The 288,358-nt window shown below is 40.1% G+C and overlaps 4 protein-coding genes, 1 non-coding gene and 2 pseudogenes across 10 annotated transcripts; 4 read left to right on the top strand and 3 right to left on the bottom strand.

Annotated features, from left to right (window-relative positions):
* Positions 1-58,576: 58,576 nt before the first annotated feature.
* Positions 58,577-71,607, bottom strand: RGCC (regulator of cell cycle). Its single transcript, XM_063103146.1, has 5 exons — positions 71,388-71,607; positions 70,683-70,868; positions 62,216-62,329; positions 60,238-60,300; positions 58,577-58,969 (listed from the first exon to the last, which is right to left on the bottom strand). Exons 1-5 carry the CDS (start codon positions 71,434-71,436, stop codon positions 58,962-58,964), a joined length of 420 nt encoding a protein of 139 aa, XP_062959216.1. The 5' UTR covers positions 71,437-71,607; the 3' UTR covers positions 58,577-58,961.
* Positions 71,608-74,969: 3,362 nt separating this feature from the next.
* LOC134381640 (ferritin heavy chain-like) lies at positions 74,970-82,821 on the bottom strand (annotated as a pseudogene).
* NAA16 (N-alpha-acetyltransferase 16, NatA auxiliary subunit) lies at positions 82,676-181,481 on the bottom strand. Its single transcript, XM_063102606.1, is given in 22 exon segments — positions 82,676-82,847; positions 111,045-111,307; positions 112,014-112,111; positions 112,917-113,060; positions 113,410-113,432; positions 113,434-113,506; positions 113,935-114,043; positions 115,324-115,517; positions 116,583-116,796; positions 122,218-122,346; positions 126,355-126,507; positions 126,850-127,019; positions 129,325-129,397; positions 151,798-151,904; positions 157,023-157,118; positions 159,645-159,764; positions 163,235-163,388; positions 170,744-170,878; positions 172,915-173,075; positions 174,508-174,612; positions 176,840-176,924; positions 181,245-181,481. Coding segments are annotated over 21 exon segments (2,595 nt in total). The 5' UTR covers positions 181,299-181,481; the 3' UTR covers positions 82,676-82,847; positions 111,045-111,109.
* LOC134382911 (U6 spliceosomal RNA) lies at positions 169,450-169,556 on the top strand. Its single transcript, XR_010024154.1, has one exon. It is a non-coding gene; the product is annotated as a U6 spliceosomal RNA (small nuclear RNA).
* MTRF1 (mitochondrial translation release factor 1) lies at positions 180,976-244,316 on the top strand. Of its 6 annotated transcripts, none has more exons than XM_063102605.1 (10): positions 180,976-181,057; positions 203,656-204,081; positions 209,656-209,747; positions 211,226-211,307; positions 211,507-211,614; positions 217,624-217,778; positions 222,658-222,775; positions 231,555-231,691; positions 234,574-234,672; positions 239,827-244,316. In XM_063102605.1, exons 2-10 carry the CDS (start codon positions 203,664-203,666, stop codon positions 239,938-239,940), a joined length of 1,323 nt encoding a protein of 440 aa, XP_062958675.1. In that variant the 5' UTR covers positions 180,976-181,057; positions 203,656-203,663; the 3' UTR covers positions 239,941-244,316. The 6 variants fall into 6 exon arrangements, with proteins under 6 accessions (XP_062958675.1, XP_062958670.1, XP_062958673.1 ...); XM_063102600.1 differs by having other exon boundaries at positions 217,606-217,778; XM_063102603.1 differs by having other exon boundaries at positions 181,041-181,114; positions 217,606-217,778.
* Positions 244,317-257,022: 12,706 nt separating this feature from the next.
* On the top strand, positions 257,023-259,704 carry KBTBD7 (kelch repeat and BTB domain containing 7). Its single transcript, XM_063102870.1, has one exon. It carries the CDS (start codon positions 257,302-257,304, stop codon positions 259,342-259,344), a length of 2,043 nt encoding a protein of 680 aa, XP_062958940.1. The 5' UTR covers positions 257,023-257,301; the 3' UTR covers positions 259,345-259,704.
* Positions 259,705-286,799: 27,095 nt separating this feature from the next.
* Positions 286,800-286,976, top strand: LOC134381859 (ATP synthase subunit ATP5MJ, mitochondrial-like; annotated as a pseudogene).
* The last annotated feature ends 1,382 nt before the right edge of the window (positions 286,977-288,358 follow it).

The raw sequence follows: 288,358 nt of genomic DNA, 5'->3' as shown, positions 1-288,358 counted from the left end.
TTTTTTTTTTTTGGCGGCTGGCCAGTACAAGGATCCAAACTTGTGACGCCTCGGTGTTGTAAGGCTGCAGTCTAATCAACTGAACCAACCCACCAGCCCTTACTCTCAGTTCTATTCCGATGTCTATGTGTCTATCCTTACGCTACTACCATACAGTCCTGATGACTGTAACTTTGTAGTAAGCTTCGAAATTGGAAAATAGAAGTTCTCCAACTTTGTTCCTTTTCTGTGAAGTTATTTTGGCTGTCCTCATTGCATTTCCATACGAATTTTGTCATCTCTGCAAAAAAGTCAGTGGGATTTTGGTAGAAATTACGTTAAATCTGTAGATCACTTTGGGGAGTATTACCATCTAATAATATGATGTATTAAATCATTCACTCCATGAACACAGGATGTCTTTCCATTTATTTAGGTCTTCTTTAGTTTCTTTCACCAGTGTTTGGTAGTTTTTAGTATATAAGACTTGTGCTTTTTAAAAAATTTATTCCTAAGTATTTTATTCTTTTTGATGCTATTGTATGTGAAATTATTTTCTTAATTTAATTTTCAGATTGTTCATTGCTTTTATACAGAAATACAATTAATTTTTTTATATAGATCTTGTATCCCGTGACCTAACTACAAGGCAAAACACAAGGCAAATTAAAACACCAAAAGCTCATGGTCCATACTGAAATTCAGTCATTTTTCTTGAATAAATGCTCCCCATATTGCCGAAAGTCTGGTTAATTTCCAGAGTTTTGAGAAAGTTGAATCTGAGGATTTTTGCCAATGTTCTCATTGTTTTTATAGAGGAGAGGGTTTTTGGGAGTCCCTATTCCACCATTTTCACTGATGTCACACCCCCTTAAGAAAGTTTCCTGTGCTTTTATTTCCTCAGCTGTAAAATTTCTTATCTTTCCATAGATTTTTGGAGATGATTAATAAGATAACATGGTAAAACACCTAACACTACCTGGCACTAGTAAGTACTCAGAGAAGTTTTTATTACAGAGAAACAGGAAGGGAGGGGCAGCGGCTGTGCCGTGGCTGCCTAACCATGGTCCTGAGCCCACAGCAGCGCAGTCCTCAAAAGCTTGTACCCGAAAAGCCCCAGCCAGCCCCAGCCCGGCCAGCCTTCAACTCCTCACACACCAAACCCTCCCTTTCATTCCTGTCCCCATGTCAACACTTCCCCACAGCGTGCTCCCTTGGTGTCCACCCTCTGCCACGTGGTGACGTGTCTATCTTCAGTGTTCCTTCCCCAGGTCACTGAGGGTCCAGACGTAGTTCTGCTCAGGTTGGGGCGAGGCTGACAAAGCCTGAGGGCAGCCACCTCGGGCCACAGCCGGCCGGGGGACAGCAAAACCCCTTCCTCACCAACCACACCAGCTCCAGCCACCTTCTCCTCAGGCCACCCTGGCTCAAAGGACTTTCGTGGTTTATGAATGGTTCTAGGGAGACTAAACCCGCAGGCCACACGGACTGTGGCACCATGCAGAGAGAGCAACCGAGTAATCGCAGTCAGCCCGACCTCCTGCAGCACCTTTCCCAGGGACATCGCAGCCTCGCAGCCCCGGGGCCCTTTGTGGTGCCCTACGCGGTGCCCCACTCGTGCCCCACGCTTCACTCAGCCATAGTCTGCATCTGCTGTCCCCTTCGCTGGCAATGCCACTGGCTCCGTGCCCCATCTGCTCGCCCTCGAGGCCTCGCTCCCGAGACCTCCTGAGAGAAGATGTCCCCGTGAATCTTCTCTGCTGCTGCTTTGCCTCATGATCCACTCACCCAGTCCACAAATATTTCCTGAGCACCTGCAAGGTTTCAGGCACCATCCTGGGCACTGGAGATACAACAGTGAACTTGTGCTTACGGAACATGCATTCTAGTGGCAAGAGCCAGTAAGTAAATATATACGTAGGACATGATAATCTCTAAGAATAAAAATAGAAGCGGGCTAGGGTTGGGTCAGGGGGCACTATTTTAAGTGAGGAGCACAGGGAGGCCTCGCTGATAAGATAATAATTGAAGCCAGTTAGGAGGTCTTTGCAATAATTCAGACACAAGGAGATGGTAGCGGAGGGGATGAGCAGGGGTCAGAGTCTGGATGTATTTTGAAGGTGGGGCCGACAGGATTTGCTGTGCAATGTGAGAGAAAGGCAGGAATGGAAGACAATTGAAAGCATGAAGTTGCCATTTCCTGAGATGGGGAAGCCAAAGAGAGCAGAAGGGTGAGGCTCGGCCCCCACCTTCTGCCTCCAAGGTTGTGCTCCCCCCTCACAGCATGAAGCCCCAGCTGTGGATGACATTCCTGCAGCAGGGCTTTCCTGAGCCATCTACAGACATCTGCAGGTTTCATCCTTTGACTCTCCATGGTTGTGGACTGGAGGCACCTTGGACAGGTCCAGTTGAGATACTCTTTCCTCGGTCTGAATATACCGGGAACTAGCAGAGCTTGTCCAGGTCCTGATGATGACAAGACAACACCCTGGACACATCCATGAGCAGACCTGAGCTGAGGTTCTAGCAGGCTCAGCCAGCCGGGCTGTGGGGAGGAGGACAGGGCATTGGAGCAGGAGCCGTCCACCTTGTCTGCACACTGGAATCACATGGGGAGTTTTGTCCAGATCATGCTCCAGGCCAATGAACCAGAATGTCTCGGGGTGGGAGCCACAGGCACCTGAGGTTTTTTAAGTTTCCCAGTATTGAGCCTGGGGGGGTTACAGGGCCAAGGTTGAGAGCCACTACGTTGGATCAACAAGTATTCTTCAGAAAAAAATGAAACAAATTTTAAAAAAGGAAAAACCAAGCGTTCTTCAGTGCCTGCTGATGTTTGCTGATTCCAACTGTGCTTAGCAAGAGACTAGGCGCTGCGGAGGGACAGAAACTCCTCTGTCCTTACATACTGAGATGAACGAGATGGGCTGCAGAGCATTCTTCGCGCTCAGAACTGAAATCACATCCGACTCTCCAGGAACACACTGCGGTCCCCCGGCCTTACTTCAGGCCTCTCCACCTCCAGCCCCGCTCTGAGGGAGGACTGTATTTCCAAGATTTTTGTTAATGCCATCTCGCCAAGCTCTGCATGCGGGTGCCTCCCCGCAAGGCCCACGTGAGTGGAACGTGGCAGAGGTGAGAGAGGGGCTGGGCCCGGGGTGCTCACGCGGAGTTCTTCCCCCGGCCCTGGGCGCTGGGACAGACTGGGCTAGTGGCCAGGAACCGGAGGAGAGTGAGGAAATGGGGGCTCTCCTAAGGCGTACTGACCTAGAAGCAGGTCCTGTTCCAATTGCAGACCCAGGAGGCTGAGGCGCGGGGCCCTGCTCCCCTCCTGAACGCCACGGGCCCGCGGGTCCACGTCCGGCAGACAGACGGCCATTCATTGTCAGAAGCCCGCGCCAGGCTGCGGCGGCCGTGGCCTCTCCCTGGTCGTCCTGCTCCCCAGACACTTTCGTGGACAGAAACCAAATAACTTGATTAAGGTAAGATGAAATGAGAAACGTTTGCTCCTTGAAAGTTGCTACCATCTGTGCCGGCTAGCAGAGCAGAGCACGGGCTCTTCGTAAGGAAGGAACGGGAGCCCCGAGGAGTCCGCACGTGGGAGCGGTGGCCGCTCCTCTGCAGCCACCTCCCCGCCCGCCTGTCCACGTGCAGCTGCGGGGCTGGGACGCGGGGACTGGGAGGGCACCTCGACGGCACCCGGACCATCTGCACCCTCCAGGCGGTCGTTGCCCCTCTGAGCCTCCGTTTCCTCGCAGCTGTGTCAGGAGGACTGAGTGGAGCCCGTGAGCGCTGGCAGACGCATGCTGGGGCTCCGAGACGTGTGCCCTCCCTCTCGCCTGCCCTGGGGACCATCGTGACAGACTGGGTTAGAGCTGGGGCAGCTCTCATTCCCGCTTGCTGAAGCCCTTTCTGCAAGTCCAGAAGGAGGACTGGAGAAAGGACCTGCACATGGCTGAAGGCTGACCTCAGGGAGGAAGGCCCCGGCACGTGGGATTGAGCTGGCATCAGCACAGGGTTGGGTGAATGACCTTCAAAAGCACAGTGAGGTGGCCGGCAGGTGGACCCCGGCATGGTCCCAGAGAGATCACTGTGCTGCCACTTCATAGTCGATGATGAGGCCTCAGAGGCATCTAACAACGTTGCAGGTACCCCCTTGCCTGTCCCAGTCAGCCAGGAGGTGGGGAAGAACCTGGAGTGGCCGCTCTCGGCTCTCCAGGTCTACATGCTGCCATCATTTAATGTGACTGCAGCTCCTCCTCCTTCTGAGAAGACTCCAAATACAGTCTCTCAAGTGGGTTATAGATGGCCACAGTTCTCTGATATTCTCTCATCCAGAGGTGGAGCTGGGCCATGACTGCTAACCCAGCAGAAAGGGGAAGAGGCCGCGCTGGGCCAGCTCCCAGCTGAGTCCCTAGAAGCCTTCTGCTTTGGCGCTTTGTGGAGCCCCAAGCCTCCATGTAAAAAGCCTGGCTCCTCTGCCAGAAAGTCCATAAAAGACACCATGTGGACAGGCCCTGTGGGAAGCTGAGGTCTTGAGATGATGTGGAGAGGCCAGCTGTCCTTGGGTCCCAGAAGAGCGTTTAGGGGACTCTGAGTGAGACCAGCCAAGAACCACCCAGCCGGGCCCAGGCAGCTGCAGAGCTGGGGGAGGCAGAACAACGCTTGCTGTTTTAAGACATTATGTTTGGGGGTGGTTTGTTACACGGCGGTAGCTGAAAAAGTCCCCATTGCCGTTCTTAGGTAACTTCCTGTTGTCCCCATCTAAGAGACAGGCCCCTACAATAAAAAATGTCCCTCCTTTCTCTTCCCCCATCAGGGTCCCGTCAAGGGCCTCTCCACAGAGTTCCTGGTGGTGCACGTGTGTCTTCAGTTTACCTCAGAATTTTATGTGGCCACACAGCGTGTATGTGCAGAGGACACAGGCGGTCAGACAGACACCAGAGTATGAGACTTCAGAAGGCTGTTTCTCACTCATTGTGGACAGGACTAAAACACAAATGAGCCCGTATCCTCGTCCACCCTCCTCACCCAGCCGGTGCCACCTGATGCAGCCCCTCAGCCGCACCGTCTCTTCTTGCTGCTCACCCCCCACCCTGGGTGTGCTCCCTCGTGGCCCGGGTCCAGCTGCAGCGTCAGGGGGCAGGTCCTCGTGGTCCCCTCAGATTCCTCCCTAGCTTCTTGCTTTAGGGCTGCTCTGAGGGGTTGTCCAAGCCTCAGTCCATCCTCCGTCCTCCCACCCCACTGGCACTGGGGTTACTACCTTCCAACTCAGCCCGGTGGGAGCCCCGAGCTTCCAGACAAACAGGGAGGTACTAAAAACTCTCATTCCAAGCCCCGGCCTGCACCCACAAATGAAACCAAGTAACACTCTCCTAAGGAGAACTGGAAGGCCCCTTCGCTCAGCTTGGCTTTGACGGCCAAGCGTGGTTGCTAGATATTTTTTATGGAAAATTTCAAACACATACAAAAGCAGAGAGGTATGTAGAATATCTACCCATAGACGATCACCCAGGGTTCATGGCAAGTTTTGCTTTCTGTCACCTCACCTCTACCCTCACACCCACCCTCCAGATTATTCTGAGGCAAATCCCAGACATTGTATCATTTCATCTGTAAATATTTCAGCGGGCAGCTCCAGAAGCAAGGACTCCCCTTTTCAACCACAATACCATAGTTCGTAGATTTTGAGAAATCCGATGTGGGCTGGGCCCTGCCAGGGCGTGCCTGTCGCAGTAAGGCCCTCGTGTGGAACGCGGCAGAGATGCGAGAGCACCTGTCTGGCCCCGAGCTGTTAGTTCTCCAGTTTCGTTTTTATGTTTTTGTGGGGTTTTTTGTTTTGTTTTGTTTTGTTTTTGGCAGCTGGCTGGTACAGGGATTTGAACCCATGTCCTTGGCGTTATAAGGCTGCATTCTAACCAAGCTCCTCAGTTTTGGACGCTCCACAGAACTTGGTGGGGCCAGAAGCCAGAGGAGAGCAAGAGAATCACAAACAGACACACAGGAAGGAGGTTCCCAAAGCCGATTGGACTTGAAAGCAGCCACAGTGCCACTCTGTGCCCCGACCCCCGCTTGCCATCTTCACCCGTAAGATCCAATCTCATGACCCTGGTGGCATTGGGTGGCCTAAGAGCTGCAGACCACCTGAAGGTAAAAATGGTCTATTCATTCACCGTCACCCTGGAATTACTGCAGATTCCAGTGAACAGCCAACCCCAGCAGGGGACTCGTGCCCACGGCCTGAGCCCTGGTTCCCTGCAGTGCCTGCTCTGGCGCCACCCAGCCTGCCTCGCTCAGCAGCATGGCAGACTCCTGGCTTTTCCATAAATCTGAAACATGGGCCAGATCAGGGGAAAGACATGGGAGATTAAAGGCTATTTCCACTGTGAATCATTTTGAGAATTATTGAGTTTGCTAATTTCTGAAAAACAATAACTGTGCCTTACCTCTGTGTCCCCCATAGTTTTTATACCAGGGTTTCTCAACCTCAGCACTTATGAATTTTAAACAAGATAATTTTTTGTTGTGTGAGTTACTACAAGCCTTGTAGAATCTTTAGTTTCTATCTGCCAGATGCAAGTAGCAGCCTTTATCGCTCAAGCTGTGACAACTACAATTGCCAAATGTCCCTTGGGAGACTAACCCTTGGGTTGAGAGCTGCTGATCTATACAATAGTAAGTACTTAATTTGTTCACTTGTATCTTTATTTATTCCTCTAATTTATCTTCGATCTCTCCTGAAAAAGATGTCTACTTACTGTGCTTAATAAATTAGAAATGAGGGAGCAGTTGGAGAAGTTCTCTTTAACAGCCTCAAGTTTGTTTTAAGGATTTTATTAAACTTGCCAGCAGTTTGCAATCACAATTGTTATTAAGACTTCAAGTCCGTATAATTTTAAGCAACTCAGTAAAACAAAAACTAAGCCATCAAAGCAAATGATCTGGTAAGTTAAATGACAGGACTCAGTGTAAAATTTTTTTCAAATTTTTATTTTTATAGTCAAAAAAATGAAAGACTGTTTCTGGAGTTTGAGACAGGAATAAGTCTACATATCATGACATTTTTCACCTTGGATTCTCTGAGAACTCAGGTCTCAGTTTTACAGTCCTTGACAGGAGATTCCAATCACTTTCTTATCCCATTTTTTTCTTTTTTTGCATTCTTTAAAGAGGCAAAACACCTTTCAGGATGTCTACCTTGCAGCAAAAGCTACATTATCAGGGTGGGATGATTTACATCTGGCTGAAAATTAAGACGTTCCCAGAGCTGCAGTCTTGCGTTTCCCCATCGGCTGATGATTTCAGTCGATAGTGATTCCCTCTGCTCTACATTGGGGAAGTTAAAACGTCTTCCTGGAACCTACAGACGCTGGTGCCGGGAGAAGGTCCCCAGGTCGGTGATCAATGGGCTGAAGGCAGGCTGTCGGAGCTGCTATGGAAATGCTCTGCAGGGAGCCTCAGGGCCTGCTGAGGGTTGAGCTCCACGGATCCCCAACTGCAGCACAAGGGCTTCTTTCAAGATGAATTGTCGCTTTGGAAGACAGAGAGCAGGCCCATGAGGTAGTGAGTTGAGAACCGAGGTGCTGATGGAGAAATGGGGGCATGCTGAGTGTCTGCAGCCCCTCACGATGGGACAGGGGAGCTGAGCTGCCTCCTCAAACTGTGCCTGAGCTGGAGCCTCTCTCCAGCCCAGAAAAAGGCCAGGAGACCCCCTCAGTCCCTCGGCCAGGGCTGCCTGTCCCCACGGTAGGGTGTGGGGAGCAGGAATGACCTTCCATGGTGGCACATCCCAGCCTCTCCAGGCTGTCAGAGGCTGCAGCTCGAACCCGCCCAGGAAGGGGAAAGACTTGTCCGACAGAGTCACAGCAGGAATCTCCTTAAAGATGGAGCTGGAATTTTAACCTCCAAGACACGATGTGCCCTGGACCAGGGTGCACAGGGCCGGGTGGGAAGCACTGGCTGCCCACGGGGCTGGCGGCTCAGCACCTCGCTGGTGCCCACCCGGCCAGGAGCTGCCTCCCCCGGGGCTAAACAAGGCCGGGCCTGGGGAGGGGTGCCCAGACTGCCCAGCACACCCAGCTCCTCCCATTGCCACCTGGGGGGCCCTGGGGACTTAAACAGAAGCCGAGTCTGCTAACAGAGGGGACTTTGTGTCCTGGACTGGGCCGTTCTTTCCCTGTCCCTTCACAGAGGGACAGGGCTACGGAGGCGTGGTTATGTTACTGTTATTTCCAGCTTGGCAAAAATGCAAATGTGAGAGTTCACAGTGACGGGACATAAATGGCATTTTCTCTGCAGACTGGCTGTGGCCGTCACTCGCTGCTCAGACCCAGGAGGGCAGCTCCCCTCAGAGGGGCTGAGAGGCCGGGAAGGTGGGCGCACCAGTTCTCCAGCCTCTGGGGAGACCTGGGAGGCCCTGCGCCCTGTGGTGGCAGAAAGTGCACTCAGAAGTCAGAAGTGAGGAGGCACCAGCTCTCTTCGGGAGCACGTAGAGACCTTTGCTACAGCAGACGGGGCTGTCCCACTGTGCCCTACACTCAACCTGGGCCTCTCGCCCACCGCCAGGCCTGCCCCAGCCTGACTGCTGGCGGCCCGTCCACTTCCCTTCTGCAGACAAAGAGTCACTTTGTTCCTGGTGCTTTCACAGTATCTCATTTAGTCTTCATAACAAATCCATCCATCCACCCCTTCATCTGCCCAATTGTCCAACGATATGTATTGCTGGTCAGGCTCTAGGGTCAGAGAGGCAGACGGTCCAGATATGAAGTGAGGGGCTCCTGGGAAGACGGGAGTACACACTTGCAGGAGGGACGGATAAGCGGTGGCGACAGCATCCTAACCATCAATTTATAAAGAGCTCGTGATGTCACTTAACCCTCCCAATTCCAGTGCAAGAGGACTCATACCATCCCAGTTTCACAGAAGGGTTAAGTAGCTTGGTCAAAGTGGTAGAGCTGAGGTGGCTGCCCCAGAAATGCCCAAAGCTGTTCCCCCTGAGGCAGCTCTTGGTTTTCAGAGGCCCATGGGAACTTTGGGGTAGAAACACACTGGATGCAGAAGTCCATGGTGGAGTCCTGGAGCCCCTCTGGGGCCACAGCTGTCTGCAGAGCTGGGCCTGTCCTGCAGGGTCAAAGCTGGTCCTCCCAGGAGTTTACGCCAGGCCTTAGGGAGGCAAACACTGCTGACTGGTTTCCACCTTCTCATTGCCCAAGTCACACTGGGGTCCTCGAATGCCATTTTGCTGGGGAAAGGTCCCCAGGATCTGAGGAGTCAGTATCTGGTGGCTGGAAAGGACCAGTCTCACCTGGTGCTTAGAGAAGTGACTTGGGCAAGACTGCCAATGTGTGGACAGCCGGTGCCAGGCCTTGGCCTACAAGAAGAGGGGGAAGAGCTCGGCAGGGGGTCAAACGGCCTGACCTGGATCCTCCCACCAGCAGAAGCCGTTGAAGCCACTGCTGTCACTGACTGAATGGTGGGGGAGCCAAGGGTGACGTCCCCAAGTTTCCAGCCTGGAGTGGGGTTGCGTGAACAGGGACAGGGAACGGGGTGGGGGAGCTGCAGTCAGAGAAGGACTGGGTGGGTTCAGGGCTGCAGCTCCCCACGTGGGAGGCGTCTGCCCAGCCTGTGACGTGGGGGGTCTGGGTGTTAGGGGGGTGCAGCAAGCATTGAACAGACGTCCGGTATGATCCCAGAAAGAGGAAGACATCATTTTGGATTTGCTTGTTCCACAAGTGAGATTAGGAGAGAGTGACCCAATGTCTCAAAAAAAAAAAAAAAAAAAAATCCCGGGGCAGAACCAAAAAAAACAAAGTCTGACATATCAGTCAAGTTCAACAGCTGTAAAAAGGTGAAAGTTTGAAGGGACCAGACAGGGCGACTGCCGCAGCCACCGATCCCCAGAGCCCGGGCCCACTCACCCGGGGAGAGCAGCGGGGCGCTGCATGGACCCTCCTCAAGAAGATGAGACTCGGCAGCGGCCTTGGCCCGCTGATCTCTGGAGGCCTTGGTGAGGACTTTTCCCTGTTTTCTCCTTTACGTGACAAAACTAAACCGTAGACCATGACTTTCTCCATCATGAAGCCCCACGGAGTCATCCCCACAAACCACTCTAGAATCCAAGTGCAGGAAGGACGATCCCCTGGGCAGGAGCAATTGCTCAGTAATGAGAAAATCCAGTGGAAAAATATCCCCAGAAGCTGGGCTCGTGCTGAGCGACCAATCTGGGCAAAGTCCCATTGCCCCTCACACCTGGGACGTAAGTGTGTGTGCAGGTCACCCTACTACGTGCAGGGCCTGGGCGAGGCTGCAGACGGTGGCTTCCAGCCTTCAGCCTCTTCACTGTGCCTCCCAGGTCTGTCCTTGCACGTACCTCTCCCATCCCCCACCCCCAGCAGCTGCCCTTGGTCACCCCCCAGATCTAGGGTGCATGCACTAATGGTGAGGAGTCCCTCTCAGGAGGACTGACCCAGGAAAACCAGGACGCAGGAGAAAGGCCTCTGCAAGCTCTGGAAGCAGGCTCAGGGACCCAGTCCTTGGAATGTGGCTTGGAAGGCCAAGCGCTGTTTCCAGTAAGCACATCTCCTCGGCCCCCAGGGGACCTCATTTTGTGGGTTCAGGTGTAATTGGAGGAGGGGGAGGGACAGAGCCACTTTCTCAAAAATGTGACCCCCAAGCAAGGGTCCCAGTTGCTTGACTCTAATGGCAATGCTGTATGTATGGAGAGGATTGTGCATGCCTCTGGTGCATGTGTGTGTGTGTCTACTTTCTCTCTCTCTCTCTCTCTCTCTCTCTCTCTCTCTCACACACACACACACACACACACACACACACACACACACACACACACACACACACACACACACACACACACACACACTATCTGAAAGCCAATTAAGAGCCAAGAGACAAACAAGTCCTCATTATATAGACCTTTGCTTAGGCAAAAACTATATGATAGCAGGATGGGTTTTCTGTTCTACCCAAGTTTTGCTTCTTAAGTCTCACCTGTGGTGGGGAAGGGAACTTTATTATTACTATTATTATTATACAACGTCAAAGCTATGCCAAGAAAGATTCATGTTCATGGGAGACCTTGTTTGCCTGCTGGGTCTCCATTGTGATGACATAACCACCATCACCCTCCCAGGATGGTGTGGGAACAGGTTGTGCAGGGTAGGACATGAGTCATGAATGGGTCCCAACAACTTGGGGCTGGTGAGAGAAAGGGACATCAACTGGAACAGGCACGGGCCCAAGGCAAACAGTGTTTTTCAGCCTCCCTGCTCTGTGTTCTTTTAAGTGGTGGTCAGTCAGGTGTGGCCACAGGAGAGGCTCAGGAAAATAACGTTCATTATACTCACAGGCCCCAGGGGGGGGTGTCACCACACACCACGCAGGACCACAGGGGAAGCACCAGTGTCAGTCGGGAGACAGAAGGCAGGAGTGTGGGGAGAGCTTGGGCACTGGCCTTTACTGGGATTTCTGCAAGAAGGGCAGGGTGGGGCAGGGCAGGGTGACCAGTTTAGCCCTGGCTAGTTTGAATAATTCTGGCGGGCTCTGGATAAGGGTGGTTCCTAGTTGCCTGGCAACTGGCCCTGGGATGATTAAGGCAGAGGAATATCGCCTCCTGGGGTGCACAGGCCTGATAGAGGAGGTATGGCTCTGTTTTGAAAAGTTTGCATATCAAAGACGTGCTCCTGCCTGGGTCCTTTGTTATCTCTGAGCATTGGCTAACCCTGGGAAGGGCGTGTCTCCCTAGCCAGAAAGGATTTCTTAAGATGTAAAAACGTCATAATATACAGAAGCTTTGGCTGGGAGAATGACTTCCACCTGATCCACCTGAAATCACCTGCAGAACTCAATACCGAGCCAACACTAAAGGCATGTGACCTGATGCCCTCCTTGCCACCTGCTCTTCCAGTTCAGGTGCTTATGCTGTGTCAGCCTAACCCAATTGACTCCAGACATTGTCAAAATATCATTTCCACAGCTTTCAGGGGGCAGGAAAGGATTGTTGCTCTCTTTGCACTTGACCCTGGAGAGTCCTCAGAGAGTATAGTCAAGGGTCGCTGCATCTCACGTATCTGCAAGGTAAAGAGCAACTGGAGGAAAGCCTCTCCTAGCCTGTCCGTCCGTGGGGAGAGAGACCTCACTGATGCCTCAGCCTGCGGGCCATGGGAGGGGAGTCAGCCCCACCCAGCCCACCAGCAACAGTAAAGGAACAACTCCAGAGCTATCAGTGAAGGGCAGCTTCCAGAGCACGCTCTTGGTTATTCAATAGGTTGTCACCCAAGTCCAGATGGACACAGTCAAGACACACCTAGAGACACGGCTCAGGACGACCTCGGGCAAACTGACCTGTGTTGAATGGAAAGCTGAGCGATCAGAAACCAGCCAGTGCTGGCCCGCGCTGGGCCTCTTTACAACCACACCTGCCACCTGCCCTTCCAGCTTGAGGGCGATGAGGCCCCATGTGAAGAATGGGGAACAAACTTTCTGTGCCAAACCTATTGCACTGAACTCTGGAGAAGATCATCTTTAACACCCCATGCCACAAAATCATTTTCAGTAATAATGAAATGAAATGAATAATAATGGTGAGAAAAAAACTGGGCAGGATTGAACTTCATATAAATAATTTTGCCAGCAAAAAATTTTTTCATAAAAGTAAAGTAAATACTACAGTACAACAATGAATCAATCATTATACTAATGTATTTTTTTTATGTGGGGGCACACGGGAAGAAACTTTCCCCAAAAGAGCGAACTCCAAAAGCTACAGAGAATGGCTCGCACCCAGACAAGCAGAATTCAAGCAAATCAGGCACACTGTGCCATCCTTGTTTATTTTAACTTTCGATTTTTTTTTTTTTTTTTTTTTTTTTGCTTTTCGTGTCTTTTAAGAAGGCTTTTCCTAACCCAAAGTCAGAAGCACATTTGCCTGTGTTTCTAAATATTTTTATGGCTTTATTATGAACATTTAGGTCTTTTATAATTGGGCGGCTGGCTGGTACAGAGGTCAAACCATTTAGGTCTTTAAACGACACGGACATCAGAAACTTCTCCACTTGATTCTGGGTTTATAGTGGGGTTTTTGTCTGATTGCTATGCAGTTTTATTTTATTTGTATTTTGTTGAATTTATTACTCTTTTCTATGGCTTCTGAGTTTTGTGTAATACTTAGAAAGGACTTCCTTACTCGGTTACTACTTTTAAGTTCACTGAATTTGATGCTTTCCTAATTTCATTTTATGAGGTTAAATCTTGGATCCACCTAGAATTTGTTCATACAAGAGTGAGGTAGAGATCTGGTTTTCTTTCTGTCATAGTCAGTTCTGGCTGCTATAACGGAACACCACAGACTGGGCAGCTGAAACAACATTTATTTCTCACAGTTCTGGAGACTGAAAGCCCAAGATCAAGGTGCTAGTAGATCCCTGTGTCTGGTGAGGGTCTGATTTCTATTTTGTAGACAGTCTTCTTCTCATTGTATTCTCACATGGAGGAGTAAGCAGAGACAGAGAGGAAGCAAGCTCTCCACTGTCTCTTCTGATAAGGGCACTAATCCCATTCATGAATGCCCCATCCTCATGACCTAATCACCTCCCAAAAGCCAGCCCCCTCCAAATACTATCACATTGGGGGTTAGGATTTCCACACACGAATTTTATGGGGGACATAAACATTCAGTTTACAGCATTTCCCAGATGGCTATCCAGTGTATTAAACATTATTTTTATTTTTTTTAATTAAACATTATTTTTAATAACCCATCTTCCTTCATTAATATGCAATGCCAACTTATCACATATTTGTATAAATGTTTGTGTCTATTTCCATTAATCTGTCCATTCCTTCATGCCCCACTACAACACTGTTTCAATTACTGTGGTTTTCAGTTCCTGTAATGCTATTCCACACATCGTCACCCTGCTCCCCACCCCCACCACACTGCTCTGTCTGTTTCAGAAAAGTCCTGGATGTTCTTGCATGTCTACTTTTACACAGAATTTTAGTTCCAAAAATTTCCTATTGGTATTTTTTTTATTAGGGTTATATTAAATATATGGATTCATTATGGAAAATTGCCATCTTTATGGTATTTGTTGTCCTAGCCAGAAATAGACTATGTATTTCATCTTTTTTAAGCCTTCTTTTGTTTCTCTCAACAGCATTTTAAAGTTTTCTTCATTTAAATCTTGTGTGTTTTGTTATTTTAGGCTTGAGTATTTTGTCTTTTTGTTGCAGTTATCAGGATCTTTTCTTCCATTATAACTGGTTGTTATTTGTACATAGGAAAGCAAGTTTTATATATTGACTTTGCATTCATCAGCTTTATGGATTTCTCTTATTATTATAAATTACTTTTCTGGGGAAAACCCAAGAAAATAAGAAGATTATTATTGTATACAATAATCTAACAATAATTATAAATTTCCCTCTCCCTTTACAATTTCTTTTGCCTACATGTATCACCTCATACTTCTAGAACAATGTCAAACAACAGGAGCAATAGCAGCATCCTTGTGCCCTTGCTGACTATAATGGGAATGTTTCTCATTTTCTCCTATGGGCATAATAGCAACTTTGAAATATGTATATTTCTTTTATTTGTCATGTTTTAAATTATTTACCTATTTCTACTTTATAAAATGCTTTTGGTCAAATATGGATGTTAAATTTTACCAAATGCCTTATCAGCAACTATGAAGGCAACCATGTGACAATCTATACTAGTACTCATCATTTCCTAATACTGAAAGATCCTTCCATTGTTTGCGTGAATTCCTCCTGACCATAGTGATTTATTTTTCCAACATATCGTTGGATCCTGTTAGCTAATATTTCAATTTAAAGTTTACACCAATATTTATAAGTAAAATTGCAGTTTTACCTTTCTTTTATTATTTTTTGGGGGGGGGATATTTTAATAATATTTTGGTATCAGCGTTATACTGAATTTGATATGTTTCCTTTTTTTTCCTATGGACATTGCTTATGTGCTTTCTTTAAAAGTATTGGTAGAATTCTGCTGTGTAGCTGCCTTTGGGTGTCTTGTGGGGGTTGGGTGAGGAGGTGGGGGTGGTGGGCAGAAAGGACAGACACAAGATGTATGTGTTTCTCCCAGTCAGAAGAGGTTGGCGACTACAGGGCTTCTCATAATTCGGTTCCTCTCTTCCATCTGCCTCACTCACAGACTGCTTCCTGCAAATATGGCTTACCTGGGATTTTGTCTTTCAGCATAGTTTCTCCTAGATAAAACAGGTCTAAGGAAGCTATTGCTGTTATTCCTATACCCTGTCCTCCATGTTGGTTTTGGGCCCAGTGAACCTCTCACTTTGCACAGCACTCTCTGCTGAAATGGAGCTGATCTCTGCAGCCACAGCATGTGTAGTATCTCCAGCATCTCCACCCCACGCTGTCGGTCTTCCCTTCACTAGGCAGCTCTTTTTCAAAACTAAGATTGTGTCTCACATGTTTCCTATTTTAACCAAAGATATAGTTTACATATCTGATTTTTATTCTCTTTATTGCTTGGGGGCTGATATTGAGAAGAAAGGTGGCAGAACCTCTTCTTTTCTGCCATCTGAGAACTGGAAACTAGCTTCCCTTTGACCCTGAATATTCTTACACATTTACTTTCCCATAGGAAGTTGAGAATCTGTTTTACAAATACCATTAAAAAATTCTGTTGGCATCAGAATATATTTTGTTGAAGTTATAGATTACTTGAGTTTTCCCATCCATGACTATATTACCTACTGTTTCTTCACTTCCTCCTCTCTATTATCCCCCATTCACTCTCCTATGGATGTAGAAAGTTCTGAATCTGTCAACTATATTTGTCATATTTTATATATTTTTTTCTTTTGTATCTCCTTCTGGGAAAACTCCCTTGTTCAGACTTGTCTGCATACTGGAATCACCTGGAGAGCTTTAAAAACAGCTGATGGTTGGACCCACTTCCAGAAAGTCTGATTTAATTAGTACGGTGTGCAGCCTGGGCATGGGGAGTTTTTAAATCTCCCCAGGTGGTCCTAATAAGCAGCAAAATTTAAAAACCACTCCTCTAGTTCACTAATCCAGTCTTTAGCTCTGTCCATTCTGTTATTTAGCTCATCAATTGAGGGGTTTTTTTGTTCCCCAGCAAGATTGGATTCCAGAAAATTCTAACTTTTCTCTCTTCTATCATTCTTTTTATTTTCATGGGTGAGCTAATCTCCTGCCTCTGAGAATATTAATTATATTTAGTTCAAAGTGTTCTTCTGTTCCAGCTATTGACTGTATTTTCTTATATTCATTTCAAGGTGGTTGTTTTCCTTCTGCTTTAGATATTAACTCTGTTTCCTCAAAGCCTAGTTCTTCTAGTGGAGGAATGTAGTTCATTTTCATATGTTATTTTTCCTCAAATATTGGGTGATTCTTAGCTCTGTCTATACAGTATCTGAGGCTTTAGATTGAACAGATGTATTTCCTCAGCCCACGTGGGTGGCAAACGCAGGTTCTAGTACGACATCTTCCAGTCCCTCTGCAGTAGAAGGGTGGCCTGTGAGCCAGCTGGAGTGTTGTAGGGAAAATATAGGAAAATGGTCAGGGCCCCTTAGATGTTCAGAATCTTGCTGAGCATTTGATGTAAGTATGCACATGCACCCAGGTGTTCCTTGGTTATTGTCTAATGTAATTGTGCATGTGCACCCAGGTGTCCTGGGTTATGGACTTAGGTATAAAGGATGAGTGGCTCTGATCCACAGTGCCCCCCACCCCTGGGATGCCCCCCAGGGGTCCACGGGGAGGCCGCTACTGCTGCTGGAGGCTGTTGCTGCCAGTACCCCCGTGATTCCCTGAGAGGTCGCCACTGCTCCTGCTGCTGCTGCTGCTGAGGACTGAGCTTGTGTTGTCAAGCTGCCCACAGCGCCCAGGATCTTTCTCTATTACCTAGCGTGGACCTGCATGTGATGGGTCTGGTGACCCATTCTGTACAATGGGTTTGAAGGGTCTGAGCCCTAGACCTGGCAATACAAATGGAAACTTAGTATGACTAAACTGATGAAACATTTTGTCTTTAGTTATGAATTGCCTAGCCATACAATTGACGTAGTCACTTAGCCCTACAACTGGCTACATAGGCAGGATTCCGACAATAACCCCAACCAGACAATTAGCGTAGCTATTGCTGTGACCATACAGGTGTGCAGCCGCTTAGCTTCTGGGCATGGAGGATCTTCCTCCTCCCAGCCCCCACAACAGAGGCAGCGCTCTGCTTCTGCAGCTGCAGGAGCCAGGGCGGGAGTCCCTTCTAGCAACACCTCCACTCAGCCTCACGTGCGAATGGTTACTCCCTTGTGTTTCTCCTTGTGAAAATCTAAAGTTGTCTCAGGCGCTTCTCTACTTGTCTTTACAGCCCCAACACTGGCACTCTTCCTGAAAAGATCACAGCTATTTCTGGAACTCAGTTAGTGATGTAGGAAGCTGGTAGTCAGAGACTAAGAAGGATCCAGCATATAAAGTCAGGGGAGAGGCAGGGAGTGGATGGAAAAGAGGAAGGAAGGGTGAGAATATTTCAGAAAGCAGAAGGAGCCTGAACAAGTGCACTGAGGCTGGAACTTGGCATTTAGAGGAGTTCAGTTCTGCCAGTGTCAAGTGAGGCGGCTGGAGCAAAATGAGTTGCGGGAGAGTGGGATGCAGTTAGAGAGGCAGGTAGGGCCAGATCGTGCAGAGTCCGGGAGCCCAGGCCCAAGAGTTTGATTTATTCTATTCAGTGCAATGAGAAGCCATTGGAAAGCTTTAAGCAGGGGACAGATATGATCTCATTATGGCTTTTTTAAAAATCACACTGGCTGCTGTGTGGATAGGAACTGGAAAAGGCCAATAGAAGGAGCAGGAAAGACTAGGAAAGCTGGGGAGGGATGTAGTCGTGGTGAGAGATGACAGTGGCCAGGATGAAGACTATGGTGGTAGAAATGGAGAGAGGAGGGAGGCCTCCAGATGTGTGGTGAGGTGGACTTCACAGGGAGAATTTGCTCATGAATTAGGTGCAGGGCACGAGGGAAAGGGAGGACTTGAGGATGACATCTCGGTTTCGGGCTTGAGCGATTAGGTGTATGGTGATATTTCCTGGCATGGGAAAGACTAAGATGAGGCAAAGGATTAGTTTGGGGGGCGAATCAAGAGTTCTGTATTATTTTTTTATTTTTTGTTGTTTATTTTTCATTTATTTTTGTTTGTTGTGTACTTCTTGTTTGTTGTTTTGGTTTTTTGTCCATTTTGGACAGGTTCAAATTTCTTTTGGCAGCTGACCTGTGCAGGGATCAGAACCCATGACCTTGGGGTTATAAGGCTATGCTCTAACCACCTGAACTAAGCAGCCAGCCCTGGACAGGTTAAGTTGTAATCATCTGTGAGACAGATACGTAAAGATGACAAAAATGTAATCTGAGCACCTAAATAATTATGTACAGTAACAAATTACAAACTATTAAAAGTAGAAATTCATGGGTTCGTACCAATAATAAATAGATAAGTAAGTAAGTACACGGGTGGGGAGGAGGATCCATTTACAGCACAATGCTGGGTGATGACAGGTCACCATGGAGGGAGTGCTGGAGTCAGAAAAGCATTATTTATTTCATTTTTTTTTGTGACCGCGCTCAGCCAGTGAGTGAACCGGCCATCCCTATATAGGATCCGAACCCACAGCGGGAGCGCTGCTGCGCTCCCAGCGCCGCACTCTCCCGAGTAAGCCACGGGGTCAGCCTAGAAATGCATTATTTTCCAACCACCTTAGGACAGTTTGGATCAGGCACAAATCATCAATGGATGTTAAATTTAGGAATAAATTTTGAAGAAGAACAGGATATTTGCATGGTCTTGAAGTGTCTCCCCACACACAGGCCATGTGTGATTTACTGGGGGTTGGGGAGGGGGGAGGTAATCACACAATGGAGAAAGCAAACAGCACTTGACAAGGTGACCAAATTAGCATCACCAGTGAGGCATGGAAGAACGTTGTGCACCTCCAGATGTGACACTCTGCGAAGGACACAACCTAAACCTGGTTCGTATACCAGCAGTGTTAATAACCTTAACCTAATCATGAGCAAACACCAGACAAATCCAAAATGAGGAAGGTCCTCTTTAAAAAACTAACTAAATAAAGAAGGGCAGAATGTGTTCTTCAAAAATGTCAATGTCATAAAAGACAAAGAAAGCCTGTGGAAATGCTCTAGATTAAAGGAGGCTGAAGAGACATGGCAATTAAATGCAATATCTGACGCTAAACTAGATCCTGTACTTATGGTGAAAAAAAAAAAAGCCATAAAGGACATTTTTGGGTTAACTGAAAAGTTGAAATGTGAACAGTAGATTAGGTAAAGTATTGCATCAATGTTAAATTTACTTAGGTCGATAACTGTGCTGTGGTTATGTAAGAGAATACTGTTCACTCCTAAAAACATTGAAGTAATTAGAAATAAAGGGCCACAATGTAACCTGTCCTTAAATGGCTCAGAAAAACATATACCAGTGGGTCCTCAAAAAGTTCATGGAAAGTGCATATTATGGAAAAAATATGAATGGATTGCAAAAAAATTTTTGCACAAAAATAAACTCATAATAACCTGTTAGAACATGTCTAAACAGGATTTAGTTTGAGACATTAAAAAGACAGCAGTTTGAAAAGAGGGAGCCTGTTAACTCAGTTAGAGCATGGTGTTGATAATGTCAAGGTCCAGGGTTCGATTCCTGTACTGCCCAGCCACTGAAAAAAGAAAAGAGCCCCTATCAGAGCAGCATAAATTCTGCTAAAATTGAAGCAAGAACTACTATCAAATTTATGGTGATGCTTGGGCAGAAGAATGGTGAAATCATTAAAGCTTTACGAAAAGTTTATGGGGACAATGTCCCCAAGAAATCAACAGTTTACAAATAGATGACTTGTTTTAAGAAGGGCTGAAATGATTTTGAAGACAAAACCCACAGTGGCAGACCATCCACATCAATTTTCCAGAAAGAAATTGATCTTGTTTGTGCCCTAATTGGAGGACCAACAATTAAGAGCAGAAACAATAGCCAACACCATAGACATCTCAATTGGCTCAGCTCACCCAATGTTGACTAAAAAATTATAGTGGAGCAAACTTTCTGCTCTTTGGGTGCTGCTGTATATTGGATGCCCCTCCAGCCTCACTGATGCTCAATCCCCACTGTAACTGTTGAGGGTGGGAAATCTTATTATGGTAATTGAAAGGCAGGGCCTTGAAGAAGTGATTAGATTGTAGGACCATGACTAGTGAATGGATTAAAAATGGTGGTCATGGGCATGGTTCTGTGGGCTTTAAAAGGAGAGTGCATGAAGAGCTATCTCTCTGTGCTCCACCACTTTTGCAATGTGATACCCTGCCACCACCATTGCCACCACCAAGGCCTTCGCCAGTTGTGTTCTCTGGACTTTGGACTTCCTAGCCCCAGAAACTATAAGCAAAAAATTTTTGTTTTCTTTATAAAATACCCAGTTCCCGGTATTTTGTTATAAGCAACAGAAACAGACTAATACAGGTGCCAAACTATTGCACCCAGATCAGCAGCAGACGGGAGCAGAGCTTTCAATGTAAATTTCAAGCAAGTGCGATCAAGTTCTTGAAGCATTTCTTTGAAGAATTGTAGCAGGAGATGAAGCATGGCTTTGCCAGGACCATCCTGAAGACAAAGCACAATCAAAGCCATGGCTACTGAGAGATGGAAGTGGTCCAGTCAAAGCAAAAGCAGAGTGGTCAAGAGCAAAGGTCGTGGCAACAGTTTTTTCGCATGCTCAAGGCATTTTACTTGACTTTCTGGAGGACCAGAGAATAATAACATGTGCTTATGATGAGAGTGTTTCAAGAAAGTTAGCCAAAGAGGGTTTTAAGAAAGTTAGCCAGAGAGTTCTTCTCCACCATGACAATGCTCCTGCTCATTCCTGTCATCAAACAAGGGGAATTTTGTGAGACTTTCAATGGGCAATCATTAGGCATCCACCTTGGAGTCCTGAATTGGCTCTTTCTTACTACCTTTTGTTTCCTCCTAATCTTAAAAAAATCTTTAAAAGGCATTCATTTTTCTTCAGTTAATGTGTAAAAAAGACTGCATTGATATGGTTAAATTCCCAGGACCCTCAGTTCTTTTTTTTTTTGAGTGGCTGGCATGTATGGGAATCTGAACCCTTGATCGTGGTGTTACCAACAGTGCACTCTAATCAACTGAGCTCTAACTGGCCAGCGCAAGACCCTCAGTTCTGTAGGGATGGACTAAATGGCTGGGATCATCACTTACAAAAGTGTCTTGAACTTGATGGAGCTTATATTGAGAATAAAGTTTATATTTTTATTTTTATCTTTTAATTCCATTTTTTCACAAACTTTTTGAAGTGCCCTATATATACACACATATACTTATTATAGTCAGCTCTCTGTATTGATGAGTTCTGCATCTGCAGACTCAACCAATCGTGGATGAAAAATATTTGAAAAAAATGAATAAAAAATTACAATACAACAATAGAAAATACAAACAAAAACAATACTTATAACAATGATTTACATAACATTTACATTGTATTAGGTATTATAAGTAATATAGAGATGATTTAAAGTACATGGGAGGATGATCACTTGGTCTGAGCATGGTGTTGATAACACCAATGTCAAGGGTTCAGATCCCCTTACCAGCCAGCTGCCAAAAAAAAAGTGCGTAGGAAGATATGCATAGTTTATATGAAAATACTACACCATTTTATATAAGAAACTTGAGCATCTGCAGATTTTGATATCTGCAGGGGTCCTGGAACCAATCCCCCATGGATACTAAGGGATGACTGTCCATATTATATATGAAATATATGTATATATATACACACACTCACAGAGCTACATGGAGAGAGAAAAAATAAATCGAATGCAGTAAAACAATGTTAGGTGAATCTGAGTAAAGGGTATACAGGTGTTTTTTGTGCTTTTTTTTTTTTTTTTGCAACCTTTCTGTAAGTTTGAAATTATCTTTAAATTGAAAAAATGAAAATTAATGCAATTGAGTACACAAGTCTGGAGCTCCAAGGAGAGAACTGGACTAGAGACAGAAATGGAGGAGCCATCAGGACGAAGAGGGTGTTTAAAGCCGTGAGAATGGAAGAGCTAATCCAGGAGAATGTTGAAGATGGAGAGAAGGGGCCAGGACCCTGTCCAGGGGAACAGCGATGTTCAGAAATCAGGCAAAGAAAGAGGAGCCAGCCGGGATGACAGAGCAGGAGCCGCCAGGGAGGTGGAAGGAAAGCAGGGGGGTGAGGAGTCATGGAAACAAAGAAAAGGTAACATTTCTAGAAGAAGTGGCTAGGGCCGGCCCGTGGCTCACTCAGGAGAGTGCGGTGCTGATAACACCAAGGCCTTGGGTTCGGATCCCATATACGGATGGCCGGTTTGCTCACTGGCTGAGCGTGGTGCTGACAACACCAAGTCAAGGGTTAAGATCCCCTTACCGGTCATCTTAAAAAAAAAAAAAAAAGAAGTGGCTAACTGTGACAAATGTTGCTGACAGGTTGCCTAACATGCAGACAAAAACATAACCACTGGATTTAGCAATATGGAGGTCATGGGACTCCTTAACAAGAACACTTCCAACGGAATCATAATGAAAGAAGCCACATTGTAGTGGTTCCCAGGGCCAACACAAGGCAAAGGGGTATGAATATAAATAACTCTCAAGAAATGTGGCCATGAAAGCAAAAGAGAAACAGAGCCACTTTCTACACTCTAATACCATCTACTACTTATCTTCCTGTGACTTCCTCAGTTTTGGTCCGAGGATGGCATCCTTTCTACTAACGCAGTTATAAACTGATTATTTTAACAACTTTTCCATAATTTCTGTGGGATTCTGGGTGAAAGGAGAAGTACACACGTGTCCTCAGTTCACTGACTTGAAGCAGAAATCTACGTTAGTTTACATCCTCTGTAACTTCACCACAATCTTGGAAGAAAATGTTATCATTCCTGTCTTAAAGGTGAGAAACCTAAAGCCCAGAGGGGTGAAGTGGCCAAGGTCACATAGCTAATCAGTGACAGAGTCAGGATTCACACCCAAATTTGTTTGTTTTCAAAGCTCACACCCTTTCACCCCACCCTCCTAGACAGTGTGTGGAATGAACATGCTAAGTGGGATTGGTAAGCAACAGAAATTTAAAGTTAAAAAAACCTATGCCTCATACAGTTGACTAATTTTATCATCCTCATATCTATTTTGTCCATTTCCCTTATTTTAGAAAAGTTTCTCTTGAATATTTGAGCCTGGTTCAGCTATGCTAATAGGAAATGATAAGAAACAGGATTGTACCTTGGAAGATCATGAAGCCAAACAAACCTGGGTTCAAATCCCAGTCCTAGTCCCAGTAGGGACTTGCAAAATCTTTGATATTTCAACCTGTAAAGTGGAGTGAGAGTTATTGCAAACATTGGCACCAATATAGGGAAAGCCCTTGGTGCTCAGGAGATATTCTTCAAATAGAGACATTCCCCACAAAACATCTTCCCAGTTAACATCCCCCTTGCAGAATGCCTCTTGGATTTTAATGTCCAAATTTCAGGGAACATATCTATCTCTCCTAATAACATTTTCTGGCCATAATTTATGTACGGCAAATTTACATTTTTACCCTTGAAACACAACACGCTACATATTAAACAAAACAATGTGTCAGTAAACTCTTGAGAAACATTGCAATTATAACTAATAGAGTGTCAGAACTGTATGTAGAAGGTTTTATAAAGCATGAATTCAACAAAGGGCATGAGTGTTTCTGTGTCGCTGGTACTGCAAGGCGTCACTGTGTCACTTCATACAAAGCAACCATTACAATCATATTCATTACAGCTTATAGCTATGTTTTAAGCATTTTACATCCTAATATGATAGTTTATTACTTATATATAGGTGTTTCATCATCTCTAATTACACTGAGGAAATTGATTAGCAGGTTTGTACATTACAACTTTTCCCATTTAGAGTAAAAGGATTGTCATTTTAACAGGAATGCTATATTAACAGGAACATTAGATGCTAGTGTATAGCATGGTGATTGTAGTTTACAACACTGTATTATTTACTCGAAATTAACTAAAATAGTAGATCTTAAGTGTCTTCACTCCCCCCAACACACACACACAAATGGTAACTAAGTGAGGTGATGAACGTGTTAACTAATTTGATTATGGTAATTATTTCACAATGTACACATATATCAAATCATCATGTTGTATGCCTTGAATATATACAAGTTCTATTGTATATATTTGAAAGTATACAATTTTCCCTTAATAAAGGTAGAAAAAATAAAATAACAGGAATTATTTCCTGGTTAGCATTTTTATGCAGAACATCTGATATTCAGGAAGAGACAACTGACCATAAGGAGAAAATATCTGATAGAATCAGTATCATGTCCCCCACCCCTAAAGGAGAGAGGGCTGGCACATTAGCACCAAAAGGAGGTTGTTCCTTTTGGGGGAGCAGGGTCAGATGCCCCGTAGTCAGTTCTTATCACCTCATACCCCCCCATGTAGGAGACAATTGTCATCTGTTTGGTCACCAAGGACCTGTATCTCCATCTATTCTTGTGCCGCGTGCGCCCTCCCCCCCACCCCCCCACTACCTTGTCAGGTAGAACCCACCTCTCACTACAGAAACCAAAAGTTCCAGACACTGGCTTGTCCAGGCCCCTTGGCAGGTAGGCGAGGTACATGGCCTGGCATCTGTCCCTTACAAGAAGAAGCAGGTCTCCCTGTATGGTATGTATTCTGGCAATGGGCAATGGCAATCATGGTGACAGGACATCCAGTTTCTAGAGACAGCAGGGGCCGTTTCCAGCCAGCACTCAGCGCCCAGCATCGGGGTATCTGCAGCAGAGCCAGTGTGTCTTCACCAGATGGGTTCCATGGCAGGAGCTGGGGAGTTCTGCCTGACTGTGCAGCTTCCAAGCCGGTGCCCCAGGGCATGTGGGACACTGTGAGCTACCCAATGTCTTGATAAATTCTCTCTGCTTCATCAGCTAGGGTGAGTGGCTTCTGCTTGCAAGTATGAACCCTGACTGATAAAAGGATCTTGCATATTTCTGGCTGATGAAGGAATTCCTTTATGCCATCTTGCCTCCAAATTCTGCCTCTAGAGGGTATATCAAGTATCCAGTGGCCCTAGCCAATGGCCACTGTAGACAGAATGGGCTCCCAGTGGTCACAATCTGAGCCCTGGTATCTGATTCCTGATACCTCTGTGTCTCCTTTTCAGATCTCAGGAAACTGGCCACCTTTTTCATTTCTCATGATGGAAATGTCCCAGTGTGGATGTGTGTGACCACTCCCCGCTGGATCTTGGCTCTGTAAAAAACAGCTCTCACCACCACCACCCTTTCTCTGGGGACTTCCTGGAGCCTGCGGTTTTCTAGCTGCTTTGCTGCTGAGTGTGGGAAGGGAGATAAAGAGAAAGGAGGGGTACAGTGTTGTTTCCCGAAGCATCTAGTGGGTCTGTTGTTAAAGCCGGTTTGCTGTTCTCTGCCTGGGATCAGGTCAATCCATTGTCACCCTGGGATGACATTGGGTGAATCAGAGCCCGCAGATCTGGGGAATCCTTGAGGGTCCCACCAGCCACCCTTGGCACAGATACCCAGAGCAACTGAACAGACAAGCCCAGGACAGATTTCAAACTATGACATGGACAGATGCCCAAACTGTATGTTAGAGCCACCTCCTCAGTCCACTGGGTCTCAAACTGTGCGTCTTTTCCTCTACGTATGGCTGTGTCAGAAAAGCCTGACACCTTCCTCGAGGCTCCCACAGTAATGACGTGTGTGGTCTGAGAGACTCACACTGACGTGGAGGTCGGAGGCCGTGAGCAGAGGCAGAAAGACTCTGCCTGACCCGCTGCCAGGAGCATAGGCTCTCAGATCAACATTCTTATCCTTTCCAAGGAGCTCTGCCTGATCCTGCCCGTGTATCCCAACTTCCTCTGAAGTGGGGAAGGGTATAGATTTTGTAATCCAGCTGGGAAAGTGAGGCCTAGGAGGACAACAGGGACTTCCATCGTCACAGAGTGGCTCATGAGAAGCCAGAACGTGCCGACCCAGGGCTGCTGGAGCCAGTTCTGGTGACACGTCCACATCAGTTGTCGAGGTCATCATCTACTCTGCTCACTCGTGAGCACATAAAGGCTCCCGTTTCCTCCCTTCCATTCTTCCTCTTTCAGCCATTAAGTGAAGCATTCTTCGTAAGCGTATAGTTCTCTAGGGACTCACCGAGGGGAAGAGTGAGCAGTTATGTCACTACAATCCAGACCAACAAAGGCTGTCATAGCTTTGCTCTCTAAGAAGTGGCTTCTCCTCCACGCAAGATTTCTGCAGCTGTTCATCACCTCCTGGGTCACAAACCTGCCTCTCCTGGTGGGACTGGTCTCCTCCAAAGCTGGGACATCTTCCCACCCATGGGGCTGCTGTAAAGGAAGTGTGAGCACGGTGGAGTCGCCATGAGGCCTGGTCTTCTTATGCCTCAGGGGCCAGAACAGTACAAACCAGGCTGGGCTGTGGGAGGCGTTGCCCAGAGCCAACTTAGCCCATCCTCCCACCACGACCTTTTCTGAGATTGAGGTGACAATGAGAGTCCCTGGAATGCTCTGTGCTCATTGTTTCTGACTCCCAAAATTTCTCTTACTTTTCCCTTTTCTAACTACAAGCTGTGACATTTGAGAGTTGCAGGGCTTTAGACAAGTCCCAACCCCTCTTTTACAGTCAAGGTGACTGTGCTTCCTGCCTGATGCAACGGCAGAAGGTCAAGCAGAGATGTGTTCATTCTAAGGTGTGGTATGGAGAGTGCACTTGGGATTAATAGGTGGGGTTCTTTGGCCCAGTCTGAAGCCCAGCATGTGGCATGAAGGAGGGAAATGGCTAGAAAGCTCCCAAAAGCTGACCTTGCAATTCTGAATTCTCCCTGGCACAAACCTAGCCAAGTGTCCAGAACTGATGAGAAACAGATCCGTGGCCTGTTGGCTTTGGAGTCCTGTTCTGATGCTCATACTCCCTGAGGGTCACCCAAACACCCTGATTGACTCAGAGCTGCTGGGGCTCTGACGTCAACAAGGGTCCTCAGCAGCAGTGAGTTTCTAAGGAATATCTGAACCTCATTAAAACCATCTGGGAGACCACTGACAACATCTTTTCAGCTTCCCCACTGCAGAGAAAACACAAGGCCTTATTTCTCTCCACTTTGAAGTAGTTAAAGTTCATTCTGTATCCACAATCTCTCTCTCTCTCTCTCTCTCTCTCTCTCTCTCTCTCTGACCCCCAGACTCTCCTCTCCCCCAAGGCCCAAGCACAACCTCCATAGTTGGTCAGTGGACAATGCCAGATGGGTTGTGTCAGGCTGGAGCCCATGCAAGTTGGGCCATGGAGGGGATGCCACAGGAACCACCTGCCTCCATGGAGCCAGGAGGTGGACACACGTGTCACTTTTAGTGAGGGACGTTGTTAGGCTGAGTAATGCCCTCCCAGAGGTGTCCTCATTCTAATGTCTAGAACCTGTGAATATGTTACCTTACATGGTAAAGGGGACTTTGCAAATGGAATTAAGTTGAAGATTTGGAGATTATCCTGGATTACATGGGTGAGCTCAATACAAGCATTCTTATGAGAGGGCAAGGGAATGCAGGGGCCCTCTATAAGCTGAAAAAGGCAAGGAACTGGATTCTCCAGAAGCCTCCAGAAGGAATGCAGCTCTGCCAACACCTTGATTTTAAATTTCTGACCTCCAGAATGGTAAGAGAATAAATTTGTGTTGGTTTAAACCACTAGGTTCTTGATAAATTGTTGCAGCAACAGGAAACTAACACAGAGATCTCTGGTGAGTATTCACACAACCAGGAGGGAGAACTGGGAGTGGCCCCCCGGGGTGCAGGCCCCCAGGTCACAGATCTTCTGGCACTGGGTGATTCAGTGACCTCAAGTAACAGAAAATCCAAGTCACCTGGCCTACACACAACAGGAAATCCATTGGCAGGTGGCTCGAAGCGTGGTTGGTGGGTGACGTGGTGATGTCACCAAGGACCTCAGTTCTTCCCTGTGCAGTAACATTTATAAAGCAAATGTATTTCACAGGGCCTAGCTTCCAAGACCCTGTAATTTCAAGTATGGCCTAACTTTTTAAAATTACACATAGAAATGTTAAGCTTGCAAAAGTCAGGAAAATTTCCCCAGGCTAAAGTCTCTGTAGTAGATAAAGAATTGTAACACAGCAAAATTGCTGGCTCAAGGACAGATGTCCTTGGCTCAGGTTAACATACTGATTGATATGTTAAGAAAGTCACTTGATTGCTATGTAAATATGCTAAGGAAATTGCTGTAGGGAAAGAAAGTGTTTGCTAAGAGGAAGCTTTTGTTGGTGGACCAACTTAACTTTTTACTAATTGCATTATGGAATGTCCCTTTGTTATTTCACTGATGTTACCAGCCTCTATTATTAAACTATACTTAGCCATAACTCCACCTATGTTCCTTTTCTGTAACTTTCTTGCCTGGAGAATAAATACTGAGAAAGAATCCCAGTCTAGTGTTAATTTTCCAAGGAGGAATGCCTCTCTCTAGAGGGTTTCTGGAAATTAACCCCTTCGGGGCTTCTCACTGTTCAGAAGAAATGGGCTTTGAGTAGTTCTTTGCATCTCTGTCACCCAGGGGGAGAGAGGTGACAAAGAGAGTGTAACACTTCCCATCATCCCCTTCTGCGAGTCTCACTGCTCTCTCAGTCACAAAATGTCTGCCCAAGTTCCAGGTGTCACATCCAGGCACACCATTGCTCAGGCAAAGAAGCCATTTCACCTTTGAGTCTCTTGTTGAGAGTGAGGAAGCTTTCTCAGAAAACCCACGCCTCTTCCCCCTTCCCCTCACACATCTTCCTCACTGGTCAGAATTGTACCACACGTCTGCGCTTAAACCAGTCACTGGCCAGCAAAGTGGGAGCGCTTTGATGAGTTTAGAACAATCAGGACCTACACCCAGAAGCCAGCCTCCCTGAAGCATTTGGCTGTTGAGCAGAGGGTAGAGACTAGAACTCAACGAGGCTAGTTTAGCAAAGAAGAGGGGTAAAATCCATGTCGGGTAGGCAACCAGGAATGTCTGCTCCACTGGTGTATGGGGCGGGGTCCCCAGAGACCCAGGAGTGTCTTCCCTGGTATTCCAGACAGCTCTGGAGCTTAGGCAACCTATCCTTCATGGAAGCAGGGCTAGGATTGGTTGGCTTATTTCAGTCACCATGCAGCACACCCTCTGAGCAGCAGTCCTGCCAAGCCACCTCGGTGCCGGGGCGCTCCTTCATTTGGCCCATAACCTCAACCTCCAGTGTGGAGACTGATCGAATCATCTGGGCCTCAGGTAACGGGACTGGGTTCCACTGCTCCCCTAATCTACCCACCAGCACCTGCGGGTGAGATGGGGAGCACTCGGGGCTACTTTCCTCAGACAGCAGCAGTAGTGGGCAGGCCCTTCAAGCTTCGGGGACTTCTCCAGTGGCCCATCCCGTCACCCAGCAGATGCAGGCGGTCTGTTCTCTCAGCCCACCGACCTGCAGCCTCCTTGACCTGCTGATGGAGGGTGATGAGGTCCCATGGTCCCTCTGCATCTGGCCACACGGTGGGCTTCTCCCTGCAACCACTGCTCACCTCATGAAAGGTGCCGCGGTGTCTGTCACGTGCAGAGGACTTTTGCGCTCACCTCACTGTCCTCTCACCTTATTCCCCTGTCTATCCACGAGGTGGGGGAGCAGGGAGGTGTGCAGGGAAAAGGCCAACTGAATACACTAGGAGTGAGAGGGATAAGGAGGGAAAAAGGAAGACGAGCTAATGTAAGAGGTACCCTGGACTGGTTCCTGGAACAGAGAAAGGACAGAGTGGACAAACGGGTGCAGTCTGAATGAAGTGTGAAACCGTCACCTGGATTGCCCTGGGTTGATGTCTCAGCCTGTACAAATGCGCTCTTAACAGTAGGGAAGCTGGATGAAGAGGGTATGGGAGCTCTCTGTACTATCTTCACAACTTTCCCATAAATCTACAATTATTCCAAAATAAAGAGTTTTTTTTTTTTTTTAGATATTATTTGAATTTATTTGTAAAGTTTATAAATTCTCTTACATGATATAAAAGAACATTTATTTCATAAATAGTCTATAAATTTAATGTTAATCAATAGTCAAAACCTCCAATCACTCATACTTTACCTCAACTACTCTCAAATTTTAAAGTATGCTAATTAAAAATGTCTTCCTTTTAATATACTCTTCTCACCATTTCTTTTTTTTTTTTTTTTTTTTTTAAGTTTTATTTTGTTGATATACGTTGTGGCTGATTATTGCTCCCCATCACCAAAACCTCCCTCCCTTCTCCCTCCCCCCCCTACAAGGTCCTTTCTGTTTGCTTGTCGTATCAACTTCAAGTAGTTGTGGTTGTTATATCTTCTCCCCCCCCCCCGTTTTGTGTGTGTGTGTGTGTGTGTGTGTGTTTGTGTGAATTTATATATTAATTTTTAGCTCCCACCAATAAGTGAGAACATGTGGTATTTCTCTTTCTGTGCCTGACTTGTGTCACTTAATATAATTCTCTCAAGGTCCATCCATGTTGTTGCAAATGGCAGTATTTCATTCGTTTTTATAGCTGAGTAGTATTCCATTGTGTAGATGTACCACATTTTCCGTATAAAATAGCTTCGGCCCTGCCAGGTTCCCATTGTGCTGGCTCATTGCTCCCTGTGGCAGTGGCCACTTGAGAATCCTCTGCCCCAGCCTCCCCACCCTCAAGACCAACGCTAGCGGGAGAAAGAAGGAACTTTGGAGAGATTTAAAACCCAAAAGTTTCTGGGCCGAGCCCGTGGCGCACTCGGTAGAGTGCTGCGCTGGGAGCGCGGCAACGCTCCCGCCGCGGGTTCGGATCCTATATAAGAACGACCAGTGCACTCACTGGCTGAGTGCCGGTCACGGAAAAAAGACAAAAAATAAAAATAAAAATAAAAAAAAAAATAAAATAAAATAAAAAAAACCCAAAAGTTTCTGACATATATGGCTCCTACGGATGTTAATAAGTCCTCAGAAAAAGAGAGAAAGGCAAGCATGAGGATCAGTGGGATTAAAGAGGTTTCTTAAGGGCCGGAATTCTCAAAACCACCAGTGGGATCGATGTTTTACAACTCGCCGAGAAGGGACTATATAATGAGGCACTTCCCAAAATGTACTAACAAGGTGTCGCTCCTTAGGCACGTCACCTCGCAGAACTCGTTCCGCCCGCCCCCGTGGGCAGCCTGCTGGCTGGCCTGACTCTCGGGTCCCCTGGGTCAGCTTCTGCGGCTTTTCCAGCCCCACCCTGAGGCCCAGTTCTGACCATAGAACTATCCAGATTCAAGCCACACCCAGCTTCTCAGTGTGAGAACTGGATCTCCACCGTGCTGTATTAGCAACGTGCCTAGAACCCAACATTATTCTGATTACCCCATGTGAGAAAGGACATGGTCATGCTTCTTGACAGGTGAGGAAACTGAGGCCCAGAGAGATTACATCCTCTGCCCAAGATCACCTGGCTGTCTGCTGGCGAGGCTGTGCCTTAGCCACACCGTCCACTCTGCTTGGGTCAGCCCCTGGCCTGCCCCCTGCAGGAGTCCCATGGGCTTCTCCACTGGGCATTTGCACACATCACCTGGTCAACCATCGTCGTGCTGCCAGCACCTGCTCTGGCCACTGGCTGGGACTCGCTGTAACTTCAGGGTTTTGCTGACGACTGTCACTGCACCTGCCTTTGTCCTTCCTTTTCCCACACCTGCCTGGGTCTGTTCTACCCCAAGGGTCCTGGCCCCACCCAGCTGGAGACCCTGGCTGCAGTTAACCCGCCCTCCCTCCCTCTGATGACCAGAGATAGGACAAGAGGAAGGAGAAGCAGAGCGAGAGGGGAAGAGCAGAAAGAGAGCACCCATGACGGACCCAGGCGAGAGTGAAAGGACATGGAGGAGCCAGTGTCAGCCTGGTGTCAGGCCTCAGTGCACTGACCCCTCCGCCTAGTCACTGGGGACGGTCGCAGGCACAGAGGTGTTCACTACACCTGCCTGCCCAGCACTCCTGATCTCCTGCTGTCCTTCAAGTGACTCAGCTGTTAGCCATGAGTTGTGTCAGAACCCTGTCCTGCTCCTGGGGCTCCTGGGTGAAGCCCAGGTGCACCGAATGGGACGATCTAAGACCTTGTAACACTCCTGAAGTGTTTGTATCCTCCACGTGTTTACTCTGAAAGGGAGGCCCCATGCAAAGGCACTGACCTTTCTCTGATATTTACTTTGGGTTGCATTACAATTGTGGTATTTTCCCTTTCCGTTTGCGGTCCATCCCGGAAGGATAAACACGTCAGTAAAAATCAGTAGCTTTGGGACGATCAGCAGAGGGAATCTGGTAATTCAAACATTGAGTCTTTGTTCCTAAGGCATTTCTTTTTATGTGTAAGTTGTAACACAATTAATGTTAAAATAATTGCATAATGAATAGCCAAACTAAAAGCCTGGCATCACTGAACATATGGGAAAATGATTTTTTTAAAATACTGCTTTATTTATTAAACGTTAAACTCTAGGACTGCTGCAACTTTGGGGTGGCTGTTCAGTCTGTAAGAAATAAAACTGCATGGATGAAATTACTCCTTCAGGGGCTGACCTCCTACCTCTATTGAGACAAGGGAAGAGTCCTCAGGAGGCAAACCTTTTGAGTGGCAGGTGCTTAGGGCTTGTCTTAATTCAGGAGGTTCCTGGTGACCTCCACGCCCCTAGCTGCTCATTCATTCACTGAGCCTTTACTGAGGTCCTTTCCCTGTCATTCACTGTCACGTTCCCATTTTAATTTTTGTCATAGCACTTGTCACTCTGAAATTATTTTTAATCTATTAGTTCATTTTCTTTAGAGGACTCCCCACTAGGACATAAGCCCTATGAGAGCAAATACTTTGTTGGTCTTGTTCACTGCTCAGTGTCCAGAATCCGGAACAATGCTTGGCGTGAGTAGGAGCTGGAGCACAATGGGCATTGTACAGTCAATGCCATAATCACCTTCCATCATCACTGAGAGGCAACTCGAGTCCAAATCCTGGCTCTGCTGCTAACAAGTTGCATGTTAGATAAATTACTTAACCCTCCGTGCCTCAGTTTCCCCGTGTAATCACAGTGTAATGATGGATCCCCTTCCTCACCATCTATTCAGTTAATGTATATGTGAAGCATTTAGGATACATTCTAGCAAAAAAACAAAAAACAAAACACCACAATCCATAAGCATCAGTTATTATTATTATTTAGTCAGGGCCAGCCCATGCACCTGGAGCTTCTGGCTCCAACACCCTCTCATTGTCCCTCCACATCACAGTCTCCATCCCCTTAATCCCACTGCCTGGACACTAAAAATCCTGCCATCTCCCTTGACAAAACAGTCCCTGGGTCCTCCCAGGTTGGAACTGGAAAGAAAAGCCCAACATAAGCCTAACGGGCTGAAGGCCCAGCCCCGTGGCATTGAGACCTCCTTCCCCGGGGGGGGGGGGCCTCTGCATAACAACACATGGCCTCAAAGGAGTTGGCCCAAGTGCCAGCACAGGATTGCACCCCATCCCCCCACAAGACAGCTGAGGACAGCTTGGAGCATTTGTTGACTTTCCTAAGGCTCAGGGGTGATAAGCGTCCAGGCTGCTGGTGCCACCTTCATGCTACGTCCTCTGGAACACTCTTCCCTCTGTCCATCTCCTGGCTATGTCCACTCACCCTTCAAATCTCTGTGTAGATGCCACTTCCTCTGGGAAGCTTCTCCTGACCCCACAAGTCTGGGTAGGATTCCCTTCCTGTGCCTCCTGACAAGGCCCCTGTTCACAGGGCACCATTGCAATCACCTGATTACCTGTCTGAGTCCCTGAGAGCAGGGTCACATCGATCTTACCCAAGTCATTATCCCCAGCACCAGGCACAGGGCCTGGCACAGAGTGAGCCTTTAGTTACTTTATGGATAGGAGGTGGGGACTTTGGGAGATAATTAGGTCAGGAAGGAGGAGCCACCATGAGTGGGACTACTGGCCTTATCAAGGGGACCCCAGAGAGCTCTCTCACCCCATCACACCGTGTGAGGATGTAACGAGGAGTTGGCAGTCCGCAGCCCGGAAGGGGCCCTCACCGGAGGCCCACTGTGCTGGCACCCGGATCTCAGACTTCCAGCCTCCAGAACTGCGAGAAGTAGATTTCTGTTGCTTAAAAGCCACCCAGTCTGCACCCAGTCTACGGTCCTCAACAGACTGAGATAGTTACTGTTTATTGAACTGCTAACTTAATATTTACTTCAGTTTCAACTCTCAGATAATGTGTTTCTTTGCTTCTGGTTGGAAATGCAGCTGCTGCTTTATTGTTGGAAAATAAGTGAAGAGCTCAAGGGAAAAACAAGATTTTCCTCTCCATCAAGACACCTGAGGCTCCCAGGCCCGGCCCAGCCTCTCCGCCACCACCCATTGTTGCTGGCCTGAGAGACTCATGGGAGGTGAAAATAGTAGCAGCAGCTCGGGCTGAACTGTTCCGGCTGGAGCCGCCCCTTGAACTTGAATTTTCTGAAATACACTGAGTTGTCAGAAAATGTCTGAATTACAGGAACTCCTTCTGAATACAGAAGGAAAAAAACTTAGATATTCTGCTGGAAATCAATACATTTCATAAAACAGTGATATATGCACATTGTAAAAAAAAATTAAATTCCAAAAGGAATCTGGAGAGAATAAGTCTTTTCCCACCTGGGATCCTCTAAGACTCCGGTCACTTCCTGCTCTAGGCTCTTTCAAATATAGGATTTCACTTGATTTTTATTTTAATTTTAAATTTTTAATGGATTATTACCAATAATTAAATGTTAATTTTATTTTAATTAAATGTTAAATACATGTTAAAACAAATGTTAAATAATAAAAACATTTATTTATATTTAATATTAAAAATATTCTTGAAAAATATTAACGTGGTAAAGATTTTAAAAGTAAAACTGAAATAAAATAGAAAAGCAGCAAAATGCTAACTGTTGATGATGGGGCTATGGGTAATTTTTTTATTTCTTTATACCTTTCTATTTTTTTCTAAAATTTTTACCATAAATATGTACTATTGTTATAATATTAAAAACCACTCTTTTTATAACAGATTTATTGAGATATAATTGATATACAATAAACTGCACATATTTAGGTATAGAATTTGCTAAGTTTCAGTGTGCATACTTGTATACACCAGTGAAATGAGATAAAGAACATATCTTCTCTGCTCACACCACATACAAAAATTAACTTGAGGGGGCCGGCCCGTGGCTCACTTGGGAGAGTGTGGTGCTGATAACACCAAGGCCATGGGTTTGGATCCCTATATAGAGATGGCTGGTTGGCTCACCTGGGAGAGCATGGTGCTGACAACACCAAGTCAAGGGTTAAGATCCCCTTACTGGTCATCTTTTTAAAAAAATTAACATGAAATAGATCAAAGTTCTAAATGTAAAAGCTAAAATTTTAAAACTCTTAGAAGAAAACATAGGTGCAGGCCTTCATGACCTTGGATTAAGCAATGGTTTCTTAGGAATGACACCAAAAACACAAGAAACAAGCACATAAAAAATAAGTTGGACTTCATCAAAATTAAAAACTTTAGTGCTTCAAAGGCTACCATCAAGAAAGTAAAAAGATACCACAGAATGGGAGAAAATACTTGCAAACTATATAGTTTATAAAGAACTTGTATCCAAAATATAGGAAGAACTTTTATGTCTCAGTAATATAATGAGAGTTCAAATTTAAAACGGACAAGGGATTTGAAAAGACATTTCTCCAAAGAAGATATATAAAGGCTAATAAGCACGTGAAAATATTTTTTCACATTATTAGTGGTTAGGGAAATAAGATACCACTTTACACTTACTGGGATGGCTAAAATAAGAAAGACAGATAATAATACACGTTGGCAAGGATGTGGAGAGAAAGGATATTGGCTTGTAGCCAGTTTTTTACCATTACAAATAAAGCTGGCATGAACATTTGTATACAAATCTCTCCCAGAAGTGTCTTTCAAAGAGCAGAAGTTTTTGATTTTGATGAAGCCCAATTTATCCATTTTTTTTTTAAATTTTAAGGATCTTGCTTTCAAGGATCTTGCTTATGTAGGAAATCTTTGCCTAACCCAAGATCACAGAGATGCTGTGTTTTCTTCTAGAAGTTTTGTAGTTTTACGTTCAGATCTATTTTTGTGCACATGGATGTCCAATTATCCCAGCACTATTTGTTGGAAAGACTCTCTCTAGTCCTTTCAGGTGGTTCTTTCCCATCCTTGGCTGGTTTCCTCACTTTTATGCTTCAGTACTCAGTGATCAGTGTTCACTTTAATACTCAAGGGCCCCCTCTGCAGACCTTCACGGTTCTTTCTCTGTGCAACTTTCTCTGTTCTTGGTCTCCCCTAAGTAGCTTCAGGATAGGGGCTGGTCACCAGAAAGCCAGGATTAGAGAGTTGAGCCTTTCAGCCCCACCCCCAACCTCTGGGGAGGGGAGAGGGGCTGAAGGTTGAGTTGATCACCAATGGCCAACGATGTAATCAATCATGCCTATGTGATGGAGTCTCCGTAAAAACCCAAAAGGACAAGGGTTCAGAGGTCATTCAAACAGCTGAACCCATGGATGTTCCTGGAGGGTAACAGGCTGGGGAGAGCATGGAAGCTCTGCTCCCCTCCCCCAATACCTCACCCTGTGCTTCTTGTCCATCTGGCTGTTCATCTGTATCCTTTGTAATATCTTTTATAATAAAAGGGTAAATGTAAAGTAAAGTATTCCCCTGCATTCTGTGAGCCACTCTTGCAAATTAATTGAACCCAAAGAGGGGGTCATGGGAACCCTGCTTTATAGCTGGTTGGTCAAAAGTACAGGTCACAAGCTGGGATCTACAATTGGCATCTGAAGTGAGGGGAAGTCTTGTGGGACTGAGCCCTCAACCCATGGGACCTGACGCTATCTCCAGATAGATAGTGTCAGAATTGGATTATAGGACACCAGCTGGTGTCCACTGTAGAATGTGGTGTCAGAAGTGTTGTGCTGAGTGGTGCGTGAGAGTAAGAAAAACAGTTTGGTTTTTCTCATCCCTTGAGACAGGCCCACAGGAGGGTAATTCCTGTTCTTATTCCATCTTGGCAGGACATGAAAGTTCAAATGAGTTTTTTTAATTGACTACTGGATTTAGAGAATATATATAAGGAGATCAAATTCCTCTGGAAGCTCGATTTTCGAATTAAGTTCTAAGTCTATAAATTTGGGGGGTAGGGGGAAATAGTCACCCCAGCCACTGAAGGTCACGTCACCCCTACATTCCAGAAGCATGACGCAAGGATGGTTCATGCTGGTATACCTAATAAATGTTGTAAAATTGCCTTCTCTCTTTATCTCGTATTTTTGTTGTTGTTTTTGGCAGCTGCCCGGTAGAGAAAACAAACTTTGGACCTTGGTGTCATCAGCACAATGCTCTAACCAACTGAGCTAACCAGCCAGCCCTAAAATTGCCTTCTCTGAAGGTCCTAAAATCTTCTAATGGTTTCTATCCTTCCCTTATCAAAACCCTATTCAAATTCCCAGGGAAGGGACTTTTCCCAGAGTCGTAGCTGTTAAAAGGACTAGCCATTACCCACCCAAACCTCAGTTTAACAGCTGCTGTGTTTCCCTCAAGAATATAAATCTAAACAAAATAAACAAGTAACCAAATACAGTAATATACACACATAGAATAAATATCAATAAATTATACATTTTAAATGGTGTGCCCTGAGGCAATATTAGCGGCATTTTACAGTGTCACAGACAACTTTTGGGGCTCGGTTTCTCAGCTCTTACTCAGTTTCCTCCTTTGTCTGTCCCTTGCTTTCTCCCTGGCTCTTCCTCCTCTCCTGCCTGGTCCTCAGAGGACCCTGCATTCACTCACAGGAACTTTTTTTACCCCACCTAGGAGTTGCTGGACAGCTTTTGACTCTACCTTAGAAGCCAAAACAAAAAGCAAAGAAAAACTCACCTTTAACTAATTTGTTGATGTTTTTACTTTTAATATACTAACTAGTACATTAACTGATTATTTTGAAATAAGACAATCTGAAAAAAATCAACCCCTAACAGAGACAAGGAAGGTAAATGGCCTTTGTGGATGGAATGCCACCCGCCTGCTGCTCTCGATGTGTACACAGGAGTGGTCCTCATGCAAGAAATCATAAACCAACCTCCCTTTGTAACCATCCTGTTGGGCTAGCTCTCCTCCTGCCCCAGACGAAAATTCAAGAGGCCTCAGGAGTTTTCTGTCTGCTGCCGAGTAACATAAGATCCTCCGGTGGGAAACTGAAATGTCCAGCCCCTCGTAATCGTCAAAGAGCCCACTTCATTTAAAGTCCCCATTACTCTCCTCGCCCCTTCCCCCAGCTCAGGCTCGCTGCGGGCAGGAAGCCTGTGGTCTAGAAAGGAGATGTGATTGCTTTTCCTCTTCTCCTGTCCTTTCTCCTAATCTTACTCCTCTCACTCCTTGTTCCCCATCTCGTTCACCATCATTTCTGACCCCTTTTGGATCAGTGGGAGGGGGGAATGCAGAGGAGGGAGGAGACGGGGGGCCTTAGCCAGGTGCTGTCAGAAGCCAGCTTTGCTGTCTCTGGGACAAGAAGGCGTTGAAATCTGGGTCCTTCTCTCATGGGGCAAGTGTGGGTTCTTAGCAGATACCCCCCAATGGGGCGCTCTCTTGCAGTCCCCTTGACAAGAACATGTGCATCTACCGTGTTTATTCCTCTCTGCCACAGCCTCTCCAAGGTGGTCCTCTCTGGGACAGGACCCAAGGCGGGCCTGTACCTGAAGGAAAGGAGGCTGAAGGCAGTGCGAGCTGGGGAAGGACACCCAGCAGAGGGAACAGGGAGCACAGAGGCTGTGAAGTGAAAGCAAAGGCCATGAAGTGGGAGCACGTTGCACGTGTTGAGCAACAGCAAGGATGCCCATGTGGCTGGAGCCCAGTGAGCAAGGGGGGTCTTGGGGGGAGATGAGGTCAGAGACCAGCAGGTGCCAGAGCACATGGGGCCTCAGCTCTACTCTGTGTGGGAAGGATGGGAAGCCATGGGAGAGTTTTGATCAGCGGAGTGACATGATCTGACTTCAGCAGCTGGGTGGACAGATTTTGGGGGGAGGCAGGAGTGGGGAAGGCTGAATGTGTAGATTGGTTAGGAGGCTTTGCAATACTCCAGGTGAGAAAAGATGGTGGCCTGGACCAGAGTGGTATTGCTGGAGGTGGAAAGAGGTGGACTCGGTATGTCTTGAAGGTAGAGCCAATAGGATCCCTGACAGATTGGATCAGGAGTACAAAAGAAAGAAAGAATCAAGGCAGACTCCAGGGATTTGGGCTTTCACAAGTAGAAGGAAGGGGTTGCCTGAGGAAGACTGAATGCTTGGGATAGGGATGAAATCAGGATTTTGTTTGTACGTGTTAATTTTGAGATCCTGTGAGACAGTCAAGCAGGCAGCTGGTGCATGAGTCTGGAGTTCAGGGACAGGAGCAGGTGGAGACATAAACTTTAGAATCATCAGCGTATGAGTGTGGATGGCATTTAAAGTGCTGACACTGAGTTGATCAAAATGGGATGAGCGTAAATAGAGAGCCTCTTCTCAGGCTAAGCCTTGGGGCTTCAACCTTAAGATATGGAGATATGAGAAACAGCAGAGACTGAGAAAGAATAACCCATAAGGAGAAGGAAAACCAGCAGTGTCCCAGAAACCAGGATGAAGTAAGTATTCAGCAATGTCAAATGCTGCCAGAGGTCAACAAGATGCATTGACCATTGGCAATGTGGCGGTTACTGGTGACCTTGACAATGGCCCTTTTGGCAGTGAAGTGAAGACTGGTTCAAATGTGGTCATGAGAGAATGGGAGGAGAGGATAAAGGGACAGTGAGTGAGGCAGATCTTTTGAGGACTTTTGCTATAAAGGAGAAAACAAGCAATAGCTGGGGGAAGTCAGTGGAGGTTTTGAGTTGTTGGTTGTTTGTTTTAAAGACAGGAGGCATTAGAGCATCTTTGTATGCCAAGAGGAATGAGGCAGAGGAATGAATTGCCAGAGTGAAGTGTTTAGGTGGAGGAGAGAGAATCAGATTTAGTGGACACCAAAGGGTTGACTCAGGTCATGACCTAATCACAGGCAGGAGGGCAGAGTAAACAGGCACTAGTCCAAGCAGGACAGTGGAGGCAGTCAGTCTGTGGAAGAAGTCTTCTTGGCTGGCTGGTCGGCTCAGCTGGTTAGAGCACAGCCTTGCAACAGCAAGGTCAAGGGTCCAGATCCTCATACCAGCCAGGCACTAAAAAAAAAAAAAAAAAAAAAAAAACCTCTTCTCTATGTTATGTGAGGAGGGAGAAGGAAGTTGGAGGAAAGAGGAGAAAGTGTGAGATGGCAGTTATGGGCAGTGGGAAATGCGGTCAGATTGCCAGGGAAGACCAAGGGCCCACTCGTCGACACTAGCTGTGTGGCTGAGTGAAACTGGCCCGCCAGCCTGAGTATGTTTCTCCAGCCACTTCAGCCACCCAGAAGTAGACAGAGAGTTCAAAGCAGCACAAATTCAGATAAAACACCACTTTTTAAGAATTCACTTTAACAGCAAAGATTTTAAAAGTATCCTCAAAGGAGGAAGGAGGGAGGTTTCGGTAATGGGCCACAATAATCAACCACATTGTATATTGACAAAATTAAATTAAAATAAATAAATAAATAAAAATAAATTTTAAAAAAGTATCCTCAGAGAATACCAAGGAGAACTGAAACAGAAACTTTCACACATAGCTGGTAAGAGCATCAGTTGGTACAAATAACTTCAGAAATTATCCTTAGTCCTAAGAATGTTGATTTTGCACTTCTAGGAATCTATTCTAAGAAGATAATAAAAACCAACAAGAAAAATGGACACAAAAATATTTATTTAAGTATTATGTACACTTGTGAAAAATTGGAAATAACTAATTTTCTGGCATCAGAGGAGTGGGAACACATAGCAAAACAACCATCTATGAAATAGTAGCATTTACTGAAACTAATGTCTACAAAGAGGCTTTAACAGCATGAAAGAATGCTTAGGATATAATGTTATGCATTTAAATAAGGCAGGATAAAATGCATTTTAAAAAACGTATGGAAAATTTCAAATGCCAGTCGTAATTATCTTTGGGTAGTAGGATTATAGATGATTGTTTTTTCTTTTTTATGATTTTCTCTATTTTCCAGAATGGGCATGTATATCTGTCATAATCAGAACAAAACACTATGTATAAAAATATGGTCCTTACACCAAAGTCAAAGGTTTGGATCCCCATACCAGCAAGCCACAAAAAAAAAAAAAAAAGGCTGTTCCTGGAAGCAGGAAAATGGACTTGATAGCATTGGGATTCACACGGACCCTCCAGAGTCTCACATTTCAGATTGTGCAAATTCCAGGCATATCCAAAAATTTCCTTCCAACCAGTCTCACTTTACCTCATCAGACTTGAACACTCTAAAGCTTTCCTGGAGATAAAATGGAGTCATTCATTTTACAACAATCCATTTATTCGAGATGTAATAACAGATTCTTATTTCAGAATAATTAGGCCCTCCTAACTCTTCCTTTCTAGACTTGCCACAGCCCTCCCCAGGATTTGGAGATGGTCTTCTGGACCTAGGAGCAGCTGGACTCCAGCAGATATCCAAGATTTGGGAAATTCTTTTACTCACAAATTAAGCCAAGAGAACACTGGAGTGCATCAAAAGGAACTTTTACTAATTTATCAGTCAGTGATTGCAACATAACAAGTGACCACAAATCTCAATGGCTCACAACAATAAGCCTGCATTTCGCTCACACATTTGCGTATTGGCAGGAGGAAATCTGATGCAGGCTGAGCCTGGCTGGGCAGCTCTAAGCTTCAAATTGGGATCAGATCTACTCCATGTGTCATATCCTCCTTAGACCAGTGGGGTAGCCTGACATATTCTTCTCATCATGATGGCAATGGCATGAAAAAATGTCCCATCATGTAAACACATGTCAAGTCCTGCCTGCATGTCTGTTAACAGCCTGCTGACCAAAACAAGTCACATTGCAAGCCCAAAGTCAAGGAACAAATAAGTCAGCTCTGTCTCTGGTAGGAGGAACTGCAAAGTCATATGGAAGAAGGTGGGAACACAGGGCGGAGTGGAGAATCAGAGCTGATGAATTTATCTACCACAACCAGTAAAGAAGGAAATACAAATAAAATGCAAACATGGAAGGTGGAAATTAATTTACCAAGAGCAGATTCCTCAGCCAAAATCTAATCATGGGCAGACCCTGTTCCTAGTCACTTTCTCAACACCTCTGTTGAAACCCAACCTCCAGATACTCAGTCCTTAGGCATCTCTCCTACCCGTCTCCTCCAAGGAGAGACTGAAGCAAGAGACCCAGCTTAGCATTAACCCGGGTCAGCCGGTTAATGCACATCACCCAAGGAAGCATGGACTCCTTGGATTTTCTCTGTCCTGGGAATATCAGAGACTGAAGCCTCTCCCAGTCTTCCATGGCATCCAGAAATGGCCCCAAGGCCGGCCAGTCTTCCCTGTACCCTCAAGCCCCATTGCAGTGATGAAGAAACAGGCCCAGGGGGTCATTTCTCCAATCTTTCCTGGACGCAGAAGCCTGAGCTACATTGATATTAACAAGCCCAGAAAAACTTAAACCTGCCCCTGTAGTTCTGCTTTTTGTTTTGTGCCTGTATTGCTTTTTGTTTTGCTTTTGTAACACTGGCCATCTTTCGTATCAGCTTAGCCACCTCCAAGAAAACAAAACCTACAACCCCGGAAGAATGTAATGGATATAACTCTTTGCCAGCCTGGGGTCAGGGCTCAGACTTTGGAGTGTGAACTCCTCTGGGACTGCAGGTGTAATAAATCTTTGAGTTCTCCAATCCTCCAAGTGATGCTTTGTTTCTTGGCAGTCTGTCTGCCTCTGTTCCTGCAACAACATGATGTTAGGTTCCTTCTAAATAGGAGATTTGGGGATTCTATCATCACTGAGGGGACCACCATTCATCTGAAACATGTGGAGGATGCATAAAGCAAATGTACTTCACAGGGCCTGGTTTTCCAAAGCCTTGCAGTTTCAAATACTGACCTTGCAAGGACAGGAAATTTTCCCCAAGCTATTGAGTCTCTGTTGTAAGCTAAAGAATTGTAACACAGCAAGGTTGCTGGCTCAAAGACAGACAGGTTACCGATTGATGTGTAAAGATACTGGGAAATTGCTGTAAGAAGAGAATGTTTGCTAAAATCAAGCTTTTGTTAGTGGATTGACTTGATTGCATTATAGAATATCACCTTGCTAGTCTTACTGAATGTTACCAGCTTCTATTGTTAAACTTGTTAAACTGTACTTAGCAAAAACCCCACCTATGTTCTCTTCCTGTAACTTCCTGGTCTGGAGAATAAATGCAGGAAGAGAACCCCAATTCAGGGTTAATTTCCCAAATGGAAGGAATGCCTCTCTCTTGAGGGTTCCAGGAGATTAACCCCTTTTCATGGCATCTCAGAAGAGATGGGCTTTGAGTAATCTTTGGCAGCTCCATCACACAGGGGAAAAGGGGTGACAAATCCATGGGAGGCAAAGCAACAGAAACATACAGAAAAAGAGCATTCATTAATGGCCTTAGAATACACTAAATGCATCCTGAAAACAACTCCTCCTCCTCTCTCTTCTCTTCCTTCTCAAGCCCACCTGCAAAGCAGACCTGAACCTTCAACAAGGGCCCTGAACCAGCCTAACCACACAGCTTGGGGCCCAGAGGTGCACCAGAGTAATGATTTGCATTCTGATGTTATACTTGTTTCACTTGTAAAAGTCAGGAGTTCCACCATCTCCTGTGAAACATGGTGGTTAAGAGTGTGGGACTTTGGAGTCTGAGAGATCTGGATGGAAACCTGTCTCCACTTCTTCCTTACGTGAAACCTTAGACAAATTGCTTAACCCTCCAGGTTCCTCCTGGGTAAAATGGAGACAATAATAGCAGCTACCTCATAGGCCTATTGCACAGATATTGAGAGTCAACGTATGAAAGGGCTTAGTACAGCACCTGCCCCATAGCAGATGCTCACTCGATGGGGAACTATAGATCTCCAGCTGGAAGACATACAAGCCTTGTGAACTCTGAGGAGCAGGAACACTGCATCACGAATCTCATGTCTACAGAATTTGAAACACTTAAAAGACTGGTCCCACCTTGGGCCAGTTTGGAGTTAACCACTCCTGGGTTCTCAGACATTACAATGGGGATTTTTGTGGTCTAAGCAAGAACATGCAAAAATGCAGGTGTCTGTGGCCAGTGAACTGAAACGTGAAAAAATGATCACCTGGCAGTAAGCCAGGAACACCTGTTGGTATCTGTTAGATGCCACCACGTGGCACCAAGTAGCTGTTTCCTTTGGCATCATTGGGCGAATCCACTTAAACTCTTTCATGCAACTGGTTAAGGTACGAGTTGTCATCACAACTCTACTTTCAAAACAAATTGTGCCTCTTTGGTAAATTCAATGTGGTTTCATTATATTTTCTAGCTCCCTTGACTCAATTCTGTAAAGATGTGTGAAGTGTTTATACCATAGCAGATGTTTTGGGCATTTAAAAGGCAGAAAGCCTGGCCAATTAGCTCAGTTGGTTAGAGTGTGGTGCTGATAACACCAAGGTCTGGGGTTTGATCCCTGTGCCAGCTATCAAAAAAATAAATTAATTAATTAAAGGCAGAAAGGAAGAAAATGGGCATGTTTTGAGCTCCTGCTAGCACAAACAACCTTATGGTTATTTATAACCCTTCCATCCTACTTTGTTTAAGGAGGGTGGATCCAGAAAAGATCATTGGTGTTACTAGGATTAAAGGGATAAAATGGGAAATACTGATGCTTCACATAAGAAAAGTGAGTGAGAGACCCAGAAGAGAAGATCCCAAACTCGGGGTGAGGCTGGAGGACTTCCTGAAGAGGTGTGTGGTGGAGATGGAGCCAGGGCCAGGGAGGGGAGGGGAGCGAAGAGCCCAGGCAAGCTGCTGTAAGGAGCAGAATTTGGGCAAAGAACAGAGCCAATTAAAATGAGAGTTGGGAAGCTCTGCCCTTCGAGGTGAGATGCGATTCCATCCATGTCTCCACGCAGCACCTCCATTGCTTTTCCACGTGTGCAGTGCACAGAGACAGGTTTTGAGGGCAGAACAGGCAGCCCACAGTGGCAGGTCATGCTTTCATTTACTAGGTCTCTGCTAGACAGTGTTGGAGAGTTCATTTTCAGAACTCCAGAACAGAAAATGTGCTTCTGCCTGATAACAGTCAAGAAAATGGTATGTGTTTGGGTGGGGAGACTTGGAGGAGTGGCGGGGAGAGGATCAGTAATGTAAAAGGCAGATACCCCATTTGTCCCCCTCCCCAGCAACCCATGCTGCCTCTCAGTTGGCCAGCTCTGCTGAGCATGCTTTGGGGAACACTTTTGATGGGTGGAAAAATGTTCAGGACTTGGCTTAGAGGACCCTTACACAAAAGGCACCAAAGCAAAAAGCAAGTATCCAGGCACATCCAATTGTTTCCAGAAAATGTGAATTTATCTGACTATAGCTGATGGAAAAATCCTCTTGTTTCAACTGTGTTAGGGAAATACTAACTGCTTTAAGAAAAGAGCTCAACATCTCAATGGCCTCAGACAACAGAAGCTGTTTTCTCCCTCCCCTATACAGCCTTTGTGTGCTGTTCCCGGTGAGCGTGTGCTGTTCTTCCACATGGTGATTCAGGTACCCAGGCTCCTTCCTTCTCATGCACCTTCTGTCCCGCCTGGCCTTGCAGTCCCCTGCACCCACACTGCAGAGGGGAAGAGAGAGAGTAGAGAAAGCCACCCACTTCTTAAAGTTCTCCTCCCAGAAGTGACACACATCTCTTCTACTCACACCCCACTGACACAAATTAATCACATGGCCACATCTAGACAGAAAGAAGGCTGGAAAACATAATCCTTGTTCCTGTCGGGACAGCAACAATTCTACACTGTGGAAAGGGAAGCATCAATTTTGGTTAAATAGCTAGTTCCATATGTGTATGCCTGTTAATAGATAGTTTTATTTCTTTTTACCTATTTCCTACACTCTAACGTGAGCTCCATAAGAGAACAGGTTTTGTTTTGTTCACTGGATGTTCCCCAATCCGTGGCGATGCCTGAGGTGAACCATGAAGGAGTTACTCAGGTGCAGAGGTCAGAGGCAGGCAAGCCATGCCAGGGGGTGGATGGCATAAGAAAAGCCAGGACGTGTGAGGGTGTGGTGTGTTCTGACAGCTGCAGTTGTCTGTCCTAGCAAGAGACAGGAGCAGGGTCTGGGCCCAGGGCATGGCAGGAGCCCAGGTACAAGCCAGAACAGGCAGGGCCCTGGCCTCACAGTAGCAGTTGAAACCAATCCTCAAATACCATGTGACCCAGAAATTCCACTCTTAGGTAGTCACATAAAACAAATGAAAGCATATGTCCCCACAAAAACCTGTATACAAGTGTTCATAGCAGCACTATTCATAACGGCCAAAAAGCAGAAACAACCAAAATGTCCATCAACGGATGCATGGGTAAACAAAATGTGGCATAGCCCCAAACGAAATATTACTCAACCGTAAAAAGGAATGAAGCACTGATACATGCTACAATATGGATGAACCCTGAAAACTTTGTGCTAAGTGAAATGTTCAGAATAGGCAAACCCACAGAGGAAGAAGTAGAGTCGTGGTTGCCAGGGACTGGAGGGAAGGAGGAACAGGGAGTGAGTGCTAATAGGTACAGAGTTTCTTTGGGGGGGTCATGAGAATGACCTCAATAGAATTAGCATTAGATAGTAGGGATAGTTGCACAACTCTGTGAATAACTAAACACAACAGAACTGTACAGTTCCAAAGAGTGAACTCTGTGGTGTGTGAGTGATAACTCGATGAAGCTATCAAAGGAGCTGTTATTTAAAAATCCATCCTTAAGCCAGTGGGGAAGGGTGGAAGGGCTTTCAGCAGGAGACAGTGATGGGTCAGACATCACAGTGCGGACTGATGAGAGAGGCGAGCAGAGGGAGGCCGCTGATCCCGGCGAGACACAGCAGGGAGCTGACCGAAGGCCGTGGAGGCTGGGATGGCGAGGAGGGGTGGGCCGGAGAGAGGACAGGGGGGTAGAGGCAGGGGACATGGCAACGGATGGTGGCTCCACAGTACTGCAAATGGGGTTGAGCTGAGCTGGTGAGAGTCTGGCGGGAAGAAAAACCTCCAGGTGAGTGAACGCTGGGTCAAAGGATGGAAAAACTGGAGAAGGCGCAGAACCGGCTTCGCAGCTCTCCGTGCAAACCCACGTCTCCTGAGTTGTGCCAGCAAAACGTGCCAGTGCAGAAGAAGTGCCAGGCCTGCTTCTAATCCAGTTTGGCGCCGTTGGGGAGCTGCGAGGCCGCTCACGCTGCTGGCTCAGGGATCCGCCAACAGGGCATTGCTTGGACACCAGAACGTGGAGCGGGTTTCCAAGGCTCTTGCCCCGCCCAGCAGAGCAGTGGCGCCATCCCTGCCAATCCAAGTTGTGCAACGCTGGCTGCTGGCTTTGGGCTCCCTGACGTTCGGTTGTTTTTCTTTTAAAATATTAATAAATAAATGCACATATCAGAAAGCTACTTGCATATCCTTGGATTGCCTCCCACCAAGGCAGAGGGTGATGTTTTGCGAGATTAGTGATTCCAGCAATGAATTTAACAGTGGTCAAGTTTGATACCCTGTCCTGTACCAAACGCTACACCTCAGCTGGGTTTCACAAACACCTGCTGTGTGCCAGGGACCAAGCAATGCTGAATGGATAGGAGTGTGGTCTATGTCCTCTGGAGGCTCGCAGGCTGCTGGGGGAGAACGGCACTCAGGCAGATGATGTGAGGTCAGGGAAATGCCGCGACAGGGCAGGCAGGGTGCGTGCAGCCTGGGAGGTGGTGAGAGGCATGGAGTCGGGGCTTCTTCCACGGGCTGTGTGCCTGAGGCTGGCCTTGCAGCCCTCAGCTCATGGTGGAACTTCCCTGGGTGGGAGGACGCAGTGGACGCTGGAGAACAGGAAGATGGGGGAGGAGCTGGGACATGGGAGATGGCCTAAACAACGAGGAATTTTCAGGTAAAATCCCCAAACTAGGGACTAGCAAAGTCCATCTAGAGTTACCTTTGGGTGGCATTACTGTGAAGGGCCCCAAAAAGAGCGTCGGGGTGTGCTAATATTCTACATCTTGATTTGGGTAGTGGTTACAGAGGGGGCTGTGTGTGCCTGTCTGTTTTTAAGACTATATCAAAAAACCAAAACAGAACAAACCCTAGCCCTGCTACAATAAACAGGACTTATTCCCAATACTTTTTCAACAGAAAAAATTGTTCATCTTGTATTTCCCATTTACAAGTGTTTTCATTTGTGTGATCTCATTTATTTGTCTGAATAAGCCTTAGATTAATTAGGACACATACTGTATGCCATAAACTGAAGCTCAAGCGGATTAAATAACTTGCCCCAAATCACCCAACTAGGAAGTAGCAGAGCCAGGACTTAAATTAGTTCTCCTACCTCATAGTCCAGCTTTATCCTCATTATGCCAAGCTAGTTTAAAAATCAGGAGCTATTAATTTCATATTTTAACTGCAGGACTTGAAAATCATGGTTTGTGCCAAGAGGGTCCCAAGAAGCATCTCTTCACTGTTTCTAAGAAAAACTACTTTCAACTCAGTTCGGCCAAGCCCCATGTGCCATGTGCCCCTGGAGGGCACAGTAGGGGACACCAGCCACACCTTCAACAGCTCAAGGTCTGGTGGAGGAGTCAGGCTGTGCTAGCCCGGACCTGGCGCAGTGGAGTATGAAAGGTGCAACGCTGGAGATACAAAGGGCAAGGATCAGGCCAGTGAGGTGGCCATGGTGACAGCTAGCATTAATCTCATCCCCACTATACTTGGCTATCTTGGGACCAAGCTAGGTGGCTGCCACATTAGCTGTCCCTATGCTTCAGCTGCTGAAGAAGCTGGTGCTATGCATTACTCTGGGTAATTTTTGCTTTTCTCTTTTCCCTATATCCCCTAGGCTTAGCCTGGAAGCCGAGGGGAACCCTGGAGATTTGCTCAGCTCCTCCTCTGGAAGTCATATTGGTAACCACAGCAACACTGACACTGGTCACTTCTGACATTGTCAGGCATCAGCCATCGAGTGAGAACACTGGGTTTCACCGACAAGGGGCAGAGTCTGTCAGATTTCTGCCTGATCAAAGTCCCAAGGAGGAACCTCTGAGCCTTGAGTGGCAGAAGGTCAGCTGCCCCAGATCTTTCCTCGGGGCCAGCGGGTATAATAGAAAGTGCATGCGCTTAACCAGATGATCCCAGGTGTGGCCGGGCTGCCACTCTCCACTGCTGTGACCAAAGTCTTCTTTGTCTCCTCATCTGTAGCCTGGGCGTGACAACGCCTGCCTCGCAGGGCTGCTGAGGACTAACCCAGAGCTCCTATGCGAAACGCCTGGCACATGTTACTGATTGGTACTACCTTCCCACCCAAAGGAGGTCATTCAGAGCTTCTCTTTACAAGTCAGGAGTGGATTCCCTCAGTGTCACATCCACGTAAACATTCTTCGTTAAGCAGCCTTCTTTGAAGATGACTTCATGCTCTTTAAACGCTAGACTTGTCTATTTAAATCTCAGAACAGGGTGTCTTTGCCCTCAGAAACCCCAGAGTGATCTCTGAGGCTACTGTGCTACCCTGGAGAGGGCACATTTCACATGAGTCTCCTCATTCCACTGCAGAGATGAGGTGTAGCTGACACAGTGATGCGGGGCGGCCTGGGTCATGGTCTCATCTTTAGCCTGCCCTGCACCGTGGAAGTGGCATTTGGCTCATTAAAGTGGAACAGCTCGAGAGGCCTGCATGAGAAACGGCGACCTGCAAAGGACAGCCACGGAACAGGAAAAGCAGTACGGGGTCATGGGCCCACCCTCCACCCCCAAAAGGGTCTTCCCCACACCCTTTTGGGCAAATGATAATCCATTGTTTAAAAATGAAAATGCCACAGGAGAAAGCAAACCCCAAACCTCCTGCACACTCCCCACCAGATACGTGAGTCCAGTTTAGATGTCTCAAGCTGTCGCTTAACCAGGGCTCCTTTGCCTCATCCTTGGTGATACGGAGAGCAGGTGACATTGATTATCATTAAATTGCCATTCAGTCTTGTTCTCCAGACTATGTAACCCCAGCTCTTTGAAATAAGGGGTTTTATTTCCCACCCCCTCCATCTCCATGTTCTCCATGTCTCTCCTGAATTGTGGCAGCCAAAAAAGACTCAGAAAACAAGTGTCTAAGTGCCAAGGAAGGAAACATAGGCCAGGTGTCTATCATCTTAACAGAAATAAAGTAGTGATTGTCTAGCACGGAGTCTTAATTATCAGGAGAAAATGCTAATCTGACCTTTCAGATAATGTTAGCGTATCTGTCTCGTTTTTCTTCCCAGGGGAAAAAACAGTTTTGCCTTTAAAAACAGGACTTAATATAGCAAGAAATGAATTCTAGACCTCAGGATGAGGCGGGATTGAAAATGCAGAATTTGGCCGGCCCGTGGCTCACTCGGGAGAGGGTGGTGCTGATAACACCAAGGCCATGGGTTTGGATTCCATATAGGGATGGCCGGTTAGCTCACTTGGGAGAGCGTGGTGCTGACAACACCAAGTCAAGGGTTAAGATCCCCTTACCGGTCATCTTTAAAAAAAAAAAAAAGAAGAAAAAAAAAAAAAATGCAGAATTCACGCAAAGAAAAAAACATACTACTTTGGTATCTCACGATCACAAATTACACACAGTTGTGTGCAGTCAGGCTGGGCTTGAAAAACTCCACTTGAGCAGCCTGCCAAGCACAAGCAATCTCCTTACTTTCTCAACCAAGATTTAAAATGTTGAAAATGATCCAGATTTTGTTTTCCCAAGTGCCTCGGGACCCACAGGCGTGACCCTGACCTGTTTCGTAACCTCTCTGAGGGCCAGCTCTAATCTTAGCACAATGGGCTTCTTTGGATCAAGGTGCCCTCCCTCCCCAAATGCTTTTCTTGTCTGCTCGCTCCCTGCCTTACGCAAGTTCTTTTATCTGCACACCAGCAATGGGTAAGTGAACGTCCTCTGGACACAGCTACTCTATCAGTCCTACATCACTTGAGATCATGGTGGTTAATTACACTTTGTGTAATGTGGAGCTCATTTTCCCTGGGGCATACTTATGTCTCTGATTTCATCTTCCTGAGACTATTTTGTCCGAGAGATGCAATGTCTGGTCACTTAATCCTTTGGCCCCTGCCTCGGTTTTCTCATCTCTAAAATGAGGCAGCTTCACTTGATGAGTTTTTACTCGTATAAATCAGCCCAAAGAAAAACAGCCAGTCAGAAGCAGTGCCGAGACAGGGGATCAGACACCAGCAACTCTGTTTGGAAGATGTGCCACCGACCCACCTTCCAGAATGATCCTGACCTCCATTTTGCTTTAAGTTTGCTTTCCTTCGAGTCTGCCCACCTCCCAGAAACCTCACGGGGTAAATCATCCTGCTTCCCAGTTACCACAGAACTTGCTCTACATTCCAGCCCCTCAGTGGGGACAGCCCCTCTCTCAGAAGCCTCTCCGTAGTGGAGGTGACACCGCAGCTCCATTCCCCACCTAGGGCTCTCAGGGCCTCCTTCCTACAGCTCCAGGCCTCACCCTCAAGACACTCTTGACAAGTGAGGGGTCACATTCTGGTCCTGCCCCTCCCAGACCCGTTCTTGGCTGGGTGGGGGCTTCCTTTGGCTCAGAATCCATAGCCAAGCCCTGACTCTTCTGGCTTTGGCTCTGGGCCTAGGACAGCAGGTCACACACGTCCCCGGAGCACATGGGAATGGGACCATCCCACGTGATGTCTGAAACCCCAGTTATGAACATAATCCTGTTCTGTAGTGTTGACAAGCGAGGGCAAGCCCAAGGAGGGAGGGCAGGTCCAGCCTCTGAGGCAGACGGTGCTGTTACTAGCAGACCAGTCTGGTGAGCCACTCAAAGCCAGATCCTCTGGGGCCCTGCCTTCTCCTATAGGTCTTCTAAATCAGGGCCCGTGTCTTTGGCTCCTGTTCCTTCTCATTCAAAACACACACATAGGCACGTGCATGCACATACACATGCATGCATACATGGGCACACATGTGCACCCGCAGACAAGCATACACACAGGCACATACCCACGATGTGTTAGCACAGTGTTCTGTTCACCGTGGACTAAGAAAGTTTGCTGACTTTAGAGTCTTTCAGTTCTAGGAAAAGGTATTGGTATTGTGTTAAGATCAGGTCAGCCTCTTTGCTCTACTGCCAGTCAGTGTGCCTGAGGTTCCACCATTAGAGATTCATTCCTTTTGGCCTTATAAGTCTCTCAGTCTCCCAAAGCCCCTTCTCCTCCAGTAAATTATAAGTAGCTGGGAAAGGGACTGTTATGCCCAGCACCAACGTTGTTTGGCCCTGGATCAATTTCTCAGATGCTTTAGGAGGGCAGGAACAAGATCCTGGAGAAGGGGAAGCAAAAAAGACCTGTGTGAGTAGGGTGACCCAGCGAGGGGACAAGGCTGGCAAGCACCCTATGACACTGCATCATGCCCGGCCTGCCTGCACTGTGGGAGAGGTGAGAAGCTTCAATCATTCATTCAACGGACATGGACTGAGTGCTTACTATGTGTCAGGCACCATGCGACGTACTGGGAGAGGGTAGCAAGCCAAATCTTGTGGCAAAACTTGATGTCCCTGCCCACGTGGGGCTTATGGTCCAGTTGTAGGAGGATAGGGAGACATTAACCAAAAATCATACTACTGAACATATCATTGCAAACCAAGATGAGTGCACTTTAGGAACGTTTTATAGAACATAGCACCAATGAACCAACCTAGACTGGGGAGTCAGGAAGGCCTTCTGAAGAAGTGATGCTTCAGCTGATCCTAAAGTAGAATTAACTAGAAAAGCAGAACAGAGAGGGCATTTCAGGCAGAGAGAACTGAGTGTGCAAAGGCCCCGCAGGGGGAAGGAGCCACCTAATACAGCAATCGTGGGTAGTCATAATCCTTAACCTTCAGTAAACTTTGAACTTGGAAAAAAATGTTCTCATCTAAAAATGTGCTTCCTTTTCCCTTTCCCCTTCCATTTACCCCTGCACTTAATACCAAGCCACACGGAGAAGGTGAGCTGTGCAAGAGAAAGCCTTAAAGAAACAAAGCGTGCAGACAGCAGCTATGACAGCCATTTCCTGTTTGGTATCTCTCACCACAAACCTTCTTAGCCAAATAAATTAACGCAGGAAAACATTTTGGAGAAGGGTGTGGAAGGAGCACATACTGAAAAACCCAGAAAAATTCCATTTGCTTTTCAGGGAAGGGCTGCAAGTCTGAGGTAGGCGCCAGAACCACCAACTGTGTGGGCTGAACACACCAGAGGGCATTCAGTCCCAGTCCTGTGCTTAACCTGGAGAAATCTGAGGCCCAAAGAGGGGAAGAGATCCAGTCAACAGTGAGAGTGGGGATTGAAACCCATCTCCTGGGCCTTTTGTCCAGTGTTCTCTCTCAGTCTTGCTCCCTTTGGTCCCATCAGACCAGATCTGCCGCTTTCCTCTACCAGACAAGGAACAATGGGGTTGGAACTGCCCTCTGCAATCACAGTCACTGTAGGTGAAGCTTAATTGCCTTGGATACAGGAGCCCAATGTCCTTGAGATATGAAAAGGACGAGTGTCAGACAGTTTTCATATTCTGTATTTGATCTTTACAATGACCCTAGGGGGACAAGAACTCACACCTCCACTTTACAAATGAAGAAACAGAGCCTCTGAGAGCTTTAAGAGCTTGCCCAAGGTCACCCAGCTACTATGTGGCAGAGCTGGGATTTGAACCTGATTTAGCCTGAAAGCCCATACTTTCTCCTCCTTTCCCCATCCCATACCTAGAGGGATACTTCCTCAGAGTCCGCCATCTTGACTGATTACCAATAGGCCACCATCACCATCTACTGCCCCTCAGCGCCCACCTTCCTTCTCACACCTAAGGGCAGATGTGTTATGTAGCCCACCTCTGTCATGATCCCCCAGGGAAGAGGTATCCATGGGTGGTTCTGCGCCATGCCAGAGGCTGGTTGGTTTATGAATATTTGGCCTGGCACTAGATCCTCTTATTTGTAGGTGTGTGCAGTATTTTTTATTTTGTTTTGCTTTAGCTCTTCCTCCCAGAAGCTGGAGCAGAGAATTCCCAAACTCAAAAACATACCAGCTTTGCATGTACTATATCCTACCAGCTATGTGTGTACTATATCCAGTCTTTTCTGTTCCAGAAAAGCCCACTAGCTGACACAATCAAGCAGTTTGCAAGTGTCATCCTCTCAGCACTCAGGTTTAGGAGGAGGTGGAATGCAATAGATCCCACTGGAGTGAGGATCCTATGATGGCATTTCCCAAGGTGTGTCCCAAGGAACACTAATATGCTGTACAATACTGGTTGATTTTTCAAAAACAAAAACCAAAACGACAACAACAACAACAACCAAAAAAACCAGGTCTCTTGACTGCAGGATTTCGCAAAGCCTTTAACATGCTCTAATAGAGATGACTAATTGGCCTCTGATACCCATTCTTTCTTTAGTAATAGAACTCGCCAGTTTTAGCAGAGCACATATCTATCCAGCTAGACTTTTTCCCAGACTCCCTTGCAGCTGGAAATGACCATCTGACTAAGATCTGAACAAGATGACATGAGCAGAAGTGATGTGTCTTCTAGTTATGTCATTGGAAGAAACAACCCTGTGCTTGACTTGCCTCTTCTTCTTTCTGCTGCCTGGAATGTAAATGTGATGAGAAGAGCGGGAGCAGCCACTTTGGACCAGAGAGCCAATCCTCTCGGCCCTGTACTGCTTAGCTTATCTCTGTACTGTTAATGAGAAGAAAACATCCATCTTGTTTGAGCCACTATATTTTGGGTTGCCAACCTGGCAACTTATACTTAATCCTAAGTAATTTATACACTAATGTGCATTATAAATCTCTGAGTATGTAGCATGTAGCATTTTTCAAACATATATGATGTAAATAGCTATTTTTCAAAACAGGTTAGGACTATGCTCCTTGAAACAAATCTTGGGAAACTGAAAACACTTTTTGTTAACGTTCCCAGAACCCCAAGCTGTGACTCAATCCATAGCTCACTTGTCCCTAAATCCTTATCCAACAGAATTTTATAGAGCATAAACTACTCCCCACACACTTATATAAAAGAATGTATTTCTTTTCCCCAAATCACTGGCCTTATCCTCACAACAGGCTGCAAAGCTTTATACCCTACACTTCTAACTTTGGGAGTCCAGATTCCAGGAGCTCACAAAGAAAGAGCTGCCAAATGCAGTTAGAGCCTCAATTTTAGAAGGGGTTAGTAATAAAAGTTACAGTGAAAATGAACAGCCACTGGTGTCCTGGTGAAAAAAAGATTTATACAAAGCAGATAAAGGCTCCCAAGCATGAGCAAGAACCAGATCTAGGTAATGGAAATACCAAGTTTAGAAAACAAGTCAAGCGATTAAATAAGAAAACAAGTCATTTGATTAAAAAAGAAAATATTCCCACAACTAACATCTACTTCATGGTGAAAGACTGAAAGTTTTTCCTCTAAGATTAGGAAAAAAATGAGGATGTGCCCTCTCACCAGTTCTTTTCAACATTGAACTGGAAGTTCTAACCAGGGCAATAAGGCAAGAGAAAGAAATAAAAGACATTCAGATTTTAATGGGAGAAGTAAGACTATTTCTCTTTGCAAATAATATAATGTTTTATGAATCCACATCCCTCCCCCCCCAAAAGAAACTATTAGAACTAATAAACAAGAACAGGAAGGTTACAGGATACAAGATCAATATACAAAAATCAATAAAATTAAGAAAACAGTTCCATTTACAATAGTATCGAAAATAATAAAATACTTGGTGATAAATTTAACAAAAGGTGTCCAAGATTTACACTGTGAAAACTGCAAAACATACTTGAAAGAAATTAAAGACCAAAGTAAATTGAAAGACATTTTATATTCATAAGTTGCAAAGAAGAGAATGTTAAGATGGCAATACTCCCCAAACTGATCTATAAATTCATTGCAATCCCAACGAAAATCCCATCTGAATTTTGCAGAAATTGACAGGCTGATACTAAAATTTATATGGAAATGCAAGGGACCCAGAATAGCCAAAATAATCTTGCAAAAGGAGGATAAAGTTGAAAGACTCACACTTACCCATTTCAAACTTACTATAAAGTCACAGTAATCAGGGCTGTGTGGCATTGTAATGAAGATATATAGATCAATGGAACAGAACTGAGAATCCATAAATAAACCCATATATTTATGTCAATTGATTTTCAACGAGGTTACCAACACAATTCAATGGGGAAAAAATAGTCTTTTCCACAAATAATGCTATGACAACTGGATGTTCACATGCAAAAGTATAAAGTTGGACCCCAACTTCAGACCATATACAAAAACTAACCCAAAGTGCACCAAAGACATAAATATAAGAGCTAAAACTGTAAAACTCCTAAAAGAAAACATAGGGGTAACTCTTTGTGATCTTGGGTCAAAAAAAAGGTTTCTTAGGTGCAACACCAGAAGCACAAGCAAAAAAAGAAAAGATAAATTGAACTTCACCAAAATTTAAAACTTTTGTGCTTCAAAGGACAAAAAAGTGAAAAAACCCGCAAAATAGGAGAAAATATTTGCAAAACACTTATCTGATAAGGAACTTGTATTCAGGGCACATTGAAAACACCTACAACTCAACATTTAAAAAGACAGCCTAATTAAAAATATGGGCAAAGGATTTGAATAGACTTTTTCTAAAGGAAATATACAATGACCAATAAGCATATGAAAAGACATCACTAGTCATAAGGGGAATTCAAAACAAAACCGCAATGAGATACCACTTTATGCCCACTATGATGGATATATTCAAAAAGATAGACAAATAAAGGTTGTCAAGGATGTGGAGAAATGAAATCCTCATATTGCTGCCGGGAATGTAAAATGGTGCAGATGCTTTGGAAAACAATTGGACAAGTCCTCAAAAAGTCAAACATAGTTAACATATGACCCAGAAATTCCACTCTTAGTTATATACCCAAGAGAAATGAAAACACGTGTCTATACAAAAACTTGGACATGGAAGTTCATAACATCATTATTCACTAACCAAAAAGTGGAAACAACCTAAATGCCCCTCAAACAATGAATGGATAAACAAAATGTGGTATATCCACACCGTGTAATATTATTCAGCCATGAAAAGATATGAAGTACTGATTCATGCTACAACATGGATGAACCTTGAAAATATCATGCTAAGTGAAAGCCAGACACAAAAGACCTCATATTGTATGAATCCATTTATATGAAATGTCCAGAAAAGACAAATCCATAGAGACAGAGAATTAGATATCTGTGATGGCTGCAATATCTTTAAATATAGGAAAAAAACCCTGAATTGAATGTTATACTATGTGAATTATATCTCAATTTTAAAAAAGAAATAAAAAAATTTTGAGTCCAAACAAAACCTTTCTCAGAAGATTGGGGAAAAGAAAAAAGTTTAAATGCAATTTAGCTTCCCAATGCCCCCCAAAACAAATCTAATATAGTAGTTAGCTTCTGAAGATATAAATAAGATTTTAAGTAGTTATGTTTTACATGTATATCCATTGGGAATAGAAGGATTGGAAATTTTAAATAACTTTATTCTGATTATGAAAGTAATGCCTGGTTATTATAGAGGAGCTTTTAAAGATAGAAAAGTATAGATAAGGAAATTATGAACTTTCCTGTTTTTATGCCTTTCCCCAGCCCCTGCAAAGGCAAGTGGACAGGTGTCATTGGCTTCTACATGCAAAGCCCACCTATTTGAGGGCCTCACATCTTGACCCTCTGGCTCCATTGAAGCTGCCTGGACACTAGCATCAAGGCCAGCACCATCAAATCTTCCCTAGCACACATATCTTATAAAATACACCATCATTTTTAAGTCCTCCAGCTGCCTCAACTTTCCCTCATATTTAAGTCCTGGATTTTAAGTACAAATGGTATTTCCCTTAATTCAAAAAAAGAGTCCATGGCATCTGCAAAGGTGCCAAGATATGAGAAGGATGGCAGAGACAGAAGAGAAACCTAACTTCCATCAAAACCACAATCCTCAAATTAAAACTTCCCATTAGCCACCTGCCAGCATTTCCCTCTAGAGCACTGAACAAGCTCAAAGGAATGCTTTCTTAAGTTTACCATCTTCCTGTCTAATGCAATCAGGCAGCACCCAGGTCCTTGTTAGCAGTCCAGAGGCCTGCTACTCCCACTAGAAAACTATTTGAATGGAAATATGTTGAAAGAAATAAAGAAAAAGAAATGGAAGCTTACAAAATACAGACTCCAGTTCAATTTTTATTTGTATACAAAAATATATTATAATGGGAAAAGCATATTACTATTTCCAACTATATATAATTAATTACAAATACTTTCATAAAAGCACTTTAAATTACAGGAAAGCTGTGTTTTAAGAGAAAATACGTTAGCATGGATCATCGTTCTAATACGCTGCAAGCAGGTAAACAAAGTCAGCTTCACTGTCTAAATTGCTCAGAGATGGGCCCAACGACTGATTTTAAGGTGAGCCCAAGGATGGCCTGGTTGGAGGTGAACACTCATCTCTGTCTCCTCTGGCAGAAGATTCTAGTCGCTGATTTTACCAGGTCCTCAGAGCTTTCTGAAGCTTCTCCCTTATGTTGAAAGGACCCCTAACTCCTCCTTGCTTCACATACCTGTAAATAGGAGATAGGTAAGGTTATCCACTCACAGAAGTTTGCCATTGCTCTGCTTCATGTCATCACGCCATGTCAGACATGCATCAGAGCTCCAAACCTAAGGGCAGGCTTCCCACACAATGTGTGTCTGATTAACTGGAATGACTGGGCAGCCTGCTGCAATTTGCATGAAGTAGACAGGCTTGATACATGGGTCTAATACAAATTGTGCTGCAATTATAATAATCTCTGTCAAAACAGGCCTTGGTCTTCTGATGTAGGATGGTGCGGCATGTAAGAAAAGGGGCGATAAAATCCTCAAGTAAACAGAAATGATACAAGAACTTTCTACCTGGTATTTAGGCTTGTCTGAAAGAGTGTTAAGAACAGTGTTATTTTTAAATAACCAGCTTGAGATCTACTATTTCAGATTTTACCTGGCTATTTAGTAGAATATAGCATAAAATACTTCAAACAGAAAATAAACTCTTTCACTGAAAAATTAAGGGCCTGGCACAAAATTCTTCCAGTCCTCTCTGTGACTGAACAAGACACTCCATGAGTAGAATTATTGAAACTTCCTTCCTGGAAGCTTGAGCTAGTACTCCTGGCTCTTGCAATCCCATTTCAGTGAAATAAGAGTGTGTAGATACAGTCCTTTTCTCTAGACCTCCCTATTGCAGTTATGATCTGATGTCTTCAGTTCCCAACATTTTTGGTTCCACAAAATGGGTTACCCTTACCATAATTCCCAAATGGGAAGCCAGTACTGCATACTTAATCCAGGTCATTCAGCAATTGGCGTGGGCCTTTGGTACTAAGGTCTCCCCAAACCAATTCTCTCTGTTAGCACCTAAATCTCAGAAGTCAGACCTCACCAAGCCCCTGGACCTAACCTGGAAAAATTACCCTGGCCCATGGGATGAAACCCTCTGGCTTGTTAGAGTAAAGCTTGTGTGGTCAATTGGCTCATTTCTTCTCTGAAGAGCCTGACAGGTCAACATGATGGTAAAGCTCCAATCTTGCTCCTTCTCCATTTCTCAAACAAAATGCCCTTGTTTGCTGGTGACCTGTTCTCAGTGTTTGGAAAGGCACATGGTCTACTTTAATGCAAGCTTATCCTCAGAACTTCTTTCCAAGCCACTATGGTCCTGTTTCTAATCTAAAGAAGTCTTATGATGTAACTCTTTGTCCCCAGGCAAGCTGGTAAACATTACAGCACTTTATCAGAGGTGTCCTCTAGTTTTCTGATTAATTTTTCGTTTTAAGACCAGGCTTGTACTCACTTGCTAATGTTCTGTCAAGATCAGCAATAAAGTCTTCTAGTTCTTTTGTGTCTCCTAATTTGGCTGTAAAACAGGAGAGAGAGTTCAGTTTCCATATCAAAGATAGTTTATGATCTCATGTTGAGTTTTCCAGGATTACAGAATTTCTAGCATTATGGATTCTTTCCATTTTGTAATCTATCTCTCTATATTCAGGGACTTTATTGAACAGTGTCCTGTAACAATTCAAAGTATCTGCTCCAATGTTTAGTTACAGTGAACTGGGAAAATAATTCAGAAGACCAGCTTCAATGTTTCTTTCTGTTTTAGCTCATCACCACCCTCTCCCACCAACCCACCTTAACTCCCCCTAACCTAGAAGAAGAATCTCCCTTCACTGTCTTAAAAGTTTTGGGGGAAATGAGGGGCAGGAAGGGAAGATAAAGAGTTTTGATTTTTTGATTGTGTAGGATTCGAGTTATTAGTAAAGTCAAAAATATTTGGTAAGATAAGGAAAAAAAAAAGAAAAAAAAAATTTGGTAAGCAAAAGCACCATGCAGAATGGACACGCAGGTCTATAATTCTTCTTGCTTGTGCTATAGCTCTATAGCTTGTGCTATAACCCTGCGGCAATACTGCGGCCCTCAGAGTATGAAATGAATGAAGAGCTACTGTTCCTTCTCAAAATGGTACGGGGAGGGCGACATGAGGCTTCTGGTCCAGGTAACAGCTTTATCCCATCCAGGTGCCAGCATCAGGTAACAAGTCCTTATCCAGATATTGTTCTCTCTACAGCCTGAGCCATATACCTTTTCTGTGTATCTTACGTTTTTCTCTAGAGTTCATCATTCGTGCCTTCCCTGAAATGCATTACTGGATATTTTATTAACCCCTGCTGACTACAAATGCCTCATTGTTCTTAGCTTTTCAAGTCAATTTACCACTAGGGGCTTTTTTCCCCTATTTAATTTCTACCTCTGGAGGATCAGGGAGCAAATCTGGGCATGTTTTAAGCCACTTTCGAGACTGCTCTGTGCCTGAATTCAACAGATCCATTACAGAGTGGATTACAGGGTCGGAGCATGGTGGCCTCCCCAGTGGCTGCTAACACTGCTGTGCTGAGAAGGAAATTTAAAAATGTCTGCTTTGAAGAAGAGAGAAGTTCTGTCTTAATGCCAGAGTGAGAAAAACGATGGAATCTTCATATTTCTTAACTACGTTCCATTTTATTGCATTCTGCAACTATTTTCAGCAAGTATAGCTTTTCAGAAGGAAAAAAAACCTCCTTTTGTTTTCAAAAGGGCACTTGCCCAATATAACAGAACATTCAGCTCTCTAGCTGGAGACACTTTACCAGTTCCAAAAAATGAGAAACCACTCATGCATCTTTTAAAACTTTGTAGGTCTATTAATATCACAGTAGAGACAGGCTGAAGCTGCTATTTTGAATCATGTTAGATCATCGCTTGTCTCATCATGACGACCCCATTTAATTGCTAAGTTGGTCATCCGAAAGCATTGGTTAAATAATTAATGCAATAAAAAAGAACCCTACTTTCTGCAAAGCTAAACTGCTGAGTTTTAAGTTCTAGAACCAACCAGTCTGGGAGGAGACCCATGGGCAACACTATCATTTATTTGGCACAGTTTTGATGACACTACAAGGGTACTTCAGAAAGTTTGTGGAAAAACAGAATTAAAAGATAATATAAATCTTTCCATGTATATACATGAGAAAGAAACAGTCTAGAGTCTACACGTTGTTGTTTTTTCTCCCTGTGAATTTGGGCTTTCTGCCCCAAATGATCTGATTTCATTTTCACACTGATCAAAATCCTGAGAAATAACAAATTCACACTTCACACTCTACTGTACTATTTGTATCTTTTTGTTTTGCACATTTGGGCAAGATTAGTTGAGTTACAGGAAAGAGAGAAAGGATTGAGAATGAGAGGGGAATAAAAAAGCCAAAAACTCACACTCCAATGAATGCACCTACCTTTCCGAGGAGTAACAGTGGGAGGCAACAGGGCTGGGGTAGAGTCTGTTGGAGAATTCAGTTTTTCATCACTGAAGCTGAAGCTGTAGCTGTTCCTGTAAAGTGAATCTGCACCTTTCAGCAAAGAAAGTGTACTCATTAGAAATAGTACTCGTTAGACTATAGACTCATCGGTCCATCATCTACTGATAACCAACAGTTTGTCTCCAAAAGAAGCAAAAGTTGCAAATCTATAGTAAAGAGAACAGACCGATTTCTAGGTTTTGTATTTATGCACCCAAATGATTTGAGACAAGGGAGAATGTGTATGTGTGTGTGTCTCCAATCAGGCACAACCAAGGCCCCTGCTTCTCCAAAAGAAGGTTGTGATAGGATCATGGTGACAACGCACAGGAGCCTACTGACCGGATGTCCAGCCGGCAGCTAAGCTGATGCCTGACTGATGAGGGGAAGAGGAGGTGTTAGTTTGGGATTTTAGACATAAGGAATCATCTTTCATGAAAAAATGTCCCTTTGTCCTCTGAACTCTCTAAAACACAAACATATGGTATTTTATGACTTAATAATCCTCTCTCCCTGCTCAAGAGAACGATTCTGCTCTCTTGCTATCCCGTGACTTAATGATCCTCTCTTTCTGCTCAAGAGGTTTTCCTGAGAGCCTGCACGCTGTGGATAAGGTGGGGGGCTAAAGATAAAGATTTCGTCTCATGGAGGTTCATCTATTACAGACAATTCAAGTTACTTCGCGGCTCTCTCTATTCTCACATCCACACCCCCACCCCCCGCCCCTCAAAGACCTAAGTGACAGCAAAGCCAGGTCCCAGAGCAGGGCTGGGCTGGGAATCAAGGGAACCAGCTCGGCTACTAAGTACCTGGGTGCCACTGAACAAGACAGTATCTCTGGGCCTCATCAATAAAATGGGACGGTGGAAGTCCCTTCCACCTCTGCAGTTCCGCGATCTCTAACTCCTGCCGAGGGCAAGGAAACCCCAACCCATGGCCAGCCCAGCTGTGCAACTGTGACCCAGAAAAGAGCTACTGACTGAGCAGCACTGGCACAAGGGACTCAAAGGCAGAGCAGGCAGCGGAAGCAGGATGTGGCTGCTAAAGTCGTGAGGGAACAGCCTTCCTGGCTAAAACAAAACACAAAACCAGCCAAGGTTGTAGCAGAGATGAGCTCTGGAAAGGCTCTTCAGGTGAGAAGGCAGCCCGGCCAGCCCCCACTCCTCCTTGGGATTCTTTCACTTTAAGCCAATTACCTCCAGCTCAGTAGGAGGCAAAAACATCTTTCTTTGGAACCCTGAACTCAAAACGAACTTGCCTAAGTTATAAAAGATATGCCCAGTGTAAAAAGAATCAGGGTTTTCAGAAGCAGAGGTTTCTGGTCCTGAGAGAATTTGGCTTCATCCCTAAAAGGCTGCTACAACTTCACCTGGCTCCCTTTCCTCCCACCCTCCCCTGTCCGGGTGGCCCCACCTTGCCCACTTTTCCAACGTGCCCAGAAGATATTTGTGACCAGCCCTCACAATCTCTTTGTCCTTCAGCTCTGCAGTTCTGAGATTCTCAGTCCAGACCAGGTCACCTAAATAGACCACAATCAGTTTTTAGGGCTTTGATGCTGAACATCTACTGAGATCCAAAACACTGAACCTGGGCTGGCCAGTTAGCTCAGTTGATTAGAGCACGGTGCTGATGACACCAAGGTCCAGGGTTCTATCCCTGGACCAGCCAGCTGCCAAAAAACAAAACAAAACACTGACCTTTATACCTACATTTCTCCAAAAATATATTCCTCACACAGAACAGTTGTGTGATCTTCTATGTTTGAGAAACACCAAACACCCTTGATCATTCCCATGGTGTATTCCCACTTTTCACATCCCTGAGAAGACTTGTAATAAGAAACAAGTTTGGCCCTATTTGCCAAGTGTACCTGACCATGGGACACTTTTGTGTGGCACCACTGTTAATATTTCTCAGGACACTTGTAGTCTGTGGAACTCAACTTGGGGAGCCCTTCTGCTTGGTTTGCTTGACGAGCCAACCTCCAGAGAAGCAGTCTAGATTTTTCTCAAGAAAAAGCCTTTGCCCTACATATAGGAAATGGTTGTGCCCATTGCAGACTTAATGGCGAAGCATGACTGTTCGTCACCATGCAATAAAAGGAGAATTGCCACAAACATAGCCTAAGAAACTTGTGGGGAGGAGATGAGGTAAGATTTAGGGACAAGAAACCACAGAGGGGGCCTGGGGAGGCAGGCCTCATGCCCAGACTATTGAGCCAGAAGGAAGAAATATGAGGCTGTTGGCACATTATCTTTGGCTCTGAAGGACGCTGAGAACAACACCCCCATCCCTGGCCCAGAGTTCTGGCTCCAGAGACCGGCTGGCCCAGATCTCAGGGGCCACACTCTGGTCTCTCTCTCTCAGGAGCAGCCAGCACTTAAGAACAAGATTCAACACCACACCTCACTCCACCCACCCTGCATGCGCCACGGGCCCTTTTCCTGATGTTGGGCTTCATCTCTATTCCGTCCCCACTCTCCAGCAATTTTACACCCACATATACTCATCCTTTGTTGCGGGGGGGGGGGGGGGGCAACTTGTTCCTCTCACTGGCAAGTTGACCAAATGCTATTGGTTTTTCAGGGAAGGAACAATCTAGACATGGAAAAGGCCATTGCAAAAGAGGATGGCAGGAATAAAAAAAGGGATCTAGTGAGAATTCAGGAAAACCTCAAGGTAAGTCAAGTGGTTGGGGAGACTGTAGAAAATGAGCTATTGTACCAGAATATGGTCCCAGTTTACTGCTGATCTTTTAAAGCGTGATCCACATGCTAAATGCCTCTTGACCCAAGTATTTTCCTCAAACTCAGAAAACATACAGACAAACTGACTTTTACTTGACTGATAAATTCACTTGCAAAGTAGACTATTAAAACGATCAGAAGTTGCCTCTTGTTAATGAACTTGCACTACTCCCACAATGAGAGAGGGGGAAGGAAAAGTGCTGGTTACATCTAGATATATAAACACACTCAGAGGCACGTCAGCATGGTATCTGCTCATTCCCCTGCCCCCGCCCCCGCCACACACCCACACACACACTAGCTCACACCCTGGCTTGCTGTGACACCATAATTCCACTCTCTTTCCATGAGGTGCACAGTCTGGGGCAGACCCAGCTCCAGGTTCTGAAACGTCCAACCTTCAACCCTCAAGAGGAAATGAAACCCAGTGGGTTCATATTACCAGCCTGCGGTAATACACTTCATGTCATTCATGACAACAGTGAAAAGAGCAACCTCCAGAGCCCCAAAGCTACACCACTGTCGAGAGAGTGCGTAGCACGGGAGGCCGTGTGAAAACTGTTCGGCCCTGTGCAAGTCACTCTGTCCCTTCCTTGACGAGAGGAGGATAGGAGCCTGGGCTCTCCATGAATGATGTCCGTGGTTTTAGTGATTTTATTCTCAAGGTCCTGGCAAAAGAAAAATGGCATGCCCAGGAGAGAAAAAGTCATCATAGACAATAAAATGAATCAAGATTCTGGGCCCAGGCTTTCTCTTCTTCTTCACTGAGTTGCAAAATTCTTAAGAGAAGTTTCTCTTCAGAGGCGCCCTAGAATAAAACTCCCAAGAACAAGCCTCCAACACAGAGGTACCCCAAAATCTAGACCCCTTTTTACCCTTCACCTAATAAAATTTCTTTCCACAGACTTTAAGAACCTACAATGAACAAAATCTCATGCTAGGTATTGTGATAGATTAAAAAGTAAGGAAGGCCTGACTTCCTGTTCTCTTTACTCCCCTGAACTCTATTCCTTGCAAAATAACAGCCAGTTAGTCTGATAAAATGACAGCAATGTGTCGCTGGCTGATAGCATATTCACGTATTATTGCCCCACCCACGTATCAGGTGCTGCTCTTAATAGGAGTTTGAGGGACTCATAACAGTGATGATTTGGGGAACGTTGGAAGGAGGCAAGGCTGGATATTGTAGGACCTTACAACATCTGCTCAATCAGCTCTGAAGCCCCATCTCACAAGCATCTCAAATCTCAGTTAGAAACGTCCTTGGCAAGTCTACTTAGTGTATGGAAGCCAGAAACCTCAAATTCTGGGACCAAGTTTTCTAAGACACCATTAAAAGAAATAAAAGCATATTAAATATACAACTATCTAACTTTAGGAGCACTAACAGAGCTTGAGAAACTCTGCTGCAAAAACAGAGGCTTGTCTAAAAGGGAAGTGTGTTTTTTAGTTTGGAGAGTTGGGAGAAAGGTAATTCAGGGTTAGCACTGACGTGTGCTACTCCAGAGGAAAGTAAAACCACAGACAGAAACCTTGCCCAGAGCTCCTGTAAATATAGAACAATCCCACACATTTAAAGCAAGAAAACTATAGTAATTAACTGCGAAAAAGAAAGCCTTGGACCTCTCTCTCTTTTGTCAAAGGGAATGGCAAGTGGGGGTGGGTATTCTCCTCCTCAAAAATCTAAATTCTGACAGCCTCATTAACACGGGATAGAATTTTTAAAAGCTCCCTTTCTCATTTTCACCACTGTTGCCCCAGCTCCCCTTCTGGGACATTCCATCCCTCTTGACATTTTGCCAGGCATCAGAATGAGACCTGCCACCCACCCGGAATTACTAACACGGTACCAGGGCATCCCAAAGGCTCCTAACTGGCCTTACCCTCTCATGGCTTGAACAAGCTCGGGTTCCAGTCTCAGTGGCTCCTGAGCCAGATCAGCCTCCAATACATTAACTGTCATGCTGGTCCCCTGGGGCCCATAAGGTTTCCCCTCTCCCGGGGCCAGGCCAGAGTAGACTAGGCAACGACATGACGATATCCTGAGTCTTGCTTCTGCTAAAGTAGTCAGTTCCTCATTCCCTAAAACAATCCTATAGTATCATAACAGCCCTAGCATACACAGTAGGCTTTGGATCTTTTCTTAAGAAGCAAAACACTTCCCCCTCAAAGGAAAAATGTATGTAAAACCCCAATACATCAAAGATATAAGTTTATAGCACCTTTTAAAGTTTAAGTTAATATTTTAAACCCTTATAAAGTCAAACCAGGGAAGCATAAATTAACACACTGGTTAAAATTTGATATATAAGGAGTTAAAATTCTATTAAACACATTTGAGAAATCATGGTGTACTTTTACGGTTTTGAAAATACTGGGGAAAAAAGACATTTTTTAAAAATAAATTCAAACCAAAGATATACACAGTATCTAAAGCACCTCTGAGGATCAGGTTTGAAAAACACTGCCCTCGCCCTAATTGCCTTGTCCTTTTACTGCTGATGTTAAAATTACTCCCACTAAGGTGCCTGATATTACTTGTTGGTACACAAGTCTACGGGAAAAAACAATCCTATTTTGATCAACTACCATTTGAATCCCGCCCCTAAGGGGAAGATATCCTGCAATTGTTATTTTGGTCTTCTGCATGTCTTAGGAGGCCCTCCTGAAAGTGGAAGCAGGAAGGAGTATTTCCTTATTAAATACCCCTTCTTCTCTAAGTAACTTGCTTCTTTGGTGGAAGAAGGAATGTCTTATTTTTCTCCTTTGGATGCAAGTAACATTAAATTTTTGTCTTAGTGAGAAAAAAATAGTGTTCTTCAAAAAACTGGAGAGCTGGCCAGTTAGTTCACTTGGTTAGAGCATGGTGTTGGTACAACCAAGGTCAAGGGTTTTGGATTCCTGTACCGGACAGCCACCAAAACCAAAAACAAAACAAAACAGGAATACTGTTTTGATCTACCTTCTAAGGTTGGTGCACCTTCAGGGAGACAGAGCCGCAATGGGAGAGCGAAAACCAAGGTAACATTGGTCAGTAGCTTCATACATAACATTTTCACACCATACATAACATTTTCACACGAAACACTGGTTCCGCTGTATCTGATCTGTGTGATATAGCATGGTATGTGCATTTTCATGTTTTTCTGAAAGCATTAAACAGAGCAAATATTTTCTTCCTAATCAGGAGCTTAAGGATGTTTCTAATAGTACTATTAAATATTAAATCCTTTCAATTTTACAGCTAGAGAAACTGAGGCCTACTCATCACCCAGGGCCTAGACAGGTCTCAGCCTGGACTCTGCTGACCCTGCCAGATAAACAACACCTTGAAGAGACACCTTCAAGAACAACCACCACTGATAAACAGGCCTGTGACCTAGGCTCAACGGGACTTTGATCTATTTCTGAGGACCTGGTTTCCATTCAAGCCAATCATCCATGGGGATAGAGCAAGGCCTTAGAGAGACAGCCCATGTGTTTCTGCTATTTTATCAGAAAAAAATGAAGATAGCAGAGCCTACTTTATAGGACTGTGGTAGAGATTACATGAGATAACACATTCAAAGAACAGCTAAGAGATCACTAACAATAAGAGTTTATGCTAATAATAATAGTAATCATTGTAAGGTCAGTTACAATTGGTCGGTGTGAGCTGCTGGTATTATCATTATCCTGCTGTGTCTCCTTTTTGGTGAGCCAAAATTTCAATTCAGTAGGCTCTACCTCTCTCGAGCATTCTCTTCAAGAGAAAAGCATTAAACAGACAAATGAGTGTAACAATGTCTGTGCTTAGTTCTTGGCAGCAATTAAGATACACCTATGCTTCCTTAAGAAACTACTATTTAGATACACAGCTCCTGCCAAGACTATTTCTAACCAGTCTTGGGGGGACAAATCACATATTTATAGGAAAGATGACTGTCATCTGACCTTTCTTTATACCCTTCCCATTACTTCTCTAACCACCAAACTAAGGGTTAGTTTAATAGATAACAGAAAAAAGCAAAAAGCAAAATACATATACCCTAAGAAAAACTATGAATGCTAACCCAAATATCTCCCCCCCAAACTGTTAAAAACGTGTTTCTACTATTTTCTCTTTAAGGACCCTGAAAATAGTTCCCAGATCTGAAATCCCACCCAGTGGAAGCAGCAAGCAGCCATGCATGGGCGAGCTCAGACTGTATTCTAGCTGAACGAAACTGTGGCTCAGAGAGGAGCTATTCTGTGCCACAGAGCAACAGTGACAGACTGTCCCCCCCTTTCTTTTCCATGGGGAGAGAATTTGTATTTGATGAATAACTTGCTCCACACCCCAGTAGAAGGAGACATATTTAAGTTTGGCCACAGGTACTGAAACAAATTTCAAAAGTTTTAAGACATCCCTTGGAAATTTAAACTGAGCAGTATTGTCATTAGAAACGATGTCAAAAAATTCTAATTTTTGGAAGATTAACAGTACGTTCTTCCATCTCTTTTCATCTCAAAAGCTGCAGCTCAGTCTAAACCTCTGGCAGGGCTGCCAAGAAACCTCAAGCTGGAACTCAGGTTTCTGACTCAAAGCCTGACCAGAGTGGTGAGTGTCTTTATCCCTTTTCAGGACAGTTCTTGTTCAGGTCTAGCACTGAATCTGTCTCCAGTAACAAGGGACAGCTCCAGATTTCTGAAAAAGAGAATGCCGTGGAAAGGCCATTTTATTTCCAGAGTCAAGGGCAGCAGGAGTGACATTCATGCTTGTAGCCCTTCTAGGGATTAAAGGCTAAAGATTACAGAGAATAGTTTACCGTTCACTTTGAAAAACAATAACTAATCCATGATTTGAAAACCAACAATCAAGTAATATTAAAAAGTCACCAAATTTGCTGTTTGACACCTAAATGGGTATCCATACTCCTTCCAGGGCATTTGAGTTCCTGGAAAAACTCATCTTTTAACAAGGCTGTTTAGGGCAAAGAGACCCTGATGTAGTCTCCACTGTGAGAAAGGTCACCAGGAAGCACCTCCATGTCCCTCTGCTCTCTGGCTCCCCCAGCAGCCTGGGTGGTAAGGGACACTTTCTAACTCACTGGAAAACTCAGCAGTGCCAGGGATTATTTCAAAACCAAATTTGATGGAGCAACAAGTCTGGGAGTTCAGGGCCAAAAGAAAGCGCAAGAAATTATTTCAAAAATCCCAAGAGCACCGCTTATGAAACCTTTCCTGGTTTCACAAATATTTCAGTACTGTGTCTTCCCATGTCCCCACCGCCCCCCACATACACACCCCATTCCTGCGGCACTTGTCCCACATTCTCTGAAAAGTTACAGCTGAGAGGCGAGGAGGGGAAACTGTGGGAAGGTCTGGCCCAGGTCCGGGAAGTCCTGTCTGGCTGAGTCGGGACCAGCTGCTTAAACCCTCAGGCCTCATGACACAGCTGCAGGCGGCAGGTAGACCAGCTCGCCCTCCAAGAGCCTTCCCGTGTGACTACCCTCTGGGGCCCTGCCAGTGTTGGGCCTTCAGCCCTGGAGACTCAACTCTCCAGGCGTCCTAGAGACTGCCTTGAGCTTTAGGGCCTAGTTCCCTGGACCCCATGCCTCAGTTTACAGAGGAGCCCTCGCGGGCCAGGCACTGGGATCCAGGCGTTGCCGGCACCGTACTAGGAGGGCCACACTTACTCTCGGAGTCGCTGAAGCCGCTGCTGTCGCTGACGCTGGCGCTGCTACGCCGCTTCATGCGCTCCAGGTGCTCCTCGTAGTGGAAGTGGCGCTCGTGGAAGGGCGACGCGAAGTCGGCCAGCACCGCGTCAAACTCGCACAGCGCGTCCTTCAGGTCCGCGGCGGCCGCCGAGTCCAAGGCGGGGGCTGGGAGCAGGGACGGTGGGCTCAGCTGATGGGGTTCAGGGGGCCACCTCTCCCCGGGGCCCGGAGGGACCGCCACCATTCCCGAAGATAACTAACATTCACTGCGCGTTTGCCAAGTGACAGCCACGCAGTCACAGCCTGTTGTCTTTTAATCCTCTCGACCACTCTACGAAGTCCGTTCTATGATGGAGCCCATTTTACAGATAAGGAAACTGAGCCTCGGTCTGGCGAAGTGGCAAGCCTGAGGTCACTACGCTAATCGACACAGCCAAACTTTCCCCCGCCTCGTCGGGTACTTGTCCCCACGCTCGCTCCGCGGGGGCGCGTGCGAACCCGGCGGCGGTGGGGAGACCGAGTCAGAGTGCGCGCGCTACGTGTCTGGCTCGGGCGCCCGGGGGCAGGGGCCCGGGGCGAGGATGGAAGGGTGGCGGGGTGTAAAGGAACGACGCAGGACCCCGCTTCTCTCGCCCCCGCATGCAGGCTCGGGGCTTTCAGGTGGCCCTGGGACCCCGCACTCACCTGCGGCCGCGGCTGCCGCGGGGCTGCCCTGCGCCGCGGGCGGCTTCATGGGGCGTCTGGGCTTGGCCCGGCGCGCGCGGCGGAATCCTGCGGGTGCTGGGGGGACTGGCGGGGACCTGCCGACGCTGGCGCAGAGGCCGGGGCTGCTCCGGGGCTCGCTCTCCCGCCTTGACTGTCCCCTTCGGCGGCCGCGCGCCCGCTCTTTCGCCAGCCCCGGCCCCCCGCCGGTCCCGCCGTCTTATAGCCCCGGGCGCAGGCGGAGGCGGGACCGGGGCGGGGCCGCGCGAGCCGGAGCCTCCGGGTCTGTCCCGGCCGCCCTCCGGGGACGCCCCTGTCCCCGAGGCACCGCCCTCGCCACGCGCCCGCCCGGGAACCGCAGTGACGAGGAGTCGCCGGAGCCCGGGTTACAGCCCCAAATATTTACCCGCCGCTTTCTCCGCTCGCCCTGACAACACGACCCACGGAAGTGTCTGTGGCGTCACCAGAGCTTCAGAGAGTTCACTCTTCGGCTCGCGCTCCGCTGTTTCCAGCCGTGTGCCCTGAACCTCGGCGGGCCTCAGTTTCCTCATCTGTGAAATGGACGTGCAAATGCAGAGCCTCCCGCAGCCGACGGCTGTAGAGGCCCAGCCGGGTGCCGGAGACGCGGAGGGTCCCCACCCTATTCCCAAGGGACTCACAAGATTGCGGGCGGAGGGAGTGCAGGGCGTCGGGGGCTAGAGGGATGGAAGTTGGTGGAGTCCTTAATCGCTCCCACCCCGGAGCGCGGGGCCCTGAACGACAGTCCCGGGTGTTCCCGCCAGCCCCGGCTTTACGCAGGAGGGGTTTGTTAGGGGCAGAGGTTGCTGCGTAGACGCAGCGCGGAGCCGGCGCCTCGCGGTGTCCACACTCACGGGCCACCCTGGCCAGCGGCCTGGCGGGGGTCGGTCACCGCCGAGAATAACCCCGGTGCCCGCGAACGCCCCAGGCGGTGTGCTCACTAATACGGTAGCACTCGCCACAGACGACTGTTTAAGTGTAAAGCAATCCAAATTGAATGAAGTGAAAAAGTCAGTCCCTCGGTCGCACTAGGCACATTTAAAGGGCTCAACGGCCATCATCGCAGAAAGTTCTGGACAGCACTGCGAGGGACTCGACCCACCCACTGGCCCCGGCAGGAGGCGAGGCATCCGGCACCGCTTATGCAGGGCCTCCGAGGTGTCAGGACTTGGCGTGCACCAGTTCCACCCCCACAGCAACCCTGAGAGGTACTGCGCCTGTTTTGCAGGTGAGAAAACTGAGGCACAGAAAGGTTAAGTAGCTTGCCAGTGACTCAGTGATGGAAGGGCAGGTCTGTCTGGTTTGAGCGCCACTTTCGGCTTTACCACCCTCCCTCCCTGCACGGTGGGGAGCTCTGCAGACTAAAGTGGAGCATTGAGCAGCTAGGAGGAGGCTCCACATAGGAAAGCAGATAAGCAGGTCCTTGAAGCAGCAAGGCAAAGCACCTGCGTCCTTCATTTTACCCTCTTCTTTTTCTTTTCCCCATCCTCCTCTAAATCCCCAGGCCCCCCCCCCCTTTTTTTTCCTTCTCTTCTCCTTCCCTCATTCTCTTCCACTTGCCAGTGACACCCACTGGTGATGCCCTGAGCTACAGAGCAGCAACCAATCTCTGAGCCAAGGCCAAGGAGCTGCCTTCCAAATACAGCTCTCCCTCTCTGGCCAGACCTGGAGTGCAAAGTAGTAAACACCCCCAGCCCAGCTTTTGTGTGATGGCTCAAGGTCCCTCTCAGCTGAAAAATCAGTCAAGCTGATTTTCAAAAGCCCACTTTTTAGCAGCCATGATAATTTACTGAGAAAACGACAGTGAAAATAACCTTGTCTCCATCCTGGAGAGGTGGGTTGGCTGTTGTCATCGGCACCACATTGTAAGGGAACCTGCCCAAGTGTTGGAGAGATGCCTGCGCAGGGGCCCCCAACTCAAAATGTCATCTCCTCTGGGATGGGTGTCACTTTGATTACATAGGACTACTACCCTCTCTCTTTCCTAGTTGTAATTTTTAATTAAGAGGAAAATATAGAGAATTGGGTAACACTTTGTGTACCCACTGCTACAAATTAATACATTAACATTTTGTCATGTTTGCTTCAGATATTTTTGAGGTATAGCTTACATACAATAAAGTACACAAATCTCGAGTGTACAGTCTGATAATTTTTCACCTGTGTATACAACTATGTAATTATCATCCAGATGAAGCTGTAGCATATTACCAACACCCCAAAAGGGTCCCTATGCCATTTTCCAGTAGATAGCACCCCAAAAGTAACCCTTATTCTGCATTCTGTCACCAGGAATTAGCTTTTCCTATTCTAGAATTCCTAGAACAAAATCATTCTGTATGTATTCCTTTACGCCTGGCTTCTTTTGTTTAATATAATGTCCATGAGATTCCATGGACATTACCACGTTGTATTAATCCATCATTTGAGTTGTTGTTTTGCTAATGTTGTTGTTGCTATTGTAAATAGTGTTGGAATGAATATTCTTGCACCTGTCTCCTTGTGTGCATGATTAGGAGTCTCTAGGATATATATCTAGGAGTAGAATAACCAGATTGGTTGGATTACCTCTAGTCATTGGTTACTACAAATAAAGTTGCCATGAGCATCCTTGTACATTTCTTTTGGTGCACATATATACTCACTGCTATGGATTGAATTGTGTACTCCCAAAATTTAATGTGTTGGAGGCTTGGTCCCCACTGTAACAGGGTTAAGAGGATGGAAAATCCTATTAACAGTAATTGAAATGTGGGATCTTGAAGAGGTGATTGGATTGTGAGGACCATGCCCTAGTAATGGATTAATATATTGATGGTTTCATGGTGGTGGTTCTGAGGGCTTTATAAGGAGAGCATATGAGGAGGGTAGTCTCTCTATTAGCTTCCACCATCTGCCATGTGACACCCTGATTTGCTGTGAAGAGTCACTACCCACCAATAAGCCTCTCCCCAGATGAATTCCCTGGACTTTGGACTTCCCAGTCTCCAAAACTGTAAGCAATAAATATTTTTTCTTTACAAATTACCCAGTTCCAGGTGTTTCTGTTATAAGCAACAGGAATGGACTAATACATTCACTTATCTTGGGTTTATGCCTAAGATTGAAATTTCAGAACCACGGGATAGGTATATGTTTAGCTTTCAATGATTCTGTCAAACAGTTTTCCAAAGTGGTTGAATGAATATACACCCCCACTAGTGATGTATAAGAGTTCCAGTTGTCCCATATTTGTGTCAATATATGATATGTTAGACTGGTTAATATCAGCCATTCTGGTGAGTGTATACTGGTATCTTATCACAGTTCTTCTTTTCTTCCTATTCTTACTGTGATTTTACTTTACATTTACCAGATGAACAATTAAATTAACCACCTTTTCATCTTCTTCAAATCTTTCCAATAAGAGAAATAGAACAACACAGGTGAAATTGAAATTCCCTTAGTTGCCCTTCCCAGTCCTAATCCCCTTCCTCCCCAGAGACAACCACTACCATGAATTTGGTAAGTATATTAGTCTGTTTCTATTGCTTTTTTTTTTTTTTTTTTGGTACCAAATGTCTTTATTTGAAGGAATGATACAAATGAAAGAACTTAAGTGGATGTTTTGGTACAAATTATGGAAAAGGTTAAAAAGGAAACCCCAACATGCATGCACTGCGTTGGTGACCAGGGAAGTCATCCCATGGCTCCGGGGAAGTTAGCCTGAGGCTTAGCTCTCGTTATCACTCTCTCCCAGGGTGTGCTTGTCAAAGAGATATTCTGCCATGCCAGATTCAGGGGCTCCCATCTTGCGCAGGTTGGTTACATGGTCACCCAATTCTTTGATGGACTTCACCTGCTCATGCAGGTAATGAGTCTCAATGAAGTCACATAAGTGGGGGTCATTTTTCTCAGTGGCTAGTTTGTGCAGCTCCAGTAGTGACTGATTCACGCTTTTTTTCCAAGTGTAACGCACACTCCATTGCATTCAGGCCGCTCTCCCAGTCGTCATAGTCTGGTTTCTTGATATCCTGAAGGAAGATTTGGCCACCTCGTTGGTTTTGCAGCTTCATCAGTTTCTCAGCATGTTCCCTCTTCTCATGAGACTGGTGAAGAAAGTATTTGGCAAAGTTCTTCAAAGCCACATCATCGCGGTCAAAGTAGAAAGACATGGACAGGTAGACGTAGGAGGCGTACAGCTCCATGTTGATCTGGCGGTTGATGGCGGCCTCCGAGTCCTGGTGGTAGTTCTGGCACACCTGCGAGGCGGTCACGGTCGTCATGGCCGCGGCTGAGAAGAGGACGGGGCGGCGGCGGCGGCTGCGCGGCGCTGGAGCTGCGGAGGGGGCCTTGGGGCGATCCGAGGGCGCTGTGAAGAGGTGGCGGAGGGCTGGCTCTGAGCGGCCGGCCGGGGTGGGTGACGAGCACCGGGTTCCATCCAAGCACTGTTGAAGCAGGAAACCAGGACGACTCTCGGAGGTCTGGCCTGTTTCTATTGCTTATAACAAAATACGTGGAACTGGATGATTTATAAAACAATGAAATGTATTGCTTCCTGTTTCTGAGGCTGGGAAGTCCAAAGTCCAGGGAACACATCTGGTGAGAACCTCGATGGTGGCGACAATGATGGCAGAGTATCACATTGTGAAAATGGCGTAGCAGAGGGAGACTAACCTCATTCACTTTCCTTTTAAAGCCCTCCACACCACTCCCCTGACCACCATTATTAATCCATTCCTTACAGCATGGTCCTACAATCTAATGGCCTCTTCAAGGCTCCACCTTTCGATTACCATAATAGGACTTCCCACCCTCTTAACAGTCACAGTGGGGGCTAAGTTTCTAATACTAAAACTTGGGGGACACAATTCAAGCTTCAGTGAGTTTTGGAGGGACATAATTCAATCTACTACAGTAAGTACTCTCCCAGTCCATGTTTTTATACCTAGACTATGTTTACGTTTCTGTTGATTAAAATGATCGGAGACGGGAAGGAAGACACAGCAGATGGGATGCAGGTGAAGAGCGGGGGCTACTGCTCTCTCAGGCAAGTAGCGCCGATCCAGCCGCTGTTACAGCCTTTATTACATTTAGCAAGCTTGTGCATGCGAGATAAGCATTAATGCATAAATTCTGTTATACTTTTCTCAAGAGCAGAAAGCTGTTACCTCCCCTCTCAAGCACTTGGTTATCTATAATGCGCCTCCTGGGAACATCCCAAGAAAGTGTTCTCACAACTTCAAGCGTTCTCAAGGATTGTTTGCAATCCTTGACATTTCTTGGTTAACTCGTTTGCGAGTTCGCCAAGTGAACGCGTCCTTGGATGCTGACCACAGAAGTCCATTAACCACTTCCTTCACGTTTCCATTAAAAAAAACTTGTAGTACTCATTTATATAGTTTTTAAATTTATATGACTGCTTTCATGGTGCAACATGCTTTGTTTTCATTCAACGTTGTTTTTGCACAGGTTGATACACACACATCTAATTTGATCATTTCATCTCTCAAATAGAAGTTCATTGAATGACCACAGCACAATTTATTTATCTGCTCTTTAGTTGATGGTCACTTGGGTTGCCTCTAGTCTTCTCTATCTTAAACAGTGCTACAGTTAACATCTGTGTACACATTTTAGTGTGCATGTGTTCATCTTGCTTCCTTCCCTAGAACCAAACAAAAGGCAGAGGTTAAACCCTTAGTCCCTTCAGCTTTCTGGCTGGGTTCCATTTTCTGCCCCAGGGCCTCCTATGGTCGCCAGCTACCTGACCATAGTGACAGAGGTGATGAGTGACCTCATTGTTCAGGTGTGACCTAGTCCCTCCCTGAGAAGGGGCGGGGAGCTGTGTCTTTCACCAGCCCTGAGCCTAAATTAACTATCATATTCTTACACTAGGATTTACAGACATTCCAAGTTCCAGGTCATTCAGTTACACAGATCTCCTGCCAAAAAAAGACTTGAGGTAGCCTATGGTTTGAAACAAGGCAACCACAACTTCTTATGTTTCTAAAGACCAGGTCTTTATCTTAGCTGGCATCTATCTTAGTTTGTTTTTGGTACTATGACAAAATACCACAGACAGGGTAATTTATAAAGAACAGAAATTGACTTCTCACAGATCTGGAGGCTGGGAAGTCCAAGAACAAGGCTCTAGTTTCAGTGTCTGGTGAAGGTCTTGCTGTGTCCTCACATGACAGAAGGGACAGATGGGAATGAGTCCACTCCCTCAAGCCCTTTTCTAAGGGCCATAATCCCATCCATGTGGGCTCTGCCCTCATGACTTAATCACCTCCTAAAGGCACTAACTCTTAACACTATCACATTTGCAATTAAGTCCCAACATATTAATTTCAACATATGGTCTGATGCATTCAGACCGTAGCAGCATCTCTTCTCCTGTACACCGCTGACCACTCTTTCCTTGAAACTTGTCCTGAGTGTCCATCTGACTGCCTCATCATTTCTTCTCGGGCCCCTGCTGAATCCTCCTTCTCTGTACAGTCATTCAACTCTTTGGTTCCCTGCAGGTCTCTCCTTGACCTTTTCTTCTCACTCTATACTCTTTCCAGGCCATCTTGTCCCCTCTCAAAATTGTAACTAACATTTGTAAGCTTTCAAATCTTTATTTCCAGACCTGATTTTTTTCCCTCAGGTCTCTTATGTCCAGTCATCTATAGGACTTCTGTGCCTGGTGTTTCTCTACGGGCACCCTATGGAAGAAACTTCTAATTGTTTCCTAATATTGGATCTCCCGTTTCTATTTACTAATAAATAGGTGGGCCCATGGATTTCTGAAATAAGGAGTATGCTCCCAGCCTGTTTTGCAGTTAAGAGTGGTGATGTGACTAAATCTTGAACAACAGACTGTAAGCAGAGTTGTCCTTGAAACTTCTAGAACACATCCTGGAGAGGAGAGAGGGGCTCCCTTACCCTTGCTTCTTCCTGCTGGATGAAAGATGGACATGAAGCTAGATTTCACACCACGAGGTAAAAGCCACGTATTGAGGAAGCAGCAGAAAGACAGAAGAATCTTATATCTTGGTGTCATAGAGCCACTATACCAACCAACCCTGGATTTCCAACACCTACATAAGAGAAAAATAAAATAAAATGTCCATCTTGTGTAAGCCACTGTTTTGGTGGTTTCCAACCATAACAATTGAACCTAATCCTACTACCTAATGCCACAACAGATCTCACCAGAAACCCAACTCTGGGCTTCTAAGTTTAAGAGAAAGTTGTTTCCTTGTTGCTTAAGCAAGTTTAGGTTGTGTTTCAGTGACTGTATTAGTTTGCTAGAGCTGCTGAAACAAAATATTACAAACTGGGTGGCTTAAAACAATAAAAATGTATTCTCTTACTGTTCTGGAGGCTAGAAGTCTGAACTCAAGGTGTTGGTGGGGTTGGTTCCTTCAGGAAGCTCTGAGGGAGGATCTGCTCCATACCTCTCTCATAGTTTCTTGTGGTTTGCTGGAAATCTTTGGCATTCCTTGGTTTGTAGAGGCATCACTCTGATCTCTGCCTTTGTCTTCACATGGTGTTCCCTCTGTGTTTTTGTGTTTCTTCTCCTCTTCTTATAAGGGCACCAGTCATATTGTATTTGGCCCACCCTAATCCACTATGATCTCATCCTAACTCAATTACATCTGCAAAGACCCTATTTCCAAATAAAGTCACATTCACAGGTACCAGGAAGGAGTCAGGACTTGAACATATCTTTTGGGGAACACAATTTAACCCATAACAGTGACATAAGCCCAAAATTGACCTATACTAACCACAAACATATTAAAGAAGGATAAAGTTACACTACCTGATTTCAAAACTTGCTGTAAAGCTACAATAATTAAAACAGTGTGGTATTGGCCAAGTATAGGTAAATGTACCACTGGAACAGAATAGAGCCCAGTAATAGTTTATACACATATTTGATTAATTGATTTATCACAAAGATATCAATGTACTTCAATTAAGAAAGAAAAGTCTTTTCAACAAGTGGTGCTGGAGAACAGAAAAAAAAAACAAAAAACAAACAAATATAAGGTCTCCCATATTCCCTACACAAAAATTAATTTGAAATAAATCACAGACCTAAATGTAAAAGCTAAAACCATGAAGCTTTCAGAAGAAAACATGGTAGAATATCCTCATGACTTTGATGTAGAGATGATTTTTTTAGACAGGATACAAAAAGACACTAGTCATTTTTTTAAATTGAGAAATCAGACTTCATTAAAATTAAAAACTTTTGTTCATCAAAGACACCATTGCAAAAAAGGGAAAATCCAAGCCATGGACCGGAATAAAATATTGCGATACCTATATTTGTCAAAGGATTTGTTTTTAGAACATAGAAAGACCATCTACAAACTAATAATAAAAAGACAACCTGGTGAAATTTAAAATGGGCAAAACATTTGAACATACACCTCACAAAAGAGAATATATGAATGACCAATAAACACATGAAAAGTCAAACACACAATTACCCTATAATGTAGCCCTACATATTTACCCAAGAGAAACGAAAAACAATATAAGAATAAATTTTTATTCATAACAGCAAAAAATAGGTAACAACCCAAATGTCTGTCAACAGAAGAATGAACACCAACTATATATGTGTATATTCATGTAACAATATTACAATCAAACGGACAAACTACTGATACACACAACATGGGTGAATCTTAGAAACATTCTCTTTGCAAGAATGCTGTGGTAGGCGGAATAACAGCCCCTCAAAGATGTCCATCCTAATCCCTACAATCTGTGAATGTTACCATATGTGGCAAAAGGGACTTGACGTGATGAAAGTTAAGGTGGGCCCTGTCTAATCACATGAGTCCTTAGAAGCAGAAAACCTTGGGCCGAGCCCGTGGCGCACTTGGTAGAGTGCTGCGCTGGCAGCGCGGCGACGCTCCCGCCGCGGGTTCGGATCCTATATAGGACTGACCGGTGCACTCACTGGCTGAGTGCCGGTCACGAAAAAACGACAAAAAAAAAAAAAAAAAAAGAAGCAGAAAACCTTTCCTGGCTGTGGTCAGAGGATGATATGACTACAGAAGGATGGTAGACATGCAACAGTGTTGGCTTTGAAGATGGGAGAAAGAACCAAGAGCCAAAAAATGTGTGGTCTCCCAAAGCTGGAAAAGGCAAGGAAACAGATTCTTCCCTAAAGACCCCAGAAAAGAACACAGCTCTACCAACACCTTGACTTTAGCCCAGCAAGACCCTTGCTGGACTTCTAACATGCAAAATTGTAAGATGATAAATGTGTGTGTTGTTTTAAGCCACTAAGTTTGTGGTAATTTGTTACAGCAGCAACTGGAAAACTCATAAAAGTGCATACTATATGATTCCATTGATGTGAATCCACGTCCAGAACCAGGTGAAACTAATCCATGGAGCTATGAGTCAGATCAATAGCTGCCTCCAGGGAGGGGCACACCCCAGTGACAAGGGGCACAGGGAATGTACAGAAATGTTCTGTGTCTTGATTTGGGTGATGATTATATGGGTGACGAAACCCACTGAACTGTACAGTTAAGATTTATTAAGTGTACATAAAATATACCTCAATAATAATTTTTTTAAAAGACAGAACCATCTATGCAGTTTGCCCTCCTGATTATCAGGAACTTCTGTTCATAACCTCTGTTGTTTCCCTTTTCAAGAGCAAGCACACGCCCTTCATCACTTCCAGACCCACAAAATCACCATCATCAGCCAAAATGCCATTGCTCTAGTTATCCTAAAAAGTCCCAGAAAAGCCTAGGATTTCTCCAGCAAACAGGTGTCCCTGGCACAGTCTGGAGGAAGGAAGAGAAGCAAGCCTGGCACCTGACACTTATCAGACCCTCCACATTTCTCTTCTTCTGTCTTCTTGAGGAACCGGTGAAGTTGGTATTAAGATTTCCACTTTACACATGAGGAAATTGAGTGTAGTAGATTGGATGTCCCCCTCAAACTCATTGAAGCTTGAATTCTGTCCCCAAGTTTTATGTATTAGAAACTTGGCCCTCACTGTGATGGTTAAGAGGGTGGGAAATCCTAATATGGTAACTGAAAGGTGGGGCCTTGAAGAAGTGATTGGGTTGTAGGACCATGCAGTAGTGAATGGATTAAAAATGGTGGTCGTGGGCATGGTTTGGAGGGCTTAAAAGGAGAGTGAATGAGGAGGTTAGTCTCTCTCTGCTCTGCCATTCTTGCCATGTGACACCCTGCATTGCTATAGAGTCACCTCACCAGATGTGTTCCCTGGATTGTGGACTTCCCACCCTCCGAAACTGTAAGCAATAAATTTCATTTTCTTATGATCACCCAGTTTCAGGTATTTATAAGCAATAGAAACAGACCAATGCGCTGAAGTTCAAAAAGCAGAGAATCTGCCTGACGTGACCCAGCCAATGGGAGACTGTGCTTCACTCCATATCTGTCTGACTCCCCAGTGACCCCTTTCCATGACCCCAAGTGAGCTCCCTCTCACACAGCACCTGCTTTCCAGCCGGATCACCAGTGATTTATAACAAATGAAGGATGAATGTATGCAGAATATTCCAGAAGAAAAGGGCCTCCTTGAAGAAGGCCTGGCAGAGACTCTGAAAACTGAATAAATAGAGTCAGGCAGAGAAGGCAAGTGTATTGTCCACTTCTGTTGCTTATAACAAAATACTTGGAACTGGGTGATTTATAAGAAAATGAAATTTATTGCTTACAGTTGAAGAGGCTGGGAAGTCCAAAGTCCAGGGAATACATCTGGTGGTAGCAAAAGAGACCTGGGGTCTCACATTGCAAGATGGTGGAAGCAGAGAGAGAGACTAACCCCTCATGTGCTCTTCTTTTAAAGCCCTCAGAACCATGCCCATGACCACCACTTTTAACCCATTCACTAGGCATCGTCCTCAGAATCTAATCATCTCTTCAAGGCCCCGCCTTTCAATTACCATAATAGGATTTCCCACCCTTCACAGTTACAGTGGAATTAAGCCTCTAATATATAAAACTTGGTGGATACAATTCAATCCGCAACAGCAAATGAACTTTTAAAGAAAGAAAAACACTTCAGTGTGATTTTTTTTACAGGTTTCTCTCAATATAATTGATGTACAATAAACTTACAAATTTAGAGTAACAATTTGATAACATTTGACATATGTTCACAAGATAGTGAAAATAGCCACCACCCCCAAAGGTTTCCTCTTGCCGTACAACAATCTCTTCCCACTCTTTCCTGTCCCATCCCCACTCCCAGGCAACCACTGGCCTACTGTCAATTAGCTTGTATTTTCTAGAATTGTATATAAATGGAATCATACAGTACATTCTCTCTTCTGTAATTACGTTGAGATTCATCCACGTTGCTCTGTGTAAGTTCACTCACTCCTTTTTCTTGCTGAATAGTATTCCACTGCATGGATAGACCACAATTTATCTGTTCACCTGTTGGTAGACATTTGGGCTATTATAAATAAAGCTGCTATACAAGTATGAGTAGATGCTTTTGTTTCTCTTGGGTAAATATATTAGAGCAGAAGGACCGGATCCTATGGTAGGTGTGTTGTCAACCTGCTAACTCTTAAAGAAAAGGGCTCGCCAGTTAGCTCAGTTGGTTAGAGCATGGTGCTAATAATTCCAAGGTCCAGAGTTCCATCCCTGTACCTGCCAGCTGACAAAAAAAAGTACTTTAATGTGAGTTTTAAACCAAAACAACCCATCACACTTCTTGGGCAGCCTCAAAACAGGAGTTTCCCCACAGCCAGCTTTTACAAACTTCTGCTGCCACCATCTGGGAAACAAAAAGAAGAGAGACGTGTCCCCACAAGTCCACTCCCCGGAACCAGGGTCTGTCCTACTTTCTCTGCTCTTTCCACCAATGCTGCTCCCACCTCACCATCCCCACCATCTACAGCCCAGTGAGGGACCACTCAACTCATCTGATTGCAGGTGAGAAATCTCTGAGTGGTTCATTCACATATATAACTGGATGGGAAAGAAGGAGAACATGGGCTTATACTTACTTTATAGCCCTATGTGACATCTTAATGTCACCAAGGAAAAAATAATTTCAAGTGATAGAAATGAGCTAGCACTTTCTTTGCAACCCAAACCAATTTTGCAAGTTATGACATATAAGTATGTCACCAGTGTTTTGTACCCTAGTGCCTGGCACATGGTGGGTACTTAATTTTCATTTGCTGAATGAATGAGTGAATGATTATGATGCAGATGCCTCTAATAAGTAACAGTAGTAAAGGCGCGGTTGGTTCCTGGCAAGAGCATTCAGTGACCAGGAGTCAGAAGCCCTGGTCTCTGGTGCTTGCCCTGCTGTTAACTAGCTGTGGGCAGGATGTGAAACTATTCTGAACCTCAATTTTCTCATAAATAAGATCAGAAAAATGACCTGACTTCTTTAGCTTTGGGGACACTTAAATAAGATGAAAAATCCTTTATAAACTGTCAGTGTACCACAAATGTAAAAAGTCTACATTTACAAATTTATTTACAAATGTATTAGCAAATAAGAATAATTATACAATATGACCGTTTTTTCTTTTACATTGTCTTCTGAAAACAGAAATCTGTCTCTCACATTTAGCCCTACATGATTATGAGTTAAGGAAGAACAATTTTTTGCCAGTCCTAATAAACCAACATGCTGAGACACAGAGAGGTTGAATCTCCAAAGATCACCAGGGAGTCATTTTTCGGGCAAATGTGTACCTGGCTCTTCCTTCTGAAGATGTACATCTCCTTCTCTCTACGTATCCAGTAGCTCTTCTCCACACCATTGCACATCACTGACACTCCTAAATGTGGACATAGGCTTTGTATGTCTCCACGGGAAAAATAAATAAAATTTCTCCCTTGCCCCAATGAGGATGATTAACTCATACGCTTGATTATTTTATAAGTGGTGTTGATTAAACCTTCTGAGATATAGACCACTTAGTCCAAATACATAGTCCAATATTATTGAAATACAATAAACGAACGGGCTATTAATGCAAGAGATTACTTTCACCACTTTAGAAAAAAAAAAAAAATAGAGCTGGCCAATTAGCTCATTTGGATAGAGTAGAGTTATGACACCAAGGTCAAGAGTTTGGATCCCCTCACCATCCAGCCACCAAAAAAAAGGAGAGAGATGAGAGAGAGAGAGAGAGAGAGAGAGAGATCTAAAATTCTCCAGAATGAGCAAAATTCTCATTTGACCCTTATTTGTCCTCCCCTGCCTCCGCCTCTTAAAGAATGCCCACTACCCAAGGTTTATTTTAGGTGAACATCTGCTTTGGTTGGGAGTTGAGGCTGAGAATGGAGGACATTACTGCAGATGTGAAATGGTAAATCGTGGCCTTCTGAGGACTAGGCAGTGGCTTCTCCATCTCTAGTACCCACAGTACTGTTCGTGCATTCCGATGCCATTACTCTTCCTGTGTTCTCACACAGGTGCTCACACGAGTAGACATGAGGAAGGGAACATGCACATAACCTGGGCTGACGTCCCACCAGCACTGTGCCAGTGGAGAGAAGCAGAAGACTGCAAAGTTCTCTTCTAAGGAGCATTTTTTCCCAGAATCTCCTGGTAGAGAAAACCTCAAGGGGACTATAGTAATTACAATGAAATATAAATAAAGCAATGATGTGTTTTCAGTAATAATAAAAAAAAAAAAAAAACAGACCAGCAACAGGGGTTCCCAGGGCGGTGGAAACAACATTCCTCATGACCCCATCCTGACATCCTCTGCGTGGGGAAGAGTGGGAGAGGGACTCCCTGAAAGCGATCCCTACCTCTCCCCAAACGATACTTTCATCCTCTCAAAATGCACTTCAGAAGATGACCTTTTGAGAAGGAAATACAGTCTAACGTAATAACTTTTTAAACATTAAGAGTTTGGGTAACTTTGTATGAGAAAGAAACAATGAAATTAAGCTCTATGTTGTCAGTGTAGTAGAAAATTTTAGTGTTTAATAAAACTTCATACTATAAGTAGAATACAGTAACTTATGGGGTTTTTCGTGTGTGCTCACAAAGAACATATAATTTAGCAAAAGATATATAATCAAATAATGTTACAGGATAGTATAAAATAAGAGCACATGAATGTAATAAACAGAAGTAGATTACCATAGTATCTAAACTTGTGCATCATTTGAAGTAAAAAGAAAAGAGAAGCGTTTAGCATTATCTGATTCCATGTAAAATTCTATCATGAACCAGTGGAAACTGGGGAGGAAAGATCAGTTCTTGCTGCTACTTCTGATGCTTTTGATGTTGGGACCAAGATATACTTTATTTTTATTTATTTATTTTTATTACTTTTTTACATTCTATGATGTTGTGGAGCAACTGGGGAGGAGGGGAGAGGGGAAGGAAATAGGGTGGGAGAAGGAGTAAGGAGGAGAGGTGGGGTTGAGGCCTGTGGCACCCCCCTCATTACTGCATGGGAGACCAGGGGGCTTCCAGTGGTGGCTTGGTCATTGCTGGGCTTTGTGCAGATGTCAGAGGGGTTTGGCCAAAGCCCTCACCCCCTCACCACCACCCCAGCTTGGGAGCTTGGGGTGCTTCCTGCAGCAGCTCAGCGGTCATCACTGGACTGGTTGGGGGGGGCCCTCACTACCCCAGCTCAGGAGAGCCAGGTTGATTGTCATTGAGTTGGTTGCAGGTGTCAGAGGGTGTGGCTGAGGCCCTTGGCCCTCCACTGCCCCAGCTCAGGAGAGCCTGGGGAGCTTCCTGCTGCAGCTCAGTGGTCATTGCTGGGCTAGTTGTGGGTATCGGGGGGTGTGGCCAAGGCCCTCGGACCCTCACCGCCCTGGTTTGGGAGAGCCCAAGGCACTTCCTGCAGTGGCTTGGTGGTTGTTGCTGGCTGGCTGCAGGTGTTGGTGGGGTGTGGCTGAGGCCCACAGCCCCCCACCCTTGGGATGTGTTGTGGGTTTCGGGGAGCATGGCCGAGACCCCCAGCACTCCCCGCTTCCTGGTTTGGTAGGCCAGGGGACTTCCAGTCCTTCTAGGTTTTATAGGTGTTCTTTGGTGATGTGAGACCTTTACTAGGTAATATCAAACTTTGTTTCTGGTCTGTGGATTTTGTTTTATCTTTCAGTTCTGTGTTGGATTATTTGACATTCCTACCACTTAAACTCTGCACTGGAACTAATTTGTTGTCCTTTGCTTACTTCTAAAATGGGGAAACTTCCTGTGAGGACCAGCACTTGGGCCCTATGGTTGAGCTAAATTGTTGCTTTGCTGCTTATTCCCTGGGGAAGGCTTTTTGTGCAGCTCAGGTTTTAATGGTTGACTTTATGAGTACTTCCAGGACTTGAGAGATCCAGTGCACCCGGGTTGTGAAGGAACTCTGGCTGGGCCTGAGTCTTTTCAGCAAACTGCACCCCCTGAACTTCTATATTCCTGACCAGTCTCCACTGAATGGTTCTATGCTGATTTGGGGGCAGATCAGTTGTCCATGCTGTGCCCCAGTGTTCCCTTGTGGCCCATCGCCCCCACCCCCCATGCTCTAAACACTTGCTATAGGACGGGCTGTGTGCCAGTCCCTTGAGATGACTCACCAGCTTCTGAGTGGCTCCTTTTTTCAGCTGTTCTGGCTCCTCACTCCTGTGTGGTTCCACGGGAGCCCTATTAGTGGTCTTGCTGGCCTGGGGGCCACCAAGGCCCTCTTTTCCCCTGCAGCTTCCAAGCAACTTCATCCAAAGGGCACAGCTGTGGCTTTTGCCAGCTCCTGCTCCGTGTGCTCACCAGGGCCAGCCTTGAAGTGGCTGCGGCTTGAAATAGAGCAGTCCTTTCTTTCTCTCACTGTGGCTTCTCCCAGCTTCATGCACCCCATAGGTCTCTCCTCCTCTTCCCCTTATCCCTAGTGGCTCCAGCTTGGCTATCATTGCTTTTTTTTTTTTTTTTTTTTTTTTAAGATGACTGTTAAGGGGATCTCAGCCCTTGACTTGGTGTTGCCTGCACCACGCTCTCCCAAGTGAGCTAACCAGCCATCCCTATATAGGGAGCTGAACCCGTGGCCTTGCTATTATCAGCACCACACTCTCCCAAGTGAGCCGCAGGCTGGCCCTGTCATTGCTTTTTAATAGTTGTAAATTGGTTGATTTGTGGGAGAGAGTGACGCTGGGGACCATCTATCTATTCCTCCATCTTGACCAGAAGCAACTTATATTAAATAGAGAGAAAACCAGCAAGAGTACAGAACCTTTAAGATCTCTCATTAAACATGGCCCAACATCAGCAGCTGCTCTTTGGATCACCCCCAATACATGTGGGCATCGCTAGCACTCGGATTTTGTTCTCTAATTTCCCCAGGTGGAAAAAAGCCTCCGTGGAGAGTAGGAACTGATTGAGCGCCTTAGGGAAGAGAAAAAATATCACTTTGAGTCTGGATAATCTTACTGTTTCCAGAAAGCAAAGATGCTTTTTAAAAATGTCTGGAGTAGAGCAACTCAGAGTGGGCTCCCACTGGCCATGTAATGACAATTTACATACCAACATCTTCATATGCAGCATAAATTAGTGGTTTTCAAAGCTGAGTGAGCATCAGAACCAGCTGGAGATGTTAAAATGCACATTGCTGGGCCCATCTCCAGAGTTTCTGATTTAGTAAGTCTGAAATAGGGCCCAAGAATCTGCATTTCTAACACATTCCAAGGTGAAGCTGCTGATGGTCCAAAGACCACACTCTAAGAACCACTGGGTATTAATTATTTTAACTGAATTGGATGAGTCTGTGAGCATCTTTGAGTTTAGTATGATACTAAAGAGAAAAGTCAATATAAAATGTACAGAAAGGTAGTTGTAAAAAACATTATTACATTTATTAATATCTATGGAGGTTTGTATCTTCTTTAAAGTACATGTTAGCTTATAAAGCATGGTTCTTTTGAAATTTAGTATTATCTCAATAAATGCAGAAGAAGCATTTGACCCATTTCAACATCACTTCAACATAAAATGTCCTAGCAACTTTTGTATAGAACACACAAAAAATCCACAAGTTAACGAAAAAATCCGAACACACAGTCTATTATGATCTTACAAATACAGGTAAATATCACCCGTAAGTACATTAATAGGTTTTTTCTCTCTCAAAAGAATCAAGCAATCTGATGCTTCAGAAAGATGCTCCCTATGAACCCTGTGGCAACCCACATTGAGATGATCTTGGCAAGATTCAAGCTGTGAAGTTCAGTTGCCCCGGATTTGTTCCACCAAAGATAAGCACATCTCCCTCCAGAGAGCACTGACTGAAAGGCACTGTTGGTCCCAGAATCCTAAGGAATTCGAATGTGAGATACAGACTCAGAAATAAATTGTAAAGTGTCTCTAGAGAGTAGAAACCTGGGAGAAAACCAAACCAAACCCGTTCTCCCAATTGTCACCCAGAGATATTGTCAACATTTCAAGCTCACTGGTGAAGTATAGGCTTTTCAGGTTGTCGATGACTAAGTGAAGGGCGTAAGGGAGCCAGAAACCTCTCAGTCCTGGGTCCTCTAGTCCCAAGTACCCTTCCAAATGGAAATTTGTGCCATGACCAGAGAAGCCGAAAAGGGGGTGAAAACACTTAGGGGACTGGGTCATCAGATCAAAGGTCAGGCTACAGACAGTAATGACAGGAAGTGCCTGGCAAGGGCAGGGGCTGGGCTGCTGAGGGGGTAGGGATGGCTGAGAAGACTTTGGTGGGGGGAGTCAAGAGGTGCAGTGGAGCAAGTCCTGTGTGTCTTTGAAGTGACACAGAGTTCTTTCCCTGTCCCACCATTAGAGGGGCCTCAGGCTGGGTCCGGGGCCTGTGACCCAACATGATGTACCTTATTCTTGGCCACAGCCAGTTTCCTCTGTCGGGTTTCCTGTGGCATATCCGGGCAGGGAAAAGGAAAGGAGGGGCTGCATCACCACCATCCAAGCACTGGGGAATCACTTCCTTCAGCTAATGGTGCGGATGTGCAACTGAGCCAGAGCCACTGGGAGCTGGCAGAGCTAGGCAACAGTGAAGTGGGCGTGGCCTCAGTGCTCACAGCCCATTGGTGGATGTGAAAGGTGAAAGGAATGGGGGCGTGACCAGAACAAAGGGAAGCGTGGAGTCACAATAAAAGTTGTGATCACTGTCCCCGCCCACCCTAGGGAGGGACTCCCTTGGGGAAAGGGGCCGGGCTCTCGGTGCCCCTGCAGCTTCTACGAGACCCTCATCCAGTCCTCCAGATGCTTCTCCACTTGCCCCTTTCTTCGAGGGTCCCTTCACTTATCCTGGGAGTGTAGCTGCCCCCTCCCAGTGGGGTCCCATCCAGGTCACTCCTGCTTGCCAGCTGCTCCTCCTCTCACACCCCACAGCACCCCATTCCTCCCAGCCCAAGCTCTGGGTCCCATCAGCCTCTCCCCTTAGATGCCTCAAGACCAAACTAGGGGATGGCTAACACTATAAAACCCTCAGAACACATAAGTGTAATTCTTCATGATCTTAGATTAAGCAATGGTTTTCTCGGCATGACATCAAAAGCACAAGCAATGAAAGAAAAAACGGACAAACAACATCAAAATTAAAAACTTTTGTGGTTCAAAGAATGCCATTGACAAAGTGAAAAGAAAAATGAAAGAAAGTGAAAAGAAAACCAAAGAATTGGAGAAAAATTTTACAAATCTTATATCTTATAAGGAGCTTGTATCCAGACTACATAAAAAAAATTACAACTCGATAATCAAAAGATAAATATCCCATTTTTTTAAATTGGCAAAAAATCTGAATACAGTTTTCTTTTCTTTTTTATTTTTCTTTTGTCTTTTTTGTGACCGGTAAGGGGATCGCAACCCTTGGCTTGGCATCGCCCGCACCGCGCTCAGCCAGTGAGCGCACCGGCCATCCCTATATAGGATCTGAACCCATGGCTGGAGTGCTGCTGCACTCCCAGCGCCGCACTCTCCCGAGTGAGCCACGGGGTCGGCCCTGAATACAGTTTTCTAAAGAAAATATACAAATGGCCAATAAGCACATCAAAAGATGCTTGACATCAGTAGTCATCAGACAAATGCAAATCAAATTCACAATAAGATATCATTTCACACCCACTACCATGGCTATAATCACAAAGATACATAAAAACAGTGTTGTAAAGATATGGAGAAATTAAAACCCTCATACACAGCTGGGAAAACTGTACAATGAATGGTGCAGCCACTTTGGAAACAGCTTGAAAGTTTCTTGAATGATTCAATGTAGTGTTATCACAAGATCCAGCAATTCCACTCCTAGATATATGCCAAGATAAATAAAACTATGCATCCACAAAAAACCTTGAACATAAATGGTCATAGCAGCCTTATTCACAATAGTTCAAAAGTGGAACTAGCCAAGTGTCCATGAACTGATGAATGAATAAACAAAATGTGGGATATCCATGTAAATAAACAGTATTCAGTCATAAAAAGGACTGAAGTACTGACACATGCTACAACTTCACATGAACCTTGAAAACATGCTAAGTGAAGTGAGGCCAGTCACAAAGGACCCCATAATGTATGATACCCTTTTTATTAAATGTCCAAAATAAGGAGATTTGTAGGAAAATAAAGTAGATTAATGATTGCCTAGGGTTGGAGGGGATGGAATAATTGGGGATGATGGCTAAAGGATTTAGTTTTGGAATAATGAAAGTGTTCTACAATTGCTGTGATGATTGCAAAACTCTGAGTGTACTAAAATCCATCGAATCACACACTTTAAAAGGGTGAATTGTATGGCATGTACATTATATCTCAATAAAAGCTGTTAAAAAACAAACGTGCCATGACTTCAGCTCCTTGTTAGGATATAGATGTTGCAATAGCCCGATGCTCAACACAATGACTATAAAAAATCCAAATAAACTATAAAAATCCTATTTTTGAAGGCATAACAGAGTCGTGGAAACAATAATTGGATGAACTTGAATTTCATAGTGAGAGAATTCTAGGGCAGGGTTTTTGCTAATTCTCAGTAGGGACTGATGATGACACTTGGCCCACGCAGGGGACAGAGAAACCAGGGAACTATTGGTTGGTCACTCACAGCTGGTGCTGGCGTGAGAGATCACACAACTCGAGAAGCACTGACTGATGCCCAGGGTCCCAATAGTCGGCCTCAACCCACGCTGTCCTCTTACCAAGTTCTTGACCCTTGTCCTCGGGGCTGTCATCTTTTCCACCTGATGACTATTCTCTCCCTGTGCTTTATTAAAGGCTATTGTACTACCTTGCCTTGGATTGAAGCACAACCACTTGGCCTTTACACCACCAGGTACCCCTAGGATGCCATTATTCTCACTGAGGTCAGGGAATCCAGTTCCACAGATTCATCCAGCATCCCCCACCAGCATCTATAGTCTACAGAGGACAGTCATCAGAGCAAGTGAAGGATGCTGGTGGCCTTCACCAACGCACTTCTTAATGCTTTAGTAAAGGGAGTGTTTTCCAGACCCCCTTACTTTTAATTTTAAGGAGATCTAGAAAATACACCCTTTACTAAGCAGCTTGCATATAACAAATCCAATCCAGCATTTCCATCTCCCTGGGACTTCTGATTCCTTCTACAGTGTGCCAGGGAAGGTCTGGCATTTCAAGCTTATTATTTCAAGCCCCCCTCCCCGGCCCTCATCCAAGCTCACCGAGTACCACACACTACATCCAGCACCAGGGAGCGGGTCCAATACACACTGTCCACCATCCTGCACCACACATGGCTCCGCAGCCACCAGCCCCGCACTTGCAGTGTGCCTGCTACCAGCGGGTGGGTGGCCACAGCTGGTCAATGGCAGGTGAGCGTGGAGAATTATGATGATTTTGCAGAATTAAAATATTTTTAAAGAGCTAGAAAAAATGACTTGTTTTCCTATGATTGAACATATGTTTTTATGATTAACACATAAGACTAATATCATTTCTTTTATCCTCTAAAATAAATATTTTATTGTGAAGGGTGAAATCTTATTTACATATGAAGTTTCTGTGATTTTACAGGGCAGATCACATGTGTAAATACTTGAATGTTTATTGTTCTCTCTTACTTTAATGCAAAGTTTTAAAATTATATTTCATACAGATTAATGAATATGAATAGCTAATGGAGATAACAGATCTTTTTTTTCACATAAGTGAGCTGATGTTTTTAATGATTCAAATTTTTGATTAAGAAACATGCAATTGTGAGATGAAAGTGAGGAGCTCGCTCTAAGAATCACAGTCAATGTGGACAAAAATGAAGAAAAGCATAACATTTGAGCTCGGCTGCCTTGATCTACACAGGCAGGAAAAGAGAGGATGAAAGAACTAAGGATAAATTGTAGAAAGAGAATAAAGTTAAAAAAAAAAAAAAAGAAAGAGAATAAAGTTACATTATGCATAATTGAGAAACAGAGAGAGAGAGGGAAAAAAAAAAAAAAAGAGCAGCCACAGTGGTGACTGAGCATGATTTTGACTGCAGCCTCTTGAATTGTTTAGTAGAGTAGAATGCACACAAGCCATTACGGTATGACCAGAAGGGACACTTTCTGATAATAGAAAATAGGAGGGTTTTCTTTCCCTCACAGATTGAATGTCAGAAGGCAACACAAAAATCTTAAGAAAATGGAGATCTCAGGGATAGTGAGAAATGCAGGACTGAGCATGCATTTCAGCGAGAATGAAAAATTTAATATGGGAGAGATTTTGAAGAAAAGATTCATAACATTTCCTTATTTTAAGCCTCAAGTGGATGCTTAGCAGGCAGGCTGGCGTTTCAGGGATGGGAGGAAATCCCAGCCTGGATAAGAGCGATGACAGGCAGTTTGGCTGCTTGTGGGTGATTTTAGACTTTGGTGATGGTGAATGAGTGAGTCGTCAGACTAATACAAGCAACATTAAAAATGATCAACATGGTAACACCAAGGTCAAGGGATTGGATCCCCATATCAGCCAGCCTCAAAAAAAAAAAAAAAAAAAAAAAATCGATGTAGAACTTGCCATGGACTTTTTCTTGTTAATAATGATTTCTTATATAAAGATAATGCTGGAGCTGACTTGTACAGGCTCCTACTGTGGCTTCCTCAAATTCTTTGTCCCGTGACATTAAGCTGGCAGCTAGAAATTGGCCATAATTGGAGTATTTATACCACAAAATCAGCAAATTCTCCCTACCAGGGCTTTTTCCTCTCCTGCCCCTGACCCCCAAGCCAGTTATTCAGCATTTACCAGCACACAACTGACTTCTTGCATATATTGCCCAATTTTCTGTCTACACCACCCCTTACCATATAAACATTTTACTTGTGAGAAAAGTCAAGCAAAGTCACTAAGTGACAGTACAAGACTGAGTGGAAGTTGCAGCCGAGCTCTTGAGGCTTCTTCCCTCTACACCCCACACTCCTGCCCCAACCTCCCCCTCCCCTGCCCATTCCTTCTCTCTACTTCTCTTCTTTTCCCTTCACTTCTCCAGTGAGATTTCTTTTTTTGTTTATTTTTTTTTTTGGTGGCTGGCTGGATCTGAATCTTTGACCTTGGTGTTGTAACAACAAGCTCTAAACAACTGAGCTAACCAACCAGCCCTTCAATGAGATTTTAAGGGCAAGAAATAATGGGACAGGAGATGAGGTGGAAGTGGAGCTTACTTAAAAATACGCTTCTTAAAAGCAGAGAACAAAAGTAGCAGGTACTCTGCACAGCAGCACTTGTAATGGACCCCATCATTCATCAGGACCCTCTCAAGCTAATCTGGAGGATTTCATAATATGTATGAATACTGAAAAGGGTGGATTTGGGCAATGATAATGGCAACTCTAAAGACCAGTAGGAAATTAGAAATGAAAGAGGAATTATTAGCAGTAGATCATTTCTATTTCAAATAATAGAGATCATCTCCACTCATCTCTGAATTTGGCTTCTCTCTCTTTTTCATTTTCTGAGCACCTAGGTGTTATGAGAAATATAAAGATGTGAGGTTGGAATGCCCAACTTAAATTTTCCCGGCTGGCTCCAATTTTAAATAATCAAATATTGTATCAAAACCTGAAATCTGTACATCCTTGCCTTAAAAAAAATTATTAAATGTACCTAAAGCCATTGAATTTTTATCTTTTAATAATCCTTTTCATGTAAACATCCACAATTTTTATTACGCTTCATAAGCTTTAGTCTGGCTCTTTGGTACAGGAAACGTTGTCATTGTCTCAGGGACACAGGCCCTTTTGGGCTGTTGGAGGAGCCAGCTGGAAGCTCTGTCAATTGCGACCCCCACACCATGCGCAAAGAGCTTCAAAGATACCATTGCCTCCTTGGGCTCTGAAGGTTCCAACCAGCTGTCTTGCTTGCAAAGAAATAAAAAAGAAGATGCTCAAATGTTTACTAAACAATGGATAACAGCTCCATCCATAACGTGTTGCTAGACCCACTACAATCAGATCAAAGATTCACTGTCGCCAATGAGACACAATGGATAAATGACTCACCCAACGTCACCCACTGGAACGGCTGCACCAAGCCTGTCTTACTCCAAAACCTGTGTTCTTTCCTCTATGTGCTAGTCTCAGATCATGAAGAAGTGGGAAGATGTTGCTCTTAAATAAAGCAATGACTGGTCTTCCCAATCCTCCAGCACAGTTAGCCCCACCCTCTGCCTTCAAGCTCTTCAGCTCCTATCTTATCACCTCCCAGGGCACAGGGTCTCAGTCCTGGCTACAAGTTAGAACCCCCTGGGGAGCTTAAAAAAAAAAAAAAAAACCAACACCCAGGCCCCACCCCAGATGTTCAATTGAATCAGATATCTAGAGGGAGAGTCTTGAGCCTGGTATTTTTTTTAAAAAGTCTCCTGAAATGATTTTAATGTGTAGCCAGGGTGGAGAATCACTGTATCAGAGCCAAACAATAGCTCTTTGCCCGGATCACACAGGTTTTTAAAAGGAATGCCATTGCCCAGCTTCCATCCCAGGCCAATTAAATCTGAATCTCTGAGTATTGTCTTTTAGACTATTTCACTCTTCAATCTTAAATGCAGGGTATTGTTAGAATTGCTATACTTTGTAAACCTATTTTCATTAGTTGACTTAAGGGATATATAGTTAGACCATTATCATCCACTGATAATAAGGAAAAAAAGAATCTCTGTGAAGGGCCCATGTGGGTTTCTGAAGCCCCTCAGATGATAGGCATGGGCCCCCCTCTGGGGAGCCTCTGAATACAATGCTCATTTTCCTTCAGGATAATCAACCACTGGAGGCCTTAGAGGTCCCAGGAGAGGGCTGGCCACAGAGTTCCCATTGTCTAAAAAGAAAGGACTCAAAGCAGAGTGGAAAGCCACTTTACCCTGCAGAGTCCATCAGGAATCCAAGTCCTGGTAGGAAGCCAGGGCCCTTGCAGTGTGCGGTGGGAGATACAAAGATAATAATAACAATAACTGCAATTCACGTGTCTTATGTATGATCTCATTAATACTCACTGCAGCCGCGTGAGGAAGGTACTATTGCTTTATCTTAGAGATGAGGAAACTGAGGTATAGAGAGATGAACTAATTTGCAAAGTTCACACACCACTAAGTGGCAGAGAAGGGATTTAGACCCAGGTCCCAAGGAGCTTATAGTATAGTCGTGGTGATGGGACGTGAATCCAAGTGACACCCCAGTGAGATCCAATGTGGTAAATGCGCTGTGTAAACACTGTTCGGTGGCTTGACATATAGCTGGGGCAGAGTAACTCCATCAGGGTCATAGAAGCAGAGTCTTGAAGTGCTTTCTATGGTCCTCAAACTCTGCTCCAGGGGTGGGGTAAGGGTGGGGCTCTGGGTGTATTTTCATCTAGTTACAAGCATCCACCACTAAAATGGAATCATGGCAGCCTTATTCCATTGGTGAGAAAATTAAGCAACTAATTCTGTTTTTTCCATTTCAAGTTTTTCTGCCACAAAATTTTCCTGAAGATTTGTTGCCTGCTAAAATGTACGTGCTCATAAATGGGGGGGGGGAGTAACAAATAGATACTAATTGAAGTCACCAACAGCCAATTCTCCTTAGTTCTCCAACTTATTTAGTTTGTTATCAGTGGTTGCCATTTCCCATTATGTAAACAAGATGGTTATCAATTCTGCTAACAAAATGATTTCTCTTACAGATGGAGAATTAAATAAATCTGAATCTTATGATGCTCTCAAGGTATACTCTGACCCCAGGTGCCTCTCCCTGATTTAGGTGAGAACCTCACTAATGCTCCAGATTAAACCTCTCCCCTGTCAGCAAAGATTGGGAAGACGAGGAGGATAGCTAAGACCCAACTGTGAGGTGCTCAGCCATCCTAGCAATCCTGACTGTTGGGCATCACTTTGGGGAGAGGCTGTGTCAGGTTCTCATGACTCTCAGGTCCCTGGGGACCTTGGGAGAAAAAGAGGTACAGCTGTGCTGTGACACAGTCCTCAGGACCCGCAGACAGAGGGCTTGCAGCAAAGCTGACAGAGCTGGGGGGCAAGGAGGGAACCTAGAACCCCCATGTGCAGGAGAACAGGCAGCTGGATTCATATATACAGAGTTGCCACATTTCTCTTATATCTGGAACAAGTTGGACCACTACATTCAAAGACTTGGTTCACTTTCGTCCCACACTCAAAACTCCCATTATCTAAGTGTTCGAGCCCAGGAAGAGGGCCGAGTTGACTAAATGGTACACTGAACTGTGACTGGTCCTGCTCTTTCAATTAGGAGAAGGCTCTGCGGAGCCCTAACTGCACATGTGCTCTTGGGGATTGTGATGTAGTGATTTATAAGAAATATATATTTGGTCTTCTCCTATTCCTTGGCACACAGCACCTAACACCCTTGAAATCTCCAAAGTGATATGTCTTTTTGTATGCTAATGAGTTGATTGGTGGCTGGGGGCCCCTGGACAGCCTCAGAATGGGGACTGGTTACCAGGAGCACCAACCACATGATTAGAGGGTTGGCACTTTCAGCTCCCACCCCCCACCTCCAGGGAGGGCAGAGGGGGCTGAAGGTTGAGTTAATCATTAATACCAACAATGTAATCAATCATGCCTAGAAATGAAGACTCCATAAAAAACCAGAAGGACAGGGTTTGGAGACCTTCCAGGTTGCTTGAATACTTGGAAGTGTTGGGAGGGTGGGGCACCCAGAGAGGGCATGGAAGCTCTGCACCCTTCCCACTGACCTTGCCTACGTACCTCTTCATCTGGCTGTTCACCTGTATCCTTTGTGATATCCTTTATAATAAACCCATAAACATAACTGTTTCCCTGAGTTCGATGAGCCATTCCAGGAAGTGATCAAACCCAGGTGTTTTAGTCCGTTTTGTGTTGCTATAACAGAAATACCTGAGACTGGGTAATTTATAAAGGAGAGGTTTATTTGGCTTACGATTCTGGGACAGCTACATCTGGCACAGGCCTCAGGCAGCTTCTACTCATGGCAGAAAGTGGGAGGCGGCCAGCACTGAGTAAAAGCAGATCACATGGCTAAAGGGGGAGGGAGGGAGAGAGGGGAGAAGGGGGAGGGGAGAGGGGGAGAGAGGAGGTAAGAGGTGCCAGGGTCCTATAAACAAGCTCTTGTGGGAACTAACAGAGCGAGAACTCACTCACTATCCCTCCTCCCCCAGGGAGAGCACTAATCCATTCATGAGGGATCTGCCCCCATGACTCAATCAGTTTCCAACACTGCCACATTGGAGATCAAATTTCCACATGAGTTTTGGAGAGGACAACACATCCAAACTCCATCACCAGGGAAGGGGTCATGGGAACCTCAGATCTGTAGTGGTTGATCAAAAGTACTGGAGGCCCAGACTTGAGACTGGTATCTGAAAGGGGGGCAGTCTTGTAGGACTGAGCCCTTAACCTGTGGGGTCTGTGCCAACATCAGGTAGTGTCAGAATTGAATTGAATTGTAGGACAACCAGCTGTTGTCAGAGAATTGGTCCATGTGGGAAAAACGCCAACACGCCTGGTGACGGAAGTGTTCTGTGTTGAGCATTGAGAGTATGATAGGGGAAACAGTTTGTTTTTTTCTATTATACAAAACTATTCTGTGGCAGGGAAGATACCTGTGGGGAACAGAATGGGTCTGACACAGTCCTTGACTCTCAGTGCCTCCTAGTTTGAGAACACAAGGTCATGGGATACTGTCACCTAGATAACCCTCCTCTGTCTGCACACGAGGAATAGGGGCTCAGGGAGGGTGTGACATTCCCGAGACCAATCCCCATTCTTCCCACTCTCAGGTCAGCGCCCTATCCCATGCAAAACTCCCACACTACAACATATTGCTGGGAAATGGACTTCGTACTTAGCAAAGGCTGCATATGGGATTTTTAATCTCTACAGAAGGCAACTATGAGGACATATTGGATCAGAAATCTATATACTACACAAGGAGGAAATGATACACTTCCAACGCACAGAAACAATCTAATTTCTCTGAAACAATTAAAACGAGAAACAACTCAGGCCAATACACAGTCATTCTTTTAATTCTACCAGGAAAGTAAATACATTTGAGTTGGAAAGCTTGCCCTCCAGTGGGGAAATAATGAACCGACCACACACTTCAGAGTTTCAGAAAAGCAATTACTGCCCTGAGCCATGTGTTAACAAAGTGTCTTAACTGGAAAATAAACTTAAGTATAGATATGTCAGGGAACAAATATGAGTACCTGCTACAGGCTTAGCCCGGGTGGAAAGATACACACCAAACTGTTTCCTGTAGAAAGGCAGTGGGAGGGATAAAGGGGAAAGGGATATTTTTTATTCTATTGATATCTGTATTGATTGAATTTTTTACAGTACAAATAGATTAACATACTACCTGTGCAATTAATAACATTTTAAAGACAATGAACAGAATGAACAACACTATTTCAAATGCTACTAAGAAAACAAGAAAGGCAAGGACAGAAAATGCTTCTTTAGGATTAGCAATGTGGAGACTGTGGGGTAACCTTTCAAGAGCCGATTCAGTGAAGGTCAAGGTGAACTGCAGAGCAAGCCAATTCCTCTGTCCAGGAGTTCAGTGAGGAGAGTAGCTGGATGGGGTGAGACGGGTGGGGGTGTGGAGAAGAAGGAGGGTGCTGCTTGGTAAGAAAGGGAGCAATCTGAGCCAAACACACTGAAGGAAATTTCCTGCAAGGGGGTGAGGGGATGAGATGGAACACAGTTCCCTGGGAAGGAAGGAGACTTACGTGACTGGGATGGAGACGAGGGGTCAGGATGGGTTTTGACAAGCTGGAGAGGGGAGTTGAGGGAATTCTTGACTAAGGGTCTTTTACTGAAGTTAGAATCGAGGTCACATGCTAACAGCAAAAACACTGCCTTCTCCTCACCTTGGCTCCTGACAAGATACACTAATACACTTTGAGGCTGTTAAGTAGATATAAGTTAACAGTGATTGTATCTTTTTTGTTGTATTTTTTAACTAACATATAATATGTCTTTGTCATTATATTTTGCATTAAATCCTATTTAGACTATTACCACCAGCTTTATTCTAATATAGCTATATCTATTCCCATCCTTTTATTTCAATTTCTTTGCTTTCCAGCAAGTCTCATAAATAATTTTTAATAGTTTGAGAATCTTGAATCTTCTGATTAGTTAACTTCTAATTGATTAACATTTACTGTAATCAGTGTTAGATCAGAATTTCTGCCACTTTGTTTTCCACTTATTTTATTCTTTGTTCTTCCACTAGATAAATTCACTTCTGATTGAGTTTTATATTTTGTGTTCTCATAGTGGTTTTCATAATCATATTCACGTTTATTTATTCAATTTCTTAAACTTTTCAATCTCTGTATCTTCCTCTTAGTGAGAGGCACTTTCATGTTTTTGTTTTTGTTTTTTTAAAGATGACCAGTAAGGAGATCTTAACCCTTGACTTGGTGTTGTCAGCACCACGCTCTCCCAAGTTAGCTAACCGGCCATCCCTATATAGGGATCCGAACCCGTGGCCTTGGTGTTATCAGCACCACACTCTCCCAAGCGAGCCACGGGCCAGCCCCATTATGTCTTAAATCTATGCCTCCAACTCCAATCATAGTATAATACCTAGAATTTTAATTATTATAATTGAAATAGTTTTTTGGGTTTTCTTTTTTCTTTAGTTTTTTGGCAGGTGGCCAGTACAGGGATCTGAACCCTTAACCTTGGTGTTGTAACACCATGTTCTAATCAACGAAATATTATTTTTAAAGATAACAATAAACTTTACAAAAATATTTGGTCACCCTTTTCCCCATATCTCTTAATATTGCTCCGAAAGTATTTTTTGTGAGGATCTTTGTATGGCAAACCTACTGAGATTTAAACACAAGAGTGTTTTTTATATGCTGTCACATTCTGATGCTAATTTGATGGGATATAAAATTTTAAGCTATTTTTCCTTAATATTTAAAAAACCCCTCAACTTTCTTACATTTAATAGTTTTTGAGATTTCCGTCACTTTAATTCTTTCCTTTGAGAATAATCTTTTTCTGTTAGCTTAGACTTCTTTTTCTGATATTTTTAAATTTCTCCATAACCACATTACTCTCCATACTCACATTCTGCTTGATTTTTCTTCACAGAAATTCACTGCCGGATATTACATATTTGTTTTCCTCTCCTCCCAAATAGAAACTCCATGAGAAAAAGGATTTTTGTTCACTATTGTATTTGTCATACCTAGAACAGTGTCTGAACATAATAGGTGCTCCATAAATACAGACTGAATGAATAAATGATTCCTTCCTTCTTTCTCCATCATGATTTAATAGAATGTGAGCAATTATAGTGATTTCGTCGAATTTTTCACCATTATCCTCAACATAAAGGAAACTGCCTGGCATGTAAAATGCAGTCAACAAAATATCTGTAGTCCTTTACATACAGAAAAGTACATGAAAGATAGTTAGGATGAATTTGCTGAATAAAAGGAGAGTTTTATAAGCTAGAGAAAGTGTCAAGATGCTTGCATAGTAATACACATAAAATTCATCCTGGCTTCAAGCAGAAAAATATTTCACATCTCACATACATTTTTCTAGCTTAAGGGTCCACAAATTACCGCCTGGCCTGAAGGTTAAATCTGGCCCAAGGCTTATTTTGTAAGTAAAGTTTTACTGGAAAAGTCACACCCATCAATTTATCTGTTGGCTATGGCTGCTTTTAAACTACAGCAGCAGAGCTGAATTGCTGAATTGACAGAGACCAATGAGACCTTCAAAGTCTAAAATATTTATTACATGGTCCCTTACTGGAAAAGTTTGCTAATTCTTGTTCTAGCTAACAACTGAATCTAAAATCTATTGTTGTCTTTACCCAATAGACTTTTGCCCATAATGTTCATTCAGTTCCTCAAGAAACAAATCACAAGAAACCTGGAGCCAAAACCTTAAATTATCACAGTATGCCTTTAATCTTTGTTTCTGTTCTGGTAAACTTGGCTGGATCACCAAGGACAAACTTTTTGCTTTTCTCTGGAGACCAGAGACTTCTCTAAGGATCTGGTTCTCAGATGCCCCTGTTTCTCAGATGCCTCTGTTTCAGGCTTAACCTTATTTTCCTTTAGCTTTCCCAAAGCTAAAAAGGACTCTCCCAAGGTTGGGGGGTATGGTGGAGGCAGTAAGTGACGGGACATGAAACCACCCTGCCTTCCTTATCCTAAAAAAGATCCCTGTCTGTGTCCCAGGTCTATTACATTTATTTTATACTCTAAGTGGAATGGGTATAGGAGGGAGAATAGACAGCAACTCTATACACTGATTGATACATTACTGGACTACACTACTAATCCCAGTGCTCCTTTACCTTGCCTTCCATAACCTCCAGTATGTACCTCAAACCTAACTACTCACAACTCAAGTGCATTTGCTCCAGAACTGTCAGAAACCCTCAGAAACTCTAAATTACCCCAATGGAATATTTTCTAAAAGGCTGCTACTCAAAGTAGTTTCCATACTAATTACGATTAACTGGCATCTTTTACACAAATGGCATCTTGCTGAAAGTAACATTATAAATTACATATTTACCAGGATATTTCATGACAAAGACTAACTAGTTCTACAATTATTAAAACACTAAAAAGAAGCAAAACTGCTGTGGTACCAGAATATATTTGGTAGGTGGTTATTGAGAATTACATTGTTCACAAACTTGAAAGGATTAAGATCACTAAGTTTATACTCTTTCAAAGGAAGAATGCTTTGCAAAAAATTTTTGATATTCTGAAGTGATAACAAAACAGAAATACAAATAAGCAACTGTGTACAAAATAATTTATTTCAGCATTATCTAGGCTGGCATTATCTTACAATGAGTTTTTTCCTTCTCAACAGTTACAAATCTAAATAGATTAGGGTGAAGAGAAACCATTTTAATTAGTACTGTTTGTCTAAATAAAATCTCCCTTTTTGAATTTATATTTGTCTTAAAGGAAAGCATTAATATTATAGACGTATTTACAAGGTTCTAAAACATACTGAGTGATTTCATTACTGTTTTCTGTACAAGATAGGACAAAAGCTATCCCCCTTCCAAAAAATATTGTTCAGCAATACTACATTTTAATAAACTAAGAACAGTTTAAATTCTCATTTGCTGAGAGATATAAAAATGCATTCAATAATTAATACATGGCTGTAAGAGTAACAATGTTTAATTTTAACTTGTATTCTGACCTATTATTATGCTCTCTTGACTCACTTTCCAGTATAAACTAGTTGTCAGTACTCAAAGCAACTAAGTTAAGAAAGCATAATTCTTGCCTGTGAGATGCTTAACACTGGTATAGACAGATATATAATATGTTTATCAGTGAATGTCCATGACTGAGAGGAAAATCAGTCTTCACATTCTGAATCTTCTACATAAAACTGAAGTACCCATACTCAACCAGAAAGTATCATTTTCACGATCACCCCCAAAAAAGTAAATCATAAAAAAATTACGGTGAAAAAAGAGCAAATAATATTTAAAAATAAACCTCAATATCTGCCAAGAAGAATTTCATACTGTTTTTTGGTTTTGTTTTGTTTTGTTTTATTTCCCTTTCTTAATTTCTATTTCTTTCTTTCTGGCAGCTGGCCAGTACAGGGATCAAACCCTGGACCTTGGTGTTTTCAGCACCATGCTCTAACCAACTGAGCTAATCAGCCAGTCCCCCTGTATTGTTTTTAATATATAGTTAACACTTTAAAACTAATGTGCTTTTAATTAAAAAGCAAGCAAATAGATCCTAAGATGGCGGTGGCTGCGGCAGTTGGCACGGAGTAGCTGAGGTGGAAAAGGCGGCCACTGGGCCTTAGGCAGCCAGGAAACTTGTGGACCTTCCTCTCGCCGTCTCTTAAGGGAGGACCGCTGCTGGTGGCTGGTTGTGGGGGCTGACCACCACTTTGCCCTTGGCAGGAGAGGCTGCCTCATTTACAGGCAACAGCTTTGAAGTATGGAGCAGGAAAAGAACTGTTTCTTAGATGCAAAAGCGAGTATCTAAACAGGGAACACGGCACTGGGGCTGCTGTTGACGCTGCCAGGATCCTGGAGGCCGGGGCCGCGCTGAAGGCGGCCAGCTGCCCTATTCAGGATTAGAGGTTTCAGGCTGGCATAAAAAAAGATTCCTGGGAGCGCCCGAGCCGTGCCGAGGGACCAGTGAGCAGCCCGAGGCGGCAGCGGCCGAGAACAGGGACAGTGACGACGCAGAGGCACAAAGGGAGGCGCCCAACCCGGCACAGCCCTGTGAGTGACCACCGGCCTGGCCCTGCTCGGGGGGGCGGACGCCCACCCGGCTTCCGCCTGCCCCACTGGGCCACACACCGGCCCCGGGGGCTGCCTCCATTTTCTCAGGTGGTGGCGGCTCCAGCCCGGCTCGGCCAAGCCTGTCCACCTCGCCCGGCTCGGCTCCTCACTGAGCCTTCCCACTTGCTTGCCCCCGCGTGGGGCTTCCTGGGCCCTGCGGGCCGGCCTCCCTTCCCACTCCCTCCACGGTTCTCTGGCAGGGCTGGTGGCGTGGGGCATCCCCGGTCAGCCTTGGGAGGGCAAGGAAGTACAGGCTGGGCCAAATGTCACTCCACTGCACTCTGAGCTCCAGCCCCCGGTAAACTTCCTGTCACCGGGAGGCAGATACCATCTCTGCGGCCACCAGTTCGGAAAAACGCCTAACCGATTTCTGGTTAGGAATAGTGTGGTCAGAGAGTTCCCGAGTTCGCTTGAACCTGCCGGAGAGCTGACTGCAGGCAGGCACCAGACTCGGTCCGCGCCGGGGGGATTCAAAGGCGAACTGCGTGCTGCAGGCTCCTCCCCCAAGAAGCTCACGCTCTGGTGTGGGAGATAAGACAAGTACACAAATAACCGTGATACCAGGAGGAAGGTGATGAGTCCCGAGAAAGATCTACACGGTGCTACAAAGGCACCCAGAGCGACCGGTCGTCTGCGCCTAGCAGAAACCTGGTAGACTTCCTGGGCGAGGCGGTGCCGAGCAGGGTCTTGAAGGCCCAGCTGATAGACGAGGGTTGCAGAAGACACATCCCAGCCCAGCATAGTGCGCACAGAGTGGGGAGACGTCCGGCTAGGGAGGTGGAGCATCGACAGAAACCACACACCCTGTGGGGTCGCCACTGCACAATCCAACAGCCCGGGCCAGAGCTCACAGAACAGGGAAAAGTCCTGCACGGGAAGTGGAACCTCAGCAGAGACCACACACCCTGCGGTACCGCCCCGTGATCCAGCAGCCCAGCAGAGTCCAAGCTGACCAGAGAGGTGGCTCCCCGGAGAGGCCCAAGACCCAAGGCAACCACACACACAAGGCACTAGAGGCCAACTGAGCAGTCACGGAGGTAACCATACCAAATTGGCAACCACAGCAACATCTTAGTCAATAGTCTCAAAACGGTGGACTGTGAAACCCCCTGCCACAATGAATAAACATCAAAAAAAAAAGATACCAGAAATACAAAAAATCAAGAAAGTACACCACCAAAAGCTAATAAATCTCAAACTCTAGATCCTATAGAACAAGAAGCCCTTGAAATGACTGACAAGGAATTTCGAGTGATAATTCTAAGGAAACTGAATGAGATACAAGAAAACTCAGCTAGACATCATGATGAAAGGAGGAAAAGTATACAGGACCTGAAAGAGGAAATGTACAAGGAAATCAATGTCCTGAAAAAAAACGTACCAGAACTTGCTGAACTGAAGAAGTTATTCAGCGAAATAAAAAACATAACCGAGAGTTTAGCCAGCAGGCTTGTCGAAGTTGAAGAGAGAACCTCTGAACTTGAAGATAGGCTGATTGAAATAACACAAGCAGACAAAAAGAAAGAAAAAAGAATCAAAGACATTGAAGAAAATCTGAGAGAGATATCAGACAACCTTAAGTGCTTAAATATCCGAGTCATGGGTATCACAGAAGGGGAGGAAAACGGAGATTGCATTGAAAACATATTCAACAAAATAGTGGCAGAAAACTTCCCAGGTATAGGAAAAATCACAGATCTTCAGATCCAGGAAGCTCAACGATCTCCAAACGTATTCAACCCAAAAAGGCCCTCTCCAAGACATGTTATAGTTAAATTGGCAAAACTCAAAGACAAAGAGAGAATCTTAAAAGCTGCAAGAGAGAAGCATCAAATCACCTATAAGGGAGCCCCAATCAGGCTAACATCAGACTTTTCATCACAAACCCTAAAAGCTAGAAAGGAATGGGATGATATATTCAAAATACTAAAAGAAAAAGATTGCCAGCCAAGAATACTCTACCCTGCAAGGCTATCCTTCCGAAATGAAGGGCAAATAGTATATTTCTCAGACAAACAAAAACTGCGGGAGTTCACTACCACACGACCACCCTTACAAGAAATCCTCAAGAGAGTACTGGGTTTGGTTCCTGAAAAATAACTACCACTGCCATAAAAACCTAAGAAAAATCTAAACCCACTAGTACAATAAAAATGGCATTCATGAAGAGAAAACAAACAAAAAGGCTATCTACAACCTAAGGAACCAACAAACACAGAAACCAAATAGTAAATAAGAAAGCAAGGAACAAAAGACACCTAAGACAACCAAACAACCACTAAAATTCTAGGAATAAATCAAAACCTTTCAATAACAACTCTTAATGTAGAAGGCTTAAATTCCCCAATCAAAAGACACAGACTGGCTGACTGATCAAAAAGGAGGACCCAACTATATGCTGCCTACAAGAGACCCACCTCACCCATAAAGATTCACATAGACTAAGAATGAAAGGATGGAAAAAGATTTACCATGCAAACAGAAAAGAAAAACGAGCTGGAGTAGCTATTCTTATATCTGACAAAATAGACTTTAAACTAAAAACCATAGAAAGAAACAATGAAGGACACTACTTAATGATAAAAGGACTGATCCATCAAGAAGACATAACAATCATAAATATGTACGCACCCAATGTGGGAGCAGCCAGATTTATAGAACATACTCTATTAGACCTAAAGAAGGAAATAGACACTAATACCATAATAGCAGGGGACCTGAACACCCCACTGTCAATATTAGACAGATCATCTAGGCAAAGAATCAGCAGAGAAACACAAGATCTAAACAATACTCTAGACCAATTGGAATTGGCAGATATCTACAGAACATTCCATCCAACAAACTCAGAATATTCATTCTTCTCATCAGCACATGGATCATTCTCCAGGATAGATCACATATTAGGTCACAAATCAAGTCTCAATAAATTCAAAATAATTGGAATTATCCCATGTATTTTCTCAGACCACAATGGATTAAAAGTAGAAACTAATAACAAACGAAACTCTGGAAACTATACAAACACATGGAAATTAAACAGCATTCTACTTAATGATATATGGGTCCAAGAAGAAATCAAGCAGGAAATCAAAAAATTTATTGAAACTAATGAAAATAATGATACATCATACCAAAACCTGTGGGATACTGCAAAAGCAGTATTAAGGTGGAAATTTATTGCATTAAATGCTCACCTCAGAAGAATGGAAAGATGGCAAGTGAACCACCTAACCCTTCACCTTAAAGAACTAGAAAAACAAGAACAATCCAAACTTAAAGTTAGCAGACGGAAAGAAATCATTAAGATCAGAGCAGAACTGAATGAAATTGAAACCCAAAAAACAATACAAAAGATCAATGAATCAAAAAGTTGATTTTTTGAAAAGATAAATAAAATTGACAAACCATTAGCATGGCTAACAAAAAAAAGAAGAGAGAAGATTCAAATAACAAAAATTAGAAATGAAAAATGCGATATTACAACTGATTCATCTGAAATACAAGGAATCATTCGAGACTACTATAAACAACTATACGCCAACAACTTTGAAAATCTGGAGGAAATGGATAAATTTCTGGACACACACAAGCTCCCAAAACTGAACTATGAAGACGTAGAAAATTTGAACAGACCAATAACAATAAAGGAGATTGAAGCTGTTATCAGAAGGCTCCCAACAAAGAAAAGCTCAGGACCAGATGGATTCACAGCAGAATTTTACCAAACATTCAAACAGGAATTGACATTGATTCTTTACAAACTATTCCAAAAGATTGAAACAGATGCAAATCTCCCAAACTCATTCTATGAAGCAAACATCATCCTGATACCAAAAGATATAACCAAAAAAGAAAACTACAGGCCGATATCCTTGATGAATATAGATGCAAAAATCCTCACTAAAATACTAGCAAACAGAATACAGCAACACATACGTAAAATTATTCACCACGATCAAATGGGATTCATCCCAGGGATGCAAGGTTGGTTCAACATATGCAAATCAATAAATGTGATACACCATATTAATAAAATCAAACACAAGGACCATATGATCATCTCTATAGATGCTGAAAAAGCATTTGATAAAATTCAGCACTCATTCATGACAAAGACCCTCTATAAGTTACGTATAGAGGGAAAGTATCTCAACATAATTAAAGCCATATATGATAAACCCACTGCCAATATCATCCTGAATGGGGAAAAGCTGTAAGCTTTTCCTTTAAGAACAGGAACTAGACAGGGATGCCCACTCTCACCACTCCTATTCAACATAGTGTTGGAAGTACTAGCCAGAGCAATCAGAGAAGAGAAGGAAATAAAGGGCATCCAGATTGGAAAAGATGAAGTCAAACAGTCCCTGTTTGCAGATGACATGATCCTATATATCGAACAGCCTAAAACCTCTACAAAAAACTCTTGGAATTGATAAATGATTTCAGCACAGTAGCAGGATACAAAATCAACACGCAAAAATCAGTAGCATTTCTTTTCTCCAATAGTGAACATGCAGAAGGAGAAATCAAGAAAGCCTGCCCATTTACAATAGCCACCAAAAAAATAAAATACTTAGGAATTGAGTTAACCAAGGAGGTGAAAAATCTCTATCATGAGAACTACAAACCACTGCTGAGAGAAATTAGAGAGGATACAAGAAGATGGAAAGACATCCCATGCTCTTGGATTGGAAGAATCAACATAGTGAAAATGTCCATACTACCCAAAGTGATATACAAATTCATTGCAATCCCCTTCAAAATTCCAAAGACATTTTTCTCAGAAATGGAAAGAACTATCCAGACATTTATATGGAATAATAAAGACCACGCATAGCCAAAGCAATGCTGAGCAAAAAAAATAAAGCTGGAGGCATAACACTACCCAACTTTAAGCTATACTACAAAGCTATAATAACCAAAACAGTATGGTACTGGCATAAAAACAGACACACTGATCAATGGAATAGAATAGAGAATCCAGAAATCAACCCACACACCTACAGCCATCTGGTCTTTGACAAAGGCACCAAGCCTATACACTGCCTCTTTAGCAAATGGTGCTGGGAGAACTGGATATCCATATGCAGGAGAATGAAACTAGACCCATACCTTTCACCATACACTAAACTCAACTCAAAATGAATTAAAGAATTAAATATACACCCTGAAACAATAAAAGTTCTTAGAGAAAACATAGGAGAGACACTTCAGGAAATAGGACTGGACAAAGACTTCATGAATATGACCCCAAAAGCACGGGCAACCAAAGGAAAAATAAACAAATGGGATTATATCAAACTAAAGAGCTTCTGCACAGCAAAAGAAACAATTAACAGAGTTAAAAGACAACCAACAGAGTGGGAGAAAATATTTGCAAAATATACATCTGACAAAGGATTAATATCCAGAATATATAAGGAACTCAAACAACTTTACAAGAAGAAAACAAGCAACCCAATTAAAAAATGGGCAAAAGAGCTAAGTAGGCACTCCTCTAAGGAAGATATACAAATGGCCAACAGACATATGAAAAAATGCTCAACATCACTCAGCATCCGGGAAATGCAAATCAAAACCACACTGAGATACCATCTCACCCCAGTTAGGATGGCTAAAATCCAAAAGACTCTGCACGATAAATTCTGGCGAGGTTGTGGAGAAAAAGGAACTCTCATACATTGTTGGTGGGACTGCAAAATGGTGCAGCCTCTATGGAAAATGGTATGGAGGTTCCTCAAACAATTGCAGATAGATCTACCATATGACCCAGCTATCCCACTGCTGGGAATATACCCAGAGGAATGGAAATCATCAAGTTGAAGGTATCCCCTGTTCCCCAATGTTCACTGCAGCACTCTTTACAATAGCCAAGAGTTGGAACCAGCCCAAATGTCCATCATCGGATGAGTGGATACGGAAAATGTGGTACATCTACACAATGGAATACTACTCAGCTATAAAAACGAATGAAATACTGCCATTTGCAACAACATGGATGGACCTCGAGAGAATTATATTAAGTGAAACGAGTCAGGCACAGAAAGAGAAATACCACATGTTCTTACTTATTGGTGGGAGCTAAAAATTAATATATAAATTCACACACACACACACACACACAAAACAAACAAACAAACAAACAAACAAACAAAAAACCTGGGGGGGAGATATAACAACCACAATTACTTGAAGTTGATACGACAAGCAAACAGAAAGGCCATTGTTGGGGGGGAGGGAGGAGAGGGAGGAGGGAGGGAGGTCTTGGTAAGGCGCAACAATAATCAACCACAATGTATATCGACAAAATAAAAGTTAAAAAAAATAAAATAAAATAAAAATAAATAAAAAGCAAGCAAATAAACAATTATAAACCAATATGATAAGGTATCAAAACACAGATCCTGAAACCAGAATATTAAGAAAATAATATAGTGGAGCTGTATACAACTTACTATAAGAAATTATCATAATTATGATATAGAAGTGACAGAAGCTACCACAATGCTCATAATTTGGGAGTCTGAGAAAAACTATACAAGTATGAACTGGTAATTTTAACAGATGTTTATGTAAATTGGCAGAGTCAGATAAAGAATAAGTTTAAGGGCCGGCCCCGTGGTGCACTCGGGAGAGTGCAGTGCTTGGGAGCGCAGTATCGCTCCCGCCACGGTTTCGGATCCTATATAGGAATGGCCGGTGCGCTCACTGGCTGAGTGTGGTGCGGGCGACACCACGCCAAGGGTTGCGATCCCCTTACCGGTCACAAAAAGACAAAAAAAAAAAAAAAAGAATAAGTTTAACAGAATTCTCCATTTCAAAATTCTATCCAAATATTTCATTTCTACCTACATTAAAACTCACCTTGGAAAAGAAACCCAGATCTGAATTCAGCTTTGAGTCTCTAGGAGTCAACTTTCTTTCAGATTTTAAATTTCATTTGCCAAGACATAGTAGTTAGCTGTATAATTCAGTGCCGCACTAGGACTGTTGACCTCATTCACAGAAGGCAGGAAAGCATATGTAAAAGGAAGCAGGTTATGACAGGCCATCCTGTATTCTTCATATTGGGAACTACAGTTCCCAAAGCTGCCATCAAGCAGTGCCTCAGAAACCTTCATTAAAGCCTAGTGAACCAAGGACAAAATATAAATAATTTTTTTTTAAAAGTTAATAATCACTTTAATCAAAAGATACAATTTGTTAATTAAACGAAGAGAAACATGACAGGGCCTCAATCTAAAATAATTTCTTGCTATCTACATTGTTACCACCCCAAAAAAGGATCATTAAAAATCAACTCTGCAAAGTTTTTTTTAAAAACTGCAGTAAAATTCTAATACTTGAAAAAGAGAACCTTTAAAATTGTGATCACTAAAAATGAAAATGTCCTTTATTAATAACAATAGCTCATATTTACTGGGTGCTTACTATGTGCCAGGCACTAATAAGCACTTCACATTTTATTATTTCAGTTAACTCTTAAACACCAACTCTGTGAGATAGGCAGTATTTTCATATTCATCTTCAAAATCAGGAAAAGAAAGCTTAGAGAGATAACCTATAACCTGCCTAAAGTCAAGCAGCTCATAATTGGTAGAGCTGAGATTTATATCCAGGCATAACCTTAAAGGCCCACTTAAGAATTATGTTGTAAATGACTGGCCAATTAGCTCACCTAGTTAGATCGTGGTGTTATAACACCATGGTCAAGGGTTCAGATCCCCATACCAGCCAGCCACAAACATACACACAAAAAATTATTATGGTGTAAAGACACATTTGCTTATTAGATCACTCAGTATCCATAAATCAGCCTATGAAAAATCTTACCTCCACATTTTTATCTTTTATAGTTTCATCCAGTCTAGTTGCTATCGCAATTGCTTTATCTTGCTTTGATTTGTCCAGAAAATATATCATTTTAGCACCTGAAATACCAAGGCATTTCAAAATGAGTAAAACCCTGTCTTACATTTTATCTTATTTATATTGATGAGTGACTTAAAATATGGTTTCAAGTGTTTAATCAGTGGCGGACTGGAGCTGGCTCCCGCCAACCCTTAGGTGCCAACTAGGACATCTCTTCCCAACTTCCTATTCAGTAGCATCCCTTTGATAGCTTGGGGTGACAGTGGGAGTATTTATAACATGACAAAACACTACAGATCAGGGCTTTTTCCTTCACAAAGAGAAGATTATTAAACATATACCAGAACAACACTGATTTAACAACTTCTTCCTCTTAGAAATGATATAATTCAAAATGTAAATATGGGCTGCCCCGTGGAATCAATCAGCATTTCAGCCAAAAATATAAGAAAATACATAAAGCAATAAAAATGTAAGAAAAAGTAAATCACTCATAGCCACAACATCCAAAAACAACATTAAAGCTTTTCCCATGCATATTTTTACATTGCTGAGATTATACTGTATGTTCAATTCTGCGTACCTATTATAAAAGTAATTACCTCTGTTAACAAAACCTTTGAATAAAGATAGCTTTAAGTGAATACCTCATATATCATCCTATGAATCTACCACTGTTTCCCCTATTATTAGACATATATATAATTTGTTCCCATTCTTCTAATGTGAAAGATCAAAATGGTACGGTGTACATTTCTTTTTCTCTGATAATTAGTGAGGTTAGACACTTTTTCAAATGATTGTTTATCACCACGTTCTAAATTTTTTCCCTAAACATATTAACCCTTGGAACTAAATACAAACCTGAAAGCAGATGCTGAAGAGAGACACTATTATGTTTGAGAAAGTCCTCATTAAAACTTTCCAAATCCTTGTTGACAAATATTTTCTGCATTTCTTTAGATAGAACTCTGTTCACAATGTCTGGAAGATTACTACAATTAGACACTATAAAAACAAAAACATGTGGATTTTTTGTTGTAAATCTGTCCTTTGGAAAAAAATCAGTTGGAAAACCTTTACATTTATTATTAAGGTTGATATACTTTATAAAATAAAAATATTACTGCTACTTTGCAATATAAATATATTCTAGCCTAAACATGTACTAATTTCTAGCACCTCTTGGCCAACAGGTTTAATTTACAGATACATCTTCATTTAAATACTATAACATTACCTTTTTGTTTTTATTTTACATTGTTGCAAATCTCTTCAATGTCAACCTTAAAGAAAAACAGTTCATATTTGCTTCTCATATTAGCTTCTATATAAAAATTACCTTTTTTATGCTTACCAGATTTAGAAAATTTAATTAAATTCATGTAACCATGGGTTATTACTATTGATGGCAAAAGCTCGTTTGACAGACTGCAGCATTAACAGAAACTTTCCTGTGGCAGAAAAATAAATAAATAACAGCATCAATAGTTATGTATATTTTCACTTTCTTTAGCTTCACTTAAATTCAATAACAAAATGTTACCTTTTTTATAACCTTTGTAAGCAAAATTCAAAGCTCACTTTGGTTATCAAAGACAACTTTTGCTTTTCAAGGAAAAGCTTAAAAAATCATGAAGAATTGGTTCAGGTAAACAATTTGTATGATTGTTCAAATTATTCTTAAACCGGATTGGATCATAATGTTCTAATTTATTACCTAGCAAAGTTTTAAGTAGCAAAGGAAAAGAGATTAAGAGCTTTTGCAGAAGGCTGAAACGTAAATCTAAGAAACAAAAATAGATCTAATTGATAGAGATTACACTGAATATAGTCACCAATATAAATAAGGATTAAAAACTGAACTCAAACTATTTATTACCTTTTCTAAAATATATTTCAAATGCTAATAGATGAGTGTCAATGTTATCAGCAACAAGGTTCTTAAGAGGTATAAGGAACCTGACGGCTTCTTCTAATGGATTTTCTACCTATTTTGAAACATAAAGGAAAATACTTACATTTAAAAACAGCTACACAAGTCAAATTTCCCCTAAAACTTATATTAACACATATCAAATTTAGACAGTTTTCTTTATTTATATAACCAAACAAGCAAGAAAACATTGAGAACTATCATCTGTAAATAAATTCAAAGTACACAGTCAATAATTTTCAAAATAGAAATAACTATTATTTTTCTGATTATAAAATCAAGATAAGTTTATAAAAATCCCCCAAAATACGTAAAGTTATTCCACAGACTTAAGGAGATGGTACACCAAGTATTGACAGTCCCTTATATACCACAAACATCTAAAGTAAGGGGACAAATATAATAGCATCACATAATTGGAAAAAAAGTAAGGACACACTTAAAGTACTTATACTAGATTTACAGTGAATAAACCAGAAAGCTAAATATTTCCCTAAATCTGGTTCCAAAATATTAAAACTTACAGAAAATCCTGGAGACGAAATGCTATCTCTTTGTAGCCAAAACATATCTAGTAAGACATAAAAATGATTCCATACTTAATAGACAACTGTACTGCTGCTGTAACAAATTACCAAAAATTTAATGGCTTAAAACAACACAAACTTATTATCTTGCACTTTAGTAGGTTAAAATTCCAAAATGAGTCTGCCTCACAGGGCTAAATAAAAACAAGGTATCAGCAGGACTGCATTCCTTTTGGAGGCTCTAGGGGAGAATGTTTCAATGCCTTTTCCAGCTTCCAGCATTCCTTGGTTTGTAGCCCCCTCTTTCCATCTTTAAGCCAGCAAAAGCAGATTGTGTCCTTCTCACATTGCATTACCTGACTAATGCTGACTTCCTCCTTCACTTTTAAGACACCTTCAATAATACTGGGCCACATGGATAATCAAGGCTAATCTCCCTATCTTGAGGTCAACTAATTACAAACCTTAACTTCCATCTGCCATCTTAATTCCCCTCTGCCATGTAAGGTCACCTATTCACAGGTTCTGGGGATTAGAACACAGATATCTTTTGAGGGCCATTACTCTACCACAACTACAGTTCTATGTATAATTTGCTTTAGCAAAACTTGCATATTGTTACTCAAAGATAACTGATGGCTATCATAATGACCTTGAAATACTGCATACTGCAAATGGTTTCTAATTGATGGATTTTTTTTTTAAATTTTTTTTTAATTCATAGATTTAAATAAATCATGTTTATGGCCAGAATAGAATCAAACAGCAAAAATTTTACCAAATTACAAGGACAATAAATTCATCTCACCTTTTCTAATTTTTCAGGTATAAGTTCTTCCTTAAGACCACTGGCTTCTTCTTCTTCATCATCTCTTTTTTTCTTTTGATTTTTTTGTTGACATTCCCTTTCTGCATGCTTTCTTTCTTCTTCTAATTTAGCCTTTTTCTGAGCTCTTCTCTGCTTGCTAAGCATTTTCTTCCATTCTTTGGATGACATGCTTTCTATACACATTCAAATGAACAAAGATCCTACTGAGTCAACGTCTGCATTTTTCCTCATATTCTTAAGTATAGTATACACTTAAGTATATACTTTTTTTTTTTTTTAAGTTTAATTTTTTTTCTTTTTTTCTTTTTGGTGGCTGGCCAGTAGAGGGATTCAAATCCTTGACCTTGGTGTTATAACACTGTGCTCTAACCAACTGAGCTAACAATCCAGCCTTATACTTCTTAAGTATAGTATGGCTTTAGGGGTGGGGCAGAGCAACTATATAAAAGTTTTTAGAAAGTGTATTCCCAGTGACTAGCCTAAAACCTGGCACACAAAAGGTAACCAGTAACTGTTGAATTAACTAAAATTAACCAATCGTAGCCCAGTTCTGTGTCCTATACAATACATGACTTTATGCAAATCACTTCTTCATTCTCAGTCTCAAGTCCCAAACTGAGGGGGTGATATCACCAACTACCCTCTTAGAATATTTCAATGATAAGTGAGATAATGCATTTTAAACACACCTGTGATCCCTAAACACTGCATAAGTATTAGAAATGAAAGCTTAGAAATTTGCCTTCATGCTGCTCTCTCTCAAATATGTCTCTCAAATATTTCTAGATAGTAACATTCTAGTTAATAAAAAGCTGTACAAATAGTCTCATTGGCATTCTTATTTTTAATAGAGAAGGTACCAGAAGTTTTAAGAGTACATATTTTTACCTTAGGGGCTAAAAGCTATTTTCAGTTACAATTAAAAAGAAAAAGAAAAGGAAACCAGCCCAAAGACATTTGTATTCTTCCTTGAACTGGTCTTACTGAAGATAAAAACAAGAAAGATTGTAAGTCATTCCATTAGGGTCATTTAGAAGCACCAGCTACAGAACATCGGTCCACTGACTTTTTCGTCTCTTCCCCTCTGACTTTTTTTTTTTTCTTCCCCTGGTATATCAGTTATCTAATGTTTTCTTCCCATCCATTTGATAATATACTTTTCTATGTATTGTTTATTAATGACATCTGAAACTTAGTGTTCTTCTCGAACCTTTTAAAGCAAGTTCCTTTTAATTTACCTGAATTTATTTCTTGTTGTTTGCTTTCATTGCTTGAGGGATTATCATATAATTTCAAGTATATTTCAATCGCTGATCTAGCAGCCTTGAAATAAAAGGCATGTCTTCTGAGTATATCTTCTAATCTCAAAAGGTCAACATAGGCACGAAGGGTCATCTTTCTCATGCAGTATGTGTGGAAGTCAAATTGATCATCGGTTATCTCAAAAAAATGCTTAAAAACAAAACCACAAAATTATCCCTTAAATTTATGTCAGTAATGTCTTCCTTTTAAAATAAAATCCTAAGAAGCCTCAAAACAATTTAAACTCATAATTTCACTTGGTTGCCCTCACCTGTGTTTAACACTACAAAGGATATCAAGTTTTTGCATTCAACTTGAAGTTCCTCTTCCTCCAATCCATCTCCATTTCCTATAAATCATATCTTGTGATGATAGTGAACTTCTAGGTGATAAGCCAAATAATCAGGCTGAAGACTAAATATATGTAAGTTCACACTAAATGTTTACCAGTCAGAAGACTGCTCTACTCAACTCTGAGCTCTTCAAGAACAAGGCTTATCATTTCTATCCCACTGCCTGCACACAACAGACAAACACTAAGCACAGCATTTACCATCTCAAGAAATAAGCTGCTCATCAGGCATGTGACCTTAAATAAGTCTTCTAATTTTCTAGAGCATTAATTGTTTGATCAAAGTTGGGAATAAAGAAATCTACACAGCCAATTTCTTAAGGTTGTTAAAGGATTAAATAAGAGCATATTTTAAAGTTCATTCTAAATAGTCACTGCTATACAAATGCCAAGCATTATGGTTTTCTCTTACTCAACAAGCTCCTATTAACCTACCTATATTCCATTTTAGCAGAAGTTCTTAATCTGGCATCTATGTATAAACAAGCATAATAACTTCTTCCTAAGTAGAGAGCTCAAAGCTTTCATGCAATTTTCAAAGGGTCCATGGCCCCAAAAAGGTTAAGAACTTGTCTTACATGCAAAGGAGAACCCTAACCCTCTACCCTCCACCGAACGATTTTATTATTTTATTCTTTTATTTTCTTCCCTACATGCATTTCTACCTTTCACTTCTTTCTTTTCCCCTACTTTAGCTTCCCAAAAATCATATAGGAAAATGAATGATTCAATACACCAATACAGATCAAACTTTTTTTTACTACTTCACGTTCTCTCTAGGGGATTTGATAATTTTAGTCTTCCTGGTAATTAGGAACACAGTACACACAGAATTACATTAAGTACCTAAGACTTTAAGAGAAGAATCGTAAGAATAAAAGTACACAGTATGATTGGCAAGGAACATTTCACATTTATACTTATTACTAAAAAATCATGCTTTAATGATGTTATATTTAAAAACTACATTCTTCCCGCCAATATGACAAATTAACTCACAAATAATAACAAGCTTGTTTTTCAAAAAAATCAAAGGATTACATATTACATAAAGTTGTTAGTGGTTTTCCTTAATGTAAATCAAATTATATCTAGCACCATAAGAATATCTTAAAGTTCAATACAATTGACTGAGGAAAAATAGCTGTGCTGTCATGGAACATATAATGAAATGAAAACATCTAAGAGATTGTAGGACTTTTTTAGGCTGAGAAATGTATAAAAAGGCAGATGACAAGCTTTAAGAGATATTCCTAGCAGCATTAGTAGACATAGATTTTAAGTCAAGTCTTGAAGGGAGCTGTTTGGAACCACAAACATTTAAGCCACCTCTTTATCAGTAACAGCCCATAGGCTGCCTCTCTCCAGTTAATGTCTTCCATAAATAGGGTGACCAACTTATCCTAGTTTGCCAGAGGCTTTCCCAGTTTTTCCACGGAAAGCATTGTGTCTTGGGTACTGCTCCGTCAGGCAAACCTGGGTGGTTAATCACTCTATAATAAGCTAATGGTGGTAGAGAGAATATGGTTAGATTAAATTAGAAAAAGTAGGATACTGCAGCTATGGTTTATAAATATTCTTGCTTTTGGAAGAAACAATGTATTGCAGAATAGTACATAGGAACAATTAAATAACCTTCGGTTGATCTTGTTTTATTTTTTAACTTTCAGTTTTGTAATAATTATAAATACAAAGTTGCAAAGGTAGTACACAGAGGTCCTGTATACCCTTCCCTCAGTTCCCCCAAAGGTTACAGCCTACATAACTGCAGTACAATTTCAATACCAAAGTGACATCAATACAATGTGTTTACAGTTCTATGTGATTTTATTATGTGCAGATTCACATTACCACTCCCACAATCAAGATAACTAATTTCATCACCACAAAGCTCTTCCTTGTACTATCTTGGATTGATATTTTAGTCTCCAAATTTATAAAACATAAATACACCAGATAACACAAACAGATAAAGTTAGTTTCCCTGAACTTTTTAGGTAAGTAAAAAGGTCACTTACCAGCTCACTACAGAAAACTAAGTATCCAAATCTTAATATACATCTCAAGTCTTTAATTCTTTCCCCCTCACCTTAAAACACTAGTCCTCTCTCTCTCTTTCTGACTGGCCAATATGGGGATCTGAACCCGTGACCTCAGGGTTATAGGCTATATTCTAACCAATTTTTTTTCTTTTTTTTTGGTGGTGCTGGTGGTGGTGGGGAGAGTGGATAATGCTGGCAGGAACTGCTTAAGCTGTCAAAATTAGGTTTAAATAAAAATAAGACAAGTGAGCAACTTATTAAGAAAAGCCATTCACAGCTTTAGAGTATGACATCCCTATTAGGCCCTCTCTTCTGGCCCAGATTCTCCTGCCCATTACCTCTCAGAGTTCCTGAGACTAATAAGAGCTTATATATATGAAGGCAACAAAAATCTCTCAACTTAAATAATAAATAGATCAACTAGGGAGTAAGCAACTTGAGATCCTTTATAGAGAATCTGTCACTATAAAGCACGTGTCAATTTGATAAAGATTAAGATGCAAGAGAAGATAAAGCTATGGACTTCCTATGATTGTGATCTATCAGAAATCCTAGATCTTATCAAAGACTTAGAAATATATATAGTTGCCCTGTTTCAAATATAAATCAACACAATGAAGTAATGAGAAACCAATCACGTGAAGTCTAATAGCCCTCACCCAAAAAAGGGAAAAGAAAGAAAACTCAATTCTTAAAGATAAAGTAGTTTAAAATGTTATTCTGAACACAAGTTTATATCCAATATTTTGAAGAAAGTTGCTCTGTTTGTTTTAAGAAAACTCAAGTTTCAAACATCAGATTGGGTTGGACTATATAACTTTTATATATAATCCTGAAATCCTATAGGAGGGGGCAAGATGAAGACAAAAAGGTACTACTACTAAGAGCTCACAATAATATGTATCCTGCCTGAAACTACTCAATGAAAGAATTCTTGAATAAATTCTTGAATGTAAAATAAAGATTTAGCTCTTATTTGAACTTATTCTCAATTCACTAACCTCCTACTTAGAAGTTAAACTGAAAAGTTTCATTTTTGAAAGGTCTTCATTTCCTTATTAAAACTTTTAAAACCCAGGCATAAAGTTACTCAGGCAGATACCTACCATAACAAATTTCTGAATTTTATAATTACTCCTAAATAGTTCCAATGATATTAACTAAAACTTTTATATTAATTTTATTAGAAATTAATTTAAGAAACATGTCAGTCAACATTTAGTCATCCTATTTGTGCTAAACAGTCACATTTCTACATAAAACCACATATGCAGAATATACATATCAACCATAAAAGAGTTAAAGCTCATTTACTTTTAGCATGGATATATTCATTATAAAAATAGCTTACAAGTGGCGTAAGAGTAAGCTTTCTTATTTATCTGTTTCATTCTATTCTTTTTGTTTTGATTTGGTTTGGTTTTTGGTGGCTGGCAGGTATGAGAATCTGAACCCATTACCTTAATGTTACAAGGCTGTGCTCTAACCAACTGAGCTAACTGGCCAGCCCTAGTTCTTTCTATCCTCAAACACCAACAGCAAACCCTAAAGACAGTTAAAGTTTCTAGCAATAATAATTATGTAACATGATCAGAGGGTGATAATTTCTGCCATGTTTTAATTTCTGATAACCAATGATTTCCTGTAATTTTTTTCTTCAAAAATGCTTTCTATCAATGAAATCATTTCTTGAACTACAAGTAGCTTATCTGGCATTACAGAATTTTATGTCATGCTACTTAGCCAAAATCACTAAAAATTTAAGGGAAAGCATAATCTAAATGAAACTTAGTAGTGTAAGATCTACTTGTCATAGTCTAACAATTCTCAAAAAATATTAAAAATAAAGCAATATAGTCATTAATGTTAGGAGGAATGGGACTTAAGTTCAAGAAGTTCACGACTGTAATGATCCTAAGGATATTCAAATTTTACATGCACAGAAAATTTGTTGAGTTTCTAGTTATGGTTTTACTGGAATTACTAATTCATAAATGCCTACCAGCCTCTTTATTCAGGAAACAATCTGCCTCTCACTGAGAATGTCCTGATTCATAAAAATGTATCTTTCCTTAATAGCAAGCAGAATGCTTTTAAAGTGAAACAAGCTAGTGATCTACAAGCTTTATTATAGAAATAAGAACCTGATTTAAACTAGAATGCTTGGATATTTCACATATCATCCACAAGCTTTATATTTTTCAGGGAGAAGATGAGAAGGATTTTCCCGAGATATAGCCATCAAGCCCAGGTTTAAAAGAGTCCAAAAAAAAAAAAAAAAAAAGATAAATAAAGTAAAAACAAAGCAAAAATTAAGTTATTTCTAAAAAGGCTTGGGTATAATCATAGTTCCAGTTCCCATCAAAAGCCACCCCCTAAGATTTTGCCTTCAACCTCAGAAGTTTCACATGGGAAAAAGGCCAAAGTGACTGCCACAGTGCAGACATCAGGCTCACCTGACTACGATGCCTGTGGTTTTATACTGCATCAGCATGGGAACAGTGGTGCCGATTGCCCCACAACTGAGAGCTGCTGAGGACTGCCTCAGGGGTGCATTTGCGGCTCTTTTCCTCCTGTGATCCATGTGGAAGGAGAGTGCTTCAGAAATGACAAAGAACAGGAAAACAAAAATTCACACAAAGGAAAAGAAAAGTCCCCTCACTATGGCACATCACACACACAATCCTAAAGGCAAGTAATAAAATAAGCCTGCGAACCGGCCATAGATTTCTGTACAGAGTACTGAATGTGACAGCAAATATCCTGGGAAGACAGACTGGAGAGAGGATGACTGCAGACCAGATCCTGACGTTTTAAAGGGAAAAGAGGTTGCCACCAGCTGTGTGTCCTCCTAGACTACTGATGAAATCAAATAATGGCCTGATTAGAGAACAGAAATTTTGAATTTATGTTAATAATAGCATCAATGGTTTACTAAATTAATCTTCATCTTTCCTTCAGACAAAAATATTTAAACATATCAAATGCATACCCATCTGAGGATCAAAAAATCATTTGTTTACAACTTCTGAATGTTTGGAAGGTTAAAGATCGAGAATTTTTTTCACAGTGAAGCTCCCGAAGTAGTTACAAGAGGCAGATGATCCAGTGTAGAAATCCACCTGCTTTTCTTGTCACCTTACAGGAGAAACTGAAGTCAAAATTCTAACAACTTACCCTTTCTACTTCGTGGCATTTTTTCAAGGCATCCCCATATTTCCCCAGACGTTGATAAGCTGAAGTGCATTCTGTCTGAAACCACATACACTGCATTTCATTTAAGTTTTCCATGGCAGATGTTCCTTCCTGAAATGGAAGCATTCATAACTACAGGAGCAAACAATAAAACAGATCATAAAAATCTCATTTTCCTTTTTACAACTATGGCCACAAGTATGATGATGATGATAAACAGCAATCAGCAAATATATCAATGTGCTTCCAAAAGACTCCTACTGGTAATTTAATACACGTCTTATTTATCCAGCTCTCTTCAGGAATGCAAAACTCCACACCGAAAAGACTCCAGATTACTAAAGCTTAGTTTTTAAACACCGAAGCGTTTATTTAAACTACTCAAGTCAGAAATCCTATGAAGCACTGCCTATCTCTTGCGTCTCAAGCAAAAGCTTCTTAGCCTTTCCTTGCTGACTCAGAGTCACTATTATGTACATCCAACGCTGTCGAGTTTGTTAGTAATAGTTCCAAGGCTGTTTTGCCGTTTCCCAGTCTCATTCCTCCAAGTTAGTCTATCTGTTGACACTTCCTTTGTGCCCATGTGTCTGCCTCTATCTCTAACAACATCTCCTGTTTCATGGCAACTTTTCTACTTTGCTATTTCGTCTTTGCAGTAGGCTGACAAAACCAAATAACTGAATTTGTTAAGAATATTTTATTATTCAGCCTGAAAGAAAATTCTGAGAGGAGTCTAAGACATGAAGTACCTAGTTTCAGTGCAGGGGCACTGGAGTTTTGTCACAATTTAGAGGAAATTTATTTTAAATATATTTTGTATGACCCCAGGAAAGATGGCAAAGGTACATTTATATAAATAATTTCTGTCTTTAGTTCTTACCCCATTTTGTGTTAGTTTAATTTTCAGGATTCATTAAAAATCTAAAAACTGGTTATCTCTGGGTGAAGAAAATTAAGGATGTACTTTATTTCTTCTTTATAGTTGTGTATATTTTCTACTTTTTTGACTACATATTTTTATAATAAGAAATCTACTTTATTTTTCATTTCAAAAAGTTTACCAGCTAAACTATCCAACATGCATTAGCAACTCTACAAACAAAAATTCTAAATTGTGAAAAATCTCAAAGAAGGAAATATGAGTACTTCACTCATTTATTAGCAAGCAGATATAAATGGGTTATTCAAGGTCACTAGCAATTTTTTTCCCTGGCTCACTATGCTATCCACCACACATTATGGATTTGCCCAGCCACTGACCAGTATGAACAAACTGAACAAGGCTCTGCATATAGCACGGCAATTTGTCAAAAGCAGGTGGCCACAGGCAATTACCACAAGCAGTCTGAGCCACAGATTTTGGTGACTACTCTCCTTAAACAACCAACTCCTTTCACCTTCTTTCTCATTCTCCTGTGCCTTTGAAGACATATTCTAGTTGTCTGTGGTTTTTGATGTTGCTGTTTTAAAAATCACTGGACTTATTTATTTCACTTAAGAAGTTTTGTATACTTTTTAATTGTATCTAGTTCTTTAATCTCTACCTTGGCCTTCCAGGTGGTACATTCCTCTAAAAACAGAATTGCTTTTATGTCTATTCCTGCACTCTCTTCTAATCTTCAAACTTGTGACACAGTGGAAAGGGCACTGAAGAGGTTGAACCCTAGCATTATTTAATCTGTGACCAAAAGATGATTCAAGTAACCCCTTCAGAGCTTCAATTGCCTTGCTCTAAAATGTCAAACACCTAAGTGCTACATGAACATAAACAGCATTACTATTTTCTTTATTTTATTTTTTTCTCCTAATACCTCCCATCATTCTTGCTAATCCTCTCCCCCAACATTACATGTGCCACTTTGCAACTGCTGTTGATCCTATGGCATCTGAGTTTAAGAAACACTAGTCGTTGCAATTTTTGCTCCTATTATACAATTCTGGCCTGATTTAACACAAAGGAAGACCATGAGTTTGAGAGTGAGAGAAACCTAAGGCAGAATCCTGCCTCCAAATGAGTAACTAGCTGGGTGCCAGCCAGCACAGCACTTGATCTTTCTAAATGTGTTTGTAACTAATATAGGGTAGTGATACGGTCCCTGACTCATGATGGTTAGATTCACAATCTTTTGATTTTATGATGAGCTTATCAAGATGTAACCCCATTATAAGTCAAGGAGCATCTGTACATATGATTGTTAAGATTAAATGAGATCATGTATATAAGGTACTTAGCTCGGTGCTTAGTAAGTGTTAAAGCTACTTTTGTATTTCCCCTTACAAATAGTAAATGAATTATTAGCATTACTGTATATGCTAGAAGTCTGGCTGGTTCTTATGAGAAAGTTCTTTTTATAAAGAGAAACAAGCAACAAATGGTCTATAGGAGTGGCCTTTAAGGAAAAAAAATTTTTTTTTTTTAAAAGATGACCGGTAAGGGGATCTCAACCCTTGGCTTGGTGTTGTCAGCACCACACTCAGCCAGTGAGCAAAGTGGCCATCCCTATATAGGATCCGAACCTGTGGCCTTGGTGTTATCAGCACCACACTCTCCCCAGTGAGCCACGGGCCGGCCTAAGGAAAATTTTGAGAGAGAGAGAGGGAGGAACAAGAACATACCACTTGTCAATACGTAGTAATGTTGGACTTAAATTTTGGCCAATTTGGGGCTACATTCAGAAGGCCAAATTTTGGCCAATTTGATGGGTACAAAATGCTATCTTATTGTTCTAATTTGCATTTCCCTGATTACTAACAAAGACATCTTTATTGGCTATTCCATTTTCCACTTCTGTGAGCTAACTATTCATATCCTTTGCCCGTATTTGTATTATCTCGTCTTTTTCTTGAGTTTTTATTTTTGTGTTTATGTTTCTATGACATCATTCTTGCAGGTAGCTAATTTTCACAACAAAAGTTCAAGCTATTCTGCGGCTTCTAAATTATAGGGGGTTTCCATAAACATCAAGACATAACTAGAACCTAATTAACATTTTAAGGAAGACAGTACACTGGTGCTATATTACTGATACCTTAGCATCACAGAACACAGAGTAATTTATTTTCATCCTAAAGAACTTACTGGCAAACACCAGCACTAAAGCCCTCCATTTTGTATGTAATGTGCATTTGGAGTTGTAAATTATTTATTCCAAAGTATTTTAATTAGAACTCATAAATCAAACTGGCAAACATGGTTTTAATATAGCCAAATGTACTGATTTTCTTCTTTTACTTTATACTTTTGGTGTCTTAAGAAATGCTTCCTACCTCAAGCATAAAGAATGCTTCTTTATCCTAAGGGTTAACTACTGTATTTTTTCTAAGAGCTTTCCTTATTTCGGTCTTTAATCCACCTGGAATCGATATGTATGCAGCAAAAATAGAGATGTCATTTTATCTTTTTTCCAACACAACTAATTGTCTCAGCAATACCTTTCACTTCTGATTTTGAAGAATCTCTGGCTATATACCAAGTTCTCAAATAAGTGTGAATCTGTTTTTGAACTTTTTATTCTGTTTCACTAACCTACTTATACTTTTAACCATAAGCATTTATTATTTTCATAGTATAATAGAAAGCCTACACAGAAAAGGATATGAAAGGATGATGAAGAAGCAAAAGGAAAAAAAGGAACGAGTGTTTAGCCCAATAATTTCAGAGAATATAAATTCTAGAATATCTAGAGAGTCTCTACTAGTAGACTCTACTAGTCCACAGAAGTCAGTCCTACCCACATAGGATAAACTCTATGAGCAGTTCTGAAGTAAGATACTATAAAAGAAAATTAAAAAGCAGACACAAATTACTAGGAAGACAAAGAATTTGGGATGTAAATTGAATATTACACATAAGCACTAAAGTACGGCATACTGCTTATATTTCTATGTATTTTGCCCTTGCTATTCCTTTATAACCATCCCCTGACAGAAACACACGTACAGACACACACACAACTCCAGTAGGAAACCATACTTAAGATATAGACTAAGTGGGATTTAAAAAAAATAACAAAAATGAATTCTTATGAACTTCTGTGGTAAACTTCACAAATCATCATAGAACTTGAGTTTAATTTGACTAATTCAGACAATGACATGCTCATGTATGCCTTTTCCTACCCTTGTGAATTTGGAGCACATTTCCTCTGCTTCTTTTATCATATTTGCTCGAAGCATATATTTTGCACATTTGGAATTAATGAATCTATCAGCTGTGTCCAAAGACTGTGCTTCATCCATCCACTTTGAAGCTTCCTTGAGATTACCTATATGCTGTAAGAGATGAAAGCATTAAAGAAATCACAGTTCATGATCAAGAGACTATGTGTGCAGTATAAATGAAAAAACATATAAAGATAAAATAGAAATTTGGCATCATTTCTGCCAAATTTATCCGGAAACCTAGATAATAACAATTCACATTTAGTGATAAGCTGAATCAAATGACTAACATCGATTACACAACTAAATAACATAAAACTCCTTAGGATTATTAGAGTATTAGAAAAAGATCATGAAGGTGCTCTAGAAGTTATTTCTACTTAGAAAAAACTCCAAGGGTTCTTAAAGTGGCTGAATTCTTCAACTATTCAACAAACATGATTAAGAGTTTACCTTGTACATTTTTGCTTTCATATAGAATAATTCTATTAGCGTTGGAGTGCTAGCAATCGCAGCATTATTATAATCCAAAGCCAAAAAATATTGCCCAAGTTTATCAAAGTGCTGTGCCAGGAAATATTGAACCCAGAGTAGTGTTGTCAGGGGCTCCTTCCCTCCATTCTCTGCAATCAAACAAACATTAAATTATTATAAGGAAGAAGGCAAAATAAAGCAAATCACATACTTTCTCTCCCCTAATTCATAATGAGATTAATGATTATTACAATAATAACAAGCAATAAAAACCCAGCAAAAATGACCAATTTTATGACATAAAGTTCAAAAAGTGGCATCCAAGAAGAGAAATGAGATTTCTAGTTTTATAGGCTTCAAACCCCAACCTCACGCCAAAGAAACAGTGCTGGGGAAAGGACATAAATCAGTCTAATTCTGTGAACTCACAGTCTAAAAGCAGAAGGCAGCAAGCCCAGGAAAAGTCAAAGAATACAAATCGGAGAAGAGAGTCCCTAAATACCACTGCAAGATTTTAGCCAAACTGCCAGGGCTTAGTATTTTCTAGATCTCAACATTAAAACAGGGAAACCCAAAGTTGAAGTGTATGACCCACCAGAAGAGGATACCCCCCTGACAAAGTAGAAATAACCCTGCCATGTGACAAAAATCTAAAGAGGAACACAGCCCAAAGCCCAAGTCCTCTAACAAAAGCAGTCACATACATACAAGCAGCTGAGCTCTATCCTCTTCCCCATCCTGTACCCTCAAGCTACAGAGTAGATAAAGAAATAGCAAGCTTTCAAAATGGATTTCAGAAGAGAAAACAACAAAGGTCCAGGGTTCGAGTCAGCTGCCCCCTCCAAAAAAGGAGGGGGACGTACAGGTATAAAATGAGGTGGAAAGAGTGAATTTACTCATTCTATATCAGAACAAACTGAAGGTCTCCTAGTGTAGCTGACCAAATGACATGACAATAATGCAAATACATGACAGTATAAGTTAAAACACAAATGATAAATAAAGGCAAACAGTCCAGCATTTGTCCTTCTCTTCTTATATAAACTATATTTCAGGAAGCCAAATATTTGATGAAGGAAAGTTCTTTTTAAGAATTCTAGCTAACAAATGCAGAAGAAATGATTAGAATGAAATAAGGGATCTAGGCAATTATCCTCAATGACTGCTAAAATCATCAGGTGAGTGGCCAATGAGGAATTTTTTAATGGACACATCAGGCTGACAACATCTGAACCCTGATCAATCTTACCAGAAAAGAGAGAAAACCAGAATGCCTCCTGCTTCCTGATGTGATACAACAGGAAACACAAAGCACCACCTGTGAAGTATTCACACAGAACCTGAATCTAATTAAGCCTCAAACTCTAACTTCAAAACCTAACTATAACTTTACAAGAAATATGAACAACAGCAAAATACAGTAAATGATACTATGAGAAAGCAATCAGCCAAACTGGTTAATGGACACAAGGAATGATTATTTTTGTATGAACATGCTATCTAATTCTCCTGATTTGATCATCACACATTGTACACAGGTATTAATATTCAACTCTGTACCCCAAAAGTCTGTATAATCAATTATTTTTCAATATAAAAAAAGAAAGAAAAAAAGCAATCAGCCAAATTCAGAATATGGGATATTCTACAAAACTAATGACCTTTTAACAAATGACTTTTTTTTTTTTTAAAGGAGGGTAGATTACTGCCCTAGATTATAAGAACATAAGAGACATAGTCAAATGCAAAGTTAAACTTTACCTGGATCTTGATTCAAATAACCAACTACACAAAGACTTTTTCCCCCAATAACTGGGGAAATCTGAATGTGGACTGGGTATTAGATATTATGGTATGAGGTTAATCTTGTGTGACGTAGCATTGCAGTGATGTATCCTGTTTAAGCATTTTAAACAGGGATGCATACTAAGGTATTTACAGCTGAAACAATTATGTCTGCATTTGTTTTAAAAAATACTCAGAGTAATAACATGTAAGATACATGAAGAACTACGATTAAAGTTACCATCTGCATGACTGAAAACATAGTGTTTTCTAAATTAAGATACCATTAACATGCCCCTACAAATACAGAAACAAAGGACCAAATTAAACAGGACTTAAAAAAATAAGAGCAGAAAAAGCAGAGAATTTAGGAATTCAGGAAAAACCGGTTCCAATGTAAATTAACTACATGATCTTGGGCAAGCTACTCAACCTCTCAAGTCTTGTTTTCTCATGTTAAAATAGGGTTAACTCCCACCTCACAGGATTATGGAAAATTTAAATTAAATACGATTGAAAGTGCTCTCATTTCATTCACTAATTCAAAAACTATTTAATAAGTAGCTATTATGTAGCATGCACATAATAAACATAAAATAATGACTATACGTGATTAAAAAGGGATTGAAATGAGTAATCAAATTCCAATTCAATCTAATTTAAACTTACCATAAGGGCTAAAAAAGTCACATGTTTTAAGAGAGGCTTCGTAATTAGTAACAAGTTCCTGGATTATAGAAACCTGTTTTAAAAAAAAACATGTTTTTAATTTAAAAATATTTTATTGAAGATATTTTTACTTATTGTGGATTAGACTTGGAAAATAATATACAGTTTATTTCAGAACTACAAGTTAAGTAAATACTATGCCTGCTTCCCCCTCCACCTCCCAATATAAACATTTCACTGTGTAAAGGGGAAAGTGAGAAAAAACAAAAAATTGACTGCCGCCTTTATTAACAGTAAAACAGAACCTCATAATTTCTCATCTCAGTAAATAGTTTGAGGTTCTGAAGGGCAGATTATCACTAGTTATTACAAAACTTTTTAAAATATAATTTATTATTATTAAGTTATTGCCTTGTGCCTCCTGCTGTTATATTGTGAAGTTGTAAACCATCACATAAATATTCAGATTTTCTAAAACATCACTTATAAAAAATTCAAGTGAAATGACCAAAGGTTTGAAAAGCACAAGTATAACAAAACGACTTTGTTTTGCTTATTATTGTTAGCAACCCTGGTAAAGGGCAGAACGTCGGAATCTCTACTTAATACAATTAAAGGTTTTCCTACCAACTTATCCCATTGATAACAGTCAAAAAAAGAGAAAAAGAAAAAAGCCAAATTAAAACACTTCTTACACCTACATGATATCTTTCTGACATGATGTTGCATCATGTGGCATAATTAGTAGAGTTAAGACGGACAGGCAATGGGGAAATAACAATGGGGAAAGTGTGTAAGAGGAAAAAAACAAGATGTAAAAAAAATGCGCACACACTATGACTTCATTAAAACATGTATAAATAGACACAACACACTCAAAGAAAATATGACCAAAGAGATTGGAGTAATAAAAAATAAGTACATTCTTTTTTTTTTTTTAAAAAACAAAGATTAATTTAAAAACAGTGGTTCTGAAAGTGTGATTCTCAGATTACTAACATCATAAGTATTAGAATTAGCATCACCTGGTAACTTGTTAGAGATGCAAATTTCTTGACCATGCCCCAGACTGACAATCAGAAACTGGTTCTGTACAACCCATTTTTAACAGGCCCTCTAGTTAATTCCAATACACAATTTGAGTTTGAGAACTACTGACAAGAATGTTGCAGAAAATTTTACTATAAAGCAAAATTAAAGGTAATGGACATTATTAACCCATTATGACCACCTCACCAATCTCACTTAGAATATTTAAAACTTAAGAAATTTTTTCCAGGCTTAGAAATTCAATACACAAGTTCTTCACTTTATGGAGGCAAATATTTTTTCATGAACTTATACTGCCATCTACTGGCAGTTGCAAAAACTGCAGCTAGAGCAGGTTTTAAATTGGATGTACTTTTTCTGTGTCTTTAGTAAAGGTGAAAGATAAATATTTAAAGAAGGCAATTTTAATAATAAAAAGCACAATAAAATGTACTAAGAAGTTACACATAATCCTTCATAAAGCAGTATAAATACTACAGAATAAAACAGATTCCCAGTTTCAAAACTTCGAAACAAGATCTGATATTAAAAAAAAAAATCAAGATAATAGAAAGTTCACATGAAATCTCCGAAATATAAAACCGTCAAAGAGCACTGGACTATCTGGTCCATTAGGCATACTTCTTGAATCTCGAAATTTTGTTTTGTTTTTGTTTTTGTTTTGCAGTTGGCCAGCACAGGAATGAGACCCTGTACTCAAAAATTTTATAGTCACTTCTACTTCAGTAATTAGTGAACAATTTTCCAAATTTGTCTGTGACAGTTAATCCGTGGAGTTTGACTCAGGTATAAGGACCCATTTCACACAAGATTACTTACCATTTACATCTCAATTAGGTAGAAGGTAATATGAAAAATTAATATGTAATGGCTTTTCTTCTTGAAAATAGTATTCTGCCTCTGCCATTTTATTTTTTATTTTGTTTTGTTTGGGGCTTTTTTTTTGGTGGCTAGCCAGTACAAGAATCGAACGCTGGACCTCGGTGTAACAAGCACCATGCTCTAACAAACTGAACTAACTGGCCAACCTCTGCCATTTTAAAAGCAAGAAAGCCAATCCACTTAAACTGGATATCTAAATCACAATAAAAACTTAAAGGTTCAAGGGCTGGCCCGTGGCTCACTTGGGAGAGTGCGGTGCTGATATCACCAAGGCCACAGGTTCAGATCCCTATATAGGGACGGCCGGTTAGCTCACTTGGGAGAGCATGGTACTGACAACACCAAGTCAAGGGTTAAGATCCCCCTACCAGTCATCTTAAAAAAAAAAAAAAAAAAGGTAAAAAATTGACAGCTTAAATTATATGGCCAAAATTTTGTACAAATTGAAAAAAATTTCCAAGTTCAACAACCTTCTCCTGTTTTAAATACTTTCTTCTAACTATATTCGATCAGGATTAAAGAAAGAAAACTAAGAGAATACTGTGACTAGTACAGATAATTTCCTAAAGTATAGCCCTTGACCAGCTTTTCTTATGTAAGAGTTTAAAGAAGTCTTTATTAACCTTAAAGATAAAGTCCCACAACACCATATCTGACACAGTTTTTCACAATGTAGATATAAATCACAGGTTTAAAATGCTACTGCAACATGAAGGCTGCTGAAGCTATCTTTTCCTTTTTTTTTTTTCACCCAAATTAGAAAACTAAGCACAATAGTTTATCCACAAGGACCAAAATTCCTGGATTAATTTCTGATAAATGTACAATTAGCAGTGACACTTTTGGTTTTGAAGAGGCTAATTACAGAGGTAAGCTATGCAAGAATAATGACAGTTGGGCCGCGTTGTGGCTCAGTCCCTGGGGTCTCTGAAAAATATGGAATCCTTCGCATCCATGCTGAGACATTCACCACTTACACAGATGGGACCTGCTAAGGATAAACTGGTCATTGGACGAATCTTTCATATTGTGGAGAATGATCTTCATATAGATTTTGGTGGCAAGTTTCACTGTGTATGTAGAAGACCAGAAGTGGATGGAGACAGAAGCTTTGGTCAGTTTACTTGTTCTGACATACAGCTGGATGTAGAAGTCTGTTATCTTTATTTTTAATTTAGTTATAATCAAGATTCTTCCTAAATATTTGTGTACATTTACAAGTTCAGACACTGAAGAATAAATGAAATCAGAGCCATATGGAATGAACTTCTAAATAAGTGCAAAACTTTACTTAAACTTCTGACATTGTTCTTGCTTTATTGATGTGCAATGGCAATATGGGAGATTTAACCTTAAGAAGGCATTTGCAGTTACTGAAACAGTGGGGTCCTCAAACCCACGGAACTCTGGAGCGGTGTGTGTAGCGGTGAGTCCTGGGAACAGCAGCAGCAGCAGGCGGCAGTGGCAGAGCAGACTCGGGGATGGCGGCGCCCTCTAGGGTCTGCAGACGGCGGCCTCGGCGGCCGGCAAATTTCCCAGCCTCTGAAACTAAAATTAATTGGGCAGCAGCGGAGGAAGCGGGGAAAGCAGCGGCAGCAGAGCCGGCGGAAGAGGTGCCAGCGGCAGCGGCGTAAGTGGTGGCAGCGGCAGCAGCGAGGAAAGCAGCAGCGACACCAGCAACACCCTGCGGTACCGCCCAGTGATCCAGCAGCCCGGCAGAGTCCAAGCCGACCAGAGAGGTGGCTCCCGGGAGAGGCCCAAGACCCGAGGCAACCACACACACAAGGCACTAGTGGCCAACTGAGTAGTCACTGAGGTAGCCATATCAAATTGGCAAGCACAGCAACATCTTAGTCAGTCAATAGTGTCACACCTGTGGACTCTGAAACCCCCTGCCACAATGAATAAACATCCAAGAAAAGATACCAGAAACACGAAAAATCAAGAAAGTACACCACCCAAAGATAATAAATCTCAAACTCTAGATCCTATAGAACAAGAAGCCCTTGAAATGACTGACAAGGAATTTCGAGTGATAATTCTAAGGAAACTGAATGAGATACAAGAAAACTCAGCTAGACATCATGATGAAAGGAGGAAAAGTATACAGGACCTGAAAGAGGAAATGTACAAGGAAATCAATGTCCTGAAAAAAAATGTAGCATAACTTGCCGAACTGAAGAAGTTATTCAGCGAAATAAAAAAACACAACGGAGAGTTTAACCAGCAGGCTTGTCGAAGTTGAAGAGAGAACCTCTGAACATGAAGATGGGCTGTTTGAAATAACACAAGCAGACAAAAAAAAAAAGAAAGAAAAAAGAATCAAAGGCATTGAAGAAAATCTGAGAGAGATATCAGACAACCTTAAGCGCTCAAATATCCGAGTCATGGGAATTCCAGAAGGGGAGGAAAAAGGAGATTGCACTGAAAACATATTCAACAAAATAGTGACAGAAAACATCCCCGGTATAGGAAAAATCACAGATCTTCAGATCCAGGAAGCTCAACGATCTCCAAACGTATTCAACCCAAAAAGGTCTTCTCCAAGACATGTTATAGTCAAATTGGCAAAACTCAAAGACAAAGAGAGAATCTTAAAAGCTGCAAGAGAGAAGCGTCAAATCACCTATAACGGAGCCCCAATCAGGTTAACATCAGACTTTTCATCACAAACCCTAAAAGCTAGAAAGGAATGGGATGATATATTCAAAATACTAAAAGACAAAGATTGCCAGCCAAGAATACTCTACCCTGCAAGGCTATCCTTCCGAAATGAAGGGCAAATAGTATATTTCTCAGACAAACACTGCGGGAGTTCACCACCACACGACCACCCATACAAGAAATTCTCAAGGGAGTACTGGGTTTGGTTTCTGAAAAATAACTACCACTGCCATAACAACCCAAGAAAAATCAAAACCCACTAGTATAATAAAAATGGCATTCAAGAAGAGAAAACAAACAAACAAAAAGGCTATCTACAACCTAAGGAACCAACAAACACAGAAACCAAACAGTAAATCAAAAAGCAAGGAACAAAAGACACCTAAGACAACCAAACAATCAATAAAATGCTAGGAATAAATCAACAATTTTCAATAACAACTCTTAATGTAAACGGCTTAAATTCCCCAATCAAAAGACACAGACTGGCTGACTGGATTAAAAAGGAGGACCCAACTATATGCTGCCTACAAGAGACCCACCTCACCCATAAAGACTCACATAGACTAAGAGTGAAAGGATGGAAAAAGATTTACCATGCAAACAGAAAAGAAAAATGAGCTGGAGTAGCTATTCTTATATCTGACGAAGTAGACTTTAAACTAAAAACCATAAAAACAGACAATGAAGGACACTACATAATGATTAAAGGACTGATCCATCAAGAAGACATAACAATGATAAATATGTACGCAGCAATACTGGAGCAGCCAGATTTATAAAACAAACTCTATTAGGCCTAAAGAAGGAAATAGACACTAATACCATAATAGCAGGGGACCTGAACACCCCACTGTCAATATTGTACAGATCATCTAGGCAAAGAATCGGCAGAGAAACACAAGATCTAAACAATACTCTAGACCTATTGGAATTGGCAGATATCTACAGAACATTCCATCCAACAAAATCAGAATATTCATTCTTCTCATCAGCACATGGATCATTCCCCAGGATAGATCACATGTTAAGTCACAAATCAAGTCTCAACAAATTCAAAAAAATTGGAATTATCCCATGTATTTTCTCAGACCATAATGGATTGAAACTAGAAATCAATAATAAACGAAATTCTGGAAACGATACAAACACATGGAAATTAAACAGCATTCTACTTAATGACATATGGGTCCAAGAAGAAATCAAGCAGGAAATCAAAAAATTTATTGAAACTAATGAAAATAATGATACATCATACCAAAACCTATGGAATACTGCAAAAGCAGTACTAAGGGGGAAATTTATTGCATTAAATGCTCACCTCAGAAGAATGGAAAGATGGCAAGTGAACAACCTAACACTTCACCTTAAAGACCCAGAAAAACAAGAACAATCCAAACCTAAAGTTAGGAGATGGAAAGAAATCATTAAGATCAGAGCAGAACTGAATGAAATTGAAACCCAAAAAACAATACAAAAGATCAATGAATCAAAAAGTTGGTTTTTTGAAAAGAAAAATAAAATTGACAAACCATTAGCATGGCTAACAAAAAAAAGAAGAGAGAAGATTCAAATAACAAAAATTAGAAATGAAAAATGCGATATTACAACTGATTCATCTGAAATACAAGGAATCATTCGAGACTACTATAAACAACTATACGCCAACAACTTTGAAAATCTGGAGGAAATGGATAAATTTCGGGACACACACAAGCTCCCAAAACTGACCCATGAAGATGTAGAAAATTTGAACAGACCAATAACAATAAAGGAGATTGAAGCTGTTATCAGAAGGCTCCCAACAAAGAAAAGCCCAGGACCAGATGGATTCACAGCAGAATTTTACCAAACATTCAAACAGGAATTGACATTGATTCTTTACAAACTATTCCAAAAGATTGAAACAGATGCAAATCTCCCAAACTCATTCTATGAAGCAAACATCATCCTGATACCAAAATCAGGTAAAGATATAACCAAAAAAGAAAACTACAGGCTGATATCCTTGATGAATATAGATGCAAAAATCCTCACTAAAATACCAGCAAACAGAATACAGCAACACATACGTAAAATTATTCACCACGATCAAATGGGATTCATCCCAGGGATGCAAGGTTGGTTCAACATATGCAAATCAATAAATGTGATACACCATATTAATAAAATCAAACACAAGGACCATATGATCATCTCTATAGATGCTGAAAAAGCATTTGATAAAATTCAACACTCATTCATGACAAAGACCCTCTATAAGTTAGGTATAGAGGGAAAGTATCTCAACATAATCAAAGTCATATATGATAAACCCAATGCCAATATCATCCTGAATGGGGAAAAGCTGTAAGCTTTTCCTTTAAGAACAGGAACTAGACAAGGATGCCCACTCTCACCACTCCTATTCAACATAGTGTTGGAAGTACTAGCCAGAGCAATCAGAGAAGAGAAGGAAATAAAGGGCATCCAGATTGGAAAAGATGAAGTCAAACTGTCCCTGTTTGCTGATGACATGATCCTATATATCGAACAGCCTAATGCCTCTACAAAAAAACTCTTGGAGGTGATAAATGATTTCAGCACAGTAGCAGGATACAAAATCAACACACAAAAATCAGTAGCATTTCTCTTCTCCAATAGTGAGCATGCAGAATGAAAAATCAAGAAAGCCTGCCCATTTACAATAGCCACCAAAAAGATAAAATACTTAGGAATTGAGTTAACCAAGGATGTGAAAAATCTGTATAATGAGAACTACAAACCACTGAGAAATTAGAGAGAATACAAGAAGATGGAAAGATATCGCATGCTCTTCGATTGGAAGAATCGACATAGTGAAAATGTCCATACTACCCAAAGTGATATACAAATTCAATGCAATCCCCATCAAAACTCCAATGGCATTTTTCTCAGAAATGGAAAGAACTATCCAGACATTTATATGGAATAACGAAAGACCACACAGTCAAAGCAACGCTGAGCAAAAAAAATAAAGCTGGAGGCATAACACTACCTGACTTTAAACTGTACTATAAAGGTATAATAACCAAAACAGTATGGTACTGGCATAAAAACAGACACACTGATCAATGGAATAGAATAGAGAATCCAGAAATCAACCCACACACCTACAGCCATCTGATCTTTGACAAAGGCACCAAGCCTATACACTGGGGAAGAAACTGCCTCTTTAGCAAATGGTGCTGGGAGAACTGGATATCAATATGCAGGAGAATGAAACTAGACCCATACCTTTCACCATACACTAAACTCAACTCAAAATGGACTAAAGAATTAAATATACACCCTGAAACAATAAAACTTCTTAAAGAAAACATAGGAGAAACACTTCAGGAAATTGGTCTGGACACAGACTTCATGAATACGACCCCAAAAGCACGGGCAACCAAAGGAAAAATAAACAAATGGGATTATATCAAACTAAAGAGCTTCTGCACAGCAAAAGAAACAATTAACAGAGTTAAAAGACAACCAACAGAGTGGGAGAAAATATTTGCAAAATATACATCTGACAAAGGATTAATATCCAGAATATATAAGGAACTCAAACAACTTTACAAGAAGAAAACAAGCAACCCAATTAAAAAATGGGCAAAAGAGCTAAGTAGGCACTCCTCTAAGGAAGATATACAAATGGCCAACAGACATATGAAAAAATGCTCAAAATCACTCAGCATCCGGGAAATGCAAATCAAAACCACACTGAGATACCATCTCACCCCAGTTAGGATGGCTAAAATCCAAAAGACTCTGAACGATAAATTCTGGCGAGGTTGTGGAGAAAAAGGAACTCTCATACATTGTTGGTGGGACTGCAAAATGGTGCAGCCTCTATGGAAAATGGTATGGAGGTTCCTCAAACAATTGCAGATAGATCTACCATATGACCCAGCTATCCCGCTGCTGGGAATATACCCAGAGGAATGGAAATCATCAAGTTGAAGGTATCCCCTGTTCCCCAATGTTCACTGCAGCACTCTTTACAATAGCCAAGAGTTGGAACCAGCCCAAATGCCCATCATCAGATGAGTGGATACGGAAAATGTGGTACATCTACACAATGGAATACTACTCAGCTATAAAAACGAATGAAATACTGCCATTTGCAACAACATGGATGGACCTCGAGAGAATTATATTAAGTGAAACAAGTCAGGCACAGAAAGAGAAATACATGTTCTCACTTATTGGTGGGAGCTAAAAATTAATATATAAATTCACACACACACATACACACACAAAACCGGGGGGGGGGGGGGAAGAAGATATAACAACCACAATTACTTGAAGTTGATACGACAAGCAAACAGAAAGGACATTGTTGGGGGGGAGGGGGGGAGGGAGAAGGGAGGGAGGTTTTGGTGATGGGGAGCAATAATCAGCCAAAATGTATATCGATAAAATAAAAATTAAAAAATTAAAAAATTAAAAAATTAAAAATTTTAAAAAATTAAAAAAAAAAAAAGAATGAAATACTGCCATTTGCAACAACATGGATGGACCTTGAGAGAATTATATTAAGTGAAACAAGTCAGGCACAGAAAGAGAAATACCACATGTTCTCACTTATTGGTGGGAGCTAAAAATAAATAAATGAATTCACACACACACAAACACACAAAAAAACTGGGGGTGGGGGAAGACACAACAACTACAATTCCTTGAAGTTGATATGACAAGCAAACAGAAAGGACATTGTTGGGTGGGAGGGGAGAGAGGCAGGAGGGAGGGGGGTTTCGGTAATGGGCCACAATAATCAACCACATTGTATATCAACAAAGTAAATTTAAGGGAAAAAAAAAAAAAAGAATAATGACAATAGGAGTTCCAGTCAAGATGGCAGAATAGACAGTCCCCAGCATCACTCTCTTCCACAAATCAATTTACAACTATAAAAATGTAACACCAGCCAAGCTGAGGCTGCTGGAACTCAGGGGAAGAGCACAACAGACCTATGGAGTTCATGAAGGGGGAGAAGCCACGATGAGAGAAAGAAAAAACTGCTCAGAGTGTTTCGGGATGTGGCTGCTTTAAGGCTGGAACTGCTGAGTACATGGAGCAGGAGCCGGCAGAAACCACAGCTGAGCCCTTCAGATGGTGTCACTTGGAAGTGGCAGGTGAGAAGAGGGCCTTGGTGACCCCAGGACAGCAAGACCACTAATAGGGTTCCTGTGAACCCATGCAGGAGTGAGGAGCCAGAACACCCGAAAAAGGGGAGCCATTCAGAGGCTGGTGAGTCATCACAAGGAACCAGCACAAGGCCCATCCCATGGGAAGTGTTTGGAACATGGGCAGAGGGAGAAACGGGCCCACCAAGAGAACACTGGGACACAGCAAGAACAGCCAATCCGTCCCCCAATCAGCACAGGACCACTCAGAGGAGACCAGTCGGGAATGCAGAATTGCATGGGGTGCAGTCTGATGAAAAGATTCAGGCCCAGAGCAGAGTTTCTACACAACCCAGGTCTCTGTTGAGCTGGAAGTACCTATAAGGTCAACCATTAAACCCTGAGCTGCACGAAAAGCCTTCCCTAGGGAAACAGCAGCAAGGCAGCAATTTAGCTCAACAACATAGCTCAAGTACTTGTTCCCACAGGAAGTTCCCCCATTTTAGAAGTAAGCAAAGGACAAAAAATTAGTTCTGGCCCAGGCACACCACCAGTGCCTTGGGGCCTGCCAGGGAACCCAAGGCTTGGATCTGGGGAGCAGGCCCCCGCCCACATCCAGGCACACTGCTAGCGCCCGGGGCCCCGCCCAGGGGCCTAGGTCATGGAGCCAGGGACTGGATCCCCCCAACAACCAGGCACACCACCAGCGCCAAGGAGCATGCCAAAAACATCACCTCCATGTGGGTGGCCCACCACAGCAACCACAGCTGCTGCAAAAGTGGCTAGACGTCACAACCACCACACAGATGGTCCAACAGCCCCTGGGGTGCACTGACACAAGGAGAGTCACCAGCAGAGACCAAAGAAAAGAACAAGATGTCTCTCTCCACAAAACCCATTCCAGAATGACAGAAGAAGCATCTGCTCTATACTGGAGGACCTGAACACACCTTTCAGCATTGGACAGGTCATCTAAGAAACAATCAAGAGAGTAACCATTACTCTTTCAGAAGGAAAGAAGAAATCTGGGGTTATCAGCAGTCAGAGGAGGGAGGGAAAGGGGGATAGGGAGAGATTGGACAAGGGGCATAAAGAATAAGTACAATTTGTAACAATATACATACTAATAATATTTACTTGATCAACATATGTCAACATTGAATCCCCAAAATATGTATAATCAATTATGATTCAATAAAATAAATAAGAAATAAATAAGAAAAATGACAATAAAATGAAAGTAAATGCTTGAGAGATGAGGTGTGAGGGGTGGGAGTTCCATTTAGAGAGTAAGGGAATTACTACCTCTGAACCAAGCACTTTACAAACTTTATCATTTAATTAAAACATACATCAACGCTTTAAGTATTATGTTCCCCAACTTTATGACTAAGGTAATTGCTCAAGCAAATGACTGATGTAGTGAAGACTCCAAACCAGGCCTGATTCCAAAGCAATGTTTTTTTTTTATTACACCAGTATGTCCCCAAGTGTGGTGCACGTGTTGGAATATGAGATGACTACTGTTAACTCACCAACTGAATTTTTCTATTTATATTTTTATTTTGATATGTCTTATAAGAGATATACTAGCACAAACCCATGATTTTCACAAAAAAGTAATCGAATTTAGTGAAAAATATTAAGTAAATAACACTACAAGTATTACCTAGATTTGGTAAAAATCATGAAGGGGATTAATAACTGAATGCTGTGATGCCTCCTTAGGTAGGAAAAGCCTTTACTTTTATTTTCCTTTCTCAAAGTTTAAAACTTAAACAAAACTGTGACTCATGCACATCATTACGATTACAATTTGTAGTGGATTGAATTATGTTCCCCCAAAACTCACTGACACTTGAATTGTCTCCCAAGTTATATGTATTAGAAACTTAGCCTGTCGGGTCCGCTGCCGGCCAACCCGAACAGCCCTAGCCTCGTTCCTTTCGGTGGGTGAGCGAATGGCCCGGATTCCTCTTTCCCTCCAGTCCCCTTTGGAAGAAGACAGGGGAAGAGAGCCGTGAAGAGAGGTGAGCACAGCCGCCGGCCCCAAACAGCCTGGTTTAAAGGACACTCAGATGCGGCGGGGGTTCTGTTGAGCAGTTCTGTTTATTATCACCCAAGCACTTGCTTTTATAGGCAGATGGGGAGGGGAGGTTTTAACATAATCCTATCAGCTTAACAGTCAAGAGCATGCATCCTGTCTCAATGCCTAGCTATTGCAACCACGCAGTGTTCACGAGTGCAGAAGCATGTATTTGGCCAATAAGGGCTAAGGCAAGGTTCCCGCAGACACTCCCACCCTACTTCCTCCTGGCGCCGTCTTAGGCTGCCACATTAATAAGCCCTTGTGGGCCCATAATGGCGCCACTTGTAATGTCACTTAAGGTGGCATTAGTTTTTAAGGCCCGACAAGCCCCCACTGTGACTGTTAAGAGGCTGGGAAATCCTATTATGGTAATTGAAAGGTGGGGCCTTGAAGAGGTGATTGGCTTGTAGGACCACGCAGTAGTGAATGGATTAAAAATGGTGGTCAGGGGTGTAGTTGTGAGGGCTTTAAAAGAGGAGAGTCTGTCTTTCTCTCTGCTCTCTCTGCTTCCACCATCCTGTAATGTGAGAACCCTGGGTCACTGTTGCCACCACCAGATGGACTTTGGACATCCCGGCCTCAGAAACTGTAAGCCAAATAAACCTCTGTTCTTTATAAATTACCCAGTCTCAGGTATTCTGTTATAGCAACACAAAACGGACTAATACACCATTAACTATTGACCAGAACCTCTCAATAAAAATACTGCCTGGGGGACTTCTGGTCAAAATGGTGGAATAGACGGTCCCCAGAGTCACTCTTTCCCACAATCAACCAACTTAAAACTATTAAGAAGCAACGACTGCCAAGCGAGGGCCGCTAGAGCTCAGAGGAAGAGGAGAAGAGACCTACAGAGTGCATGAAGGCAGGAGAAGCCACGATGAGAGAAAGAAAGGATTGCTCCTGCTGTTTCAAGTCCCAGCCACTTCAAGGCTGGCCCTGGTGAGCACACGGAGCAAGAGCTGGCAAAAGCCACAGCTGTGCTCTTCAGATAAAGTTTCTCTGAGGCTGCAGGGGAGAAGAGGGCCTTGGTGGTTCCCAGACCAGCAAGACCACTAACAGAGTTCCCGTGGACCCACACAGGAACGAGGGTCCACAGACAACTGCAAAAAGGAGCCACTCAGAGGCCAGTGAGTCATTGCAAGAGACCAGCATATGGTCCATCCTATGGGAAGTATTTAGCAGGTGGTGAGGGAGATGGGCCCACCTTGGGAACACTGGGGCACAGCATGGACAGTTGATCTGCCCTCCAATCAGGACAGGACCACTCAGTGTAGACTGGTCAGGAGTATAGATCTGCAGGGGGTGTAGTTTGCTGAAAAGACTCAGGCCCAGACCAGAGTTTCCATACAACACAGGTGTACCAGACCTCACAAGACTCGAAAGTATTTACAAGGTCAATAATTAAAACCCGAGTTGCACAAAAAGCCTTCCCCAGAGAATCAGAGGCAAAGCAGCAATTTAGCTCAACCACAGGGCTCAACTGCTGGTCCTCACAGGAAGTTCCCCCATTGCATAAGTAAGCAAAGGACAACAAAGTAGCTCCAGTGCAGAGTTTAAGTGGTAGGGGTAGCTAAAAATCCAACACAGAACTGAAAGAAAAAACAAAAACCCCACAGATCAGAGACAAAATTTTGATATTAACCAGTAAAGGTCTAACACTACCAAAGAACACCTATAAAACCCAGAAGGACCAGAAGCTCCCCAGGCTCCTAAGCCAGGGTGGGGAGAGGGCTGAAGACCTCAGCCACACACTCCCTAACATCTGCATCCAGCCCAGCAACAACCACCAGGCTACCACCAGAAGCATCCCAGGCTCCTGAGCCAGGGTAGAGGGACTGGGAGCCTCAGCTCAGGCCCCCCGAACATCCCCATTCAGCCCAGCAACCACCACCAACCCACCACTGGAAGTGCGCCAGACTCCCGAGCTGGGTTTGGGGGCTGAGGGCCTTAGCCATGCCCCCCCATGTCCACATCCAGCCCAGTAATGACCACAAGGCTGCCACCAGAAGCACCCTCCCAAGTTGGGGTGAGGGGACCAAGGGCCTCAGCCACACCCCTCCAACATCCACATCCAGCCCAGTGACGACCACCAGGCCACCATAGGAAGCACCCTGGGCTCATGAGCCAGGGCAGTGGGAGGCAGAAGTCCTCAGCCACGTTCCCCCAACGTCCGCATCCAGCCTAGCCATGACCTAGTCTAAAATTGACCATGACTGGTAAATTCTACACACATTTACTTCTTCCTGGAAAGGAAGAAGTAAAACTTACTATTTGTAGATGACAAGATCCCGCACGTAGAAAATCCCAAGGAATCCATTAAAACCTCTATAACAAGTTCAGCGGGGGTGTAGAATACAAATCAATACAGAAAAATCAACTGTATTTCGATACACTAGCAATGAAGAATCCAAAAGTGAAATTATGAAAACAATTTCATCTAGAATAGCATCAAAAAGACTGAAACTTAAGAATAAGTTTAACAAAAGACATATGAGTTGTACACTGAAAACTATAAAACACTGTTGAAAGAAACTGAAGACCTAAATACACAGAAAGACATCCCATGTTAATAGATGGAAAGACATTAAGATAAGAATACTTCTCAAACTGATCTACAGATTCAACAAAATCCCTATCAAAATCCCAGATGCCTTATTTATAGAAATAGAAAAGCTAATCATAAAATTCAAATGGAAATTTAAAAGAAACTTAAATGGCCAAAACAATCTTGAAAAAGAAGAATGTAGGTGAACTCACACTTCTTAATTTCAAAACTTATCCTGAAGCTATAGTAATTAAGACAATATGGTACCTGGCATGGTTGTATTGTAAACATATTTTAATTTTCTATATATTGATGTTTCCAGGACATCTTAAAAATCCTGCTGGCTACTGACATGTCCAGGACATCTTAAAAATTCCAGTGCCTACCTAATTCTTAAAAGATAGAGAACACAGGAGGGAGCATGTCTTTAATATATAAACTTTTCAGTCCAGAGCCATACCTCTTCTATCAGGCCCTTATACTCCAGGAGGCAATATTCCTCTGCCTTAATCATCCCAGGGCCAGTTACCAGGCAACTAGAAACCACCCCTATAACCCAAAGCCCACCAGAATTATTCAAACTAGCCAATTCAAAACCGGTCACCCTGCCCTGCCTCTCTCAAGGAAACCCCAATAAAGGCCGTGGCCTAAACCTTCCTCTTGCTCCTATTATGGCTATAATCAGATAGATAATAACAAGCATTGATGAGGACATGCAAAAATTGAAACCTTCATGCTCTGTTTGTGAAAATGTAAAATGGTGGAAGAACTTTAGAAAAGAATCTAACAGTTCTTTAAAAGTTTAAACACAGAGTTACCATCTGACCTGAAGATTCCACTCCCAGGCACATAACCAAGAGAAATGAAAACATGTCCACATAAAAACTTGTACACGAATGTTCATAGCAGCATTATTCATAACCAAAAGGTGAAAACAACCAAAATGTCCATCAACTGATAAACATTATGCAGTATTGCCATACAATGGAATATTATTTGGCCATAAAAGGGAATGAAGTATTGATTCACACTGTCAGTGAAAATATTATGCCAAGTAAAAGCAGCTAGACAAAAAAGGCCATATACTGTATGATTCTACTTAAATGAAATGTCCGGATTGAGAAATAAATAGAAAGTTGACTAGATTGCCTAGAGCTGAGGGGGATAGGAGGGTGGGGGAAACCAAAGCTAAAGGATATGGAGTTTCTTCAGAAGAAAATTTTCTATTGCACTGCAGTGATGGTTGCACAACTCTGTGAATATACTAAAAATCATTGAACTGTACACTTTAAATAGGTAAATTTTGGGGCCGGCCTGTGGCTCACTCGGGAGAGTACGGTGCTGATAACACCAAGGCCACGGGTTCGGATCCTATATATGGATGGCCAGTTCACTCACTGGCTGAGCGTGGTGCTGACAACACCAAGTCAAGGGTTGAGATCCCCTTACCGGTCATCTTTGAAAAAAATTAAAATAAATAATAAATAAATAATAAATAGGTAAATTTTATGGTCTATGAATTATATCTCAATAAAGCTGTTAACAAAACAAAAATATGGGGGTGGGGGAGCTATTGGCATCTTGCTGATGGGGCCAGGGATGCTGCTAACCATCCTACAATACACAGGATAGCCCCCCCAATGAATTACCTAGCCCAGCATATTGACACTGGAATTCTTTGCTGTGGGAGGGTGTCCTGTGCATTGTAGAATACTAAGCAACATCCCTAGCTTCTACATACTGGACGCCAGTAGTACTCCCCCCACAGTGGTGACAATCAAAAACCTCTCTAGACATTGCAAAATGGCCCCATGGGGACAAAATTCTCTCCCCAATGCCCCCATTGAGAAGTACTGCTCTAGAGGAAGATTTACCAAGCCGGTTCTAAAACAGTAGATGAGCTTCCAAAACGGAAATAAAGATCGACAAATCCGGCAGTTCCGCTAAATATTTAACCTATGTTAAAACAAAAACAAAACAAAAAAGCCTCCACAGAAAAGCAAACACAAGACAGGAAATATTTCACACACACTACTAGAAGCAAAACAAATTGGTGTTTACAACTTTGCAGAAACCAATTTATCAGTGTTTATTAAGAACCACAAAAATGTTCATACATCTTACCCACTGTTACTCTAAGAATCTGAGATGAAAATAATCCTCAGCAAAGATATTCACAACATTTTTTAACAGTCACTAAAAAGGAAGATGATGAATACTATATAACAACATAGTAAATACTTATGAAACTGCTAGGGGGAAAAGGAAGAACAAAAATCTACGGTCAAAATGAGTACGGCTACATATATATACCACAAATAAACTCAACAGGGAAAAAACCTTGAAAGAAATTATACAACAAATGCTCTTAAATTGTGTATTCACCTGGTAGTTTATGATTGGGTTTTGTTTGGTTCTCCCTCCCTTTTTTTTTAGATCTTTCCTCCATTTTCCAAATTTTCTATATCGTGGTTATAGCACTTTTATGATAAAAAATTATTTTTAAAATTTTGTGCCAAGTTAACCAGCACTTTTACTATTTGATAAAGTGGAAGCTGATGGGACAAAGTGCTAGAAGCTTATACAAATACCAACAGAAAAACAAGATAAAATTCCTCATATTAATAAATGTTAGCTGTGTACCACACGAAACAGTTGGTTAAACATCTGGTTCACTATCTCCCACTGGACAGCTTATCTATGAGCATTACAGAAATAATTTGTTGGCATTATGATTAAGAACACCAGCAGGATATTATTGTACTAAAACCTTCCTCTCATTAAACTGCTGGAGATGTTGTGAGTACAATGTTGGTTCAGCTATTTCTAGTTTTGATTTTTTTTTTCAATTGTCTAACAACTCCAGAAGAGTATTTTAATATATGAAGTCCAACACTGAAACAAAAGGATCCTGAGACCCAACCAAAATGATTATTAGGTAAGGTTCTTTGTTTACACTTAGAAAAAATGCATACCATTGTATAAAACAAGTAAAAAATAGAATAAGACTCTCTATCCATCACAAAATATTAGTCTGATACGAGAGTACATCAAAAAGTTCACGGAAAGATTCACATTCTCTTTTAAGCGTAATCTCTTATGTAAGAGATTACAGTACAAAGTGATACAGATGAAAACATCTGGACACTTCACATGTATCACGGTCATTTTTTAAAAACAGGGACTATCCCTTTTTTTAAAAAAATTACTCATAGGAAGAAAACACATAACACCAGAAAATTTTAAGGTGATATTACCTATTGATATTTTCACTGACGAGATAGCCACATAAAATAAAGTTAGAAATATTTTTACCATTATCTTCAGTAAAAATGGTATTTCAGTAAAGCATGAAAGATTTTGGAATCCCTATAGCAACCTAAACTATTTAGTTTTAATACTGAAATTAATAGTTTTAATATAGTTTGAATAAGCTATCTTCCACAATTCGTAATTTTCTAATTCCCCTGAAAGAAAAAAGACAATTTCTAAACAAAGTTAAGAGAAATAGAAAAAATACTGAGAGAAAAAAACTATGCCAAGATAAAGACCTAAAACGAGGTTATAGAGATGAAATGAAACTAACATAAATGAAAACTAATAAATGAAACTAATGAAACAAGTGCTTTTGTTGTTACGATATACCATGATGCCATTTAAATACATTATTTAAGTGCTTTACATAATGGTTTTTGCATTTCTGAAACAAGTAATCGTTATACACAGACTCAAAATAAGATTTGGTTTTTTTTTCTTAATGTACTTTGGAAACTAATCCACAAATTCTAATTTGTAAAACCCAAAAGTAGCTATCCTATTTACCCAGATGTAATCACACCATGATTATTATGAGTATAAATGTAATGGTAACGGAAAACCCAAAATCCAAGAGCCTAATTCAAAGAATGATTAATTTTTTAAAGGTCCTTTTCAGAACAAGTAAGCAGATGGATGTCATCTCAGCAAGTTACCTATTAAGAACAACACAGCATATTCAAATAGGTATTACAAACAAAATTTAATTTACTTTAACAAAATCTAATTTTAAAGGGGTATAGATATATTGTTAGCTTTATAAAAGACGAAAAAAAAATTTTTGTTTCCTGAGAACCTGGTATAAAAGGAGAGAATATTTAATATTAGAGTTTGGAGAAGACTATTTCAACATCAGAGAAAAGAAAGCTGAAAAAACAAAGAAAATTTCTTTTTTTGTGAAACTAAGATTCTCCAAAAACTCACCGACAAAAGTAAAATAATTGCCATATCAAATATCTGTATGTGCTTTATCTAACACTGAAATTTAACATTTCTCAATGCTTAAAAATATCATTTTATGTATATTTTTTTAAAAAACTGTATGAGACTTGTCTAATACTCATTGCTTTCCACTCTATCTCCAGTTTGCTAAAAAACATTAAAATGCTGGAGACATTTAAAAAATACTTTTCTTACAATTATACTACACATTCCAAGCTAACTTCAAATGACAATTTCATTTTCATGCTACCAAAACAGGTTATTCTTTAAGATTTGGAAGGTTACAAAATGATAATTGTTTATCATACTTAACCACCTTGAAATCCTTCCTCAAGAGTTAAAACACAGCCATTAGCTAAAAACAGGTCTCACTCCTGGTTAGAAAAAATGCAAAATTTAAAATGCTCTAATAAGTAATCACAATGTTATGTGGCCAAAATTACTTAAGAAGCATTTCCTATACTTGTTTCACTACACTAAACTCAGATAACTTGAACTGTTTTTGGCAGCTTAATTCACTTCTCAAAAGCATTTGCTAAACATTCCTGTTGCTTGCTTTAAAACTACCACTAAAGAGATGTCAAAAGTTCCTATATAAATTAATGCACTCTTACTTTTTTTTTTTGGTGGCTGGCCTGCACCAGGATCTGAATGCTTGATGTTGGTGTTATCAGCACCATGCTCTCCCAAGTGAACCACCAGTCAGCCTCCTTTCTCTCTATCTATCTATCTATCTATCTATCATCTATCTATCTATCTATTTATTTATTTATGGTGGCTGGCAGGTACAGGGATCTGAACCCATGACCTTGGTGTTATGTGGCTGTGCTCTAATCAACTGAGCTAAACAGCCAGCCCCTCAGTGCCTTCTTTAAAAGTGCAATTTCCATATCATAAGACAAAAATGCATTTGATACATCTAACCTATGTATAGATTACTCTAACCTACCTTAATTAAACACATTTCTACTGAATGCATATCGCTTTTGCACCATCAAAACACCATAAAATCATAAGTCAAACCATAAGATGTTCCACAACTGTACTTTCATCCCCAAGATCTAAAATATTGACAGTTGTGTTAAGTTAGAGTGAGGTTTCAGGTAGTGTCAGTGAGTGGCTGTCAAGGCACTACAGACAGTAGGGCTACACTAAGACCATGTGCTATTAAGACTCAGACACATGGCTTTAACAAGCAGATCCTGTACCAAGACACATGCCATGCCATGCTTTTAGGAAGTCCAAGATGATAGGTATTTTCAAGGTCAGTGAAATTCTATAATTATCTCCCTCCTCATCAGGAATGGTAGAGTGATAGAAATGTTTATGTTCCAAACTTTTGTAAATCTTAGTGATATGTATGTGCTGATATTCAACACTGTCCCTAACAAAGTAAAAACTAAATTGTTGCTGACTTCGTCAAAAGAATATAGAAAAAAGCCTTGCTATATGCCTAGTATTGTACAGAGGCTCTGGACAATTCCATTTCCTGTCCCTCTGTGGTTCTGGAGATCCCAGTGTGGGGGAGGTCTTAACCACTTATTAAAGAAATGATACCAATAGCTAATAAAATACACGTGGAAAATCCAAATAAGGAAATAAATCGGCACTCCATATCAGCAGGTTCTGCATCCACAAATTCAACCAACCATGGATAGAAAATATTTGGAATAAATAAATAATAACAATGCAATAAAATAATTAAAAAATTACAAAAATATAATATAATAACATTAACATTATATTAGGTATTATAAGTAATCTAGAGATAATTTAAAGTTTACAGGAAAATGTATGTAGGTTTTGCATATACTTTGCCACTTTACATAAAGGACTTGAGTATCTGCATATTTTGGTATCTGTGGGGTGTCCTGGAATACATCCCCTGCTGACATCAAGGGACAAATATTTTGTCATTTCCTAAATTTTCATAAGAACAAATGGAAGGAGAACATTATTTAGACTAATCCAGATTGGCTTTCTATGAAATCTGTCTGGATTTTTTCCTTTTCTCATAGCCTAAGAAATAAGTATTGATAAGGAATGACTTGAATGTAATTTTGTGAATATATGTGGAAACTATAAACCAGGGATTTAGCCTTAATAAAGGTAACCTTTCTGACATCTATTATTAATCCCCTGTATGTTTCTTACCCTGTATCTCCTGCACTCTACTATTCTGAGATGTGCTATTTGTACACCTATTGTAAAAAGAAAAAAACAAAATTATATTTCAAAAAAATGCAATTTCCATGCTCTATATAAAATATCAACAAATACTTAACACCTTTATGATGGTAACTTTGCATCAATATTGGAGGATTTATAAAAAGTAAAAAGTCTAGCCCCTTGTGGAAACTGGGAAAACCCATGAAAGCTCAGTGATCATCTAAGAGAAACAAATCCTTTAATGACCACTGTAGTCAGTAATTGCTGCAACACAGTGTTACAAAAGCAGTGTTCTAATTCACATACAAAAGATTTTTATTATTTCTGACATTTCCTCTTGTTTTTCTGCTCTATCACCCATGCCGAAAAGAATAAGAAAAAAATTTTGGCAGATGTCAAATAACCTAGAGAAATTATTGGTAGGCAATATTACATGTTTTCAGAGGATTCAATCACTGTTTCTCAAGAAATTGACTGCAGAGCCGCTGCAATTAAATAAAGCAAAATACAGACAGTAAAGAACTAATTGTCAGATTTTTTTTTAATGTAAGTGACACTTTTTACTAATTTGGTACTAGATATTATCAGCTGTTCCTTTCAGTTTTTTATGAAACCTGCTGCTGCAGGAAAGAAAATGCCAGTGAGTTATATCTATCACTAACCTTGTTTTCAACATTTTATTATTCAGCATTATTGCTAATTTACAAATTATTACAGGTCGAAGCTACACAAATATAAATACAGGCTTAACTAAAAATCTTTGGCACTTCTAATAAAATCTTTTCCTTTTCCACTAGTAACTTCCAAAAACTCTGACTACATTAAAGACCACAAGATTTCAGACCTTAATAAATAAGAAGCAATAAAAGTATAACTTGCTTTCTATTAACTTACTTATCTAATTATCTTTTTAATTTATGACCAAGATTTAAGTGCTTATTTTCTAATTTTAAAAAGCATAAGGGTATCATTCTCTTTATTCAAGAAATAACTAAAACCATATTTATTAAAACATACCAAATTAATTAAAACTAGTAATTTATTCTGTTGACCAAATGATGTTTTACTGTTGCACTAAATCAATTATCTATGCTTTAACTTTAAAAGCATGCATAACTGGGCCAGCCCCATGGCTCACTCGGGAGAATGCGGCGCTGGTAGTGCCGAGGCTGCAGGTTCGGATCCTATATGGGGATGGCCAGTGCGCTCACTGGCTGAGCGTGGTGCGGCCCACACTGGGCCGAGAGTTGCAATCCCCTTACCGGTTTAAAAAAAAAAAAAAAAAGCATGCATAACAAATTTAAAAATATATAATCATACTATAAAATAATAGATAATTAAGCATGGAATAGTTAAAAATACAGACCTCTGGTAACAATATGTCAAATTTAAAATCCTACTAGAAAAGTATACCCATTAAAAATAAACAACCTTTATAATCTTAGTGCTTTTATAAAACCCTTTACTCTGTAAATTTCAGACTGACATTTCCTTTTATGTAACTTATACTACAAGCACGTAATTTCAGTACATCTGATACTAGACTAAAAATAAGGTGAATAATATTACTACACTAGAGAAAATGATTAAATGATTTCACAGCATATTATTTACATGGAGATCTTTCTACAATTAAGTTAGTAAAAAGACTATAGCAAAACTGAATAAATACCAAATTTTACCTTTTCTGTATTGTAATATAAAGATTTCAAAGTAGTAAACAAGGGTGGGCAGTCTTTACTGAAGTTAACCCTCAGGAACTTATCCATTAGTTCTCTAAATTTTTCACCTAGAAACAAAAGCGTACTTTGTTATACTTCTATTGATGCAAGCAATTCTTAAAATAATTTTATAAATAAAAATAAAGCTTCCTGAAAAACAATTATCCCCTCATCCAATTTTTAAACCCAAAAAGTCAGTCAGCATTATTTCTTGTTACCACCAAAAACCTTAGTTGGGAACTATATGTCTCCCTAGATCTAGTTCAAAATATCTTCAAGAAATACTTCAAAAGATAGTTAAACAAAATTGTACAGTTTTAAGTAGAGAGTAAAAGTAATCTACTGTCCACTCTGAATATAGCCTCAATAGCAAGTATCTTTCCTACCTCTTACTGACTAGCACAGACTCAGGCCCACTATTTACAGCTCAAAATCCTGCAGACAACTCATAAATCACTCTGCAGCAGAGTACTTTAATCAGCATTGTATTCAAGTAGTACCCAAAAGATCTTTTTAAACACTAAAGTGGTATTTACAAATATTTTCCCAAATCAACTTGTGATTTACTTCAACATTCACTTATTCCACAATTGTATCGAGCACCTACTACATACCAGGCACTACTCTAGGTATTGGGGATACAGAAGTGATTAAAACAATTTTTTTTAAAAGAAAATCCTGCCCTCACAGAACTTAACATTCTAGTAAGTGAGACCAACAGTAAAAGTAAAGTAAATGTATGTTAAACATTAGACTGAGCCCTGGGGCATTCTAACATTAGAATTAAAATAAATATCCTATTTACAACATCAAGTAAATAATTCTATTACTATTAAACCCTTACAAAAATTTTTGACATCACTTTTTGAGAGCAGAAAATATTGAAATAATTTTAATTTTAAATACAAAGATATATAAACTTTTTGACAGTAAAGGTTAATATATAAAGACATGGATTTACCCAATCATTTGGAGAAAAAAAAAAAAGATATATACATGAGTATGTCATGAATGATCTAGCCTATTAGTAAGATTACTGAAATAACCTCCTAAGGTTTCTTTATGAATCACAACTCTGCACAACAAAACTCAACAACCCAAAGTTATTTTTATTTGTTGTGACTGACCATATTAAACAAAACATGTATATTCAATGTAATTAGATGTCATTAAAATTTGAAAGAAAAATTTAACTCAAATTACTATAAAGATTGTTTTCAGATTAGACCATACACAAATTATTGGTCTTTTGAAAATCACAGATTACCAAGACAACACAAAACTTCACCCTGGTTTAAATATACATTACTTCCTCAAAAGTTAAAAGTAGATGTAGAGATCAAATCTTCCCAGAACATTCTCTAGTATAAAGCAAAAGTTAACGGTATTGTGGTAGACAGTAAGAGATGCTATTGCTTAGAGGAAAGCTCATTCTTCTACCTATTTTGTGTGTGACACAAATAACTTGGGTAAATAACTTGTCCACTGAAAACCTCCACTTCTCCACTGTAAAGTGAGGGTAACAATACCATCGGCCTCAAGAGTTCTCTTGTATGGCCCAAACAAGGTAAGTGTATAGCAGTAAACAGTGTTTGGTGCATAATCGCTCAACAAATGTTTATTGTTGTCTGCCCAACATCTCACACCTATTATACATACTTCTATAGTTAAGATTCCATTTTCCATACTTGCTATCACTCATCACTGAGAAAACAGGCACTTTATCTTCATGTCAGAAGCTACTCTGAACTCCTCTTCTTAGTCAACTTTCTCACTCTATTCAGATCCTACTGGCAGATTTGAGTTAAAAGACAATATACTCAACTGTCACGTATCCATATAAGTCTCTTTTCCCATTAAACTGTTATTGGGACTGCAGGTATGAGAAGGAATAAGGAAGCTCCTTATGCGCTGGTACAGGACTGATCTCCAAATACAGAGTTAAGTGAAAACTCAGGTGCAGAGCAACCATGCTACCACTTTTGTAAAAAGGGGAGAGAGAAAAGGAAAGCTATATACAAAACTTACACACACATTTACCTTGTATAAGCACAATGTATTTCTGGAAGACTACACAATCAACTGATAACAATGGATATCTCTAGGGACAGAAACTCAATGGCCAGGAAACAGAGACAGGAAAAAGACTTCACTTATAAATCCTTTTGTACTCTTTTAATTTGGAACTGCATGAATGTATTATCTAAACAGAAGCCTACACACAGCTACTCAACTGCTCAGTCACATACCATACCTCAAAATTAATTACTACTTATCCATCTCATAATTTTTTTCTTTATGTATTAAAAAAACCTTTTAACAAAAACAATTATCTTCCTTTTTCCTATTTTGCTTTCTTTGTACTGCCATAGTCTCTAGGGGGAAAAAACCACCATTAGTCATTATGTGCCTGTTTCGCATTACAGATCACAAAACAGGTTATCTGACTGCATAGATACTATGCTTAATTGTTTTCTAGACATGTAGCATAGATTCACATAAAAATTTATGTCCCAAAAACCACTGCTAAAATAATTAGCATAAACAGCAAGATCAGACTGTTTATGATTCACTGGAAATCCATTCTAAATAATGGAGCAAAATTTAATTAGTATTATGTTTAATAATCTGGATTTTCTCCTTCCCTCTCTTCGCCCCTCAGCCAGTGAAGAAGAGCAGAACACAATGAATTAAACTAGTTATTTTGAAAAGTAGCTTTATCCCTGCATTATTTTCATAGCACTTAATATTTCAGGGTATTGGAAAATCTCCCCAGAATTTCTGCTATGTTCACTGCTCTGTAGGTATTAAGCCTTTTTATCTAAAATTTGAAAAGCCTTTTTCAAAACTTTCACTTGCATTCTCAAGTTCCATCATGTTTCTTAGAAAAGATCTTATTGTTCTTGATAATGCTAAGATGCCTTTCTTATTGCACATGAAAGTATTTCTAGATAGGCAAAAAGAGGCATGAAACATTCAGTTTTTGCACAGATATAATTATTTGCAAAATTGTGTATATATTCACTGGAGCTTTATAAATAACATGTATGTCAGAACTTCACAGTTATATTGACCTTGAAGCCCATGCCATCAGACCCCACACCTGGAACCGATCTTTTAAAAAGATCCTTGTCCCAGAGGGTACAGGATGATTCTACTTTAACCTAAAATGCACTTTACAATCAACAGTTGGTTCCAGACTCTTTCAGTAAAAATGTATTTCCTACCATGTACTGCCATGTTAGCTTTATTGACTATGAAAATAAATCTAGGTAGTGTAAATTTGAAGCCCCATGTTCCAAAAAGGAAACATAGAACAAAGCAGTCTTGTCTGTAATCTTAAAGCTAAACACAGTTTCTTTCTTTCCTAAGACGCTCATGAATGCATTTTAAATCTCCTAAGAGAATATCCCCACCCACATTGTGAAACACAAGACATACCATAAAAGGAGAAGCCAGACAAAAAGCCACGCATGATATGATTCCATTTAAATGACATATCCAAAATAGGCAAATCCATAAGTACAGAAAGATCAGTGGTTGCCAGGTGCTGGTGGTGAGGGAGGATGGGGAGTGACTGCTAATAGGTTAGGGTTTCTTTTTGGAGTCCTGAAATTTTTTTGTAAGCAGCTAGTGATGATGGTTGCACAACTTTATGAATATACTAAACACTGAGTTGCATACTTTAAAAAGGTGAATTTTATAGTATATGTATTGTATTTCAAAAATTTTTTATTTTAAAAAAGAGGAAGAGCAAGAGATACAAAAATGTGAGCCTAAACATCTTCAATAAAACAGTTTTATTAAGGAAGTGCTCCTCCTTGCCCAGTATACTCCCATCCTGGAAATTCACAATGGGTATACTAAAAGCTCTAAGAAGTACTGTAGAAACCTGATTGTTATGTTTAACCTGAAGTTTCCCAAATTTACTTGACTGAAGAATATCCCAGCACACCAGCACCCTCCACATCAAGCCTATTAATACCCACTTGGACTTAATGGTCCCTGGAAAACATTAAGAAAATCTGCTCACAGTACTCTACAAGACCAAAACAAAAAAGGAAGAATAAGAATACTATTCATCACCTATGGAACTGAAATGCACTAGTGGAAAATAAATTTTTAAACTGAATTCCTATATACTGTCTAATCCAATACATTTCTAAAAGGCATTTCATATATTTTTCAAGTGAGTCAACTAAAAATTTTTAATTTTCATGAATCTTTTGATAAAAATAAAATTATAACTCAATTATTTAAATATTTCCACTGTAAATGAGGGTAAAATTTTACAAAGTAAAAAAATTTACTCCATTCTACTACCACCCCCTTGAATAGACTTTAAAAATTCTACTAGCTTTCTACAGGCTGACGTGTTTCAAAAGAAATGTCAGAAGTCCCAATAAATCATTCATAATCTAAGCACTTACAACTAAAAATAAAGACTTTAATAAAAATGCACAATTGTTTATAAAATCATCATCAAAGATGCTACTATCTGAAGAATTAATATACTCTCTACCTCCTGTACAGCCCTAAAGTAAATGAGCTCAGCTACATGCAATAAATTGGTTCAAGGTCATTAATATAATATTGTGTGAGAAAGACAAATCACAAAATACATACCATAGTACTCCAATTTATACAAAAGTACAAAAGCAGTGTATTTTAAGCATACAAAATACACAGAGCTCTACAAATAAATGCAACAACATGATAAAAAGCAAAATTAAGGAAAGTGGTTAACTCTGAGAGAGGCCTTCAAAGGGAATGGTGATAATCTTAAACACTGTGGTAGGCAGAAAGAGCTCACAATCTTTCTTTGAATTTATGCTCTGAAAAAAAGATATAAAACTTCAAAACTTCTACAACTTGAATCATAGTACCTCACATATAATTTGTCATCAATTCTAGGGAATTTAATTTACCTTCTAAATAGGGTGTTTTTTAAAAATCACATAGGAAAAACAGTTTTATATAAATAACTTCTGACACTTAACATTTAGCTGTACACTGAAGTTTAATACTCACATTAACATATGCATAATAAATTCATAACTAATCATTCCCTCCCCCAAGATTGGTAGATGTAAATTATATACCAGAAAAAGGTTTTTAAAATATGAATTGTGTTGAGTACTTTCAATAAATAATTATCAGTGTTAAAAAAGATATCCTAATATTACCTGGGACAAGATTCAAAGGTAATCTTCTAGGTGAAATTGCTCTGGGGTGCTGCTTACTAATTTCTTCATAAATTTGAAGCCTCTCTTCTAAAGTGCCTATTATTGGTAAATATGTGTGAGATTTATAGCATCAAAATTTCATCTATGATAAAACACTAATAAGTTTTTTAAATGATGTTATAAATAAAAATTGCATTATTAATATTAACGCTGCTGTCAATTTTGGTAAGAATGATACTAAAAACTCTATGGTGCTGAAATACTATAATCAGTAAGTCACCATTTTAAACCAATCTCTGGAGAAATCCAAAATATCTTTCATCACAACAGATTCTAAATCCAACGCAAATCACATACAAGCCACATAGACTCAAGGTATGCTGCACTTTTCTTATACTCCTTAGCACATAACCCATGAAAAAGAAAATCCTTCCATGACATATTTTACATAAAGAATCTAAACAAATGAAGCCTACATATATCCCCACGTAAGTCTGTAATGCCTGTTGATTAAGCTTAAAGAAGCAACAGTTTTAGAATCATGATTGTGAATGTTTTATATTTAAAAAGATAAACTAAATTTCTATGGTAGCTTTGACACTTAAAATCTTCAATGAACTCTACTATAAAGAACCCCATGAGTCTAGATTCTTTAAAGCGGTAATCATTTCTCCCAAAAGACATAAAATATACTGACAGAAATTTGTTTCTTCTCCCTAAATAACCACCTAATTTTACAGAACCACAGAGGATCTATATGAAAACTATATATTATCCTGCAACAACAATATGCAGAGCACATCTGGGTGTAGTTCATTATTCTAAAATAATATCCTGCATAACTTACAAAGAAATTACATGAATTATTTTATAGAATTAATATGACAATTTACAGCAGAATTTTAAGAAAAAGCAAACAAATCTCTTTTCAACCTGTAAGGTTTTATGTAGATCTTAACTCAGACCACAGAAATACAATTATCCTAAGAATACCCCTTGGTGCTAAAAAACAAAATATCTCCATCGTAAATGCAGTGTTTAGTATCAAGATTGTAAATACTTTACAATCTTTAAGAAGTAAAGTTTGATTTTGTTTAGACTCATTCCATCCCCAATAATACGTTTTGGAGCTCCAATGTGGATGAAAATTAAAAACTGAGATATGTGAAAAATAATTTTCACATTCTGTTAACAATTTGGAGACTTCACAAAATATTAAAGACCCTTGTACTAAAATTTACATGTGGCTATTGCATGTATTTTTTTTAAAAAAGCAGTTTTCATATTTATGCCTAATGTTAGAGAATGACAAGCTGTTAAGTATAAAAAAATTCCCCAGTAACCCAGCTACAACAAATCTTATAAGTGTAGGTAAACTGACATTAAGACAAAACTAAACCATTTCAATGCCCTATGTGAAGTCATAAGTTGGAGTTCCAGAACTTACCATGGGGGAGAAAAGGTCCTAAGGAACCTAAAAAGATAAAGTAGTGTAATTAGTTTTCTTATTAATACATTTTATAGTAACCAAGGATCCTGACATATGAAACATGTTACATTTACTTTACTAAAATATTTAAATACTTTTATTAATTGCAATGTCAGTAGTTCATCATTTAAAAAACAAAATCATACTTATCTCACATTTTCAACTTTCTGGCATATGATTTTGCTCTGTTTTTTCCAAATAGATTATCAACCTAATCAATACTTTAATTATTTTCTTAGAAATAATTAAGAAAGTAAAAGTTTTTTAACAAGTTGTGGTATTAATTTATTTTGCCGGGGAGAAGGAACATGGCCGTCCAGTACAGGGATCTGAACCCATGATCTTGGTGTTATAAGGCTATGCTAAATTTTTACTATAACAGAAACCCTGGATTAATTTACAATAATGATAAGACATAAATAAACTTTTCTTATAGCTCATACTACTATAAATGAATATGGGTAGCTACCTACTTACCATACTTTTTAAATTTAAAAATTCTGCTGTTTCAACATCCTTGAGCCAATTTCATAATAATTTCAAGCATATATTTATCCATAAGTAAGTATGATTTTAGGAATATAACTGCTCCTACCAACATTTAATTATGAATATATAAGGGGAAATTGGGAATAACACTCTAGATTTCTGAAAACGATCAAGGCTATCTAATTTCAAAAGAAGATGTACAACATGTTGCTCTACACAAATTGCCCTGGTGTGAAATTAAGAGAATAATTTTCATGCTGGTGCTATATACTACATATCCTCAGCAAGAATTCTTTGGCCTAATTCCTATGTTTAGAGGTTGAGCATAACAGACCTCTAATGAATTAAATAATTACAACATTTTCCAGAAAGGGAGAATTCAATTTCTTCCCCATCTCTCTAGTTAGTCTAAATTGATAAGATTTTAATGAGTCAAGGAACCTAAAATTAACTGTAAGCACTTATCACTTAAGTGTAAACATCTGAATTTCTTTTCACTCTCATATTTAACCTATAATTTTACTAAATGGAAAAACAAATGCTAATGTTAAAATTATTTGTTCTCAAGTTTTATCACAACTTTACATTTTATTATACTTCAAACACTAGCTAAGAGAAGGCAGAGGAGAAAAATCATTACATACTAAGTTGCAGAGCTTTTTCCAGGCCTTCATAATAATATCAATTTTCTGCATTCCGATCAATCAAGTTTTTGAATACTTTACTGGCTTCTTTTAATTTTCCCAATTTCAACAGTACTTCCCCTAAAATTAAGTTTAAAGTCACATTCATTTTACTTCAACATTAAATATCTTTCTGATCCCAGAGATTTCACTAGGGATTATTAGTGAATAGATGTTTATGAAAGAACTCTATGTGCTTCCCCTTGGGGCATGTTGCAGTTTACGTAACTAGATATAGATTGAGTCACAGCTGGCCTTCAGAAGTGAACCTTCATTTACACATTCTTTTTGGCTCCCTCCCACACCCCAAATACACATACAGGATATTAATTTAATATAAAACCTTTGCATTATACACATTTTAATACCCTTTGAGATAACTAAAGACCCCCTTACATAGCATAATTAGATTGTCAAATAATTTTAAGAAACATTCCTCCTTTCCTCCTGCAAGATTTCAATGTACCTTTCCTGATTAGTTCATACATTAAACAATTCTCCATTCAATTCTTGGTTTCCTTTCCAGGTCACTAAAATTGGAGACGTTAAAACTCAGTAAAATTATAACACTTCATAGCAAGAAACCACGCAAGTCATGTTCATGTGTTAGTCATCTCGAAGGTTCAAATCCTTCTAAGTCACACAAATTGAAAGTGGGTATGAGGAACAAGGATCTAAACATCTCAGATATAATGAAAAGCAAACCTAGTACAAGATAAGAGGGAGATTCTCAAAAAAGAACATACCCCAAATTCCTGTCCCCAAGATTTCCCATTCTCCAAAGAATCTATTTCAAATAACCCTCTGAAATGTTTGTCATACCATTTCAGCTTTCATCATGTTGGAGGAGGCAGCATATTATAGTGGTTTTTATATACTACTACATTACTATTTATATATTATAGATCACTCAAGCTCTAGAACTAGGTGTAACTACCTGTTCCACCACTTACTAGCTTTGTGACCTTGAGCAAGTGGTTAGTTAGAACACTGCCTGGGGCCAGCCCATGGCTCACTTAGGAGAGCGTGGTGCTGACAACACCAGGTCAAGGGTTAAGATCCCCTTACCGGTCATCTTTTAAAAAAAAAAGAACACTGCCTGGTACAAAATGAATACACATAAACGTTTGCTACTTAACTATAAACATGCCCCATTCCCCCACAATTATTTTCTGGCCAGTCCAGTTTTTACCCTAGATATAACAGACAACAGCATATTTTTCATTTCCAAAAATATGTTGTCTACTACCACTATGAAGCAAAGGTTTTTACTAGAGGAATGCACAGAACAAATAAGTACAGATGTGTATTCAAAAAATAAGTGAAAACCTCTAACTTTATTTTTAGTTTTTTAAAGAATCTTGTAGTTAGTGACTACAAAAGACATGAATGTGTGAATATAAATAGTCTCTGTGCCTGCAAAGTTCACTGAAAAAAAAAATAATAATACTATAACCTGTCACTATAAGCAATATAGAGCATTGACTATATATTCAAGATTAATGGCCCCCAAATTACCTTCACTAGCAGTAAATGAATGAATGTGGCTATGAGGCAATTTGCAGAATTTTTTAACTAGAATTCATCTCACTATATCATATTTACTTTTTAAAAATAACTTTATTCCCTATTGATGCTACAGGACAAACACAGAAACAGCAACCTGAAAGAGTTAAGATTTAATCAGGAAATAGCAATAATATATCAGGAAGGAAAAATAATTGCCTTTTTATTTGCTCCCATCAATTGCAGGCAGCAGAACAAGAAAGAGACCAGAATATTTAATTACTTATCCACATTTTATCAAAAATTTGAAAAGTGCTGCTGTCACCAATATTGGTATTAATATTAATAACAATAAAAACTAAATTAGTCAGGTGTTATACATTTATAAGTAAGAGTAGAGTATAACAGTTAAAAGTAAGGGCTCATGAAAAGACATGGGAATCTTAAATGTGTATTACTAAGTGAAAGAAACCAATTTGAAAAAGCTACATACCGTATGATTCCAATTACATAACATCTTGGAAAAGTCAAAACTACGGAAACAGTAAAAACATAAGTGGTTGCCAGGGGACTGGGGGAGGGAGGGATGAATGGGGAGGCATAGAAGATTTTTAGGGAGTGAAACTACTCTCTATGATACTATAATGATGGATACATGTCATTACTGATTTGTCAAAACCCATAGAACGTGATAGTGGGAGAGGCTGTGGGTGTGTAGGAACAGGATACATGGGAACTTTGTACCTTTTGCTCAATTGTGCTATCAAACTAAAACTTACGAAAAATAAAGTCTATTTAAAAAACAAAAGTAAGGACTCTGAAGTCAGAAAGATGTGCTGATGTGTTTAGAAACTAACTCTACTGGGCCGGCCCCATGGCTCACTCGGGAGAGTGTGGTGCTGATAGCGCCGACACCATGGGTTCGGATCCTATATAGGGATGGCCGGTGCATGGTACAAATAACACCAAGCCAAGGGTTGCGATCCCCTTACCAGTCGGGGGGAAAAAAAAAAAAAGAAACTAACTCTACTACTTTACTTTTTTTTTTTTTTTTTTGTCTTTTTCGTGACCGGCACTCAGCCAGTGAGTGCACCGGCCAGTCCTATATAGGATCCGAACCCGCGGCGAGAGCGTCGCTGCGCTCCCAAGCGCCGCACTCTCCCAAGTGCGCCACGGGCTCGGCCCTAACTCTACTACTTTAAAGGCTGGGTGACTTTGGGCAAGTCCTTAACCTCTCTAAGCCTCATTTTCCTCAACTATAAAATGGTACTCATCTTAAAAGTGCTAAAAAGAAAATTAAATGAAATAAAGCAGTTTAAGTAATTACCATACTCTGAAATAGAGGAAGAGTAAAAAAAATGTTAGCTACCATTTTTATTAAGCTTTAGAGGTCCTGCAACTGAATGAAATTTTAGGTCTAAACTATTATTCTAGCTGGACATTCTACTTAATACACTATTGCCCAGTGAATGGGTAACTGATGGGTAAATGTTTGTGAAAAATTTTGTTTGACCCTTTGTTGATGAACATTATTAAAACTATTCATAGGGATATTGCCTTCCTAATTAGCCTGTAACGAAAATAAATGACTCTTGCTTTCATGATGATACCAGTGTCACTGTTTACTATTCTCATTGTATTTTACTACATATGGATATATATATATATATATATGTTTATTTGATATGAAGGCAGTGTGACATACTGCTTAAGAGAATGGAATCTATACTCAAACCCAGCACTACCCAGTTTACTAACCTGTGATTTTAGGAAAGTCACTTAATCTCTCTGTTCCTCATCCACCCTCATCTCTAAAATGGATGTATCGACTACATCACTGGGTTGTTATGAGAATTAATTAATAATGGATTAACAATAAAATGCTTAAAACACTGCCTGATACATAACAAGTATTAAGTGTTAGGACAGAATATACACTTTTTGTTCTTTTAATTGAGGCCATTAAAAAAAAGAAAAAGCTGGTGTTCAGTCCTGGGTTTTGGTACCAAAAACAAACCAAAAAACCAAAAAGCAAGTCAACTTACCTTTAATTTCTTCCACCAAAAGTTTATCACATATTCGTTTCTCATATATTTCTATATGTTCCAAAGATTCCTGAAATAGATCTGCTTCTCTCATCACCTGATTCTGGTATAATATCAGTTCGCTATATTCATAGTCTATTTTGTTGGGAGGAACCTGAAAAAAAGAGTGATCAAATTACCTATTTGTATAATAAACATAAAGCAGTTATAGGTATTTATTGAAAGAGTCATTCACACAGACATAAGAAAGCAACCCACAAGTAGTTACACATAGAAGAGTGACTTAACAGCACAGAAGATTAATATAGGACATTTTTAAAACAAAGAGGTGGGACTTCTGTCTATGGCCAAGTGAAGAGATCAGCAAGATCCTATAGCCAAGTATAAAAATAACTGAAATCCTAAGGAATCTACCAAAAAAACTACTTGAACTAATAAGGAGTTTAGCAAGGTCACAGAATAAAAGATCAATATATAAAAATAAATTATATTTCTATATACTAGCAAGGAATCCAAAAATGAAATTAAAACAATTTCATTCACAATAGCACCAAAAAGAACAAAATATTTAGGAATATGAAGAAAAAATGCCTCTATACTAAAAACTACAAAATATGCTGAGAAAAATTAAAGACCTAAATAAATGGAGAGATATTCCATTCCATGTTCATGAATCAGAATGCTCAATATTGTTAAGATGGCATTCTCTCCAAACTGATCTATAAATTCAATGAGATTTCTATCAAAATCTCAGCAAGCTTTTTGGCAGCCAAAGCCCAAATGTAGAAGAGCCTGTAACCAGGAGTTCACCCTACCCAAAAAGGAGAGAGCTCTTCTCCAAAAAAAGTAAAGAGGCCTAGAGAAATGGATACTAAGGGAAAAAAAGAAAAACAAAAATGACAAAAAGAGATCTTTTAAAATTAAAAACATGATTGCCAAATAATTTTAATAAAAGGATTAAAAACAAACTCATTCCTGACTGGGGTGGTGGTGGTAGTCACATGAACCTACACATGTGTTAAAATTCATAGAACTATACATTTTTTAAAAGTCCATTTTAATGTGTGATATTTTCAAATAACTTTAAAAAATTTTTTAACCTCAAATAAAATTTAAAAACAAGAAGAAAATAAAAGAAATGTACCGAGAGTAGAATAAAAAGACAAAAAGAGTAACAAAAGTTAAGAGAGGAAAAAAATTAAGGGACAATATAGGAGGGCACTATCAAACTAGTAAGTGTTCCAAACAGAAGAAATACAAAAAAAAAAAAAAAAAAGAAAGAAAAAATAATCAAAGAAGCAATCCAGGATAAAGTCTGATAGCTCAAAAACCTATTTCTCTAGATAAAAAAAGTCCACTAAGTGCCCCGTGCAGTGATTTACTAAAGATTAATACCTAGGCATATCCTAGTAAAATTTCAGAACACAAAAATAAAGATTCTTCCAGAGAGAAAAAAGAAAACACAACAGATCACTTAAAAGGATCCGTTTTAACAACCAGGGAACTGGCCAGTTAGCTCAGTTGGTCAGAGTGTGCTGTTATGTGATGCCAAGGTCAGGGTTCAGGTCCACACACACCAGAAGCCAAAAAAAAAGAATAACAACCAGGCATCAGACTCCTTATTGGCAACACTAATCACATTATGACTTCTACAGGATAATGATTACCTACCTGGGATTCTACAGCAACTAAACTAACAAATGTAAGGACAGAATAAAGACCTTTTCAGATATGCAAGGACTCAGAAATTTATATCCCATAAACTTTCTCAGAAAATTGGCAAAAGAAATATTTGCAAAATATACATCTGACGGGCCGGACCGTGGCTCACTCAAGAGTGTGTTGCTGATAACACCAAGCCAAGAGTTAAGATCACCTTACCAATCATCTTTAAAAAAAAAATACACACACACACACACACACACACACACACACACACATCTGACAAAGGATTAACATCCAAAATATACAAGGAACTCAAACAACTTTACAGCAAAAAAACAAGTAACCCAATTAAAAAATGGCCAAAGAAGCTGAATAGGCATTTCTCAAAGGAAGATATACAAATGGCCAGCAGACACATGAAAAAATGCTCAATATCACTCAGCATTCGGGAAATGCAAATCAAAACCACACTAAGATACCATCTCACTCCAGCTAGGATGGCTAATATCCAAAAGACTGAGAATGATAAATGCTGGCAAGGTTGTGGAGAAAAAGGAACCCTCATACACTGTTGGTGGGACTGCAAAATGGTATAGCCTTTATGGAAAATGGTATGGAGGTTCCTCAAACAATTACAGATAGATCTACCATATGACCCAGGTATTCCACTGCTGGGTATATACCCAGAGGAATGGAAATCATCATGTCAAAGGGATACCCGTACTCCCATGTTTACTGCAGCACTATTTATAATAGCCAAGAGTTGGAACCAGCCCAAATGTCCATCATCAGATGAGTGGATAAGGAAACTGTGGTATACTACACAATGGAATTCTATTCTGCTATAAAAAGAATGAAATACTACCATTCACAGCAACATGGATGGACTTAGACAAAATTATATTAAGTGAAATAAGCCAGGCACAGAAAGAGAAATACCCACATGTTCTCACTTATTTGTGGGAGCTAAAAATAAATAAATAAATATACATACAAACAAATGGGGTGGAGAGGAAGACACAACAATTCCTTGAACTTGTTAAGACAAGTGAACAGATATGATGTTATATGACATTGATGGAGGGGGAGAGGAATTGGTAAAGGGACATGAAAATCAACTATGAAAATCAACTACGTTGCATATTGATAAATGAAAATTTTTTAAAAAATTTTTTTAAATAAAAAAGAACAAAACATCTTACCTGAAGCACCTAGAAGAGCGCTTAGCAGAATAAATGCTCAAGCTCAATAAATGAGAATATTAAATATATCTACATACTTAAAATGATCAAAATGAATAACACTGATTATGAATATTTAAGATCCATGTGTAAATTGGTTTTAAATTTAGAAGTCAGAATTCTTATCACAAAGTATATGTTGACTCATTATTTATGAATGTAACTTTATTTGTATACGGACATGAATACACAGAGACAGATCTGGAAAGATACACGTGGCATGGCTGAGAAGACCTTCTGTGGAGAACTGGATTGGAGATGTTCCAGCACCTTTAGCTTTTCATCAAATATTTGATTTCTTTTTTATGATGAAATGTATTTATGAATTCAACATAATTTTTTAAAGGTTTAAAAAAGGGTTCTTTAAAAAGAAGGGCCAGCCCGTGGCTCACTTGGGAGAGTATGGTGCTGATAACACCAAGGTCACAGGTTCAGATCCCAATATAGGGATAGCTGGTTAGCTCAACTGGGAGAGCATGGTGCTGACAACACCAAGTCAAGGGTTAAGATCCCCTTACCAGTCATCTTTTGTGTAAAAAAAAAAAAAAGTGCTAGCACTCAGTCGGAAACTTTAAAGGTCTGTCTCCATTCAGATAACATTTTCACACTCACTGACAGAAAGCCCAGTTTGCATTAGGCACTGCACTATATATGAAAGTACATGTAGAGTTACCCGATCTCTTACGGGGAGGGGGGGATGAAAATTGGCAAAGGATATATGTTAGCCAAACAAGGTAAATAAAGGAAATATAAATTTCAAGAAAGAATAAAACAAATCTGGGCTTAAGGGAAAAAAGTTCTGCAAGAAAAAAGATTTGATAAAACACCTAATATAATAAAAAGACTAAAAAATCCTAAGGCTATGATAAATGCACATATGAGAAAAAAAGAGGAAAAGAATTTAAAATCCCAGGAAAATCTAAAACCTATACAAAAAAGAAAATTAAAGTACACTAAAATTAGTTCCTTGGTGAATATTTACTTACAGTCATAGTAATATAAACAGTGTCTAGTGATTTTCAACTTTACAATTAACCTACAGAACAACTTGGTGAAGGTAGAGGCATTACAGGCGAAAAAAGCCAATCTGAAAAGATTACATACTAAATGATTCTATTTACATAACAAAATCTAAATGACACTATCAGGGTTAAGAGAAGTTCAACTACTAACGGTTAACACAAGGGAGTCTCTTGTAGTGATGAAATGGCATGTACCCTGATGTGGAGCTGGGTACTCAAATCTACAAAAACATGATGAAATTTCATAAAACTATACACCATGTAAAAATTGGTAAAATCCAAACAAAGTCTATACCTCAGTTAATAATACTGTGCCAACATCAATTTCCTGCGTTTGACAATGTGCTAGGGCTGCATAAGATATTATCATTCAGGAACACTGAGTTAAGGGTAGGTACCTCTGTACTATTTTTGCAAATTCTTTTGAATAGTAAACTATTTCAAGGTAAAAAGATTTTTAAAAAAATAAACCTGTAGACAAAGAACATAAGAATTCATTGTTATAAAACAGACACTAAATGTTATCAACCTTGACAATGTAAAAGCAATCAGAAATAACAGAAGTTGGAAGGCAGAGGAGAAAGGAGTACAAATGAAGGACAGATGTTTCAATACCCTCATCTCACAAAGCAGAGAATAAGGAAATACTGCAAACAGTTGCTAGCATATGATACAAAGGTATAAGTTTATTCCCTAATGTCATAAAGACTACTTAAAGAGCCAAAACTATTGCTATATGAATAACTATATGAGACTGGGGAAGAAGACATGGTGAGATGATGTAAGAGAGCTATATACTAATCTATCATAGACATTATCTACCAGTTTTTGCTAAGGACTGTCATTGTCTGCGATCAGTATTGAGAATTACTTGATAAATGAAAAGAGAAAGGTCTATCACTCCAGCAGGTAAAATTAACTTGCCTATCATTCCAAAAAAAGACAATACCTTGCTTTTAGAGTAATCTGTCAAAGAAAAAGTTTTCTTCAAGAAAATACAGAGAGGTCAAGGTTTCAGATTCCCCTTACTGGCTAGCCACCCCCCAAAAAAAGAAAATAAAGGATGATGTCAGGAAAATGGCAGAGTAAGGACCTCCAAAAACTCGCCGCTACATAAAAGCAAAGAAAGAAATGACAAAAACTGTCAGAATCAAGTTTTTTCATAACTCTGACAATTAAAGGCTTGCAACAATCTGGAGAGTATTTATTAAAGAAAAACGACTGGATATCATTAAGAACAGTGAGCTCTGCAACGTTTTAACTTCCCTAGTCCTATCCCAAGTACTCAAACTACACAGCAGGCCTTGAAAAATAACAGCCTGTGTTCTCCAAGCAGTTTGGCAGCCATTGGAGAGAAGAGAATGAAGCAGAGCTCTTTCAAAGCTTTATTACCAGAGAACTGTAATTAACTGACAGATATGGTCATTCCCAGGAAGACCACACATACAAAGCTAACTCAGAGCTTGCCTAGAGCAAAAAGCCCTGGGGGAGAGGAATGTTTGTCAAAAACAATTACTGACAAGTGTTTTACTTTTACAGTGCCTGAAATAATAGATAACAGTCAGGGCAAACAACAGACTAACCAAAAATCTGGAAAATGAGGCATCCATAGGGGCTTTGAAAAGCTCCAAAATGTTTCTGGGAATCTGGAAAGCCGCACACATGCATAAGGCTGTGCAACTGCTCAGGAAAAATCTGAGGTCTTAAGACTCACCCTTTGCTGACCTTGAGACTCTGTACAAGCAGGAAGTGAAAGCTAAGGGAGAGTTGTAAACTGGCTGAGTGTTGAAGGCATGCCCAACACACCCACAGAGAAAACTAATAAAACTACAAGTTGGTTCCTTGACAAGATCAACAAAATGGATAAAAATTAGCTCAAATAATCATTAAAAACAGAGAGAAGACTAATTACTAAAATCAAGAATGAAAAAAGGGACATTACCACAGACTTTACACAAATGAAAAGGAGTATAAGGGAATATTATGAAAAACCTGTATGGCAACAAAATAGATAACCTAGATGAAAGGACTAATTTCTAGAAAATAAGAAATAGAAAAGACCTATAGCAAGTAGAGAATAAATTAGCAATCAATAAAATTCCCAAAAGGAAATAGCCAGGACCAAAGGGCAACATGAGTGAATTCTGCAAATGTTTACAGAAGAATTAATACCAAGCCTTCACAACTCTTCCAAAAAAATAGAACAAGAGGGAATACTTCCCAACTTATCCCATGAGGCTAGTATTACCTTGACACCAAAAACAGACAGACATAAGAAAAGAAAGCTGTGCTCGCTTCAGCAGCACATATACTAAAATTGGAACAATACAGAGAAGATTAGCATGGCCCCTGCACAAGGATGACACGCAAATTTGTGAAGCGTTCCATATTTTTACAACAATTACAATTCCTTGAAGTTGATACAACAAGCAAACAGATATAAGGTTGTTGGGAGGGAGTGGGGAGAGGGAAGAGGGAGGGAGGTTTCGGTAATAGGCCACAATAATCAACCACATTGTATATTGACAAAATAAAATTTTTTTAAAAAAGAAAAGAAAGCTACAGACCAATATCCTTTATCCCGATATCCCTTAACCTCAATAATCAAGAAAACACAAATTAAAAGAAAAACAAGAAACTTATTCACTCCCAAAACATTGGTATACATTAATAAAGCTGACACCAAGTGTCAGCAAGGATGTGGGAAAAATAAAACTGTAAAACCCAGCTGGTGAGCATATAAATTAGTACGGCTACTTCAGAGAGTGATTATAAACCTAGGAAAGCTGAAGACATGCACAGAGCTACAACTGTTAAGACAAACTGTCAAATGTGGCCAATGAAAGAGCAAACAAGGACATTTGTTGTTGAACTATTTTTAACAGAGACAAAGTGGGATAGATAAACTGTAGCTTATTTATATAATGGAATACCATACAGCAGTTAAAAATGGATTAACTACCTCTACATTTATCAACATAGATGTGTGTCAAAAAATATTGAATGAAAAACCTGTGTATCGATCATGTAAATTTTTAAATACATAAAATAATAGTTTGTATCTTTTGTAGATTTATACACAACATAAACATGACTAGAAATGATCTACACCAACTTCAAAATAGTGGCTACCACTAGGGAGGTACATCAGAGGACTTTAGCTATTTCTGTAACATTTTATTTCTTTAAAAAGTAATAAAATATGGAGCAGTTATGGCAAAATGTTAACATCCACTTAATTTCTCTGATAATTCACAAGTATATGTTTTTGTACTTTTCTATTTTACTATAAAAATAAAGTAATTTATATTAAAGAAACAATTCCCACAGCCCCAAAACTATTTTCCTTTTGCCCTGTTCTAGTCTTTGTTTATCCATTAGAATACCATTGAAAATAGTGTAAAATTTTTTTTATATTATTTACCTAGTATTAATAATTCTACATTTTAACTTTTTCCAATTATTTCAGAAAATTTTTCATGTTTCAAAGACTTTAATACATATTTGGGAGTAGGGGGAATTTAGAAGTCAACTATTTTAGTTTGTAAGGGTAGAAGAAAATGTTAAAATGAAGTTCTTACTTGCTGAGTTTGTCTAAATTCTTCCAATAAGTTTAGTGCCATGTCATAATCTTTCAGCAAATGGTATGCAATAGCATATCCAATCCAGGAAGCACATTGTGTTGGGCGCAGCTGAAGAAACTGATATCTCGTCTCCTTAAAAAAAAAGAAAATTTTTTTTCATTTTTTTAAACTTTTTAAGCTGTCTCTAAAATGTTTATATTTCATCATTTTAAGAATACAATCTAATACCTTTAGCATCTTTCTAATAAATTCAATCAGCAAACGTTCCAGAATAAAATAGAAATACTTTTTATGTTTCTTATCTAAATTACTTAAATTGTAGAATACCCTGTAATGCTCACTGTAAGGCTGTCACTGAAAAGTTGTCTTTGGGGCCCAAGCCTTTGTGCTGCCTTACAAAATTACCTTTATAAAATGAGAATTTCTTTTGGTAGCTAAACGTTTTGCAAAAGAGACTAAATTATCTTTTAGTTAAACTAAATTTTTCTGTTTATAAAATTATTATATGAAATTACAATGTATTTACATTGCTATAACTGGCCCCAGAGACAGGATGGGCATAGCCAGGAGAAACGCTCAAACATCTGACTGGATTCTTCACTGCTGCCACTGAAAGACAGCTCAATACCATGACATTAGGGACAGAATACCAGAAATTCCACCATGGCTGCCCCAGAAAAATCAAGGTATCTCCCCTAGCTGAAAATTCAACCTCCCTACACAGCCCTATCTCTCATAGCTCATTTCTTTTTCCAAGTTTTAGGCAAGTGCCACTGATTGGAGGAACATGTTCTCATGAAGAACGACAACTGCCACAGAGTCTGGACATCGAGTGTTTAGCTTCAATGACTCCTCTGTAGATGGTTGGAACGGGTTCCAGATGAATCCACCCACACTATATGCCACAAAGATCCTTTCAGATCCTTTTAAAAAGACTACTTTTACAAATCAACTCAGACAGTATCACTCACCTTCATGTGTAAGTACCTTGTTCCTTTTAGCATATGATGTTGAGATATATCTCTCTATCCCTTATTTTCACTGTTGCTTCTCTGTCACTCCCATTCCTTCATTAGCGTCTGGGTCAGTTTTCTTTTCCCTGCCAAATCTTGCCATTATCCTAAGCAAATGCAACACTAATGTGGATCACCCATCCAACAAACTATCCTATCAGTTCCAAGATTTTCTCATCCTTAATGATCTCCTCCTCTACCCAATTCAGGGATCCACTCCCAAGACCACACCTTAGACCTTACTATCACCCAGAAATCATAAATTCAGATCTTTCCCTTGGTGACATTCCTATCCTTTTTCTTTTGATACCACTTGTACCTCTAGTTCCTTAGATCCTTCACTTTCACCACCAGCTCTTTTAACTTTATTTCACAATCCAGCTTAGCAGCCACTGTCTTGCCAATATTAATTTCTATGCCTCATTCCTAAAAATAACTGATTTTAACTTCCACCACACCCAGGCTGCTAAGCACAGTTAAAGAAAAAAACAACACACCTTGATGAATGGCACCTTTATTAAGTTCGGCTCTCCAATTTAATAAAAATTTATATGGCAGGAGAAGGACAAAAGTAAGAAGTAAATGAAGAATTTATTTAAAGAGAACTGTTAAAACTTGGTGGCCTCCTTCACATAAGAAAGTGACAGAACTCCATTCTGGACATCGTGATTCTAGGAAATTAGTGGAATAAGCATATGAAGATGCCCGGCAGAAAGTTGAAGATGCAAGTCTAAACAGGTCTCAACTACAGAAAGAGTAATTTACAGCAATCCTTCTCACATTATTTTGTATTTACTAACCCATAATAAGAAAGCTAATTAATCTTTATGTTTGGATTTCAATTATAAAAGCTCTAATAGTTTAACAAATTTGTAAATATCAAACCCACAAGAATCTAGTACAGCATTTGCACACAGATATTCTAGTTTTTAAATAAGCATTACGTGAATAAACAATTATTATTTTTTGATGCTCAAGTATGAAGTTCCTTAATTATTATTGAGGGTGAAGGTCCCAAGTGACTTTCCCCTTATACACACTATAATGAACAATCAAATCTACATGATCCTGGCTTATGCTCATCTCATTCTGAATTCACAAGCTTTTAAATTAAATCTATCACAAAATACCTACATCTAAGACTAATGTACTTACTCGGTAACCTTCAAGGTCTCTCATATGGATCTGCAAGAGAGAGAGATCCCTCAAAATCTGCAGATTATCTTTATCTAATTTGAGGGCACTTCGGTAACACTTAATAGCTTCATCATACTTCTTATCAGAACGCTGCAGCAAGAGTCCATATACATGCCAACCTATTAAGTTAAGGAAATAGACACATTCACAGACACTAGAATATACTATGCTACATATCTAATACTAAACGTACCTTATTGAAATGATATTTTGTCTAGGATTTGTTTCAGAATGACCTGGGGTCAGAGGGAGGAGAATAGTGAGGGGTAACCAGATCAGCCTTGACTGACATTTATTAAATTGTTGAAGCTGGATGATGCGCACATGGGGGTTCATTCTGTTCTCTCTACTTTTGGACATGTTTGAAACTTTCTGTAACTTTTTTTAAGTCACCTTAGAAAAATTTTGGCAAAGATTCTTCACATTTTCTACCCTCTATCCCTTCACTTTCCTACCCTAGCAACCTCAACATTCACCTGTTCATCACTATGTATTCAAAGAAAATATATACAAAGTTTATAATTATCTTTTAAGACAAGTTTACATTTTACCAGTTCTAACATGTAACCATCATTTAATCACTAGTGACTTTAAAGACCACAAAAATTGAGTTTTATTTATCCTAAAGTCTTAGCACATCTAAGAGCTCCCCCCCCAAAAAAAACCCCCACAAAACTATCATACATGCCCTCTCTCTTCACTCTAGGGTAAGAACTGGGATAAAGAAATAAGTTTTTAGTATTCTGAGAGAACCCTAAGCTAAATATGTGAAAACACTACACTAAGACTCATTCACATTCAATTCTGGTCAATGACAAAGTGAATTAAATGTAAAAAATTAAGATACAGGGGCACTATATAAAAAGATTGTGCATAATCACAGAGATAGGTAAAACAAGTGAAAATCAATTTCAATGATCCATCCTTAAAAAGTATTTTTGTTTTTTTACAAAAATAGGAAGGAGCTAAAGAAAAATACAATTATGATCCAATGAAGTAATCATTATATCCCTGTGCTAACAGAAACCAAGCTGAGCAACCAATATAAATAATACTTAATACTAAATAACACCTGTTTTAAATGTTTCTCTTAAATCTTTCTTTTAAAATTTCTAAAAGAAAGTTTAAGGAACACAAATTTTACTACACAGATGGGTAACTAAAAGTCACTATTTGGAATAATAGGAAAGTTTCACTCAGACCATACATGTTTATAGAAAAAAATGGGTTTCAAGTCACGTATAGTTACCAAAATAACTTTTCTCCAACACTAAGCACAACTGAGGTAAACACATACACATACTTTATAGGGATTTTCATTAAAATACTTCAATAAACAAACAAGGAGGTAGGGAATGGATAAAACTAATATTACAAAATGTTGATAATTTTCGAAGCCGAGCCATGAGTACATGCAGTTCATTAAATTCTCTCTTCTACATGGAACTGAAATTTTTCATAGTAAAAAGATTTTTTTCAATTTGAATTAGGAAAAAACTAGTAAACAGAAACATAAATGAAATTAAACTTTTAACTACTGCAAAAGGATACAGACATGACTCTTTACATCATTACGAAGACCTTTATGAACAAATTCATATGCTTCTTCTTTTCTTCCTAAACAGTTCAATGTTAATCCTTTCATAGCCAAAGTCTCTGAAAAATAATTTTGACTTCTATTTACACATAAAAGATTCAAATTATTTTCTTAGCACTATTTTAATATTTCAGATCTTAAGGATTACTACTGTTCTAATGCTTATATTATTCCTCTTTTTAATCTCATAAATGAACTTCTCTCCAAGTATAAAAAGTAAAACTACATTTCCTTAAGTATTTGCTTAAAGCTTAGCCCAAATCCTTTTCTGAAATTCCTTAGGCTGGGATGAAGCTGCTAAGATGCTTTCTGCCCTTTGGAAGATTCTCTAACGGGGTCGATATTATGATGCTGAAAAAAATTAACACAGCAGGCATCTGATTCCTGTTGAATTAAATCTACCACAGCAGTTCCAGTTTTCACCCGAGATCAGTTCTAATCAATCATCATCTTACTTATACACCACAAACACACCCTATCCGCCTTAACAAAGAGATATCCATAATTTAGAAATCACCTTATTCAATATTGAAACAGACTTCATTTTTGGCAGCAAGTTTATTCCAACTAATTCTGCTTAGGTTAATTAACATCAGTTTGCATTTCAAAAGTACAACACTGTACGAAGGGAATGGCAACCCAAGAAAATGTTAAGAAGTTAATGAAAGAAGGTTTAGAATGAAATAATTCTCTGAATAGTCCACAAGAAGGGAATTAGACAAGAACAATGGCTTTCAAATTGATATCTGTGGACTCTGTCATTTTTAGAACATTATGATCCAGCAGCCCAGACCCCTATAAACAAACACCTTCTTTTATTTGTTTTACATATTGAACCTCCCCACAGCCTTTATTTGAATAAGGGTTCCTACAGCTAAAAACTTGAAAACAAGCTTTAAATTTCTAAAATTCTTCGAAATAAAGACTTCTTTCCTTTTCCTTCAAGGAATCTTCTAATTGTTATTAGAAAGGTGAGCAGGTCAGCCTATTTTCCCATACAGATGGTCTCAACAGTTACTCAAGTCTGATATTCAGAGACTTCAACTACTTCTGCTTATGCTACAGGACCATAATTTGCATGTCTAACCTGATCATCCTAATAACAAACACTACCAGTGAAAAAGGATGAGACAAGCAAATATACAGTTTATTAACACCAGTACTAGAAATACAACTCAATGTACACAATCTAATGGTAAATCAGTACAGGTTGAGCGCCCCAATCCGAAAATCCAAAATCCTGCAAAATCTAAAACTTTTTGAGGGCTGACATGACGCTCAAAGGAAATGCTTACTGGAGCATTCAGATTTCAGAATTTCGGATCAGGGATGCCCAACTGGTACATATTCTGCAAATATTCCAAAATCTGAAAAAATATGAAACACTTCTGTTCCTAAGCATTCCAGCTAAGGGTTCTACAACCTGTAGTATCATATTTATACATAAAGCAAAGCAGATATATAAAAACACATCCACCAAGAATAAAATATGAGTGACTGTATCTTCATACTACTTCTGTGTTGCAAATATTGTCCTAATTTTATACATGGGAAAGCAAGGTATAAACTTAAATTCTATTCAAAGTAATAAAGGAAATCAGATCTATAAAAATACTGGTATACACTTCATCCAATTTTTCCCCAATAGATCAACCAACCATTTCTCATCTAAAGTACAGACACGGTATATATACCTAAACATAAAAAAAGTAATCTAGACTGGCCAGCCAAAAGAAAAAAGAAAAGTAATCTAGGATAAGACTCATATGAAGCATAACTAAAAATGCTGAACATTTATGCACTCTAATAGAGAGCTGCAAGGCCTTCGAATCTGGGAAGTGTTGTTCTTTCACTGTTAAGAATCCTACAGGGCCGGCCCATGGCTCACTTGGGAGAGTGCGGTGCTAATAACACCAAGGCCATGGGTTCGGATCCCTATACAGGGATGGCTGGTTCGCTCACTGGCTGAGAGTGGTGCTGACAACACCAAGCCAAGGGTTAAGATCCCCTTACCAGTCATCTCTTTTAAAAAAAGAATCCAGGCCGGCCCATGGCTCACTCGGGAGAGTGTAGTGCTGATAATACCAAGGCCACGGGTTCGGATCCCATATAGGGATGTCTGGTTAGCTCACTGGGTGAGCATGGTGCTAACAACACCAAGTCAAGGGTTAAGACCCCCTTACCAGTCATCTTTTTAAAAATAAATAAATAAATAAATAAGAATCCTATCTGTCTGATTTTCTAATTAGATTTTCCCAAAGTAATCTCTCACAGATGAGACAATACCTCCATGTTCAGCGAATTTGGGGTTTGAAAGAATCATCTTGCAAAACTTGAGGCCATTTTTGTACTGCTTCTGTTCCTAACATTTCTGTAAAGAAATACAAACAAAAGTTATTTTATAAAATAAATATATAATGGAGCAACTTTTCATTGCATCATATAAATGCTAAATTCAAGATCCAAAGTTAGGTCTAAAACTATGTAACACAAAGGTTTTATATCAATTTACATCACTTACAACATGAAGTGCACTTTTTGTTATCTACTCCTTGCCAAAATGGTCTAGAATCTGAGTATTTTCACTTTTACAGATGATAAAGAAAAAAGATATTTAATGAACAAGGAATCTAACTGTCCACTAATACTGCCACGGAATTTTTTAACTCAAAATACCAAAAGTATATTATATAACAGAAAAATACTAGGAACTGTAAAAAGCCTTTACTTTTTAACTTACTACAAGAATGATACCAAGGCATGCACACACACAAAAAAATACTGTCATTTACTCAGCAACTACAATGTGTCTGTACAAAACTTATTACATCTTACTCAATTCTTATAACAATTCTTTAAGGTAGGTAAGGTGTCATTACCTCCACTTACTGATGTGGAAACAAACTCAAGAGTCCAAAATACTTGCTTACAAGCCACTTAGCTTAGTTGCAAACTCTGGTCTAACTCCAAAGACCATCAGTCTAATATGAGGGTACTTCAAAAGTTCATGGAGCTGGCCAAGTTAGCTCAGTTGGTTAGAACACAGCTAATAACACCACGGTCAAGGGTTTGGAACCCCATACCAGCCAGATGCCCCCTCCCCAAAAAAATTCATGGAAAGATTCACATTATCTTTTAATTTTCTTTTTCCTCAAACTTTTGGAAGTGCCCTAGTACAAACATAAGCAGCATCTTAATTCCTAACTGCCACCAGCCAGACTAAGTAATCAACACCTATCCTGGGCAACTACTGATCACAAGAATACCTCATCTCTTGCCACTCTCGCCCTCGCTTATGTTGCTCAGTCAGGCTGAGTGCTCTATTACTCAACATGCCACACTTATCCCCACCTCACGGCCTCTACACTTATGTTCCTGAAATGCTCTCCCCCAGATCTTCCCACAGCTGATTCCTTATTATCCAAGTTTCACATGTCACCTACCTGACCACTGCCAGTCTCCTACCCCCCACCCCATACACACATATTCTCTGTCATATTACTCTACTTTCTAAACAGTGCTATCTTTCCCTGAAATTTTCATTTATTTGGTTACTTTAGTGTCAGTTTTCCCCACCATCAACATTTAAGTTCCATTAGTACAGGGATCTCACCTATTTTAAACACTGCTGCATCCCCATGGTCTAGACAAATAGGAGATGCTCAATAAACACAGTCTACTAAGTTCAAAGTGAAACAGTACCAGCAAAGGATGAGGATGTGGTTAATCCTTGCAGCAGGGGTTGGATGTGGATGGGAGAATTAGAAGTCTTCAAAGAAGAAATGTTTAAATTGAGGCTTCTTGATTGCCTCTGGGGAAGGGAACTAGGTGGTTGTGAGACAAGGATACGAGAGAAACCTAAATATTGAACCATGTGACTATATTGCCTATCCCAAAAATATTTTAAAATAAAAAAACAACAATCTGACTTCGACTATAGTTTCACTATTTGTTCCCCTAACAAATGACAAGTAAAAAACAAGCAGAAGGAACTACTAAAGAAAAGAAAAATACTATATTTTTTCCTGACTTACCAAGTGGTCTAAAAGTAATAATAATCACACTGCTAATAACAGTAATAATAAAAGTTAACACCTATTTGAAGCATTTATTATATGTCAGGCACTGGGACTGTTCTCACCTGTTCTTTATTTAATTCCCAGGAAAGCCTATGAAACACATGTTATTTCCATTTAAGATGCAGAAACTGAGGCACCATTACTGAGTTTACATAGCCAGTGTCAGAGCCACAATTCTTGCCCAGGTAGTATGGCTCCAGTAAAGAAAAGTCTAAGTTCAGTAAGGAACCATCACATACTAGAAAAGATAGATTCAAGTCTAAACTTTGCTACTAATCAGACAGAACCTTAGACACTGAGTCATTTATCATTCTTGAGTTTGATTTGTTTCATCCATAAAAGAGGGCATGGAGTAGCTCCAAAATTCAACAAAACGTAATGCTAATAACCAGTCTGGGGAATAAGACAGGCAAATATAAGCCATGCAGAACACGTAGTAAGCTAGCTGGTGAATTTGTATGGATGTGTTTAACACGTTGATAATTATTAGAAAAAAATTTACCGTTGGTAGCAATGCACTTTGATCCACCAACCAAGCTTAAAAAATAGTTTTATTATAGAGACTTCTGTTTGCCATGAAATTTGTTGTAGCAAAATCTTACCCACATTAATTGCAATTGAGATGATAAAATCATTCACTTTTGCAGCACCTTCCTAAGCTCATGCAATCTTATAAACATTACATACCTAGACAAGAAAATGTTTAGCATTTCCCAAATTATTTGGGGATAAAATTAACTCAGCAGCAACTTTAATTTTTTTGTAATCTGAGTATAATAAATCATGTAATTGTTTTTCTTTATGCTATTGATACATGATTTGAACTAGAAAATACTCATATAGAGAGAAAAGTACTGTCATCTTTTACATATAATGCCAAATGTCCTGAAATACAACTAACAATATATAAATGATTTTTCACTGATGTTTCAGATTCCTTGGAGAAAACAAACAAAACCTCAAGGTCAAGGGTTCGGATACTTATACTGGCCAGCCACAAAAAACAAACAAACAAAAACCCTTACATGGGAAAAAAAAAGTTCACTTCACCGATCCCATACTGTGTAAAATAGAAGAATATGAGAAAAATGAAAGAACAATAAGAAAATATACATATACAAAGCCCAATGAAACAATTTGCCACACGCTTTATGTTTTTACACTCGTCTCTCATTATTTGCTCAACACGAAGCACCATACAAAATTAAGATTTAAAATTTTCGTCCCTTTCTAACTTGGTAGTTGGAAGAAAAAATAAAAAAATTTCATCCCATCTGCTATGAACCTTTCTTAAAATTCTGAAGACTAAGTGTGAAGTTTCTACTGGCTTGAAACAGAACAGCTACTATGAATTTGAATTATGAATCTACTGTTGATAATACTTAAAACGATTCTAAAATTAGTATTTTATTTATAGTAAAGTTAAGCAACAGCTAACAGCCATATAGCCAACACAAGCTCTCAATAAATACACCCTTAAAATCTAAGCGCTTGTTTAGCAAATAAACGCTGGTTTTCAGATGAAAAGACAGACTAGAAAGGGCAGCTGCGTATTAACAATATTAGTTTAAAATCTACAGTCCCTAACAAATAAACAGGGGAGCGGACAAAAAGAGGACACAACAATCACAATTCGTTGAACTTGTTAAGACAGGTGAACAGATATGATGTTGTTGGGGGGAGGGGGGAAAGGAAGAATTGGTAAAGGGACACGAAAATCAACTACATTGTATACTGATAAATTAAAATTAAAGAAGAAAAAAAATCTACGGTCCCCAGTGCATATCAAGAAAAACAGCGGCATGTTGCCTCTCCTCCCTGGAAGAACGGAACCTGGAAAACCGTGAAGGCACCAGGGACGCTGGCACACAACCCACAGAAAACTGCCCTCTCGTCTCTGCAGCGGTCATCATTACCGGACCATTATTCAGTTTTCTGCCAGGAAACAAAGTAAATGCTACACTCAAGTCAGTGCGGCTCTAATCACTGAAGGCAAGGCCTGAGCGAGTTAAAAGCAAAGAGCTGTGTTGGTGCTTCCGACAACTGTACAGATGCAGTTCGAGTCACCTATTCACTTCGCTAAGAGGGTAAAGACGGCACATTACAAACATGCGAAGTCTCTCCCAAAGGGAGGCAGTGCCAGGTTTCGCTTCCTAGGGCTTCCGAGTTTGCCAGTAACCAGTATAAATCAGGGCCCCCACTCCGCCGTCGGATCGCTCCCGCGTCGACAAGGTTTTGGCTGCGCTCTGCAAGCGATTAAACGCAAAGCGGCAAATGAACTCATCGCCCACCGGAGTCTGGCAAGAGAAAAACTCCGGGCGGGAGGCTGCGAGCCCTGCGCCGCAGACGTCACGGCAGCCACTACGGTAGGGCCGAACGGCTCTGCGGAGCGCGGCGGAGGCAAGGCGAACAGCTGCAGAGAGAGGTAAAGAAGCGCGCGGAGGAGGGGCCGGGCGAGGAAGCGGATACCGCGAGCTCCGAGGTAAACAAACAGCGGAGCGCAGCGGTTGCCGAGCCCGGCCCGCGCAGGCGCCGCCGCCGCCAGACCGCTCGCCCTCCAGGCCCCGGACTAGGGGCACCGGGGGATGGCGACGCGGCCTCCGGCCACTCACCCAGATGCGTTTGAAGAGGTTGCTCTCCTTGGGCGGCAACTGCACGTTGGGCATCGCGGCTGGCGGGGAGGCTGGGTGCCCGGGTTCTCCGTTTACCGGGGGTGGGCACCGGGACCAGCCGCTGAGAGTCGGACCGTGGGCGACGGTTAGTTCACTGGCCTAGAGTTAGGCAGCCAGGGCAGGGCTGTTTGGCAAGGCTGTGAATGGAAAGGGAAGGCAGTCCGAGCAGAACACGCTTTCGCTCGGCCCAGCTTTTTAGTCAGCAGCGGCGGTGATTCCCGCGCGCTGCAAGATGGCAGCCAGGTCCCGCTCACTTACAGACGGGCACTGTGCGCATGCGCGGTGCTCCCCGAGGCCAGGTGAGCTGGGGGATTGCAGGGGCGTGACGGGGGACCATCGGGGTTGTTGCTGCGGCTCCTGTCACCAGATTCTCGGCGCCCCGCGGTGCTCATGCACCGCAACCCTTCGTAAAACGGTGATTTGTATTGCGCACTGGTTGTTAGGCTTGTGGCCCAAAATAAGGTTAGTTATTTCAGAAAGTTTTTCTTGCATTTTCCCCCAATTAAGGAACTTAGAGCTCGTCGCAAAGTAGATTCTTGATGTAGGACGAACTCGTTTTCCTTCCTTTCCCCTCTCGATTTAGACTCTAAGAGAAGCCTTCCCTTTTCTGTGCAGAGGAAAGAAGTATTCACAACCTATGTGAGATCATCGGGCAGGACTTGAACTGAACTAACTGATATGAAAGCACGTTGGGATTGTAGGTTTCCTTTGTGCTACTGGGCTTAGCTGGGAGATGTTGGGGATATGTGCGTGTGGGGGGGAGTTGTGGGAAGAAGCAGCAGCAGCTGGCAGTGGGTGGGAGGCTGCAGAATGCAAATGAAGAACCTACAATCCCAAACACTAGGAAGTGGGTAATTATAAATGTTCGTATTTAATATTTTGCTTTTCTGTCTTTCACACACCATGCATATGCATATCTTGGTTGTCTACTCTAGGGTGGGATTGAGGGGAGAGGTAGAAAATTGAAAAGCATGTCAGTTGTGCTGCTGGTAGTTGTTATCCTGAACCTTGGAGTGTATAAGAGATGCACAACCAGAAAGCCTGGATTAACCAGTAGATATAATATTATTACTGACTTCCTGTTCAGTCTGGAGCAAATTTTATCTCTACCTTTCCACAAAAAATGGGGTTATAATAACATTATTATAATCTCACAATTATTGTAATCTCACAAGAGGATTATGTGTATTTAATGCTTAGTCATTTCAAAGCCTGTGATAAAAAACAAATGCTGTGTAAATCTCAGGAAGAATGCTAAAGCCCCTTGGGGGCATCACACAGATGTTCCTTCCTGGTGCTTCAGACAGGGTGTGTACTCCATCAGAATCATGCGTGGAGTAAATAATATAACAGCATCTGTGAAGACTTTCACAGTTCCCAAAGCACTTTTTATGTACATGATATATGGGCCAGTGATTCTCCTTGCTAAGCCTAACAGAGCCACGATGAAAAGAATCTGTAAAAGGATTTTCTCCACCCCATATACACAGTATATCTTTCAGAGCCAGCTGGCAGGGTAAAATCAAGTCACTGCTGCCATTCCCACAGCCAGTTTAACCATGTAATTAAAGGCTGATTGGGAAAGAATTTGTCAGATTGCATAATGCATTCTACCTCAGATTCCCCAAAGTTTCTGCTTTCTTCTCCCTTCATTGCTCTTGTTTCTGAGGAAGAAATGGTACTCTCATTCCTCCTTTTGAGCTTTTCAGCCCATCTGTTTTTGCTTTTCCTGAACTTTTATTCATCAGTTACTCCCCTCACAATTTCCATGTTTTCCCTCCTTACAGAGCTTACATTCTAGTGGGAAGAGACAGACAAACAGATAAACGGAATAACTCTAGACTGGGGGAAGTCCTATGAGGGAAATAAAATGAGGTCATGGGAGGGCAATGGGGGTTGAAGAAAGGATTACTTTAAGCCAAGTACATAGGAATGAGTCCCTCTGGGGAGGTGGGGACAAGTGAACAGAAACTTGAAGATGAGAAAGGGGTTGACAAAGTGAAAAGATGGGACAGCATATTCTAGGCAAAGGGACAGCATATTCTAGGCAAAGGGAACCACAGGCAAATCCCCTAATGCAGGAACAAGAGTGGCATGGTCAAGGAATAAAAGGAACCAGGGAGAACTTGGCTCTATTCTCAGATTCAAGAAGGTGGCTGAATAATACCAAGGTCAAGGATTTGGATCCTGGTACCAGCCAGCCACCAAAAAAAAAAAAGAAAGAAAGAAAGTGGATGGAGTGTAGTGCAAAAGAGGCAAAGTGGTATGCAGCTCAGTTGAAAATGCAGACCAAGTTGTACAGGGTTTGTCGTCTCAGGCAATGTGGTTTGGTTTGGTTTTTAAATCCTACGTTCTATGGGAATCCATTGATGTATTTTCAGCAGGAAAGTGACATGATCTGATTTATTTTTTAAAGGTCACTCTCACTACCTGGGGGAAAAGGACAAGTGATATTGGGGTTTCTCCTAAGAAAGTGGCAACTCTATTCCTTAAGATTTGGCTTCTGTGTCCAGCAGTCTTCTGAAAGTTTTTTCTGAAATATCACCAGTTCATTTGTTCAGTATTTGTTACTGAGCACCTATGATGTCACAGGTTGTCACCTCTCCCCCAGGGTGGCAGAGACGCAAAGGATTACTCAAAGCCCATTTCTCCGGAGCAGTGAGAAGCCTGAAGGGGTTAAATCCCAGGAAATGACTTCTTCAAGAGAGAAGGAATGCCTGGGAAATAACCCCAAACTAGGTTTTCTCTCAGTTTTTATTATCCAGGCAAAAAGTTACAGAAGAGAACAAAGGTGGTTAATCAGTCATAGTGAAAACATAAACTGGCTACGTGACAGTTTTCATTAAAGCAGGTGCAACTTAAAAATAGTTTAAGCAATTTACCATCAAAGGAGTCATAAAACTAAGCTATGTGATATACAAAAGAACCAATGAGATAATGGTTATGGCAACACTTAGTTCCCTAGGAAACTTAGAGAAGCAGTTGAAGGTGAAATGTGGAACCCACCGCTAATTGGAAGAGTAGCCTTGAAGCTTTTAGTACACATATTTTCCCATAATTAGGTTTAGCTGCACCAAGGACATCTGCCCTTAGAGCAAGCACTTTTGCTGTGTTACAATTTTCATATCCACATTCAGACACTTTTTAGTCCTGTGAAAGTTTTCTGTTTTTTCCCAAGCTTAGCATTTCTATGTGCAATACCAAAAAGTTAGTCTATTCCTAAGCTACAAGGCTTTGGCCTTGCTAAAACTACAGGGCTGTGGCCCTACTATGCTACACCCTAAATTAAAGGGCTTTGGCCCTTCTAACAGCTAAGGACTGTGGTCCTACTAAGATAAAGATCCTACTAAGCTACAGCCTGATCTAAGGACTGCGGTCCTTCTAATCTAAGGGCTGTGGCCCTACTAGGCTAAAGGTTAAGGCCCTGTGAAATACATGTGCTTTATTAATGTTAGTACCCTCCACAACAGGTAGTCTTTTTTTTTTTTAATTTATTTATTGACTTAAAATCGATTATACATATTTTTGGGGTTGAACATTGAGATGTTCATTAAATCAATATTACTAGCATACATATTGTTATAAATCGTAATTATTCTTTATGCCCCTTGTCCAATCTCTCCCCTTCCCCCATTCCCTCCCCCTCCCCCCTCTAATTGCCCTAGATTTCTTCTCTCCTGAAAGAATGGTTACTTTGTTGATTTGTTGCCTAGATGATCTGTCTAATGCTGAGAGATGTGATCTGGTCCCCCAATATTATCATAGAGCAGATGCTTTTTCTGTCACTCTGAAATGGGTTTTGTGGAAAGAGACATCCTCTCCTTTTCTTTGTTTCTGCTGGTGACTCTTCTTGTGTGGATGCACTGCAGTTGCTGGCAGACCATCTGCACAGTAGTTGTGCCGTCTAGCTGCTTTTGCCGCAGCCATGGTTATTGTGGTGGCTGTGGTGGGCCACCCACGTGGAGGTGCTGTTTTTGGCATGCTCCTTGGCACTGGTGGTATGGTATGCCTGGTTGTGGGAGGCGTGGCTGGTCCCCTTCTCCATGCCTCGGGTCCCTGGGCAGGCCCCAGGGTGCTGGCGTGGTTTGCCTAGTTGTGGGAGGAGGGTCCGGTCTCCTTCTCCATGCCTCGGGTCCCTGGGCAGGCCCCAAGGTGCTGGCATGGTTTGCCTAGTTGTGGGAGGAGGGTCCGGTCCCCTTCTCCATGCCTCGGGTACTGAGGTGGGCCCCGAGGGGCTGGTGTTTTGTGCCTGGTGTGGGAGGAGGGTCCGGTCCCTGGCTCCATACCTCAGGTTGTTGGGCAGGACCTGAGGCACTGGCTTGGTGTACCTGGCTGTGGCAGAGAGGTCCAGCCCCCTTCTCCATGCCTTAGGTCCCCAGGTGGGCCCTGAGGTGCTGATGCAGTGTGCCTGGTTGTGGGAGAGAGGTTTGGTCTCCTTCTTCTTGCCTCAGGTCCCTGGGTGGGCCCTGATGTGCTGGCATGGTGTGCCTGATTGTGGGAGAGAGGTCTGGTCCCCTTCTCCTTGCCTCGGGTCCCTGGGTGGGCCCCAAGGCACTGGCTGAGTGTGCCTGGTTGTGGGAGGGTGGTCTGGTCCCCTTCTCCATGTCCTGGGTCCGAGGGTGGGCTCCGAGGTGCTGGAATGTTGTGCCTGGTTGTGGGAGGGAGGTCTGGTCCCCGGCTCCATATCTCGGGTCACTGGGTGGGACCCAAAGTGCTGGCTTGGTGTGCCTGGTTGTGGGAGAGGGGTCCAGTCCCCCTCTCCATGCCTTGGGTCCCCGGTTGGCCCCGAGGCACTGGCAGTGTGCCTGGATGTGGGAGTGGGGTCCAGTCCCTGGATCCAAGCCTCTGGTTTCCCAGGCAGGCCCCAAGGTGCTGGTGGTGTGACTGGGCCAGAACTAAGTTTTTGTCCTTTGCTTCTAACACAGGGGAACTTCCTATGGGAACCAGTACTTGAGCCGTTTGGTTGTTTAAATTGCTGCTTTGCTGCTATTTCCCTAAGGAAAGATTTTTGTGCAGCTCAGGGTTTAATGGTCAACTTTATAGGTACTTTCGGCTCTCCAGAGACCCAGTGGATCTGTGTTCTGTAGAATCTCTGATCTGGGCCTGAGTTTTTTCATCAAACTGCACCCTATGCAATTCTGCATTCCTGACCAGTCTCCTCTGAGTGGTCCTGTGCTGATGGGGGGGGGCAGATCAGCTGCCCTTGCTGTGTCCCAGTGTTCTCCCGGTGTTCCCATCTCGCCCACCACCCATGCTCCAAACACTTCCCATGGGAGGGGCCCTGCGCTGGTCCTTTGCGATGACTCACTGGCCTCTGAATGTCCCCCTTTTTTCAGTTGTTCTGGCTCCTTGCTCCTGCGTGGGTCCATGGGAACCCTATTAGCACTCTTGCTGTCCTGGGGGCCACCAAGGCCCTCTTATCTCCTGCTGCCTCCAAGTAACTCCATCTGAAGGGCACAGTTGCGGCTTCTGCCAGCTCCCACTCAATGCACTCAGCATCTCGAGCCTTAAAGCAGCCGTGGCCCAAAATGCTCAGAGCAGCTTTTTCTTTCTCTCATCATAGTTTCTCCTGCCTTCATGAACTCCGTAGGTCTCTGCTCCTCTTCCCTTGAGCTCCAGCAGCCCGAGCTTGGCTGATGTTACATTTTTATAATTGTAAATTCGGTTGATTTGTGGGAGAGGGTGATGCTGGGAATCATCTATTCTGCCATCTTGACTGGAACCCAACAGGTAGTCTTCTAACAGTCAAAAATATCTGCCCTCATGGAGCTTACATTTAATGATGGAAAATGGCATCAGTTCAGTCAAGGCTTTCAAAATAGAGCTGAGAAGCCAACTTGCTGGCCGGCATCTGACCAAAGTAAGCAGGCAGGAATGTAACTTGACATATTTGCCTTGGTACCTTGGGCTTGTGACTTGGTTGGGACATCCTGCTCCTGGAATGATGATGTATCACAAAGACTTAATATAAGTTTGCTTCTATTAGTTAAAATTTGCTGTGTTGGTGGCAGCCAGGTAAAAGCTGCATACTGAGATAGCATTAACATTCAACCTTTGCTGTGTTTCGCCATTATGTAACCTTTGATTGAAGCAATTTTCTAAGAAGGGGACTGCTCCCATGCACTCCTTTCTCCCCTTCACTCTAAGCTCAGTGATTCTTATAGACCTTTGGAAAACATATCCAACTCTGTTTGTGCTTTCTGGGTCAATCTTCAAACTTGGCTTTCAATAAACTGATTTATTCTTATAAGTTTTCCTCTCCAGGCTTTGATTTCAGACAACAGATTTTAAGGATTGGCCAGTCCCAAAGATTTTCCCAGTCCCCAGTGTCCTTAACCTCACAGTAGCATTTCATACAGTGGACCACCCTCTCCTTCATGAATTTCTCTTCCTTAAGTCACCAAGCCCCTGCAGAATCCTGGTTTCCTCCTGTCTCTTTTATTAATCCTCCTCTGGGTCCCCACCAACTTCTCTTCATTCTCCCAAATGTACACACAGAATTAATACACCAGCAATACCAAATTAATAGAGTCTTCTGTTCCCATAGCTTCCATTATTAATGCCAAGTAGATGATTTCCAATCCGTCTCCAGTTTTAAGTACTCTTTTAATCTCCTAGCCTTCATTCCCAGTTGTTTGTTAAATATTTCCATCTAGATATCTTATAAGCATTTCCAACTTGAACACTTAGAATAAAATTTAGCATCTTCCCATCAAACCAGTCCAAGTCCTGACTTCTCTATTTTTGTTAATGATACCACTCTTGTAGTTAGCCTCAAAATTGTATCAACTTTGACTCCTCTTTCTTATTTCCCACATTCAAGTTGCCAGGTCCTTTAGAGTCTACATCTGGTGTGTTTATCTCTGTCCTTCCCTGCTCTCCATTCCCATTCCACCTTAAAACTAAACATTAAGAAAGCCTCATACCTTGTCCCTCTACTTCCAGGCTCTCTCCTTGCCATTTTATTCTGCACATTGCTTCTCAATCAGTCTTTTCTACACAAAACTCTAAATTACACTGGGTTACTCAGTGTATCAAAGCTTTGAATGCCTTCCCTCGTTGTTTAGAACTCAGTTTCTATTCTCAGATTTTTTTCCTTTCACTTTGCTCCTACAGTTACCTTACATGCCAGTTGAACTAGTATGTTTCCACTGGTCCAGTATTTTCTAAACTCTACACCTTTTTTTTTTTTTTTTCCTAAAAGATGACTGGTAATGGGATCTTAACCTTTGACTTGGTGATGTGAGCACCACGCTCTCCCAAGTGAGCTAACCAGCCATCCCTTTATAGGGATCCGAACCTGTAGCCTTGGTGTTATCAGCACCACACTCTCCCAAGTGAGCCATGGGCCGGCCCTTAAACTCCACATTTCTGCTCAACCTGATAGTTTTACCCAAAATTGTTCTTCCACTACCCTAATCTTTATTTTTTTAAATCCTTCATTTCACATGGCATGACTTTTATAAAGTCTTTCCAAGTCTTTCCAGTAGATCTGATCTCTCCCTTTTATGAATTAACGTAGCACTTTGACGTTCTTTTATGCCCTTGTCTTACTCTGTTTCATGTTTCATAGATTGTATATTATTTGAAGGCAGTGGTTCTTATCCTTGGCTGCACTTTTGTATCACCTAGAGAGCTTAAAAAACTACTGATGCCTGAGCCCCATCACCAGAAATGCTCATTCAATTGGTGTGAGGTGGAAACTGGGATTTTTAAAAGCTTCCCAGATAATTGTAATGTGCAGCCAGAGTTGAGAACCACTGCTTCAAAGCATTTTCATCCTAATCCAGTTTTAAACATGTCATCCTTCCTCTTTAAGGTTGAATTTAGATGAGGTGCAAAAACAAACAAAAAGCTGCCATCACCAATATTCAATTTGGAACCCTGGGCAAAAGCCACCCATTGTTGATGGGACCACAAATGGTGAATGTAGCCTAGAATTGGCACCCCTTAAAGTCTCTATGTCAACACAGAAACGTCTTTGAGTTCATCTTTGAGTTCAGATACTTAGAGTTCTAATCAGAAAGATGAGTACCACCGTGCCTCTCAAAACCATTGTCAAATTCGCATCCCTCCAGCCATCACACTTCTGTTGTACTCGTTTGTTTGTCTCTGGGCTTTCTCTCCAGACTCATCCTTCCCTGTTGTTCTCTTTGTCCCCACCTTTCCACTCTGCTTTCTCCTCAACCTCTTCACTGAGCACTCTCTACCTCCTGCCTTAATTGGTAACCACCCCTCACCAAGGACTTCATCTCTCTCGTGCTTCCTCCTCTCCATACATATTACAGGGGGCTGGCAGGGGAGTATCCGCTTTCTTTTCTGCCCTACTGCTCCTTCCAAATCATAATACTTCACCGTCATTTACGGAAAAGAAAATTCATTTTGAGTCTGTGCCCACCAGCTCCATCAATCTCTTCTCCTTTTCCTCTTAGTCACTCTCCTCCATTCATTCATTTACCAAGTGACAATAGTCCTCTTTTCCACCTCAGCTACTAGCATTCTCCTGTGATTTCAGTATCCATGTGGATGATTCAAAACCCTAGACTTCCAGTTCCTTTGCCGCATCTCCGGAGACCTTTACCTTCTACTCTATTTTAGCCACCCTACTCCCAGGGCCACATCCTGAATCATCCAGACCTACCCCACCTCTTAAATCATAAATTCCAGAAATCTACTATATATTTTTAAAATTATCTTTAAACAAGAAGAGTTTTGCCAGTATTCTTTTAACTTTAAATTATCTTTAAACAAGAAGAGTTTTGCCAGTATTCTTTTAACTCTTTTAACTCTTTTAAAGACGAGATCCCAGTTTGTGGGATCAGTAGCCTGTCAGTGTAGCATCGAGAGAGCAGCCTTTTTGCCATTGTGCTGAGAGTCCAGCATCCTGCCTCTAGCCAAGAGCTTTTATTCTCATAGGGTTGCTCTCATACACATGTATAATCTCTGGCTATAGTGAATCTACCCAGATTCTTTTTGGGACAATCCACATTATGGTGACAATCTCCTAGCTGTCTTTCAACAAACATTTGTTGATTCCTTAATAATTGCTATTCACTCTTCAAGATGCAGGGGATCTGGGCTAGCTCACTCATTCTCCTATTCCTAGTACACCTATTCTTCAACTGCATCTAACTTGCCAGTTTGGGGACGACACCATTTTCTCCTTATCTGTTTGTTCACTCATTCACTCCCCTTTTGAGTACCCATCTGCACCCATTCTTTTTCTTCTTTCTTTCTGTCTCAGGAAGTGGCCCCTGGCCTGTGCAGAGTTAATTCCTCCATCTCTGCTTAGGAGAGAATACATCTCTGCCTTCTTTGAGGACTTTACTTCTTGTATTAGTCTGTTTCGGTTGCTTATAACAAAATAGCTGGAACTGTGTAATTTATAAGAAAACAAAATTTATTGCTTACAGTTTCAGAGGCTAGGAAGTCCAAAGTCCAGGGAAGACAGCTGGTGAAAGCTTTCTTTGGTGATGACTTCAATGATGGCAGGGTACCACATTGTGAAAATGGCAGAGCAGAGAGAGCAGAGAGAGAGAGAAGCGGACTCTCCTTGAAACACAGTGAGGCTAGGCCTGTGAACCAAACTGACTCCACTTTCCCTGCAGAGAACACTTTGTTACTTTTCCACTCCTCAGTCTTGAGACCCCTCAAGGTAAATAATTACCCCATGGGCTGCCCTGACAAAATAGACTGAGATAAGAGAGAAAACAGATATTTACTGAGTTGCAAAACCCCTCCCCAAGGCTTGTTTACTATAATTATAAAAGTTACAGATTGACCTTAAGACCCCTTTAGGAATTCCCACCAGTGCACAAAGCATCAAGGTGACTGCTACAATGACCCTCCTGGGGTGACAATGTTAAGGGACGCCCCAACCCCTACTGACCTTAACATATGCATTCTGCTTCTGTACAAATCACTTGCTAAAATAAATGGGGGAATAAACAGAGTAGCATGGCCAATGCCATTTTAGGCAGCTCTGCCATTTTAGCCTGGAAAGTCCCTATGGGGAATCCAGGGTGGGGAAGGGCTACAGGGCTAACCACAAAATTAGCTTATGTATCGCTGGCTTGCTTGCATTGGCTAGATTGTGTCAGGCGCGAAAAATTCCCGCCTAGCTAAAAATAAAAGCTGCGAGAGGAACTCGGGGCTGCCCTTCTCGATTGGCCTGCGCTGCCAGAAATAAATTTTTTTCCTTTTCCTATCACCCGGTTCTCGTGGGCAAATTTCTTTTACCCGTCGGACATTGGCCATAACAACAATGATGAACACCACTGCCTACTGAGCATGCACCCATGACGCAACCAGGAAGAACAGAAGAACCACCTCCAGTGACGCCGGCCTGCCACCCCTTAACTCCTTTCCCTATAAAAACCCTGAACAGCTCCCCTCAGGGGGCTAGCTTTACTGTCACTACCCCCCTTATGCATAAGTTTACCTTCTCTTTTAATAAAGCCTTGTTTGCTTTACTATTTGGGTACATCATTTATTTCTATGACTTTGGAATCCGAGAGCCTAATTTAATCACTGGCAAAAATTGGAAAGCTTTGGACACCAGAAAAGACTCTAGCTGCAAGAGGCAAGTGGCCACTGGGACTATTTTGCTCCCATGTCTCTGCTGCTGGTAGATCTCTCTCCTGGAGTCCCTGGCCTAAATCCTGACAAGGCAATGCTTTATTCTCTTTACCTTTCTCTGATTTTCTGAGCCCTCTTCTGTTTGGTTGGATTGTATCCACTTCTGTATAGGTACACCCTGGAGGCCTCCCCGCCATGCTTTGTTTTTCTGATTTAAATCTAGTCAATACTTTTCTTTATGCTGTAAACAATGGGGAGAACTGCTTTTATCAATTACTGTTAATGGAATAGGTTGGCCCCAGCGATTAGGACTAGGCTAAACTGGACCCCACTGCTCCTCTTTTCTCTTTGTTTGTTTGCTTGGTTAGACATTTAGTTGAGTACCAGTAATCTGAATAAACCTTCAAATCCTTGCATCAACTTTTGGATTTTCAGGTCATTTGTTCAAGGCGAGAGGGCAAGCCGAGCCCGACCTGTCCATAACATGCTCTCTCTTCTTTTAAAGCCCTCTGAACCACACCCCTGACCATAATTTTTAATCCTTTCACTATAGCATGATCCTACAATCTACTCACCTCTTGACGGCCCCACCTTTCAATTACCATAATAGGATTTCCCACTCTCTTAACAGTCACAGTGGGGGCTAAGTTTCTAATACATAAAAATTGGGGGACACAATTCAAGCTTCAGTGAGTTTTGGGAAGATATAATTCAGTCTACTATACTCCTCTCTCCTTTCTCTCTTCTCTTCTGAATTACCATAATCATTTAATTGTAGTAGTTATTGAGCACTTACTCCATACCAGATACGATATACAATATTCATCTTCAAGGAAACCCATGAGAAAAATACTGTTATCCCCCTTTTACAAATGAGAAAACTGAAGATTAAAAAAAAAGAAAATTTGCCCAAAACTACAAGCACTAATTAAAGGCAGTTTTACTAAAGTTCATGCATTTAGCCACTGTGCTAAACTGTCTCACTCAACATACTAACTAGTTTCCATGGATCCTTGGCTAGCCCCCTTCGGTTCATTTCCTGCATACGTGCCCAGAGAATCTGCCTTAATTTCCTATTGCTACTGTAACAAATTACCCCAAATTCAGTGGTTTTTTTTTTTTTTTTGTCGTTTTTTCGTGACCGGCACTCAGCCAGTGAGTGCACCGGTCAAAATTCAGTGGTTTAAAGCAACACAAAGTGACACAAATTTGTTATCTTACAGTTCTAAAGGTCAGAAGTGTGAAATGTGTCTACAGGACTGCGTTCCTTTCAGAGACCAGGAGAAAATCTGTTTCCTTGCTTTTCCAGCTTCTCCAAGCCACTCACATTTCTGAGCTCGTGGTCCCTTCCTTCATCTTTGAAGCCAACTACATGGCATCTTCTTTATTCTCTGACTTCTGCTTCCTCTTCCTATCTTCTGTTTAAATCTGCTATTCTGCTTCTCTCTTCTAAGGACTGTTGTGATTACATTGGGCCCACCAAGATAATGCAGGATAATCTCTTCATCTTGAAATACCTTTTTGGGGTGGGGGAAGGAGCAAGGCAGCTGGCTAGTACAGGGATCAAACTCTGGACCTTGGTGTTATCAGCACCACGCTCTAACCAACTGAGCTAATAACCACCCAGCCCCCGCCTTGAAATATTTAATCACATCTCCAAAATCCCTTTTGCCATACATGGTAACATATTCACAGGTTCCAGGTATTAGAATGTAGCTATGGGGGTTGGGGCGGGTATTATTCATGATCTTTGTAAAATACAAATCTAATGAAACATTGCTTAAAATCCTGCCTCTTTAGCTAATAATGTGTAGAGAAGTCTAGCCTCTTTAGCTAATAATGTGAAGCCCTTATGATCTGGTTCCTGCCTATCTTTGTAGCCTCGTGTCCCACCACTCATCCAGTCTGCATTACTTGCAGTTTTGGAAATTCTCTGTGATGTCCTTCCTGTCTTTGCTTAGCTAACTCCTACTTGTCTTTCAAAACTCAGATTAAGGGCCAGCCTGTGGCTCACTTGGGAGAGTGGTGGTGCTGATAACACCAAGGCCATGGGTTAGGATCCCATATAGGGACGGCCAGTTAGCTCACTGGGTGAGCGTGGTGCTGACAACACCAAGTCAAGGGTTAAGATCCCCTTACCGGTCATCTTTTCAAAACAAAACAAAACAAAACTCAGATTAAGCATCAGTTTCTCCCAGAAGCCATCCCTGCCCCCTACTCTGATGTGGCTGCCCTTCCTACACGTTCTCAAAATATTCAGTACTCACCTGCATTCCAGCACTTACCACACTATGTTGAAGTCATTAACTTGTACATTTCCTCCCATTGGACTGAAGTTCCTCTGGTTTGGACCCCATGTCTGAGTTGACTGTGTATTCCCCATATTTTACAGTCAGGACTCAAAAAAATCTTTGTTGAATGAATCATCTTCCTGTATCACATAGCACAGCGTCTTACATATAACAGATACTCAAAACATTTGTTAAATGAAACTGCAGTTCTTTATATGTCATCAAGAATAGAAATAGAATTTATCTTTTAGAAAAGATATTCAGAGTTGGGACTTGTATCCTAATCCCCAGAACTGTAAAAGCTAGTGTGAATGATAAATTGCTGAGTGTAACAAAGGAAGGAGTTTACAATGTTACAATAGAGATGTAATCGAGATTATATGGGAGTTTAAAGGAAGAATTAACTGTGATTAAGTGGAACACAGAAGTGACTTTTGCACTGACCTATGAAAGATGGTGACAGCTGGAATGATATCTGTTTTCTGGCCATTGAGCCCCTATCACTTAGCAGAGTGCTTGGCACATGGGAGGTGTTCAATGAATACTTATTTGATGAAGAGAATTTCAGTGGATCGCATTACAGGCAGAGGAATTATTATCATTAAGGAAAAATTGTGAAAAACTTTGAAATGGGCAAAAGATTATGAGATGTCCTGTTAAGTAAACTGTCTTTCATTGCCTTTGAGCTATTTTGTAACTCCTGTAAGTTGTAGAAAACTCATAATAAAGCAAATGATTCTTGTTCATAGAAATGGATGGGCAAGTGATTATTGCTTTGTATATATTACTTTTTATCTTTTAAACAAATTCACTTCAGCATTCCTTATGGTGTATTTATCTGTCTTCTGTTGGGATTTTCTTTAACGAGCTAGAACATCTTATTGGTTCCCTCATTAATAAATAATTTATCAACTTAATTAGTTAATTAATTAAAATTTTGGCACTTGTTCAACTTCATATCTGTACAAGGGTTATAATTTTACCTTTTAAAAAATATGCTTTAAAGGTCAAGGGTTCAGATCCCCATACTGGCCAGCTACCAAAAACAAAAAACAAAAACAAAAAATATGTATGCTTTAGCAATATGAACAAAAAAGACAAGTTTGAAAGTGTGTTTTTGGGAAATAAGAAGTAGTCCAGTTGAGCTTAAACATGTGGTTCTTGGAGGATGTCATGATAGAGAGGCGAGACTGGAGTCAGATTGGGGGAACTGGGAGACAGTGCCATTTAGGGCGATAGAGAGTACAGGCAGCAGAAATAAGGTCACAGTGCAGCCAAACTGTCTTGGTTCAAATCTCTTTGGCCGTTAGATTGCCCCTTTGGCAATAATCTAACCATGCTGTGTCTCAGTTTCCTAAAATGGGCACTGCAATTGAACATATTTCATAGGGTTGTTATGAAGATTTGGTGAGTTAAATGTAAAATATTTAGAGAATTACCTGGTAAAGAATAAGTACTATACTGAATAAATATTAACTACTATATTTTTATTACAGTTCATAGTTACTGACTGGAAACACTTGGGACCATATGTGTTTCAAAATTTAGAATATTTTGGATTTAGAATATTTTGGATTTAAATGTAGATTCTGTACCTTGCATGACACTATGAGTAGATTCTGGGGCCAGCACCTTGTAATCCAGTACATTAATAGTTCTCCAGTAAAATATATGAATATTTACACCAAGTGGGATAAATACAGATATAAATAGCTTCAAATCAGTCTCTGTCAGGTTTGCCTGCCAAATATTCAGGTTAGGTCAGATTTGCCCACCAAATAAGTTATTTTAAAAGCTTTCAATTTTCAGAGATTTTTATTTTTGAATTGCAAATGTTTTTCAGAATTTTTTGGATTTTGGAATTGCAGATAATTGCTGTGTTACTAAAGTAAAAAAAATAAGATTAAAATAGAATTTTGAAATCCTAGAAACTGTTCAGAAAGCAAGCTTTTGAATTTGATCATCTTCCCACTTTGGCAAAGTTATCAATTTTCCTTTTAAAAATCACAAAGAAGGGCAACCAGCACTCGATGAGGGAAAGTTTCTCTTTATAGAGCTTCCAGCTAATAAATGAAAAGAGAATGATAAAATATCACCATTTTGCAGCCCTTAATGAAATAATGGATCTAGGCAATCAAGAGTTTATAATATCATTTAAAAAAACACGACTAGATATTTTGCACCTTCTTATGGAAGTATCTAACCTCACCTGTGAAGTAGTTTTGCCAAAAATAATTTAAACCTGAATTTGATCAAGAATCTAGACGAGTTTATAGGAAAAACAAGAAAGACACATGATATACCACAATCTAGAAAAATCTTGGCTGTGTGAAGCCACTTAGGGCAAAGAGTTTGTTTTATATGTTGCAAAGGGATAAAAGAGGGAGGGAGAACCTATAGATTAAAAGGAACAAAAAAAAAATAACCAATTACAATGTATGGACTTATTTGAATCCCGATATCAACAAACTGCAGGAAAAGAAAAAGAAAAAACCTGACACAATCACAAAAATTTGAACACTGACTGGATATTTGATAATATTAAGAAGCTTTTTTTTTTTTTTTCCCAAAAGGCAGTAAGAACTGAAGAAGCAATTTTTAATTTTTAGGGGTGATTATATTTTTTAAAAGTCTTTATCTCGGGAAATACATACTAAAATATTTACAGATAAAAAGATAAGATATTTTGTATTTGTTTCAAAATAATCCAGTGGGGATGGGGAAAAGAGGGAGAAAGGAAGGCAGGTGAAACAATGAGGTAACTATCATGACTGGGTCAAGGTGCATGGGGGTTTATTATACTTTCATTATTAAATATGTTTGAATTTTTCATAATAAGGGAAAAAAGAAAAAGATACATATCTACACACAATATTGAATACATTGTATTTCTCAATGTCAACCACTTTGGATCTAAACTGGAAAACACTTTAATACTTATAAAGGATATTTGAAGACTACTATCAGGAGAAAAAGATGAAAAATTAAAATTTATTGAAATGAAATTTTGAGAATGTATAATTCAAACCTGAAGTACTTTTTTTTTTTTTTTTTTTTGGTGACTGGATGGTACTGGGATCTGAACCCATAACCTTGGTATTATAAGGCTATGCTCTAACCAATGAAGTAAATTACTTAAGAAAAATATTTAGTATGATATTTAGAATGATAGGTGGAGATAAAATTACCAAGAAGTTGTAGGAGATGACACTAAATGACCTTGCTTAAAAAGCTGATTTCAAACTAGGCTAATGTTAGTTTAGCAGAAAAAAGGGAGTTTCTAGTATCGGTTAGCTTTTGACCTGCCTTTACTTTTTTTTTAAAGTAAAAGGAAGGTGGGTTGATTTTTCAAGGCCTAAGTCCCTGGCTGAAAATTATTTGAGAGGGATCTGGTTTCAATAATGCCAGCAGGTGGTGCATTTCTTATTTTTTTTCAAGCTAAGAAAAAATTGAGAACCAGTATGAATACATGAAAATAAGAAATGCTGCTTTTTCAGCCTTCGTATTCTGCTTCTCTCAGGGAAAATAGTTTATAAGAACACAAATAGAATAATATTTGCTTTGCCACTTCTTTTCCTCTTTAGTGTGAGTTTGAATTTTGTATTAAATTGCCAAATAATTTTTCTTTCTTTTTTGCTGCTGGTTGCTACAGGAATCTGAACTCTTGACCTTGGTGTTATCAGCACCACACTCTAACCAAGTGAGCTAACCTGGCCAGTCCTAAATTGCTAAATAATTTCCGATTTCACTTTTTTTATAGTAAAATATATCTGATTAAAATGCTAACCTGTGGCCAATATTCACATTGTGGAATATCTCAAGATATGGTCAAGCACCTAAACTCCAGGGAACTACAAAGCCAGATGCATTTTCATAATGTGCTATGAGACACAGGGTGACATGACCGTGTGCTAGGGATTTATGTTGCTTTCAGTGCTCCTGAAAATTTCTCAGATGAGACAAAAAATTTCAATTTAGCCTGGAACCAGTCTCTACAGCCACCCTGGGTCTGACTTCCTAAAGAATGTTCAGGGCTGTAGAAGCCCTGGTGCTCTGCTTCTCTGAGGGAAAATCCTAAGTGGACACTTTACTGATTTAGAATCCCTGCAGAAGGATACAAATAAACCTTCTGTTAGTACTGCAGACATGAAAGTGTCCTCAGAATCTCTAAAACAATCAGGGGGTCTCTGAGAGAAAGTTAAGTGAAATTCCCTGATCCCTACCCCTTTGAGATTTGGGCTGAGTTTGCTCTAAAAGAATCTCAAAAATGTTCCTGCTTATTTTGTTGTTTTAGCTTGCTCCAAGTTGGAGGAGGTGAACATTTAGGTTCTCAAAGGGATACCAAAGTATCAGTATCATTACAAGTTCATTCAACAAAGAAACTGTTTGTACTCAACTCTGCTGTGAGAAATGTTTCAGACATGGTAGTTCTTATTGCTAATTTAATCAACTTGCTAATTTTTTTTCACTAAATCAACCTTTTTATTCCTATTTCTGGAAATTATCTTTTCATACTATCAGACTCTTTGGAAGTAGAAGTTACTTAACTTCATAAAATGACCCTTAATAATAATAACTCCAAAAGGCTTTTTAACCAAACTTTAAAGAATGCCTTTTTTTTTTTTCTTCCATAGCTTTCTTCTTTACAATAATTCTCATCACAAAACTTCAGGAAATAGAGAATACTAAAAAGAGGAAAATAAAGATTACCTGTAATTCCACCAGACTTCTAAATACATATGCATCATATGTTTTCTTTTATTTTGTTTGGTTTTTTGTGGCTGGCCAGTACAGGAATACAAACTCTTGACCTTGGTGTTATAACATGCTTTTTAAATGAAGTAGTTTCCTGGGTTTTGTAAATTTGCTCTTTCACTTAATTATATATTTTGGACATCTTTGCATATTAATAAATGTAGATATGCCACATTATTTTTTCTTTAAAAATATGGAGAAGCAGCAATATTTATAATAGCAAAGATAAATTTCTTTAGGGATTTTTTTTAAGTTGAGGAATAACACACATGAAGTGCATAAAATTTCATGTGTATCTCAATACATTTTTACATATGTCAGTGTCTAAGTCTGGTTGGGCTCCCATAACAAAATTCCATACACTGGGTGACCTAGAAACTTATTTCTCACAGTTTTGAAGGCTGGGAAGTCCAAGATCAAGGAGCCAGCAAGGTAGGTTTCATTCTGAGGCCTCTTCTCTAGACTTCTGCTAGATGGCTGCTATCTTGCTGTGTTCTAACATAACCTCTTCTTTGTACAAGCAGGGAGAGTGAGCAAGCTCTCTGGTGTCTCTTTTTAGAAGGGCACTAATTCTGTTGGATCAGGGCTCTACCCTTATGACCCCATTTAACCCCAATCACTTCCTTAAAGGCCCTATCTCCAATACAGTCACATGGGTGGGGGAGGACTTCAACATATGAATTTTGAAGATGAATATGAACATGAACACAAATATGAGTAAGAACAATACAAATATGAAGAATTAGCCAATAGCAGTAAGACTTATTTTTTAAGGCAAATAAAGCTTTATATGTAATAAAATTATATAGCTGCATACACAAATCAAAATAAAGCATTAAAGGACTTTCCTGGGTAACTTAGGAGAATGACTTACATGAATCCTTTGGAATTTATTCCCTACTAGAACATAAACTCCATGTGGCCAAAAGTTTGTGCCTTTTCTATTCATTACTAAATCCTCGTGCTTAGAACAGTGAATAGCATGTAACCTGTGTTCAGTATTTATTGAATGAATAAAAGTTTTTCCTTCCTTCCTTCTTCTTACTTTCTTTTGGATCTGGGATGCACCATATCAGAACTTAGGAGCCACACATCACTACAGATCATTAAAACAGATTGCCTTGATTGAACTTTGGCTCTGGCACTTACTAGCTCTTTTACCTTGAACAAGTTACTTAAGCTCTCTGTGACTTAGTTTTCTCTACTGCAAAATGGGTATTTTAGGGTTGTCGTGAGGATTCAATTATAAGGTTAAAATATTTAGAATACTATCTAGTATGTAGTAGGTAGAAGAAGGTACCTGGAAGTAGGTAATGAATCTTACATATTATTTTTTATTTATGGCTAATTCTCCTTTTAATGTATGTGGTCATAACCTCAGGAAATATCTCATGAAGTCAGTAATATGGAATATTTTTGCCTTTGTTTATCACGAAGAAAAAGTGAGGCACAGAGATCAAATGACTTGTAAGTGTGATAGCCAAGGGCTGTATCCCACTGGAATAATATGTTTTTCAGGAATTGTTTAATTGGCTTTTAAAATTGTTAAATTGGTGATTTACAAGCTATGAACCGAGGTTGAGCCCCTAAATTCCATTTGCACATGCGAAATTATCTAAAATCACTAACTTATGGATTATAACTTTTTTTTTTTTTTTTTTGGTGACTGGCTGGTAAGGGAATATGATCCCTTGACCTTTTGTTATGACTTTTTAAATTACAAATTTATAGTCTCCTTTAGTCATTAGATATTTTCTGAAGCAGTGGAAGCTGAAAGTACAGCAATTAACATGCAGAATCCCCTAAACTCTTAGTTGATGAAAGGGGTGGGGGGGTCCTCTTAAAAAAAATCGGAAACCACTATTTTAGGGGCTCCTAATATGTAATTTAAGGAAACTCTTGTAATTTCATATATAATATGTTGTAAATCGTGGTCTATTAGTCATGCATAACTGTAGAGAATCTCTCTTTGGGGTTTGCAAGTAACTGTGAAAACCAAAGCTCCACCTTCGAGGAATAGAGGGAGTGGCGAGGCCGGCAGCACTATGAACTACAACTCCCAGGATTCCTTGGTGGGAGTTCCTGGGAGTTGTGGTTCATTCCCCGTCGGTCCTTCCCTCCCTTCCACCATCGCAACCTACGCCCTGGGCTCCCGCTCTGAATAAGTACTGCGCGTGGTCGTCCCATGAGAATTTCTTTCTCGGGGGGGGGGGGGGGGGGGGGGGGGGGGGAATTTCTTTCTCGCTCTGTCATTTCTCCCATTTTGGTTCACTGTTACGCACTCCCAAGGACTCCTCCCTTGGAGAAAGGTCGTGAGGGAGGAGGAGCCGGGAGCAAGCGTTAACCCGGAAGGAGTGATTCAGGAAGTGAGTCATCCCAGGTCTGTGGGGCTGAAATGTAGAGGGTCACAGAAGCTTCCGAGCTCAGTAAGGAAAGCTAACGTCCTTTTTTCTTTTTCTTAGGCACTCAGAATTCTTTCCTGATCTTAACAGGACTTTATTTTCCTGTTTTTTACCCCGTATTGCCTTCTTATGGAATCTCTCCATATACTGAGTTTCACAGTATAATTTGTACATGCTGCTCCCGCGCCGGCATAGTGTCAATGCTGACACTGAGAATTGTTCCTATAATATTAGTAATACTGTTATTGTGGGTGATGGAGAAATCGTGCTGTTCTTAAGTACAGATAACCCCAGAAATCTGTGCTGTTCTTACAGATAAGTCTTGGTGGTTTTTTTTTTTGGTTTTTTTTGGTTTTTTTTTTTTTTGTCTTTTTGTGACCGGCAAGGGGATCGCAACCCTTGGCTTGGAATCCCTCGCACCGCGCTCAGCCAGTGAGCGCACCGGCCATTCCTATATAGGATCCGAACCCACGGCGACGCCTCCACCGGGCCCCCAAGCGCTGCACTCTCCCGAGTGCGCCACGAGCTGGCCCAAGTCTTGGTTTTTTTACTTAACGTTGAGGTTCATGACTTTGAGAGTTATTAATTTTTTTTTTTTTTTTTTTTTTTTAAAGATGACCGGTAAGGGGATCTTAACCCTTGACTTGGTGTTGTGAGCACCACGCTCAGCCAGTGAGCGAACCGGCCATCCGTATATGGGATCCGAACCCGGGGCTTTGGTGTTCTCAGCACCACACTCTCCCGAGTGAGCCACAGGCCGGCCAAGAGAGTTATTAATTTTGATACTGTTCCTAATTTGGAAATTTTAGCTTGAAGTATTCCCCCAAAAAGTATGTTTGTCATTCTTTTATTCTGTCTACTATCAAATGGACACACCTCGCCTGGTGTGCGGTGAGACTAGACGTAAAGACAGAAACTTCTGCTGGGGGAGTGTTAACACTTGTGGCTAGTGGGCCTTGGTGCATTCTTCAACATTCCTTTTTTAAATGTGATTCAGTATGTTAAAATCTGACAGTATACCCTTGCAAACTCTGATTATTTTAGAGACCGTTCTGAATATTTTGTTTCCTAGGCAATAATGCTAAATTAGCAGACTTATACAGATCAAGTTACCTAATATATATGAGTGCATCTCCTAGCATAGCAGGAACACTGGAGACAGTAAAGGTTGATTCTGATAAATTTTGACTCTTATTTCAACTTTCAACCTCAGGATTTTAGGGGCACAGTGTTCTTAGAACACTTCATATTTTCCTTTTCTTACTCAATAAAATCATTGTATGCTTTTGTTAGTTCTTGGTTATTTCTGTTGGAGGAGGGAGACAGATAATGATTGTACACAGCCAATTTCACTTAACCTGTAATTTTTTTAAAGTAACCCTTTTTTTAATTATTATAAAAGTATATGTGTAGAAGATTTGGAAAACATTGAAAAGTAGGAAAAATAGAAAGCAAACAAAAGGTATCCATAATCCCACAATTAGAGACCATCTTATTAACATTTTGATATGTTTCTTTTTTTAGTATTCTTTTAAAAAAAAATACTCTACTTTTTTTTTTTTACTTGTATACCATATATTGTAGATTTTTTTGAAAACATAATTGAGATTATATAGTTTTGCATCCTGCTTTTTTTCACTTAAAATAATTATCGCCATTGTCCCTTTTTCACCAGACCTATTTTCTTGGTGTGTTAATATGTGAAGTTTCCTCCTTTACGATCTCAGCTAAAAAGGAAGGACCTTTGAAAAGTGACTGCAAAATTGAGAATGAAAAGCACTGAGCTTGGAACAGACAACTTGCATTCTAATACCAGCTGTGTCTCTATCCAACTGAGTGAATAATCATGATTGAGTTACATCCTCAGACATCTAGATACCTAAAATTAAAGAATTAGGCAATATAATATTCAATATTTTTCTCAAACTTTTGAAATCTGTGACTGTGTGAACCACGTAAAGTTTGTGTGGTTATTTCATAGATTTCAAATGCTCATTTACACATTCAATTCTAGATTCTGGATACTTTGCAGAAAATAGCTGATTTAACTTGTTCTATTGACATAGTCCTTAGTTATACTTGTACCCATTTGCTTTAATTATATATTTTAGTTGTGTAGAAAACAGCGCTGTTTTTGTTGCTTTTAATGTTATTTTTCAGAAGTTTAAAGAACTATTTTCTTTTTGTCCATTATTGAATTTTGGGACTCTGTTGGAGCTGGCTGAAGCAGTGAACTAAATGAGATTTCTTGAAGCTCCTTTCAGCTTTATTATGCCATATAACTTTAGAGTTGATTTTTTAAAGACTGTGTTTATTTTATTTCAGATGCTGAGATGAATCGTCACCTGTGCATTTGGCTTTTTAGACATCCATCTCTTAATGGTTACCTCCAGTGTCACATCAATCTCCATTCTCATCAATTTAGACAAATACATCTTGATGCCAGGCTGTGGGATTTTAGGCAAAATAGGAATCACATTGTCCATCGTCTTTTAAATAAGAATTGGTCCAGGAGATATTGTCATCAAGACACCAGAATGCTCTGGCAGCATAAAGCACTACAGAAATATATGGAGAACTTGAATAAGGAGTACCAAACACTTGAGCAGTGCTTACAGCATATCTCTGTGAATGAAGGGGACCGAAGGTCCTTGAACCAAAGGCATGCTGAGTTGGCACCCCTTGCAGCCATTTACCAAGAAATTCAGGAGGCTGAACAAGCAATTGAAGAATTGGAATCAATGTGTAAAAGTAGGTAAAATATATGTGTGTATAAGTACAGGATTGATTTTCTAAGTTAAAGCTTCATTGAACTTGGTCTTTTAAGTAATAAGCTCAACACTTGGAAAGGATAGGACTCAGGGTATTTGATGTATTTTAGCTACTAAAGATCAACTGCTCAGTGACTGGGCTCCTTGTGGTGCTTGCTAGGAAGTTCTTGGGTCTGGGAGACTCGATACTGACCTTTTCAGAAGCTTTAATTTATTGAACAGACCTCTACTGAGCACTGTCCTGCATACCAGGAACATAGAAATATAGTTCCTACCCCATTGAAGGCTTTATATGGTCTAGTAAGAGTGACTATATTTATTTAAGTATTATTTATAATATGATACCTGCTCTGTTAGAGGAAGACATAGGGTTTCACAGGAGCAAAAGGGAGGGGCACTCAAACCAGACTGGGTAGATTGGGTAAAGCTTCCTGGATGAGACCACACATTAGTGGAGCCACGAAAGAAGCTTGATATTTCATATTGTAAATCTTGAAGTTATTCTTTAAAGTTTATTCCAATTGTAGATTATTTCAAATTTGTATGTTTTATAGCTGGAAATATTTTCTAGGACAAACAGCTGACAAATTTCTTAGAACTATGGAATTACTCATAGTTACCATTAGCAAGTCTAAGTGTCTTCACTATTACTTTAAGCACTGAACAAAGCATCTCCACTCAGACAAGGTCCCCATTCTCCAGCTGTTTAAACACTACCAACCAGGTTTTCAAAATAATTCTACCTATTTTTCCAGATCTTCTAAAATTTGAGTTGGGTGCCGCACTAGGATTTGAAGGTGGATGTATCTAAATACTGCTTCTAGATTTCGTCTAGAAATTTAATTAATTTTTTTTCAGGGATCTGGTAAGGTTAATTCAGTCATTAATTCAGCATTTATTGAGAGCTTACTATACGCCAGGCATTGCTGTAGGAAGTAGGGCTAAAAAGATAAGTAAGCCCTAAGGAGCTTGCCATCTAATTTGAGAGACATACTACGTATAAGCAAAAGACAGTATGATAAATGCCAGACTCACAATATAAATCAAACACTGTAGTGGCCCCAAAAAAGGAGTGATTAATTCTGTCAGAAATGGGTGGGATGGGGCCGGCCCCGTGGCTCACTCGGGAGAGTGTGGCGCTGGTCGCACCGAGGCCGTGGGTTCAGATCCTATATAGGGATGGCTGGTGCACTCAGTGGCTGAGCGTGGTGCAGGCCACACTGTGCCAAGGGTTGCGATCCCCTTACTGGCCAAAAAAAGAAATGGGTGGGATGAACTTTTAAGTTAGGTTTTGAAGAATGATTTCTCTGGTGAGAAAAGAAGGATGGACATTCCAGATAGAGGGAACAGTATGAGCAAAGCTAAGGAAGGGTGAAAATGTGTAACAGTGTCAGCGTGTAGTTTATGAATGCAGGGTGACAGCAGCTTAGCCCGTCAAGATTGTCCTGCTAAGGAGGTTTGGAGATCCACACAGGTGTAGATATTACACAAGTAGACCACAGAAAAGGGATTTTCTAACCAGTGGAGATATGTTCTTTTTTTTAACACCTCTGTTGACATATGATTCACATGCCACACAATTCACCTGTCTAAATGGCTTTTAGTAGATTTACAAACTGTATAACTAACTAACCATTACCACAGTCAATTTTAGAACATTTTCATCACCCTAAAAAGAAAATCCTAAGTCTTACCCTGAGCCCCACTTCCCTGCTAGACCTAGGCAACCACTAATCTACTTTCTGTCTATAGATTTACCTATTTCAGGCATTTTATATAAATGGAATCAAACAATATGTTGTCCTTTGTGACTAGCTTCATTCACTTAGCATAGTATTTTTAAGATTCATCCATGTTGTGCCATGTATTGCCACTTTATTTCTTTTTATTACTGAATTATATTTCTTTGTATGGCTATACCACATTTTATTTATCTATCAGTTGGTGGACATTGAGTTGTTTTTACTTTTTGGCTATTTTGAATAATACCCTATGAACATTTGTGTACAAGTATTTTGTTTGGTTTTTTTTTTTTTTTGGCAGCTGGCCAGTATGGCAATCTGAACTGTTGACCTTGGTGTTACAACACCGTAGTCTAACCAACTGAGCTAACCAGCCAGGCCCTTGTTGTAGTTTTGATTTGCATTTCCCTGACGATTAATGATGTTGAACATCTTTTCATGTGCTTATTGGCCATTTGTATATCATCTCGGGAGAAATGACTGTTCGGATCCTTTGCCCATTTTTAAATTATTTGTCTTCTTATTTAGTTGTAAGTGTTCTTTATGTTTTACATGCAAGTCCCTAATCAGATATATGATTTGAAAATTTTTCTCCCATTCCATGGTTTATCTCTTCTGTTTCTTGAAGATGTCCTTTAGAGCATGACAGTTTTTAATTTTGACCTTGGAGTTACCAGCACTGCACTCTAAGCAACTGAACTAATAACCCACCAGCCCAGTTTTTAATTTTGATGATGTCTAGTTTATCCTTTTTTTTTTTTCCTCTTATTGCTTGAATTTTGGGTGTCACATCAAAGACACTGTTGCCTAATCCAAAGTCACAAAGATTTACGTTGATGTTTTCTTCTAAGAGTTTTTTTTTTTTTTTTAGCCTGTACATTTAGGTCTTTGATCTATTTTGGTTAATTTTGTATATAGTGTGCTTATTTATTTATTTATTTATTTATTTATTTATTTATTGGCAGCTAGCTGGTACAGGGATCGAACCCTGGACCTTGGTGTTGGCAGCACCATTCTGCAACCAGCTGAGCCAACTGGCCAGCTCAACAGAGTGTTTATTTTTATGAGGTATTTGTTTTTTATCTTAATTTTTAATTTTTGTATTTTTTAATATTGCTATTGCATCAACAGTTTTTTCTCTTACGAAAATTTTCCAAATTGTACAGAAATTGAGAGGAAATTACAATGAACTAACCCATGATTCAACATTTATCCATATTTTGCTATTGACTTTTAGTTTCTAAACTCTCTTCTGTGCTCCATCCTGTTTCATTAAACCTTAGAGGTATTAAGTGATGTCCAAGCCAGTCACTGATACACCTATAAAGTCCTAAATGTTCAAAGCATTACATTTTCTTGCCTTCTGTTAGTGGCACCATGCGTCTCTGACATGGGTTTAATGAGGATATTTTTTACTTTTTGCATATTGCCACTGAAATTTGTAACTGATTAGAGAAAGTTGCTTGCCCATAATAGGAGCTTACTAAATGCTTTCTAATTAAGTTGACATGACTTCTTTCAGCCTTGGATGTATCACGTGTAGTATTATTAGATTGGATTAGATTGTTTCTAAAGGCTCTACTAGCTATACAGTTCTGCTCTTCTATAATAATAGTGATAATAGCTACATTTACTTAGTCTGTCTATGTGCCAGGCACTCAGCTAAGTGCTTCACAAATATTATCTCATTTGGATGCTCAGAGTAACCTTATGAGATAGGAATTATTATTATTATCCCATTTTATAGATGAGGAAGCAGAGAAGTTAAATATCCAAAGATCACCCAGCCAGTGAGGGAAGGAGCAAGGATTTTAACCCAAGCAATAAGACTCCAAAGCCTCTGCTCTTATCCACTGCACGATGATTTGAAGTCCACTAGAGTCTCCCTCTGTAATGTATCTTGTATGAGTCACCTTCTCTACTTTCTCCTACTTTATATCTTCATTACATCTCTGACCTAGATGGTTATTATTAATTCCTAACTTGTAGTTTCACCTCTAGGCTTTTCCAGTGCAAGTACAATCTTAATCATGTTACTCACCTGCTCAAAATTTTTGGTAGTTCCCATTGCCTATAAATAGATGTTTCTTGGTTTCGCACTTAGAAACCTCTGCTTAGTGACCCCAGCTTCTCTGTGTAGTATATTAATTCCCTTTGTGTATTCTGCCTTCCTACCAAAATAGACATCTTGCCATTCCTTGAATATATTCATGCCATCCCATGTCTATGTCTTTGCTCATATTGTCAACCTAGCAGTTTCACCTTGTTAAAAGTAAGGCCACTTACAAAGTTTGGCTTGGATGTCATACTTTAGCTTCAGTCCCCTTTGAAAAACAGGTATAGTTACCTGTCTATGTTTTGTATTATGATCCTTTGTGTAATTGCCTTAACCTCAGCCCCTAACCCCGTTGCTCCTCAAGGACAGGTCCTGTGTCTTACTCATTTTTATATCCCTTGCATCACCAAATATAAGCTATAATAGATTCTAAAATCTTTGTTGATATAATAAAATTTAATTAGATTGGATTTTACAGTTTTACAACAAATAATAAGAGGCCACAAAAATAATTTTATGTGATTGCATATCAGAAGGTTTTTCTGATACCTTTGAAACAAGCAGATAACTGTTGAGTATTGTCAGCCTGGTTTCCGTTTTTGACATATGTGCGCCATGTGGTACCACCAGTGATACTACATTTCTGCATCAGATGATCCATAAGTAGAATTAGTTCAGATGAAACTTTAGTCGGGAAGCCTCTTAAGTGCTGAAGTCTGGGTTAGGCCCTCATATTTATGCTCTCCTGGCACACAGGCACTGCCCTTACAATATATTGTAACCGTATGTGTGTGTCCATCTTTCCCACCAGACTGAGCCTCTTGAGCCTAGAACCATGTTTTATTCATCCTTGTGTCCCCAGCAACTTAGAGTGTTTAGCACATAGTGTTAAATGTTGAAAGCATCAATGAGGTGCAGAATCCCACCAGACCCTAATTACTTCCATGAATAGAGAAGAATTTTAAAGTGCCTTCTCTTCTTTATAATTATGATTCTTCAGTTCTATTTTCTTCTTTACATTTACTAAGAGTCAAAAATTTCTACCTCGGATTGCACCTGTCACCACTAACAAGTAAAGTCTGCAGGCATTCTAAAGCAGTGGAGTCATAAGTCATGGGATTCACCATGCTTGGCCACTGTATCATAGTTAACTTGTTTTGCGAGAGTTCCATGATTTAACTTTCTGCTTTTGAAATGAATGAAAAGGACCATTGTTTCCATAAAGCACAAGTTACAAAAATGTGTTTTGTTTGACCCACCTGGTGTTTTTAAAAAATATGTACTAGATATGAACATATCAAGAGACTTCAAGAGTTCTTATTTCTGACTTCTCTTGAACAAAATGGAGCTTTCAGCTGTGCCAGACCCACATCACAGTGAGCTAAATATGGTTACCGGCTTTAGACAGGAAGTGCTTACCTCAGTTTACTCCAAAACTTACCTTATTTGGGTCATATTTAATTAGCCAGTCCCTTTTAAACCTGTTTGATTAATCACTGATTTCTGTTAATACTTGTAGACATTCAAATCACAAGCTTTGTGTGGTAAGATCATACAGCTTTTCACATTGAGTTTTTGAACATGCTTAGTAAATATTTGTTAATTGACATTCTCCAACTATTCTAATTGTTCTTTTGCATGATCCCTTGCCTTCCCAACTGAAATAAAACTCAGTAGGCAAAGATGAGGTGGCTATTTATAAGTTTCTCTGTAAGTATTTAAAAACTTTACCATTATTTCTGTTGCTGGTTTTTAGGCCTAAATAAACAAGACGAAAAGCAGTTACAGGAACTTGCATTAGAAGAAAGGCAAACCATTGATCAAAAAATCAACATGTTGTATAGTGAGGTATGTATTAGGACTTAGACTAATTTCAAGAGTGTTATATAAAGAAATGCTGTTCTTGCTAGACTCTGCTTTGGTGATCAAAGTACTTTCCAAATGCTGGTTTATTAAGTGTTCTTTTATGATAAGTGATTAAATTGGTGCTGTAGTTTGCTGCAGAATGAGACTGAAGAAATTATGATGTCAAGGAATAAAACAAAGACCCCCTGAGCAAAATCAAAGCTGAGTCTATTAACAAGAGAACGCATGCTGGTAAAGAAATTTAATTCACCATAGGGAGCAGTCTGGGGTTTTTAAGAGTTAGAAGGGGTGAAAGGTGGGTGGGTTCCTGGAGATTGTGTTAATTGAGAATTGAAATTTGTACTCTGGATAGAATGGAATGAATCCAAGGGTGTAGAGACGGTTGGTTAACACAAGGCTTTAATTAGGTCTAGTAATGTTCTGACATACTGGGGTCGCTAAAGGTTCATGATACTATTATCAGCATTAGCTGATATTTCCTAGACATACAAGTGGAAATTACCTTCAGTAGTGGTCTCCTTTCCCTGTATCTCAATAGATGGCTTGTCTACAAACCATGTTTCCTTCTCTCATATTTACTATCCTTCTACCTCAGTGTTCATTACTCTGGGAATTCAGGGGAGGGGCTTTTTGAGGGGTTAAGGAGATGAAGTGGAGGTATCACTTGTTTTTATCACCGACTTAAGCAGTTAATCAAAAGCAGAAGTAAGATGCCCAACTCTGTCTAAAATTCTCTTCCACAGACTATATCATTTCTAGCAGAGGTAGAGTATTTCACAAATTGGCAGTAGGGAGAGTTGTGACACATAGGTACTTTTGGTTTGATTTGAAAGACCTTTTATTAATAATGAAATGGCTTCCCTTTTCTTCTTAAGAGGAAAGTTGGTTTCTTTATTAGGAAGTTCCTTTTTTTCTTGTCACAGCTGGGAAACTCTATTTGAGCCTTATCTTGGGATTTCCTCAACATAGTCTTTAAACAGAATGACTCTGCTGAGAAAGCAAGGCATGGGATGGTGTCTAGTGTCATTTATGGCAGGAAAAAAAAATAGTCATATGTAAAGTCTTCATTTTTTCCAAATGAAGACTTTCAAAGCCTTGCTTCATTCATTAGATGAAAGAAGCTACTGTTCAGAACTAATTATAAGGGGCAAAATCTGAAGAAAATTGAATAGAACTCTCTGGACTTTGATTTAAACTTCTGCATTTTAGAAAATTAAAATAATCTGATAGCATTGCAGAAAATATCCTGACAAGTAACTTCATTGTTAACATGAATTGATCACCTGTTTTAGGTCTAATTAGATCTCCTCTTGCAGCATTTAGAACTAACCCCACTAGGATGCTATATGATTTTGTTAATTACTGAATTTTTAGTGTTTTGGGGGCTTTTATCTAAGTTCAAGTAATTATAGTATACCAGGGAAAATATATACATCAATGCTTTTTTTTTTCTTTTCCAGCTTTTCCAGAGTCTAGTGCCAAAGGAGAAATACGACAAAAATGATGTTATTTTAGAGGTGACATCTGGAAGAACTACTGGAGGTCAGTAAAATAATTTTGTTGTAAATGAACTAAAAAATACGTGAATTTTTACCTTGATTTAACGTCATTGTAACTGTAAAAATCCGTTAAATGTTTGTAACTTTGGAAATAGTTACTCCTCATTTCCTAAGGGGCCCTTACCTAAGGATGGCTCTCTTTGAAATATGTACTGACTGAATATTTTTGTATTTTCTTTTAGGTGATATCTGCCAACAATTTACCCAGGAAATTTTTGACATGTACCAGAATTATTCACACTATAAACGCTGGAAATTTGAACTTCTAAATTATACACCAGCTGATTATGGTAGGCATATTTGAGGATTTTGTCCATAGAAGATTCTGAAAATTACTTTACCTCTGATTTTGATTAGAATCATGTTGTCCCATTTTTTAAAATATGAGATCTGTATCTACTAAACACTGTGACATAGACCCATAAATCACAGTGGCTTACTATAGTAGTTTTTAGCTGGGAGAAGAGAGTGGCAAAGAGAAACATCCCCCTAGGAAAGAATATGAACTAGAGAAAATCCCCCTGTGGAGAACAGATATTTACCTTGTCTTGAAAATCATCTCTGTTATCCAAAGCAAAGATATATTAAGGTTTTTGCCAAGAACTTCTGTCATTTATGTGATACAATCAGAAAATATTATCAGTTAGACTAAGTGGCTAATGATGTATTGGATTTTTATGGGAGTTCAGAAAAGGTTAATCATTTGTCTGTATTTTCAAGAAACTTCCAATCTAATTGAGCTGATAAAAAACTTATACAACATGAGCAGTAACAAGCAGTACAAGTTCTTAAACTTTAAAATGTATACCAGGTATGTTTTTTTTTGTTTTTTTGTTTTTTAAAAGATACCGGTAAGGGGATCTTAACCCTTGACTTGGTGTTGTCAGCACCACGCTCAGCCAGTGAGCAAACCGGCCATCCCTATATAGGATCCGAACCCGTGGCCTTGGTGTAATCAGCACCACGCTCTCCCGAGTGAGCCATGGGCCGGCCCTAAAATATATACCAAGTGTGTTAATTCAGAACATCTGATAGTAATTCTCCCATTTTTTCCATTCTTTTAATTCATCTGAATGTTTTTGTCTGCTTGATTACACAATGTACACTATAGCAGACAAAGAGGTCATCAGTAATAAACCACAAACTATCGAAGTGGGGAAAGAGGATTTATATAAGTTAAACAACAGAGGGAAATGAAAACCGGTATGCAGCAGAAGTAAGTTGTACTTGGTGCAGGTTTTAAATACAACCAGTGCTTAGAAAGGGCAGTATCAGTGAGAGCAGAGGGAAGGAACAGCCTGAGCAATAGCATGGTGGTAGGAAAGATCTTGGTGTGTGGATGAGACAATGAAGATGCCAATTTATCTACAGCATATTTGTGATGGTAAGTAATAGCTGAAATAGGTTTGAGGGTTAAGTTTGAACAGCCTTGAAAGCTGAACAAGCCTTGATTGATAGAGAATAGGGAGCTGTTGAAGATTTTATTAATAGATTTGATAAAATATTATGTATATGATAAAATATTACGACAACAGTATGAAAAATGGATTGAAAAGGCTAGATTTAAGGCAGGCTGCAAAGAGGTTGTTAGAATAATTTCAGGCATGACTAAGACTTAGAATTCGGAGTAGGAATACACGTAAGAGATCTTCAAAAGATAAATGGGCAGATTGGTAACTGACTAGATACAAGAGGGGCTTTTCCTTGCCAGGTATGTCCTATGTGCACAACCTCACAACCCTGTGATCCTCCCAGCTTTGTGAGATAAATATTATTAATTTCATTTTACAGGTGAGGATTGAGGCTCAGAGAGTAAGTAATCCAAGATCACACAATAAATAATGGCAATCCTGGGATTTAATTTAAGTCTGTGTGCTCCAGAGCTGCAGTACATTCCCATTAGCCTATTCTGGCACAAAGGAAATGAGCCACAGGGATTCTAATCTTTCTAGCTGGGAAGATTGTGATTCACGCCTTTGAATGGAATAGAAGTTGGAACGCAGAGCCCATTTGGGAAGAATAATGATGAGTGATTTTTGAATTATTAAGTTTGAGGTTATAGTGAGCATCCATTTAGAAATATCCAGTAAATGCTGAAGTTTTGTAATCAGGGCTTTTGTGAGAGAACAGAATTCAAGAGAGATATTTGATAGCTATTAGCACAGAGATAATCTGTGATACTGAGAGAATAAGTGAGGGACAGTCTATTAAGAGGGAACATTCAGGACACCAAGCCTTGGAGAATGGCCACATTTAGAAAATAGACTAGTCAGCAAAAGAAAAATAGGCATCAGATAAGCAGGAAAAGGATGAGGACAGTATAATATTATGGAAACAAAAGAGGAGAGTTTCAGGGAGAATATAATCAGAAACAGCAGCATTATAAAGGAGAGAATAGTGAGAAAGGGCACAGAGTGACCTCTGAGATGTATATTTTGAATGGAATTTTCAAAAATAAAAGGGAGATGAACTTAATAATGTGAAGAAAGATTCTGTTCCAGGTATGTACAGCAGCCTAAGCAATAGGAAACCTTTCTTTTATTCATACTGGCTCACTGGCAAAATAAAATAAAGATATTTTGAAATGTAAAAAGTTCTTTTTTAAAAAAAGAATCATTTAAAATATTTCACTCAAATACCGTTAGAATTAAAGACAAAGAATAAGCCTTTATTTACTGAAATTATAAAACAATTTTTTTTAATTGATTTTTTTTTTATAGCTAGTTAGAAGAAAAGATGTGGATAGGGAAAGACTAATTTGTAGAAAAGGAAAAAAGCACCTACCTTATAAAATATGCATATTAAATTATATTTATGTATATTTTTTAATGTTTAATTGAAATAGGGAGAAACTCACAGATACACACAGAGATTCACACTGCACTAAAAGCTAAGGTTGTAAAGAAACACTTTCATCCAAATAATTCATATGTTAAGTGACTTTTAAAGTCTTGTAGTTTTGTGACTGTAGGGAGACAATACTTACCCATTACATAAATAGTCCAAACTAATGATTATAAGATAGCCTTTGTGGAAGCAGTGGAGGGTGATGGCTCTTGATATGTAGTGTAGGTCTGACACTGTTATTCTGTAAACCTAGTATCTAATGAAATTAAATATTTTCTGTGAAATATTGTGCTGTCTCCTCCACCCTCAACAGATTAATGTTTATAATTATGTTCTGTTATACTCTACTCGTCGGTTGAATTTGGAGAGATGTCATTTAAGGTAATGTGATGGTTAACTTTATGTGTCCAGAAGACAGGCCTTTCCCCACAACTAGGAGAAATAAATTTGCAGTGGGAGCTCTAGCATCTTTGAAAAGCTCTTGTGATCATTTTCCAATATAGGCCAGACCTTACAGTGGTAACTTTGGTCGTTGAATTGGGAAACCTAAATGCAGTGGGAGTAATTGGATCCCAGGGTGGCAGGGACCAAGCAGTCAACAGCCAAATCAAGGTGGACAGCACAGTCAAAGTAGCAGTCAGAATAGCCTGAGTCTTGCACACTTACGGCATTGATTATGGTGTTCCTAGTAGAAGTGAAATGGATAGGAAGCCTACTTGATTCTTACTTGATCTGTTCTAGAAAAAAGAGAAAAGATCTAGATCAAATGAACAAAAGTCTGACCTCAATCATAAAAGCAGAGAGTCATGGCCTATCAATCAGTTCCCAGACTTATAAGCCAGTTTACAGACCCAGAACTTGAATGAAGGGGAGGATGGGTCCCCTTAAGGAAGGACCCTGATACGCTGCCACAACTTTATACTATTATTCTTTCTCCAGCCTCCCCAAAGGGACCTATGGTGTTTTAACAGGGTAACTGCATTAGAAGGAAAGGGAAAAAAGGAAATAATAAGAAAATAATCAAATCTTTTGGGAACTACTGGATACTGGCTCTGAACTGATGCTAATTCCAGGAGATCCAAAATGTCACTGTGGTCCACCAGTCAGAGTAGGGGCTTATAGAGGTCAGGTGATGGATGAATTTTAGCTGAGGTCTATCTCACAGTGGGCCCAGTGGGTCCTAGGACCCATTGTGTGGATCTCAGTTCTGGAATGTGTAATTGGTATAGACATACTCAGCAGCTGGCAGAATCCCTACACTGGTTCCCTGACCTCTGGATCAAGGGCTATTACGGTGAGAAAGGCCAAGTGGCAGTCGCTAGAACTGCCACTACCTAGGAAATTAGTAAAACAAAAACAATACAGTATTCCTAGAGGGATTGCAGAGATTAGTGCCACCATCAAGGGCTTGAAAGATGCAGAGATGGTGATTCACATCCCCATTCAGGTCTTTTATTTGGCCAGTGCAGAATACAGATGGATCTTAGAGAATGACAGCAGATTATCAAAGTTTAACCAGGTGTTTGCTCCAGTTGAAGGTGCTGTACCAGATGTGAGCAAATTAACATATCCCTGGTACCTGGTATGCACCTGTTGATCTGGCAAATGCCTTTTTCTCCATACCTGTTGATAAGGACCAACAGAAGCAGTTTTCTTTCATCTGGCAATGCCAGCAATATACATTCACTGTCCTGCCTCAGGGGTGTATCAAATCTCCAGCCTTTTGTCACAGTTTAGTGTGCAGGGATCTTGATAGCCTGTGCCTTCCACAAGATATCACACTGGTCCAGGAGAGCCATTGGTGTAGTACCAGTTACTACTAATACTTGTTAACAGCTAATTGTCAGCATTGTACAAAATGTTCTACATGTGTTTATCTCAGTTATTCCTCACAAAACCCTTGAAGAGTAGGTTGAATTCAGAGCTGTGTGCCTACATACCCCTTGAGACACTACTCACATAAACTTTATATGAATGGCTCCTCTTTTGGGTATGTGGTGCTGTAGCCTTAGTTATATATCATTATTATATACAAATAAGGAAACCAACGCGCATGGACGAATTAAGTAACTTGCCTGTAGGCACACAGCTAGGAAGAGGAGGAGCTTGAATTTGAACCCAGGCAGCCTAACACTGCCTCTGTAAACTTATACAGTCAAGTTGTAGCCTTCTCTTTTTCAGCTCATACGTTTACACTTCAATATGAAGTAAAGAGGATGGAGGGGGAATAACTTTTAAAAGTATAGTATCAGTATGAGATGGAAATTTAAATTTGTAGTGGCTTCACTCTGTTTCAGTTCCTGGGTATTTTTTATAATATGACCATCTTACTACAGTTAGTGTAAGTGTTGAACAATTAGATTTTTCATATTATCTGTCCCCTAAATGCATGTCAGGTTCTTTATCTGGTATATAAGAAGACTAGCAGTAATATGTTCCATCACTGGAGGAAGACCAGCTGTGTTGGACTTATCTCTGATAAGATACCTTCCTAAGGCATTTTCAAGAGTATTATGAAACTATATTCAATTTTTGTCTAACATGCTGACTTTAGAAACCAAGCAGGTTACATCTGACTTCATAGTACTCTGTCTTCCTTAGAAGCATATTAGGGGCTGGCTGGTAGAATGTGGTGCTGATAACACCAACGTCCAGGGTTTGATCCCTGTACCAGCCAGCTGCCCCCCCCCCCAAAATAAAGTGGCATGGTAGGAAGATAACAGCAGCAGTGGTAGTATAGTTCTCTCTCTCTCTCTCTCTCTCTCTCTCTTTCTCTTTCTCTTTCTCTTTCTCTCTCTCTCTCTCTCTCTCTCTCTCTCTCTCTAGTTTCAGGGCACAGCACTGAAGCAGCATAGTTTTCAATTTCTCTGAATCACCACACAAAAACACAGAGCAACTAAATGTTAGATAAGAAGGTAGCCTAGGCATTATGATTTTTTTGTGATAATCTTCCCACTCCACTAATAAGCAAGAGCTAACTTTTAATAAATTCTTGAAAACTGGGAGGACCTATAGAATTGTTCAACGTTATGAAATTATTCTGTTGTTGAGCATTCTTTTATATGTTAGTACCATATTAGCCTAAGAGTGCACAGCATAATTCAATATAGAAAATGTCTCAGTATTTTTTTCTAATAGTATTTTTTTCCTGATTATAAAAACAAAACTTGTTTATTATAGAAAATTTAGAAACAAAGTATAGAAATTAAAATAAAAAATGTTTTTCTATTCCCCAGAGATACCACAAATGATATTTTGGTATGGCTTTTTAAAAATATATTAATACATTTAAATAGGGAAAATATAGTTTTGTACTTTATGTTCTCATCTTATGCTCTTTACTCACATTCAGGCCTTAGATTAAGGACATTTAGGATCCTTATGAAAGGGTTCAATGTAGAATTCATTAATATTTCAGGATTTCTTTTTCCTAGGTGGACTACATCATGCAGCCGCCCGAATTTCTGGTGACAATGTCTATAAGCATTTGAAGTATGAAGGTGGGATTCACCGAGTTCAGCGAATCCCTGAGGTGGGCCTGTCATCAAGGATGCAGCGTATTCACACAGGAACAATGTCAGTTATTGTCCTTCCTCAACCAGATGAGGTAACCTCACAGCGGGCATTGAAAACTTACTCCATGTACACAAGTATTATGCTGGAAGCCTTAGCTTCTAGGAGAATCTGTTCTTTTCATGGTAACAGATTGGACTTTATAGCCTCTGATGGGAAATCTTTACCTCTTCCCATGGTAAAGTTTGCCCCTCTTATCCATGACCAAGATGCTTTGTTTTGTTGTGTTTTATAAAATGGAAGTCACTTCTTTTCAAAATACAGAATCTACATAGCTTGTTTAATGTTGTTGCCTAAGTGTTATCTTAAGAAAAACAATGACTTTCCAGATAATATTTTAAGGTCATTGATGTAATATCTGTATGGTGTCCATATTTCTTTTTAGTTGAATACAACTGTCTTCCCTGTATTTTTCTTTTCCATAACCTTTTTTCATTTTTTAAAGTACAGAAAGTTGAAAGAATACCACAATGAAAATTTCTTAATCTTCACCTGAAGTCAACAGTTTACATTTTCTCTCATTTGCTTTATATACAAGCACTCTTCAAAAAGTTCATGGAAAGATTCGTAGTCTTTTAATTCTGTTTTTCCACAAACCTTTTGAAGTATATGTGTATATACATTTTTTTAAAGAGTTGTAAAGGATATTGCAGATGCCATAAGACTTTACCTCCCAAATCTTCCACATACATCTCTTAAGAATAAGTACATTCTCCTGCATAAGCACAATACCATTATCTATGAAAATCAACCATAATTGTGTAATATTATCTAATATCTAGTCCATTTCCCCAGTGAACCCTTAAATACTTCTATAGCTTTTTTTAAAAAACCAGAATCCAGTCAATTTTCACACACTGCAATTAATTGTTATGTCTCTCGCTCTGTAACAGTCTCCCAAATTTTTTTTAAAAACATTGGCTTTTTGAAGAGTCTAGATTCTTACAGAATATCCCACGTTCCGGATTCATCTGATTATGTTCTCATGGTACTCTTTAGCTTGTTCCTTTATCCCCTGTATTATACTGAAAGTTATATCTAAATGTTTCATGCCATTCAGGTTACACTTTTTTTTTTTTTTTGGCAGCTGGCTGGTAAGGGCATCCAAACCCTTGACCTTGGTGTTACCAGCACCACGCTCTTCTAAGTGAGCCTAACCATTCAGGTTACATGTTTCAAGCAAGAATACTTCATAGGTGCAGTGATGGTCATGTTGCATCTTATCAGAAGACACATAATGTCCAATTGTCCCACTTATAGTGAAGCTTAATTTGAGCATTTATTTAAGATGGTGACCACAAAAATATCTCCATTGTAAAAGTATATTTTTCCCTTTGCAAGTACCAAGTAACCTCTAGGTATATATATCCTGTTCCAACAACCTTTTATCTACGGTTTTAATATCAAATGGTGATCATCTCCTGAATCAGTTATTTATTTAGTTTGGGGTTGCGAGATGGTGATTTTCTGATTCTGTCATTCTTTCTACATTTATTAACTGGCTTTATTCTATAAAGAACTTTCCTCTCTGCTACCTTCTCTTCCCTCGCCCTTGCTTGCTTTCTCTTTTATTTGATCTTATTCTATAGTAACATATCAAGTTCCTCATTACAGACTCATGGATTTATAGTTTTTTTTTTTTTTTGTCTTTTTTTGTGACCGGCACTCAGCCAGTGAGTGCACCGGTCATTCCTATATAGGATCCGAACCCGCGGCGGGAGCGTTGCCGCGCTCCCAGCGCCGCACTCTCCTGAGTGCGCCACGGGCTCGGCCCTGGATTTATGTTTTAATTCAGTGAGTTATAATTATTATTCTTTTTGATGTTCAAATTGTCCCAAATTTGGCAGTAGTAGCCTTTTTTAGGGTACCCCTTTTGCCCATGTGAAATGACCCCGTCAGTCTTTGAGTCTTGCTTTCTGGTACAGTTAGATGTTCCAGGCCTGTCTTGCACTATCCTGCCTCAGATCTAGAGTCTGGTTCTTTTTAGCAGGGAATTTACCCAGAAATCAATATCTGTGTGGTAGATGTGCTTATTATTACTAGAGTTTCCTCACTTCTAGACTATTTCAGTGGACAGAGCTAGGAAATAAATTTTTTTAAATCACAGCTTCATATTATTATTACCAATTCAAATTTAACATTACAGAGGATTTTCACCCTCAACTTCTTTTTTTCTTTCTTTTTGGCAGCTGGCCAGTATGGAGATCCAAACCCTTGAATTTGGCATTGTAACACCACACTCTAAACAGTTGAGCTAACCGGCCAGACCTCAACTTCTTCTATTTTGTATTTATATCTCTTTCCACTTAGAATAAAAAATCTTTTAATTACTTTAGTATGTTTACTTATTTGCTTTATTATACAATATATAAAATAGTTTCAAAATTGCAATACTATCATTACTAATAGTAAACTACTGAGTAATGTTCAAGACTTTTGTCCTTAGAATATATCGTACCAAGAGTGCATGGTGAAAGAATATATCGTACCAAGAGTGCATGGTGAGAGCACAGTGTTCAAAGACCATCTGAAATACTTTTGTGTGTGTAGTTATGTTTTCATTATGATAATTATATTGGTTCATTTGGTTTTGTTTGTATTTAATTTTAGGATTTGATTTTTCTTTCCTTTTTTATTTAATTTTATTTTTGGTGTATGTAAACGTTTATATGATTTAAAAATCAGAGCCATAGAGTTGTCTTGCTTCCATCCTTATTCCTTCCACCCCATTCCCACCTACCCCCTTTTTGTCTTCATATTCTTGAAAATTAAATTCATTTAGTGGAACTTCACTTTTCTAAAAGAAAAAGGTCGTGTTCTGTTAATTGACATTTAGAATTCTTTGTACATTAGTAAGTCACTCTTTCTGTGTTCAGAATTTCCCCAAAGTCATTAGGTAGTTTCTGTGACATTTGGGAGAATATGACATATGATATCCACACATTTGCTGTATAACTACTTAATACTGTAACCAAAAAAAATGGGAAATTACTCTTAATCTCTTTAGTGCTTATTAAAATTTTAAGGTAAGCCAACACGGGCATATTTTTTAAAAAGCTGTATAATCTCTTTCTTCACTGTGTAATACTCATTTTAGAGGAAACATACAAAAGAACAACCAACTAAGCTTGACCCTATTATTAGTGTACTTTTCAAAGAGAAAGTCACATTTGCTATGTGTCTTTCATACAAATAAATGATAAATGTAGAACAAAATGTTTGATTTCCCCTCCAAAACAACATATGTGTAACTATTTGTGTAAATCTATATATATTCACATATATATTATATACATACAATTAGTTTTCTAAGACTGCTATAAGAAATTACCACAAACTTGGTGGCTTAAGAAACAACAGAAATTGAGCTGGCCAGTTAGTTCAGTTGGTTAGACACCAGAGTCAAGGGTTCAGATCCCTGTACTGGCCAACCACCAAAAAGAAAAAAAAAAGAAACAGAAAGTTTATTCTCTCACAGTTCTAGAGGCCAGAAGTCCAAAATCAAGTTGTCTGTAGGGCCGTGCTCTATCTGATGGCTCATATCCCTTTGCATCTTCCAGCTTCTGATGGCTCCAGATATTCCTTGGCTTGAAGCTGTTCAACTCTAGTCTCTGCCTCTGAATTCACATGATGGTCTTCTCTCTCCTCTGGTTGGCTCTTATAAGGACACTTAACACTGGATATAGGGCGTATCCAGATTATCCAGGATGATCTCCTCTTAACTCAATTACATCTGCAAAGACCCTTTTTCCATACAAGGTTCCAGGAGTTAGAACATGAACATATCTTTTTGGGGCCAACACTCAACCCACTAATAAATGCATGCACATACACACACACACAATTGCTTTTCATTATTCACAGTAATTATGTTCTATAAATTTGCAACAAACACTGATTTAACAAATACTGAACCACAAAGTAGCAGTGGTTCAGTATTCACTAAATCAGTATACACGCACGCACGTACACACACACATTATAATCTCAAATCCTAAAAACAACCTATCCTGATAGATTTTATTTTATTTATTTTACAAAAGAGAAAACAAGGCCCAGATGTGTCAAGTGACTTGCCCAAGGCAGCCCCACTAACGGGTGCCAGAGCTGGGATTCAAACCCTGTCCATGGGCCGGCCCGTGGCTCACTCGGGAGAGTGCGGTGCTGATAGCACCAGGGCCACGGGTTCGGATCCCATATAGGGATGGCCGGTTAGCTCACTGGGTGAGCGTGGTGCTGACAACACCAAGTCAAGGGTTAAGATCCCCTTACTGGTCATCTTTTTAAAAACAAAACAAAACAAAAAAAAACACCCTGTCCAACTGGCCCTAGAGCTGGAGCTTCTTGCATTGCCCTGCCCTATCGGTCTCTGTCCTCTAGTCATCTCTGTGAGAGCTAAAACCAGAAAGCAGAGTGTCTCCTTGTCTGACTTCAGCTGGGAATGTGTGAATGTAGAGCAATTCAAATTTTTGCTGCTCTGTAAATGACTGCAATGACTGTATGTCTGCAAATGACTGTGAAAGTGCCAAAATCAATATTTTGGGGATACAAATAAATTTTAGTGCGTAGCTGAATTTGCAAATAGGGATTTGGTAATAATGAGAATCAGCAATATATACATATATTTTTGTATGTATTTTGTGTGTTATATGTATGTAATTGTGGAATGATGGAGGATGAAACTTTTGAAAGATTATATAACTGATCTCATAATATCCTGTCAGTGTTAAAAAATAGCATCCCTTTGGAATAGGGAGTTAATGGTTCTTTCTTTGGTGTAAGTTCTTTTAGTTTAACGGCTGTAACTTATCTTAACACAAAATAGCACAGTTTATTTTTAAAATCCTGGAATAAATTTAGTAGTAAAGTGTTGATTGATTGTAGAATTTACTTATGCTGTACTTTTGTTCTAGGTAGATGTGAAAGTGGACCCCAAGGATTTGCGAATAGATACATTTCGAGCCAAAGGAGCAGGCGGGCAGCATGTTAATACAACGGATAGTGCTGTCAGACTTGTCCATATCCCCACAGGTAAGCAAGTCCCTTGGCCTTTGTATTTTTAACCTTTTTTCACATCTTATAAAACTATTCAGCACTTGGAAGGAAATAGTTCTATGTCAGTGTCTGGTTCCTTACACAAACCTTTTAAAGGTGTGACTGTGGTTGTGGACCTGAGGTCCCTATTTGTGTTCATATTCCTCTTCTGTTTGGTAAAGATACCTCTCTCAAAAGATGCAGTTGGTGAGCAGACCTATTTAGAGAAGCTGCCCAGGTATTCTGGACAGGGGTGAGCAGCCAGAGGTGCTCTAGCCTAAATACAAAAAAGCACAGAAGCAGTATTAGAAATGCCACTGCTATGGATCTCTGTCACCTTGTAGATCGACTGCTATTTCATTAGGCCCTGCTGCATCGATGCTGTTGTTTTGAATATTGGTAATTTTTGTATACTGTGAGATAGTTTTACAGTCCTTAATGTGATTTTATTTTATTTTATTTATTTATTTATTTTTTTGACTTTTTCGTGACTGGCACTCAGCCAGTGAGTGCACTGGCCATTCCTGTATAGGATCCGAACCCGCGGCGGGAGCGTCGCCGTGCTCCCAGCGCAGCACTCTCCCGAGTGCGCCACAGGCTCGGCCCTTTAATTTGATTTTAAATATTTCTATCATTTTCTGATTTAGAAGATTTTTTTTTTCATTTCTTTTTTTCTTTTTTTTTTGGCAGCTGGCCAATATGGATATCTGAACCCTTGACCTTGGTGTTACCAGTAGGACTGGTTACCACTTGGACATTAACCAGGTGAACTAACCAGCTAGCCCCATTTCTTTTTTTTTTTTTCTTGGCAGTTGGCCAATACGGAGATTCGAACCCTTGACTTTGGTGTTATAACATGTGCTCTAACCAACTGAGCTAACTGGCCGTCCCGTTTCTTTTTTTTTTTTTTTTGGTTAATTTTTACATTACATTTATATAGTTTTTAAGTCTAATGTTAATGTATAACAAAAAACAACAGCTCCCTGGACCTCTTCTGAGGCACTCGTACTTACCCAGCTGTGTCCTGCCCAGCTGTGGCCATTAGGCACCCATGCTATGCCACGCTATGCTATAGCCAGGACTCCCACCCGGATGTCATACAGACCCAGCTGCAGCTGCAGCCCGGCATTTTCCCACACTGCAGTTGTCACAGACTGCTATAACAGAATTTTACCACCCTGTTTCTGTTTCTCTCTTGCTGTAATTTTCCACCCTGAGACAAAGTCATAACCACATAAGAGCATAAGATCACCCCCCTTGCCCAGTTACAAAAACCCAGAAATGCTGTAATATAAAAATAACAGCCCTGTTGCATTCGGGGCTTAGCTTTTGTGACTTTAGTCTGCTGAGCTAATGCTGGCATATCAATAAACTCTGTTTCCTGTTTTAAGCCTTGGTGTTTCCTGCCTCTCCCTGCGAGTTCACAGTAACTCACTGCAACACTTCCTTCTCTCCCTCTCTCTCTTCCTTGACCCTAAATTCCCATTTCCTAAAGGCAACCACTTTAAATTCTTTTAGCTATTTTTTCTGGTAATTCCCTCAGTTATTTCTAAATAGTAGGCAAATAGTGCTCTTCTAACCAACTAATTATAGAGATTATTTATTTGCTTCTTGATGTGGTAGATGAGAATTTTGGCTCTTATATACCCTCTTTTCCTTTTCTAAGTATTTGTATTTTGCCAAAATTAATCTTCACTGTTTTCATATAATGAACAAGTAAATAGTGTTGGCTGCTGAACCAAGTAGTATACTATGATTTTATTTCCTAGAGTTAATAATTACCTCATTGTTTTTTCATTTGCTTACTTTTCTTTGACTCTGAGTCTTCCTACATCTTCCAAAAGCTCTGTAAAATGAAACTAATCCATCTTCTACAAGGCCAATGCTTTTTGGAGACAGAACATTCCATCAGCTTGCTGCAGTCTGGTCTAGTTGCTCTCTAGAGAACTGCATAGATGTTATCCTAGTCACCAGTGATAGAGGAATTCCCTTTATCTCTATTCTGTGTTGGATCCTCCTGTTTCTTGGATTCCATATCATCTCTTAATTTACTCCCTTATTTTAGTGAAGTGCATCTTTAAGTGGCTTTCTGACAAGATGCATGAGATGTAAATATTTTGGGACTTTATGTATCTGAAAATAGCTTTACTCTAACCTCTCATTTCATTGATTATTCAGTGGTCATTCATTAGTTAGAAATCATTTCCACTTGGAACATTGAAGGCTTTTTTCATTTATTATATTTGTTGCTTTCAATTTGGAGGCTTATGCCTTTCAGTTCTGAAATATTTTCTTCAATAATTTCTTAGTCAATGTTTTCTTTGTTCTTCCTGGAATTTCTGATAGTCAGATATTAGACCTCTTGGATTTGTTATTTAATTTTCTCCCTTTTTTTTCACGTTGTCTATCACTTTGTCTTTTGGTTCTTTTTCCAACCCTTTACTGATTTTTAAAATCTATTCTTAAAAAACTTTCAAAAACTCTTGTTCTCAGAAGTATCCCTTTTTTATAGCATTCTTTTCTTATTTTGTTGGTTTATTTCTTCTTTTATTGCTTAAGGATGTTAATCTTAGTATCCCTGAAGTTTTTTTCTACTTTCTGCAATATCTCTTTCCTCACAGTTCATGTTTTGTTTGTTTCAGTCTTATTTTTATGTTGGAAATGTTCAGGAATCCTTCACTGGCTGTACACAGTTAACAGTGAGTTTCTAAAAGCTGTTGAGCTGGCTGGATAGCTCAGTTGGTTAGAGTGTGGCATTGATAACACCAAAGTCCAGGGTTCGATCCCTGTACTAGCCAGCCACCAAAAATAAGAACAAAACAAAACAAAATTGGGGCTGGCTGGTTAGCTCACTTGGGAGAGCATAGTGCTGATAACACCAAGGCCAATGGTTCGAATCCCTGTACTGGTCAGCTGCCAAAAACAAAAACAAAAAATTTTAAAAATTAAAGCTCTGAGTACATTTATTCACATATCCACTAGTAAGTTTCACTGTAGGGCAGTTAGACAATTAATCAGCTTTTTTATTAGGGATTTCCAAATGTCAGGGTTTATAAATCTTTTCTCTTGGATAGTTTGTTTTCTCCTAAGAAGGATCCTGCAGGAAATACCTGAGAGTAAGGTTAAGGTCTCACTGTTCAATAAGCAGCGTTTTACTTAACCCTCTTGTTTTCAGTCCCATGCCCACACTTGCTCTCCTTTGTACCTAGTCCCAAATCTGGAACTTTCTTGATTTAACTCCCCAAAGACTGTGCTTCCCATCTCCTGCAGATTGAGGGAGGGGACTTGAGGATCTACTTGTTATATAGACTTTCTGTTTTAAGCCCTAAGATCCTCACCCATCACTTCTGAAATACCTGGTGCTTCAATTCCTGAGCCTTTCTGGCCCTCAGCAGGGCATATTGACTGGTTTCTGATCAGCATCTCCCTCTACAGGGAGTTTGGTTTCACCATCCTTCCCTCTTCTAAGTCATTTACCATTCTTCTATTCACTTTCTGTCTTTATATGTTGTTTTATTTCAGAGGGAGTTTGTGTTTGTTTCTTTTTCTTGTTTTAGTGTGATTTTTAAAAAGAAAGGCCATCATGTAATCAGATGTCACTTTTAAATTTTAAATTCATTTTTGACCAATTATGATTGCTTGTACTGTTTATAATAGCAAAAGTTAAAACAACCTAAATATCCCAAAATAGGATAATTTTATAGTTTCTCTTAAGTTTTCAATATTTATTGATTTGTATTCCATAAGAAACTGTAAAAAAAAAACTTAAAATATATACCTGAGAAAGAACATAAAACATTTATAATGATACCTGGTAACCATTGTTGATATATATCTTTGCTGTACAAGGATACTTCAAAAAGTTTGTGGAAAAATAGAATTAAAAGATAATACGAATCTCTCCACAGACTTTTTGAAGTACTTTCAAATTCTTTTCTATGCATACATAAATATATCATTTTTCACCAAAAACGAGGATGTGCTTTTTGTAGGTTATCGTAATTTCCTTAAGTGACTTACAAATTGTCAAATACTTAGTGTGTTTCACCCTGTATTGTTGAGTATTGTTCTATATTATAAGAAGTCCAGAATAGTAATAATTAGCTTAAGATAAATTTAAAATTAAAATGAGGGGAAAAAAATAGGGTAAAATATGATCAAAGTTCTGACAAAATGTATTAAAGTACTTTAAAACATATCAAAGGATTATAAAACCATCCTGTGCAGCAATAAATTGCTGACTTTACAAAAAGTGACTTATCATTGTATTGTTAAACTTACTTGAGCCAAATTACTATTTAGCCACTTAGATCTGGTTCTTTGGTTTAAAAGAGGCCTTTTGCCCTTAAACCTTCTCTTTAGGGAAGGCATGTTAAGATCTACTAACTTTTATGAATCCATGAAGTTATGAGCAAGTGATTTCTTGAGTCTACTTCATATTTTGACACTTGCCATGGTTTTATCATGTACTTCAAAGACAATTGCCTTTCTTCCATTTTGTCCATCCTTTCTTCCATACCGAGATCCTTAGAATGGGAACTATGTCTCTGCTAGAATTCAGAATGAGAACTGTAGGTCATTCCTCTGTTTTCTCCATGCCACAGACTCTGAAGGATTAATTTTTTCTAACCTACTGCTTCTAGAGAACTCCATTTTCTACCACTGAAAGAGTAGTACGTATGGTTACTCTATGTACACAGTAGTACATAGAGTAACCACAGTAGTACATATGGTTAAATGTGTATATGGGGAAAAATTACTTTTTTTGGAGAAATTTATCAAAAGAAAGATGAGAACAAATGAATATTTTGTGCTTTATTAAAGCAGGCTTTTTATTTAGTTCGTTACCAGTTGGTGAAGGAAAATGGGCCTCTGTAAGTTTTACACTTCCTTTCTTCATAATAGATTATTGATAACACCTAAATCTTCCAAGTCAGGTTTAATCTTTTACATCAGCTTGCACTTTTAAGGTTAAGGGATTTTTATTTATCTTTTGATTATGTATAACTTATTTCATCTGATATAAGAACCCATCAATTGAAAGACATCTATTTTTTACTACTATGAAGAAATTTTTGAGAACTGCTGATAAAGCTGTGACATGACAATGTTTGAAAGATGCCTTACAATTCCAGATGTTAAAAAAGTTTTAAGTGGACTTTTTCGAATCAAAATACAGTATTTTTGGATCCAAACAAGATGGCGGAATAGACAGTCCGCAGCGTCACTCTCTCCCACAAATCAACCAAATTTACAATTATAAAAATGTAACATCAGCCAAGCCGGGGCCGCTAGAGCTCAGGGGAAGAGGAGGAAAGACCTACGGAGTTCATGAAGGCAGGAGAAACCATGATGAGAGAAAGAAAAAGCTGCTCTGAGCATTTCGGGCCACGGCTGCTTTAAGGCTTGAGCTGCTGAGCGCATGGAGCAGGAGCCGGCAGACACCACAGCTGTGCGCTTCAGATGGAATTACTTGGAGGCAGCAGGAGAGAAGAGGGCCTTAGCGGCGGCCCCCAGGACAACAAGACCACTAATGGGGTTCACATGGACCCACACAGGAGTGAGGAGCCAGAACAACTGAAAAAAGGGAGCCACTCAGAGGCCAGTGAGTCATCACAAGGGACCGGTGCAGGGCCCCTCCCATGGGAAGTGTTTGCAGCATGGGCGGTGAGAGAGACAGGCCCAGAGGGAGAATACTGAGACACAGCAGGGACAGCTGATCTGCACAGGACCACTCAGAGCAGAATGGTCAGGAATGCAGAATTGCATGGGGTGCAGTCTGATGAAAAAACTCAGGCCCAGATCAGAGATTCTATAGAACACAGATCCACCAGGTCTCTGGAGAGCCGGAAGTACCTATAAGGTCAACCATTAAACCCTGAACTGCACAATAAGCCTTTCCTAGGGAAACAGCAGCAAAGTAGCAATTTAAACAACCACACAGCTCAAGTACTGGTTCCCACAGGAAGTTCCCCCATGTTAGAAGCAAAGGACAAAAAATTAATTCTGGCCCAGGCACACCACCAGCACCTGGGGGCCTGCCTGGAAACTGGAGGCTTAGATCTGGGGACCAGACCCCACTCCCACCTCCAGGCAACCTGCACCAGTGCCTCGGGGCCAGCTTGGGGACCTGAAGCATGGAGAAGGGGACTGGACCCCCCTCCCACAACCAGGCACACCACGCCAGCACCTCAGGGCCCGCCCAGCCCAGAGGCATGCAGAAGGGGACTGGACCCTCCTCCCACACCAGGTACAAAACTCCAGCACCTCGGGGCCCACCTGAGTACCCAAGGCATGGAGAAGGGGACCAAACCCTCCTCCCACAACCAGGCACACTGTGCCAGTACCTCAGGGCCTGCCCGGGGACCTGGGACATGGAGAAAGGGACTGGACCCCTCTCCCACAACCAGGCACATGGTGCCAGTGCCTTGGGGCCTGCCCAGGGACCAGAGGCAAGGAGAAGGGGACCAAACACACCCCACAACCAGGCATAATGCTAGTGCCAAGGAGCATGCCAAAAACAGCACCTCCACGTGGGTGGCCCACCACAGCCACCACAATAACCATGGCTGCTGCAAAAGCGGCTAGTCACCACAGCCACCATGCAGATGGTCCGCCAACCACTGGAGTGCATTCATACAAGAGTCACCAGCAGAGACAAAGAAAAAAAGAGTATATCTCTTTCCACAAAACCCATTTCAGAGTGACAGAAGCATCTGCTCTATGATAATATTGGGGGACCTGATCACATCTCTCAGCACTGGACAGATCTTCTAGGCAAGTTAACAGAGTAACCATTATTCTTTCAGAAGGAGAGAAGAAATCTAGGGCAATTAGAGGGGGGAGGGGGAGGAAGTGGGGGAAGGGGAGAAGTTGGACAAGGGGCATAAAAAATAATTACGATTTGTAACAATATATATGCTAGTAATATTGATTTAAACAACATATCTCAATGTTCAACCCCAAAAATATGTATAATCGATTTTGATTCAATAAATAAAATAAATTTTTTTAAAAATACAGTATTTTTGTTCTCATTCATAACAGCAAATCTTTTAAATAATATATTTAGTTATTCAGCACATATATAATAAATACCCACTTTGTACAAGCCTGTTGTTACCTAGAATTTAGAATCTTCCTGTAGAGAGTTGAAACAACACTGATAAAAATTCCTTTTACAGTTCTTTTTACAGTTCTTTAACAACCCCCTACTTCCTTATTTCAGTAGCTCTTCTATTATTCAGTATACCTTCCTCCCTCCTCCAAATCCTTTATTCTTGAGGGAGTACTTATGATTAAATAGATTCCTCTGTAGAAAGTATATTAAAATATATAGTCAAGTGATTCCCTTAGGAATTACTGAGCTGGTAAGTACTCATGAAAATCTGGCCATCTTGAAATGGGAGTTTCCATATTCTTTTGGTTGGTGAAAAGAAGATACCACATTAAAAAGAGTTCCAGGCAGATGCCTGGAAGATGGAGGCAAGTCAATGGCCCCAATGCAACCACATCACTGCAATAAAGCAGTTAAGAAATGAGTTTAAACTTATAAGTAAAACCTTGGTGTCCTACTAAAAGTATTAGGAAGTATAAATTGTAGCTTATTTAGACAGGGAGAAAATATAGTTTGGAGAGTAGAAAGAATGTTACAGAAATTTTTTAAATCTCCAGCAAAATATTTACCACCATATCAGTGCAGCTGGCTAAGCTAATAGAGTGTGTGTGTGTGTGTGTGTGTGTGTGTGTGTGTGTGTGTGTGTGTGTGTGTGTGTGTGTGTGTGTGTGTGTGTGTGTGTGTGTGTGTGTGTGTGAGTGTGTGTGTGTGTGTGTGTGTGTGTGTGTGTGTATGTGTGTGTGTTAAAAACAGAAAGAAAAACACCTTTCTTCTCTAGGAGCAGAATTGGACACACACCTTCAGAGTGGTAGCTGCAAAATTAAGAACAGCACAGCCTGTAGTCTCAAGGGTCACCATTTCAGGGCTAGATTTGGTTGAGGAACTAGGCTACATGGTGGGCCAAACCCACACAAATCCAGAAGTTGGCCAGAAACATGTATTGATTAGCTCAATTTAGAACCCAGGCAACTCAGAAACAGTTTCACTATAAACTGTTTCTTTTAAAGACTTTGAATAGCTTCTTTCCATTGGTTTCTTTATATAAAGTTTTTTTTTTAAAGATGACCGGTAAGGGGATCTTAACCCTTGACTTGGTGTTGTCAGCACCATGCTCTCCGAAGTGAGCGAACCGGCAATCGCTATATAGGGATCTTAACCCGTGGCCTTGGCATATCAGCACCACACTCTCCCAAGTGAGCCGCCAGCCTTTTGGCCCTTAAAGTTATTCTTAAAACATCAGCTGTGTAGGTATTTGTGACTTAAAGGGGAATGGCTGGATTCTTGAGTTCCAGAGAATGAAGCAGCACTGCCTTGGGGGTGGCAGTAATTTACTCTTTGTTGAGCTGCAGAGATAATCTGGATGAGCTAGGAGGGGAGAGGCAGAGGTCGGGGAATGAAAGTATGTATAACCATCTGCAGATGTTGCTGCTTTCAGTCTTCCCCTCTGAAATACCTCATTTAGACATCAGAATCTAAACCATAATCTACAGCTATTATCATCATAACCCAGGTACAGTTTCTGAAGTGTACTAAATCTAAAATGTTTTTATCTTTTTTGATCTTTTCCTATTAACCTTTCTCTTTTAAAATCTTCCTCAGTTCTATCTTAATCTGGCCTGTGGAGGCTACAATTTACTTCTAATCCCTGTTACTTTTCAGGGCTTGTAGTAGAATGCCAACAAGAACGATCACAGATAAAAAATAAAGAAATAGCACTGCGTGTGTTGAGAGCCAGACTCTACCAGCAGATCATTGAGAAAGACAAGTGTCAACAACAGAGCACTAGAAAACTGCAGGTAAGATTTATTTAGTGTAGTAGTTTAATAACTGTACAAAAGTTATTTTATATAGAAAGTGTAGTGTTCTTGTTCAAATAAAAATGTCTTGAGCACCGGGAAACGTGTTCGTTTGTTAATAAGCAGTAACTTAAATGCATATGGACTGATGAATTATGGCTAAACTTGGGCATGCCAGTTTGCAAATGTGTGGATGAGAGATGTGTAAACTAAAAATGATTTCCCAATTATTTCCCCCCATTGTTTATATCATAACTGTCTTAAAAGGAAATTAGTTTAAAAGGCAAAATAATTCTTTGGAAGTTAAAAGATTTTCAGTTTTTTATTTAAAAACCTATGCTTTTATTATAACTCTATGTGGGATCAAAAATAAAAGGAACCACTAAAAACTGGGAATAGTGGTTGCTACTGATGGAGTCTTGGGACAAGGAATAGAAGGGAGATTTATTTTTCACTATATACCCTTTGGTAATTTTTGATTTATTTATATTTGATTATTGAAATTCATAAATAGATAAATTCTAAGCAAAATGAATAAATGTTATTGTTTTAAGTAAACAAAATTGTTTAATTTAAATTCTAAAATAAGTAAAGTTTGTCTTTGAAAGAAGCTGGAAGGAAAAATGGAACACAGAAATAGCTATGCTTTTGTGTTACTTCAGATAGGTGTGTTATGGTAAATTAAATTTGAAAGATGTTGTGGGCTTTTAGGATACTAAATTTGTATAAACCTAAATATAAATTCTTCTTTTCCCTAGATGTGTCCTAGTCTTTTCACACTTTAGTCCTTTAAGCTGTCTTTACCCACATTCTAACTTGCAAATAGTAAAAGTGGCAAGATAAATAATATGAGTGTACTTTTAAAAGTTTGTGGAAAAATAGAATTAAAAGGTAATACGGGTCTGGCCTGTGGCTCACTCTGGAGAGTGTGGTGCTTATAACACCAAGGCCACGGGTTCAGATCCCATATAGGGATGGCCGGTTAGCTCACTGGGTAAGCGTGGTGCTGACAACACCAAGTCAAGGGTTAAGATCCCCTTACCGGTCATCTTTTTTAAAAAGAAAAAAAAAAAGAAAAAGGTAATATGAATCTTTCCATGAGCTTTTTGAAGTATGCACATATATTAATACTCTATTTGTGGTGATTCCTGCTTGTGGAACAGCATCAGTATGTATATTTGCAGATAAGAACGCTCATTTACATGCATTACTTCTTGGCAAATAAGTGATAATATAAACACTATGGACTCTGCCACATTTGAATTAATGAAAGACACTGGAGTTTAACTTGCCATTTGACATTTTGGCACCAAAGGTTCCACATAAGTATTCAAGATTGGTCTTATGCAAATTGTTGTGTGTATGTCTTTAACTAATATGTACAGTGGCTTTTATATTATGGCATGTTCTCAGCCCTGGCTCCACTTATCCCTAAAGAGCTTTGTAGATGCCCAGGCCCCACCCCCAGTGATTCTGTTGCAATTGATTTGGAGTGGGGTCCTGGCCATTAATATGGTGCTCTGGAATGGTAGTTTCCAAACCTGACCAATTATCAGAATGGTTGGCCTGGGGAATGTCTTCAAAATACATAATTCCTGATGCAGTCTATCTGAGGTTGGGCTTAGGAATCTGTAAGTTTTAAATTCTCCTGATGAATAGGAGTTTAGTTTCATTTTGCTTTCCTTAGGATTTAAGAAAATGGTAGAAATCTTTTTCGAAATCTTTAAAAGTGAAAGTAAGCTGGCTGGTTAGCTCAGCTGGTTAAAGCGTGGTGCTGATAACACCAAGGTCCGGAGTTCAATCCCTATACCAGCCAGCAAAAAACCAAAATAAAATAATAAATAAAATTTAAAAAATCATTTTTTTTTAAAGTGAAAGCAATTGAGAGAGTGTGCGGTGTATATCATATGTTGGGCAGGTAGGGGAGATAAGCAGACTAAGACAAATACAAATAACCATAGCATGAGGTGAACTATGGTATCTAGTGTAAGGGGTTTCAATGAAGGAAGAGAACATATTTTAATTGCTTGGAAAAGAAAGGCAGAGATGATAGGAGAGTGTTAGGAAGGGGCATCCTTTGATAAGATGTTTTTAGTAGAGTTAACAGACACACACATAATAATGATATGGCATAATAAGTGGTATTATAGAGGTGCACATAATTTTCAGAAATAACATTTAGAAGTGTGGCCATGTTATGAAATACCTTGAATGCTGAGTTGAACTGTGTCTGTTTAGTAGACAAGAAGGAACCAAAGAAGAAAATTTATCAGAAAACTGTGCTTTTGGAAGACCAAGCAGGGCCGCACAATGTAAGCAGAAAAATGGAAGTTAACCAGGAGATTTTTCCAGGAATATAGGGAAAAGTAATGAGCCCTTGAATGATAGTAGAAATGGAAATGACAGGGTATAATAAGAGACCTTTGAAACCAACTGGTAATGGGCAGTTAGAGAACGGGGTGAATTGAAGGTGGCCTCACCCCCAGCATCTATATCAAAGCCTGCCATAGTAAGCTCCCACTAAATGTTTGTTAAATTGCAGAATGTCAGAGTTTCCTACTTGGATAAAAAGGAACACAGGTTGATATCATTTATAGAGCAGGAGGAAGAACTGATTGGGGTGGGAAGATGATTAATTTGGATTTAAATATTTGGAGTTTGAAGTATCACAGAGACATTCATTCTTATTCTGTAACTAAACTTCACAAACCTGTAGTCTTAAACATTAAGTTCTGCCCATTCCTGTTTCTTGTCACTTTGTATATATTACTTTTAGAAAATATTTAAACTGTTAAAATAAGAAAGTCATTTACAAGTACTTTTTCCATTGTAATAAAGGTATTTATAAAGTTAAAATATGAATTGTTTTTGTTATGGCACAGGTGGGAACAAGAGCCCAGTCAGAAAGAATTCGGACGTATAATTTCAACCAGGATAGAGTCACTGACCACAGGATAGCATATGAAGTTCGTGATATTAAGGTAATATTATTGAGTATGCTTTATGTACCTTCAACTTTCAAAGAAAGTACAGTCAAATTCTAGACAGTTTTGTCTAAAATATTGCCAAGTAATATAAAATTTTTAAACTAATTTATATTTGTACCCTCAAATTTGCAGACATTTTTTGTTTCTTGGTAAGAAATATGATCTTTATGCCAGTTTGAAACAGTTGTCTTTATCTTTTCAAATTCCATATTCTTTGTTATGCAATCACAATGTATTAACATATATTCAGTCTACATGTATACATGTTTATTAGTTTTCTATTGCTGGGTAACAGATTACCATAAATTTAGCAGCTTAAAACAATACCCATTCATTATCTCATGATTTATATAGGTCAGAAATCTGGGCACGAGTGAGCTCAGTTCTCTGCTCAGGGTTTCACAATTCTGAAATGAAGGTGTGGCCAGCTACATGCTTTTCTGGAGCTCGGCTTCCTCTCCCAAGCTCATGTGGTCAGCAGAATTCCATTGCCTTGAGTTGTAGGATTAAAACCCTCATTCTCGTGCTGACAGTCAGCTGGAAGTTGCTCTCGGCTCCTACATACTGCCAGAAGTTGCTCACTTTGGATCTTTTCTTGCACAAATGGCTTTGGCCTTTTCAAGGACTTACCTGATTAGGTCAAGCCCACCAGGATAATGTCTTTTTGATTAACTCAGAGTCAACTGATTAGTCACCTAATCACTGGAGTGATACTCCATCATATTCACAGGTTCTGTCTGCACTCAAGAGATGGAATTATACATGGTGTGTACACCAGAGGGCATCTTAGAGTTCTGCCTACCACAATGTGTATTCATTAGATTCAGGTGTTAGAGTTAATTCTGTTGGGGAAAAGACTCTGTCAAGACTGAACATTAACCTACCTAAATACCATCTACCGAGGAGCACTGACATTAGTACATTAATGATGAAGCACAGAAGAATTTCCCTTTTGCTGCCACTGAAGAGGAAAGTGAACTGGTTCCCATAAAGAACTATGTGGAAAAGGCAAGAGACAGTTTTGATCCTTTTCCTTGGTGCAGTGTGACAACTAAGGCTTCTTTCACTTAATTTTGTCTCATTTCATACTCAAAATTATAGTCCCAATTTTGCAAGGAAAATATGTTTTTTAAATAAATTTATAAATTTCTGTGTATCTCATGCCACTTTCTCTGTCTCCTCAGCAGTATAAGGTTGTCTTGCATAGATAGGTACATAGTAGATATGTCGAAAACGGGAAAACATTTGCTAACTTCCCTTTCCTCAGGAAACACACAGTATTAACCAAACATCTTTGGCCATATTGCTGTAATTACGCTATATTCTTTCAGCTTTTTTTCTGGTAGTGGTGACAGTTTTCCCTAAGACAGCCACATTCTTTTGACAAGTAATAATATCTTTTAGATGGGCATGCAGTTATATACTAGTATAGTATTTAGTCATGAAAAAGAGGAAGGTAACTGGCTTTTAGATATAAAATATCTCACTCTGGCCTAAATGTTAATTATGTTTCTACTAACTAAACTAGCATGTCAGACTCAGAAATACTAAGAAAAATTATATTGATATTCCCCAATAATCACTAAACACTCTATTGGAAAGAAAGAAAACATTCCATATTAGTGAAAGGAAAAAGTTTGAAAACAGCATGAGAAAAATATACAGTAGTTGTAGACAACATTAAAATATGTGTGCAGGGGGAGGGGATGGATGGGGTAAGGGGCGATATTAAAGGTCATAGTGTTTCAGTTAGACGGAATAAGCTTTAGTGATCTCTTGCACAGAATGGTGACTATAATAAATAATAATGCATTGTATATTTCAAAATTGCTAAAAGAGTAGATTTTAAATGTTTTCACCACAAGAAGGTGATAAATATGTGAGGTGATGGATTTGTTAATTAGCCTGATTTAATCATTCCACATCGTAAACATCATATTGTACCCCATAATTATATACAATTATTATTTGTCAATTAAATATAGAATTTTGAAAACTTTGTGTGAAGGATAGTAAAGAGACTAGTAGGAATGAATAATTTAGGAACTGAATCATATAAGAGGTTGGAAAATTGATAAGAACCTTAACCCCGGGCAACAGCCTACTGGAAAGAATAGAAGAGGTGGATAGGAAAGAAAGTGAACATCTATAGGATGTTATGCTGAGCTCTCCTCTCTTCTTCTAGAACTTGCCCTTCTTTCTACTCCCATCAACATAGTTCCTGTTAAAGCTGCTATAATCTTACACGTTTATGATCCTGACAATAATTTACTTATCTGGAGTGGACATCTAAATAGCCCCAGCCAATGAGTTTCCTCCCAGAATTTTTAAACTGTAGATGCAAAGGGTCTTTCTCTCTCTTGGTGGCTAACGGTGAAATATGTAAAGCTTATAAGAGGTTAGAAGCCACATTTCCAGCCATGGGGAGAAAGCATCTTCAGTGAGACAAGAACAGAACCGATAGACTGAGAAAAAAAAGAATGGGAAATGTATAGAAAGAACACTGATGATGTGAATTCCCACATTTATTTATTCCTGAGGCCCAGTGTCATTCCCAGCGTGGTCACAGCAGCCCTCTACATTCCTGTCTTTGGCTCTGTGAGATTACCCAGTATTCTTACTATGATTTCCCCTATAGGTCACTTTATTTTTTAGTTTTTATTTATGTAGATAATAAGCATAGATTACCATGTAATGCATTGTTTCACATTTTTATTCTGTTTCCCAAAGTCCTTGTGCAGATTTCTTAGCATCAGTCTTATCTCCTGTTCTATACTCAAATTACATTGGAAATTTCTCCTCGCCTTGGGCTTTCAATGTAGTTTGTTGACCTGCCTTTCTTAATACTCATTCTTTTGACTAAAATGTTCTGCTCATCTCTATTTGGGGAAATACTATTCTCTGTAAGATCGAATTCAAATTTTTCTTTCTTCCTGAATCTTTCTTTGATGCCACCTTTCTGTCAAAGTTAATGTCTCCTCCCAAAACTTGCTGTCTTCTTTATTTTTTAATTTGTTGCATTATTTTGTGATATTTTTGTAGCTATTCCACTAGATCATTAGCTTCTGAAAGAACTGCAACTCATTCATCTTTGATCTTTGTAACTTTAGCACTGTGGTTAATCCAGTTGAATTCTAAATGTGTTGTAATTATCAGTACCAGTGATAATCCTTTTTACATCAGTTCCAAAGATTAAATCACCTTGACAATACCATAATAATTTGAACCCCAAGTACACTGATTTTATAAGCAACTTCATATTATGTTCAAAATATCATAAATCTTAATTTTAAAATTACATCATAGTGCTTTTGCTTTCTGTTTAATTTTGGAGTTTAATTGAGGTTTTACTGTATGCTGGTATATATATATATATTGAGGAATACAAAGATATTAAGACATATCCTTTCCCTTACAGTTTAATTCAAGAGATATATGTATACACCCACCAAAAGTTCAACTTTAGGACCATTCAAGAAAGATTCAATATAAGATTAGTTCATACCTAGATCAAAACTTTAAATGTTCTATGTTACAGATGCCAAAATTAAAGTATTTTCGTTAAGCCAAAGTCTGAATTTTGAGCATTTCTAAAATATGAGAATATGCAAATTTACTAATCCCAACAACTTGACTACACAGAATTTCTATTACACAGGAAAAGTACTTGAAGTCACTGTTTTAGTTATTTTTCAGAGAACTGTAGGGAAGACTACAGGGGAAACTAACTGAAACAGTTTTCACCCAGTGGAATTATTTAGAGATAAATATAAGATAAATTTTTTCTCAGCTTTTTATTTTGAAATTTTTCAAGAGTACATAATTTTTAAAGATTAGGTCAATGAACACTATACAGCCTATACCTAGATTCATCAAATTGTTAGCATTTTGCTATATTTGCCTTCTCTCTCTCTTTTTTTTTTTAAAGATGACCGGTAAGGGGATCTTAAACCTTGACTTGATGTTGTCAGTACCATGCTCACCCAGTGAGCTAACCGGCCATCCCTATATGGGATCCGAACCCATGGCCTTGGTGTTATCAGCACCACAATCTCCCTAGTGAGCCACAGGCCGGCCCAATATTTGCCTTCTCTTAATCCCCGACCTCCTCTTTTTCTATATATACACCCATGCTGCTGTTGAACTATTTGAAAACAAGTTGCAGACCTCAAGACACTTCACCCCTAAATATTCCAACAAAAATATTTTTTGATTACACAGGGCTTCTAGATTTTAAAACCACTGTATTTCCAGTTTACGTAAAAAACTATCATAAACCACTTATGGATTAAATCATCTAAATTTAGAAGGTTGGCATGAGAAGAATGAACTGTAATGGTCTAGGGAGGCTTTCTCTGAGCCAGATCCAGAGGATTTGTCAAGGAACAGTATGCATATTAACCTGGCAGCAAAATGCCTGAAGGATTGAGATATTTCAGTCTTTTTTGCCCTTGGGAGAAGTAACATGATATGAGTGAAAAGGGTAGAATTTTCAGGAGAAAAATAAAAAGCTTCTTTTCTTCTTATTCTTTTTTTTTAAGAGTACAAGAAGATAAAGAATTTAGCAAACATATCCTCCCAAAGATGGTTTGATAACCTAGAATAGTGTTGTCATAAAAGCCAAGCAAAGGAATTTTAAAGTCGATTCAGGTTTCTTTATTTTGTTGTCTCCAGAGTTGTTGGAAAGATCCAAATCCCAGAAGATTGGGTTTAAAGGCTAATTTAAACAATTTAAGAAAGAGTAGAATTCCTTTTGCTCTTTTGGTTTTTTACATAAAAAGTCACTACAAGGGCCGGGCCCGTGGCTCACTCGGGAGAGTGTGGTGCTGATAACAGCAAGGCCACAGGTTCAGATCCCTATATAGGAATGGCCAGTTAGCTCACTGGGTGAGCGTGGTGCTGACAACACCAAGTCAAGGGTTAAGATCCCCTTACCGGTCATCTTTTAAAAAAAAAAAAAAGTCACTACAAACTGGGGATCCTCCCAAGTTAGCAATAGTGTTCATTATATTATAGAACATTAGTAATCCTTTGTTGCTATTAAATAACTTTAAACTTTAAAGAAATGAAATAAATATACACTTAACTCTTCACTTTATTTGTTCTTTATTTCTAATAATCAGGTTTCATAACTCTCTCTTTTACCAGGAATTTTTATGTGGCAAGAAGTGCCTGGATCAACTAATTCAGAGACTGCTTCAATCAGCAGACGAAGAAGCCATTGTTGAACTTTTGGATGAAAACTTTAAATCAGCAAAATAAATGCTTATTTATTATTTATTATTATATAAATGAAATGGACCTATATCGAGAAGCAGACTGAGGCATGGAAATCTTTATGAACATTCATAAAGTATAGCTATAAGTACACAGTACTTACATATATATGCGTATATTTGGCACCTGGCCAGTAATACTTGACCTTGGTGGTACCACACCACGCTCTAACAAGTGAGCTAATCAGCCAGCCCTTACCAATATTTTTTTTAATGAAGCAACATCACATTTCTTGACCTAAGGGTTTATTTTAGGTTTCCTGTAAAGTACAATCCAGTTCTACAAATAGAAAACAATCATGCATCATTGAAAAGAAATAGAGTATTGAGAACTGATTGTGTGATTTAGGACAAGTCACTTGTTCTCTTTATACTCCTTTTTTAACAACCATTTATGAAATAATTTAAACATTTTTCATCTATTTCAGGAAAATGTAATAAATTTAGTGATATTTGATTTATATACTTATTTGTAAACCCCTTATTTAAAGACAAAGTACTGTTAATCATGTCAAAGTTAGGACTTTGACTGCAACTTTTAAATAAAAAATAAAAATTAAGAATATGGGTTACTCAGTGACAGCATCTCCAGGATACAGATTGTAAAGCTCTTTACTGAATAAATTCTGTACTGTATGAACGACAAGCCAATATTTAAAGTAGATTCTCTGTTTGACTTCTATTTCTTATTGTTCTTTGGCTTAACTTAATGTGAATCAACACATGTGGTATAATATGAGTAATTCACTGCGATCAGTTTTGTGCAGTGATACATAAAACCCAGTCATTACTTTAAAGATCTTCCAGTTGAGAGAAGGAGCTAAACATGCAAATCACCAACTAATACAAAGTGGTATGGTATATTTAGTAATTGTTCTGAAGAAGTTTCTTGACTAAAAAAGAGAGGGATTATTATTTTAGACATTCTCAGAATGGAATTTATGTGCAAGGAAGCCTATCCTAGAGTTTTAAGACCAGTGGAATTATTTGAAGGTAAAGATGAGAGAGAAATGTTTTCCCAAATATTTATTTTGAAAATATTCAAGCATACAGAAAAGTTTTAAAGATAGTTTTTAAGAAATAGTTCAATAAACACTGTATACTCTAGATTAAACTACTGTTAACATTTTGCCACATTTGGTTTGGGGTATTTTTCTCTCTGTAAACACATACGCGCGCGTGGTGGTTGTTCGACCATTTAATAGTTGCAGACCTCATGACACTACTCCAAAATATTTCTACATGCATCTCCTAAGAACAAGGACACTCTCCTACAAAATCAGAACTCCATTACCACACCTAATAAAATTAACAATTATATAATATGATGAAATAGCTATTACAGATTAAAATTTCTTTAGTTATCCCCAATGTCTTTTTTAGCAGTTTTTCTTTGTTGCTTTTGTCCAATCCAGATCCAACCAAGATTCATATATTGCATTTGGATGTATTTCTTTAGTTTCTAGATTAATCCCTCTTCCTTTTTTCCCACATGACATTGACTTTTTGAAGAGTCCAGCCAAATTGTTTCACAGAATTGGCCTATATTCTGGATTTGTCTGGCTGTTTCCTCATGCTGTTGGTAACTTTCATCCATCCATACATCCAGTTAACTCGATGTACTATGAAATAAAAAGTACAAAGATTTATTAAATTCAGGTTAAACACATTTGGCAATGATGTTGTGAAATTCATATTGTATCATATCAGGAAGTTCCACTATTAGTGATGCTAAGTTTTGTTTGTGGCTGGCTGGTAAGGAGATCTGAACTCTTGACCAGGATGCTAAGTTTTGAGAACTGCAGAACTCTTGGCACATGATAACTCAGTCCAAACCCCTGAGCTAAGGGACAACCAAACTCTAGCATTGACTTTTAACAGTATAAGACTGTATCCCTAAAATAACCCTATCCTCCCTTAAAATGCCTGCCTAAAAAAGCTCAAAGTTGGGCCGGCCCGTGGCTCACTCGGTAGAGTGCGGTGCTGATAACACCAAGGCCCCGGGTTCGGATCCCATGTACGGATGGCCGGTTCGCTCACTGGCTGAGTGTGGTGCTGACAACACCAAGTCAAGGGTTAAGATCCCCTTACCGGTCATCTTTTAAAAAAAAAAAAAAAAAAAAGCTCAAAGTTACCAGGAAAATTTACTATTTGTTCCAAGGATTTACTAAAAGGGGCTTACAATTGTTAATATGTATCTCTTGCAACTCAGAAGCATCTCTCTCAAGGATCTGAGAGTCATTCCTTTGAAATGTAATCATCAGGAAGGACAGAGCCTCTACCTCCCAGTTTCTGTGGGAGGATAGAGTCCTGTCCTAGATAAGCTGGCCTAAGCACATTTGCACAGACCAATCCTTTGTGCTATTTAACCTCTGACTCTACTGAGCCCCCATGCCCCCCTTTCCCTTATTCTGCCTTGAAAACACTCAAAGCACCTCTGTACAAATCAGAATGGAGCTCAGCTCTTTCCCCTACTGTCAATAGTTACTGAATAAAATCTGTTTTCATTGCTTTGATGTCCAGCTGTGTTTATCTTAACAGTTTAGTCACTAACATAATGGTAATGGTACATATTCTCCTTAATAATCAGTATGTAATCTGTGGGCTAATACTTCGGCATGTATAACATTGTTCCTCATTGTGCTAGGCAGCTTCTGAGATGACCCCAGTAGTCCCCACTGCTGGCATTCATGAGCTTGTGTAATCTACACACCTTGAATGTGGACTGGACCTATTGACTGTTTTCTAACAGGTAGAATATGGCAGAAGTGGTGGGATTGTCACTTCCAATATTAGGCTATAAAAAGACATGCTTCTGGTTCGGTCTCTCTGTTTCTGTCTCTATCTCTCACCACTTGTGGTGGTAGAAACACGAAGGATGTTGTGAGCAACCCTGTGGAGTGGCCCACATAGTGTGGCAAATCTGAAGTCCTGAGTCCAACAGCCCAAGTGAACTTGGAAGCAGATCATTCAGCCCTAGTCATGTTTTGCAATGACTGCGGCCCTGACTGGTAGTTTATAATTTTCTTAAGCCAGATGCACCCCACTGACCTGCAGCAGGGTACCTTGACCCTCAGAAACTGGCAGTTAATTAATGTTTGTTGTTTTCAGCTGCTAAATGTTGGAATAATTTGTTACACCACAATATGTAACTAATACACCCAATGACCTTTTATCTCGTGGATTTAAGATCAGATTAATGATCCTTGCTTTGCCTAATTCAGCTGTTACGCTGAGAATTACAAAGTACTTTCATTTGTTCATTCTTTCTATATTTATTAGCTGACATTCTTTTTTAAAAAAAGCTTTCCTTTGTTTTTCCTCTCACTTTCTCTGAGTTGAGAGATAATTTAGTCCTATTTGAGTCAATATATCATGTCCTGAAGGGTAGGCATTATCCCCCAAAATAATTGATTTTCTCTGTATAATCTCATTTAGTTTGAATGTTGAATAGGGACATAGTGTAAAAGTTAAAAACAAACGTTTCGTTTTCAGGCATTTTACATAACAGAAATATTTACCCAAGGAAATATAAATATTAAACTGTGTGAAACTGGGCAAAATGAAGACAGCCTAATTTGCTATACTGTCAAACATAAGACTATGTGTCATCTTTCAAAATTCTTTTTTTCTTCAGAAAAAACAAAACAAAACAAAAAAACACTAAATATATAAACCCCAAACAGGATTTCTGCAAAAAGAAAAAAAAAGAGAGAAAAAAAAAATGTAAAAGGGAAGGCAGGAGAAAGGGGTATTGACTTGTTAACATTTATTCACTTGATCAGTTTAATATTCCATGCCAAGGAATGGAAGGGTCTGTAGTGGGTTAGAAATCTTGATTGTCCTTTGATCTTAGAATAGGATTTTTAGGTAATCCATGTATGGAGCTAACAGGCTCTTGAGTAGGGGACAACAGTTCACAGAAAAGTTTGGCAAAAGCCATGTAATCAATTCTAATCACTGTTTAGGGATGGGATTGTACACTTTGACTATTTTAAGTTGCTGGTTTGATTCTGGCTTGAAGGACTATTGACTATTTAACCTACTGATGGTTCTTAAGGTATGTTAAGGAAACTGCTGGAATACTGTTTAAATATGCTAAGGAAATCGCTGTAGGGAAGTAGGTGGAAAAGAAAATGTTTACTAGGGGCAAGCTGTTTGTTGGTGGATCGACTTAGCTTTTTACAAATTGCATTCTGGAATGTCACATTGTTAATTTACTGCTGTTCCTGGTTTTATACTGTTTGCTTTTATGTCCTTCTTTGATGATTGAATCAACTGATTTTTCTTGTGAAACTTCCTTATCCTGTCAATAAAAATGGTGGATTTTGAATCATGGCTGCTCCCCTGATGGACGGCCGCCCCTCCAAGCCTTATTCATGTTACCTTGAGTGAATTCTTTCTTTCTCTTTTTTTCATCTTGGTTACACAGAGGGAAGTGTGACAAGGGTCTAAAAGGGAAAGAGGACAAAAGGGAAAGAGTTTCTTCAGCCTAAGTGAGGGACCACCTCAATGTGTCCAGTTACCCTGCCACTGCCACTGCCACTGCCACACTGTGGTATTCACTACCCTTTGCTTTACTCTTTCCTCTTCCTCCACGCTCTGGTTTTTACTTAAAGCACACAATTTATTTGGAGGGAAAAGGAGTCAAAACAATTGTGGAGCTATGAATCTACAAAAATCTCAGACTCTGTTTTTCTCAAGCCTCTCTATACATACAAATCACTGGAGGATCTTGCTATAATGCAGGTTTTGATTCAGTAGGTCTGCGGCCTGTGAGTCTACATTTTTTTTTAACCTCTTCTTTATTCAAAATATTTTAACATTTACTTGTACATATTTGTGGGGTACTGCCTTGGGTCGAATGTCCCCCCCAAAACTTAACCCCCATTGTGACAGTGTTCAGAGGGTAGGAAATCCTATTATGATAATTGAAAGGTGGGGCCTTGAAGAGGCGATTAGATTGTAGGGACATGCTATAGTGAATGGATTAATAATGGTGATGGGGCATGGTTTTGAAGGTTTTAAAAGGAGAGCACAAGGAGTCTGTGTCTGCTCTGCCATTTTCACAATATGCCACGTGAGACATCTCCATTGCTGTAAAGCTAGCACCAAGGCCTTCACCAATGTGTTCCCTGGAATTTGGACATCCCAGCCTCTGAAACTGTAAGCAAAAAATTTTGTTTTCTTACAAATTACCTAGTTCCAGGTATTTTGTTATAAGCAACAGATACGGACTCATACAGATACAGTATGTTGTTTCCATAAATGTGTATACTGCACAACGATTCTCTTAGGGAAGATAGCAGAGTTTTGTACCCATTAGTCCACCACTTTTCCTCCTCCCCGACCCCACACCCCACCCCTACCCCCTGGCCTCTGGTAACCATTATTCTACTCTCTATTTCTATGAGAACCACATTGGGGTTTTTTTGGATTCTACATATGAGTCATATCATGTGTATCTGTCTTTTTGTGCCTGACTTACTTCGCTTAACATGATGGTTTCCAATTCCATCCATGTTGCTATAAATGATAAGATGTATGCATTTTGTTAGATTGGAGTAGTATTCTTTTTTTTTTTTTTTTTTTTTTTGTCTTTTTCGTGACTGGCACTCAGCCAGTGAGTGCACCGGCCATTCCTATATTGGATCCAAACCCGCGGTGGGAGCGTCGCCGCGCTCCCAGCACTGCACTCTCCCAAGTGCGCCACGGGCTTGGCCCTGGAGTAGTATTCTATTGTGTATATATACCACAGATTTTTTTATCCATTGATGGATATTTAGGTTGAATCCATCTCTTGGTTACTGTGAATAGTGCTGTGATGAACATTGGAGTGCAGGTGTCTTTTTATGTATTGATTTTATTTCCTTTGGGTATATGACCAGCAGTGGGATAGCTAGGTCATAAGGTAGATCTATTTTTAGTTCTCTGAAGAACTTCCATACTATTTTCCACAATGGCTGTACCAATTTACATTCCCACCATCAATGTAGGAGTGTTCCCTTTTCTTTGCATCCTTGCCAGCCTTGTTATTTTTTGTCTTCTTTATAATAGCCATTCTAACTGGAATGAGATATCTATCTCATGGTTTTAATTTGCATTTCCCTGATGATTAGTGATGTTGAGCGTTTTTTCATGTGCCTGTTGGCCATTTACGTGTCTTCTTTTGAGAAATGTCTGGTCAGGTCCTTTATCCATTTTTTAAATTGCATTATTTGTTTTTTTCCTGTTGAGTTGTGTAAGTTCCTTACATAGTCAAGATACTAGTTCCTCATCTGATGTGTAGTTTGCTAACATTTTCTCCCATTCTGCAGGTTGTCTCTTCACTTTGTTGAAATGTCCTTGCTGTACAGAAGCTTGGTAGTTTGATGTAGTCCCATATATGTATTTGTGCTTTAGTTGCCTGTGCCTTTGTAGTCTCACTCAAAAAAGTGCTGACCACTCCCATTTCGTGTGGCATTTCCCCTATGTTTTCTTCTAGTAGCTTCATAGTTCCAGGTCTTAAGTTTAGATCTTTGATCCATTTTGAGTTGATTTTGGTGTATGGTGAGAGATAGGGGTCAAGTTTCAATCTTCTGCATGTGGATATCCAGTTTTCCCAGCACTATTTGTTGAAGAGGCTCTCCTTTCCCCACTGTATATTTTTGGCACCTTTGTTGAAAATCAGTTGACTGCAAATGTGTGGGTTTATTTTGAGGCTCTCTATTCTATTCCATTGGTCAATTTGTCTGTTTTTATGCCAGTACCATACTGTTTTGGTTACTATAGCTATTTTGAAGTCAGCAAGTGTGATGCCTCCAACTTTGTTTTTTTGTTGTTGTTTCGTTCAAGATTGCTTTAGCTATGTGGGGTTATTTGTGGTTCCAAACAAATTTAAAATTGTTTTTTCCATTTCTGTGAAGAATATCATTGGTATTTTGATAGGAATCACGTTGAACTATTTTGATGTAGATTGCTCTGGTATTTTGATGTAGATTGCTTTGGGTAATATGGACATTTTGATGATGTTAATTCTTCTAGCCATGAATATCTTTCCACTTATTTGTGTCTTCTTCAATTTTTTTCACCAATGTCTTATAGTTTTCATTGAAGAGGTCTTTCACCTCCTTGGTTAAATTTACTCCTCTGTATTTTTTTTTTTTTTAGTAGGTATTGTGAATGGGATTACTTTCTTGAATTCTTTTTTTATTTTTTGTTTATTTTATTTTGCTTTTCACTTTCTTGAATTCTTGATTCTGCATTTCTAACAGGCTTCCAGGTAATGGTGGATACTTGGGATCCACAAACAATACCTGGAGTAGCAAGGATCTAGGATATCTATTATTCAGTTATTGAGTTACATTCAGTTGTTACACACTTTATTTTCAAACAAGAAGATTCAATTAAACTCATAATCCTGAAATCATTTGGATGGATCTATTAATCTCCCAAAGTACAAAGATAAATTCGACATCTTTTAACTGTTGATAGAAAAATGTTAGGAAATGAACATAGAAGCCAAATTTATTATCAGAGTTCCTGTTAAAAATCTGGAAAACCAAAGTTTATTGCCTCATATGCATAATACCTTTAGAATATCAAGTGACAAACTTTATTTCAAAACTATAATTTAAGGCCAGCCCGTGGCTCACTCGGTAGAGTGCGGTGCTGATAACACCAAGGCCATGGGTTGAGATCCTATATATAGGGATGGCCGGTTTGCTCACTGGCTGAGCGTGGTGCTGACAACACCAAGCCAAGGGTTGAGATCCCCTTACCGGTCATCTTTTAAAAAAAGAAACAAAAAAACCCCTATAATTTATATGTATGTGTATATATATATATTTTGTTTGTTTGTTTGTTTGTTTGTTTTAAGATGACTGGTGAAGGGATCTTAACTCTTGACTTGGTGTTGTCGGCACCATGCTCACCCAGTGAGCTAACCGGCCATCCCTATATGGGACCCGAACCCGTGGCCTTGGTGTTATCAGCACCATACTCTCTCGAGTGAGCCACGGGCCGGCCCTAGATATATATTTGTAATTGAATTTGAAATTGAGCCAAGAAACCTAGGATCAATAAACTACTACTGACAGTCAAAAAATTAAAAGAAACTATTTTTAATAATAATAATAAAAGTATCTGATTTTCATGTTGTGGGGGGCAATAGCAATTAAGAGCACACATATTGGGGTCGGGGGAAGTGAAACTTCTGGGATGCTGGTAATGTTCTAGACCTGAGTGGTTGTTACACAGGTGTATTTCATTTTGTGATAATTCACTGTATTTACAATTTTGATTTGTTCCCTTTATACATGCTATATACTTCAATACAAAATTTTTAAATAATAAAATTACAATTTTTTTAAGAAAGTACATGGTAGGTTTGAAACAAATTAACTGCCACTAAATAATGTGGAACAGCAGTCTTGCCCTACTAGGCACTGTCCAGCTGATGGAGAGTAGACCCATAAAAACTCTCATGGCAACAGACTTCATGAATATGACCCCAAAAGCACGGGCAACTAAAGGAAAAATAAACAAATGGGATTATATCAAACTAAAAAGCTTCTGCACAGCAAAAGAAACAATTAACAGAGTTAAAAGACAACCAACAGAGTGGGAGAAAATATTTGCAAAATATACATCTGACAAAGGATTAATATCCAGAATATATAAGGAACTCAAACAACTTTACAAGAAGAAAACAAGCAACCCAATTAAAAAATGGGCAAAAGAGCTAAGTAGGCATTTCTCTAAGGAAGATATACAAATGGCCAACAGACATATGAAAAAATGCTCAACATCACTCGGCATCCGGGAAATGCAAATCAAAACCACATTGAGATACCATCTAACCCCAGTTAGGATGGCTAAAATCCAAAAGACTCTGAACAATAAATGCTGGCGAGGTTGCGGAGAAAAAGGAACTCTCATACATTGTTGGTGGGACTGCAAAATGGTGCAGCCTCTATGGAAAATGGTATGGAGGTTCCTCAAACAATTGCAGATAGATCTACCATACGACCCAGCTATCCCACTGTTGGGAATATACCCAGAGGAATAGAAATCATCAAGTCGAAGGTATACCTGTTCCCCAATGTTCATCACAGCACTCTTTACAATAGCCAAGAGTTGGAACCAGCCCAAATGTCCATCATCAGATGAGAGGATACGGAAAATGTGGTACATCTACACAATGGAATACTACTCAGCTATAAAAACGAATGAAATACTGCCATTTGCAACAACATGGATGGACCTTGAGAGAATTATATTAAGTGAAACAAGTCAGGCACAGAAAGAGAAATACCACATGTTCTCACTTATTGGTGGGAGCTAAAAATTAATATATAAATTCACACACACACACACACAAAACCGGTGGGGGGGGAGAAGATATAACAACCACAATTACTTGAAGTTGATACGACAAGCAAACAGAAAGGACATTGTTGGGGGGCAGGGGGGGAGGGAGAAGGGAGGGAGGTTTTGGTGATGGGGAGCAATAATCAGCCATAATGTATATTGACAAAATAAAATTTATAAATAAATAAATAAATAAATAAATAAATAAACTCTCACAGCAGCCAATGACTAAAGGCAGTGTGGAGTCATTTTGAATATAGAAATAAAGGAGTGAACAGTTTGTAGAGTCTACTTAAAAATCAGAGTGAAAACAATACTGATGTGCCCAGAATGTACAGCTGGCAGTGCCTGATGTTGCACCTGATGCTGAATTGGTTGGAGTAGAGAATAGGGGCTGTAGTCTGAGGAGGTGGGAGAAGGAGGTGGTGGTGAACCACTTATAAATGACACCAAAGCCTAAATTCTGAGAAGGCAAGTGTGTATAGTCCTCTTTCATGGGCCTCTTTATGAAGAAAAGAGTATAAAGGTTGTCATAAAGGACAAACCAGTGAAATACTTTAACATTATGGAATAAAAACTGGGATGAATAGATTCTAGAAAGTAGAGTACTCGGAGACCAACCTGCAGAAACAAAATTTCAAGAAGCCAATCAGGAGCAAAATTCAGAGAGGAACACAAGAGAGGCTGCCCCAGGAAAGAAGACATCTGGTCTGTAAGAAAAAATATTGAAGTCACCCAGAAATGGAAAAGGCGGCAGTAAAAATAAGACACTTTAGCCTCCTCAGAAGGGCCCAGAGTAGATGCCGTTTTTGAAAACATTAAGGAACAGAGTTAAGTTAAAGATTCCTAAAGAACTAAACCCACGGCTTGTTAATGACTGAGACTTAATTACCAGGCAAAATAGCTCTTTTATCTTCCTGCCAAGAAGAAGGTGGATTTCATTGTAGAGGATTACACAAATTACAAGAAAATTTAAGGAAACACAATCAGTATGCTATTAATAAAGCTGTAGCAGGAATAAAGAGTACTTGAATGTAATGTTGGCTATTCAGCTACAAATTTGAAAGACTGTTAGATGCGGAAATCCTCTCAGATCACCCAGAAGCACCCAAGTTCCAGATAATGAACAGATCTGAAGAGTACAGTTTGCCGAATTGGGCAATTGCATTAACCACCACTCCAACTGAGTGGAAAATATTTGCATCATCCCTGAAAGTTTCCTCAGGTTCCTTTTCAGTCAGTGTAGCAATCTGCCAACCCCCCACCCCTCATCCAAGAATGGTAACTTCTGTTATGATTTTTACTCACCAAAGCTCATTTTCACTGTTCTGGAACTTCACATAAATGGTCACATAGTAGAAGGGTACTTCAACAAGTTTGTGGAAAAATAGAATTAAAAGATAATACAAATCCATGAACTGTTTGAAGACCCCTCTTGTGTGTCTGGCTTCTCTTGCTTAACATAAAATTATTTATTTATTTATTTATTTATTTATTTATTTTTGGCGGCTGGCCAGTACAGGGATCCAAACCCTTGACCTTGGTGTTATAACACCACACATTAAATTTTTAAGCATCATCTACATTATTGCACGTATCAGAGGTTGTTTCTTTTTTATTTCTGAGTACTATTATGGTGTATGAGTATATTATACTTTTTTTCATTTTCCACTTGATGTACAACTTGTATTGTTTCCAGTTTTTAGCTACTATGAATAAAGCTTTTTATTTTATTTTATTTATTGAATCAAAACCGATTATACATATTTTGGGGGTTGAACATTGAGATGTGTTGATTAAATCAATATTACTAACATACATATTATTACAAATTGTAATTATTCTTTATGCCCCTTGTCCAATCTCTCCCCTTCCCTCATTCTCTCCCCCTCCCCCCTCTAATTGCCCTAGACTTCTTCTCTCCTTTCCAAAGAATAATGGTTACTCTGTTGATTTGTTGCTTAGATGATCTGTCCAGTGCTGAGAGATGTGTTCAGGTCCCCCAGTATTATCATAGAGCAGATGCTTCTTCTGTCACTTGGGAATGGGTTTTGTGGAAAGAGACAGCCTCTTCTTTTCTTTGTCTCTTCTGGTGACTCTTCTTGTGTGGATGTACTGCAGTGGCTGGTGGACCATCTGTGTAGTGGTTGTGGCGTCTAGACACTTTTGCTGCAGCCATGGTTATTGTGGTGGCTGTGGTGGGCCACCCATGTGGGGGTGCTGTTTTTGGCATGCTCCTTGGCATTGGCGGTATGCCTGGTTGTGGGGTGTGTTTGGTCCCCTTCTCCATGCCTCTATTCCCTGGGCAGGCCCCAAGGTGCTGGTGCCATGTGCCTGGTTGTGGGAGGGGTGGCCGGTCCCCTTCTCCATGCCTCAGGTCACCGGGCAAGACCCAAGGAGCTGGTGTGGTGTGCCTGGTTGTGGGAGAGGGATCTGGTCCCCTTCTCCATGCCCCAGATCCCTGGGCAGGCCCCGAGGTGCTCACGTTTTGTGCCTGGTGTGGGAGGAGGGTCTGGTCCCCAGCTCCATACCTCAGGTCACTGGGTGGGACCTGAGGCACTGGCTTGGTGTGCCTGGTGGTGGGAGAGAGGTCCAGTCCCCTTCTGTATGCCTCTGGACTGGGTGGGCCTCAAGGTGCTGGTGGTGTGCCTGGGCCAGAACTAAGTTTTTGTTTTTTGCTTCTAACATGGGGGAACTTCCTGTGGGAACCAGTACTTTTAGCTGTGTGGTTGTTTAAGTTGCTGCCTTGCTACTGTTTCCCTAGGGAAGGCTTTTTGTGCAGATCAGGGTCTAATGGTCGATCTTATAGGTACTTCCAGCTCTCCAGAGACCCAGTGGATCTGTGTTCTGTATAAACTCTGATCTGGGCCTGAGTTTTTTCATCAAACTGCACCCCATGCAATTCTGCATTCCTGACCAGTCTCCTCTGAGTGGTCCTGTGCTGATTGGGGGCAGGTCAGCTGTCCTTGCTGTGTCCCAGTGTTCCCCTGGTGGGCACATCTCACCCACCGCCCATGCTGCAAACACTTCCCATTGGACGGGCCCTGCACTTGTCCCTTGTGATGACTCACTGGCCTCTGAATGGCTCCCTTTTTTTCAGTTGTTCTGGCTCCTCCCTGCATGGGTCCACGGGAACCCTATTAGCGCTCTTGCTGTCCTGGGGGCCACCAAGGCCCTCTTCTCCCCTGCAGCCTCCAAGTAACTCCATCTGAAGGGCACAGCTGCGGCTTCTGCCAGCTCCTGCTTCATGCGCTCATCAGCTTGAGCCTTAAAGCAGCTGCAGCCCGAAATGCTCACAGCAGCTTTTTCTTTCTCTCATCATGGTTTCGCCTGCCTTCATGAACTCCGTAGGTTTTTCCTCCTCTTCCCCTGAGCTCCAGCGGCCCCAGCTTGGCTGATGTTACATTTTTATAGTTGTAAATTTGGTTGATTTGTGGGAGAGAGTGGTGCTGTGGTCTGTCTATTCCACCATCTTGACCAGAACCCCTGAGTAAAGCTATTATGAAAACTCCTATGCAAGTCTTTTCATGGATTTATGTTTTCATTTCCCTTGGGCAAATGCTTATGAGTGAAATTACTGGGAGTTTAACATTAAAAGAAATTATCAAAAATTTTTCTGATGTAAATATACCAATTTATATTTCTATTATTAATATATGAGAGTTCTAGTAGTTCCATATCTTCACCAATATTTAGAATTGTTGATCTTTTTAAGTTTAGCCATTCTAGTGGGCGTGTGGTGTTTTCTTTTTTCTTTTTTTTAAAGATGACCAGTAAGGGGATCTTAACCCTCGACTTGGTGTTGTCAGCACCATGCTCACCCAGTGAGCTAACCGGCCATCCCTGTATGGGAACCGAACCCGTGGCCTTGGTGTTATCAGCACCACACTCTCCCGAGTGAGCCACGGGCCAGCCCCGTGTGGTGTTTTCTCACTGCGAATTTAATTAGCATTCACCCAATGCTGAATGACATTGAGCATCTGTAGTGGATTGAATTATGTCCCCCAAAACTCACTGAGGCTTGAATTGTGTCCTCCCAGTTTTATGTATTAGAAACTCAGCCCCCCCGTGACTGTTAAAAGGGGGGGCAATCTTATTATGGTAATTAAATGTGGGGCCTTGAAAGGTGATTAGATCGTAGGACCATGCCATAGTGAATGGGTTAATAACGGTGGTCAGGGGCGTGATTCCAAGCGCTTAAAAGAAGAGGAGAGTCTGTCTTTCTTTCTCTCTGCTCTCTCTGCTTCCACCACCTTGCAACATGAGACCCCTGGGTCACTATCAACCACCAGATAGACTTTGGACTTCTCAGCCTCAGAAACCGTCAGCAATAAATTTCATTTTCTTATAAATTACCCAGATCTGTGTACTTTGTTATAAGCAATAGAAATGGACTTTTTCTTCTGTTATAACCACAGAAATACAGCATCTTTTCATATGTTTTTTTGGCCATTGGGTATATGTATTACCAATATTTTTTCCCAGTTAATGGCTTACCTTTCATTTTGTTTTCACTGCCTTTTGATGGGCAGAAGCTTGTAATTTTGTGAAGTCCCCCCTCTTTTTTTAATGATCAGTGTTTTTTGTGCCCTATGAAATCTTTGCCAACCCCAAAGTACAGAGATAGTCTTCTTTGTTTTCTTTTAGAAGATTTATAGTTTTCGCTTTTCCATTTAGTTCAAAGAATCATTTCAGAATTAATTTTTGTTTACGGTATAAAATAGGAGCCAAGATTAATTTTTGTCTTACATTTTGATCCAGTTGTTCCAACACTATTTGTTGAAAAGAATTTCCTTTCTCCATTGAATTGCATTGGTATCAATGCTGTGTTTCTAAAATTTAAAATTCAGATTCTCACTTTCACTAGACACATTTCAAGTACTCAAGAGCTACATGTGGTTTCTGGCTACAATATCAGTCAGCACAGATAAGGTTTTCAACATCCCAGAAAGTTCTATGAGACAGCATTGCTCTAGATCTTAGTGAACAGTGGTGACTAAGAAATATTCTGGATTTTGTGGAAGGCAATCTAAACCAAATAACACAGTAAGGGCAGATAGAAGGAAGTTAAAAATCAATCACTGAACTTATGTCAGGTACCTAGAATAGACAAATTCCTAGAGACAGAAAGTATAATGGTGATTGCCAGAAGTTGGGGGGATGGGAAATTATTGTTTAATGGATACAGTTTTTCAGTTCTGCAAGATAAAAAGAGTTCTGGAGATGGATGGTGGTGATGGTTGCAAAACAGTGTAAATATAGTTAATGCTAAAGAAACGCAGACTTAAACTTTTTTTTTTTCTTTTTTTTAAAAGATGACCGGTAAGGGGATCTTAACCCTTGACTTGGTGTTGTCAGCACCACGCTCTCCCGAGTGAGCCATGGGCCATCCCTATACAGGGATCCGAACCCGTGGCCTTGGTGTTATCAGCACCGCACTCTCCTGAGTGAGCCACGGGCTGGCCCTAAACTTTTTTTAATGGTAAGTTTTATGTTATATATATTTTACCAATATTTTTAAAAGTTTTAAAAAATTGCTTTCCCAGCTGATGTTCAATGCAGGTGAGAAAACAATGGGTGTTACTGCTGATGACTGACTTAATTCTTGCTGGTGTATTGAGGATACCCAACAACATCTCTTTTTATGTATAGAGGAGATATTGGAACCCAGAGCCCAATTTAGTTTAATGTATCTACCCTGGAGTATTTCTGGTAGACCCTCTTCAGCTGATAAGAAAAGAGATAAAAACAATTTGAGAGTTATTCTCCTGCTATTTGTTATTCACCTATGCATGTAACATCAAAGATTTCCTTCATTGGGTTATGGTAACTCATGGCAAACTAGCAACAAGAGCAGTCATTGGTTTTTATTTATTGATTTCCTAGTTTTTTTTTTAATTGACATGTAATAATTGTACATATTTATGAGATACAGTGTGATGTTTCAATACATGTACAGTCATCCCTTGGATCCTGAGGGATTGGTTCAGGACCCCCATGAACACCAAAATCCTCACATGCTTAAGTCCCTTATATAAATGGTGTAGTACTTGCACATAAGCTATGCACATCCTCTTGCATACTTTAAATCATCTCTACATTACTTATACTACCTACTACAATGTAAATATTATGTAAATAGTTATACTGTATTTTTATTTGTATTATTTTTTTATTGTTGTATTGTTTTTTATTATTTTCTCTTTTTTCCCCCGAATATCTTCTATCTTCTGTTGGTTGAATCTGAAGGTGCAGAACCCATGGATACCAAGGGCCCACTGTATACATTGTGTAATGATCAAATCAGGGTATTTGGCACATCCATCACCTCATACATTATCATTTCATGAGAACATTCAAAATCTTCTAGCTATTTTGAAATATACAATATTGTTAACCATAGTCACACTACCATGCAGTAGAACACCATATCTTATTCTTATCCAACTATGACTTTTCACCTGTTTACCAGTCTCTGCACAGTCTTTACTGCTGTCCTCTCTCCCCTTCTCTGCCTGTGGGAACCATTATTCTACTCTCTACTTCTATGAGGTCAACTTTTTTAGATTCCACATTTTCTTTATCCATTCATCAGTTGATGGACACTTAGGTTGATTCCATACCATGGCTATTGTGAATAGTGCTGCGAGTGGTTGGTTTTCAAGTAAAAGTTCTCTTAAAAAATCAATCTCTAATTCATTGATTTTGACAATTTAACTAATAGACAATGTTGATTGATGCATATATAAAAGGCATGTTTAAAGCTTAGACTGTACTGTATTAATTCAAGGGATGTCAGGGCATGTATGAATGCCAAACGCTGAGAATCGTGCTTTTCTTCAAGGTCTGTTTGTTAAAATGTTTTGATTTATAATTCTCCCTAAAACACCTTAATAAAAGCATTTGCAGAATCTTAAATTAATTTGTGGAACAGCAGTGAAAACAGCTATATTGGACGACTTGAAAACACTTATAATAAGAGCTTAATGAAAATACTCTTGCTCCCTAGACGTGAAATGTAAATTTCCTGAGAGCACCAAACCATCTATTTTAATATGCCCTGTTTGCATATTTAAGGTCATCCATAAATGCTGTTTTCTAGGACCTCAACTTAGTCGTCTGAAGCATCCCAATGGACCGACGGACCTTGTTTAGTATTGAAAATATTGTTAATACTCTTCAGAACCTTTCAAGAGAAAAATTCAAACTGGAAGTTATTTCTTTTGAGAAATTTGCAGGTTTAAAAAAAAAAAAGAGTCATGGTTTCAAATTAGTGGGTACTTCATTTGCCGTAAATTCTAAAAGAAAAGCTAACAATTTTGGACTCTTTCTATCCTAGGCAGGGTGTAGCACGTTATTTTTCTAATAAAAAAAAGTTATCAAAGTGTCCTACGTAATTTATATCAGTCTTCACACAATCCTATGAAATATTATCCTCATTTTATAATGATGGAAAATTTCTCAGAGGGAAGCCACACAATTAATGAATAATGAAACGGAGCTTCTAGTCTGTACTTAACCATCAAACGCAGGACAATTAACGCTTTCTGTCAGAGAAAGCATAGACACAAAACCTCGCGATATGACACAAACTACCACTCCCAGTGTGCAACGCGGCTTCCGGCCGTCAGTTTCTACCCGGAGGTCCGAAAAGCCCCAGCGCGTCTCGAGGCGCGAAAGGCACCCTGGGAGCGGTAGTTCTCCGGGACGCCTACCGGCATCGCCAGCGCGGCGCAGTGGCGGCTCCCTTGGCTCCAGCCCCGGATCCCGTGTGGGCGACCTGAGGCGGAGAAAGGGCGCGGACTTGAAAGGGGTGAGTCAGGAACTGTTTGCGCGGTAAAGGGAGGTGGCACCGCGGCGTAGGGCTGAAGTAAGTAAGGGCGGGAGGTGCCCTAGTCTGTTCTGGGACGCCGCTATCTTAACGTCAGCAAGGGAAGGCTGAGGAGGAGCCAGAGCCGGGTGCCTGCAGCCGTTCTCTGCCGCCGCCATCTCCACCATGCAGTCCCGGGAAGACGCCCCGCGCTCTCGCCGCCTCGCCAGTCCCCGCGGGGGCAGGCGACCCAAGAGGATTTCCAAGCCCTCGGTTTCGGCCTTTTTCACGGGCCCAGAGGAATTAAAGGACACGGCCCATTCTGCAGCCCTGCTGGCACAGCTCAAGTCCTTCTACGACGCTCGGCTGCTGTGTGATGTGACCATCGAGGTGGTGACGCCCGGGAGCGGGCCCGGCACGGGTCGCCTTTTTTCCTGCAACCGCAACGTACTGGCTGCCGCGTGTCCCTACTTCAAGAGCATGTTCACGGGCGGCATGTACGAGAGCCAGCAGACCAGCGTGACCATACACGATGTGGACGCGGAGTCCTTCGAGGTGTTGGTCGACTACTGCTACACGGGTCGTGTGTCCCTGAGTGAGGCCAACGTGCAGCGCCTGTACGCAGCCTCAGACATGCTCCAGCTGGAGTACGTGCGGGAGGCCTGTGCCTCCTTCTTAGCCCGCCGTCTTGACCTGACCAACTGCACCGCCATTCTCAAGTTTGCCGACGCCTTTGACCATCACAAGCTCCGATCTCAGGCTCAGTCTTTTATAGCTCACAACTTCAAGCACCTAAGCCGGATGGGTTCAGTTCGGGAGGAGACTCTAGCAGATCTGACCCTGGCCCAGCTGCTGGCTGTCCTTCGCCTGGATAGTCTGGACATAGAGAGTGAGCGGACCGTGTGCCACGTGGCCATGCAGTGGCTAGAGGCTGCTCCCAAAGAGCGGGGTCCCAATGCTGCAGAAGTCTTCAAGTGTGTCCGCTGGATGCATTTCACTGAAGAAGATCAGGACTACCTGGAAGGGCTACTGACCAAACCTATTGTGAAAAAGTACTGCCCGGACATTATTGAAGGAGCCCTGCAGATGCGCTACGGTGATTTGTTGTATAAGTCTCCGGTGCCAAAGCCGAACAGCAGCAGCAGCAGCTCTGTTGTATCTGCAGCAGAAAATCCACCCCAGAGGCTGGGAATGTGTGCCAGGGAGATGGTGATCTTCTTTGGACATCCCAGAGATCCCTTTCTCTGTTATGACCCATACTCAGGGGACATTTACACAATGCCATCACCTTTGACCAGCTTGGCTCACACTAAAACTGTCACCTCCTCAGCTGTCTGTATCTCTCCAGACCATGACATCTATCTAGCTGCCCAGCCCAGGAAAGACCTCTGGGTGTATAAACCAGCCCAGAATAGTTGGCAGCAACTTGCAGACCGCTTGCTGTGTCGTGAGGGCATGGATGTGGCATACCTCAATGGCTACATTTACATTTTGGGTGGGCGAGATCCTATTACTGGAGTTAAACTGAAGGAAGTGGAATGCTACAGTGTTCAGAGGAACCAGTGGGCACTGGTGGCTCCTGTACCTCATTCCTTCTATTCCTTTGAACTAATAGTGGTGCAGAACTATCTTTTTGCTGTCAACAGTAAACGCATGCTCTGCTATGATCCTAGCCACAATATGTGGCTGAACTGTGCTTCTCTTAAACGCAGTGACTTTCAGGAAGCATGTGTCTTCAATGATGAGATCTATTGTATTTGTGACATTCCGGTCATGAAGGTCTACAACCCAGCTAGAGGAGAATGGAGGCAGATTAGTAATATTCCCTTGGACTCAGAGACCCACAACTACCAGATTGTCAATCACGACCAAAAGTTGCTGCTCATCACTTCTACCACCCCGCAATGGAAAAAGAACCGCGTGACCGTGTATGAATATGATACTAGAGAAGACCAGTGGATTAACGTAGGTACCATGTTAGGCCTTTTGCAGTTTGATTCTGGCTTTATTTGCCTCTGTGCTCGTGTTTATCCTTCCTGCCTTGAGCCTGGTCAGAGTTTTATCACTGAGGAAGATGATGCACGGAGTGAGTCTAGTACTGAATGGGACTTAGATGGATATAGTGAGCTAGACTCTGAGTCAGGAAGTTCAAGTTCTTTTTCTGATGATGAAGTCTGGGTGCAAGTAGCACCTCAGCGAAATGCACAGGACCAGCAGGGTTCTTTGTAAATATTTTGAAACACTAAAATGTTCCTACTGCTCCGGAATGTATCTTTAAAAATTCTTTCTTTTCCCTGAAAAAAAAGTTGATTAGGATGGCAGCTTTGGTTTAGAAAGGGTAATATTTTGAAATACTAATGTAATGGTACAAAATTTAAACAGTCCACAAAATCAACCTATTTAGTAATGAACTGTGCCGAAAGCCCAGAATTACAATATGCGAAAATAAACTATCTATTTGTTAGGATGCTTGGTGATTTTTCCATTGTTCAGATATTCATTGCACCAATGAATTGTTTTGATTAGTTAGTATGCTTATATTTTGATTATCCTAATTTAGTCTTTTGTTAATTTTAAAATTCTGTTTATTTCCACAATGAATTTAACTTTTTAATTTCTAATAGAAAACTAGACTAGGAAATGTTGGTAGAGTTTTGAAAGTGTATATTTTCCTTCAGAATAATGAAAGTAGATTTCCAAAATTTTAAACTAGTCAGTTTTTAGTATTGTAAGTTAAATATTGTTTGTTATAATTTAGTTTAGTTTTCTTTCCTTCTTCAAAAAAACTGGATATGTGTATTGAGGTTACTGAGTAGTGATTTTATTTTGATAACGTGCAGAATGGCTTACAAGTTCACAGAAAGTACAAAAACAAAAATCAGGATTCTACTGTTTTAAAAGAAATTTCAGTTTTTGGAATATAAAATGTGTATTTGCTAAATGTAATCAATTTTTTATCTAAAAAAATCCATTCTAGTAGTGTCACCAATTTAAACACCCTTCTAAACCAAATTTATAAAGGTAACTTGCTTTGTAAGTTCGTATTTTTGATGTAAACCTGGTACATGCTTCATTGAATCAGAGGAACAATACTTTTTTCACTGGATATATAATTGGGTAATGTAAATTTTTATCCATTAGTCATGACTTTTCTTAAAAAGTTTATTCGCTTCCCTAAAATATTTTGGCTGTATAGTTTTGGTGTTCGTCTTAGAAGATTCTTCAGCAGGAAGTGATTTATTCTTTACTGTTTTTGTGAGGTAATACTGGTTTTGAAAATATGTATAAGCTAAAAACAGTATTTTATTGAGATCAGTAGTTATTGTGTTATTAACTATAAAATCAAGTGCCAGCAAAGAACTTTAAAACTTTAAGCTGTGTATAGAACTGTTTTGTGTAGCATTGAAATATTCTGTCAGTTTTGTAAGTCACTGTAAATGTTCTTGTTTATCAGCTTGAAGGTATTTTTGTATTAAAAGCTGACAATTAAAGAACATAAGTGGGTGATGGCATTTGGGGCCAATAGTGAAAGTATGTTTTCTCTGAAATATTTCCCCAAGCAGTGGTATACAAAGTTATTTTATAATGGTATTTGTATATGTTCTGTGTTTCTCTGTGAACCATACTCGTCTTTATTTCTGTCATATGTAAGGAAAAATTCAGAAATAGAGACTAAATCATACAAAATTGACATTGTTAAATACAAGAAAATATAGGTGCTTTCCTTTTGAAGGTTTATTAATACATATAGTTGTCACAATCCATATGCACAATAAATGGTGTACATATACATATGAAGATGTTTGTGGTGTATACTTTTTTAATATGCACTTAGAATTATCTTCCTGAATCTGTGTTCAATAATATGCAAATCTCTATGTTTATTCTCTAATGACAGATTGCTAACATTTCTTACACCCTGGCAGAGGACAGAGGAGTATGGATGGTCCTGGACAGGGAACTGAATTTTTGAATGAAAAAAAGAGGCAGAGAGAAAAAGATTTTTTTAAAAAACCACATAAATAAGTTTTCTTAATCATTTTGACTGGCCGTTTGAAGAATCTACAAGACATTTCTGTTTAACATCATTTTAAATGAAATAAGATCCCTGTGCTAGCAGTATATGTTCCTTCAAAAGGGTAAATACGCTTTAATGGCCTAAGGCTAAATTTTGTTTCATTGGACATCAGGTATAGTATAAGCACTGCTCTTAGCATAGGAAGGTATTTCTCAATAGTGCTATTTTTAGCCAACATTTTCTTCATCATAAACTTTTTGTTGATTGCTGTTCATTCTATAAGGTTGAAACATAGCTATGCTTATTTCAACCCAATTAACCATCTGCAGAATTAAGGTATGCAACTGATATGTAAAGGACAAATTTTCCATTTTGTCATTCTCAACCTTGTAATTAAAGCTTTGGCAAAATAGTAGTAAGATCTTTGTTTACAATGAGGTTTTCTTGGGAATGATTTTGGTTTTGTTATATAGTTGTGAATTAGGAAGTAGATGTTAACCATTCTTTTATAGATAAGTGATTTGCATATGTTAGTTACAAATAAAACTGGTACTAGAACCCAGGCTTCCTGACTTTATAATTCAGTGGTTCTGCTCAATGTATGAAACCTTTGCTGCACAGTGAATGACACAACTAGCAGTGTTGAAATTCCTTCTTGGAAAGCATAGTTGTCACAGTTTTCCAATTAATCAGCACATCTTTTAGCAAATGTTCAATATAATGTCATTTGCAGAACTACCATTTGTAAGATTTAGAATGACCTTAATTATCTTCTGTATCTTTGTGCCTGTAGTCTGGAAAGCTGAGAACCCAGATTATTTCAAATACTTTTAATTCAGACAATATGTGGCATTGGTGTTTTCAAAAGGATAAGATAGCAAATAACTTGTTTAAATTTGGTTTTAGGCTTAAATTTAAGTCATAATAGTTCCCTCTATCTCCTCTAGTTGAGCAGCGTTTTTTCTGTTTGGGTACCTGGATCTTAACTGAAAATATGATAAACCTTTTGACTATTCCCCAGGAAAGTGCATGTACATGTTCATATTTCCATAATTTCAAAGGTGTAGTGACATTTCTGAAGTTCATTCACATACTCAGGGTCAGAACACTTGTGACAGAGTCTCAAGAACACCTTTACAAGTAGGAATTATCATTTTTCACAAAACCATAGCTCAAATGTTTGTAGGTAGAACAATATTATGTCATTCCTAAAACAGAACAACTAAATAATGTACATTCACCATCTGAAAGAGATATAAAAATTAATGAGTACCTCAGAACAAAGGCAGAGTAGATATTTCCGGAATTCAAATTTTCTTAAGGGGCCGGCCTGTGGCTCACTCGGGAGAGCGTGGTGCTGACAACACCAAGTCAAGGGTTAAGATTCCCTTACCGGTCATCTTTATTTATTTATTTATTTATTTATTTATTTATTTATTTTTTTAAATTTTATTTTGTCGATATACATTGTAGCTGATTATTGCTTCCCATCACCAAAACCTCCCTCCCTTCTCCCTCCCCTCCTCCCCCCCGACAATGTCCTTTCTGTTTGCTTGTTGTATCAACTTCAAATAATTGTGGTTGTTATATCTTCTCCCCCCCCCCCCCCCCCCCCGGTTTGTGTGTGTGTGTATGTCGGTCATCTTTAAAACAAACAAACAAACGAACAAACAAAAAAACAAATTTTCTCAAGATGATTAACATGAGAATAGGTAACTAAATGTAAATAAGTTAAAGGAAAGTGTCAAATGAACTAATGTATATGAAAGATTTGAAACGTTGTGTTATACAACTGTAAGTGATATAATTATTGTCCAAGAGGGCTGTGTATATATCAGGTCTTAAAATATATGGTTCAGATGTTTCATGTCATCACAGCTATTGATTAGAAATATATCTAAGTAGCAAAAGTTCTTTATCTTATAATGAGCAGGAAAACACGTTGTTGGAAAAGGGCATCTACCCATGAGGAATCTATTAAAAATGTAGCAAAAAAAAAATCAATTTGCTATTCACTGCTTATTAAACCAGGAACCAGTGTTTTGCCTGATGTCATTTTTACCAGTTTGGGCTGAAATGAGGAAAAAATCTAAAACTAAAATTATTCAATTGTATTTTCATGTTTTAATGTTTACAAATTGGAAATGTAAAAAGTTTTCAGCCTTATGTCAATCCCCTAAACTTTAAAAGAAAGTTGACTGGATTTTGAAATCCTGAAGTCTGATAAACCAGAATGTAAACATCTACATTCTCCTTTGGATTTGAACTCTTGGTATCATTTTATATTGCCTGCTTCTTAGCAGTTTTACTTTGCCTCTATCCTCTCTCTCATCAAATATCTTCTTCCCCTATCTGTTTAAAAACCTCAACACCTTTTCATCTTTACAACTAACTTTAAAGGAATATTTGTTATAGAGAATATGATAAAGCAGGAAAGTATTAGGAGGCAAAATTATGTATAGAAAATGTGACTAGCAGTTCCAGGACAATTAATTGATAAGCTATTTTTAGAACCATCGAAAGGGTTATATTTTTACCACCCAATTTTTTTTTTTGGTGGCTGGGCCGGTCCCAGGATCAGAACCCTTGACCTTGAGCTTGGTATTATCAACACCACACTCTAACCAACTGAGTTAACCCACCAGCCCCCCAGGTTTTTTTTTAAATGAACAACAACAACAAAAAGATACTATTAAGAGAAGTTGCTAAGTCTTAGAATATCAGATAGACAATAGGTTTTATGCCCTCTCCTTGACTCTGGGCTGTTTTGTCAGCCAAGTCTATTCCATCAGCTTCTGTTCCTCACTTTACACTTGTGGACTCAATATGGTCCAAGGTGCAGGGCAGGCAGGGAACAGATATTGTTGCATATTATTCCTTCCGTATCTGAGACATTTTCTCCTACTCTGTGGGGAGTCACCACTCTCCAATGGAGTCACCCTTTTACATTCTCATCTCCAAGGCAATTTTAGATACTTGGAATCACCATATCTTAATCAGGAATATTCTTTTGGGGACAAACTTTCATTAATTCTGGGGAAACTAGCAAATAGCAATGGCTCTCACTTCAAGGCATGCCTGATGAAGAGTCTTAATGTCTTCATGGCTTTCCCTGTACAAAGAAGATATCATGGGACAATACTTTCTCTCACTTTATACATTAGTTGGGGTCTAGATGTGGTTGTATGTACAGAGACCCTATAATTGTTTAAATATGATAGAAGTTTCTCATATAAAAGTCCTGTATGTATGTCAACTGGATCTACAAAGTCACCTGAGACACAGATTTTTTCTGTCTTCCTACTCTACTATCCTTAGAATGTTACCCTGTTCCACATGGGCCAATGTGGTTCACCCTCATGACTCTGCTTTGTAAGGGAAGTTGTGCATATCACTTCTTATCATGTGACATTGGCTAGATCTTAACCACATGGCCACACCTAGCTGCAAGGGTGCCTGGAAGAGGTAGTCGTTATTACGGGTCAACATGTATCTAGTTAAAATTCAGGGGTTCCTTCTTGAAGAATGCTGAGGAAGGATATTGGGATACAAATAGCAATCTCTACCATCTGTCAAGCTAGATTTCATCACATGGCAGCCAGAATGATTTCCAGGACTCCCAAGACCCACATCATACCAGCTTAGAAAGAGTGGAAAGAGGCAGTATTTTCTGATATTCCTGGCAGAAAATTCCTGGAGAGGCCTAGGACTCTGAATAGTCAAGTCTAGTCACTCATAATAGATGAAGTTGGGAAATGTTGAGGAAGACAGGTGAGGAAATAACCTCAATGAAGGTTATAGTCCCCTTGTGACAGATTACACAGACAGTGGAGTTCCAGAGGTAGGAATCTTCAGGGTACAGCATGTATTTTGGTCTGACCTGATCCTAGGATGAGAAGGAGAGCTTGGGATTGGGAACAAGCCAACGACAAAGTTGGTAGACATCAAGTGTAGACATCAAGTCCTGAAAGGCATTCTATATAATCAAGGAGTTTTTTGTTTTGTGTGTGTGTGTGTGTGTAGTATGAATTCATTGAGAATTTTTAAGTAGAAACTTGACATGATTGATTTTGTTTTATTGAGAACCTTTTCCTGGATGTATTGACAGTGCAAGACTGGGGGCAAGAACAGTTAAAGGGTTAGTGTTATAGTCCAGACAGTGACATGATGTGGTAGTACTCAATAGAGGCCATAGTTGTGGGCTTGATGAGGAAGGAACAGATATAACCGAGGTTAAATTGATCTGGACCTCTAATTGTATGTTTGGAAATGAAGGATGTGTAGGATGTATGAGAAAGGAAGGATTATAAGCTATTTCCCAAGTTTCTTGCTTGGATGTTGTATTAGTTAGGGTATAAACCAAGCTTCTATACCAAAGAGGCCTTTAAATATAAGATAGAAAATTTTTTCTCTACATTCAGTCCATAAGTGAGCAGTCAAGTGTTGGCAGAGTGCTTCTGCCCCGCAGGGTTGTTTATGGCCCAGGTTCTTTCATCATTTTTCCTCACAGCTCCTAGTGAGTTGCCTTCATCCTCAGGGGCAGAGTATATTCACCACAATTCTGGTTTCAGCCTGCAGAAAAGGGGAAAGATAGGAAATGGAAGGACTTTTTTAAAAGGACTTTTACTTCACTTTTGCCGTTTTTCCATTGGGGAGAATTTAATCATATCACTATACCCAGCTGCAAGGTTGCCTGGGAAATCTTGTCACTATATGGGTAGCATGTGCCTAGCTAAAACTCAGGGGGCTCTATTACTAAATAGATGTTATTAAGCTAATATATGGACATGTCTAGGCTTCCTGTATTCAAATGCAGGCAGTTCACAACACCATGCAGGCTTTGTTGCTATGATGGTCATTTCAAATCTCCCAACAGTCCTCCTCCCACAATAAATTCACAGCTAAAAATTAAATTCCATATCATGCTGAATACTGATTTTTCACAAACAAATGCACCCTGAGAACCTTTAACACACACACGAACATTCCTCACATCCTTGCTATTAAGTCCTATCTCAGTATTTCTAGAAATGGCAGAAATTAAGCAGAGTTTCAGGTTTCTTCCTCTAAATCCCTAAACTCTTTCCCAATCCCCTCATCTTCTCCTCTGGGAACGCACCAGTATAGCCCTCTCACTTGTCCCATATCCCCAAAGCTCTCACTATTACTAAAAGGAAGAAGAGGAGAATGGACTGTGGCAATTAATGGTGTCTGTCACAGTGGACTAAGTGGATAGTGCTGTCTTGTCATTCAGTGAGTTTGGGAATATAGGAGTCCGACTAGTTTGGAGACATTAGTAGATACATTTTGGTGTCCCACATCACATGTCTTTGGCACTCCTCTGATTTAAGCTGCAACTATGGTGGACACTTCCCTGTCATGCTAAGAGGTCACCTTTTTCTGTTTTTCTGCCTCAGAGCTTTCTCTGAAGGAGCATTCTCTTGGGCAATGTTCCTGTAGCCACAGCACAGGAATTCAAGGGGAAGTCAATGCTCCCAGGGCAGTCCTTGTGCAATGGAGCAATGGAGGATGGGAATTTGTAGATAAGTACTGTGGCATTCCAACTTTAAGAAAGGGACAGTAATGAAATACACTCTATATAGGTCCTCAGAGGGACCCTGCTAGATCGAACCTCAGTCTCCCACAACAATCATCAGATTGGTAACACATCTTCCCTGTCTCACTCTCATGGTATGGACAACCAGGTCACATTACAGAATTTTAACTTGGCGGTTAGAAGGTCATTGGTGGTATTTTGCAAAGATGTTTCAATCTGAACAATCGCTTGGGGGCAGAAGCCTGATTAAAGGGGGTTAGAATGAGTGAGATGAGCTTTCCTTAGCCACATGCCAGATGTGGGTTCACCTCACCTCTAAAGGGCACTGGCAGATTCAAGCCTCACAGCCCTTCTTATGACCTGATAACAAAAAGAAAATTCATATTTTCATATATATATATATAAAATCTTGCCAAATGTTGAACCTGAATCTAATTAAGCCATTAGAGCAAACTTCCAGTTTACAGGAAGGACAGTGTCCAGAAGGTCAAATTAAAAATACCAAATGCAGAATGTGGGATATCCAGCCGGACAACTGTCATAAATTTCAGTGGTAGTTTATCTTATCATGTGGTGAGATATGAGAATGTGGAACGGGCAGTACTCAGGGAGGGAGAGAATACCAAAATTATGTTTGTGGTTTCTGTTGTTTTAAGATGAGAGTCTTGAACACTTTACTAGGTTCAGGCCAAAAGCCATTAGAATAATGAAGGGCCTGGGCCCAGAAGCTCTGGGAAGAGAGAGGATGTCATAAGTGGTGGGATTACATTGGGACGGGAGCCAGGACCCCTCTTCCAAAACTGGAGGAAGAAGGGGACGGTACATATAGATGGAGATAGGTTTCTAGGTATGGCTTTGGACATCAGGTAGCTTGTACTTCTATTCTTTTCTTTGTTTGAATTAGGATGCAAGGCTTTCTGCTGAAAGAAAGCAAGCCCCATGGGAAGGGTGCTTGAGGTGAGGGTGGACCTGCTAACCAGTAAACTTCATTAGAGCAAGGGGGAAACAGTCTGCTTCATCTTTACAGCTCTCATAACACCAAAGTTTTAAGCATCTTCCATTGCTTAAGGACTGTCTTGAACAGAGTTGAAAAAAACATTTAAGAGTAGAGTTGTTGTGAGGCTGCTGCATGGAAAAGGAACCAGAACACCCAAGTGAGAATTTAAAAGAGGGTTTTATTGGCCAGCCGGCGACTGTCCCTTCAAGAAAGTTTTCGGAAGTTGAATTGAAGTTTAGAGGGATTTTTAAAAGGTACATTTAGTCGCACAGTTAAAGTTATCATATAATTACGTACTCAAAGTTATCATCTAATCACATACATTCCCTTCTAATGTGAGGTGGGAGGGGGAGGCTAGCTCAAGCTGATGACAGAAGCTGAAACAAGCCTGTTAATCACTCAGGGGCAGCTTGGGTGGGGAACATTAAACAAAATTCAAACTTCTTTAAGTGCCGGCTAATATTTAGCTTTTCACTTTTATTAAGGGGGGCTAAAGAGCCAAGGGAGATTTTTTTTTTTTTTTTTTTAAAGATGACCGGTAAGGGGATCTCAACCCTAGACTTGGTGTTGTGAGCACCACGCTCAGCCAGTGAGCGAACCGGCCATCCGTATATGGGATCCGAACCCGGGGCCTTGGTGTTCTCAGCACCACACTCTCCCGAGTGAGCCACGGGCCGGCCCCCCCAAGGGAGATTTTTAAACAACATTTTTTTAAAGCAATTCAAACACTATTTAAACTTAATTAATTTACCTTGTCACACAGCAAACAATTACGATTTTTATAACAAAGTTTAAGCAATTTAAACAATTAATCTACCTTGTCACATAGCAAGCAGTTTCACAGAAGCAAATTGTGTGTGTTATAAAAGTGGGAGGTCTCCCTATCTCAGGGTGTTATTGTAAAATAGAATGGTTTATATCCTAGATTTTAACAATGTAAGATATATTAATAAAGATTTCTATTTTTTACATAATCTCTAAATGTCTTGAATTTACATATATTGTTCTTGATTATAGGTTGATTTCGTCTGTTAGAATCATAGAATATTAGAGCCCACTTTTCTTATTTAAACCCGAAGAACCTGAAATAATTTACCAAGTATTGCACTGCTAGTTATTAGTAAAACTGGAATTAGAACTGCGTTTCCTGACTCTTGAATCTGCGCACTTTCTAGTACATGCTCTGGCCTGCTGAGTAGCACTTATGATGAAATCCACATTATTTTTCAATGTGTTCGCTACCCCAAACATAGGACTTGGAAAGTAAAATCACTGTTGTTTTGCATGAGATTTATTTGGTCCTCCAGTCTTATTTCTGATGCTCCTCAGGGCACTAAGTCTGGATTTCTGAACTGCTTACTCAGAATTCTGAATAAAGAGGTCCATACTTGAAGTAAAATCATCTTACACAATGGAGAAAGGAAATGAAAAGTTGTTTTCAGTTCAAAATAAAACCCAACCAAACCTCCAGTGATCACATTTTGAGTTTTTATATACAAAAAGATCTTCAAAAAGTTGATGGAAAGATTTGTATTACCTTTTAATTCCATTTTTCCATGAACTTTTTGAAGTACCCACATATTAAAACACACAGTATTATTTTTAGTATTGTATTGTACTTGTATTTTTAATATTATATTAAGCGTTTATATTATTTTATTAATATTAATATTAAAATTCTATTTTGACCATTTTAGTTTAGATACAGTAATCTCAATTAGAGCATTGAGCTGATTTAATAAATATCAAATAATTTTCATATTTAAATTTATAATTATTGTATTACATATGTCAAGGTAATAATAAGGTGAACTTTTCCAAATACTACCTCTGTTTTGTGTATTCACTGAATATAAATTGAATGAATGGGCTTGAGGAGCAGAAAAGTAATTTTTAAATCTGAATCAATTTGCATAGTACTAATTATAGTACTAATTTAAAGATATGATTATGTCATATTGTATTTCAAAATGCAATTTAAGTTTTTGTCAAAAGTCTATGCACATTTATTATCATGAGGTTTTAAATTATAGCTGGAATTAGCCTTAAAGTTACTGCACTGATATAATGCTTGAGATCTCTGAAATGTTAAGGATTCTTAATATAGCAAGTTCCTGATTTTCTAAGAACTCAGGTCCTTTCTTTTTCCCACATTGGCTGTCTACTGGCTCTGTGAATGTTAAAGAAAAGAGAAAGGATGGAAAAGCCAACTGTACAGCTTGTCAAGAGATCTGGAAGATTTGGAGAAAGGGAGGCACAACCTAGTGTTTAATGACATCAGTGGAATCCAGCCTTCCATGGATTTTGCATATCCACAAGCTTGTGCAACTGAGAGTTAACCATTGGCAACTTTTTGATGAGCACACACTAATTATATCTCTAAAACAAGAATTGCTCTAAATATATTAATTCCTCAAATCTTACAGCAGGTAAAATATTTTTAAAAATCTATATCAAGGGTATACATTTTGCCTTGGATGTAAATATGACAATATTAAGTTAAATTATTTGGAATAAAATGCTGGGAACACATTTTATAAGCAGTATCGACCATTTTAGATAAGGTATTGGACACCAGAATATCTAAATTTTATTTTTAGTTATATAAAGAATAAAATATATTTTACAGACAATCCCTCACTTATGACTGTTTGACTTACGATTTTTTGATTTTGTGGTGCAAAAGTGATATGCATTCAGTAGCAATCATACTTTGAGTACCCATACAACCATTCTGTTTTTCACACTCAGAGCAATATTCAATAAATTACATAAGATATTCAACACTTTATTATAAAATAGGTTTTGTGTTAGATGATTTTGCCCAACTGTAGGCAAATGTGAGTGTTCAGAGCATGTGTAATGTGGGCCAGGCTAAGCTATGACATTCAGGAGGTTAGATATATTAAATACATTTTCGACTTATGATGAATTTATCGGACATAACCCCATTGTAAGTGGAGGAGCATCTGTATTCAGTTTTAACTAAGTTCCAGCCCATTCAGAGCATCTTAATAAGCTTTGTCTTGTTCACCTTATTCCAAGATTATCTATACCTATACTTGTTGAAACATCCATGATTCTGCAATCCTATTTTAAATGAATACCAAAAGTTGCCTCACTTATATGAAATTTTACGTTTCAGGAAAGGGTGATGCAGTGATTTGAATGTTCCCTCCAAAAATTATGTTGAAATGTAATTGCCAGTGTAATGGTATTGGGTAGTGGGGGTTTTAAGAGGTAATTAATGCTGTTATCATGAGAGTGGGTTAGTTATTGCAGGGATGGTCTCCTGATAAAAGGACAAGTTTGGCCAATTTCTTCTCTCTGTCTTATGTTCTCGCTTGCCCTTCTGCCATGTTATGACACAGCACAAACACCCTCACCAGATGCCAGTGCCATGCTCTTGGACTTTCCAGCCACCAGAACTGTGAGCCAAATGAACCACTTTTCTTTATAAATTACCAGTCTGTGGTATTCTGTTATAGCAGCAGAAAATGCTAAGACAGGCACCTGACAAAAATTAGGTTACATTCCAAAATTCCAGCATTTTCTTTGCCTGAATCTTTCTTTTTATGGCTGGCCAGTGAAGAGATCCAAACCCTTGACCTTTGTGTTATCAACACCGTGCTCTGACCAGCTGAGCCAACTGGCCAGCCTGTGCCTGAATCATTTTTGCAGTGCTGTGTGAATGCAATTTACCTACCTGCCCCTCTATTAAAACCCAACTCATTAGTCATAATAATCTATTCAGGACTTGATTGCTTGCCCAGTTCTTGTGCTGACTTTATATTAATCAGGATATCCTAGTATAGTCAAGATATACATACAGTATCATTTTTGTATTTGTGAATACGAAAAACAGCTGCCAGAGAATATTTTGAATAATTACTTCTCTCAACTATCTAATTTTTATTATTAGAGTTTTTACTATGAGTGACCATACGTTTTTTGTTTTGCTTTTTTAATTTAATTTAATTTTTTTTTTTTTAAGATGACCAGTAAGGGGATCTTAACCCTTGGCTTGGTGTTGTCAGCACCACGCTCAGCCAGTGAGCAAACCGGCCATCCCTATATAGGATCCAAACCCGTGGCCTTGGTGTCATCAGCACCGCACTCTCCCGAGTGAGCTATGGGCCGGCCCGAGTTTTGCTTTTTTAAAAAAAATTTTAAGATTATTGTAGATTGACATGCAGTTGTAAAAAATAATACAGAACAATCCCATATACCTTTTACCTAGTTTCCCCCAACAGTAACTTGTTGCACAACTACAGTAAAATATCACAACCACGAAATTAACATTGGTACAAATCACTGACATTCACATTTTACCAGCTTTATATGCATGCATTTGTGTATGTATATTTAATTTTATGAAATTTTAATCATATATGTAGTCTTATGAGAACACCAATTGTCTTAGTCTGTTTTGTGCTGCTATAACAGAATACCTGAAACTGGGTAAGTTATAAAAAACAGATTTATTTCTTACAGTTCTGAAGGCTGGGAAGTCCAAAGTCAAGGGGCTGGCCTCTGCTGAGGGCCATCTTGCTACATCATCCCATGGCAGAAGGAGGAAGGGCAAGAATGCACACAGGAAAGAGAGAGAGGGGAAGGGGGCTAAAACTTAACCTTTTATTAGTTACCCACTCCTAATGTAACTAACCCACTCCCATGATAATGGCATTAATCCATTCATGAGGGCAGAACTCTCATGACTTAATCACCTCTTAAAGATCCCACCTCACAACACCATTGCACTGGGGATTAAGTTTCCAACCCGTGCCATGACCTTGGGGGACACATTCAAACCTTAGCACCAATATAGTCAAGACAGAAATCAGTTGTCTCACAAATATCCTTTGTAAGATGCTTTTATAGCCACAGCCTTTTCCCTCCTCACCTCCGTAACACTTTGTCAAGACCTAATCTGTAATTCATGTCTGTTATTGTGTCGTTTAAAAAATGTTATATAAATGGAACCATATAGCATGTAACATTTTGAGATCATTTTTTTTCCCTCAGCATAATTCTCTTGAGATCTGCTTCTCCTTAAAGGCAATGAGGACATTAGCAAAACCTGTTAAAATAAACTTATTAGAACTTTGGAAATTAACTAAAGGCTTGCAATATTCCAGAGAGTGTTTATTCAAGAAAAACAGCTGAATTTCAGTAAAAACGGCAAGCCTCGTGGTATTTTAATTTGCCCTAATCCCATACATCTCTCCTCAGCTCTGTAAAAGCTTTGCAACTCAACAGCTTCACACCTATAGTAGCTGTGGAAACCAGCAGCTTAGCAGCCACTGGAGGGAACAGAACAGATTTGGAGCTTCCTAAAAGCCCATTCCCAGAGAATTGTCACTAGGTGAACTGTCTGCCAGCTCACTGGAAAGCTCTATTATCTGGACCTTTTTTTTTATTTGACCTATTTGAGAGTACACTCTGTGCAAGCAGCTTGATATATAGGGCATATATCCAAAAAATAAAAATCAGTACAACAAAAGAAAAATCAGATAAACTGCACCTAACCAAAATTAAAATTTTATGCCTCAAATGATATCATCAAAAAAGTGAAAAAAAAACCCCACACAATAGGAGAAAATATTTGCAAATCATATATCTAATAAGGGACTTGTGTCCAGAATACATAAAGAATTGATACAATTCAACAATAAAAAGACAAATAATCCAATTGAAAAATGAAGAAAGGATTTAAAGACATTTCTTCAAAGAAGATATACAGATGACCAAAAAGCACATGAAAAGATGTTCAAAAATAACAAGTGTTGGCAAGGATGTGGAAAAACTGAAATCCTAATACCTGCTGGTAAGAAGGTAAAATGGTGAAGATGGTTTGGAAAATAGTTTGCAGTTCTTTGAAAAGTTAAGCATAGAGTTACCATATGACCCAGCAATCCACTCCTAGGTATGTACCCAAGAAAATTGAAAACATGTCCAGAAAAATCTAATATACAAATGTTCATAGCGGCATTTATTCATAACTGACAAAAAAGTAAGAAAAAACCCAAATGCTCATCAGCTGATAAATGGATAATAAATGGCCGATACCAATGCAATGGAATCTTATTTGGCCATAAAAAGGAACTGAGTTTTGCTACATGCTATAACATGGATGAACCTTGAGCACATTAAGTGAAAGAAGCCAAAAACAGAAGGACACATATGTATTGTATGATTCCATTTATATGAAATATCCAGAATAGGCAAATCCATAGAGACAGAGTAGATTAGTGGTTGTCTAGGACTGGGGGCAGACATATGGAGGGTTAGGTGGAAATGCGGAGTGACTCTAATAGGTACACGGTTTATTTTGAGAACCATGAAAATATTTTGTAATTAGTGGTGATTTTTGCACCACTAATAATTTATATATCTAAATAGTTTTTATATCATGGATGTACTAAAAACCACTGAATTGTGAATTTGGAAAAGATAAATTTATGGTATTTGAATTATATCTCAATAAAGCTGTTATTTTTTTTAAAAAATAGTTAATTTCTTTTTTTATTGCTGAATAGTATTCCACAGTATGTATTTACCAGTTTGTTTCACCCACTGAAGGATATTTGGGTTTCTTCCAGTTTTGGGCTATTGTGAATAAAGCTGATATGAAAAAATACTCATTTTTAAAACACTCAAACAACTCTTAGTTTTATGCTGAGCCCACCTAATTTGAAGGGAGTTCTAAAAATTATGTATGTTAAACTCCAGAAAAAAAATAATGCTTCAGTTAGTTGTATTTCTTCCCTTAAATTATTCTTATTAGTAAAGACTACGATTCCCTTCCTTATTTATCCACTTTACAAAAGCTCAGATAGCCTTAAAGGCAAGATTCATGATACATACCGTGACTGGGTGCTTCTCCATATCCTGTGCTGGAGCAGCTCCTCTCTACTTGCCCAGTGTCAGGGCCCATTAGTTTCTTTCCTGTAGAGCCCTCTCACATGCTGAAACTATTCACTTTATCAATTTTTTTTCGCTCTTTATTATCTGTCTCCTCCACTAGAATGAGCACTCCATCGCAGAAGGGACCATCACGATGGATCTATCTTTTTCACCATTTCCTAGCAGAGTCCCACGCATGGAGTTGGTGGTCATGAAAAAATTAATAAATGAATGTGTTTGGTGTTTGCTTGAATTGATATGCATTTATAGTTCTCTTCATTTAGTGAGTTCTCCAGCTTTGAGGGAGAATTATTATTACAAAATTTGGGGGGGGGTTGTTATAGCAACCCACTGGCCTTCAGAGCTACAAGTTAATTCTGATGCATTTATTTTCCCAGAAGACCAATCAGTATTTTCAATTATGAATTAATGATGGTATTATAAATCACATTTCTTGCACTGTAGAGGGCATTGAAAGGTTTTCTCTTTATCTTTTATGAAGATGGCTGTATTAGTCCGTTTTGTGTTGCTATAACAGAATTACCTGAGACTGGATAATTTATAAAGAACAGAGGTTTATTTGGCTTACTATTCTGGGACAGCTGCATCTGGCATAGGTCTCAGGCTGCTTCTACTCATGGCAGAAAGTGGCAGGCGGCAGGTACAAGCAGATCACATGGCGAGAGGAAGCAAGAGAGAGGAAGCAAGGGGGAGTGGTGCTAGGGTCTATTAAACAAACAGCTCTCAGGGGAACTAATAGAGCAAGCTCTCACTCAGGACCCCCGCCCCCCAGAGAGAGCATTAATCCATTATTCATGAGGGATCCGCCTCCATGACTCAAACAGCTTCTGGCACTGCCACATTGGGGATCAGATTTCCACATGAGTTTTGGTTGGGACAACACATCTAAACTCTATCAATGGTGGAGAATAGAAAAGCAAAAAGTCTGTTCAAACCAATACATTTCGGAGGGAAAAAACAAAGCATGTCCACTCCTAGCTGTCTCATATTTTTTCCAAGTTCCCCAGCCTTTCCATAAGCACCTGTGAATTCAATTGGGTTTTTTTGTCCAATTGTTAGGGAAGTTTTGAAAGGTAATTGTAGCAAAGCAAAGAACTCCAAAGGGCTCTGTTCCAGCCTATCTATTTCCTCTTTGTCTCCTCGTTGCCTGTTGCTTAAATTTTATGTTAAATTAGCAAATGATAATAGTTATACAAAAATTGAGATTTGCTCTGAAAAGATCCAATATAAATTATTTCCCTGTCCCTTCCCTCCACTCACATTTTAGGGACAGGAATTGAAAAGAGTTTTATTAAACTGGATTAGTAATTATAGAAACCAGATGGTTTCACTGGAAAATTCTACCAAATATTTAAAGAAGAATTAACACAAAATTTTCACAATCTCTTCCAAGAAGAAGAGAGAACACTTTCCAACTCACTTTGTGAGGTCAGTATTACCCCCATATCAAAACTATACAAAGCCAGTACAAAAAAGAAAACTACAAATCAATATCTCTCATCAACATAGATGCAGAAATTCTGAACAAAATATTAGCAACCTGAATGTGATAAATAAAAAGAATTATGCACTATGATTGTCTTAGTTTGAGCTGCTATAACAGAATACCAAAGTGGCATAAACAACAAACATTTATTCCTCACAATTCTGGAGGCTGGTAAGTCCAAAATTAAGGTGCTGGCAGATTCGGCACTCTTTCTGGTTTGCAGATGACCCTTCTATCATTGTATCCTCACATGGCTGAGAGAGAGATTACCTCTCGTGTTTCTTCTTATAAGGGCACTAATCCCATTCATGAGGGCTTCACCCTCATGATATAATTACCTCCCAGAAGCCCTACCTCTTAATACTATCACACTGGAAAGGGGTTGTTAGAATTTGAACATATGAAGTTTGGGGGACACAAACATTCAGTCCATAACATTGACCAAGGGGATTTATTCCAGGGATGAAAGCTGGTTCAACATTTGTAAAATGATCAGTGTAATCCATCAGATTAACAGGCTAAAAAAGAAAAATCATATGATCATATCAATTGATGTAGAAAAAGCATTTGACAAATTTCAACACCTGTTCATGATTTTAAAAACAAACAACAACAAAAATCACCTCTCAAGAGTGACATTATGGAAATGGCAGAGTAGGGAGATCCAAGAATCATTTCCTCCACTGAAGCAACCATTAGCTGGAAAAAATCTAACAGAATAAACTTTTTCAGAATTTTGAAATCTAATCGAAATCTTACAGCAATGAGGGAAGTGCTTAATGAAGAAAGAGACTGCTAAATTTCAGTGACAAAGTGTTGTGATGTTCTTACTTACCCACCTACCATCCCCATTCCCCAGCTCGGTGGTGGCTATGGGGATGGCAACCTGAAATCCTGGTGCACCTTGCTGATGCTAGGGGGTCAATATAGACCTTGCCCTCAGAAACTTGTAGTATGCATTTTGATCTGCCTAGCAATTTCTTGAAGAGTCAGTATAGAGGCTGACCTTTGTTTTACCCCCATCAAGCCAGAGTAGCTTTTCAGGAGGCATATGAGAAAAATATTTCAATGTATATACCATCTATAACCTCCTGGGGCAAGAATGGCATATGGGGCAAAGTCTGGAAAGACCCAAAGCCTGGGAAGAAGGAGGCTATGGAGGAAGATTCTTGAGGGAATAAGAGCTATTGCATGTATTTGGGAATGAAAGTTCAACACGCATGCCCAGGGCCAAATGTTTGTTCAGAAAAGACTTGAGATGACCCTAGGCTTGCACCTATGTCTAATCTTTGGGCTGCACACAAACACGAGGTGAAGGCTAAGGCAGAGTTGGAGGCAACTTGGTTTGCTGTTAAAGGAGTATTCACACTTAGAGTCGATCTGCAAGACAGTATTTTTTTCTTTCTTTTTTTTTTGTTTCAAGCATTTAAGTAAGGAAATCTCTGTTAGGCCACTTGGCTGACTGCTGAGATGAGTAAACAGAGACTTCAGTGAGCACACATGACAAGTAATACAGTCTTTAAAAAAATAGTTTAGGAAAGTCATTAAACAAGATGACTGCAGTCTTCAACAATTAACGTAGAGAATGGAAAGATTCTGATTTCCAGAGTTAACCATTATAGTATTCAAAATGTCCAATTTTCAACAAAAAATTATAAGACATGCAAAGAAACAGAGAAGTATGGTCCATTCATATTAAAATTATTGACATAAACAATCCCTGAGGACTTTAAATCAACTGTCTTAAATATGCTGAAAGTGTTAAACCATGGGCAAAAGACTAAAGGATACCAGAAAAACAATACAAGGGTAAAAAGTTCTTGGAAAAATAGAATTAAAAGCTAACATGAATCTTTCCATAAACTTTTTGAAGACCTTTCATAACTATACAATTTAAAAAACTAGGAGAAAAAAGAGTAAACTAAACCCAAAACTAGTAGAAGGAAGAAAATAATAAAGATTAGGGTGAATATAAATGAAATGGAGAATAAAAAAACAAAAGAGAGAATAAAATAAACCAAAAGATGGTTCTTGAAAAGATCAAGAAAACTGACACATCTTTAGGTGGGCTGTGTTAGTAAAAGTTCTCCAGAGAAACAGAACCTAGTTGTCCTTCAGTATCAGCATGGGATTGGTTTTCCATGGATACCAATCCATGGATGCTCAAGTCTCTGATATACAATGGCATAATATTTGCATATGAACTGCACATTCTCTTGTATAGCTTAAGTCATCTCTAGATTACTTCTAATACCTAATATAATATAAATTCTATGTAAATAGCTCTTATACTGTATTGTTTAAGGAATAATGACAAGAAAAAAAAAAGTCCATACATGTTCAGTACAGAGGCAATTTTTTAAGAATTTATTTGATAGTGGTTGGTTGAATTCACAGATGTGAAACCCATGGATGTGGTGGGCTGTCTCAAGATAGATATGTAAAAAGAGATTTATTGTGGAATTGGCTCATGGAATTATGGAGGCTAAGAAGTCAGGCAGTCTGCAGTCTGCAAGCTAGAAAACTAGGAACCAGGAAAGCCAGGGGTGTAATTCAGTCTGCGTCTAAAGGCCTGAGAATCTGGAGCTCTGATATCCAAGGGCAGGAGAAGATGGATATCCCAGCTTCAGAAGAGAGAGTGAATTCACCCTTTGTGTTCTATTTGGGCCCTCAACAAATTAGCTGATGCTGGCCCACATTGGTAAAGGCAGATCTTCTTTACTCAATCTACTGTTTCAAATACTAAGCCCAGAAATAACGTTTTACCAGCTATCTGTGTATCTCTTAACATAATCAAGTTGACACATACAATTCATCAGATAGAATAAGACAATAAACAAATAACTAAAACCAGAAAAGAAAATGGGGAAATTACTAATAACCTTACAGAAATAAAAAGAATTATGACCGTACTTTGAACAATTGCACACCGATATATTAGATAACTTAAACAAGATGGACAAATTCCTAAAAACATACAAATTATCAAACTGACTCAAGACAAAATAGAAAATCAGAACAGACTATATAACAAGTAATGAGACTGAGTCAGTAATTTTTAAAAAATCACCCAACAAAGAAGAATCTAGGACTAGATGACCTCACTGGTCAATTTAAAGAAGAATTAAAATTTAAAGAAGAATTAAAATTTAAAGAATTAACAACAATCCATCTCAACTACTTCCAAAAAATAGAAGAGGAAAAAACACTTCCTAACTCATTCTGTGAGGCCAGCATTACCCTGATACCATAGCCAAAGATATCACAAGCAAACTACAGACCACTTTCCTTATGAATATAGAAGGAAAAATCCTCAACAAAATACTGGCAAACAAAACCAAACAGTGTATTTAAAGGATTATACACTAAAACCAAGCAGAATTTATTCTAGAGTTGCAAGAGCGATTCGTTATATGAAAATAAATCAATGCAATTCACCACATTTATAGAACAAAGAGGGCGAAACCATAAGATCATCTGAATTGAGGGCTGGCTGGTTGGTTTGCTCACTTGGTTAAAGCACGGTGTTATAACACCAAGGTCAAGGGTTCAGATCCCCATACCAGCCAGCCACCAACAACAAACAAAAAAGCAAAATAGATCATCTCAATTGACATAGAAAAAACATTTGAAAAAATTCAACACTTTTTAATGATACAAACACTTAGCAAACTAATAATACAAGAAAACTTCCTCAATATGGTAAAAGACATTTATGAAGATCCCATAGCTAAAATCCTAGTTAATGGTGAAAGACTGGAAGATTTCACCCTAAAATCAGGAACAAGATAAAGAGGCCCTCTGGTATTAACCACTGCTATTCAGTAACCACTGCTTCCAGGAAACTTGTACTGGGAGTTCTAGCCAGAGCAACTAGACAAGGAAAAATAAAGCCATACAAATTGGAAAAGAAGAAGAAAAAGTATTTTAATTTGTAGGTTATATGATCATATATATATATATATATATATATATTCCAAAGAATTCATACAAAACTACTGTAACAAATAAACAAACTGAGGAAAGTTGCAGGGTACAAGATCAGTTGCATTTCTATACACCAGGAATGAACAGTCCAAAAAAAAATTAAGATAATATTCCACTTACAATAACAGCCAAAAGAATAAAATACCTAGGAATAAATTTAATTTAAAGAGGTGAAAGGCTTGTACACCAAAAATACAAAACATTGCTAAAAGAAATTAAAGAAGACCTACAGAAATGAAAAGACATTCCACATTCATGGACTGGAAGACTTTATATTGTTAAATGGCAATACTACCCAAAGTGACCTACAGATTTAATATAATCTCTATCAAAATTTCAGTTGTCTTTTTTGCAAAAATGGAAAAAGTCAATATTTAAATTCATGTGGAATTGCAAGGGGCTTGAATAGCCAAAAAATCTTGAAAAAGACCAGTCAGAGGACTCACACGTCCCAATTTTAAAATTTAATACAAAAGTTACGGGCTGGCCCGTGACTCACTCAGGAGAGTGCAGTGCTGATAACACCAAGGCCATGGTTCAGATCCTGTATAGGGATGGCCGGTTAGCTCACTGACTGAGCATGGTGCTGACAACAACAAGCCAAGGGTTAAGATCCCCTTACTGGTCATCTTTAAAAAAAAAAAAACTACAATAATCAAAACTGTGGAACTGACATAAAGATAGACATATATAACAATGGGACAGAATTGAGAGTCATGAAATAAACCCATATATGTATAGCCAGTTGATTTTCAAAAGGAGAAAGAATAGTCTCTTCAATAAAAGATGCAAGAACAATTGGATAAGCACACCCAAAAGAATAGAGATAGACCACTATCTCATACCATATACAAATACAAGAACTAAGAGAACCAAAACTATAAAACTCTTCAAAGAAAACATAGGGGTAAATCTTTATAACCTTGAATTTGGTGACATATTCTTAGATATGACACCAAAAGAACAAACAACAAAAGAAAAAAATAGATAACTTGGACTTCATCAAAATTAAAAACTTTTTCATCAAAAAACATAATCAAAAAAATGAAAAGACAACAGAATGGGAGAAAATATTTGCAAATCATATATCTGATAAGGATCTAGTATCCAGAATATATAAAAAACACTTCCAACTCAACAAAAAAACAAACAGCTCAATTTAAAATGGGAAAAGGACATGAATAGACATTTTTCCAAAGACGATAAACAGATGGACAACAAGCACATGAAAAGAAGCTCAAGATTTTGAGTCACTGAGGAAATGCAAATCAAAATCACAATGAGATACTGCTTTTACCCACTAGGAATGGAAATAACTCTATCTATTGCTATAAAATTGGTATAACTAAATAATTATGGCTGTAATAATAGGGTGGGATGGGGAAATAACAAGTGTTGGTGAAGATATAGAGAAATTGGAACCCTTGCACATCACTGATAGGAATGTAAAATGGTTCAGCCTCTAAGGGAATCAATTTATTCCTCAATAGGTTACATATAGAATGGCTATATGACCTAGCAATTTCATTCCTAGGTATATACTCCAAAGAATTGACAACAGATATTTTAACAAATACTTACACACAAATGTTCATAGCAGCCCTATTCGCAATGGGTAAATGGGGGAAACATCCCTAATGTCCATCAATGGATAAATGGATAAACAAAATATGGCATATTTATTCGATGAAATATTATTCCTTCATAAAAGAAGAATAAAGTACTGAGACAAACTACAACATGGATGAGCCTCAAATGCCAAACTGGTAAACAATTTACTTCAAAATCATTAATCTTAGGTGAAATTTACCTCATTTGTTAAAAAAGGAGAAGAAAAAAAGGAAAAAAAATTCTCAGCAAACTAAGAATAGAAAGGAATTACCTCAACTTGATAAATTTGATGAAGAACATCTGCAAAAAAGTCCTACAGCTAACATCATACTTAATGATGAAAGATTGGATACTTTCCCCCTATGATCGTGAACAAGGCAGGAATGGTGTCTTCATTATCTTACTCAACATAGTATTAGAAGTTCTAACCAGTGCACCATATCAAGACAAAGAAAGAAAAGACATAAAGTTTATTTATTTATTTATTTATTTTTGGTGGCTGGCTGGTACGGGAACCCAAACCTGTGACTTTGATGTTACTAGAACCAGGCTCTCGCAAGTGAGCTAACTGGCCAGCCCTCAGACATAAAGTTTAAATTAGAGAAAATAAAACTATGTGCAAAAGACATAATTGTCTACATAAAAAATCTCAAGGAATCTAAAAAAATTTCATAGGACTAATAAGTGAGTTCAGCAAATTTACACATAAAAAATCAGTCCCGTTTCTATATACTAACAGTGAACTTGTAGAACCAAAGTTAAAAACACGCCATTTACAATTGCCCCAGAGAAAAAGAAATACTTAGATATACACTTAACAAAATATGTAAAGTATGCTGAAAAATTACAAAATTGAGATGAAAGGAATTATTATTATTATTATTATTTTTATTTATTACTTTTTTTTTTTTTTACCTTCTATGATGTTGTGGAGCAGTTGCAGGGAGCGGGAGAGAGGAAAGAAAATAGGGTGGGAGAAGAAGGAAGGAGGAGGGGCAGGATTGAGGCCTGTGGCACCCCCCTCACTCCTGCATAGGAGACCAGGGGGCTTCCAGCTGTGGCTTGGTCATTGCTGGGCTGGATACAGATGGCAGAGAGGTGTGGCTCAAGCCCTCAGTCCCCTACTGCCCCTGCTTGGAAGCTTCCTGCTGTGGTTAATTGGTCAGTGTCAATGGGGCATGGCTGAGGCTGTCCCTGCCCACCCTTGGGAATGGTTGTGGTGTCAGGGAACATGGCTGAAGCCTACAGCTTGGTAGGCCAGGGGACTTCCAGTCCTTCTAGGCTTGGTAGCCCAGGGGACTTCCAGTCCTTCTAGGTTTTACAGGTGTTTTTTGGTGATCAGAGACTTTAATAGTTAATATAAAACTTTGGTCTGTGGGTATTTTGTTTTTTCTTTCATTTCTGTGTTGGATTATTTGCTATTCCTACCACTTAAATTCTGCACTGGAATTAATTTGTTGTCCTTTGCTTACTTCTAAAATGGGACAAATTCTTGTGATGACCACTACTTGAGCTCTGTGGTTGAGCTAAATTGTTGCTTTGCTGCTGATTCCCTGGGGAAGGCTTTTTGTGCAGCTCAGGTTTTAATGGATGACTTTCTAGGTGCTTCTGGGACTCATGAGATCTGGTACACCTGGGTTTTGTAGAAACTCTGGTCTGGGCCTGAGTCTTTTTTGTAAACTGTACCCCCTGCAGTTCTATATTCCTGACCAGTCTCCTCTGAGTGGTCCTATGCTGATTGGGGTGCAGATCAGCTACTCTTGCTGTGTCCCACTGTTCTTCCAGTGGGCCCGTCTCCCCCACCACCTGTGCTGCAAATACTTCCCATGGGATGGGCTGTGCCAGTCCCTTGCAATGGCTCCATTTTTCAGTTGTTGTGGCTCCTCGCTCCTATGTGGGTCCATGGGAACCCTGTTAGTAGTCTTGCTGGCCTGGAGGCCACCAAGGCCGTCTTCTTCTCTGCTGCCTCCAAGCAACTTCATCCAAAGGGCGCAGCTGTGGCTTCTGCTGGCTCCTGCTCCATGCGCTCGGCAGCTCCAGCCTTAAAGCAGTCGGGGCTCTACATGGTCGGATTGGTCTTTCTTTCTCTCATGATGGCTTCTCCTGCCTTCATGCACTCCATAGGTCTTTCTTCCTCTTCCCCTAAGCTCTAGTGGCCCGAGCTTGGCTATTGCTGCTTTTTAATAGTTGTAAAATTGGTTGATTTATGGGAGAGAGTGAAGCTGAGGACCGTTTGTTCTGCCATCTTGACTGGAAGCCTTGAGATGAAAGGAATTAAAAGATGAAAATGAATGGAAAGACATGTGGTGTCCATAGAATAGATTGGATGACTCAGCACAGTAAAGATATCAATTGTCCCTAAATTGACCTATAGTTTTAATTCAATTCCTATCAAAATTTCAGCAAAGTTTTTTTTTTTCCTTTTTGTAGACATAGACAAGCCTATTAAATTTACATGGAAAGCCACATGCACTAGAGTAGCTAAAACAATCTTGACACAGAAGAATAAAGTGAGAGGAATCAGTCTGATTTTAAGGCATATTTCATTGCTTTGGTAATCAAGCCACTGCAATATTGGCAAAGGGATAGACACACAGATTAATGGAAAAGAACAAAGATCCAAGGAATAGAAATACGTCCACACTAATATTCACAACTGATTTTTGATGAGGCTTCCAAGCAGTTGAGTGGAAGAATAATGGTCTTTTCACCAATTGATACTGGAGCAATTGGCTACTTGTAGGGAGGAAAAAATGAACCTCAAACTAACCCTTGCATCTTACAGAAGAATTAATTTGACGACTGGCCAGTTAGCTCAGTTGGTGAGAGCATGGTGCTGATAGCAGCAAGGTCCAGGGGTCAATCCCTGTACCAGACAGCTATCAAAAACAGTCTGCTGAGAAGATTTTTTAAATTAAAAAATGCAAAATGTAAAACTATGATAGTTTTAGGAAAATAAGTGAAAATCTTCGAAATCCAGGGCTAGGGAAATAGTTCTCAGACTTGACACCAAAAGCATGGGTCAAAAAATAAAAAATTAGTAAATTGGACCTCATCAAAATTAAAAACTTTGCTCTGTGGAAACTCATGTGAAGAGAATGAAAAGACAAGCTATCGATGGGGGAAATATTTGTAAATCACATATTTGACAAAGGACTAATATCTAGAATATATAAGGAACTCTTAAAACTCAACAATGAAGAACCAAACAATCCCATTAGAAATGGGCAAAACATATAAAGAGACACTTCACCAAATGTAATATACAGATGGCATATAAGCACATTAAAGAGGTGCAATGTCATTAGCCATCAGGGGATGAAAACAGATGTCACTATACATCTATCAGAATGACTAACATAAAAAATAATGACAACACCAAATTTTGACAAGGATGTGTAGCAACTGGATCACTCGTACATTGCTGGTGGGAATGTAAAGTGGTGTAGCCACTCTGGAAAAATGTTTAGCATTTCCTTGCAAAATTAAACATGTAATTACCATATGACCCCAGCAACTGTACTCTTGGGCATTTATCCCAGATAAATAAAAATTTATGTTCACACAAAAACTTGTACATGATTTTTTAAAATAGTTTCCTTCATAATAGCTGAAAACTGGAGCTAGTCAAATGCCTTCAACAGTTGCTATCATTCTTGTGGTCTCAGGTCTCTGGTCACTGTAGATAGATAAAATTATAAAAAAAGAGTATTTCTCAAACCATTGCTCACCCTGTGCATTGGATTACAGCCATTGGGCTACCAAACTTTCTTTCCTGCTTCACCAGATGGGAATGAAAGGCACCAGGTATGAGTAACTTTGGCAGAGAAAGGTGTGTTGATGGAAGTGTCCTTAGTGACAGATTGCTACTTTCTAACCACATAGAAATAATCCAGTCCTCCTCTGGTGTTCTGTTGATACCAAGCAGTGGATGAAGCTCTCTTCTATTTAAAGTTATGGTCCCAGGGAGATTATCTGCACTGTGTGTGTGCTACACCTGGGAGACACAAAAAGCTAGGGTGATACTGAAGCTAATAGTCAAGTGGCGGCATAAGTGATGTATTCATGTGATAGATTAGTTACGTGGTAATTAAATTCGTGATACTGAGCAATATGTGGAGGATATGGTGCCTGAGAGGTTTACTGTTGAGTCAGGTTTTTCGAGCCCCTGCTGCATGCTATGTATTATATAGACTATCACTTCTTCTAGGGGTTTATAATCAAGTTGGAATTCTACCAGGTTGGAATAATCAAATCACAGACAACTGGTTTAAAAAACAATGTGCTAATTTAAACAATTTAAGAAACTGTATGATTCCTTTTGTTCCTTTGGCTATTTTTTTTTTTTATAAAGAGACTCTGCAAACAGGGAATCCTCCTAAATTAACAATTGTGTTTATCATATTAAATACCCACATTATCAGTAATCCTTTGTTGATATTAAATAATGACAGGTAGAGAAATGAAATATACATTTAACTCTTTGCACTGTTTCTCATTTATTTTTAATAATCAGGTTTTCATAATAACTTTTTTTGTGTGGAGAGAAGCCACAGGATCTGCTAATTCAGAGACTGCTTTGATCAACGAAATGAAGCAAAAGAAATGGGCCTATATCAGAGGAAACATGAAAATCATTATGAATATTCATAAAGTGCAGCTAAGAGTACACAGGACTAACAAATATACTTTTTAATGAATCAAATCACATTTCTTTTTTTTCTCTCTTTTTTGGTCTGCCAACCCGTAGGGAGATCTGAACCCTTGGCCTTTATCGGGAGATCCGAACCCTTGATCTTGATGTTACGACACCACACTCTAACTGACTAAGCTAACCATCCAGCTCCAAAATCACATTTCTTGATTTGAACAGTGTGTATTAGGTTTGTTATAAAGCACAATGCAACTCTTCAAATAGAAAACAAGCATGTCCCTAACATTGGCAAGAAGAATAAAGTACTGACAATTGACTATGTGAGTTAGGACCGGTCACTTGATCTTTTTATAAGCCTTTAAAAAAAAAAAACCTGTAACGCTTTGACATTTTTGAGTCATTGGCTGTGGGGTTTCGTGCAGCCAGAACCATTGAGCTTGCACCGAGATGCTTCAAAGCATTATTTAAAATGTCTGGATCCCCATGAAGCCCTACTATATTCAAGTTTACCAGGAGATTTGGGTAGCAATGGGGTCTATGGACTTTATCATTTATAAAATCAGGAATGTTGATAAAAGAAGTAAAGCTTTGAAAGGTTCAAGTCCTGCTCATGGTCATCATTAACCAACTTTACTTGGAGTACACATGAGATGAAATCTGCCTATAAATTTAAGCAAGCTATGTTAGATGGGAACATGGAACATGGCTATACACTTGGCATAGGTACCATTTTCTTCACGTCATGAATAAATATATCTGTGAGATGCAAAAAAAAAAACCCCAAACAAACAAAAAAGACAAAAACAATCCATCTATAAATTAAACACATCTTTTTCATCTACTACAGAAAAAATTTTACTAAAATTTAGTGACATAAGGTAAGATTTTTAAATGACTTTAATATATCTTGTTTAAAGACAAGTGTTACTAACCATGTCAAATAAGGACTTTGAGTGCTACTTTTTTCCCAAGGAAATGTGCTGCTTTTTTCCCAAGGAAATGTGAATATTAAACTTTGGGTGAAACAGGGCAAAATGAAGATTGTCTATTTCTCATAGGATGTCATGTATAAGAACACGTCATTTAAAAAATTCTACCTTGGGCCGGCCCCGTGGGGCACTCGGGAGAGTGCAGCGCTTGGGAACGCAGCAGCGTTCCCGCCGCGGGTTCGGATCCTATATAGGATTGGCCGGTGCGCTCACTGGCTGAGCGCGGTGCGGGCGACAAACACCAAGGGTTGCAATCCCCTTACCGGTCACAAAAAGACAAAAAAAAAAAAAAAAATTCTACTTTGTGGAAAAATAAAAAATACATGAACTCAAAACATGACTTCTGCAAAAGTAATAATAATAATAATAATAAAACCTAAAAAGGGAAAAATTGACAGAGTGAAAGCAAGAAAAACTTGAAGGGTTATCATTCATTCCCTCAATAATCAGTTTTGAATAGTCTTTAGTAGGGAAAGAAGGGGGATAAGAACGAAAGCACAGAAAGGGAACATGTAACTTCAGCCAAAGTGAGGCACAGCCATAAGGCATCCAGTACCCTCCTACCATCCCACTGTGGTATGGACCACCAAGGCTTTTGCCCTTTCCTCTTCCTTCAGCTTTGGCTTTTCTTTAAAGCACATAATTTATTTGGAGGAAAAAGAAATGAAAACAATGATGGAGCTATGAACCTCAAAAATCTGACAGTGTTTTTCTCTAATTTAGTATACACACCTGTAGATCTTGTTAAAATGCAAATTTTGATTCAGTACCTCTGGGGCCACTGATTCTATCTTTCTTTTTTCTAACTAGCTTGTAGGTGATGCCAGATGCTGCTGGTCCAGAAACCACACTTAAAGCACCAAGGATCTAGGACATCTATTCTACTAATAAGTAATTTTGTTAAACTCTTTATTTTGGTATAGTGGAATTCAATTAAACCACATTGTTTGGCTAGACCTATTAATTTCCTAAAGTACAAAGAAAAACTTGACTTTTAAATGTTAATGAAAAGAAGTT

This window comes from Cynocephalus volans, chromosome 7 (assembly GCF_027409185.1).
Source record: "Cynocephalus volans isolate mCynVol1 chromosome 7, mCynVol1.pri, whole genome shotgun sequence".
Classification (NCBI taxonomy): domain Eukaryota; kingdom Metazoa; phylum Chordata; class Mammalia; order Dermoptera; family Cynocephalidae; genus Cynocephalus; species Cynocephalus volans.
The sequence above is the reverse complement of the archived record's forward strand: the minus strand, read 5'-3'. Positions and strand labels throughout refer to the sequence as shown.

Excerpts from the sequence above, each read along its gene's own strand:
- RGCC (XM_063103146.1), bottom strand. The coding sequence starts at position 71,436 with ATGAAGCCGCCCGCGGCGCAGGGCAGCCCCGCGGCAGCCGCGGCCGCA. Across the intron at positions 62,330-70,682 it reads CGGCTTCAGCGACTCCGAGA|GTGCAGATTCACTTTACAGG; the intron begins GTAAGTGTGGCC and ends CTTTGCTGAAAG. Across the intron at positions 60,301-62,215 it reads CACTGTTACTCCTCGGAAAG|CCAAATTAGGAGACACAAAA; the intron begins GTAGGTGCATTC and ends CCTGTTTTACAG.
- MTRF1 (XM_063102600.1), top strand. The coding sequence starts at position 203,664 with ATGAATCGTCACCTGTGCATTTGGCTTTTTAGACATCCATCTCTTAAT. Across the intron at positions 217,779-222,657 it reads TCCTTCCTCAACCAGATGAG|GTAGATGTGAAAGTGGACCC; the intron begins GTAACCTCACAG and ends CTTTTGTTCTAG. Across the intron at positions 222,776-231,554 it reads ACTTGTCCATATCCCCACAG|GGCTTGTAGTAGAATGCCAA; the intron begins GTAAGCAAGTCC and ends GTTACTTTTCAG.
- KBTBD7 (XM_063102870.1), top strand. The coding sequence starts at position 257,302 with ATGCAGTCCCGGGAAGACGCCCCGCGCTCTCGCCGCCTCGCCAGTCCC.